Source organism: Gopherus evgoodei, chromosome 1 (assembly GCF_007399415.2).
Source record: "Gopherus evgoodei ecotype Sinaloan lineage chromosome 1, rGopEvg1_v1.p, whole genome shotgun sequence".
Classification (NCBI taxonomy): domain Eukaryota; kingdom Metazoa; phylum Chordata; order Testudines; family Testudinidae; genus Gopherus; species Gopherus evgoodei.
This window is the reverse complement of record NC_044322.1, coordinates 76,070,811-76,359,168: the sequence shown is the minus strand read 5'-3', so window position 1 is coordinate 76,359,168 and position 288,358 is coordinate 76,070,811. Positions and strand designations below refer to the sequence as shown.

The following is a 288,358-nucleotide window of genomic DNA, read 5'->3' as shown; positions in this document are numbered from 1 at the left end:
GTTACAGCGCTGCAACTTAGGAGGTGTACACATCTGCAGGGCATCACCAGCGCTGCAACTCCCTGTTTGCAGCGCTGGCCGTACTCCCGTTTTGTCTCGGGTGTAGAGGATCCAGTGCTGGTGATCCAGCGCTGGTAATCAAGTGTAGACACTTACCAACGCTTTTCTTGACCTCCGTGGAATAAGCAGGTATCCCAGCATACCTGAGGAAGCCTCTGGTAATCAAGCAGGTCTCCTTCCCCGGTTTGCTCTCGCGTTCCCCAAACCCCCGAGCAAGCAGGTCTCCTTCCCTGCGGTTTGTTCTCGCGTTCCCCGAACCCCCGTGCAAGCAGGTCTCCTTCCCTGCGGTTTGCTCTCGCGTTCCCCGAATCCCCGAGCAAGCAGGTCTCCTTCCCTGCGGTTTGCAGGGGGGTTCGGGGAACGCGAGAGCAAACCGTGGCGAAACTGGTCTCCTTCCCCGGTTTGCTCTCGCGTTCCCCGAACCCCCGTGCAAGCAGGTCTCCTTCCCTGCCGTTTGCAGGGGGGTTCGGGGAACGCGAGAGCAAACCGCGGCGAAGCTGGTCTCCTTCCCTGGTTTGCTCTCGCGTTCCCCGAACCCCCGTGCAAGCAGGTCTCCTTCCCTTCGGTTTGCTCTCGCGTTCCCCGAATCCCCGAGCAAGCAGGTCTCCTTCCCTGCGGTTTGCAGGGGGGTTCGGGGAACGCGAGAGCAAACCGCGGCAAAGCTGGTCTCCTTCCCCGGTTTGCTCTCGCGTTCCCCGAACCCCCCTTGAAGCCGCCCAACAGCGCTGCAGTGTGGCCACATCTAACACCACTTGCAGCGCTGGTTGCTGTAAGTGTGGCCACTCTGCAGCGCTGGCCCTATACAGCTGTACTAATACAGCTGTAACAACCAGCGCTGCAAAATTGTAGATGTAGACATACCCTGAGTGGTTATTGGGACCCACTAGGCCTAGTGCTTAGATAACTAGTTGCTGACGCACCTGCAGTGCTTGTCTCTGAGACATGGTGCACCTATCTCACTACGAGCCCGGTAGGAGTTTGTTGTACTGGGTAACCATTACAATTACAGTACCATTCAGAGTGACGTTTGAATCTGTAAAATCTAAGTATGTGCCTGTAAAATCTCATGCATGCAAAAAGAAAGGCCAGCTACTGCAAATTTAGATCACTGTTGTTTGGTAATCTAGTGAAACCTGTACAACAGGCAGGCAACTGCCTGTATTAACACTCCCCAAATATACTACAAACCTGCTACAGGGCTATCTTTATTCTCTGTTATGCAACCAGATTTTTTTCAGTCACTTGAGTGGTTGCACAAGAAAAGCTGTAGTATTTATAAGTGCATGTATCTGTTCCTGAGATTTATTTCTAAACATACTCCCAAACTCGTTGGCTGACATCCATTTTGCCAAAGCAGAATATTTCCCTCTCCATTTTTAAAACCACTTTTTTGGAAAACATAATCCAAACTATACATATAAAATTATGGGGTCTAAATTAGCTGTTACCACTCAAGAAAGAGATCTTGGAGTTACTGTGAATAGTTCTTTGAAAACATCCACTCAATGTACAACAGCAGTCAAAAAAAATGAACAGAATGTTGGGAATCATTAGGAAAGGGATAAATAATAAGACAGAAAATATCATAGTGCCTCTATATAAATCCATGGTACACCCACATCTTGAACAATGCATGCAGATCTGATCGCTCCATCTCAAAAAAGATATATTGGAACTGGAAAAGGTACAGGAAAGGGCAAGAAAAATTATTAGAAGTATGGAACTGTTTCTTTAAGAGGAGAGATTAATAAGACTGGGACTTTTCAGCTTGGAAAAGAGATGTCTAAGGGCGGGGTATGATAGAGGTCTATAAAATTATGATTAGTGTGGATAAAGTAAACAAGGAAGTGTTATTTACTCCTCATAACACAAGAACTAGGAGTCATCAAATGAAATTATAGGAAGCAGGTTTAGAACAAACAAAAGGAAGTATTTCTTCACACAACATGCAGTCAACCTGTGGAACTCTTTGCCAGAGGATGTTGTGAAGGTCAAGATTATAACAAGGTTCAAAAAAGAACTAGAAAAGTTCATGGAGGATAGGTCCATCAATCACTATTAGCCAGGATGCAGGGAATGGGCAGGGATGCAAAACCATGCTCTGAAGTGCCCCTAGCTTCTGTTTGCCAGAAGCAGGGAATGGGCAATAGGGGATGGATCAGTTGACGATTACCTGTTCTGTTCATTCCCTCTAAGACACCTGTCACTGGCCACTGTTGGAAGACAGGATACTGGGCTAGATGGACTGTTGTTCTGTCCCAGTATGGCCAATCTTAGGTTCTTATATTCTCAATTTCTTGTCAGATCTAGAAAAGAGAGGGGGAGAGTGAGAGAGAACTTAGCTCTATAAATTCTGCTAGAAGGATCTACCTTTATAATTCTGTCCCTCTAATAGCACAATACCTTTTTTAGTATTACAAGGTGTATTTTGATTTTTAAGCCATAAAATGAGCAAAATATTATAAGGGGTGTTTAGAGTACTTACAGTTACATAGCACTTTACAAGCCAGATCCTCAGCTGGTGAAAATCAACATATCTCCATTGACTCCAACAGAGCTACATGACCTGAGAATCTAGCACTATATTTTCAGAGTGCTGTAGAAATATGAATAAAAATCAAAGTAATGAAAATATTCAACTGTATGTTTAATGGTTGCACATTTCCAAATGAATTAATTTAATGGTCCTTGATATTCTATCAATGCATTGGAGGAGTTGTGTTTACCGATATCTGACTTTTTAAATACAAATAAGTAAATACGTATATTTAATTTCTCTAGATTTCAAGCAATTTGGGGGGGGAAGGGAAGGAGTGGTTAGAACATAGTTCTCTATCCCCTAAGGAGTGCTAAAGCTAAGAGAATAAAATGAATGAACACAACTTTTCTAGTGGTTTGTACTAAACCCTATATTCAGATCATTTATGGCCTAACCCTGCAAACACACATGCAAGCAACTTTATACACAGGAATAGTCCCTCTGAAGGGGACTAGTCTCTTGTGTGAAGTTACTGATGCTTGTGTTTTCAGAGTGGGCCCTAAATGGCCTGTGGCCAATCACAGGGTGTGTCAACCATCAGTCAATCATAGGTACAAGCACCTTTAGGACTTCCTATTTCCCCCATGTAAATAAGTGGAAATGGTATGTGGGAATCATCCCTTCCAAGAAACAATTCCTATCCACTATGTGATCACAGAGACACAGTCTAAAAGACTAACTTGTATAAAAGACACTATGTAGAATCAGGCTCCAGTCCAGCAAACACTTCTGCACCTGCTTAACTTTAGACACTGCCCCTGCTCACATATGTAAAGTGATGCAGGTGCATAAATGTTTGCAGAACTAGGATCTGTCTCCTTGTGATCACATGTGGTAATTTTTCATGTCAACTATAGTCCTAGGGATGGGGCCTATATTCCATGTCCAACACAACAATCATGCACCTTCCCTTCTTCCATGTTGTGGAAGAAAGAACAATGGTGAGTAGATTGAATGTAATCGGGTGTCCTCTACTTTAACTCTGTCCACTTATGAGGCATGCTACCTTAAAACAAAGAGGCTTTGCAGTGAAACCAGAGAGGGAAACTCTACCCTGAGGAGATAAATGAATGGGTGGCAGCATATAATTAATAAAATAAACCTTCCAGAAACCACTTCTTGTAGACAGAAACAGTACTTTCAGGAGACGGTCGTGACAAAATCCAACCTTTAATTCAATTTTTATGGCATGCACATCTGAAAAAACAATAAATAAATGCAGTTCAAATGACACCTCACCTATTCAAGTCAGATTAGAATTGATAAGATCATGGAAACAAACAGTCTGAGAACTGATTATTATTATTATAGGGGATATTTATAAGTAACCCCCTATTCTACTTGGCAGTGCTACCCAGAGACTATGAGGCCTCAGTTTATAGGTTGAGGTGATGAGGATCTAGTTTGTAACATGGCCTGTTTAATGGCAACTGGCTCTGACACAATCAGTGGTGTAAAAGCAGTGCCTCTAGCTCTCATGGGGAAATGAACACAATGGGTGTCAACCTACCGGTGACAGGACTTTTGGTTTACAGAGTGAACAAAGGAATCAGAGAACCAGTCAGAATACAAGCAGTAAGAACTCGTAATGCAAGGAACTAAGGGAAAGAAATGTATTGGGGAAAGGGCAAAATTAAAAAAGGGAAACAGGAACGCTCTATAAAGCAAACACAATATCAATCAATTGACCAGTGAACTCCTCCCACATCCCTAACAAGCCATTGGCCGGGTTGCTGAATGTGACCCTAGTGGTCTACTAGAACTTGCATACACAACTGAGAGCTCTATCCCTCTCCAGGCCCCCTGCTGGTAGAGGCCATAGATGGAAGGTGCAATCAAGAGTTAAGGAATAGCCTTAAACAACTGCAGGAATCCAGACTTAAGGGTAACAGCAAGCTGAGTGCTACTCATAAGCACACAGTCCCACACACAGCAATCAGGGCATTTGACTCCTTTATGATTAAAAAAAAATGCAACACTCAGGCTGTCTTACCCCTGAGGATTCTCTGAACCTTACTAACTAGGCAATGGTTCCTGAAGAAACAGCAGCCACAGTCCATCTGTGGGTCAAGCGGGCAGCTCAGAATCAAGCACCTCAGGAATAGGAGTATGGTAGTCAGACCACAGCCTGCAATTTTCTTTAGCTCCCCACTGTAGTTAAAATAGTCCAGGTGGTGGCAAAGAGAGAAAATGGCAGAGAGAAAAGGAGAAGGAGATGAGAAAATACAGATGATACAAATCAGGGAAGAACAACTTTGTGGCTAAGGCACTGGATGTGGAAACTAAGAAAGAGTGAGAGATTTTGCAGCAGTGGAGTTAGAGTTGGCAAAGAGGTGGTTTGGGGGGAATGAAAGGACAATCAGAAGGGTACCAAGGGTGGGAGCAGGAAGGGACAAGGAGCAGACACTAAAAAGAGAGGACAAAGGCTGGGAAAGTACACAGTCAACTGGAGAGAAATGACATGCCATACTGTGTCTCAAAATTTTTCTTCATGTGCCATTGTGCCTGATTTGGGGGCTCTATATCTCACAGTTTGGCAGTTGTGATTAAGTGGTATGTGATCTAACGTCATTCCAAATGGGACTATAACTCCCAGCATCCCCTGAGGCTTGTATCTCTTAGAATTCCTAAAAATTATAGCTGAGTATATTAATCAAAGGAAAGGTAACATCAAGACCATGTTCAGGAATTAGAAATATTTGCGCTCGCTCTCTCTCCTTAATGAGCCAGATATTTTGGAATTCGTACCTGTTTGTTGTTTTTATGGATTCCCAAGGTCATGATGAGTAATAAAATATTAACACTGAATCTATCATACCACTTATGAAAACTATAATCAAACCCAGAACTTCACGTTGAGTACCAGCCTGTTAACTAAAGAATCAAATCTTCCTGTAATAAATACTCACATTGTGACAGGTAAAACTCAGGTCATATGTCTCCTTTGAAGTTTTAATGGCCACTCCAATTTTATGATAAAGCCACTCAACTTACGTTTGTAGTAATTTTGCAAAGCCTGAAGCGGCTCTAGTCATCTTTAGTGTACAGCTCCCAAGGACAAGGCCCTCATAAAACTGTAAGCTTCAAAGAGATTATGCCTCTTCTTTTCTTTTTCTTTCTTTCTAATTTTTTTTTCTGGTTAAAGAAAACTCATCCCTGTTCCACACAGGACCCTGAGGAGCCTCCTCAATTTATCCTCCATTTAAACCTTCTCAAGCCCCATGTGTCAGCCTCTATCCAGCCAGGGCAGTTAAGAAGGTATTCCTCTTCCTTTCTCCTTTTTGTGGCAGTTCTCTGGGGTAAATGCTGTTCTTTTACTCTATGCTAAATGAAGAGAAATTCCATCCAAATCAATGGAGTTGCTGGGCATCTGCAAAAAGGTAGCAGGTCGTCACATTAGGCCTTTTAACTCCAGATTGTCAGACAATTTACCAAGCACCTCTCTCACCTGGGCTCTTTTGCATCTGTTGTTTCTCTGTGCATTTTTTGAGGTGGCAAAGGAATAGGGTGACCAGACAGCAAGTATGAAAAATCGGGACAGATGTGGGGGGTAATAGATGCCCATATAAGAAAAAGCCCCAAATATCAGGACTGTCCCTATAAAATCGGGACATCTGGTCACCCTGCAGAGGAATGTAAATTTAGTTAATACTGCTCCGTCTCACTTAAATGCGAGACTAGGGCTATATGGCTTCACTACTAGGCTTTTAGCGAAACGGCTGTGCCACTACAGCTGTACTGCTTCAAGGCACGCAGCGTAGCTGCTGTTTGTCAGCAGGAGAAAGCTCTCCTGCCGACAAAAACTTCCACCCCCCCACGAGTGGCAGTGGCTTTGTCAGTAGGAGAGTGACCAACAATGCTGTTCACGCTGGCACTTTTGATCAGTAAAACTTTTGTTGTGGGGGGGGTGTGTGTTTTTTTTTACACCATTGAATGACAAAAAGTTTTGTCAATGAAGTGCCAGTGTAGAGAAACTGTAGGAATCCAGTATGACACCTTTAACCCACCTCAGCCAGCCGGTCCCTTGCATTCTTTTGTCTTTCAAATATTTTTCAACTTTTTTTAATGATTTATTCTACAGTTTATTTTACATGTGATTTTATTTATAAAAAGACAATGGGCAAAATTTTCAAGAGTGTCCTAGGTGCCTATGACCCATTTTCAGACATTGGAAGTTAGGTACCTAAATACCTGTGAAGATCGGGGCCCTAAGACCAATTGACTTCCTATGAGATTTAGGCTCCTAAGTGCCTAAGTCACTTTTGAAAATGGAATCTTTGAAATTTTTATCCAATAAGGCTTTATAGCAACCTACTAAAACACAGTGAAACCAAACAAGAGACACATACCTTCACCTATTAGCAATAATCTGTGTTAAGAGACCAGCCTGTACATGCTTAGTACTTCTACAATGGGTACAATTCTGTGCTACCTACATTAGAAAGCCATCTTCAATAAGCAAATGATTTTTATTGGCCTCTTGAGATGGCACTATTAGGTGTATGTCCCTTTTTCCTTCTTTATTATATTAGGTAGATGTGCTCACACAGCTCGACAGTTAAGGGAGGAAAAATTTGGCCAACATACCAGCACAAGTGCTAGTTCACACTCCCATAGAACATACAAAACCTTGGTCTAAAAGATCCCAATATAGTCAACTAGATGGTGATCTGGTTCTCTTCCTCAGAAGGGTAAAGGACTGAGATGAATCTGCTGGATTTTGAACATTTGGTTTTTCAAATCTAATGTTTATATCACTAAGCTAGGCCCACCAGGAAGCTGATTGAATAATGTAGGCCTGTATATTTAGCAGCTTGCAGATCTATTTCATACTTTGACTTTGCTGTGATCAGTCTTTTTCTATGATTGTTAATGCTGTATTTAAAATATTTACTCTCAATGCCAAAAATAAAGTACAAAAATAAAGCACATTTGTCCATCTCATCCAATGTATTTTTGGAACAGACATCAATTTTTTCATATTGGAGTTATCGAAACAAGAGGGAAAGAGCTGGGAAATTTCTGGGCTGTGGAATTTGGCTAATAAAATCAAGTTTCTATTCCACTTCAGAGACAGCACAAACAGTTCAGAACCTGATCAATGTGACCAGGAGAAAAACTCCTATTACAATAACTGCTCTAGTCTCAGTCTTCACTTCATCTATGTGGGGTTCACAGATCTAGGTGTGTTCTGATTATAGTGTTATAACATTTGCACATTGTAAATGATTTGCAGACTGGTAAATGTATCATACACATCTTTGCTTCAGATCAACAAACTTCATTTCACACTCTGAACTCTGCTGCTTTCCCATTCAGCAGGCAGAGTGAATTACACTCACAGGAAGTAACATGGGGTGCTCTCTAGGGGACTGCCTCAAAACATCAATGTCAGAACAATCATGAACAAGTTAGGGAACATCTACCAATTAAAATATGTAACCTAAGCAATATAAATATGCCAAGCATTTTATAATGTAGACAAAAATTTAGCATGTGCACTGTGACTAATTTATTTGCAGATGATACATGCTAGAATTAGTTAACAGGCAAGACTGTCTTTTTTTTATACTTTAGCTTCTTCAAGATTACTGAAAAGTTCCTTTACACAAGAAATTAGCTGAAATGTCCTAGGGCATGGTATGTACTCTGAAAATGCTCACATTTCATTTGATTGCTGCTGTTAATGTTTCAGAAATGAAGTAAGTTTTCCCCAGGGGGTATTCAGCATGGTTTACCCATTTGTCTAAGCTTCTTCAAAGGAGGAACAATTCTTAGTTATATCTTGATAACAGCAAAAGAAAAAAAACAAATGCAATGTTAGAAAAACAAATATTGAATTAAAAAAGGCATGGTAATTTTAATAAAATTACACAATTATTTTAAAAGGAAACTGCTACTATTTCACAACAGCTATAAGCTAATGATGAGAAGAACAAAAAGCCATCCCCAAATCAGCTCAACTGAAATTGTATTTTTCTCCTATTACTGCTGCCGCTTCTCACCTGCTTTCTGTAAATTCATTTATTTATATCAGGTCTCTGTTACAGATGGGCTGGTAAAGTAGCTTTGGATCAGTTTAAGATTCCATAGGTGATCAGAGTTCAGTCAGGATTAAGAGTCAGATTTAGGGTTGATATCAAAATCTTGCAAGATTTCTGGCACCTTGCAAGGGAGAAATCTTATAATATTGGTGGTTCTTGTGAGATTTTTGTTCTGTTGGACCAAAATCATCTTTCTGCTCCTGAACAGAACTGGAAAATAGTTCCACTCTGAAACTGATCCAAGGGATTGATATGGATTCAAAGCCAAACCTTCACAAAATCATCGTTCTGTAGAGTTTGCATTCAGGTTCTAGTCTATCTCTGATGTCCATTTTGAAAGTACCAGTACGAATTAAATAGTTCTTTAGAATAAAAGTTTGCTGCTGTCACTGACAATCAAAACTTCAGAAGGCCAAAGAAAACTGAAGACTTTTCATATTGGGTTGCATCATTCTACTCTGAAAGACAGCAGGAGTGAAAGACCCAATTCAGCATGAACTATGGGCACAATGCTGTATGGTATTGATAGACACCTCACTTGTTATTAACACTGAACCCATCAGTGCAAATTTAGGATGCTCAGCACTTCATAGGATCAAGTCCAAAGGCTGGTTTGTGTGCCATGGAAATCCACAGAAACAGATTTTTGGTGGGTCCCGAGTCCTGTGAGATGAAGAAGCTGGACATTGATTGTTATTGAATCAGGCTTTATGACAAGGGATGGATCATTCAGTAATTGCCCTGTTCTGTACATTCTCTCTGAAGCCTCTGGCAGCAGCCAGTATCAGAAGTCAGAAGACGGGATACTGGGATTGAACACTGGTCTGACTCAGTATGGCTGTTCTTACGTTCTTAAATAATGACCAAGCACAACAACAAGGAAAGCTAAACAAGTATAAAAAGAACCAAAAACAACAAGCTCCAAACCCTAGACTATAATTGTAATGAAGCTGGGAAGAAAAGCAACCATTGGGGGAACCATTTAGAGAGGGAATCTCAGAATTCTCATTCCTCAGGCAGGAAAAGTGGCAAATCTACCAGCGTGATTCTCTCAGTCGCTGTAAAAGAGTACACTACATTGCCCTAGAAATTCCTGCAGCCAAAGCCGTTAAACTGAGGCAACAGTCAAAAAGGGTGTTAGATGGGAAAATGGGCAGCTCAGAATAAAAAGAGTGGTTGAAAACCCCATGACTCCACAGCAAACAGCTGAACATTTTTGAGTTGTTCCCTCAGAACTAGTATGAGATTCCCCCCTTGGCATCACGCATCTTTGATCAGTCGCATGGAAAAGAGAAGCCTCTATTCAGATGTCTGGGAGTCATGCTCAGAAAATTAAATTGGGTGCAACTATAATTATGTGCATAGTGAAACCATGTTATATGTAGCAACCAAGCATTGCGAGCAGAGAAAAAAGGAAGTTTGACAAATTTATATAGTATGGCACAGGGAAAAAAGCTGTGAGTATACAAGCACAGAGTCAGTGCTGTGATTTTGTGTCCTAAAGATAAGTGAACGGAGAGGAAAAGGTCTCTTTCCAGGTTCATACTTGGTTCCTGTGACACTGTGTCATCCTTCTACCAGCCCCATATGGCCCGACGTCCTAACTGGTTAGAACAAGTCACACAGAGAACAGCAAACAGACAGTTATTCAAAACTAACCAAAAAAGCCATGCTACTTTTTCCAGTCTAGTTTCCCCTGCCACTGCTGGCATGCCCACTACCCCACCCCCACCACCTCTGCATACACAATTCCTACTATACTTCCCCTACCACATTCCAATTCCACTTTTAAATGTTGATACAAATCACTGTTTAAAGGCTGAATGTACTTGATGTGCAGGAGGCCATGAGGAGGAGCTGGGGAAATGCATGTTGAGAGCAGGGTTGTGTGGAAGCATAGAAGTGATGGAGGGAATGAAATTGAACAGTGGCAAATTCAAAACAGATAAAAGGAGGTAAAACTTCCCATTGCTAGGGCTACACAGCACAGTAGATGCTACTGGCACTTTACCAAACAGATTAAAGAGGTACTCCTTGCCATTAGGAACGTATAAAGGCCCCAATTCAAGAATGAGAACTCACTGGGCACAGAGGTACTACTGCCCAGCTGAGGTGAAAGCAAGAGGAAGAAACTGCAGTGTGAGGAACGAAAGAGAACAACAACATCATGTGGTCACATGCTAGGCCCACCAGGAAGCTGATTGAATAATGTAGGCCTGTATATTTAGCAGCTTGCAGATCTATTTCATACTTTGACTTTGCTGTGATCAGCAAAGTACTGGTTTTCTTCAAGTTTGCAGGAGCACAGAAAATGGGTGTAACCCAGTAGCTGCATGTACACATTTTTTATATATTTTTTAAAGTGACTAAAAGCCTGTCTCCTTCAATAGCAAAGATCCTGAAATGGAGAGAAGATAGTGGATAATAGTATATACCATTCACATAAGGTGATAGAGCTGCAGAACAGATGTAAATAAAATAAATAGCACCATAAAGCTAGCTCTTATCACTTCATATTTACAATTTTAATTGTGACGGTACTGAAGAAGTGCTAGGTACTTTCCAAGCAGAAAATGATGGTCCTTGCAATGAAGGACATACAGTGTTGCCTCTAAGAATTCTATTATTTGAAAATCAATATGCTAAGTCACAGGTAAGGAGCTATACAGAGAACACTCACGCATATTAATTTTAGGCACTTTGTTTTATTTTCCAAAAAATTGTCTTTATATATAAACCATTTCATTCTCTCTCAAAACATTCTACAACTATACAGCTGTTTGCTCCATCATTTGCATAGGAAATACCACAAATACAAAAATATGGGGGGGGAGGGAAAAAGAAGCAAAACAGTAACCAATTTCTGCATGTGTTTCCATGTATAAACATTTGAAGCCTTACAAAATTATTTACATCATTTGTCAACTATTTACAATTAAGAGCAATGTTTCTATCTATAACAAACAAAAACTATAATTTATCAAGTGTATGTAAAATGGTCTTAAAAAATGTCTACCATATACCACAAAATAAATAAAAAGACAAACAACAGTTTTAACAAAAGTTATGTTTTCCTTTGAGACCCTTTTTTGGCTTTTTGGTTGTTCATTCCACCTATTGTTTGACATCATGAAATCACAGTTTGTGAATTGCATATGTGTATTAGTTGTTTCCTTTATGTTGTAGATACTTCGGCCAAGTCCTACAAAGTGTAACCTCATTTTTTGGCCCTTCATTTCCTATTTCCAGACAGAATGCTGTCGACTAAATTCACTGTTGGCATAAAAGGGCAAAACTCCTTTGACTTCAGTTGCATCTATTTATGTCAGCAGTGACTTTTGTCCAGTGTGTGTCAATGTTAACAGTGGATTAACTAAATTGCACAGTAACTTTAAATAAAATTACTGTATCCTTTACCTTCTGGTAAATTACATGCAACATCCACATGAAACTAGATCATACAGGTGCTAAACCAGCTTAACATGTCAGTCTATGAAAATTGCATCCTAAATCCTTCTTTTTAAAGTGATACTAAGTTTAGCTTATAGTAAGAGGTTTAACATTCTGTATACTGTAACTATCCTCATTATTTAAGCTTCCAACATTTGCAGTTCATTCTAAATGTTTTGCCCTTTTAAGCATTCTGAAAACTCAATCCTGTTTTGAATATTCAGTGCACAACATTTATGTTAACAGGTACAAAATGTCTGAATGGCTAGTTCACTTTTCTTCAGAAAATGAAACTAAGTTGGTAATGTTTTGAGAGGTATTTAAATAAATTTAATTGAAAATGTGCCATATTATCAAATGTACATCTGAATTTTCAGAGGATTCCTAGAAAACTTTTGTAATAAAACCTAAAAAGCTGATTTGCATATTTACAAAATCGTTGTCATAGCAAACATGCAACATACTGAACAAACTTTTTGTTCTATGGCTGTTTATGAATTTTTCTATACATTTTATCTGCACAGAAAGACAACATTTAAAAAAAAAACAACACACAAGTACTAAATATGTCCAGTAAAAACCTGACAGATTACAATTCATGGCTTGTCCTCTGTGTTCATTCGTCTATACCCTCCCATTAATTCATTTACTAAACATTGCCACAATAATGACAGTGCTTTGGTCAAAACACCGTAAGAAAATAATCTATAATGATGCAACGTGCTGAAACATAATACTTGAGATGAAACCTGCTGACTAAAGCCATATACATGATCAGAGCAAACAAAATAAATGACTGAACACTCTGGTACTATGGTACAGTGTCTTCCCTGTTTCCTCATAAATATACAAAATATACATTTCCAGTTTCTTTGGAGACTTTATGGATAGTCAGTCAAAAATTAAAACTAAATTCTAACCACATGTTGAGAGTCACTGGGAAATTGCATAGATACAGACAACCTCCACGTCGAACCCAACGTTTAGTTCTGATGTCTCTTCATGTGCAGAGCCAGGTGGTCAGAGCGAGAGAAGCTACGATTGCACACAGCACACTGGAAAGGTTTGGCCCCTGTGTGCTTCCTGTAGTGGCGTGTTAACTCATCTGAACGAGCAAATCTCCAGTCACAGCCATCCCAAGTGCATTTGTATGGCTTCTCCCCTGAAACATTTGGAACACACAGAAACAGATGGTTAGCGGTGACTCCACAGAAGAAGAACAATTAACAAGAATGCATACTAAATACCAATAGTTTGCACTTTAAAGGTGGGGGGGTGGGGGCGGAGGAAGAAAGAGAAGAGTGCTCATGGTTCCTGATGATTTGCAGATATATTTAATACTCACAAGTTAATCTTTGCTACAAGTTCACAGAATTTTGTTCTTGAAATTTGTGGTAAACAGACACCACTGAAGAGACATGTAAACATAACCTAATTATATCCCATTACAAAAATATACACCTAGAAATAATTACATGGAATTGAAAAACACACACCCTTCCTCACAATGAGAGGTGGTAGAGAGCATCATACTACAATCTGCTCCAACTTAATATACAAATTATTTAAAAAAAAGTGACAAGAATCATACATTAAAGAAATATTTTTAAGATCTAGTTTACATGTGGAGAAAGTTACTATAAGATTTATAATATAGAGATTTAAGAGCTTCTGATGTGTAAGTAAAACTAGAATTTCTTTATGCAGTATGTAACAAATACAACTGGGATAATATTTTCTAAAACAAAACAAACAAAAAGGTCAGCTAATAATTCTGCAATAAAATCTTGTGGCCTTCTGGCTTAGGACAACTGTATATAGAGAAAAACATCTAAAAGACTCAGGCCCAAGTGTTCAAAATTGGATGTCTAGAATTAGGTGCTTACATGGCCAGATTATTCAGAGGTGCCAACCCCCTGCTGTTCCTATTAACTTACATGGATGTGGAGAGTGCACAGCTCCTCTGAAAAAAATCTGACCACATTTATAGAGGCGTCTACTACAGATTAAAGTGCCCAGCTTTAGGTAGCTAGATTTGAACATATTGGCCAAACTACCTCAGGTATTTGCATTAATGCATTTCAGAATTGAAAATTGGACATTTTAAGCACACCTTTAATTTGTAGTTATGTTTGTTGAAATACTGGGGAAATACCAAGTCAGAAATCACCTTGAGTTTCTTTCTCTACAACAGGGAACCAGTTATTTAAACAAAACACTCATCTGCTTTGAAGCGGTTATGTATGTGATGTCACCCTAAACAGAGAGAAAACTTTTTTTTTTTTAAATATAAATGGAGAGCTAGGATTGCCTATTTATAGGATCACTGCTAGAGTTACATACACTGAACTACTCTATATTCATTTCAAAGTGTCTTTAGATCAGGGCTCTCGAATTCTAATTTTTAAAAACTTGTTACAAGTAACCCACATGTTAACAGAGAGAGAAGGTGGAATTTATTAAAGCACTCAGCTTTGACTTAACTGTGCTGCCACTGAAGTGAATGGTAAAACTTGCATTGACAAATGGGAACAGAGTTATGTCAGTGCCATGTCCTTTGGAAAATCCCATCCAGAGTATGTTGTGTATCACCTTCCTCCTAGTTTTCAACACATGGAGCTTTCGCCACTCCCATTCACATCCAATAACAATCCTCACAAACCAACTACAGTACTTGGAAAGTATTTTAATGTAGGTGTAGCAGGTGGAAACAAGGAAGAAAGCCAGCACCACGTGACCAGACAGCTCATTTTGCACCATCAACAGCCCAGAGAACACCGTGTGAGACCCGCCCCACCATGTCAGAAGATTAAGAATTTAGCAAAAATTAAGGTTCTGTTGCTTGACAGCAGAAGGGCTAAGTCCCTTTTAAAACAATCAAAATTATAAAATCCATCCTCCTTGTAGAGTTTATGATGCCTTTTATGATCAACACTTAACCTACTGCAAAAGGAGAGACTACCCCCCAGCCCCCCTCTTCATGAATGGGAAGTAACTCCACATTGGCAGCACATTTGCACTGAATGGAGTCTACATCAAAAAACCCAGCAACTTCTTAGTGCACAGGACAACCAAGAATTATTGCTAGCACTATCATCATTGAAGTGTATCATTCTTTAAGAGAAGCACACTTAGGGCCTGATCCACCTCCTAGGAACCTAATGAGATTCTTTCCATTGATGTCCATCCCATTCCAATGGAAGATGATTTAGGCTGCAACCAGTTATAGCTCAGTATTTGCTCTGCTTGACTGTGACCAATGAACATGGTAAGGCATCATTTGTGATCGCACCTATGTCCCAGACAAGACATACTGTAGATGAAAATAAGGATGTTGTGTAAACCTGACAAGCGAAGCACTACCAGAAGAGCCAGTTGAGTTAATGTATTAGAATCCCAGAGGTATAATGGCAGAAGTCCGGTACAGGATCTCATGCAGTACAGTAATCATCCTTCCAATATCTAAACTGGGTCTTCCTATAACTTGCTCCATGGTTGTTAATGCAGTCTTTAGAACATTACATTGCACATGACATGGACACAGAAGCAGCGGCCACTTGTAGGTGTGCTTTGTGGTAAAACAGAAACATAATCATACCTCTTTTGTGGAACTCAACAGCAGATGTGCTTTCTTTAAGAACATTATAAAGTTTTTTGGGGATCTGACTTCAAACACTTTTTAAACAGATGTTTTATTTTGCTTATGACTAATTTTTAAAAAACCAAATAGCAGCGTAGATAATGTGGCTCTCCGGCAGATACAGATGTTCTTTTAATATAGTCTTGTATTAAAGGCTGCCTTCTTGTACTCAGCACCTCAGTTGTTCCAACCTTGTCCCATAGATAGCAGCAGAGAGAGGAGGAAGAACTGGGAGACACCTCATCAGGAAGGACCCACTATCAGAGGATTTTTTAGAGTTATTTTTGTTTTGGGGGGAGGGGGGAGAGAGGGAAAGTTATACTAGCTGTAAGGGAGGCTGTGGATATCTACATAGATTTTGGGGGAGTAGGGTGAAGGAGATACAAAAATTTCTCCACAATTCCTAAATTTGATGTTTATATTACAAGTCACTTCTCTTTTCAGTTCAGTTGTAAGAGCTATGTTGCTTGCCACTTGGTAAAATAAGTTCAGAAGGACCCCACTAGTTGGAAGAGATTTAAGGGGTAGCTCTGGACACTGCTAGCTGTTCTATGTACACAGAACAGCAAGCCAGAAAACAGAAGAGAAACTTTTGATTTGAAGAAAAATCCCTGTTTCTTTTTCTTAATCAGATTTGACCTTTTAGCCCTCTTTCCCCTCCCCTCCCTCAATTTTCCCTCCACTGAAATGTCAACAATATTTTTCATCAAAAATGTCAATGAGCTCTAGTTCCCAGCAGGCAAAGTAGGCTTGGATTTGAAAGTGGCCACGGTTTACAATGCTGCTGCTATTCCTGCACAGGTGGGGTGGAGTATCAGGAGTTTTATGAATGCCTGCACTGCAGCGCACTGAACACATCTGCAAAACCGCCTTGTGTAGCTAGTGTCTGCTGTGTATACCACCAACCCCAAATATACTGCTGGTGGGATGAAATAGTGGTATGCAGACTTGTATGCTTAAGTTACTGATATTTTGGACAGCAGTAACTTGTGGCCTTGTTGAGCATAAGTTACTAAATATCACTGTGAAATCCTGATTCCACTGATGTTGATGTCAATGAAAGGGTTTTTTGCCTTCAGCAGGTCTTGGATTTCACCTCAGATTTCCAGGTGAACATCAGCTGTTCCCAGTGCCTACCCTGATTGCTGCTGATTATGCCACAAGACTGTGGGAAGTTTCATAATAATATAGCAGGTTACAGCAATGGCAGCCTAGACAGCTATGTGCTGCTGCTCTGCCCCATGCTGCGATAGCCCCACCTTGGTTTCTCCAAATTTGAGCTGTGAAGAATTTCATTGAGAGTATGCATGGAGGGGATTGAGTAAGTGTAACCCACACACTTCCTGGCTATGGTGTTGTGTCCCATCTAGTGGCACCGAGATCTCTTAGAGAGATAAAATGAGTCTTCCTTACAGCCTTAGCTAATAAGCAGGGGGCTGTTAGCTCATGCTGTAGCAGCTCATGCATTAAGCTCCCAAGGTCCCCAGTTTGATCCTGCCTGCCAATGACCAGGGTCTGTTGACATTTCATAAGCACCTCATGCAGTTTGTTTTGAACACTACTACTTTTATGTACTAGAAATTGAAGCCATAACACTGCCCTTTACCCCTACTATGGCTAGCAGCGTGGGAACTGAGACCTAAAGAAAAAATATATATATAATGTATGAAAAAAAAATGTATCTTTTTAGCTCCGGTATAAAGGCCCAGCTTATTTTGGAGAAATCTAAGGTGAAATACTGAAAAAAAATAATAATCTATGTTTGTGATGCTAGTTTCTGTTGGAAAGTTCTTGAAGGGAATCAATTTGAAATGTTTTTCTTTTGGGTGTGGGGAGGGAGAGGCAAGTGAAGATAGAGATTAAAAACTTGTTTAAAAAGGAGAGCAAAAGAACAACTAACCCCAGTACTGTTTAATCTTTCCCAATCCATACACGTTTGTATCATATTTAGTGGGAAGAAGAATTTGATTTAAGTTTATGTGGCAAGGAAAAAAAGAGTTAAAGTTACTTTAAAAAAAAAAAGTGATTCTTGTTCTTTGCCATACTGATTTTAATAAGCAGAGGAATCTGTTAAAAAAGTTATAAAGCCAAGGAACATTGAATGCTTTATCCACTATTTTCATTAGCTACATAGTAATGTAAAATTTGTTTACTTTAACAATTGTGTTAAATACAGTAGCTGTACAGTTTCAGAAATAGTTGGTTTCCTCTAGCAGTTTAGAACTTCTGGGTTTAACATCCTATAGAATGCCATTGGTCATCAAATACTAATGTACTATAGTTCAGTTACTGGAACATGATCACTGTATCAAACAAATATTTCACTGTAAAAAGCAAAAAGAAAAAGCTAACTCCTCCACTTCAGGGGAGCTTCCATGGGATTTGTTAAAATGTCAACACTGTTCAAGTAAAACACCATGCAGGAAGCTGGTACCGAGTTCTAGCCAAATAGCACACTCCAGGCCTTTCTTCCAAAGCCAGAAATATTATACACAGCTCTTCTGGGAAACAGAACTGCTTTCTGTTGAATTATATTTCAACAGGATAGAGGTTTCATACATTTACTTGGATTTTTGCATCATCTCTTTCCAGTATCACTGATTTTAAGTATTTTGTTAGGCTGTCACATCACAAAATGTATTTTAAGTTCCTCGGCCATTAATATGTATTCATTCTCACACACAATAAATAAACGTATTTGTATAACATGTGAAACAACCTTGTACTTTAGTGCAAGTGTTTAAAAAACTTTGCTGAACACTAAACTAGTTTGGAGAAAGCACTTAGCAAGTGATAAGGAAAATGTAACTTGAAAACTTTCTTGTAACTCACTTGTCTTTAAAAGTAAATATTAATGGTGTAAAGGTTAGAGTTGTCAAAAGGAGACTTTGATGTTCATAGGAGGAATGCTACTGAGTATGCAAGCCTTCTCTGTTACTTCACTAACACCCCCATTGCCCAAGTGGTTCCCAAACTTTGGCCAACAAAGTCCTTGCTGGTCACTGCAGAGAGCTGTTTGGTCACAGGGAGGTGGCCCTCCTTAATTTAAGATGCTAAATCACATTAAAATAAAATTAATACATTGATTATACTAATACTATTTCACCACATAAGCTACTGCTGTAGATGCCACCTGGATGTTATTCAGTGACCAGTGGAGAGAAGCCCTGCTCTATTAAAATCTTTCTCAGCAAAACACCATTTAAAAAGCCCCAAATAGTTAATGAAATTCCCAGTGACAATACAAGAAAATATGCTTCTGTTTAAAAAAAAAATTAAAATTAGTGACTATTTAATCAATGAATTTTTCTATAGCTGGGTTTATCTTTAAAAATAAGCTAAAAATTACAAGGCAAGTTTCACTTTGCTGCTTACAGTCAGGTAACTAAATTTATATTTTCCCAAGACACTGATCATTCAATAGCTGCTGTTCAGTGTCCATAGTTCATGTGGAAACTGAGCAGAGTTGGGTAGAAAATGGTTCTCGTCTCACACACATTTTCAAGAGTTAGAACTTTTCTTCCCCACTGTGAATTGGGATGAAAAGTCAAAATCATTCATAAACAGAAAAACTAATTCCCTTTCTCTGCCTGAAATCCCATTTCAGGTCAATTGAAACATCGTTTTGATAATTTCAACACATCTCATTTCAAACTTAAAAAAAAAATCCTTTTAAACTTGTCAATCACATTAGCTTAAGTTTCCAAACAAGTCATTTCAAACTGGAAAAGAAATTTTCCTATAGAAAACTGTCAAAATGTTTTCTTTGACAATTTCAATTCTTCCCCTCCCAGCCCCAACATTTTTTCAAGTTGGGAAATCTAACCAGATCCTGTTTTGCAAACAAACAGTTTTGGTTTCAACAAATGAGATTTCTTAACAAAAAGCCAATTAATCAAAAAAGTTCCCAACCAGTTCTAGTGCTGAGTACCTTTGGGGAAGAAAATAAAATAAAAAACAAACACCACACAGGTTAACTTTGGGTAATCAAGTTTGAAAATTTTGGCTGTAACCTACAAGTGTACATGAAGTAAGACTATTGGGGGAGGAGGGTCTGAAATGTTACCCCACTGTCCTGTGTTTTGTTGCATGCAGAGCACACAATGATGTGGTATAAGTGACTTACCACCACATGTTTGGAACAACCACATTATGAGTGAATTATACTGGTCAAAGGATTGTCCATTATTTATATCTGACAATTCCCAAAAAGAGCGGTATGTCCTCTCATCTGTACTGTGAGGCACCTAAAGTGAAATCTTGACCCTATTAAAGACTCCCAGTGACTTCAAAAGGAGGCCAGGACTTCATCCTGGGTCCTGCTCCAAGCTAGTTTCAGACAAGACAGAATGGTGGGGGAGGGGACAATGGATAAACAATATAGTAAGTATGTTCAAGGAAAAACAGCAGTAAAACAATAAAATTACCTAGTTACTCATTAATTTTAAGAGGAACTAGATTGTGTGTGTGTGTTAGAACTTTTCTAGGATACTAGTTTTCATATCCTTCCACCTCTAGAGCCAGTTTGCTTTAGTTACCAGATATGTTGAGGCCTGTAACTTGACAGAAAGGTTAGAACTAATCTTTTCCAAGTTTACCTGAAATAGCTTTTCTGTAGAATATGATGTCATGGTTTTAAGCCTATCCCCCCTTCCTCTCTGACTGGACTTGAAGTAGTTGCTGGTGTATTTGTGTGTATCTCAGCTCACCTATGGAATATAGCACAAGTTTCCAGCCTTGACAATTTACCAGATACAAAACATATACACACACACGCACTTTTAAGTTTCCTTTTAATGTGTAGTATAACACTACTTGAAAAAGGTGTTAAACCAGATAAATACAATATTTTAGAGCCATATGACAGAAAGCATTAGTCTCACTGATGGGAGAGGGAGATCCAATTACTGGTTAATTAACCAGTATTTTGAGCTCCTTCTACCACAAATGTGTAGAGACAAGAAAACATTAGTCTTAGGTAACTGAAGAAGGTGGATATGCACGTCAAAAGTTAATCACCAAATCCTAGTTTTCATTCTTTTTGTGACTACAGACATGGAGAAGACATTATCTCCTCATCAGCCAATAAACATTCAGAATTCCCCAATGCTCTGAAGCACTCTTATTTTGTTAAGTGTTGTCTCATGCAGCTCTAGGATTACTGAGGAATCTTGACTGGCTTGTGAAGTTGTTTATTCTCTCTCTGGTATAACATTCTGTTATAGCAGAGATGGTCTCTCCTCAAGAATATAGGCAAACAAAAGCCAGGGAATTCTAATTTTTAAAAAGTTGATTCATAATAAATCCATGCCATCTGCTATGTGTGTGTATTTACATGTCATATGGGAGAAGATGGCTGCCAGAACTGCTTTGGAGTTTTCACACCTACAGCTCTGGCACTTGTAGGGTAAGAGGTTCCCCTTAATGAAATGTAATAAGTTTATACTACAATCCTTAAGATCTCTACCAACTGTATGTATATTAAAAAAAAATTGCCAAAGCAGTAGGTTAAAGCCTTCTTTAACTGAAGGCAAAGTACTGTATACTTGCCAAATGAAAGGTTTCAATATGTCCTTAATCAGAGTTGTTAGAGATCACTGAATATAAATACAGTCTGACAGGACAGGAATGCTGCTACCAAGATACTCAGACTAAACTAGGACATTAAATGTTTCTAATCTTTCACCAATAGGAGGTTCATGTCAGCTAGTAAACAACCAACAACATTCACCCCAGAATATATTCCATGGAGCTAGAGGAGATTCATTTTTCCAAGTCAAGCTCAGACATTAAATTACAATATGGAATGTCTAATCAAATAGAAAGTTTTAATCACTGGTAATTGCTGTGAATCTTGGACTGTATTAGCGTGTGTTGGTCAGTCTCAGAACGGAACTATATTTAAAGCCAGTCTCTTAGGTCATCAGTTGCCTTATCAGGAATCAAATATCCTGGAAAAGAAATTTAATCCTCTCAGGGAGCAATTGACAGAAACAGTTTTTAAGCTTTCATGCTTAGAGAGACTTTTTAGGCTTTTAATCAAGAAGAGAAATTGTTGGACTAAAAAAAGAAAATCTAAAAATCTAACATAACTGCTCTTCACCTGACACTTCCTTGAATTAATTTTTAAAAAATTGTGCCTGGACAGTGGGAGATTTTTTTTTTTTTTTAAAAACAGTTCTGGGTCATTCAGTCATACCAACATAGACCTGACTCTGATAAGACTTTGCCTCAAAAAAGCACAATATGTTAAAACATATTTCACTAAAGCCATAATTGGAGATAAAGAACCAAATCAATTAACCTTCATGGCCTATAGTCATTCAATGAAAAGTCAGAAAAAACATGTTGGGAATTTCTCCCACAAGCAACTAATGGATTATGGAAAACTCATAAAAGATACCAATTACTCTCCATTACTACCGAACTGCTCTTTTGAGCACGTTATTTCTGCCTTAACATCTGCTGATCACTTTGTTGACAGTATTTTAAATTTTGCTTTGCTTCACCTTTCATTATTCTAGTCTATTACTGACAACGTGCATATCAGGCCAGAGCCCGAACCCCTCCTGCAGTCAAACCCCCTGCCCTGAGCCCCTGCCACACCCCTCCTGCACCAAGCCCCTGCCCTGATCCCGCTGCTGCATCCCAAGCCCCTGCCCTGATCCTGCTGCCGCATCCCAAGCCCCTGCCGTACCTTGCACCTTGACCCCCTTCCCTGAGCCCCCTGCTGCACCCCACACCCCAACCCCCTTCCCTGAGCTGCCTGCCACACCCAGCACCTCAATCCCCTGCCCTGAGCCCCCTGCCAGACCCCTCCTGCACCCCAATCCCCTGCCAGACCCCTCATCCCTCCTGCTCCCCCTGGGGGCACTGAGGAGGTAGAGTTGGGGTGGGGATTTCAGAGAAGGGGTTGGAATGGGGGCAGGGAAGGGGCCGAGGGTGGTGAGGGGAGGTGTCAGTAATGCAGCCCTTGGGCCAATCTACTAGTCCTCATGTGGCCCTCGTGGTCATTTGAGTTTGAGACCCCAGGTTTACATAAATCAACCTTAAAGTGTTATTATCTCCAACAGGTAAAAACAAACCAAAACAAAAAAAAAACACAACAACTTCCCTTGTAAAGATATGAATAAAATAAAAAAAAACTTTTTACTGCCATTTCTAAGAGGCAGGCCCCAAAAGATCTCTATGATAAGAATTACCATATTTTACACATTAAGTAATTTTATTTGAAAAAAAATCAAAAAGTGCTGATAATTACAAGAGTCAAGCACATAAGGAGTATTAAGGTCTGTGAGATTAGCCTCTCCTGCTTTATGGCTCCAGTGCATCCAGGGTGCTACTTTCCAAGATGTTACAAACGAAAATCAGTATATTGGTAGAACAGTATTGTGGGTTAAGGCACAAAAAAGATTTGGGTTCAATGAAACTCAGACTTCCTGTGTGACATTGGGCTTGTCACTCTTTTGCTCTGTGCCTCAATTTCCCATCTATAATTGCACTTCCTTATCTCACAGTCCTCCAACATTCTCCATTGTCTTTGTTTCTAGGATCAAGCAGAGCAAGCTGAATGCCTATCACAGGGGTCAGCAACCTTTCAGAAGCTGTGTGCCGAGTCTTCATTTATTCACTTTAATTTAAGATTTTGTGTGCCAGTAAAAACATTAAAATGTGTTAGAAGCTCTCTCTATAAGTCTATATATTATATAACTAAAGTATTGTCATATGTAAAGTAAACAAGGTTTTCAAAATGCTTAAATTAAAATGCTGATCTTACACCACCAGCCCACTGTCCGCCTGGCGTTCCCATTCACCTGGGCTGAGCAGGGCCTGTGGCCAGGACTCCAGCTGGCAAGGGGCCGGCAGCCAAAACCCCAGACCAGCAGTGGGCCGAGTGGAACCAGCAGCCGGGACCCCAGACCAGCAGTGGGCTGAGCAGCTCAGCCTGTTGCTGGACTAGGGTTCTGTTCACTGGCTCCTGCCAGCCAGGGTCCTGGCCGCCGCCCCTTCTCAGACCGCTGCTGGTCTGGGGTCCCAGCCCTGCTCACACAGAGTGGGTACCTACCTTCTCCCTGCTTTTAGCCCATTCTCTTCCTCTCTCTCTGTGCACTGAGCTGAGGGTGGGAGTGCACTGAGAACAAGGCTGGGGATTGGGGTGCAGGGTCTGGCCAGGAGCTAGAATGAGGGAGGAAGGCTCAGGGTTGGGGCAGGAGGTTTGGGTGTGGAGTGTTTACCTGGGCAGCTCCCATTTGATGCGAAGGGTCCAGGTGGGAATGTGTGTGTGGGGGGGAGGGGGGGGGAAAGACACAGTTTGCAGGAGCTTTCATTTGGTGCTCAGGGTGGGGCTGGGTGTGTGTGTGTGGGTGCAACAGAAGAGGGTTGGGGGCATGTGAGGGGGTGCAGGAGTCAGGGCATGGAGTATGGGGGAGCTGGGTATGTGTGGGGGTGCCAGAGTCAGGGCTGGGGTTCAGGGGAGGTGTAGGGTTCAGGGCAGAGGGGGGAGTTCAGGAGTCAGGGCAAGGGGTTGGATGTGTGGGCTGGAGCTGTGGGTTCGACAGCGGGCTGAGCGGGGCCAGCGGCCGGCAGCAACGTGCCATTAAAAAAAAGAAAAAAAAAAACCAACAACAACGGCTGGCGTGCCGTCTTTGGCATGCGTGCCATAGGTTGCTGACCCCTGGCCTATTACAGTGCTCAGTGTGTCTTGGAAGGTTGAACCTCATAAGCCTCTTCCCCTTGAGTGGGGAGAATGAAAGAAGAATTCCAACTACCACCCTGCTCCCTCTTACTAGCCTTCTCGTGACAAAATCCTTGACCTGCCTATGCTGAAGTGGAGGAAGAACAAAACTGGCTCCTCTAATAGGAAGGCAGTAAAGCCACTGGCACTTGTCACCTTCCTTTCAGACCTCTTGCAACCCTTTTTGTAAATGTATCTGGGGAAAGGCAGGAGAGCTGGGCATGTTTTGCAGAGGGAGGGATATAGATAAGATAGAAAAAGGATACTTGGGAAAGAAGGAAGAGAAAGAAATAGGAAAGTGGGGGTGGAGGGAAGAGAACGTCAATCACTAAACAGAAAAGAAAAAGATTAAAATGATGAAAAAACAGCAAAGGGAGAAAATTTAGTAAAGCAGGGGAAAAGCAAAGAGTGAAGGACAAAAGCAAGAGACTCAAAAGTAATATTGAAATTAATATCAAAATATTAACAAGTGACTATGTGGCTCTCACATACACACACTTTTGACTAAAAGTACCCCTCTACAAAATCACACAATTTGATTTCCTCACAGTTCAACAGCACCATTTGTGTTTTATAAACAGTACCAGGTCAAATATACACAGATGTGTATAGCTCTGGTCAATGGAAGATATAGATTCCAATAGGCTGCTCAAAGCCTGTTGTCCACCACTGGTTCTGACTATGACTGACCATCATGTCAGTAGATCTAAAATTGGACTGTGAAGCCATATATTAAAATCAAGTTAACATCTTGAGGCATTGAATAAAATTAACAGTTATCCTAAGCCTATATAAACATTTGACGTAACTAGGGATGTTGAAGTATTTTGACTTGATCTCATTTAAGGAATGCTATTGCTCTTGAGGTATCTGGGCTGTCACTTCCCATCACCACATAGAAACTATCTATAGATCTAGCTTGTAACATTAACTGCAAAACTATTTCATCTCTCTATTAATGGCAAACCCACCATGTGATCAGAGAACATGCCTGTACAAAGACTTTGTACCGAAAGCCAATATGCAGCTGAAAAAACATCCTCAGTGTGTGTACCCTGACGTGTACAAAACAATGATGGCGTTTCCTCTAAACAGAAGAGAATACATCTCTGAAACATGCAGCTGCTCACAGAAATGAAGCACTGGAGTGTACAACTGTAGTGCACTGTTACAGGTGAGATAACTCAGACTTTAGTGTTTAATAAGACCTCAAGCATATCACTACAGGGGTGGGGGAGACAGTAGAGTTGTTAATGGGGGAGCTGTTGAAGTATGTTCAAGCAACATGAAATAAAGTTAATAGGGTTTATTAATGCACAATTATCTGCTTTTCTTTGACATTTGACAAGTTTTTCAAGTTGGGCACATACCTTAAGGCACTAGCATGAACAACTAATTTTACTATAGTGTAGCCAATAGATGCGTTTTAAAAAAAAACAAACAGGAACATTATATGCTGGTTGCACAATACAAAAGCTATGAAACTAAACTTGTCCTATGACTAACAGGTTAGTGTATTTTAGAAGATAATATAAAGAGGTTGAAGAAACCCATCTATACTGAAAGATGCTCCTACATGTACACTAGCACATACTCATTTTAATTAGCTAAAGATGGAGGATCAAATGCTAATCCATGCTAGTAAAATAATGCACTGTAGTGCTTTTAAGACATTACTTAAGAGAACTTGACATCTGATCCAAAATCGTTCAGAGAAGGATACAAAAATACATTCTGTACCTTTGTAACTTGGCAACAGCAGCTTGTTTGCCTGTGTTCAATTTTGAAGCTACCAGCTTAACACCAATTAGAATTCTCTCCATAAATTTTAAAACAACTGTAGAGAGACATACCTATTTCAGGAACTACAACACACACAGTAACTTGATTATTTTGGAATACAATTTTCACCTAAAGATTTTTTTTTTAAATGAAAACAGGTCCCTGTAACAACTCTATTAAAATTAAGGGAGCTTTACCTTTGTAAACCAGGGCAGGATCTGACTTATATTTTTACTCTTAAAAAAGGGTAAGGGGGGAAAACTTTCAACTCAGCCATTTCTTATGACCTCATTTAAATGTGACTTATGAACTTGCCAATTAGTTCATATTTGAATGAGGAAACAGACTATGGCTCAAATTCCTTCTTTCAGAAATAACATTTCCCTTAAGTTTGTTCTCAAAGAATGTCTATTAAACTCATTGAAAGCCATTCAGGAGGGAGAGACTCCTAAATAAATACTGTGAAAGGCTGAGATTTTCCAATACAAAGGAAAAGCATAAGGTCTGTTTTGACTTTTAATGGCAGACAAACTTTGCTGCAGGCACTTTTGATTTTAAAATGACAGATTGCTGAAGAGGGTGGAGGCTGTTTGGGAAGAGAGAGATTGCAGCCAATTTAAAAAGGTATTGTCAAGAATAAAGAGAAAACAACTTCAGTGGTCCATGATTACTAAAGAACGGGTTTAGCCAGATAAACAGGCCTGCTACACCCCTAAGGGATTTGAAAGAATATCACACAAAACTTTATTAAACTGGATTAGGTGAGACTCACCTATTAAATTTAAACTTTGAAGGTAATTACTCCATAAAAAGTACATGTATTTTTAAGATTAAAAGAGAAATGTTTAATAGTGTTGCATAAATCCAATTGGTTTAAGGGGGCACACAAACTAAGGGTTGAATTTATACAGACAAACTCATATGCATAGCCAAATTTAGCCCAACGGGGCTGACACCTCCCTTTTGAAGTCAAAGAGAAAATGCTCATTGACTTCTTGGAGAATTGGGCATGTAGTATAGCTCCATGGAGTTCCCTGAGATTACATCCACTTTTACCAAGGCAGAATTTAGCCCTTAATCTTTCAATTCATTAATTTATACAGCACTGGGAATATTAAATGGTGCACTTGTGTTCAGAAAGCTTGCACACAAGGATGGTTTAATTTAAAAACCTTGGATTTTCAAATGGTTATTGTTTATTCATACTCTACAATAAAAGGTAGGTAACAGGAAATGGACTAATATGTTTGTATTTTAACTCTTTGGACAATTTATCCTTCATTCCCCTCCCTAAAAGACCCTTTGTATTAAAGGCTTACTTAAATTCACTAGATTTTATCTGAAGCGGCATTCTTGTTTCTATGAATAGATCAGCTTCCCTGACCTTTGCACACTTAGCCACACTGCTCAGGTCAAATGTCTACAGGTAAAAAAAAAAAAAAAAGTAGAAAGCACCATTAACTTTTACTCATCCATAGCAACAGGTACTAGTGATCACAACTTTGGTAAATATTTTTCTGTATGTACAAGAATATATTAATTTTAGAATTGCTTCATCAGTACTATTTGAAGATATGAAAATTATACATACTTCTGAAAATTGAGTGATTTTTATTTTTACAATTACTTGGTAAAATTACATTTTAAGTTCAGCTTTATTTTTCAGTCTGTTCCTACAGTCACTGTATAATGACAAATTACACATTTTCAATCCAATGTAATAGGGCAGTGGCACCCACTCTTTCCTTACTAAATAATCTGTAAAGTTAGATGAAGGTTGCATTCTATTATATTAGTCAAGTTTACATCCTCATTAAAAAAAATTAAATTACCCTGTCATTAAGCTAGCTAGTAATGAGTGATTATATGTATCACAAAATGTTTGCAACAATATTCTTGTTCAGTCAATTGCTAGTGGAGAGCACTGACCTTTGCAAAATTGCTTTTCATTTTTACTGTGGCTGTGATACAGATAACTGCTTCATTTATGAAAACTGGATTTCCATAGTAACATTTAGCCTCGAGATATTCAGTTTCTTTACAGTCATCAACAATCCACTCATAGTAACTGTTGAATACAAGATCTTTTTCCACAGAGAGGAAATAAGTTTTGTTTTGACTTTTGCTTTTAAACTAAGATGAAACCATGTTATTCAAACAGTACAAATTTAATGTTGACAGGCCTACTACAGTAAGCATTTTGCTTTAATTAGAACCATAAATTACTCTGATTTGAGGATCACATACCCATGTGTAAGTATTTCACATTGGAGTACAGATCCTGCAATTAGATTTAAAGAGGACAGTGGCTTCTTAGCCTAGGTTTCTTTGAAAGACACTGTAATTTTCATTTCAAAGGTTCAGCTAAACTGCAAAAACAATTCTGTATCCAAGTCCCCTGCACAAGAATTATCCTGAACTGTTAAAACAGTTGTTGTGATGTCAGACACCTAATTTAAAAAAAAACAAAAAAAAAATCCCATGTATCTAAACTGAGCTATGGTCTGGATAGAATGGTTCCACTCTTTCCAATACGTGTTGTTTGTAACACCCATGCATGTCGAGTAGAGAAGAGAACCCTTAGTTCACACTAGAGTCAGTGAACCAAACTTTACTCTTCAGTTTATACCTGTGCAGGTCCATTAACTGAGACTGCACGCACGTAGCTTCAGACAGGATTTGGTCTATGGTACGACTATATAGGTTTCGCACCTCAACACTGTTTTTAATTTTCTTACCACTTCAGTAACTCTTCAAATCTCATTTTTATTTCTTGGTGTATTTTTTTTTTTTAAAGTATTTGGTTTTTAAAACATGGAAGTTTAACGCTGGAGAAAGAGCAAATGGAGAAGAATTGTGGAGCTATACTGAAATCTGAGGAGAAAAATCTTAAAACAATAGTTCTGTCAGCACTAGTATTTAAAGCCAAAAGAAATGAGAGTTCATTAAATAAACAGAAATCATATTTATTGTGCTTAATTCAAGACTCAAGAAAAAAATCCAACATCAAAATTTTTCCTTTAAAATTTTTTTTTTTTTTTAAAAAGTATTTTAGAGAAAAATTGAGGGTTTCAAAGGGAATATTTTGCTTGCTTTCAGTTAGTAAATATTTACTATAAGGAATTCAAAATAACTAAACAAAATGTCTTGAAAATGAATGGGTAACTTCAACTTTTATTGACAAAGTTGGTTGATTTAACTGAACTATCTTGAACCTAGCCCATTCTGCAAAATCAAAGAAAGAAAAGATGACAAATCAAACGTTTGCTTTTTCAAAAAGATTCATAACCAAGGAATAAACAAGGAAAGTACATACCAGTATGAGTTCTCAGGTGAGCTTTTAAGTGGGAAGACTTTGTATAAACTTTTGTGCAGCCTAAAAAAAAAAGAAAAAAGAGAAAGCATATCAGCAGGGAGATTATAATGCTCTAGGTTTGTTTATAAAGCCACTCATTCTGAAAATATTGAAAAACAAGAAACCTTACTACCTTGTGGCAGCACAATCATTTGAAGTTTCACATGATTTACTACAGAAAGTTCTTATGGATGGGTTGCTTTACATAATCAAGAGAAAAGGCAATACTTAAGATCCTGGGACCCTTAATTACTTATGTTATACAAAAGGATAGCAGCTACAAGCTAAATACAACTGAGAGTTCACATTTAAATTACATTTGCTACATGAAGAAGCCACACCTGTTACTCAATGATATATGAATGTCACTGAAGAACTTTATTTTTTAAAATGTTCCTAAAGGACTGTCTGATCTTTCCAGGGTATTACTCAATATCACTGTTATTTACCATAGTGCTACACTGATTTTTTTTTTAATTCAAAATTTGTTGTACTATAACATTTACTACATTCAAGATACTATATCCTGTATTATATTTAAGAGGAAACTAGTTTCTATTCAGCATAGTGTTGACATTTTATATTTGGGATCACATATTTCATTAATGAATGATTAACATTTGCTGCTAGATTCATCTTTTAGTCTAGCATACAAAATGGATGGACAATTATAGTTGACAACCGAGGAACAAGTTTACACACTGAATCTTCTGTTCATATCAAGATAGCTATTGTAAGCTGGACAAAGGATATGGCCTTATGTCAATGGACTTCAATATGCCAATTTACACCTGTTGAGCATCTGGCCCATTGCACATTGAAGAAGTTTGCTAGAACAAAGCATAGCCAGATACCAAAGTTGTTCAACATTACCCATCCCAGCCTTCTTTTTTTCCCCCAAAGCTACAAGTTTTGTGATGCAGGGATCCACATACATGTATTTAAAAACAGTAAGAACTGATGTATTATCTTCCAGAAAAATTAGCGACAATTATTTAAAAATTGTAAGAAAAGATGGCACAGAATAATAAGGCTTTGGAGAAGAAGAAAAGTTGATTTGGGTCTCACTGTAGCTGGACCACCAAAGACAGTCACTTCCACCCATATTGTTATCATCAGTATCTGATTTTTTGCAAGATTAAAGAAAACATTTGGGTGATTTATTCTCCATTAGGATAGATTGCTTACCAGGATAATCACAGTAGTGGATACGTCTCTTCTCCAGATCTGGGTTACTCCTTCTATTGTATCTGACTGTCTGGATGTTCTGTGGATTTATTGGCATGGCCACCGGTAAATTTGGATTCTGGACTGCCAGCTTGGAAGCTATAGTCGCAGCATAGGATGGAGGAGGAGTTAAATTTTGTAGCATTTCTGCTTGTCTATCAGGACTTCCGGGCTCTGAACTTGGGGGTGAAGGAGGGAAGTAAGTGGCCTGTGGTTGAAGAAACTGATTTGGCATTGTGTATGTGCATTGGGGGATACCCTGGAATTGTTTCATTGTAGTCTGTGGAATAGCTGAGGAGAGAGTGTTAAGGCCTGCCATGGCTGATGACATGGAAACATTGTTAAGAGAGTCCATTACTGCTGCCTGAGCAGTAGAATTGGGCAAATCTAAATCCGGTGAACTCAAGAGCTGATATAACTGGCCCTGCTGTGGTGTGAGAGAAAGATGAATATCTGGAGTAGGAATCTCCTGCTTGATGAAAATGTTGTTCACGTCGGGAGTTTGGTGAGAGCTGAAGATGCTGGTAAACTCAGGGAGAGCCTGAGTGGGGGTGGGGGCAGGGGCAGTAGTTTCACTCTGATGACTGAAGATGGTAACTGGTTCTGTCTTGATGTGGGTAACACATGGTCTCTGGGATTTGTATAGGCCAGTTCTCAGGTGAGTAATGTCAGGAAAGAAGACATTCATGTTGATACTATAAGGCAACCCTTCACTGTCAGTGAAGAACTGGTCTACAACTGAGGCGCTGTCTCTTCTGTATTTTTTATGTTCAGGGATGACAGGAACTGGTGGAAGCTGAGGTGCCAGATATTTCTCCATTTCACATCTTGTCTAAACAAAAACAAAAACATAATCCACATGATTTGTTACCAAACCATAAATGAGATGGGACATCAAGAACATACATAACCACCACCACCCCGCCCCTCCTTACGTGTACTCTTTTACTAGAAGAGCTAAACAAATCCTGTCTCTTCCACAGGGGAAGTTTTAAATAGTCAGAATAATGAGACATAGTAAAACAACCCTGCCTTTTATAGTTGATATGCTAATCAACAACTTCAAGAACAAATTAGACTGAACAATGTTTATGCAGAACAAGAGTACAAATATTTTAAAGTGTGTCATAATATTTGCAATAGGATAATGTAGAAACGAATTAGATGACTTTTTTTTGTTACAATTCCTGTACTCTACTATTTCACCATTATTCTACAAAGTGTATTGACATTCTTTTACAGGAAGTTCACACGCTTGTCTTTGAATTGCTAACTGTAAAAACCATGCCCTCATCTGACTATTTGAAGGCTAACATTTCAAATATATATTCATACTTCAGAACAGATTTAGAACATAAATGAGAGTTATCTACTGGAAATAAAACCCAAAACAGGTGTAAACTTATAAACAATATAGAACAACAAGGAGGCAGGATCGTGACTTTAAGTTACTATATATTTGGTGTAAGGAGTCCTTTGGACTAGAGTAACAATGTTTTTAAATCTACAGAGAGTCTATAATTTGTTAAGAATGTGATAACCATGTTTCTATTCATGGTCACACTCTAAACTCTTTAATTCCTACAATGAAATCAGTCCCTTAGTGCAGTGGTAGTAGGGAATCCGTGGGTGGTGAAAGCCTGATACATTACTAGGATAGTCATCAGTAAAACATTTATCATGTACTCTCCAATGGGCAAATGTTACATTCCCCCTTGCCCTGTAAAAAGTCCAGTCATACCAAATCCCTTTAGCACCCCGAAAAACAGCAAGCAGCTGACAAACAAAACGTCTACTTAAAAGTGTATTTCAAAAGCCTGTCTCAAAGAAAAAAACAAAACCAAAAAGCCACCACACACACATAAAATGCTTGTCTTTGATCTAGACCCGTCCTTAACGTGCCAGGCTCCTTTTTCCAGCTCTTGTTTACAAGCCAAGGCCAGCTTGCTTTGAAGGCAGAAACATGTATTCTTTGAAAAGATATCGCTGAGCCACAGAGACTGAAATATGTCCCACTAATATTCACTGCCTTGCTTATCAATTCTCGGGAGGGGAGTTCCTCCTTAATCTTAGTTACATTGGAGATAGGGACCGAGTGACTCCGACTGAGATCCCAGGGCAGGGCCCCCCTTATAAATACGCTTTGGAAGGTGCCTCTGAAGAGGTTTGTCACATTGCTCAGGATCTCATAGGCTTGTCTGCTTCGTTTATACAATGCCACTTGTGCCACACAAGGCTACTCACTATAATAAACCGCACACGAAACTATTCAATGAAAGAGTCAAGGGCTGGAAATAGCCTCAAAAGAAGCTCGTTCCTGAGCTAAAATCAGGTTGCGGTTGGCGCTGGCTGATTTTAGCTCTTCCAGCTGTTTGCCTGTGGATCTGTTGCCAAACAGTTTCTGGGACACGCAGAAAGTCCCGACAAGTCTCCCCCCCGCCCCAGTCTAACATGACCCTGCGTGGGCGAGAGAGACAGGCGGCTGCGCTAATTCTGCTGCTGGACAAGTGCAAAGGCAACAGCTGTAGCTTTCAACACCCTCGCGGGGCGGCTCTGCCCCTGCCCCCTCGAATCCGCCTTGAGCGGTTTGGAAGTTCGACTCCCCGGAGCCCCGATCCGGGCACCCCTCGATTTCTAGCAGGTCCCTGGCCGGAGGGCGGCAGCGCCCGGCTGGATCCCCGCCCGCAGCAGGGGGAGCAGAGCGGCTGGCTCTCTGGGAGGCGCGGAGCAGCCGGGGAGACGCGGACCAGGCGCATCCCCACGCAGGGCGGAGAGAGGGGCGCAAGCGGGGACTTCGGGCCCCAGCCCCACTCCCCAGATGGGGCTCCCCGCCTCGCGCTGGCTCCCCGCTGCAGGGCGCCGCCCTGATTCCCCGCCACTGCCCCACCCAGTGAGCGCTGCCCGTGCGGCAGCCCAGCGTCTAGTGGCACGGCCAGGAGTGGGCCCGCCCAAGCGCCTTCTCCTGCCTCACCTGCACCATCTCCTCCGCCGGGATCCTGGCCCCGCCGCCCGGCTGCTGCTGCTGCTTCAGATCCTCCCCAGTGAACATCGCCGCCTCCCGGGCGCCCAGCACGGGCTTGAGCTGAGCGAACACCGGCTCGTCGGGCTGCTGCATGGGACCCAAGCGGGCGCTCATGGGCAACACCTGAGTGGCCATGGCCGAGTGGGATCCCCCCGGAGCGGGCCCGCAACCTCCCCCTGCTGCCGCTGCCTGGGGCTAGGGGATCGCTGCCCTGGCGCTCGCGCCCAGCCCACACGCCCGGCGACAACTCCGCTGGCTTCAGCGCAGCCTCCCGCCGCTCTACCTGGCCCGGGGTAGCTCTACTACTGCCACATGCCCGCCTCTATTTCAGCCGACCCCACCCTGGCCAGGCACAAGGGGGCTGGCCCTGCGGGGCCGGGCTGCCTATGGGAAGCGAGCTGCCCGCCCTCTTCCCGCCTCCCTGGGGCCGGGAGCCTGTCCCCCGCCCCTGACAGCCGGAGCCGGCCAGGGGGCGGGGGCTGTGGAAACAAGGCGCCCTGCACGTTTTAGGTGTTGTGCCCAGGAGCCCAGGCTCAAAGCTGAGGTCACGGCCCCTCCCCCCCCCCCCCCGCTTTGGGGGGGCAGCTGGCGGGGAGCGGCTCCACTGCTGACAGAAGCCAGCCAGGTCATGTGGAATGACAGCCCCGCATTCCGAGCTAAGCACCTCAGGAAAACAGGTACCCGCCGCACACTGCAACATGCTGATCCGCGGGAAGCCTAAAGCGCAGTGCGCCTGGGGCTGAGGCTGCTTTGTGCAGCCGCGAATATTCCGCCAGAAAGAGGAAGGTTGGGGAGCAAAGTGGAAGTGGCTCTGAACAAGTGCTAGGAAGCGCTCACTGAGGCCCTTTGCAGACTTGCATGTTATTTATAGTCGCGTTGGGGAGCATTTCTCCAGTAGACATTCTAAAATAACCATCCTCAGGACCGTCTCCTCTGCGAAGGGCTTTAGAAACATTCATTCTCATCTGTCACTTTGGTGGGGTTTTTTGGTCCTGAAAGCAGTTCAGACTCCAAAGTTTGTGCTAATACATTTCAGGCATAGCCAGCATCAGGCTGCACATCTCAGCAATATGCCAGGAAAGTGCTGTTATAAAAAGAGATCAAAAGAGAAGGAGGAAAGAGAGAGGAAAAAAGATATGAGAAATAGAAATAATTATGTCTTCTTTTCCTCTCCTAGGAAGAAAGTGCCTGTCTCTGTTTTTTGTTTTTGTGTGGGAGACACAAAGCATGCTCTACTATAGACCAGTCGTTTTCAACCTGTGGTCCATCAACCCCGAAGGGTCTGCCGACTATGGCTAAGATTTCCAAAGGGGTCCGCCCCTCCACTGGAAAATGTGTAGGGGTCTGCAAATGAAAAAAGGTTTAAAGCCCCTGCTATAGATGTCGTACAATGAACGGAAAGGGGAGGAAAGAATGGCTTAATACCTGCAATAGAAGTTAAATGTCTCATACTGTATATGAAAATACAAGATGTGAGATACTGGAAATAAATCCTATTTCCGCCTTCTCTTCTCCCAAACCAATCCTGTATTCCACAGTTGATGTAGTGATAATCACTAATCCCTGGGAAATGTTAATGGCATCCACCCACTCCTGGATTTACAGACAGACGTTTGCTAAATTTCAAAAATATTTCTCTGGTCAACCTCGCACTCTCCTCCCCTTTTCTTTCAGGCAGTTTCTCCACAGCAAGCAAGGTGTTGCTAAGTCAGAATGCAGAAAGTTAATTACAGAACCTGGAAAGAGTTTAGCATAACATTTCTTTACACAAATTGTCTCTTTAGGAATGTTCAGCCACTTGATGTTTGTTGTTACTAAAGTAGAGTCGGCTACTCCCGTCAATCTGTAGCATTCAGAATAATACAGACTAATTTCAATCCCAAACCTACACATATAGCCAAGGATCACACACAATCTAATTTTAACATTCGTTTCCAAAGTATCTTGAATTCAATGTAATTATATAGTTTATTTTTAAAATAGTTCGTTTAATAGAAGGCTTTTCAAGTCTTATAAATAAGAATATATCGTTTATTTCTCCTTAGTTGTTTTAAACTGTAGTGCTCTTCATGTACCCCATATTAACCATTCTGTTCATTTAAATCCAATTTATTTTGACTTTGAACCATAAGATGAACCATAAGGAGCCCTGAACACTCTTTCAATTTTTCAAAATTACAAATTTAATAGAAATTACAGTCAGCAGCAGCTTTAAACAAAATTGATAACCTCCCAACACACTGGCTAATATTTCAGTCTCCTTAGACTCCCAGAGATCTGATCTAGGTTAAAAACCAATTGGACATTGGGCTCCTGGCGTTATAGATGTAGTATACACATTATAATATATTACCAACTTACACACATTTATTATGTAAATCAAATGTTTGTGCAACTTGAAATGTTTCTGAGCCTTTTTCAATATATGTAACTTAATTTAAAATATAATATAGATACTTAATATATGTTTCTGCCTCATGATTAATAAAAAGTCCTGCCAACAAACACTTATTAGGCTAGTGCCTAACTTAAGTACTGGCACTGCAGTAGGAAAGATATGTCTATACTTAAATGCTTACAGGAGAAGGAGCTCAAGATGTTAAATTTAAAAGCACAATATCAGGCCTACCCTCAAACAAACAAAAGCCCACCCTCTATCTGTGTTACTAGAAATTGGTCCAGTGCTACAGTCCTTACTCAAGCACAGGTGAATACTTTTAAAAATTAACATTTTCTTTTTGGCACTTCACTCACCACTGGCGATTAAATAGGCTAGTCAATTTCATGTTTATTTCTAGTTAGTTTCTTGTTTTTAATCTGATTTGCCCACAGATGCAAGGTGTAGATGGCAGACAGTACAGGGGGTTGTTTAATTCCAAACAAGCAACTGATTTCATTTATATAAAAAAGATAAATTAAACCCTCCATTATTATTAGGTTTTATACAATGGCTATATGTATGTTTTAATGTATAAGACAAACAATATTAGTAATAAATTGACAATTGGCAGTGTCCCTTTAATAAAAGTTTTATGAAATCAAGTATTTATTGATAGTTAACTAAACACCAGGAAAACAAACCTTTCATAATTACTGAGAATATTTCCATCTCTTTCATTATGCATATAGAAGTTAGAAATAAGTTTATGCTTAACAAACAAATTGACAGTGGAAAATCTGAATGAGGTCCTTTTAAACTGAACATAATTTCAGATATTTAAATAAGAATTTTGGCATAAGCATTCAGGAATTAGATCTCTGAGTATCTCATTGAATGTAACTAGTTTTAACATACTCTACAACAGAACAAAAGTAGAAAATAACTGTTTACCACAATGGTAACTGTACGGATATGAATATGTGAAGAACACCTTCCAACGTGTTTAGTTACTGATAAGAGAGGCACAATGTTCTACACTTGAAAAACCATTTCCATATTTAATAAAAAAGGGTTAAAACTTTTGAGGCTTTTCAAATGCTTCAGGTTCTGAGCAGGCATCGATCCAGACATTGTGAATGGATGTAGATTCAATTATGTTGAATTTTCTTGTTCAATGCATTCTTCTTTGCTTAGTACGGCTATGCCCATTAGGAGACTGGAGAAAACAAGAGCAAACGTCAAGGTCCTTGGCAGTAATGTACTTGTGGGACCAAGCAACACTGCTCTGTTGGAGAATGGTTAGGGAGCAAGGGAGTTAAGGATGGGTGGAATGGGGGAAGAGAAATGTGCAGACTAATCTTCCTTCCTAATTCATAGAGCACCACAGATGTAATCTGAGAGTAGGCCACACGTTTCGCTATCCTTGCTAGAGGAAAGGTGCCAGAATGTGTGGGAGCTGCATGTGCATTGTTGGGAGAATGAAGGAATGAGTGAAAAGACATGGATAAATTGCTCCATAATGATGAGGTGAGGGAAATCTGAGGACTTTAACTAAACTGATCCAGACTTTCAGCCAGACTCAGATGTATGATAATTTCAAGGGCTGTTAGCTCTTTCAGGGAGCTACTCTGTATTAATTTATAGCCAGTTAAATGAAGTTTTCATGTAATGTAGTTGCAAAAGTGGAAAATATATTTCTCCCTTATGCAAAATTAGAGATCTGCTGGATTTTTGGCCACCCATTTAAATCCATATTCACGGTGCACTAGGGAAGGGTGATGTACAGCTGCAAAAGGTGAAGAAACATAGCAGAGGACTTGACCCATAGAGTCTATGAAGTCATAAAGATAAATATGATTTTTGAAATACACAGATGTGCAAACTGACATGACCCTTTATCACAGGTCCCTAATGGAACAAACACCTAGAACAGGGTTGGGCAAACTTTTTGGCCCGAGGGCCACATTGGGGTTGTGAAACTATATGGAGGGCTGGGTAGGGAAGGCTGTGCCTCCCCAAACAGCCTGCCCCTGCCCCATCCGCCCCCTGACTGCCCCCCTCACTACCCCAACCCATCCAACCCCCCCTGCTCCTTGTCCCCTGACCACCCCCTTCCGGGACTCCCTGCCCCTAACCATCCCCCCAGGACCCCACCCCTTATCCAACAATCCCCCCTGTTCCCCATCCCCTGACCGCCCCCTCAGAACCTCCGCCCCATCCAACCGTCCCCTGCTCCCTGTTCCCTGACTGTCCCCTGGGACCCCGTGCCCCATATCCAACCTCCCCCCCCGCCATTCTCCACCTCTTTACCATGCGGCTCAGAGTGGCAGGAGCTCACAGCCACGTGGCCTGGCTAGAGCCAGCCACACCGCCCAGAATACTGGCTGCACGGCGAGGTAAGGTGAGCCAAGGCTGCAGGGGAGGGGGACAGCATGGGAAGGGCCAGGGGCCAGTGTCCCAGGCCAGGAGCTCAGGCGCTGGGCAGGATGGTTCCACGGGCTCGATATGGCCCGTGGTCTGTAGTTTGCTTACCTCTGACCTAGAGAGTTCGCAGACCAACTGGAAAGGGACACATAAAGGGAAATCTTTACATAAAGGTGACCTGCCCTTCATCAGCTTTTTAGAATGAGTTGGTCATGCAGCAGAGCAATCTACCATAAGGAAGCTGAAGGGGAAGAATTACGAAAGGGTTAACACAAAAGAACCCTCTGTTCTTTAAAAAAAATTTCCTTGAAGACCTTATATGAAACCCCAATGGGATAGATAAGAAAAAAAGGCAGGGCTCTCAATACGTTCTGAACACCTGAAAGGAGTCTCAACCTAAGACTTACGAATCTGATTCATGCCCTTCCTAGCTTATGAAACAAAGTCATGAACAACTGGAGCCATTCCTTACAGAAACAGCCAATGCCTCATTCAGAGATGGAATCGTCCCTTCCTCCTTCAAACATGCAATAATCCTATCAACAATGAAGAAATCCACCCTGGGTACTTCAGGATACTTCAGTCCTAGTCACCTCCCACGTTTGAGCAAACTCATAGAGAAGCTAGGAAACGGCTAACTACAAGCTCATCTAACTGAAGCCAACATTCTAGACCCAAACCAGGACACAACTGAAACCACCTTACTAGCACTGATGGATGATCTCCTCCTGTAATAGACATCCATGCTCTCATCCTGATCCTCCTGGACCTCTCTGCACCATTCAACATTGTTGATTATGATAGTCTTCTGTCTCACCTGAGAGAGGTGGCAGAGGTCCAGGGTAATGTGCTAAAAAGATTTGAGTCCTTCCTGGAGGGACACACCCAATGAGTGATAAGGAACTGCACCTCCACCACTAGACCCTTCACTTGTGGAGTTCTATGAGGATCAGTTCTCTCTCCAGTCCTTTTCAACATTTACTTGCAGCCACTAAATGAACTGGTCAGTTGACAGGGACTCAAATGCCATTAATATGCAGATGACACACAACACTACCTCTCCTTCACCACATAAGACCACACCACCAAGATGGCTAGTGCATGCATGAGATCAGCTCTTGGATGAAGAACAGCTGGCTGAAGCTGAACCCAAGCAAGACAGAGGTGATGATGATGGCCAGAGGAAAGCCTTTTGAAGAGCTTTCAGCCACAGTGCAGTGTCTGTTGGTTGAAGATACACACCTACCATTGCTCAGTTCAGTCCATGGTCTAAGAGTAGTTGCAGATTCCTCACTGAATCTGAGTTCTGACATAGCAGCATCCACAAGTAATGCTTTCTGCCATCTCCACTTGGCTAGGAGATTCCATCCCATCCTGGTGGATGAAGACCTGGTCTCAGTTATTCATGCCTTCATCACCTGTGGGTTGGATTACATCAGTTCAATATATCTGGGCACAAAGCTTTCAGCACTTAGGCAACTCCAACTAGTTCAGAATACTGCAGTGCAACTGCTCAGCAACACAGGCTACTGCCAACATATCAAGTTGTCCTCTGCTCTCTTTGCTGGCTTCCCATAGAATTTCAAACCAAGTTCAAGGCCTCAGTCTTTATTGTCAAAGTGCTCCATGGCCTGGGCCCAGGATATCTAAATGACCGTATAAAGTCCTGGGACAAAGACTGTGGTTGACAACTGTGCTCCTCTGTCACAATGGCACTCTCAGCAATCAGAGTAAAGCTCGTCCATGCAGGAGACAGAAATGTCTCTGGAGGTGGTCCAAGACTATGGAACAAACTCCCTGAAGAATAAGGACCATCACAAACCTCACCACTTTCCACTTCAAGTGCAAGGTACATTTCTTTGACCTTCCTTCTCTTACATAAAAACATAGCAACAGGTATATTTATATTAGAATCTCCAAAAAAAACACACCGTACCAAAACAAGACACTCCCACTGCAGATGCTTCTCCCTCTGGGGAGAGGAAGAGAAAACAAATGTGACAGATGTGTAGTCACATTGCTTAATGCACTACTGGAAGGCATTCAGATACTACAGTGATAAACATGGTATAAAAACCAATACAGAATGGAATATGCAGAGATCTTATTTTCATTTCTCCTGCCCTGTACTGCAAAAGAGAGCCAGCACTCAGACCTAAGAGGAGTACTTCTTATCACTCCAAATTTCCTTTGAAAATAAAAGGTAGCAGCAGTACTTGCTAGAAGTCACCATCGTAGATCATGTGGCAGGTTTGGGGTATGCTGCTTATGTACAGCTTCCCACAGCATTAGCAGGGAACAGGAATGTAGCAAGGCAGCTATCCAGTGAGGTCAGTCTGGAAAATTACAAAATATTAGTCTATGGTTTTGTTCCTTATCCTTTGCAGTTCATGGATGCCTGGTGAACTCCTTCCTCCTGGCTCAGGGACGATAGGAGGGCACATTGTTTTAAAGTATTAAAAGAAAAATACTAAAAAAAAAAAAAAAAAAAAATCCTGGGGAAGATCCAGCATTTAAGGTGCAAAGGGATTTTTGGCTGAAACCAAACAATGAGTAGAGCCAAGAGACTATAAAGTTAGTCACCAGAGGCAGGGCCGGTGCAACCACTTAGGCGAATAGGCGATCGCCTAGGGCGCTGGTATTTGAGGGGCGCTATTTTCTTTGGCAGTGACCGCGGCGGCCGGATCTTCGGCCACCCCGGTCGGCGCCAGCATTTAGGCGGAGGAAGCTTGGGCAGGGGAGTGCGGGAGGGCCACCTGCAGCAAGTAAGGAGGGGGGGCAGCACGCAGGGGAACTCCCCACCCCAGCTCACCCCTGCCTCACCTCCTCCCCAAGCACGCCGTGGCTGCTTCACTTCTCCCGCCTCCCAGGCTTGCAACGCCAATCAGCTTAGGTGCCACAAGCCTGGGAAGCGGAATAAGTGAAGTGGCCATGGCATGCTCGGGGAGGAGGTGGGGCAGGGGTGAGCTGGGGCAGCGGGGTGCCTCAGGGCGGAGGGTGGGGGGTGGGGAGCTGCCGCAAGGAGGGTGCCTCAGGGCGGAGGGGGGAAGCTGCCACAGGGGGGCACCTCAGGGCGGGGATGGGGGGGAGGGCACAAGGGGGAAGTTTCGCCTAGGGTGCGAAACATCCTTGTACCAGCCCTGTCCATAGGAGAGGTACATTATTCAGGATAGTTCTTAGTACAAGAAGGAGTTCAGTATAAGCTAGCGCTCTCTTAACAAAACTTGGCCAATAGAAGTGTTAATAACCTAACTGGCTGTTACTTGAACCTTTGGTAAGTCTAACTAACCTACTTTATGGAGTGTTATAGAAATACCCTAATCTTTTGATATTTGTCCTCCTTTTAGCAAGTGTATGACCCATAATTCCCACTCTATTGTTGTAGTATGCAAATTAAAACAAGGTCTTTTAATCAGGAACATATTCATTCTTCCAAATCTGTTTCCCCTTGAACAAACATTTATTGTGGAGAATACACAGAAAATGAGTCTTTGACTTCCCCAGTGTCCCTCATATCTTCTAGGATCTTGTTCCCAAAGAGCATGCTCTCTCCAGGAATCCAGTGCAATACAGCAACAAGTAAGGATTACCCCCTTCTCTGTGATCTTTTTTTTGCCATCAAAATTGAATTCTCAGATCATAGAATCATAGACCTGTAGGGCTCGAAGGGACTACAAGAGATGATTGAGTCCAGACCTCTGCCTGAGGCAGGACCAAGTACACCCAGACAGGATGTACTTTGTCCAATCTGTTCTTAAAAACCTCCAGTGATGGGGATTCCACAACCTTCCCTGGAAGCCTATTCCAGAGCTCAACTGTCTTTATAGTAAGAAAGCTTTTCCTAGTATCAAATCTAAATCTCCCTTGCTACAGATTAAGCCCATAGATGAAGACCAATGGGTACAGTGACACCAACATCACAGAACTGAAGATGACAGCCTGTAGATTATAAAATGACTACATTATAATTACCAAAATGAGCAAAGGGAGGTGAGCTGTACACTGTATGATGAAAATAACTCTATCGACCAAAGGAGAACAGCTCTTTGTTGGTTAGCATAATAAAGACAAGAACAAAGCAGGTGTTGAATGAATAGTGCTTCTCCTTCATATGATTAAAAGTAGGGGAAAACCTTTAGACTGTGTTTGAAATTCACTAAGTGTGAGCAGCCAGATATAATCGTACATTTGTGTTTTGCTTTTAACCCTGTAGCTAATGCATTAATTTTGGAAAGCATAGTCACATGGGGGCGGGGGAGGTCAGAACAGCAGTGAAGACTTGTAACACCTGAAGGTGGGTGTGTAAACTTATCCAGAAATAAGCTCTGAGTACGCCTTTTCAGCAACAGGTAAAGATCACACTGAGTCTGAGTCAAGTCAAAACACAGAAGGTACAATCTGCACTGTACACAATCCAATTATAAACGTGTCTCTGCAAAGCTCTGTGCATGTATTTTGCCTGATTTCATAAGTTTAACCTGAGCATATATGTGTACATTCTGGTTTTCTGTGATTCAAAGGCAGTGCTGACATGGTGAAATAGTAAATAAAAAATTCAAACACTCACTATTTGAATATTCAGATTAAAGATGATCAAACCAGTTTAGACAGAATAAGACATCTCACTCAACACCCAAACCAAACCTTTAATCAGGTCTGAAGAAGTCTGAATAACTTTTTGTTCCAGTTATTTGTTATTTTCCCACAAGCCTTTGTGCTTCTGGGTTTCAGTTGGGACTGGAAGTGCTTATATAACATGCAAAAGACTGCTCTTGTGGTATTTTCTGCCCATCTGGGGAAAGAAAATACTGGAAATGTCAATAGACATTGTCGAGCTGACATTTCTACTCCAACTTTACTGACCCAAATGAGTAAGATAAACCTCTGAACTTTTTGAGTGTTGATCAGAACAGGCCATTTGGAGATTGACAGATCACTGATTCAGATTTAGGAGATACAATACTGCATTTTCATCTAGCCTCATGGAACATCGCTGCTTTGAATAGTTTATTGTATAGTAGAATCAGTATCTACAAGGGAGTATTTCTTCTTGTCTATCAGAGAAAATTGAAACAATTTGTGGTTTGGGTACGTATGGAATACTCTGCACTATCTGATTTTACAAGATTAATTTATAATACATAATTAGAAAGTATAACAGGTATGGTTTATCATTAGTATCGGAAAAGAGTACGGCTGTCCCCTGCTGTGTTGTTGTAACTGTGCTGGTCCCAGGATATTAGAAAGACAAGGTGGATGAAGTGATATATTTTATGTATAGCTCTCTTTGTAAGCTGGAAAGCTTGTCTCTCTCACCAACAGAAGTTGGTCCAATAAAGGATATTATCTCACTCACACCTGGAATTTAAGGAGAAGCCACCACCACTCTTTTCTGCTTCACTTACAGAAGACTGTACAGACCCATGTATTTTAGGAAATTCATTCTGCTGGCAACCACTGTCAGGGGGTCCCCCTGAACTGGTATTTCACTGCTTGTGTAGATGAGGCAAATCTGTATTCTGCACTACTAGAGAAAGTGTTATAGAGATTTGGTCCCAAGTATTTATATTTATAAAATATAAACAAGAGTGCACATTATACAGTAGGAACACTTACATGATTTAATTGGAAGTGAACCATTGGCTAGGTAAGTTGTGTAAGGTAGAAGGTTTTAAATTTGGGAGAGCATTGGCCTCCATATCTCAGTTGAAGGGGAACCAAACTTTTGGGAGGCAGGCAGGCTAGATTAGTCAGGAGAACATTAAAGTAATAACCACAGGAGAGGGTAAAGAGGAAACAAATGAGCATTCATTTAGAACTAATTCATGATTTTGAGAACAAAAATAATCAAAGAATCAAGTGACATGAAGAGAAGAAATTCTTTAATTGCGTACACCAAGGGTAGAACCCTGGATAATAAACAAAAGGAATTGGAATTGCTCATTTATGGGCATAATTTTGACTTAGTTGTTATTACTGAAACCTGGTGGAAAGACTTGCATGATTGGAATGTTAAAATCGATGGTTATAACCTGGAAGGCCTGAGTGGGCACAAGGGGAGGGGAAGTGGCACTCCATGTAAAAAATGGCATTACCTATTTCCGAGTCACTGACAACTCAGAATAAAATGATCTTAAATGCAATGTTCTAACAGATATAGCACAAGATGAGGCACGCCGCACTGCCTGGTGTCTGTTACAGATCACCTAATCACAAAAGAGAACAGAATGACTGGCTCCTTAAACACTGTCTATAACGCATAGGGAGGGAAAAGGTGCATTATCATGGGAGATTTCAATTTGAGTGAAGCATGCTGAAGGTCTCATGCTGCCAATACAAAGACATCAGAATTTCTGACAATTACAGATGAGAATTTCTTAACTCAAAAAGCAGAGAGTTTCATGTTAGACCTCACCTCAATGGATAACAATGAATTGATCACAGAACTAAAAAGTAGTGGTTTCTTTGATGCAAGTGATCATGACTTGATCACTTTTATTGTGTGCAAACACAATAAAGTCTAAACCAATAATGTAGATACTTCCTGCTTTAAAAAGAGCCAATTCCACAAAGCTGAAAACAATTATCAGCCAAATCAGCTGTGAAAAAGAAATTTAACAGAAAAAAAATATGAATTATAATTGGTAACTATTTAAGAGTATCTTACTCAATGCCCCAAAATCCACAGTCAAGAATAAGGACTAAGCTGGTTAGGAAAACAGCCTGGTTTATAGGGGACATGAAGACAGTTATTCAAACAAACAAACAAAAATAATAAAACAAAGCAAAAAACCCACAACATATAACAAATGGAAAAACGGGGAGTTGACAGCAATGAATATACATTAGAAAATAAGAATTGTAAAAATTGATAAGGGAAGCAAAAGGACACAAGAAGAAATCAGTGGCCCATGGAATTAAGGACAATAAGGAGTTTTTAAAAGTATTTAAGAACTAAAGGAATCCTTACAATGGTTTTGTTCCATTAATAGATATAAATAGTCTGTAACCCTTCTGCCATGTCGTATCACCTGCAACAAGGGCCAAGTTCAATATCTAGGGGTTCCTCTTAACATTTCAAAACAAAACCAGCTCAAGCCCCCACCCAGTAATCTGGTAAAACAAAACACTAACTCTCCTCTGAGAGTCAGCACTTCCCCACTCAGAAGTGCTAAGTCTGTGTATAATAAAAGAACATTTTTATTAAAAGAGAGTGGGAGCTCAACATTAATTTTGGGGAAACACTGCAACAATGATTGAAAAGCATGCAAACCATAAATAGACACCTGCACCACAGTTGCGTTGGGCAGTGTCCTTTGTCTCAGTTTCCCACCTTGTGGTGTGACAATCTGATGAACGAATGTCCCTTTAACACACCACTTCCCTTTCCATCCACTGCACCCCACTCACAGTTGGGTGTCCAAAGTCAGTGAAGTCTCAGAATTGAGGGATGCATCCATGTGGTTCACCTCTCACCCCGAAATGGGGGGCGGGCATTAAGCAATACCTCTGCTGCTGCCCACTGTCCCTGCTGCCACTTGTGGCTCACTGCTGTCTTTGCCGCTGCTCACCACTGTTGCTATCTCTGCAGCTGCTTGATGCCGCCTCTATGGTGTGGAGAGCTCATTCATATCCTGCTTACAAGTAGAATTGTTAATGGAGAAAAGGCAGAAGTGGTAAATAAATATTTCTGTTCTGTATTTGGGGAAAAAACAGGTATATACATGTCATCATGATGATATACTTTTCTATTCCAGCAGTAACTCAGGAGGATGTTAAACAGGAAATACTGAAGTTAGATGTTTTTAAATAAGCATGCCCAGATAATGTGCATCCAAACATTTTAGAATTGCTAACTGAGAGCTCTCTGGACTGTTAATGTTGATTTTCATTAAGTCAGATATACACTGAACAAAATGAGAAACATAATAGACATCCTGGGGTAGTCTGCCTAAGAGAGGCCTCAGGATGGAGGAGCAGTTTGCCCACCATTACACTCTAGGCCTCTCAGAAAGCTAGGAGAAGGGCCATTCATGAGCAACACTGTCTGCTCATGCTAAGATCTGATGGTGAGTCAACAGAACCTCATTGTTAAATATCAAAAGCTGCTGGTAGATCTAAAATAATCAGTATAGATACCACTGCCAGAAGAAGATAATCAACTAACTAAATCAGTGCAGTTTCTTTCACATACCCATCCCTTGTCTGATTGACTAGGACCCAGGAAGAATAAAGACACAAGAAGCTACCCGAGTTGCCCCGCTACACACTTATGAATAATCTTTCCCCAAAAAGGGATGTTAGGAGCAAGTCAATAGATTTCAGGATTGCTACAATCAACTGTTGGGTTTTGATCATTAGCCTCGAGAATAAGTGGAAATGACCCCCAGTAGGGAGAAATGGAAAATCTCCCCCAAGATTGGACCTATAACCTCCCTGCTGGCTTCACTATTCATGAAGACCAGTGGCATAGAAAAGATTTTAAAGTCCTACCAAATTACTGAAAGAATGGTCAGTTAGTTTGGAAGCTTCTTGGAAGCTCACTGGTACCATCAACCTTTGCTCAGTTTCCTAGGATAGGTGTGGCTTATGAACCATTATACACACATGTGTGCACATTCACACATACATACACCTTGCAAACATACAACATTAATACTGAGACCATATGAAAAATTTCTCAATTCATACTTTACAAAAAGTAAAAAGTCTAGTATATTTAGGAACCGGACAGACACTTCAATTTAGTCAACTATATTATTTCTACCAGGCATATAGGCATTTAACTGAAAGTTTTCTTACTGTACACTGCCTTTATTTTCATTTCAGTTTGTCAGGAGGATTACGTAAAATACTGTATAAAACCAAATCTCTTACATATTTCCCTCTTGCTTTTTTTCCTGGTTTCCTTCCTGTCTCAAAATCTTCAGTCTTCAGAACCTGATCAGCACGTGCAAATGGTTTTCTTCACTGTGGTAAAATTGAGCATTGTGCCTATGCATTAACATTAAAAATGGCTGTAGCTTTGTGACATGAAAAAGTAAATTTAAAATGCCAAGAAATGCTTACTCTCATGTTGTCTCTACTGAGACTGGGAACGTCATATCTTTAGAATGCTTTCTTATTGAATCTAGCTATCTATGCATTTATAATATGCCATCACTCTAGTACCTGAGTGGTTTAACATCTATGCAATGCATTTGCTGTCACTGGAACACAGATCTTGCTCAAATAGAAGGGCAATACTTATATATATTACTACTGTTATTTGCTTTGTGCACTAGATGTGTGGCACCATCTGCCTCTTGATCTTAGACAGACATGTTTATTTCAAAAGGCTATGAACACAGAAAGATGCAGTGATTTGATTCCCCATAATGGTAAAAAAAAAAGCCATGCTTGCTACACTAACACACAGACTATATAATTATTCATCAAACCAAACCATTGTATGTAACACAAACAAGAATTAAAGAATGTAATGAAACAAGAATTTGAAAATCTGGTTTTATGGGTTTTGTTGCATAGATATTAGGGCTCTGTGTAGCAGTGTCCTGGCTTCCGCATTCCACTTCTTAGCACTTGCAGAGTCAAGCTGTAGTCAGATTGTTTTTATATTGACTACAAATTATGTAGTAAAACATCACTCTTTAGTATAAATACTATATCTAGATTCCACCTGGAGCTTATTTTTATGACATTTATATAAATTACTGATAAATGAATTTTATACTAGAAATGTTGATAAAGTGTGATCTGCTCTAGCTGAATCTCTGTGAACCTTAGTGTGTGATATTAATAGTTAGTAGGACTAAGCTACTAACACCTCAGCTATGTTAGATATGGTTTAGGTATTTGCTCTTGAAATACAGTATCTGAAATCACTATTATGTATGTGCTGTGATGGATATACCTAAGGTTGCACAAATGTTTTCATTTACTTATACCTTTAAGAAATGTTCACTTTTCCAACTTCAGTCTCTGCACAAAACTTAAATATTTTTGAGCGTTTGAATAAAAAATAAATCAGCTGTTTTTGAGAATGCGGAGCATGGCAAACATTCACCACTTTTCCCATTACAAAAATATTCTTGCAACTATTTATTTTAACATCTCAAGTCAAAACAGCTAAATTTAGAAAGTTCAAATTTGGCAGGTAATCATCCTCTTTGAAGGAAAGTATGTTTGAGTGTTCCAGTGAAAACTGAGTTTGATTTGATCGAGCTTATGGAAAATTGCACTTCATACACCTATAGCACATTTTGAATGGGGATTACTTGTTACATTCAGAAAGCGCACCGCTCAATAGTAGACACCTGAACACATAACGAACAACAGTGGTGCACAGAATAGTTTGCTGAAGGTTCAAGTTGGCTGAGGCAAGATTATAACAACCCATATCTCAATCCCAGTCTTTTTATTGAATAAGATTTCCTCTCTCTCTCTTTCGCTCTCAGGTATTTATTTTAGTAATTTTGTAGGGAACCAAACACATTTTCTTTTCAGTTAGCAGCAAACTTTTCCTATAAGTAATTCAGGGAATGAGACTTAATGACTTTCATGAACTCTGCCATACACAGAGTGGTGCCTAGTGCCACAAGATACTACATATTTACATCTAAAATTTATAGATTATTGCATATGAGAAATAGCATAAATAACAAACATAATTCATATACTGGTGGGGCAGAGTAAAGGGTGCCTTTTAATCTTATCATTTCCTGATTTTGAGTGCTTAACCATGCAGCTATATAAATTGTATCTAATATTAGCTGAGAAACAATTATTTGAACATAAAAGACAATTTAATCCCTGATGTAACTGCATTATCGTGAGTGGAGTTACACCAGGGGTGAATTTGGCCCACTGCATGCTTAGCAGCAGAAGCATTTAGCAACAAACCACTCTTGCTCAGTCTCTGCTCTGCACCACTCAGTCCCTGCTTTGCACCGGTGAAGCTATTTAAAGTATGAAGCAGTGGTTGAGTGGAAACTCAATAAGTTTAAATTAGATACTAGTAAAAGAAGAACAAAAAAAGCTCTGTGTTCTTCAACTCAAGGGCAATGTGGTACTGTTAAACCTGCCCCACCGTCAGTTTTTCCTTCAAAAGATTGCTGTGCCTTTGAGAAGCACTATGAAGCAAGGCTTATATCTCTCCTGCTGAATGTAGTAACAGAGAAGTGATGTTGCTGATGTTACCTGTATTTGCCACAAGAATTGACCTTTCACTGCAGATTGTGTAATTTGTGAAATTCCCCTCCACAAAAAAGTCCAAATTTTGCTAAGCATACATGCATTATGTAGTTTAAATACTATCTCAAAAGCCTGCTATGGGAGACTACAGTGGACCAAATTCTGCTCTCACACCAGTGTGTCAGTAAATCCAGAGTAATTCCATTGACCTCTGTTGAATTACTCTGGATTTAGACTACTTTGAGAACAGAATTTGGCCTATCATCTCCAAGTAGTGCAGTATATGTGTTACACCACCCTCTTCCCCGAGTTCAGAGATGAGTGACAAGAATGATAAAGGGGCATAGAAAAGTTCTCATGTGAAGAGCCTGAAAAGACAGATTATTTATTTTCGAAGAGCTGAATAAAAGGGAACATGATAGAAGAATATAGAATGGTGAATAGTTCAGAGAAGATGAACCAAGCCATTCTATTTTCTATCTCATAATACAACAAAAGGGGATGGTCTGGTCAATGAAAATGAAAGATGTCAAATTAAAAAAAGAAAATATTTTTCATATTATACATAATTAAACTGTGGAACTCATTTCCACATTCTGTCTTTTAGACCAAGAACAATTGGGCATTTATATGGATATGAAGAATATCCAGTAAATTAAAAAAAAGTTTTAGAAGGGTTATAAAATTCCAAGCTTCAAGTCTTAAGCCAATGTCTAACTATTAGAAGTTGGGAGATTTTCATGGGAGAAAAATCAATCCATAACTGCCTACTGTAAAGTTTCTTGCATTGTCTTGTGAAGCATCTGGTGTTGACCAGTGTCAGAGACAGGATAAAGTCCTATATTTTCAGACAATTAGCATAAAAAAGAAATTGATGAAGTTTTATGCAAGTGAATGACACCATCAAATCTTCACTTAAATATTGGTTATCACCATTGTTGCATACAAGCTACTTGTCAAACGATATTATTGTTTTGTGTTAGAAAATTACATCACATTTCCTAGTTAATCTTATTGTTTTTAAATTTCAATATCTTGGCCATTTAATATTTCATTTCATAACTACAAAAAAAGCTGCTTATATAAAATTTTCATGTACAGTTTATTGGTAAATACTACACCTGGAACCACAAGAACTTTATATTTTTGCTGCTGTACAATTTCTCGAAATTCTAATGAATTAAAACTATTTTTTTGTTTATTTGTTATAAAGCCATTTAATTGTCTCACAATTGTCACCATTCACTAAAACTAGGAAGGTTGTAGCCAGTGAAGGTTTGAAATGGCATGTTAGGATTAAAACTGTTATATTTCATGGGCCTTGGATATTTTGTTTTCATTGACAACAGATCTAATCAGGTGATTGAGGTTTTTCCCCTAGGGAAGTTTCAGTCAGTCCCCATTGTGGGGGTAGGCACCCTGGCCATGCATTTAGATTAGCCTGCAGAGAATTTACTGAGGTAACAAAGCAAGGTAAGCTCCCCCCTGCTGCTGGTAAACTGTTATTGTTCTCCATCTCCTGCTGACTGGAATGAATGCTATTCTGCAAAGCTAATTACTACAATAATGAAAGAAACAGTAAGGATTAAATCACCTGTGTATCATTTCCTTTAGTACTTGCTGCTACTTACTTACAGTCATGTCCCACTCTATTAGATTTGGCATATAAAGACTAAATTAATAAAATAAATGTCAGTGTATAGACAACAGTGCCTGAAGATCTCCCAGTGCCTTAAGAGACAATAACTACCTGCAGAGTTCCACAGATTTACTTGGGAGGAGAGGCATCAGCTGTCTCTGCAGTACTTGGATCAGAAGTGAGAGATACAAGGCAGTGGTTCTCAAACATTTATACTGGTGACCTTTTCACATAGCATGCCTCTGATTGTGATCCCCCCCCCCTTATCAAGGAAAAACACTTTTTAATATATTTAACACCAGTATAAATGCTGGATGCAAAGCAGGGTTTGGGGTGAAGGCTGACAGCTTGAGACTCCCCCATGTAATAACCTCATGACCCCCGAGGGGTCCTGACCCCCAGTTTGAGAACCCCTGATATAAGGTGTTGGCTCCATAGATTATTTAAATTTTTCTTTGCCTACAAGGATCACAGTACCACAAGGTCCTCTGCTATCCTCACAAGGCACCACAGCAGTACATTGGCCTACATGTACATCTGAGGCCCAATTCACTTCCTGAAAGTTAATTCTGTGAGAGTTGTTGCCATTAGAAATGAGATATTGATCTCAGGAAGGCTCTCCTCATCCTCAAAAGGGCTTCTCTAAAATTTGACCCATGGATTCACGTGAATCAGGGCCGAGCACTGTTCACCCCCATATGACACTGGAGGTTTTATAGATTAAGGCTGTACGACTTTTTGTGTGATGCTCCTGCACCCTGGAGAACCCCCTTTAAAAGGTAGTTCCAAGAGATAGCTACATGTGCAAGATTCGCCAGCAGCCCGACTCCATTGGAGCACGTTAGGGGACTCTGAAGCTAATGCAGAGACATTGGACCCCAGTATGGATGGCCCTATGTCCATGGTAGATTTTCTGGGGAATACATACAGTTTGAACACAGGAACCACGGTTTCTTTCAGGGCAGAGAGAACTCAGTAAGGAGTGCTTTAAACTTTTGTTCCCTCAGGACCCTTTCTCAAGACAGACTCCTTCAGAGGGTAATTCTAACTAGATACATAAAATGTAAAGTTCAAAATCCCATAGGAGTCAAATATATTGTCACATTCCACCCAATAACATCTCACAGAGTAACAAATCCTTCCAGCAAAATGAATAAGGAAACAAAGTATAAAGAGGAAGCTTGTGTGCTCAATATACATCTCTGAGCTCAAGATAAAGATGGAGTATTAGGACTAGTAATTACAACTGCTATGCTGAAGAATCTAAGCGACCCTTCTACTATTTAACCCAGAAGGGAAAAATGAAAAGAGCTTCTTTGAAATATGGTCACAAATTCCACCCAAAAGAGTTTTCCTGCAATTAAGTTACATTTACTGACCCCAAACTCCTTAAAAGCAGCATTAACTCAAAGACTTCAATTATTCATGGTCAAACAAAGTTGATTCTATTGCTTCAGTCAAAGCAGTATTCTCTTTTGCAGTGGTTATTTCTGTAGTATCTTCAAAAAGAACACAATCTATGCAAACATGTAAAGGCTCTAAGTAATTTGGAATTTCCATAATAAATCCTAATTTCCTGTATTTAATACTTCAGCCATTCTAAACTGTATGGTGATGAAACTTGGGATTCTTTCCACTTTGCTCCTTCCTTACAAAAAGCAACTTGGTTAAATTAACAGTTTCAGGAACATGTAGATCCAATTTCTGCAACTTTTTATGTGGGAATTTCTTGAGCAAAATGGCTTAATTAAAAAGGAACTTGCAGGTATTTAAGGCTATATGATAATCTCCCGTGAAAAACCTTTTGGGGAGAAGAAAGCAAACCTAGGGAAGTCTGCAGAGTGAATCTTGTGGAGTTGCCTTCTCACACTTCCAGCTGAGGATTTAAGGGGGCTCTGACGCAATCAAATGACATTGGTCTGCAGACTCATTGAGTCCAAGGATCCACTAAGAACTTTGCCCCATTATCATCATGAAGAGCCTCCATTATTCCCTGTTGCTACTGCCCTGCTATAAATCTCCACTACCATCCATAGGTGCTGACTTTTGTTTTTGTCAGTGGGTGCTCCTCTCTGCCCTCTCCTCCCCATGTGAGTGATGGGCAGGGCCTTGCGGTGGAGCGGTGGTCAGGGTCACAGTCCAGGCACAGTGTCCCACAAAAGATTAATCAAGCCCTGCATGTGCTGAACACCCCTGATTTTTTTTCAGTGGGTGCTTGAGCCCCGGAGCACCCATGGAGTCAGAACGTATGGCACCATCCATCTCCTCTGGCACCACTATTCCTTCAGAGTTACTTGTACTTTTACTGATTGCTTTCCAGCTTCAATCTGAAATACCTCCTGTGCCTTATTGAGCTGTGGAAGTATGCATTTTAAAGGGCAAGAGTTTCCAATCAATCTTGGCAATTTAAGAAGGGGATAACATTGCCCAAAAATACCAAGCAAAACTAACTCTTCCTAAGGTATTTGTTTTATTTTCAAAGATCAAGAATGAGACACACATCCTCTTTATTCTTTGGTATAAGCAAATACTGGGATTAAATTCCTAAAACAGTGGTCTCCAAAGTGGGGTGCACGCACCCTAAGGGGTTCACAAAAAGGATCCTTGGGGGTGCGCGGCAGGAGTGCTTTTTTTTTCCTCTGTCAGATGGGAGTCTGAGCGGCTTTTTTAATTTTTATTTATTTATTTATTTTGCTTCGGCAGCTTGGGTGGGAGTCCGAGCAGTTTGTTTTTTTTTGCTTCGGCAAAAATAGTAGAGCCGGCATGGCAGGAGGTGCATGCTCAAAATTTTTTTACTGATCGGGGTGCACAATCAAAAAAGTTTGGAGACCACTGTCCTAAGACACTGTAAAGTTCTAGCCACCATGCTATTGACTCGTACGTTAACAGGGAGACTTTCTTCCCTCAGTAGATCCCCCGCTTATAAGAGTAATACCCAAAAAGTGTGTGAGAGGGTCATGTACTCAAACTGAAGAGTATTGCTTCTCCCAGTTTCTAAAACCCGCCTGACTGGTGATTGATTTTCAGGCCTGGAAATGGAACAAATAGTTCAGCAAAGGACAGAAAAGAGCTTGCAGAAAGGGATAGTACTGTTTCCAAGCTCTCTCTGGTACCATCATCATCACTCCTACAAAGGTGCAACAGCTGAGGAAGCAAATGAAGGCTACCTAGCTGCCTGTTTTGCTGGGGTTGGAAAGGCATAGCAGTAAAATGGCCTTTTTTGCTCTATGTGGTGTAGCTGTAGCCACGTTGATCCCAGGATGTTAGAAAGACGGGGTGGGTGAGGTAATGTATTTTATTGGACCAACTTCTGTTGGTGAGAGACAAGCTTTCGAGCTACACAGAGCTCTATGTAGCTTAAAAGTTGGTCCAATAAAAGATATTACCTCACTCACCTTTTTTTTTTTGTGCTGCATTAGAGACTGTATGAAAAGGTTACAGATACTGAAAAATCCTGAGAATGGTAAGATAGCAACTGTTATCTGAAATCGTATTTTTTACAGAAGCGCCTAACCCAGAGGTGGGCAAACTTCGGCCCACGGGCCACATTCAGCCCGCAGGACCCTCCTGCCCGGCCCCTGAGCTCCTGCCCCAGGAGGCTAGTCCCCAGCCCCTCCCCCGCAACCTCAGCTCACTGCACTGCCAGCGCAATGTTCTGGGTGGTAGGGCTGCGAGCTTCTGGGGCAGCGCAGCTGCAGAGCCTGACCTGACCGAGTGCTCTGTGCTGCACGGTGGCAATGGCTCAGCTGGCTCCAGCCGAGCGGTGCAGCTGTAGGGCCGCCAGCCACCATTACTCCAGGCAGTGCGGTAAGGGAACAGGGAGCAGGGGCCTTGGATAGAAGGCAGGGGAGTTCAGAGGGCAGGGAACAGAGAGGTTGAATGGGGGCAGGGGTCCTGGGGGGGGCAGTCAGAAAGGAGTGGGGGGGGGATGGAGCGGCAGAGGGCAGTCAACGGACAGGGAAAAGGGGTGATTGGATGGGGCAGGGGTCCAGGGGGAGCCATCAGGAATGATAGAAGTTGGATGGGGCAGCAGGGGGCAATCAAGGGCGGGAGTTCCGGAGGCAGTGAGGGGACAGGGAGTGGGGGGGAATGTGTGGATGGGGCAGCGGTCCCGGGGGCCCCATCAGGGAACGGAGGAGTTGGATGGGGCAGGAGTTCTGGTGGGGGGGGCAGATAGGGGGTGGGGGCCGGGCTATGACCCGCTTCCCTAACCGGCCCTCCATACAATTTCCAAAACCCGATGCAGCCCTCAGGTCAAAAGTTTGCCCGCCTCTGGCCTAACCAAACCATGAGTGGGGTCCCACTCTGCTAGGCACTGTACCAACACAGAGTAGTTGTCTTTGGAAGACTTTGAAAGAAAGATACTGGTAAATGTTCAGTCACCTAACAGTTAGTGTTATTCATTTTCTCCAAGGTTTCATCAGTGTTTACTACTGAATGGATCGGGGCCCTCAAACTGAGGACTTTCAAATGCACTTCTTGGAACAACATGGAATGCCTGTGAAGTATGACTACTGTATTCAATAATCAGAGGCGTAGCCGTGTTAGTTTGCATCTGTAAAAGCAGCAAAGAGTCCTGTGGCACCTTATAGATTAATAAATGTATTGGAGCATGAGCTTTCATGTGAATACCCACTTTGTCAAATGCACCCACGAAAGCTCATGCTCCGTCTGTCAGTCTATGAGCTTTCGTGGGTGCATCTGACAAAGTGGATATTCACCCATGAAAGCTCATGCTCCAATACGTCTATTAATCTATAAGGTGCCACAGGACTCTTTGCTGTATTCAGTAAATAAACCTTAGAGTTCAGCACCTTATAAGAAGCATATTCCTATTTTCAAACGTGTTCTTGGCCCAGGTCTTGTCCTTTCCTGATGACTGATTTCATCTTAGCTCATTAGCCTCTGGCAAAAGGTGGAAAATTGAGAGTGCACTTGCACTATAAAGAGAAATCACAGCCTGCTCCAAACTTCACCTCTTTCCTCCCTTCAAATTTCCCACAGAACTGTTAAACCTACAAACTGCTAATTCTGAAAATTAAACTAACTCCTCAAGATAGCAGTTAGCAAACATAAAATGGGACAATGGGGTTCTTTTTTTCTCTCTCTTTCCTGGGGGAAAAGAAGACCTGAAGATGGGTAGGGGGTTATTTGGTTATGGAATGTTCAGATGCATGCCAGACCCCTACAGGTTTCACTGGTTTGAATAGTTCCATGACAAGACCACCTACAGTGGAGAAATGCAGAGACAATTTCATTAGGAAGAATCGTGGGGTGAGTTACCTGATAATTATGTTTGTGAGAAATAATGTCACTGAAAATAGCATACAGGTAATACAACTGAACCTTATCATTTAAAGGGCAAAAGGGTTCATTAATTTTTTCTGTAGGGCATTTCATATTTGATTTGTTGTATTCAAGTGACATTCTAGCTTTCACATGAAAAGCTAAGAGGAGACCATCCTAGATAATTAACTTAAATCTTCATGTCTCTTAATTAGACATGAGAAATGCAAAGTGTATTTCTAGAAGTCTCTTCAATTGAAAAATGTATGAATAAGCCACCTGAGCCAGGAAAACCTATAAACAGAAGTGTGCATTATCTGTATATTCTAAGCATTAATACTGATGCTTCCAAACTTCAAGACACAGACAAAGAGCTGGCTGGAAATTTTTAATGATACATTTTGATTTAGAAAAATCAGTGTTTTCCAATGGAAAAATGTATCATGGGAATGTGTCAATTCTGTTGAAATTTCAACAGAAACCAGCCAAATTGCTCACTTACCTAGCAGTCTGCCATGGAGCTGAGCCTCTCAGAGTGTCTGGATTCAGGCTCCACTGAAATGTTCCCAAAGCAGGAACATTTTGGTGTTTCAGAAATAAAATATTTCAGACAGCAAGTTCAATGAATAATTATTTGTTTTTGGATTTTAAAAAAAACATAACTTTTCTCAGAACAGGAAGTCTGTTCCCTAACAAGGTCTAATAGTAAGCAAGATGAAACTATCGAGATTAAAAAGTAGAGCAGAGGTAACTTTTAAAATTTATAACTGTCCAAAAAAATAGAGCTGGTTATGTTTTGTAATATGAGAGACTGGGTAAAACTAAACTAAATACTAAATTTTTGTAGAAGAACGCATTTCTTGTGTGTACTGGCTGTGACTAGGGAAAATATGCTACAATCTTAAAGTATACTTAGAAATATTATGGAAATTGTAGAAACCAACTGAGAAGTTTCCCAATAAACTCACTCATACCCTAAGATAATATAATTTTTAGACTGCCAGGTGATAATTTAGAAATACATAACCCTGTACTATAGTCACTGTGAACATTAAGTTATTCCTTCTCACAAAAAACTTCAATGGCATACAATTAACATAAGAAGATGCAAGTTTATTGACGTGAGAAACTGCCATTTGTATTCTACCTCTCATTCATAACAGCAAAGTTCTAATCCTGGCATGTGCTTAAACTTTTCATAAACCTACTGTCTGACCTTCAAAATATGTATCACACAAGCAGTATTCTTCTCCTGTATGTACCCAGTGACTAGGACCCTACCAAATTCATGGTCCATTTTCATCGATTTCACAGTCATAGGATTTTAAAAATTGTAAATTTCATGATTTCAGCTATTTAAATCTGAAATTTCACAGTGTTGTAATTGTAGGGGTCTTGACCCAAAAAGGAGTTGGGGATGGTCACAAGATTATTGTAATGGGGGTTTGCGGTGCTGCTACTCTTACTTCTATGCTGCTGCAGGCGATGGCGCTGCCTTCAGAGCTGGGCGCCTGGCCAAAAGCCGCCGCTTTCTGGCCACCCAGCTCGGAAGACAGCGCAGAAGTAAGCTTGGCAATACCATGACCCCCCCTTTCCCCTCTGAAATAACCTTGCAACTCCCCTGCAACTCCCTTTTGGGTCAGGACCCCCAATTTGAGACACTCCGGTTTCCCCAGTGAAATCTGTTTTGTATAGGGTAAAAGCACACAAAAGACCAGATTTCATGGGGGGAGACCAGAGTTCACAGTCCGGGATGCATTTTTCATAGCCATAAATTTGGTAGGGCCCTACCAATGACCTATGTAATAAAGACGAGGTAGAATAAAACAAGCTTCCTCCACCCTTTGTGCAGACTCAAGGATGAAAAATAGTTCCTATCAAATGTCATGGAAATAGTTTTCTGATATAACTTTCTGGATATTTACATTTTTGGACAAACTAATGTTTTTACATCTGCTCATATTTTTGAAGTATATTAAAATTTATTCTCTCCCTGGGAAACACTTTTATTAATTTTAACTAAGGGCATAATTTCAGGTGTGCAATATGCAGTATATGGGTTATTATTCTGTGTCCCAAAGAGACAGTAACAAAGCAATAAGGAACTTGAACACGATTCTATTACTAATTAGGAGAAACTGATGAAGAAATTGAGACCCACATGAAGCAGAAATAAGGGGAACTGGCTTTGCCTCAAATGGGTGTGTGGAAAATGCAGGAAGAGCTGCAAAGGGTGGGTGAACAAAGTCAGCAGCCTGCTGCAGCTCAACACTTTGGCAAAGCAAGTAGTAATTGTTTGATGCTCAATACCTTAATATGTAATCATAGTGGAGCTTCATCTTAAAATATAATCTGAGTCACATTTTCAATGAACAGTCATCTCAAATAAAGGATGCCATGATGCTTCATGTGAAATATGTGTTTTATAAAAAATCTATAATATACACAGCAGTTCCTGATTTACATAACAATTTATGACCATGTTGACATGAGAGAAAACTGTGATGGTGTAACTGCATGGCGCACTCCCCTACTCCATATGTGCTGCGTTGATGTAAACTGGGGTTTTAATTTGGGTATAATTTAATATTGTAAATCATTGGAATAAACACTGCTTTATATTGGTGCAGAACATCTACATCAGGGGTTTGCACGTTTCTCTAATGTAAACAGGGTCTATGCTATCAAGATATTTGATGATTTCTTAATGAAGCTGATTTTCAGTTCTTGTTTATTTATAGATTCGTGGAGTTTAAGGCTAGACGGGACCGTAACATAATCTAGTCTCATTTCCTGTATAAATTTCACCCATTTACTCCGTATTGAACCCAGTAACTTGTGTTTGACTAAACTATATCTTCCACAAAGGAATCTAGTCCTTATTTGAAGGCCGCAAGTAATGAAGAATCCACCACTTCTCTTGGTAGCTTGTTCTAATGGTTAGTCACTGTTAAAAATTTGTGACATTTCCAATTTTAATTTGTCTGGTTTCAGCTTCCAGCCATCGTTTCTTGTCATACCTTTCTCCACAAGATTAAAAAGTCCTTTAGTACCCAGTATTCTCTCATTCTGTCAGTCTTCACGCTATCTGTAAATTTTATCAGTAGCAATTTTATATTTACTTCCAAATCATTGATAAAAATGTTGAACAGCACGAGGCCTAGTACTGATCCCTCCAGAACCCCACTAGACACATCTCCCCACCACTTGATGATTCCCCATTGATGATTTTTTTTTGAGATTTGTCAGCCAGATATTTTTATTGAATTTTTATGTGAAACAAAGGGCATGAGCAGAGACTAGCTTAAGAGCCCCATGCAATCAGGGTTAATAAGAAACATTTTTTTTTTTTTTTGCCATCTGATGCTGTTTTCTTAGTATGTTTCTTAAGCTTCTAGAAGCCAGAACAGTTACAAGAATGTAGCATGAAACACAGGATCCAAGAAAAACTATATGAAAAAGCTGAAATTCACATTAACGAGCATTGTGAATAAGATGTCCTTTATTAGCTAAAATTATAAACACACACTGAGTATGTTTGTATTTAGTATTTTGAATTAGAACATATTGATGGTACAATCATCACATCAAGTACTGCCACACATTTTTTCATTAGCTGTTTAATGGTAATGTTACAATATATAAACATATTATAGGTATAAAATTCAAACAAACCAGTTGTTTATTTGTGTGGTACTAAGAACATGATTATGAATACAATTTCTTTCTTCACAGAATAAACTCCCAAACAGATTAATTTATATTGAAAATCCCTGGAACAATATCATGGTGCTTTTTTCTGCTTCAGCTTCCTGTACCAATCAGGTGCCTTTCTATTTGTCTATGAAAGAAAGAATGCTTTGGTTATGAGACAGTTGAAAGGCAGGACAAATATGCAATCCACACAACTCTGCCTTCCTCTCTCTCTGCCATTCATAGCGGCAACTGATTGCTCTGTTTAAACTAAAATCAATTAAAATGTGAAAGGTTTACATTACACAAAAATACATTAAAGTTCTCTGTGTCTAAGATAATAAAATAAACCAAACATCATATTATTAACCAGATTATGATTCAAAATGTTTACCAAGGTTAAAACGATCCATGAACTGCTTAGCTGAAGGACTATCATTGTAAATTATGTTAGGTATATTTCTGTTAAAAAAGGAGATGGGAACCTAGGACAAATGCCAACATTTTAAGCATAATACAAAAAGCTAGATGTAAGAACACGGGTTCTCCATAACTTAATTGTGGGACACTGCCTCTGGATCACCTTTCCTTACATTCACAGTCTTGTAGGCTACTTGTCACACATTCATGACTGCATAAAATTCCTGTAGCAATTACAGCAACCTTTCACATGGAAAAGTAATAGTAAGTAAGTGTGGGAAGGAAGCGGATGAGTCATCTTCAGACTCAATGGAACTGGCAGGGAATTCACCCCTAAAAACAAAGTTCTAGGAGAGCCATGAGAAGTACAGACCTTTCACAGGATGGAAATGTCCTGCTCACTGCCTCGCAATTCCCCATGCTCCATGGCAGTACTTTTTGAACAAGTGATAAGTGTAATTATTACTGTTAAAATCCTGTATTGAAATCAAATCAAGTTTAATGGCCTCAAAAAGATATAAATACATGTGCTCTGTTTCATACATAATACATTTATTATTCCAGACATTCAAACGAATTGTGTGTCATTAGTGAATCATTAATCATTCCATCCAAAGAAATGGTAAATAAGGCATTATTTTCATTCTAACCTTTACATTATTTGACTATTAAGTCTGGCTCACAAATTTAATCAAACACCGTTCAACAGCAAACAAACACGAAACTTGAGAGGAAAAAAAGCCCAATTATTACAGCTGTCACTTGATTTAGGAAATCTCCCCAAACATATATTTTCTAAATTTGTCCCATACTTGTCAGAAAAATCAGAGGGTACTTAGTAGTTCGAGCATTGCACTGTGAAGTAACACTCCTGAGTTATATTCCCAGCTTCCTCAAGGAAATGGAGCAACATCTGTACAAAACACTTAACTTCTGTGCCTAAGGATTGATGTATGCGAAGTGCTTTCAGTACCTTGGGTGAAAGGCACTACAGAAATGCAAGTATTTATTATTTACTATGACATCTACTATGGTTGGCTGTTGTACTGTTTTTCCATTTGTTTTGTTAGTAACTACAAATGAAACTTGAAGCTACAGTTCATTTTCCTTCGCTTTCCTTTTTGACTCTTACTATCAAATGAGATTGTAAATCTTTGTGAAAGCCACCAAAAGATGTAAGTTAAAGAAGGCCGCAGTCACTTTTGTGTTTGGGAATCTAGGCTATCTTCAACAAGGATGCCTGAATCCCTCTCAAAGATACAACCAAGAGACTGCCTAAGTCTGTCTCTGAAGCAGAAGCTTGCACTGAGTAACTCTGGGTACTATGACTCCCTACCTGCTGCCCTAATTAAGACAGACCCAGCACCCTTCTAGGCCCACCTCACTGGTCACCTTAAAATAATCTATAATCCATTTACAAGCTAAATTCTTTTGTGCAAGGGTGTACTCACAATATAACACCCTTGGTGGGGATGATAATAAGCTCTTTCTTATTGGACGAGGTATCAACTTCACCTTAAGCGGCAAGTACAAAGTCAGTAACATATTGGAAACACCTGTGCAGCAAAACCAAAAACAAACTACACCACAGTGGCAAATCACCTCACAGGTCTCAAAATAGCAGCATTGGCGTTGCTGCTCATGCTGGAGCCTGAGCCCTGAGACTCATCCCCCTCAACAGGTCTCAGGGCCCAGGCTCCAGCCTGAGCAGGAGCATCTACCCTGCTATTGGAAGACCCATTGCATGAGCCTGAGTCAGTTGACTCAGGCTCTGAGACTTGTTGATGTGGGCTTCTTTTCTGCAGCATTGACACCAGTGGTGGATTAGCCACTCAGCCAAAGGGGCCCTGGCCAATTGGGGTGTCCCCACGCTCTGACTGGCAGGAACACCGAGTGGAGCGGGGCAAGCCCCTGTGCCCTATCCCATTCCCTAGCAGGAGTGCTGGGTGCGTGTGTGTGTACTGCTGGCAGCAGGGGTAGGAACGGGCTCCCACATGCTCTGGTCCAGAGCCCCACAAAACCCTAATCCGCCTCTGATTGATACATCCCTGCTGAAGTTATTGACTCCAATCAGCCATGAACCAAAGCCTCCAGAAACATCTCTGCACGGAAACATAAAAGAAAATTGGAGACTCATGTTCATAACAGGGTCAGCCATCCTGCTCCTCCCTGGTTCTTGTTTTTGAGGGAGGTATTCTACTTTCTACATATATACACACATATCCATACACATGATATATATGATTTTATATACACACGCAAGCACCCTTTTTATATATATATATATGTATGGATATGTGTGTATATATGTAGGAAGTAGAATACCTCCCTCAAAAACAAGAACCAGGGAGGAGCAGGATGGCTGACCCTGTTATGAACATATATATATGTGTGTGTGTGTGTGTGTGTGTGTGTATATATTATACACACACGTGTACGTATGTATATTAAAAGGACACTGAGGCTGCAAAGATAAGCACTCAAAAGTTTGGAAATGCCAGAATTAAGGCTCTTTTTGCAACCCCAATTCAGTCCCTTGAGACTTAATCACACTACAATTAATTACATGATCACTTTCCAAAGAACCCCTGCCTCATTCAGTGCACAGAACGGACCTGCTCTGGCAAATAATCAAGACTGTGTAATGAAAGGGGGCTGCTGTCTGTAGCAGTCCTGCCTCTTCTGTTAGGAAGTTGGAAGGTGTCTAGTGACTGAGGCAGGGCATTGCATGTACAGAAAGAATGGTCTCATGGTTAAGGCAACTGAATGTTGCTTTGGAGAGCTTGATTCTATCCCTGCCTCTGCCACAGAATTGCTGTACGATTCCGGGCAGGTCACTTAAGCCAAACTTTTCAAGGGAGGTGACTAACTGTGTGTTCCTCATTCTATGAGTGCTCAAACTGAGACCCTAGGGTCAGTTTAGCAGAAACGCTGAGCACTCGCAACTGCAACTGAAGTCAATGAGGAACTGTGCTTTGAACATACAAAGTGTGATACAATGCTAAATATTCTGAAAAATCAGGTCCTAGGCCTCTCAAATTGGGCAACCAATATTACTGTACACTTTTGACATTATTCTCTGTTCTTTAGCATCTTTATTCCAGAGATGGGGAGAATACCAACCCTGCACCTCACAGGGGTTTTGTGAAGATAATTAATATTTGTATAGTACTCAGTAATAGATTCATAGACTCTAGGACTGGAAGGGACCTCGAGAGGTCATCGAGTCCTGTCTCCTGCCCTCATGGCAGGACGAAATACTGTCTAGACCATCCCTGATAGACATTTATCTAACCTACTCTTAAATATCTCCAGAGATGGAGATTCCACAAGCTCCCTAGGCAATTTATTCCAGTGTTTAACTACCCTGACAGTTAGGAACTTTTTCCTAATGTCTAGCCTAAATCTCCCTTGCTGCAGTTTAAGCCCATTGCTTCTTGTTCTATCATTAGAGGCTAAGGTGAACAAATTTTCTCCTTCCTCCTGATGACACCCTTTTAGTGTAATGAGTGCCATGAGAAGCCCATAAGGTAATTAATAATTCTGTATTCAGAACAGGGATTAAATAGTGTGCAGTAAATAAGGCTAAACATTGATTAATAAGGATAACACAAAATATTGCTTATTACATGAGCACAATACATCCTGAGCACTGAATGAGCCAGGGTCCTCATTACCTGCTATTTAATTAAAGACGGTATCCTAATACACATGCACCTACATGTAAAATTAAGGTTGCACAGACAATCTTAATTCTGGCTTTCCCTGATTTTTTAGTGTATATTTTCCTAGCTTTTTAAGAAAGTGAACTGAAAAAATAGAAATTCCATAATGTGGATTCATATTGACACCAATATCATTCATCAGCAGGGCTGGAACCACTAAGCTCTCTGCCATTTGAGCTAACAGTAACTGATAGCAATAGTAGGTTGTTCTCCTGTGTGGACCAGCATTAGAGGTGGGATGAGACACATGCTTTATCAGTAGGTTACACAGATATTTGCAGATAGCAGAGGAATGAAAAAACTCAGGAATTTGGGGTTCCATTCCAGGCTCTAAAGAGGAGTGTATTCCATTGGTCATGGACACTTCTGCCAGTTACACCCAAGCTTCATCCCTTCTTCTCCATCACAGCCAATCTGTCCCTGTCTCACTCCTGTCTGTTCCTTACTCTTGGCTCCTAGTCCCAGTCCCACTCTCCTTCCCTACCCAGTCTTTGTCTTCCCTCCTCAGTCTTCTCATCCTACTCTCCCCATCCAAGTCTGTCTTCCTTCTCCGGGCTTCTCCGCCAAGTTCCATCTTGCCTTCATCCCCCTACTCCACCTCATCTCCTTGCCTCCAATCTCCTCTATAACTGGCTCCTTGTCTCAGTCTCTTTGCTAAGCTAGTACCAATTCTCTCTCTGCACACCAGCTCCTTGTCAGATCTCTCTCTCCTCCCCCCATGCTCATTCCCCCACCACTGGTTCCCAGCCGAGGCCCTTTGTCTAGCCACTTCCAGTCTCTCCTGCTTTCCTCATCTGATCTGAGTGTTCCACCCCCAACTGGCTCCCAGTTCCATCCAACTGCAAGTTTTTCTTATCAGCTCCCAGTCCCAATCCCCTCCACTTGATCCTAGTTCCAATCTTCCTGCACAATTAGTCCCAGTTTCCCCAACATCTCACTGGTTTCCAGTCCTGCTCCCCCAATTCTCCCAGTCAGCATCTCTCTCCCTCCCAGCCTCCAGTTCTAGTCACATCAGGCTTCTTGCTCCAGTCTAGTCCTTCCCCTCCCGTCACAGTCTGGGCCTTGTTCTTCTCTGCGTTCATGTCAAGTGTCTTCCTCATCCACATTGCCTAGGCAGCAGCAGAGAAGTCACTAAGAGCACAAGAGAGACAAGGCTCCCTGCTCTAAGTTCCAAAGCCAAGAGCAGCTGGGAGCTGCAAATTCAGGGATAACCATCTTTGACCCTGTAAGCTCCAAGATCAGTTTAGGGGAGAATGCTCAGCATGCATGGAATCTTCAGAGATTTTAGCTAAAAAACTAAGAGATCTCTATTGAGCTTGTGCAAACAGATCTTTCAAAGTCTTGCAACTTGGCCAAATTTGGGTGGATTTTCACAGGGACCGCAAAAGGTACAACCCTGATACAAAGCCCACATCTCCCCCTTGCCAACTTTTAAGTCCCTGCTCCAAAGCTTCTCAAAGAAAAGGTTGCCAGAAATTTTTAAAATGACAAAATATATTCCCTAGCCTCATTCTCAGGAACTTCTGAACCGTTTAGCATGAAACTTTCCAGAACACTTAGTCTGACGTAGACCCCCAGCATGGAATATTTCAGCCCCAAAGGAATAAATTTCAAGTTATAAAGCAACCGAAAACAAGGTCATATAATGGGAAGTGTCGGGCCACCTTAGTATTAGGCAGTGTGACCAGTCTGTGTATGTGTAAGTATTATGTAAATATCTATGTCTATATATATATTTTCTTATATCCATTGGGATGTTAATGTATTGGATATGTAAGAATTCTGTTTTGTTATCCATTTTTAATACAACTTTACTAATTGAATTTTTTGGGAGATTTGTTTCCTGTGCACTTTAAGATCTAGAAGCGTCTAGAAGGCTGGAGTCAGTGGTAGTGTGTGACCAGTATAGGGATATAGCTTCCTGTAGCCTTCCACTACCACAGAGAGAAAAGCTTTCCGCAGGCATGTTGCACTGTCTTGAATTAACACCACAAGATGAATACAAATCCTGTGAAATCATCTCTTCAAAGAAGCAGACTTCCAGGAGTAATTTTTTTATTTTGACATACGCACCCACACATGGACACTTTTTTTGGTTTTTGAAATGCGAGCAATAGTACCCTAAACGAAGACCCTAGGTCACTTATTTTAATTACTGTACTTACAAATAATGTTGGTTTGGGTATAAATACATTTTCTTCCTCGTGTTCCGCTGACAGCTTTACAGAAGGGTTTGATTTGTGTTTTGCATTTAAGCTTCTTACGTCACTATGAGACTGAGGTAAATTTTCCCCATAGCGTTTACCATGAAGACTGATAAGAATTTGTTTCATTACTGCCAGTTCCTGTAAAAACAAAAAATATAATAAAAATAAATAAGAACAATGCTAATTTTTCAATAAAACTAAAAATAGTAAAACCCACTAAAATGATTATCTGTTAATAATGCATTTCTGTTCACCAAATCAAAATATCTAAATAGATATATAGGCAGATCAATAATCCTATAAGAAGTCTAATTATTTACTTTCATTTATTAGTCTGAGTACTAGTTAGAAACTACTTTACTAAACGGAGTAATAAAATAAAAAGGCACAGAAGAGTTATACAAATAAAACCTCATAATGTCCAAATGCTGTAACAGAAAAAGCATTTAAAGTACATTAAGGATCCCACTATCTCTTTCTTCCATTTAAGCGGCCATTTATTTTAAACAATTATTTTTAAGATCTATTTTGTAAAACAAGATAGCTTACAGAATCCAATTTGAGAGGCTATGATAAATAGTACTCTGAGGGTTAGGGTTTGGGTATGTGCCTTATAAATGCAGATATAAAAAACAAATATATGTCTTTACCCCTAAAAAAACCAATCAATTGATAAGAGAGGCCTAGGAGACACTACAGCAAAGAGGAGGAAAAGGATCATGATCTGAACTATGGAATGAAAAAGCAACTATTGAAAAGGAAAGAAAGGGATCTAGTGGCCAGAAGGGTTCTCGCTGACTTGGAAATGTTAATAATTTGCTAAACAAACAATTTGATAGATTTTAACCCCTCCCCCCTCAACAGATTGGTTCAAAATCATTAGTCAAGTGACAAAAACAAAACCATAATTCCTCTCTGACTTTAATCTGCTATGGTCTTCTAATGTCACTGCATCTCCATGCTGCTGTCATTATTTTCTTCATTTTTAATGGATGCAATTATTACAAAATACGTTACATAATTTCCCCTCACACTGATGCTTCCAGCTGTATCTTGTAACAATTTGTGAATTACTATGGCTGACAAAACAGCCAAGTGAGTGCACTCTTCATTCAAATAGCAGTTCAAAACCATATGGTTTTGACTGTCTTCAATAATAATTCAGAATTAATTCATGCAATCTTATCTTAGCTCTTCAACCAAAACAACAGTATAATAAATGTTTATAATAGTTTAATGCCAAACACACACATGGACAATATAGTTATTGTACACTACTTATTATCTATTTCTTAATATTAACCAGAAAATTAAAGTGATTCATACTCTATTTTCATCACAGTATTCAAAATTAGCATAATGTAAAAACAGACACTTAAAAGTCTTGTCATCTAACTTCTGATACATAGTTGCTTTTAATAGCTCCATAACAATACACACGATATAAATATTTTTGAAAACATTAAAAATAGGCATGCTTTGTTGTAGAGAATGTAGTTAATAATAATAACCACAATAATACAGTTTTATGACTGGAACCCCAACACTAAATACACCCAACAACTTTATCCAGTGTACAAATTGTTCTTGGGTCTCAGTCATTTAATATTTGCATAATTCAGCTGTGTGTGGTGGCATGTTAAAGCAGCTCAACTGCAGAGCAGCTGTTTAAAAGGACTGCTTAGTTGATGCCAACATGTTACCGAAAGTTGTAAACTCTACAAAGATGCTGCCAAAGATACATAGACAGAATTTCTTGATGAAAATAACTCAGACAAGTATATTACAAATACATGCTCCATGACTGGAGATTAAGTCACATGTAAGCAATGTTTTGACATTAATAAGTGGTGCTAAAATATATCTTTATGGAGCTAAATCTTGCATCAGACTATATTGACCAAAAAAAGTTGTAATTATGAGTTTGAAGTTGCACTAAAAAAAACAAGGCAAAGACCAAGAATTCTCATACTGATTTGAAAAAGAGGTTAGTTTAAGATACATAAAGCAGGGCCAATCCTGCAGTTATGGTATCAAATGCTCTCAGATCATGAAGGTAGAAGGATGGCTCGTTAGTGAGCCCATTACGGCTCCCTAATGCTGTGGGCCTGTCTGTGCAATCGCTCGGGTAAATTAGAGCAGCTTAAAGTCTTTGTGGGGGTCCTTACTGGGAAGCACTATAATCCACCTGAGAATTTCCAGCGTAGAGATCTGCCATATCCCCCAGATTTGGGGCATGGAGTGGCTGGCTCAGGAGCAGTGTGCGCTGGCTTTCCACCAGCTAACAGCTTCCACACTGCAAAAGGAATTCTCAGCTGGACACTTATGCCAGGAGTCTTGCCTCCTTTACACTCCCGAGTGACATAAAGGAATCACAAGAGATTGGAGATGAGAATTTGCCCCACAATGTATATATTAACCTAAAACAGTGTCTACGTTTGTTATGGGGCATTGTTAAGGTTGCATTAACATTTGCATTTAAAGCAGGACTAAAATCCCTTTTTTAAACTTTAATGATTAATTTTAGTTTGAAAGGCCCTAATTCAGTACAATGTGCAAAGCTTCTCTCTCCATTACACCATAGTTATTCCACAGTAACCCTGTTAACTTCAGTGGAATTACTACTAGGGTAACCAGACGTCCTGATAAAATCAAGACCGTCCCAAAATTTAGGTCCTTGTCCCAATATTTCGCTCCATCGGCAGCACTTTTTTTCTTTTTTTTTTGCTCTGCCAGCCGCATTCAGCTATTTCTTTTCCTTTTTGTTCCGCCGGCGGGGCCCTGCCATGTGTCCCAATATTTTCTTCGTCACATCTGGTCACCCTAATTACTACTGTTTGTTTATTTATTTATTTATTTATTTATGGTTTATAAATTTCAGATTTACTAACTTTTGATGAGGATACATTTGAAAATGTCCTGATTCTGAAATGTGGCAGTTCCCTTCTCACTTTTTTTGGATTTCTCTACCTAACGACAGTTCCAGCAAATGCCACAATCCATAAACACATTCTGATATCACATGCCACCTGTGAATTTTGAATTTAAAGAGTTATTCCCCAAATTAGCAATGACTGATACAAATTATGTAATGATTAGACAACTGAATTGCTCAGATTTATCACCTATTTCCATTATCTGATTCTGTTAGCCTGCTTCCAAGATCCCTGCTCAGCATATAGATCCTAGGAAGCCAGGAAAGGCAGCAGAGTCTGAGAGACAGGGCTCTGCAGGCCAATAATGGTGGAACAGAGCAGGAATGTGTGGGATGTGAAAAGTAGGGCCTTGGGGAGAAAGAAGGGGGCATTAGCAGGAACACAAATTGGACTGGGAGAGAAAAGGCTTGTACATTGGTGGGTAAAGGAAGGGTTGTGGGTAATGCAAGTTGGGGAAATAAATTGTTCCTGGGGTGGGAAGTCCAATGCCTCTGCGAGACGGTATCAGTGCTCGAATTACTCCCTCACTGTTGCTGCCTCAGCTCTCCGCACTGCACTGAGGAAGCAGTGCAGTGTAAAACTCTAAAAGCACTGATTCTTCTGTGGAGATGCTAGGCTCCTCCAGCATTGCAGCACTGAGACGACAATGCTGGGTAAGTTGAGCATCTCTCTGTTGAAGCACTGATGCCTGAAGGGCTCCACCTGATATTTCTGCATTGGTACACTGGGAAGCCAAGACAGCAATTCTATGGGGAGAACTTAGAGTGTGTATGCCTCAAAGCAGATTCAACAGTGTGCCCTTGTTGCCAAGCAGGCTATTGGCATATTGGGCTGCATTAAGAGGAGCTTCACCAGCAGATCAAGGGAAGTGATTATTCCCCTCTATTCAGCACTGGTGAGGCCATATCTGGAGTACTGCATCCAGTTTTGGGCCCCTCATTACAGAAAGGATGTGGATAAACTGGAGAGAGTCCAGTGGAGAGCAATGAAAATGATTAGGGGGCTGGGGCACATGACTTATGAGGAGAGGCTGAGGGAACTGGGCTTATTTAGTCTCCAGAAGAGAAAAGAGTGAGGAGGGATTTGATAGCAGCCTTCATCTACCTGAAGGGGGGTTCCAAAGAGGATGGATCTAGGCTGTTCTCAGTGGTGGCAGATGAGAGAACAAGAAGCAATGGTCTCAAGTTGCAGTGGGGGAGGTCTAGAGGTTGGATACTAGGAAAAACTATTTCACTAGGAGGGTGGTGAAGAACTGGAATAGGTTACCTAGGCAGGTGGTGGAGTCGCCATCCTTGGAGGTTTTTAAGGCCCAGCTTGACAAAGCCCTGGCTGGGATGATTTAGTTAGGGTTGGTCCTGCTTTGAGCAGGGGGTTGGACTGGATGACCTTCTGAGGTCTCTTCCAACCCTAATCTTCTATGATTCCTCCCCATCTCACGCTGCCTGCACAGCTCCAATCCCACCACCCAAGAACTCTGCATACAACCCTCTCCTCACCCAATCCTCTGACATGCACAATCATCCCCCACTTACCAACCCCATCCCCACTCTGCCTCTGGCTCCCAACACATCATTCCCTGTTAATTCCTCCATTGTCTCCCCCACTGCACCAGGCAGCAGCACAGAGGGAGGAGGAGTAGGTATATGGTGGGAGGAGACATAGGGAAGCAGAACTGATTAGGGTTGTAGGCGGCGGTAGAGACAACTGGGGTTTGTCCTAAGGTTGTATTGAGCGGGAGAGATGAATGGATTTTTAAGAGCTGAATATGGTAGGGAAACAAAGGGAGTTACATTTTGCAGGAAGCATGTAAGGGTTGAATGACTATCTGCTTATTTCCTTGCATTTCATGCTTTATATTGGTGGTCTATGCATATGCAGTCCAGCAGCATTAGTTAAAAAATAACTAAGGTATTTTTGTGTGGGAACACAAAGATGTAGGTTTTTTAAATAATTAGGTGTGTAGCTAGATTAGGAAAAAGCATATTTTTCTTTTTACATCATTAGGTTACTGGCATTATGCATGCCTATAATTTAAATAATTCCTAGTTTCTGAAAATTTTATTCTAGAATTTAATTATGGCCTGATGCTGCAGCTGCTGTGTGTATGTGAATAACTCCCATTATCTTCAACAGGTATTCTGTGTACATAGTGACTAAAATATCAAGTTCTAAAACAATTATGAGTTGGCAAAAGTGAAAAAAGGTCCATGATTTTTAAAAGGTAAAATAAAATAATGCTATTTGTATACTCAGATTTCAGAAGCATTTGAAATTATAGTAACGATAAATTCTGATCTTGACAAGTGAAAATAAGATGCAAAATATTTAATTCTTAAAAAACACAAAATGTTTATCATGGATAACTGACACAGTAAATTGAAGTATGGAGAATGGATATGTACAGTCCAGACAATTGATTATGGAGGATAAAATCTGATTCCCCCCAACTAAATAAACTATCTTCAATTATGGTGGGCCATTTATAGATGTTTGAGTGCAATTATGGCAGACAAAAGAACAGATGCAAAAATGAAACGGTGGCATTACATTTTTAAAATGTAAAATATGACTTCATTTAATAATTTTTTTTGTATTTATGGACACTATAAAAGGATGACTATCAATGTGCTCTGTGTGTCCTTGACATAACTTGCACATACATACATCAAATATGCTTCTTACAGTTCCCAAATTAAGTAGCTATGGACATTCAAGGTTAGTAGGATATTAAAATCTGATGTTCATATGACTGAAACAAAATTAAAAAGAATTTCCAGGTGTGGAAATATGATTAGGGTGGTAAAAAGGAATGTTGCCCTATCAAATAAATAACTGCTAGAAAGCGTGAAAATTTTTTCACAATAAACATAATGGACAATTTTCAACGTGACAATTGAACAGGTTTTCAACAGACCTGAGACAGCTATAATTACTTTTGTTCTTACATCTGTGTCATGTAACTATAACCTACACATCAAAAGTTTAGACTACGACAACAACTCCCATTTCTTTTTTGGGGATAAGAAATAGTGGGAATAAACCCCCCTGCTCCTGAACTCTAAGGGCATCTCTTCCACTCCAAATTGCTCAAAGTTGTAGAAGGAAGTCCCCTTCTTGTTTTAATAGTATCTCATGAGAAAGGTCCCTGAAAAGGGATGGTGAAGAGGGTAGGAAGTGACTAGAGTTCAATAGAATACCCCTTGCTGAGAATTTCCAGAATCCCTGGCCCAATGTGAGTCCAGACATCTTGAAAGTAAAAGAAGAAGTTGCCAAAGGGGGAAGAAAGAGTGCGCAAGGAGAGGGATCCTCCAGCAGTTCACTCATCTGGTGGAAGACACAGACTGTGTTTAAGTGGAGGAAGAGGTGAACAGTCGTTGCTTCTTTCTCAGTGGCTCTAAAGTCCTCTGAGTGTTCTAGTAATATTGAGCAGAAGGATGCTGCCTGAAGGAGCTTTGAGATTTAGCCTGCTTCCTCCTAGGGTCTGGGATGTAGAGGCCCAGGAAACCAAAGGGCAGTCTACAGGTTTACTGGGTAACACAAGCTCATATTTAACAGTTGGTACCAAGATGCCAAAGGGACTTTTGTGAGACCTTTGGCTGTCCTTCAACTGCTGAGCCCAAGACCTGTTCGGCACCTGCTGACACGTGTCTTGACTTAGTAGGCCCCAAGGATGACATATGCCTTGGCTTATCTCTGAAACAGTGCCCCTTCCCACCCCTTCCAGAGGTCAAAATTGTCATAATGGAGAAGGATAACTTAGAGAGCCTGGGGTGGAATCTCAGCTCACGGAGTGGTCATGGGAAGGGTCTGACCAAAGGATTGAGATCTAGGTACATACTTACTTTCAGCATCTGTGGAAGCATGAACAGACTGCTCCATGAGGAACAATTTTAGATGGATCTCTCTAGCTTTTTGAGTTCATGGACAGAAGGAGCAACACATGGAACATAGCGAAGGAGTATTCTCCCTCCGAAACAAAAAAGGCAAGTGGAGTGCCCGCTGCTAAGTGGCACTGAAGCTTCACATGAAGAGCAGAGTTTGAACGTCAGAGATTTCATTTCTGCCATACTGCTAAGGCCCCTGTATGGGGAAAGGAGAAGTAGCTAGCCTATAAGCTAAGCATCTGACTAAAAAGGTGTTGGGTTTTTTATTCGTCAATCAACTGGCAAAAAGCCTAAACACACACTACTAACAAAATTAATTAACAATACTAATAACTAACACTAAGGACAGTGTGCAGAGACCCAGGTGAATGCTGGAAGGGTTCCATTTCACTGCTGCAGACAGTACGACTCAAGTAAGTGATAGCTGAGCCCATTCCCCCCTTTATTTCCCTCAGGCATGTGCAGAATGCCACAGCATGTTTTCTGCTGTATGTTACCTTAATTCCTAATCATATATATATATATATATATAATTGTTGGGGGGGAAAGGAAAGAGTGTTTCAAATTTTTGAGGTAAATTTATAATTTATAAAAAAGAGATGTGTGAAATCTATTATATGAATATTCTAATACTTTGATGTAAACAAAAAACACAGAAAAATAATATACTTATAACAAAAATAAAAGCCTTATTTGAAACTGATACTTTTTAGCTCAGCCACTGTATAACTCAATTACAGTTATATCTACTTTAATGAAAATAAAATAAAGACAATACTGACTCAATTTTACTCGTGTCAAAATAGTCATAATAATAGGCACAATCAGTTACTGATTATGAGAGCTTATCTCTTCAATTGAATAACTCCCCCCTTTAATTTGATTCATCCCATTTTTGGTAATTCATAAATATGTTTACATTTGAGGATATTCAAATAGTATCACACAGTGAAGGAAAGTAAAAAAGTCTATACATTTGGAAAACTACCAATGTAACTAAACAATTAATAGCCAACACTGAAAAAAAAAGAATATAATTAAATATTTAAATATTTAGAAGGCCTTTCTGCCAACAATTTCTTGCTTAAATTCCTAAATTCCACTTTTTTTTTTTAATTTAACCTGCCCCTGAAAAAAGTACATTACTTCAAATGTTCATGCCAGTTTGCTCTTGTAATTCAAATCAGTGAGTTGATCTTTGCCTGTATTTTGTGAAAAGATATTTTAATGATACAAAAAAAGAATTTATATTGTATTTATATTGTATTTATATGCAGTGACATTATTATAAACATTGCTGCCCTTTTTAGGATCTTAAAAACAGTAATCGCTAGGTAGCAAGCAATATTCAGAATGCAATTATTTAGCATATAACACGGCAAATGGAAAGATCATTCTTGAAAAATTTGTAAGAAAACTGCTATTCAGAAATATACAACACCAAGAAATGAATGAATGTATCCATTTGTTAAATCCTTCATCTGCCGAAATTCAGTAGCATTTTGTATTCAAGTTTAATTAAAGCCTAACATCACTAAATAGATAAGAAAATGACAAATACTGCTGCTTAAGAGCATATTTTCGTCTGCAAAATATAAACTGAAAACTTCTCTACAATCATTTAGTAATGTAAATGTCACTTGTTTCTCTAAGTTTTAAGATGAGAATAGCTCCAGGGCTTCCTTGTAATGCAGAAATGTCCCTGTATTCTACTGAGAAAACATGCAGAACATTAATAGGAACTAGAATCTCAGAACATAAATGTAGCATAAGAAATATGATAATTACCCTGTAGCTTAAGATTTAAAAAGAGCACCAAGCACTGTACGTCAGATTTTGTTTTTAAAGATTAAACAAGTTACAGCACATAGATGAGGAGGAATTCACTTTGGAAACACAAATAATTTTGAAATTACCACGTACAATCTTTTAAATGAAAAAAAAAAAGGAAAGGAGCAGGGATGGACATAATTTATTTGAGATACCTGTTCCCAATCCTTTCTTTCCAGCCCCCTTCAGATACCGTTCCAGCTCCCTCTCTCCCCGGCATCAAGCGGTTTCCCCTTCCTGAGATTCACTATTCTCTTGCCCCTGCTCATGTGCTTAGTGTCTTCTCCTTCTGGCTCTAATGCTTTTATGAGCCCTCCTGTTACAACTTCTTTCCATGTCCTCTTTTGCATATGGAAGCTGCTGCCAGTGGCAGATTAGCCACTGTGCAAACCGGGCCCACTCTGCCCAGCAGCAGAGTCGGGGCATGGAGGCTTGCCCTACTCTTCCCACCCGCCTGGCACTTCTACTGCAGAGCGGGGTCAGGACGTGGGAACTTTCCCTGCTTCCGTGCCCCGACCCCATTTCCCCGGCGGAAGTATGGGGTGGGGCGGGAGGGGGGGGTGCGACTGCTCTGGCCCAGGGCCCCACAAAACCCTAATCCACCTCTGGCTGCTGCTACAGTCAATGGCTCCATAGCGTCCCTCCAATGCAGTGGCTCTCTGAACTAAGTTGCCACCAGCCACTCTCCCTCAGCACAATTCAGTTACAGTTTAAACTAGAGCAGGCCGCACTTCAATTGTGTGACTAGTGTGTAGGGGAGGGAGAGAGAGAGAGAGAGAGATTTGTGCAGGTGGCCCATTTCGCCACCCATACTGTTGCACCAATGTCAAAGATGAGAGGGAATGAGATAGTGTGGGATCAGGGGATCCAACAAGAGGCACAGTAGGGGAAAAAGGGATACATCGAGATAAAAGGAGGACATGTAGAGATGTGGGTAACAGGTTAATGGGACTGAATTATGGGGGCACAGACACTTGGTGAGACCCCAAATCTCAAAGGGACAAAGAAGGGTAAAAGCCCCTAGCACTTTCTTCTATCCAGTGAAGAGAAACCTTATGGCCCAGACTACAGGGGAAGCATAATGAGGAGGAAACAGGGTTGCTGCTTTCCCCTAGGATGCTGGCATGGGATATAGAAGGCTAACAGGCCTTTGGAACTTAATCAACTGCAGGCAGAGAAACACAGTGAGGAAAGTGGTTACTTGGGAGGGCTCTCTGGGCTCCATAGGTGCATAAGCTCCATAAGCATAGAAACTTCTGGATGCTATTATGACCCACATACCAGAAGAATAAATGAATTATGGATAAAAGTATAAATGGAGACAAATCAGACACCAGGAATGACGACATACAAAAGCCAGTAGGAGAACACTTCAATCTCCCTGGACATTCTATAACATATTTAAAAGTAGCTATACTTCAAGGAAAAAAACTTCAAAAACAGACTTCAAAGAGAAACTGCAGAGCTACAATTTATTTGCAAATTTAACACCATTAATTTGGGCCTGAATAGGGACTGGGAGTGGCTGGCTCACTACAAAAGCAGTTTTTCCCTCTCTTGGTACTGACACCTCCTCATCAGTTATTGGGAGTGGACCACATCCACTCTGACTGAATTGGCCCTGTCAACACTGGTTCTTCACTTGTAAGATAATTCCTTTCTCTTCATGTGTGAGTATATTTATGCCTGCATCTGTAATTTTAACTCCATGAATCTGTTAGTCTTTAAGGTGCTACCGGACTCCTTGTTGTTTTTGTGGATACAGACTAACACGGCTACCCCTCCGATACTTGGTCCTCTCCTTGGCACATGTTGCCCAGCTGCCTGGTCCTGTTCTTCTCTGGCCAAAACACAGCTACCAGTTTTTTCTACTAACTCTGCTACCAGTTCTAGACCCTCAGGGAAGCTCCCTTTTCTTCTCTTCTAGCTAAGTAGTAATGGCTTCTAGGAAAGAGAGCTTGAATGATAACTCCTCTTTATTTCTAGCTGCTTCTACAAGAGCCCATATGCCTATACAAGTGGCTGGAGTGAATGAGGAGCCAGCACCATAGGACTTGCCACCTTTCTAGGTCCATCAGAAAGTGTCCCAAGGACCACAGTTTGAGAACAGCTTTTATAAAGTAGTGTGTGCATGTGTAGCAGGTTCAATTATGAGAAATATAGACAAAGTATCCTTTCAAGGGTTCAGTTAAAAAAGAAATGTTTGATTTCCATGCTGTAAAAGAAATGTCTTTGAAAAATGATTTTTCAGAGCCTTTGTGTGGCCTCCTTCCCTTTCAAGGGCAGATTTTTAAAAACTGAACCTGGCCCTAAATTCTCAGGACAATACAGAACAAAAGTCTAATTAGTCTGTCAAAATCATTTAGGCAAGTGGATTAATTATATTACTTCCAAGTTTAAAAAACCCCAGTTCATAAGTAGTAAAACAAGTTAATAAACAGTGGAAAGAAAGTGTCTAACAAATATTAATTTTTATCATTATTTTAAGTAAAGTAGAAAAAACTGACAATATTTTCTTCCCAAATTCTTAAACTGGAGAAAAACATAAGTAAGGGAGGATGAATGGTTATGATTGAGAACTGGAGGAGGATTCAAGAGCTCCTCGTTCAACTCCCACTTCTACCACAGACTTTCATGGCCAGGATGTGGGTGATCAGGCCTAGAAAATGGTGCCAGAGCTGAGGGACAGAGCCAGAGTTGGAAGCCAGAAACCAGAGCAAAGGAGCAGAGCTGAAGTCAAAGCCAGGAACCAAAGCAAGGCAAAGGAAGAGGGTCTGTGGTAGAAGCTGGCTGGGCTGGACAGTGCTCCTAGTTCTACAGACCGCTTCTTGGTGTCCCCTTCAGGCTTAAGTAGGGAACCCAGACTAACTGGGGCCCTGGGAGCACTGTCAATCAGGCCTTCTGTGAGCGGCACATCCTGTAGTGCTGGGCCCCACCAGGCTCAAAGCCCATGGACTGCAGCTGGTCAGTGACCAGCAGACCGCAGGTTATAGCTCTGCAGATCCTTACATCGGTCCCCCTCAGGGACGACACCAAGGTGTCACTAGACTGGGCTTGTCTAGGTGGCTCTTGTGGAAAGCCTCTCCACCAGTTCAGGGGCATGTACATGACTGGCAGGTTCTCCAGACTGTTTCTCAGGGCCATAACCTTCACTATCCACAAGGTACCATAACTTTCCTCACCTCAACTCAGCGTACAGGGTGGCAAGCTAGCATATATATACCTGCCCCTGGAAATTTCCACTACATGCATCTGAGGAAGTGGGTATTCACCCACGAAAGCTCATGCTCCAAAATATCTGTTAGTCTATAAGGTGCCACAGGATTCTTTGCTGCTAGTGTAATATGGGTAATTAATCCAAATAAAAAGCAGGACTGACAGTGATAATGTTTCATTACAGAACTAGCCATTCAAAACCATAATACTTAATTTAACAAGTATTTATAGACTGAATATCTGCTGGCTGTGTTAAAAAAATCCTTCTTTCTGTAAAAGATATAAGATGAATATGCTGCAAGATTAAACCATTTTTAAGAGTTACTTTCTGTTTTTGAAGGTGTAATTTTTATTCTTAATATATGTTACACTATTTCTGGTTCTATGTAAATGCCTTTTGTTAGTGTTAAGATGGTAAGCAGCCTTGCCTTGGAAATAGAACCTCTCTATAAACTAGGTTTCAGAGTAGCCGCCGTGTTAGTCTGTATCCGCAAAAAGAACAAGAGTACTTGTGGCACCTTAGAGACTAACACATTTATTTGAGCATAAGCTTTTGTGGGCTACAGCCCACTTCATCGGATGCATAGAATGGAACATATAGTGAGGAGATATATATATATACATACAGAGAACATGAAAAGGTGGGAGTTGCCCAACCAACTCTAAGAGGCTAATTAATTAAGATGAACTGTTGTCAGCAAAAAAACTTTTGTAGTGATAATCAAGATAGCCCATTTAAGACAGTTTGACAAGAAGCTCTGAGGATACTTAACATGGGGAAATAGATTCAATGTGTGTAATGGCTCAGCCATTCCCAGTCTCTATTTAAGCCTAAATTGATTGTATCTAGTTTGTATATCAATTCAGGTTCAGCAGTTTCTCATGGGAGTCTGTTTTTGAAGCTTTTCTTTTGCAAAATTGCCACCTTTAAATCTGTTACTGAGTGGCCAGAGAGGCTGAAGTGTTCTCCTAATGGTTTTTGAATGTTATGATTCCTGATGTCAGATTTGTGTCCATTTATTCTTTTGCGTAGATACTGTCTGGTTTGGCCAATGTACATGGCAGAGGGGCATTGCTGGCACATGATGGCATATATCACATTGGTAGATGTGCAGGTGAATGAGCCCCTGATGGAATGGCTGATGAGATTAGGTCCTATGATGGTGTCACTTGAATAGATATGTGGACAGAGCTGGCATCAGGCTTTGTTGCAAGGATAGGTCCCTGGGTTAGTGTTTTTGTTCTGTGGTGTGTGGTTGCTAGTGAGTATTTGTTTCAGGTTGGGGGGCTGTCTGTAAGCGAGGACAGGTCTGTCTCCCCAGATCTGTAAGAGTGAGGGATCTCTTTCAGGATACATTGTAGATCTTTGTTGATGCACTGGAGAGGTTTTAGTTGGGGGCTGAAGGTAACGGCTAGTGGTATTCTGTTATTTTCTTTGTTCGGCCTGTCTTGTAGTACGTGACTTCTGGGCACTCTTCTGGCCCTGTCAATCTGTTTTTTCACTTCAGCAGGTGGGTATTGTAGTCATAAGAATGCTTGATCGAGATCTTGCAGGTGTTTGTCTCTGTCTGAGACACTGGAGCAAATGTGGTTATATCTTAGAGCTTGGCTGTAGACAGTGGATCGTGTGGTGTGTCCTGGATGGAAGCTGGAGCCATGCAGGTAAGTATAGTGGTCAGTAGGTTTCTGGTTATAGGATGGTGTTTATGTGACCATCGCTTATTAGCACAGTAGTGTCAAGGAAATGGACCGCTTATGTGGACTGGTGTAGGCTGAGGTTGATGGTGGGATGGAAATTGTTGAAATCATGTTGGAATTCCTCAAGGGTTTTTTTTCCATGGGTCCAGATGATGACGATGTCATCAATGTAGCGCAAATAGAGTAGGGGCATTAGGGGACGAGAGCTAAGGAAGCATTGTTCTAAGTCAGTCATAAAAATGTTGGCATACTGTGGGGCCATGCAAGTACCCATAGCAGTGCCATTGACTTGAAGGTATATATTGTCCCCTAATGTGAAATACTTGTGGGTGAGGACAAAGTCGCAAAATTCAGCCACCAGGCTAGCTGTGACATTATCGGGGATACTGTTCCTGACAGCTTGTAGTCCATCTTTATGTGGAATGTTGGTGTAGAGGGCTTCCACATCCACAGTGGCCAGGATGTTGTTTTCTGGTAGATCACCGATAAACTATAAACTAGCTGAGATCAGCCAAATAGAGCCTTGTGTAAAAAGATTTCAATAAATCAAATACTAAAGTGCTGTTTGGTGGAATTCAAAAAACAATATAACCAGTGGAGGAGATCTGCCTTAAAAGTACAAAAATATGGTTGCTTTAGGAATAGAAACAAGGTGATGAAAGGTAGAGGAAAAAAAACGAAGAAAACAAATGAATACAATAAAGACATTTTGTAGCTCTTATGCATACAATGATCCTTTTTGCCTTAATTGTGTTTCTTGGTTTCTCTGGCTTCCCTTTTTTATTCTTTGAACAGTAGCTGCATTTTTTAACCCTTATCCACTTCCCTCAAATATGCACCCTATTTATGTCTCTCTTTTCAGTGAATAAACTTTATCCTTTATAGAGGGCGCAGGTAAAAGATTCTATTGTAAAAACATCATCAATAATTCTATTTTTATCTGTTTTTTAAAAGTGATCTGCAAAGGAATTTGACAAAACAACATCAATTTGGGAAATATTTGTTGATTTCCCTTAATACCCATGGCGAGAAGGGCATTCAGCATGCAATCAGATTCAAACTTGCCTAAGCCGTGTTGTTATTGTTTAGGTTCCATGCTATCCAGCCCTTCTTGCATTGCTGGCTGTCACTGTGAGTGACATCTTAGTATACATTACAGTGGTGAAATCATATTAACCAGCAAACTACTTCAGATGAGAGACAGCCTATGTGGATCAACAGTTTTTTATTTTTTTTATTTTTATTAACCAATGTTGCATAGCTTTGGCAACACACTATTATTTTACACCTCATGGTGAAAACATTACTAGACTCCTTGCAAAACTCCACAACACTGAAACCCTTCTCTCACTTACCTGACACACTAGGGAGGAGAGTAGGCTTCAGAGCCCAAGCTCCATCCTGAGCCACAACTTCAGCTATTTTTAGAGTGCTAGGGCAAACTCCACTAGCCCAAGTCTGTCAATCTGGGCTGGGAGACTCACTCCTGCAGGCTGTGGAGACATACTCCTAGAGGCTGGCTCTAGTTAACTGCAGGATACAATGCCTGATTTGGTATCACTAGAATGCTGCATGATGGGGCATGCTAATTGTGTGCTGGCAATATGAGTGGGGCTGGAAGTTCTGAGAAGTGCAAAAGGAAGAAATTAATTTTGAATTAATAATCTGCTGACTACTTCTCAAACTGGCAATTCAGACCATTTAATACACATTTCTAAAACTTACTTCATTAGACTCCATTTCAGGTCATTCTTCAGATAATCCATTTAAAAACTTTTTTTTTTAGTATTAGCAGTATTGATGGGTTTAAACTACGAAGTTTGGAAAATAACTTTTCCCAATTTCAGGGTTTTGGCTTGGTCCCTAAAAGGATAGCGGACAATCCATAAAATTCAGTTTCAGAAGCAATTTTTTCAAAAATCAGGGTGAGTTTGTATCTGGAGTTTGATTTGGGCCAGATCTTAAATTAACAATAATTGTCAGATTAGAGAATGAAATTGTGCATGAAATTGACACAATGCAGGTTATAACAAACAATCCCAACCTCCTATCCCCAACCAACTCACAAAGTTAGACACTAAAGAATTAATATGCGAAACATTCTAAATCTAATCCAGACATAAGAATGCACAATTACAATTCTCATTGGCAGAAAAAGAAGCAATGTCTCAAATAATCCCCTTTTCATATAATTTAGTAGAAAAGATAGACAAAATTGTTTTACACAGTTATTATAAGGAAGTGACAGTATATCAAACTGCAATAATCAATTCTTAAAAGCATCCATAGAAATCCATGAAAGCAATTTTCTCCCCTTGTTAAATTATGCCATACAATTATCTTAGATAATGGGGCTTTCTGTGATTGTTCTTTTAAGATAAAGTGACTTAACTACAGTTTGGTAATAAGTAAATCTCTGTACTTTTATAGATTAATTTATAACTACAGAATTATCACAGACAAAACTTTTCCAGGAAGTGAAACAGAAATAAAAAAGAGAAGACTAACTATAGTTTGGAACTCTACATCTGTCTCACAACAGAACATAGAATTTCATAGTCATATCAAAGTGGTCACATCAAGTTACCAAAATAATTAGAATTAACTTGTTTAAAGCAAACTGTTTTAAAAAAACCCTACTGCTCTACAATAGCAAGGGAGGGTAGGGCAGAGGATTACCTTGCTAGAGAAACTGATATTTCAACATTTGCTCAATGGTTCATGAAATATGCATTTAAGAAAATTAATTTTTGCCTTTATATTTACTATATAAACATGACAGACACCTGTCTCAAATTTAACTTGATATACCTTGGTTCACATTTTGTTTCTTAGGGAATGCAGTATTTTCTGTGCACAGTAATAAATTTGCAAAGGTCTGCAGCTCTGTATTTCAGATCAGAATTGAGACAATACATATGAATTTACCCTCAAAACATGCTTACCTGAAAGTTACATTAAAAAAAAAGAATTCCTTGCTAGATTAAAAAAAATGAAAATATAAACTCCACTACTAACCATCTGGTTCAGTTGTGGTCCAGGGTCAGCTGTAATCAAAAACCTGGTCGTTTTAGTTTTTCAAATGTTTGTTTTTTATTAAGACTGCATTCAACAAACAAAATTAGATGAAATAATGCAAAATTGTTTTTGTCTACTGAAACAATCTTATTTTTATAATATTTATAATTTAAATTTCGGTGGAAGGGAAGAGTGAGTAGGGTTTGATATAAGTTGATCATTTTAATGTTCTGGTTGATTATTTTTTCTGCTTGATGAAATTAAGCTAAACATAAATACCAACTCAAACAAGTTGAAAGGTATTAGGCATTTGCCCCAAGTCTAATCATAATTGTGAAATCTGAATTTGAGTTAGCAAAAATCAGAAGCAACAGGCAGAGTGAATACATGTCTGACACACCTACACAGCATCCCACAACATCAAAGAAGAGGCACATTTCTGCTGGGGTAGTATTGGGAAGCACACACAGTTGCTTTCTGCTTTATTGTTAGAGGATTTCAATCTCAAGGCTCTTTAGGTCTGCCACCTTTCAAAAGCAATACAATCAATTCAGAGTTATAAAAATAAATCCATTCTGAAAATAAGTTAAATCAGAGAACTACATAAGATGGTTCAGTATGGAAAGATTTTTAACCTTTTCAAATGAGAATTAAAGAACAATAAGTTTCATACTGTTTTATCAGAAATTTTAATTCTGAAGTGAAAGAACAGTTAATTGCCTTACAGAAACTGTGGCTCATTGAGATGTGTTGTCCACACAGATTCCACTCTAGGTGTGTACCTGAACCATGCATGAGAGATTGGAATCTTTTGAACAGCAACGTCTGCTGGGGCAATGCCGTGTCTTGGAAGACCTTGGGGCCACCATAGTTGTCACATGAGGGGCAGTTGTAGAAACCTGGTGACTTAGAATCTGCCATTACAGGAGAGATACCTCCCAGTATGGGAGGTGAGAGTGGTGTGTGAAGACTTAACTGTCTATTTAAAAACTCTCCTTTTTTTTGGATTAAATACGCTAATAAGCAGAGAACTCAGCAGAGTTCTAAAACAAACTATGCAAAAAGAAAAGATTTAATTAAGCAAGTTGCATTCCAGGATTTTTGGTGTGCTGTAGCAGTGTCCACATGGAATGTTACTTTGTGGCAATCTGCTGCGCTGTAGATTCAGAGTAATTTGTCATGGAGACAAGCCCTAACACTCATTTCTTCACTCTGGCCTTCCCATTATGCACACACAGCTAAAAAACAGAAAACACCCTTTTAGGGAAGGAATGAAGAGGAAATTTCAAATGACTGATGCTATCTCCTTATTCATAACTCTGGAAGGTGTCAAATTTCACGGTGATATGCACAGTTTAAGAATCTAAAAACAGGAGAACAGAACAGCAGACCGGGGCATCTCCCTCCCCTTTTTCTAATCCAATTAGAAATCTCATGGCTGATTCAGTGCTGTGGGAACACACAACACTTTTCTACCACAAAAGATAGAATTATTTTTGGTACTGCTACTAAAAACTCATCTTTCTTTAGGGAGAATTTTAATTTCATTCAGATTTCAGGCCAACTTTTCATACCCCAAGTCTAAGCTATTAGCTTATTTTTGCCTTTAATTGCTTTCTGATCCCACTCTTGCACTGAGCTCCACACAAGCAGATCCTTATATCTGCACAGAGCTCCACTGAGTACAGAAACTAGTATATGAGTGTAAGGTTTCAGGATTGGGGCCTCTGCAAAAAACTGAGCTTTTGATCTGCAATATATTGCTACTAAACTACCAGCTGATAATTGACCTCCCTATTTAGAACTATCAGAAAAATCTTGAGAGGGGACCACTACTCCATATCAAGTATGGTTTCAAGTTTAGCAAGTGCAACGGATGAGACCAGTGTTGATGCTGTCCCATTTTCTATGGATGAATAAAGGATATCACCTCCCTTCCACGCATTGGCACAGTTGAAGCCCTGAGATGGGTCTATTTATCACTGCCTCACAAATTTTATCTTTAATAAGAGACAATTTCTGGCACTTATCTTAATGTAAAAATCTAGTTTAAAGGTTCTAAGTATTTCTTCATAATCAATTGAACTACTTTTACCTTTAGGTGCCTAGTACTGCTTCCATAAACACATGTTTAAAAAGTTCCTATTATAGTAACAATGTTTTAGATGAGAGAATGAATGAATAATCTTTCTATTAAAGCACTGTGTAATACCATATATTAAGGATACTACATAAAATATATGTATATTTTCTATTTGCACATTTTTATTGTATATGCATCACAACTTTGCAATCTTTACCAAGAAAAGTTATGCATCCTAAAAGAAGGCTTCCAATAAATTTACTAAGAGTGACCTAACAGCATTTTTGAGAGCTAATGTACAATGGACTCTTAAATACAGTATAAAATAATATTTTGCATTGTATACCATCTTTCATCAAAGAACCCAAAGCACTTTATCAACAGTTAAACTAACAACAGGCAGGTAAGTAATAAAATAACTACTTTACAGGTGAGGAAACTCAGGGACAGAAAAGGTAAGTGTATTGCCCAGCATCACACAATGAGTAAGATGACAGAACTCCCTTTTCTAAGTGCTCAGCTGACACACTACCTATATAGTTCTAAAATCTATAAAATATAAAATATCACTTTCTCAAGTTTTAATTGCAGAAAAACATCTATGGTAAAGTTATGCTAAAATAGGAAGATTACCTCACGATGATTTAGAAGTCTTTCCAAATCTGCTGCCATTTGATTCTTGACACGCAGCAAAGATGTCTTTTCTTTATTTAAAAGGCTGGTAGAAAAGAGGATAGGAAATACAGTAATAGCAACGGATAATCTCTTCTAATCTTGTCTGGTTGAAACATGCATTTTTAAGACTAAATACTGGAAACAATGAATGTGCTCAAGCAATTGTATAAAATAATCCTTTATTCAAAAATTGTAGGTTGTTAATGCATCTGAAAAGATAGGTATTTGTGAATGCTTGCTTTAATCAAATAACAGAACTGAAGATCACTGATTCATTTACATACAACACCACAGTAAAACAAAACTGATTTGATTTAAAGTGTGATTCTTCTCTTTAGAAGTGGCATCACAGAATTCTATTTTTATTGCGTCAGTTACTTCTAGATAATTTTTTCTCCATTTTACAAGCAAAAATAGATTTGTTTACCCCTAGTCCTCAAACCTGAACCTGAGGTATTCTCTCATTCTTATGCATCAACACCAGTAGAAAGGTTTGGCAAACCATATTAAACCCTCACTCTCTGCTGTGTAATTTTTTGCCTCCACTGGATTTGTGCTGGTGTAACTGACGGCTATGTAATTGGATTTTTAAAAATAATTCTGCTGATGATGCATAAGAAGGAATAGAGTCCAACTTGCACTCTCCTAGCTTTATGGTCTCTGCAGAAGTAGTAAAAAAATTATTTTTGCCACATATTATTTACTACTATAGTAGCACCCACAATCTCAGGTTTATCTTGAACACATGTATAACTTAGGAACAATGGGATGTATCAAAGACCCAGTGTCATGCTTAATTTTAATTGTCCTTCCTTTTGTTATCTTACATCACAGTATTAACTTGTAAAACAATTTTTCTCTCCAAATTCTGATTCTAGGCAGCTACTCTTCTAGTATAATTAAATGTATTTCCATATTCAGCTTTTGTGTCAGACTCCAAGAATAAATGCCAGATTGTCAGACTCGTAAGATTTGTATATGCTGTTGCCCAATTTTGTTTCCATAGTCCCAAGAATTCAGAAAAAGGGGACTGATGTCAGCATCACATGACCAAACCAAATAATCTTCACAACAGGTTAAACTTGAAATCAACACCACAGTAAAATGATTAGTCATATAGCAGTAAAAACAGGTTATGAAACTCAGAAGCAGTCTAAGAAGGAAACACATCATAAACTGAATGGAATTATTTAGATATGATTCAAGCACACCAAATGTTTAATGTTCAGAGTATAAATTTTATAGAAATGATCAATCTACTGCATCATACCTTTTTTAAAAATGGCCATATACCTATGGCTTTTTCCATTTTAGAATAGCAACATCGATTTTGGATTTGGGTACTTCCTGGGAATTAACAACCTGTTCAAGTAAATAGCCCTTGACTGAGCTTTAGAGCCACCAGCTCCTTCCAGGCAGTCATTATTTTCCCAGGAAGTGTCCTGCAATTTGATTCATACTGCTTGAGCTATATTTTCAAAGCCTCACTACATTTTAAACTATTTTAATTATATATTTTTAATTTAGGCAGTACTTTTATCCTCTGTCATTTTTAACACATACTGAAGCTGCCAGACTCAGTGTTCTTTCTATATGCATGTCTTGTTACTCAGTGATACTTCAGTTTTTCTTGGACTTACATATTTTATAAACAGCAGAAACCAAGCTTTCAAAGTTGGAGTTCTTATGCATGACTCACAAACTTAAAGAAACCACAACATAAAGTTCCTTGTATACTTTATACAGTATATTGCACAAGAGTATACTTCATTGTTAATTATTAGTCAGAAGCTCATGTCTGAAGTTCAGTTTCATCTGCTGAATAAAATATATTCCAGTTATACTGCTTCTTTCCCTTTTGAATCAACACACCATGATTACTCCATAAAGTGAAGCTATAACATTGTTCTAATTTTTGCTTATGAGCAAATTTAAGGATGAAACTATGCTGTTTTGTTTAGTTTTGTTAACTCAGGACTTTTCTACACTACCAAATTAAGTTGACATAAGTTAGGTCAACCTACAGCAACCAGGAGGGCGGCTGGGGCTCGGGCTCCTCTTACCCAGCTCCTCAATTCCTCACCGGGGAGGCAGCCAGCTCAGGCTGTCCCTCCGCCCCTGCTCAATCCCTAACTGGGAGGTGGCAGCGGCTGTCAATTCCAGTGGTGGGGCTCCAGATTGTGAGCCCTGTGCAAGGCTGACAGCCAACAGGTTATGTAACTAATGCATTTCCTTAACTACATCGATCTAAGCGTTACGCCTTTTGAAGAGATGGAGTTATTAGGTTGATGTAGTGGGCAACTTGTGTAGTCCCAGATGACTGGAAAAAGGCAGATATAGTGCCTATCTTTAAAAAAGGGAAGAAGGAGAATCTGGGGAACTACAGACCAGTCAGCCTAACCTCAGTCCCTGGAAAACTCATGGAGCAGGTCCTCAAGGAATCTGTTTTGAAGCACTTGGAGGAGAGAGAGGTGATCAGGACAGTCAACATGGATTCACAAAGGGCAAGTCATGCCTGACCAAACTGACTGCCTTCTATGATGAGATAACTAGCTGTTATGGAGCTAGGCTGTTCTCAGTGGTGGCAGATGACAGAACAAGGAGCAATGGTCTCAAGTTGCTTGTGAGTCACCTGATTGGAATGGGGAAAGTCCAGGTTGGATATTAGGAAAAACTATTTCACTAGGAGGGTGGTGAAGCACTGGAATGGGTTACCTAGAGAGATGATGGAGTCTCCATTCTTGGAGGTTTTTAAGGCCCAGCTTGACAAAGCCCTGGCTGGGATGATTTAGTTGGGTTGGTCCTGCTTTGAGCAGGGTGCTGGACTAGATGACCTGCTGAAGTCTCTTCCATCCTAATCCTCTACGATTCTATGACTTCCATTGGTGGGAGTACCATTCTAATGTAGACACTTACATAGGGTACGTCCAGACTACCGCAGTATCGGCAGGGTAGCGATCAATTTATCGGGAATCGATATATCGCATCTCATCTAGACGTGATATATCAATCCCCAAACGTGCTCCTCGTCGACTCCGGAACTCCACTGGAGTGAGTGGCAGCAGTGGAGTCGACGAGGGAGCCACGGACATCGATCCCAACCATGAGGACGGGAGGTAAGCCGGAATAGATACGACTGACTTCAGCTACGGTATTCCCATAGCTGAAGTTGTGTACCTTACATCGACACCCCTCCTAGTGTAGACCAGGCCATAGTTACATTGACGTAAACTGGCTTATGGTTACGATGACCTAACTCTAGTGTAGATCTGGCCTCAGTCTTCAGTCATTACTGTGAATACAGAATTATCAGAAAGTGCCAGTTTCCAGATTTAGAACAGCTTTGTTCTTGGTGTTCATCCATTGTTGGAGTAAAGGGAAAAAAATGTGCATGCTACTGCAAATATAGCAGATAAGATACACACACATTAGTGGAAAAGTGGAGCTATCAGAGACAATTTTATTAACATGCATACTGGTAACTACCAAATAATATCAGAGAGCAGGAAGTCCTTCCAAAGTCAATTTTGGGAAGCAGCTTATTTTTCTTCATTACCATTAACAAAGGTCCTGACTTGGCACTCCAAATCACAGCATCCAACATGCCAATAATCTCTGCATCCCAGCTGGAAAAAGCTCTAAATCTTGGGCTAAGAGATCAAGATTGCACATGGCCAAACTTTCATCAGTGCTAGTGGTTTCTTTCTAATCTGCTTGAGGACAATTACCTTAGCTCCCAAATCCCCTAGAACTGGGAGGCCACAAACCCTCATCAGCCAATGAATTAAGTTTTAACATATTTATTTAGTCTTCTGTCAAGGAATATTTGCCACTAATAGACACTAGGAAAAGGTTTCAATGCATCCCCACTGCAAATACCAAAAATCCCAATCTGAGATAAGAGTGCATGTCCATCAGAAAGACATCAACTCTGATGTCAGAAAGGAGCACACTAACCCTTAGCAGTCTCAACAACCAATCATTTATTTGATGGTTATTACCATGAATTCCTGGGCAACACTGCTTTATTAATTTAGATGGAATAAACAGGCCCAAAGAGTCAAAGGTGTTAACATAACCCTGAAACTGTCCAACATTAAAGTTTTAAACAACAATTGGAGTTTGGTATACAAAAATGTCTATTTAGCACCATGCAAACCCACTGTTAAAAAGTTTTCTAACCTTTTACTAGAAGTACGGAAAACAAAAAGGAAAAACAATGAAAGCATTGGAATGTAAAGTATTAAATCAGGCTTTCATTTTAATAATATCCTTTGGTCCCTCTGCCTTTAACTGGAGAGAGTCCTCAGAAGAAAAATAAAGAACTGTTATTCACCTTCTCGTAACTGTTCTTTGAGATGTGTTATTCAAGTACATTCCAATCAGGTGTGCGTGCGCCGCATGCATGCCAGCTGGAAGATTTTCCCCTAGCAGTGTCCATAGCGTCGGTCTGGGCGCTCCCTAGACCTGCACTTTCATGGTGCCCAATACAGAGCCCTGCCAACCCTCCACCTCCTCAGTTCCTTCTTGCCGGCTGCCCCAACAGAGGGGTAGGAGGGTGAGTATTGGAATGGACATAAACAACACATCTCGAAGAGCAGCAGTTACGAGAAGGTGAGTAATTGTTTTTTCTTCTTCAAGTGCTTGTTCATGTCCATTCCAATCAGGTGACCCACAAGCCAAAGTTCAGGAGGTGGAGTCAGAGTCATCCACTGACTGGAGCACAGTTCGTCCGAAGGCCACATCGTCTTTGGCCTGCTGAGTGATCGCACAGTGCATAGTGAAAGTATGTATAGAGAACCACACTGCTGCCCTGCAGAATTCCTGTGTGGAGAACTGTGCCAGGAATGCTGCTGAGGTGACCTGAGCCCTGGTGGAGTGCATGGTGATCGGTGGAGCGGGCACCTTCACCAAGTGTAGCACTCCCGAATGTATGACGTGATCCATGATAAGATATGCTGCGATGACATAGGAAGGCCTTTCACTCTATCAGCCACCACCACAAATAACTGGACAGACTTTCAGAACAGCTTCGACCTCTCGATGTAGAAGGCTAGCGCTCTGCGGACTTCCAATGAGTGAAGCCTCTGCTCCTTTCCACTGGAATGCGGCTTAGGATAGAACACTGGGAGGAAGATGTCCTGGTTGACGTGAAACTGGGAGATGACCTTTGGGAGAAAGGCTAGGTGAGATCTGAGCTGAACATCGTCCTAATGGAATACCGTGTAAGGAAGCTCTGCTGTAAGGGCCCTGAGCTCCAATACTCTCCCAGCTGAAGTTATTGTCACCAGAAACATCACCATGTAAGAGAGAGAAAGCAGGGAGCATATCGCCAGTGGTTCAAATGGTGGTCCCGTAAATCTGGAAAGGACTAGATTGAGGTCCCAAGCTGGGATACGCTGTCGTACTTGTGGGTATAGTCTGTCGAGACCTTTAAGGAAATGGCTGACCATTGGATTCGCGAAGACTGAGTAGCCCCCTGCGCCTGGATGGAAGGTGCAGATGGCTGCCAAGTGAACTCTTACTGACGACATGGACAGTGCCTGTTGCTTAAGATGGAGGAGATAGTCCAGTATAAATTGCACCAAGGCAAGTATCGGAGACTGATGGTGCTGCTCTGACCAGATCTACTTGGCCAGGTATGTCTCCCTTGTGGAGGGCTTGTCTGACTTGATCAGAGCAGGACAGCTCCACAGCATTCAGCCATAGAGCTGCCATGCTGTGAGATGGAGCGACTTGAATTCGGATGTTGGAGGCAGCTGTGATCCTGTGTGATTAGGTCCCGGACAAGTGGTGGGGTGACCAGAGTTGCCATGGACATTTCAAGGAGTGATGTGTATCAGTGCTGGTGTGGCCAGGCTGGAGCTATCAATATCATTAGGGCTCGGTGTGGACAAAGCTCTGAACAAAGGACTGAATGACCCATCCAAGCTAGGATGTTTGTACTCCAGAGACTTGATTGATTTAAAATCAGCAGTAATCTCATCAAGCCTTAAACAAGCCTGAACTAAGAACTTTGCAACTGTTGTACGTATCTGAGTCCATTTAACCAATTTTAACTTTCATCTATATTTCTCTCTTTTGTGAATAAGCCTTTAGATTTCAGGTTATACAGGACTGGCAACAGTGTGATTTGTGGGTAAGATCGGACTTGTATATTGACCTGGGTCTGGGGTTGGTCCTTTGGGATTGAGAGAACCATTTTTTTTTCTTTTACTGGGGTATTGATTTTAATAACCATTCATCCCCATAAGGAGTGGTGCTGGTGGTGATACTGGGAAACTGGAGTGTCTGACAGAATTGCTTGTATGACTTCTGGTTAGCTAGTGGGGTAAAACCGAAGTCCTCTCTGTTTGGCTGGTTTAGTATGCCTTAGAAGAGAAGGACCTTCAGTCTTCAGCTGTTTCTGCCCTGCTCTAAGCAATTTGTCCAGAATTGATACTCTCCGTAGTGTCCCCCAAAGGTCGCATTGTTACACTAGGTCCCTGCGGATCTTGAGGAGCACCTTGTGAACAAGAGAAACCAGCAGGAACGCGTATAGGAGGCGGCCTCCTCACAGAAATACGAACATATCTGCTATGGATCCTGGGTTGTGACTCAGGAAGGAACAGAATAGGTGACAATTCCTGTTGTGGCGTGTGGCAAATGTCTATTTGAGGAAAGCACCAGTGTTGGAAGATTGAGCTCCCTATGTCTGGCCACAGAGACCACTCATGGCCATGAAAAGACCTGCTGAGACTGTCCACCAGCTAGTTCTGTATCCCAGGGAAGTATTAATGCTTGCTGGTGTATCGAGTGCTCTACACAAGTCCCATGGCATGAGGGCTTCCCAGCACAGGGGAGAGGAACATGCATCCCTGTTTGTCGATATAAAACATTGCCGAGGTGTTGTCCGTGAAGACTGATATACTTCTCCCTGATATATGGACTCCAAAAGCCTGGCACGCCAGAAGCACCGCTCTCAGTTCTCTGACACTGATATGCAGAGTGAGCTCTGCCTGAGACAAGAGGCCTTGTGTCCTGATGTCTCCCAAATGTCCACCGCATCCCAGATCTGATGCATCTGTCACTAATGAGAGGGACAGCTGGGGGCTGGTGTATGGGACCTTTGCACAAACTACCTGTGGGTCGAGTGACCACAGGAGGGAGTCTAGTATCGAGCAAGGCAGAGTTATGACGCTGTCCAAAGCATCCCGAGCTGGTCGATATATTGACACTAACCATGACTGGAGTGGGCAAAGCCTGAGCCTGGTGTGCTGTACTACATAGGTAAAAGTGGCCATGTGCCCCAGAAGCTTCAGGCAATTCCTTGCTGTAGTGGTGTGGAACTGCCTGAGACCCCATCTGGCTTCTGGGAGGTATGCCCTGGCTTGAGTTGAGTCTAGCACTGCCTCTATGAACTCTATTCTCTGCCCTGAGGACAGTATTGATGGGACCTCATTTAGGAGGAGACCCAGTCGTCAAACGTCCTTCTGATGAAGGTGACCTGTGCTTCCACTTGAGATCTGGAGTGGCCCTTTGATCAGCCAGTCGTTGAGATATGGGAACACCTCTACCTGCCGCTTGTGCAGGAACGCCGCCACGACTGCCATGCACTTGGTGAACACCCAAGGTGCTGCTGACAGGCCAAATCGAAAAACAGTAAACTGACAGTGGCTGTTGTTCACAACAAACCTGAGATATCTTCTGTGAGGTGGGATTATCAGTACGTGAAAGTACGTATCCTTCAAGTCCATGCTGGAGGTACTGATGCTGTAGCCACCAGAGGTGCCGTTGATGGGAGGGTTGGTGCCGTGGAGCTGTAGGGACAACAGCGGTTGGTGGCGTCTGTGGGGGGACAAAGGATGCCAAGAACATTGATGCCGACCTGGGCCTTAGGCCCTGGATCTGTCCCTGGCTCTGATGATATGCCCAGGGTGTCCAAAAGGGCCACTGTATCGAAGGCTGCCACTGTGGAGCCCATGGTGCTGGGTAGGTTTGGTGGTCGTGGCAGGATTTGGACCTCCTGCTCCTGATCCTATTGGAGTGATAAGACTCTGCCTCCAACTCCAAGTAGGAGTACCACGGAGGAGTGGTACTCTGGGCTGCCGGAGAACAGTGCCAAGAGATTCGGAACCAGTGTGGCTCCCCTGCGTGGGTGGACCGTGCTGGGGAGAGGTGTGCCGGAGATGGGGATCAGCGCACCTTCATCACTGGGTTTGCCCCTTGATTGAAACTGGGGCCACACAGTCACCAGCGACTTCTCTCTCCTCTATGGGGAGGATGGCACCATGAGGCGTATAAGGTCCTTGGCTGCTTTGAATGCCTCTGGCGTCGAGGGGAGTGGGAGATGATTACCTTGGAGGTCCGGGGACCATTGAGGGTTTGGAGTGAACTGAGCCCCAGACAAGGCAGGAGTCAACAAGACTCCGAAAGGTTGGAGAGACGAGGTGGCCTGGCTCGAAATGTGTTCAATGCCGCAGGTCCCCTGGTCTTTAGAGCGGGAGAGCGACCCCTATCTGGCCTTTTCTTCTTCTGTGGTACCAGGGACTGAGAACGGTGCCAGACAGAAGAGGGTTTCTTATGGGCGGAGCCGTGGCAGTACCGTGAGTCCTTAGGGTCCTTCCTTGGTGCTGGCTTGTGCACCGTCAGTGCACTGCAGACTGACAAGTGCTCAGTATGTGTTCTGCAGACCCCACGTCGGATTGTGGTTGGAGTGCTGTTTCCGTTACCAGAATCTTGAACCTTTGATCCCAATCTTTAAGGGTCTTAGGGCAAAATCCCTTGCAGATCCTGCACTTGTCCTTTTGGTGGCTCTCCCCAAGGCACCATAGACAAGCAGAGTGCGGGTCACTCTTCGGCACAAATGTGCCACAGTCCTCACACAGTTTGAAGCCTGGGGATCGGGGCCTACCCCAGAGCCAGGGAAAACGTTGTGTGGGGGGAACCCCAAGAATCACAACAACTGACCATGACTAATAACTAACAAACTATTTACAGCTATATAACAATGAAGACTGAAGTGGACACTGCCGAAAGCACTTGCAATGCAACAGCGACAGTATTCCAGCTAGCCATCACTGGCGGTAAAAGGAACTGAGGGAGTGAGGGGCTGGCAGGACCCTATATTGGGCGCCATGAAGGCGCTACTCCAGGAGCTGTTCAGGCCGACCCTACGGATGCTGCTAAGGGAAAAATCTTCCGGCTGAAAAATCTTCCGGTTGGTGTGCACGCAGCACGCATACACCGGATTGGATGGACACAAACAAGCACTCAAAGAAGACCATTGTTTGACAAGTCACTTAGATGGTATTAAAGATGATAATAATGCTCCTTTTTGGGGAAAATAAAGACGTTAGCTGAGATGGGCTGGAGCGGTTGTTATTGCTGTTGTTAAATCCAATCCCATTTGCTAAGGGGGGAGGGAAGGGAGGAGGGGAAACCGAGAAACACACACACAAAAGGAGAGAGAAAAGGACAGTAAAGAAAGAAATTGCAGCTCCTGTCTCTGGTGTTGACTTTCACTTGCAACCTCACTGCTGGAAAAACACAGGCCCAGCCACTCTGAGACCTGGCAACTTGTACCAGCATTAGGCTGTTTAGGACATTGCCTTTAGTTGCCTCTCTGGTCACAGGCTTCACTGAAGCGTTGCAAAATATGCAATCTTAGTTGGCTACACAAGACTCTTATTAGACAAAAGGCAAAGTAGAGAGACGGAAAGAAAAGAATAATGTGGGTAAGGAAAAAGGACACATGGGGAGTGGGTGAGTCGAAGTTTCACATCCCAAGTGGTGACTGGGATTTAGCCAAAGCCAGTGGAAGTATCATCTGAGTCCCCCTCTCTGGCCCAGTCTGGTCAAAACATCTCTCAGGAGTGGAACAAAGAAGATCTGGGTGTCCCAGGAAACAGTGGATATGGTAGCCATGGTGCCATGCAGAAAAATGTGATGGCATGCAAACAGCCCTCCTGGAAGACATACAGCTGGGCAATTTGCAGTTGCTGGCAACAGTCACACATCACCTTGACATGGCTGAGCACTGTTTCTGGGCCCAGGAAACAAGCACTGACTGGTGAGACCACACCGTTATGCATCTATGGAATGATAAGCAGTGGCTGAAGAACTTTTGAATGTATACAGCCACTTTCCAGAAACTGTGTGAAGAGTTTTCCCCAGCCATGATGTGCAGCAATATTAAAATGAGAGCCCAGTGGAGAAGCGAGTGGCGATTTGTTTGTGGAAGCTTGCAATGCCAGACTGCTACCAGTCAGTGGAGCGTCAATTTGGAGTGACTAATCTACCCTGGGATCTGTTGTGATGCAAGTTTGCAGGGCCATCAACAGACTTCTGCTACGAAGGGTAGTGACTCTGGGGAACATGCAGGAAATAGTGGATGGTTTTGCCGTGATGGAGTTCCCTAACTGTGGTGGGGCAATAGCCGGAACACAAATCCCTATCTTGGCACCAGATCACCTTGTGAAGGAGTACCTAAACTGAAAGGGGTACTTCTCAATGGTGTTGCAAGCACTGGTGAATCACAGGTCGGGAAAGGTGCATGACGCGGGCAGAGACTTTGTTTCCAGACTGCAAAATAACCATTGGTGATGTTGAAATGCCAATGATGAGCCTTCATCCTTAAGGTCTACTTTGCAGTTAGAGTGTGCAAAGTAGACATAAGGGCGGGGAGAGTCAATGATCTGACTCAAAAACTCTAAGAAGAGTATAATTTCTTTCCCAATCATTCCAATGGGTTATTAAGCCTGAAGTCTAGTTATTATAATTAAAATGTCAATATTAATTATTTCACTGGTAACCACTACAAATGTCTGAGACATGGGAAAAGCTTTTAGCCAATGTGATCATTTAATTAGATAAATATTATCTCCATTTTACAGATAAAACCATGCAGGATCAAAAATCAGTTTTTCCAGGCTTCCTGTCTATGTCAGACTGACTGGGAGTGAGAATCATTCCTGCTTGTTGAGGTAGAACAGTGCTGTTATGTTGTCTGTAAGCACTTACTCTACGTGGTTCGTGCTGAGCCAAAAGAGATTTTCATGGGACCCAAGCTATTAGGTAGACTCTAATGTTTATATGGCATTTGGCTTTCCCATGTTCCAATGATCACGAACTGTCTGCTCTCAGAAATGAGCTCCTCAACCAAGATTGGAGGCATCTGTGATAACTACCGGTGATAAGAGATGCAGATTGAAAAAAGACTCCCTTAAGTACATTGCCCTTTTATATCCACCACTTGAGAGACTTTTGGACTTTCAGGATAACAGTCAAAAATGCAATCATGCTGTGCATGCAGTCACACCCAGATTTTAATGGTTTCATCCACATTTGTGCATAAATGTCACATATGTGAAAGAGGCCATGAGGCTTGTCATCAGTATGAAAAAAAGCACATTCATTTTTGAGGTTTCTGTTTCATGAAGGGGTTGGGAAAATGTCAAAAAAACCCTTTCCTCTGGAAGGAAAATATTGACTTCTATTGAGTCAAAGATATCCCCAATGAAAGATGTGGGATATCACCTTTCACTGGGGATATCTGGGAAGGTTTTCTCTCCAATTTATCTGCACATCTAGAGTTTGAAACAGATGGTTCCTCTTCAAGTGGTTATAGACGTGCATTCCACTCAACTGTACTTTCTTTCCAGAGATTCCTCCAAATCAAACAACTATCCATGTGTGGATACATATTCATTCCCTGTCATGTAAGGTGGTATGCTGCCACTAAAGCCAAATACCAGTTCTGTACTCCCAGTGCTGTATAGTCTGAAGGGGAAAACTTTTATTGACAGTGGTTGTTTCACAGTGGTGTGAACGTATGCATCTCTTAAGTAGTTACTGTTTAACTACTGAATAGTTAATGTTTTAACTTTGCTTCATAAATGAATTCTGGGCCTTTCTTTTATTTATGCCTCAGATTGTACCTCTCCCAGCTCATAGGACAGTCCATAACATAAACTCTCCGGCTACAAACTACTTCCCTGATTCCATATGAAGTCTGGTTTGTTCCTCTCTGCTCCTATGACCTTCCTCTTCTTCCCACCATCTCTCCCCAACTCCAAACTCCTCTTTAAATCCAACTCTTTCCCTATTGCCTCTCTCCAGCTCTATGAGACTGCGGGAAAACCTGGATGTGAGAACTGCAGCATATAAAACTGATTTAGAAAGCGATGCAGTGGCAAAGTCTCAAATGTTATGACACTAATACTATTTTCTAAGTTGGGATGCAGATAAATATAAAAATGATACACACAAAATGTTTTGGTATTTACCTGACATCTTTCTCAAGTTGTGTAATATGTTCTTTCTGTAAATTTATCTGAGAATCTCTCTGTTGTACAGACTCAATGAGGTACTTGTATGGCTGTTGTACTTGACTCAACAAAGAATTGGCTCTGTGAAGCTGACAAAAGAAAAAAAATGTATTTATTTAAAAATGATGAAGTAGTACAACACATTATGATCATAGAAAAGGGATAATCTGACGGTAAAAACATGCAACCCCCTCAAACCATGGTGCCAATTCCCTTTCATCTACAACTGCTCCTCTCCTCTAATTCGATTCTAGATCCATTTGAATCTGGCTTCTGAACTCTATACTCCACTGAAAGTGTTGTCGACAGAATTTTTAATGGACTCCTACTGTTCAAATCTCAGGGTCTTTTCTCCACTTCATCTTCCTAAATATCTTGGCTGTCTTCGACACCACTGACACACTCCTCTTCTTGAGCACTTGTCTGCCCTGGCTTTCATGACTCCATTGTCTGTATTCAGTTTCATTTGGTGGGGTCCTCAAGAGCTCTATCTTTTTTCCTTTCCTTTTCTCTCTCTAAGCCCCATCTTTGGGTGATCTTATCTGCAAACATGGCTTCAACTATCATATTTATATTGATGACTCCTCTCTTCCCTCCCATTTGTTTTATCCATCTATTGTGCTTTTCTTATCTTCTAAGATTGCAAAACTTTTTGGGATGAGTAATGCTTTTTATTAAATGCATGTGTACAGCACCTAGCACAATGACATAATTATTGATTAGGGCTTCAAGATGCTACCTCAATACAAATAAATAATATAATAGATCATGTCACACACAAATAGTCAAAAATTCCAAGCAAGTTGTTGGTGATAGGTGTGTCTCAGGTGGAAAATTAGCATAGGAAAGTATTCAGGAATCACACATCAGTCCGTCTATATTTTTCCAATGGTTGCATTTCAGGTTAATCCATGAAATACTAACACCTACATCTTGTGGTTTTCTTCTTTATAGTTAAAACATTTTATAAAAACAAAATCCCCGTTTCACAAAGTTAATTTTTCTAGTTTAGTTTAATAAATTGTAGTGTATATTACAGCAAACAGATTTTTCTGTTTGTAACTAAAATGCTAAATTAGAAACTATAATTGATGAACAGTCTTTCATTCTAAATATTTACTCACTAAATTTCTGAATCCCACAATATTCAAACATTTTAAGACTTCTGAAGCAGAAGATGATAGGAGAAAAGCCCATCTGCAGGCTTTCAATACAATTTATTGAAGGTATATCATTACAATAAAGCTTTTGTACCATATATCTGCATGAATTGTCTTTTTTTATTAATATGGTCCAACAGCTGGTTATACGACTGGATCATTATTATACTGCAATAGTTCACCTATAGCCATGATTTATAATCACAATATAGTAGTAAAATGTAAGTTAATTCATATGGTCTATTTGGAAAAGTACTACAATCAATACTATAGTAAAAATCATGTGAGATACCTTTATAAAAGTGATACTAGAATATTTCGCTAGTCCTTGGTAGCATCTAGTAGAGATACTGGGCATAACTCTATATTGCCTTTGCACCTTGGATAGTCATTCAACATGCAAACAAAGTACAAAACATTACTGCTCTGATTTGGTAGCATTTTACACCAACTTTGCATGAGCGTGAATAACTGCACAAAGTGCAAGGCAATTGAAAATCAGACCCACTTTACATTTTAATGATGAATTCATGATAATTCAGAGTTCAGCACTAGAAAAGTCTCCAATAATACTGTAGTTATCAGAGTTTCCTACCCCATAATACCGCCCTGCCTTCACTAGACAATTGAATCATGTTTGAACATTAATATGACACAGGACATATCATGCCCTGGTTTACTCTGACTGGCCATTCATAGCCAGTACTGTCAGATAACTTTCCACTATCATGTTTAGACATGATACATATTTTAATTAAGACAAGCCCCTTGTGTCTCAATTTGCTTTGGCAAATGAGGGACCCATAATTCACCAATGGAGCAGATGACAGGAGGTGGCAATGGTTTTGAGCTGTACTGGTGGTAAATTGCAGGTCCTAAATTTGTCAGAGCAGAGAGGCTTATAAGTCTTAACATCTCTTAAATGTGCAAAGAATCCATTAAGAGACTTTTCATTTCTGACTACACTTTTGTGAATAAACACAAAAAGTAAATCCTTTGTAGGTTAATTTTAAATGGTCATAAATTTTAAATTAATTTCTACAGACATATAACTTGGAGCAAGAGACACTAAGTATGGATTTATTACAGGGTGATCACTTACAAGTATGTTTTCCTTTTGCTATCTTATGAAACTGATTTGCTAAAATAACACAGCTATTTATACAGTGTTTTACATTTTCAAAGTGGCATTCAAACATTAACTGAAGTGCATTCCCATACTTCTTTCAAATATAAAAATATTGCATTTACCAACTTTTTTCTGTGTGACTAGTCTTTCTTTCAACCTCTATGTATCAGCTTTCAATGTAGAAAATTCATTTCATTTTGTTTACATGTACGATGTCAAGTACAGCCTTCAAATTCCCCATTATAAGATATTGTTAGAAAGATGGAAGGCCTAAATTTTTAAGTCTAAAGGTAAAAACCTAAATCCATATCTAGTCAGCTGAATTAGAAGCCTGATTGTCAGGGATCATAAGTAACCACCACTCCCATTAAAGTTAATCCACTACCCAACTCCTACTAGTCCCCGCCCTGGTGTAGGAAGCATTATGCCAAATGGAGATTGTTAGAGCAGAGTATTCACCGGCCATTGCCACCTCTAACTTCTGTCACATCCCCTAGTCAACACAGTTGTTCTATGGAAGATAGAGTCTCACACACAGAGGGAATGCTCATTTAACACACCTGTGTAGCCCTTGTATGTTGCAGGAGCAACGCAAAGGGACCATATCATGGGTCAAGATCTGGCTCATTAATTTTAAGGGAATTGTTTTAATTTACTGCCACAGACACAAGTGAAAAGTATTTCATTTCTGAGATATAGACTATATCATTTGATCTTAACTCATTTTTGGCCCCTAATCTACGGTTTTATCTTTCGGTTGTATTCCTATTAGTCCTTCCCTTTTCAGATCCTTTGTGGTTTCCCTGTTTACTGTTTATCCTTGCTGCTATTCTTTGGTTTACTGTATTAACTTTTATAGTTTTTGACAGAAGTGTAATAAACAAATTATCCCTCAAACTTTTTTAAAATTCCTCCATAGTTTTTGAATGTTAAATCAAATTCCCAATATTAATATCAAGTTGTAATAACATACTACTCTCTTCTCACATTTACTAAAATTAGCACACATTCAAAATATCATCTGATTTTGTTTGACTGCGCAACAGCTTTTATGTACTCCAGATGATATTTTAGATATTTTTGTAATTTATTAATTTAGCCAATGTTTCAGGTAATTGCTGCATATTTTAAACCTACCACTGTTAAGCCTCAAATCTGTTAAAAGTTATCATTTATTGCTACATACATTTCCATTTTATCTCCCACAAAGTCAAACAAGTTTCCAATTGCTTTTCCTTTCAGTTATCTTTAAATGCTGTAGCTGTGCTTCCTAATATATATGAAAATACATAAGTAAAAAGTGTCAGTCAGTAATAAAAGTTATTTTAGCAATATGGTATTACGAAAAATATATTCTGTAACAATGCTAAGAAAAACATGTTCCCATTTACATTAGCCTGCCATTCTTCACCTTTGAAAGGCAAACAGCGCTGTTATGGTTTTATTTTTAGACGTATCCATATACTAAAAAAGCACACCTACTTTAATAATGATTGCGATGTAACAGAAAAATGCAACAAAAATAATACTCAAATATAACTTAAAAGTGCAACAGTACAATTTTATATGATCCATTACATTGAATATTAAAATTTCTTCTGATGATTACATTTTTGCTAATTTAGTAAAAATGATATCAGTCTTTGTTCTTACTCTACAACCATTACTTAATAGGAGTGCGAACACAGAGCAAGTTTAAACAAGCATAATATAGTTTTAAACAAATAAATAGTTTTAAATTTCATACTGTCTCATGTCAGTTACAATCAAATACTTCTTTTTTTTTTTGTTATAGGTTCTCTTTCAAGTATCTATTACAAGAATCTTTCCAAACACACTCTCTGCTGCAGTGTAGACATACCCTAAGAGGCACAGCACAGAACTCACAGACTAAGAAGCAATAAGAGAAAGGTATTTTTAAGCAACATTTGTGCCTTTCTGATTGTGAGCTGTTCTGGAGATCAGTGCAATCTCCAATGCACCACAAGTAGCCCTCCAGGGGCTGTCTACGGTAAAGCCTGTCCCCAGTCATGTTGTCACATTTTCTGCAACACTGTATATTGCAGCCTTATCCGCACACCAGAGCTAGCGAGGTAGTCCTGGAATGTAGCCTGCTGCTGTCTCCCTCAGTTCCTGCCCTGAAGGGAATCTGGCTAGTTCAGGGGTTTTTAGAACCCTTTATACCACGCCAGCCCCTTTACCTAGCATACAGGCAGGGGTCAGAGCCCAGAGAAAATGCTAGCCTTTTAATTTTCACTGGTGTGTTTATATCAGTGTTGTTCCACTAGCACAACACACACATGCAGAGTAAGCCAGACCTTTGGAAAGAAACATAGATAAACAGCACACAGTATACAACCTAAGTATTCACAATCATGAGTCATGCTCCCAAAAATCTTGAATGGCTTAAAATTAATGAGATCTGAAAATTAACACACTGAGTTTTTATTTGCCTTCTGGCATTGACACATTAGGGTCGTATTATCAAGCCTTCCTCAACAACCTTGAGGGCCTAAAACTTTACTTTTTTAAAAATATATGAATGTTTCACAGAAATGACCAGATTCCTGCACCTGTGGCTTTAAGAACACTAGTTATCCCAAGACTCATGATAAGTTGCAATCGTTGGCAACACTCCAGTGCAAGTTACTTTTTACATTTTTATATTGGTGCAGCACATCAACAGTAACAATTGGCACCACATCCATCTGCACTGGTGTAGCTACATTGTGCAAAAAAATCTCAGTTTGTTCATCTCATGAAAGCAACTGACTTAGTATATTTATTTTTAAAAAGTATAATACTAAAACTATCTAGTGGAACTTGAAACTCTGAAAATCTCTGGAAGAACTAATGAGAAAAAAAAACCGATTAATGTACATGAACTAGACTAACAAATACAATAGCATGGTTCCCAGAATAGTATAAAGGAACTCACAGAACCTTTACCAGGTAGGAAACAAACCATTCCTGTTTTAGTCCCTGAAAAAAATGAAGGATTATGGAACTAAAGACAGTGCTAATGTTACATGACATGACTTGCATTACAAGTGATTACAAAATCATTCTCCAAAGAAGTGTGGACTGAATACCAACACCAGCTACTTTACTGTCAAATCTTGGTGCATGTAGACATATAGACTGCTGCCTGACCATTTTTTTGTGAGCCAAGGAATACCCTTTTAATGGCCAGATACAGACAGTTCTAACAGAATGAACTTTAACTGAAAAGGGAGAAGTTTTTCTAGTTAGTTTATAAAATTCTTGGATAGAGGAAACAATCCACATTTGCCAAAGATGACAGAGGCCAGCTGTCTCATTTTTTTTCTGCTTACCCCCTCCCCCCCGAACCTTATTTCCTTAAGAAACTAGTCCTACTTAAATAATATTTTACGACTTTCCTACGATCTAGGGAATGCACAATAATCTTCTCTTATTCCCATTTGGAAAAAAAAACACAAGGCGGGGGAATAGCTATTTCCATTCTGTAGAGAAATTCCAAGTTCACTTTAGAAGGAAAAAAAAAGAGAGAGATCGAATACCTTTAATCAATTGATGAGTAATCAGAAATAAAGCTTGATATCCACTAGCCTCTTTCGAAGCCTAAGAAATGTCAAAGAGTCTTTTTATTAAGATGACAAAATGAGTCTTCATATAACAGCTGCAATAGAGATCCATTTAAAGTTTGGAATATTAATCTTAACTTGCAGGGCGGCCTGTCAAATGGAATACAGAACACAGGAACTGCCATATCAAATTAAACCAATCTAATCCAGCTCCATTTTGTTCAGTATTCAGTCCCTGACAGAGTCTAGCACAGGAAGTTTCAGAAGGTGTAAAACAACATAATGAAGAATTATTCATTAATATACGTATAGGCTAGTTTCTAACTCCACACAATCAATAGTTTTTGCCCCAAAGAATAAAGGTTGATATTCCTCACATTTTCACGTTGCATCTGATGATCTTAGCGATCATGAAAATGTCTAATCCTTCTTTGAATTCAGCTACACTCCTGCCTTAAATAAAGATTTCTGAAGTTTAATTATATGCTATAATTGTAGTTCAGATTGTTACTTTCAATATGCATTACCTTGCCCTTGTCAACATTCAGTTTCATCTGCCTTCATGTTGCCGAGTTGCTTATTTTTGCTCCATTTGTCAGAATCATCTGGAGACCTAACTATTATCAACAACTGAGGAACTATCACTGAGGTTTGTCCACTAGAACAGAGGGATGTGTGAGAACTGTATTTTGATGAGTGGTAGATGTGGAAGCAGAAGACTTACCTGGCAAGGGAACATACAGTGAGGAACACCAGAAAATAAACTACCAAAAAAAGGAAGGACCAGAAATATTAAATTTAAATGTGGTCAAAGTAAAGAATACTGGAGATCCTAAGGAAGGTTGAGAAGTAAACTTTTCATATAGGAGCTCTGCTTTGCCTACATGTCAGAAGAAAAAACCATGGGGACTTACAGGCTCAGGTGTGCATAGCCAGGGATAGCTCTAGGTTTTTGCTGCCACAAGCAAAAAAAAACAAATAAAAGAAGTGCTGCCAGTGAAGCAAAAAAAAAAAAGCCGGAGTGCTACCCCTTGAAAAGTGCCGCCCCAAGCATATGTTTGGAACACTGGTGCCTAGAGCCGGCCCTGTGCATAACAGTCCTCAACTCCAAGACTGAGAGCTCCAATACTGGTTCCATTTCACTTGAGCAAGAATGGCAACCATATGTTTTAATTACTGCACACCAGTCCTGATCTAGAAAAATCTTACACATGTTTAACTTTAAACATGTAAGTAGTCTCAATGAGTTCAACAGTACTACTAATATGCTTAAAGTTAACTAGTCTCTGCAAGATTGGGGCTATACTTCATTAAATTGAAAACTGCGAATTTCAAGTGTTCTTTTTAGCATATGAAAGGGTGAATGTGAATCAGAAAAAAACAGATTAACAATAAAAAAAATTCAAAATATTTTTTCTAGTTACAGATTAAGACATAGAGGGCTTAACTAGTTTCTCATTTCTTTATGATGCTACCACTCATTCTCTACTGGTTTCTTGGAAACAAACACTGCAGAGGTAAATATGAATGTATCAAGTTATGAAGTATTATGAAAAACATATATTCTGTCCATAATTTTTCAGTGCTAGTCCTTGTATATAAAAAAAAGACTACTAATAATCTTTTTTCAATGGTTTCCACTGACCTATTTGATTTTTTAGAATCGCCAACCCCTGCCTGCCTCTTTGTAGCCTTCAATAAATTTCTAATGTAAGAAAAGAATTTCTCATCGTATAGTTACTGTTAATTTACTGAATGAAAGAGGCAAGGTGGGTGAGGTTATATCTTTACTGGACCAACTTCTGTAGATAAGAGAGAAAAAAGCTTTTGAGCCTGCACAGAGTTCTTCTTCAGGTCCAAAACAGCAACAAGAACACTGAATACAATTTTACTAAATAGAATGTGTATTTCTAAACCTCCTGCTAATGGTGGCCATCTTTCTGAAGAAAGATACCATATGTAACAGCAGAGTAGGAGCCTTCTGTCCTTGAGAAGCTAGATTCCATGCTACTTGATAATCAGAGGAGCTTTTTGTGTAGTATTTAAACACAATGTTTTAGCCTTGTACAGGAACTTCAAAAAAAAAAAAAAAAAGTTTAAAACTAGTTGAAGTCAGTAGGCTGTGGATCAAGCCCTAAGTACTCATCTGCTTAAGAGCCTATGAAAAGATAGAAGGTGGCTTAATATATCAAGTGAACAGAATCAGAACAGAACTAAGATTACCCTATTTGCTTGTGATATAATACTAATTTAACAATAATTTCAAAGTGCAAATCTCCTATGTTAACAAATCAGATGACTTTAAAAAAATTTTTTTTAATATGATAGTGCTATTTTAAACCCAAACTTTCAGGCAAATTCTTCAGCATGAAATTACAAAAAAAATCAAAACCAAACCAAACCAACTTTTTTGTTTTTAAGAAATTATCATTGTTTCAGTTTCGAAACAATTTTTATTTTCTTCATAGTCTTCACCAGTAACAGAAAAGATTTTTCCTTGGTTTATGATCATTTACCCTATGTCTCAAAACCATAACATGCCCAGAATAAGCCATGAACACTTGCCAGAGCCACAGTCATACTTGTGTGAAAGAAGGCTATCACTGAATCCTAGATAACATAGAACTATCAGCATAGTGGTCAATGCTTAAGGGATCTCTTAGAATTTCACATTCTCTTCATTTGATCTCAAAATAATTTTCTCAATTCACATTTAAGAGAATATCAGCTTCCCCACCTTCCCATCACCCCCGTTTTTAGTAAGGACACAAAAGGAATATAATTGGAAATCAAAAAGTAATGGCAACCTTCCAAGCTACAGTGAAAAAGTAAGCCTCTCCCAGTCTGAGATACCAATATGAGATCCCATTCATAGTAGATAAGACATATATTAAAAATATAATCATGTGGTCCTCTGAGGGGCTTGAATCCCTCTCCTTTGGGCTCAGATGCTCTGTGAAGCTCTGACAGAAACACTAGGTTTGGTTCACTCATGATGGGGGGGGGGGGCAATAAGGGGTTGTACTCTCCGAAGCAATAGACACTTGTAGAGCCTAAATAGATTGCATGGACCTTACTATAAAGATCATCCCCCTCTCTTTTCCTACAGGCTTTGTACAAAAGTGAAATAGTTAATTTTGACACTTAAATAATTATCAATAGATATCTGAATTAATAACTCACTGAAATGAACAGGATAAGCTCAGACCTCTCAAGAATTATGACTATTTCAGGTTCTCTACAAACTTGGGTACATCTGTTACATTTTTAAACTTGGGTATATCTGTTACATTTTTGACAGTTTTTTTTTGCAATCGCGAGGGATTTACTAACAAGTGATGCCTAGTTTGGGAAGATCAGCATGAAAAAAAGACATTCCTGGGATCTCGACCAGCAAGGCAAAGGAAAAAGTGCTGCTCCTCAAACTCCCCCTTGGCAGCCTCATGTGTGGGGAGGTCTTCAGAAGAACTTGAAGGCCACTATTTCCCACCCCTGAAGCCTGACTGACCCATTAGTGGGCTGCAGGGACATCTGACTGGTCCAAAGGCACAGAGGGGTGGACAATTTATATTGTTCCTCACAGGGATGGACTGCTGAACTCAAACACCCTTCCATTGAGTTTATTTTTTCCCCTTTCCTGTTATTATAGCTAGATTTCCCACCTCTGGATTTTTGCCAAGGCTCTATTAGGGGGCTAGGAAGAACTTTTCCTAAATTGCAGAGTGGCAGCTAATGATATGGGTTCTTCTTCTTCTTTACAGCACACAGGACTTGGCTAGGGAGGTGGGGGATAGTATTGTGATATTGATAGTCATTTGTTGCAACTGTATACAAGTGTCCTGCCCAGGTAGTAGGGCGATAAGAGTTGCTGGTGTAGACATGGCATGGGCTGGTCCCTTGTGCATTGTATGGCAAATGATTGCTTCATTGTCTGGTGCTGAGACACTCCTTGTTTAAACCCTAGTTCCATGCACAAAGAGGGTGAGATAATCTGAAAGTGGTTGGTCTTGATCCTAGGGGAGATTTTTCAGGATGGGGACTGCTCTGTCTTTACAGCTGTGTATAGGATCTTCTGTTGGCACAATCAGCCCAGTGGTCTTCTTGGAAGTAACTGCCAGATGTCCTTTCCCTACCTCTCTGGTGTAGATATGAAAAGTTGTATCCTTGGCTTTAATCAGAATCTCTGTCTGCTTTCATTCACTAAGGTGTTTGGACCAATAAAAGAGAGGTAGGAGTACGCTGTTCCTCTGCATGCCCTCCCAGTTCAAACTGTGGCTGGCAGTGTAAAATTACTACAAATTTACCTTCAAAATAATTAAAAACAGCTTTTAAAGTGTTAGAAGTTTCATGATTGACAGGTCTCATAACTTGTCACCTAGAAATGTCAGTCAGAGTTGTTCCAAATTAAAGGGACATTTGTAAGGGTATAATATAATTCTGTTATTCAAATTAAGTGGTACAATAATCTTAAAATCAAATTATTAAACCTCACAACTAAAGCATAATCTTCCTGGGACTTCAATAAGGTGGTAATGTCACCTCTGAAAATTTAAGACTAATGAAGCTCTTTCATTCTTAAAATGAGAGTCTGAAGGAGAATGTAAACATTTCTAGCCGTTACTGAATTTGAGTCCACAGGATTTCACTCTGTTTTCATTATTCACTCTCCAGATCAAATAATATGACTTTAGCTAGTAAAGTGATTAAAATAATGTACTTTAAATATACAGGTACTTATCAATCATTAAACATTAATTTAGAGAACATTTTTTAAAAAACAGAATATAAAACTTTCCTTAAAGTTATTAGCATAATGATATTATCAGATATCACCCAGATAGAACCTAGATTTGTATGTTCAAAGACTAAAGGGCCTGAACAAATATAACAAAAGTAGGAAGATTTTACAGATTAGTAATATCTTAAAAAGTGATTTAAAAAAGCAGACCTGGGTCAGAAGTAATGAGGTACTCGTTAAAAAATTAACCATCATAGAAAATACCAAACTAGTTTTGCTAGTCAGTCATCTGCTCAGAAATTAGAGCTTTGTCTAGCCTACAATTTTGTTTAGTCTGTAAAGTACTCTCTCCTTTTGATCTCTGTTTTACAATACACTATAAATTGCTTTGAAAAGGTTTAGCATAAATGTATTTTTGTTAATTGTAAGGTCATTTTGAGACAGCAAGCAAATACATAATAAACTTTGTTTAGAAAATTAACTATTCTGTAAAGGACTGCTCTGCAATATTTATAGTCTCGTTATATATTTTTTTTCTTTTGTGGAAGTAATTTACCTCTTGTGAAATCTGTGTGACTTGTTCTTTCTGATGTTCCAGATCTTTTACAAGCAACGAGTTTTGCTTTTCTAGCTGCAGTAACCTTCTTGCCAAGTGAACACTGTGTCAAAAAAAAAATAAATAAAGTTCAAGTCGAATGTTTTCCAAAACATGCAAAATGCATTCTAGCACTCATACTTGAGAACTTGCCTGCTTTACTTTTTCACTCATGCTAAAATATTAACAGGTAAAAATACACAGTAAAATGTATAATAGTCAAAATTGAAGAACAAGTCAACAGAGCCCTGCAAATTTGCGGATATCCACAGACCATTTTTGCAGATCACAGCTCAGATGCAGATGCGTGTGCGGCAGGAGGTCTCTAGGCACAAGTGGGAGGCACTTGGGGGCTTGGCAAAACCCTGTGTCACTGTTGTGTGGTGACCTGTGGAGCTGTTATGTACGGTCCCCCAAATCTGCAGACAATTTATACAGCTTCAGATCAGATGCAGATACAAATGGATCTATAAGTCAATGCTACAATTTTAATTGCATCAAAGTAACATCTCCACAAAAACGTAATTGTGATACTTTGTTCACTAAGGTAATTTACCTCTATCACTTGACAGTGTTATGTTAGTTCAGTGTAAGTAATTATATTGGAAAGCTCGTATCTGCACATAAAAGAAAAAATATACTGTACAATATTACACAAAATAATTTTAAGTGACATTATAATTACGTATAACATTGGGATAGACTTTAAGATGTTAAATAATGGTTACTTATCCTACAGCATATGTGGTTCTTCGAGATGTGATGTCGTCACTTATTGCACTTCTGGTGTGTATGCCTCCCCCGTGCACATGATATTGGAATCTTCTGAAAAGCAATGTCCATAGCTCGGGGCATAATGGGCAGAGTAGCTGCAACCACTATCCAGTTCCTTTGCTAAAACAGAATTCATATGGCTACGGTCTCTATAGTAGCAGGGAAGGAAGGCCAGATGTAGAATACACCTGAACAATACCTCTCAAAGAACGACCATTACGGTAGACTGTTCTTTCTTCAGTGATTGTTTACATGTATTCTACTTCTGGTGACTCACAAACAGTAACTCATGTTCTAGAGATGGGTGCTCAGTGTCTACTGGAATAATGACTGAAGGACTGTACTGTTAAAGTGGGCACCGGATCTGGAGCATTCCACCAAGGTCTAGTGCTGGGTGAAGGGGTGAACTGAACTCCAGGTAACTGCTCTGTAAATATCTGAAACTGGGACATCTTATAGAAAAGCAGCAGAGGGTAAATGAACTCTAGTGGAAAGGGCCCTAATCTGCCAAGACAGGTCTAAGTGGACCATCATATAACATGTCTTAATACAGTCTGAGACCCATTTTGACAGTCTGAGTAGAGACAGCCTGACCCTTCATTCTGCTGAAAAACACTAGGAACAATCTAGAAGAGTTCCTAAATGGCTTTATTCAGTCCAGATTGTAAGAAAGAGACCTGACAACATCCAAAGGGTGGAGTTTAGCTTCACTCAGGGTAATGTGAGGCTTGAGGAAGAAGACAGGATGGGTGGATCATCTGGTTAGAATGAAAGTCAGAAACCACTCTGGGTAAAAACCTGGGCTGAGGTCTTAAAGTCACTTTGTCATTGTGGAAGGGAGTTTAAGGTGGTTCCACCACCACATGAGGGCCTGAAATCTCACCTACTCTTCTGGGTTGATATAATAGCCCCTAGGAAAGCAGTATTCATGAATAGATGATACAAAGAATATATTGATGTCTCATTAAATCTGCTAAAACAATGCTGAGGTTTCAGAAGGTGAAGTCTCCCTAAACGGCTGGAAAACATGAATGAGACCTTTGAGAACACTAACCATTGTTGGATGAGAGAAAACAGTGTGGTCTTCCACCAGAAGCTGGTGAGCAATGGTACCAGCAACAATGGTACCAGCTCAGACAGCGCATCAGGATGCTGCCCCCACGTATGGCCAAAGATGCCCCTCCTATCACTTTTCCTTTTTTTACATTGATACAAACAAGTAATGTATTACATTCCAGACGTTGCTAATTACCATGCTTCTCCTTGTACCTGCTACTGCGAACAAAACATCATTATCCATTATCCTGTCATCTCATCCTTATCTTACAAGGGGTCAGTGTGTTCCCGTACCATCTCTTAAGAAAGGGTTTATGTAATTACTTGAGAATTATGGGTGTTCTTGTACCAACCTCTCTGGTCAGGAATGTGCTTACTTGGTTAGCCAATAACTTAGTGCGCTATTTTACCAAAGCCAGGCCTACTCTGGTTTACAGCCTTTGATTCACACTGTTAGTTATGTCTAAGGTTCCAACCAGGCCTACAGTTTGTACTGTCTCCTTCTGGGAGATGGGGTGTGTACGGACAGGGAGGGAAAGGTCACTTAAGTCCTCCAACATGTGAAGAGCCTCACTGAGGGCAAAGCCTTTGAAGGAGAGGTCCTCGATGATTGTTTGAACCTCATTCAGTATTCCCAAAGACTGCAGCCAGGATGCCTTGAGCATTAATCACTTAATTGAGATACCAGACCCAATTCAGGTAGTTGTATTTGGCCAGAAGCACTTGTTAGTTCACAATGCATATTTATAGACTGGCTAATGAGTTTCAACCTTCGGACAACTTTTTAGGGCCTTATCCCTAGGAGTCACTTCAGTGTATCACTGTTTGCTTGTACCTCTTGTGGACCATGGGTATGACCAGAGATCCTGGTGTCTGGAGTCTGAAGAAATATTCGAAGCCCTCAGAAGGGACATGTCTGCTTTCTTAGATGTAGGTGCCATGGGAACAGAAATCTTCCAGAAATGCCTGGCTGGTTCCAATAAGCCCTCACCTATTGGTACTGTCAGTCCACCAGAGAACAACAACTGCAGGATACTGAGTAGTTTGTCCAACTTTTCATGTGCTCTCTTGACCAGGAATTCCAATGTGTTATCTATCCTCCTGGGAAGTTCCTAGAAGATCCAGTAGTTATCAGGTGGTTGGAACAACTGGGATCACAGCCTTGGCAGGTGAAAAAGATGAGATCAATGTTGGGACACTTTGGGCTTCTATCTGCTGTAAGTTCTCCTGATCACTCTGCCCAGGGTGCAGGAGGTGCCTGCTGAGCACAGTGATCCTCTTGAAGTCTACAAGGGGAGAGTGACTGTATTCTAATCACCTGAGAGGTAGTTTATTATTATTATTATTATTAGGGTTGGAAGGGACCTCAGGAGAGTTGAAACCCTGTGACTAAAGTGCATCCCCTGTGGGCCCAGAAGGCCATGACTTCATGGGATTCTAGAATGGGGCTATGGGCTATGACAGGTACCATGCAGTGTACTGCTCACAACTGTCCTGTAGTTTCTCTTTTCAGATGGTGTAGGGACCGGGGACTGAGGCACATAGCTAGGTGACATATCACCCCAGTCCTTCAAGTCCAATGAGGAGAAAGAACATACCTCCTCCATGGGTGGACCAATCTCTCGAATATTCAGGACAGATGGGCAGCTCATGTGGAGGCAGTACCAATACCACAACAGAGCCTTTTTCAGCAGAAGACAGCAAATAGAGACTCAGGCTTGACCAGTACCATCAACTGGTACCGTGACCGGCATAGGTACAATGAAGAGAGGCTCCACAAGTGAAGACACAGAAGAAAGGATGACTGGTATGGATGCAGTTGGTGTTAAAGTATTTGGTACAAAGGCAGAGTCTCAGTCAGACAGTGCTCTTTCAGTGCTTGATTTTTCAGCATGAATGCCAGCAAGTTCAACGAGTGTTCTTACACTGTTGGCTTCAGTGTTGTGTATTCCAGTGCTCACTGCCTTGGTGTGTGCTGTTTTGGTGCTGGATGCTTTAATCCACAGCTGCTGGTACCAGGCACATTGATGGCTGGGAAATATGTTGAAGCTGGTCAGTGGCCAATCGGTGCCAAAGACTTAGCAAAATCTGATCTCGGCCTTAAACTGTGTCATAGGCTAGATCTGCTTGGGGCTAGACAGAAGCTCTACATCTCTGCTTACCATGAAAATGTTGCTCCTTCTGTCCTCGCTCTTCAGAGGATTGGGCTGAAGAGGTGAAGGAACTTCTGGCTAACTCCATGGTAGAATGGGATTTCATTGGCATCACATGGAATCTGCAGACTGGAGTGAACCGGTAGCTTACCAGGGAGCTCTGAGAGGTGGTCTGACCTGTAGGAAGTCGTCTTGATTTCATGGGGCTCTGAAGGAGAATGAGCTTAATTTGAGACTCCCTGGACTTCTGCGTCATTTTAGAGAAGGAACAAAATATAAAGCACTTTTATAGTATATGCATTTCCCCAGACCAAAGAGGCACTTAAAGGGTCCGTAAGTGATGGGTATTGCTCCCTCGCAAGAGTAGCAGGTCTTGAAACTTGGGGATTTGGACTCTGCTACGTGCAATGTGGTCCTGGTGTTGGAGATAGCATGAGGGCTCAAAAACCCTAAAATCTTTTTTAAAAATGCTAACAGGCCAATAGGATAAAACTAACTAAAACTATAATTAAGTAAAAAGCTAAACTGTGCAGTGTAAAGAGACATGGATACTGCAGGTACTCTGTCTTGGAGCCACAGGTGGTAAACTAGAAAGTGGTTGTGACCATCCTACCCTGGCTACAAGGTGCTAGCATGTCCCAATGGACAAGGCTATTCAAAAGATTCTGATCTTGCACACATGGGATACATGAGCACCAGAAGTGAGATACATGTGGACAATCACTTAAGGAATATTTACAGTTGGATTTATATTGGGAACAGTGGAGATACGCATCTCACCCAAGTGGTGCCTCCTGCTGGTTGTCTCAGGGAATTAGCGTTTCCAGCATCCGGAGCGCCTCTGCAGGCTGGTGTCCCGCTGCCACTGGCCCCTGTGTCCCTCCCAGGACCCAGTGCTGCCCCCTTGCAATACCCCCCCAGTCTCAGTGTCTCCCCACTCAGGGGAACCCCCAACCCTATCCCCACCTTGCCTCAGTCGTGGGCTACTGCCAGTCACCACCTAGCCCCTGCTCACTGAGGCAGACTGCAGTGTAAAAGCCACTCATCACAGGCAAGGGGGGTTTGGACCTGTTGCCCCTGCCTACCCGTGGGCTGCCTCTTGCAACCCCAGTACCTAATTGGCCTTCCACTAGGCCGCAGCCTGGGGGGTTTCCAGGATGATTTTTAAGCCCTTCCAGGACAATTTTTAACATAAATCCTGATTTAAATATTTACTTTCCTCTTGTTTTTGATGTGTTTGCCTCATTTACTAGTTAACTACATATGGCTTTGGATCTTTTGCAACTATTTTTCTCTTCCTTCTTGACCTTGCTGTGAAGTCATAATACTGAATTTATGACCAATGAAACAGACTATGTCATCACAAACACAGGCTTAAGAGTTCAGTGAAGGTTCAAGTGGAGAGATCGACTGCGGAAATAAGCTTTTATTCAGTACAAGTAGATGTGAAATACCACATTAAGCAGAAAGATCTGAGCGAGTGTTGCATTTTAAAAGTCTGTTCTAATGTGCAAGTCTCTTTTTAAAGCAAATACATCAAATGTCACAAATGTTAAAATACTTATGCCTATTAGAACAGTGTTTTCAAAAAAATGATCATACTGCATATCCAGAGTCTACAAAATAGTATGAAAACCTAATTTCAAAATAAGAGCATCATTTGTTTGTGCTCTACCCATTTCTTCAACTGAAAGTTACGTACCATACCAAAAACGTAAAACAAGAAAGTCCTATTTGCTGTTTTCAAAACAAAATTAAAAATATGAAGTAATGCTTTTATTTTAATCAAATTTAAGTCAAGAGCTTTTTACTTTGTGCTTTAGTTATACAAGTACTAGGGAAGTCCTGCACAACACTGCAGTGCAATAAAAAAGAAATTAAATCTTTTTCTGAAAATGTATACCTATATTCACTGAAAAAAATAGTACCTGTAGCTAGAGCAGTGTTTTCCAAAAAGTGTTAGACATGCCTTGAGATAGGAGCACAAAGGACTAGTTAGAGGCATGTGGAAGATGAATTAATTAAAATGGAATAGGATAAAATGGAATGACTTTAAAATTTAACAAAACATTGCAGAGAACAAAAAGTTCAAGTAAGTAATTTTTTTTCTCCAAAGGTACCACACTATGGGGTTTTAACAGTCTGCCCATGAGAGAACCTTGAACATTTTGCCAGGTAGGCCTGACATGTGGCAGGCCTCCTGCTTTCCAGGAGGCCTTGCTGGACACCCTCCGAGCAAGTCCTTTCCTCTTAGCCTAACCACTGCGCAACCATGCAGTGAGGTGGAGGGCTGCAAGGTTAGGGTGGAGGAGGCAACCTTGGTCCTGAGAGAGAAAGTCTGGGCGGGTTGGTAGTGGCCACGGGGGGGAGGGGGGAAGAGAGGTGGCAATGGACAGGGCATTCATGAGGACACGAGCCTTGTCCATCTTAATTTTTTCCAGGACCTTGCTGATCACCGGAATTGGGGGAAAAGCACATAGCAGCTGACCTGATCAGGACAGAAGAAAGGTGTCGGAAATCGCCCAGGCCCCTCCTGGAACAGAACCGGGGGCACCGGCACTTCTGCCTTGTTGCAAAAAGGTCAACTTGGGGAGTGCCCCACGTTCGGAAGATCATGTGATCCACCTCTGGGTGCAATGACCACTAGTGCTGGGAGGAGAGGTCCAGGCTCAGGCGATCCGCTCGAGAGTTCCAGATGCCTGGTAAGTGGTGGGCTTCCAAGTTGATATTGTGGGCGGTGCAGAAGTCCCACAGCTGGAAGGCTTCCTGGCAGAGGACTGAAGAGCAGGCCTCACCTTGCCTGTCGATGTAGAACATTGAGGCCGTGAGAACTCTGACTACCCTGCCCATAAGACAGAGCGAAAGGCCAGGCAGGCCAGACGGACCACTTGGAGTTCTCTGACGTTTATATGCAGGTCTAGTTCCTGCGCGGACCACAGGCTTTAGGTCTGTAGGTCTCGCACATAGGCTTCCCATCCCAATTCCGAAGCATCGGATACACACACTATATAGTTGGGGAGCAGCTCCTGAATGAGACCTCTTGGAGCAAGTTCTCTGGGGTGGACCACCAAAGGAGGGAGGCTAGTATGGACTTGGACACGGTGAGGACTTTGTCCAACCTGTCTTTGGACTGGGAGAATGTCCAGGTCAGCCAGAGCTGAAGGGGCCGCATCCTAAATCTGGCATCGTGTACCACGTATGTGCATGCTGCCATGTGACCCAGGAGTTGCAGGCACACCCTGGCAGTTGTCATGGGAAACCTCGTGATCACCCTGATGAGATCCCTTAAGGTTTCGAATCTTTGACCAGCCAGTTGTCGAGGTAAGGGAAGATCTGGACCCTCGGACGACTGGGGTAGGCTGCTACCACACACATATATTTTGTGAAGACTCCAGATGCCGTCAAGAGGCTAAACGGGAGGACGGTGAACTGGTAGGGCGGATCCCTCGTGCAGACTAGTAAGTCATCCCTGGGCATCCCATCAAAATTGGTACTTACCCGCCTGCTTACCTTTAGAGGGGTCAGGCTGAGGGGCAGGCAGAGACTGCCGCTGTGGACACTTCTTATAGTCTCTGGATTTCTTATAAGAAGGTTCGTATCGGGAGTGATTGGCTTGACTGGGGGTCTGCTAGGGCTTGAACTTGGTCCTGCCGGGGCTGGGACAGAGACCAAGAGTCTTTAAGGCTATGCAAGAGTTCTAGAGACTGTGTAATTTCACATCTGTTTGCTCTGCAAACAGGGCCTTGCCATTGAATGGGAGGTCCTGCAGGGAGCTCTGTGCCTCATTGGACAACCCGGACAAGAAGAGCCACAACACCCTCCACATGGACACCGCAGAGGCCATAGTTTTTGCTGCCGTGTCTGCTGCGTCCAAGGCTGCTTGAAGGGCCGCTCTGGCAGCAGCGGTGCCCTCCTCCATCAGGGCCTTATACTCCTTCCTATCACGCTCCTGGAGGAAGTCTGTGAACTCTGGCATTGAGCCCCACAAGTTAAAATCGTATCTGCACAGCAGGACTTGGGGGTTTGCCATCCTCATCTGGAAGCTTGAAGAAGAATAAAGTTTTCTACCAAACAAGTCCAGCCTCCTTGAGTCCTTATTCTTAGAGGTGGGAGCAGGTGGGCCTTGATGCTCCTTATGGTTGATCGCTTTGACCACTAGGGAGTTGGGGGCAAGGTGGGTATAGAGATATTTGTGCCCCTTGGCAGGCACAAAATACTTCCGCTCTGCCCTCTTTGATATGGGGGGCAAGGAAGACGGGGTCTGCCACAGGGCAATTTTCACCACCCCTTCATGGAGAGGGAGGGCCACCCTAGCTGGCACTGTGGCTGAATGGACATCAAAGAGGGAATCCGAAGGCTCCTCCACCTCTTAAACCTGTTAATTGAGGCTTGAGGCCACCCTTTTCAGGAGCTCTTGGTGGGCTTTTGTGTCCTCCTGGGGAACAGGAGAAGGAGGCGCTGTGATGGCCTCATCAGTAGAGGATGAGGATGGAGGTGTGGTGCTCTGCGTTCCCACCAGTGCCGCAGTTCCCAGCGCTTGGTCCCCTTCTGAGTGCGGGGCTGGGAAGAGCACTCTGCTGACCTTCCTGGGGGGTTTAGAGAGGGAGGCCAACGGTCTGTCCAGGCCCCAGCTACAGAACAGGCCACCACCGGGGGCTGCGTCGGGGCCCATAGGTTCCATTGGTACCAGGGCCCTGGCCAGGGAACCTGAAGCCACCGCACATGCCATGGCACCATCAGGGCGAGCTGCCCTGCCGGACTTGTCTGGTCCGCTGACTGCTGGCTCTGAGGGGAGGCTGGGCTGGTATATGAACAACTGCTATCCCGGGATGGGGAAAAGTAGCATCGTTGTGAGTGGTGCCGGGCTCGAGACCTTGAGTCCTGTGTAAAGGAGCGGGAGTACCGTCTATAACTGCTGCTCTGCGAATGGCTCCGTCGGGTGGATCCGCAATGGCTGGTTGCCAGTGATCTATGCCTGGTGCCATGCTGGGGACCTCGACCTCGGTGAAGAGCATGAGCGGCTTTGACATCAATATCGTGAGTGGCTATGGTGGCTTCTTGGGAGTTGGCAATCTCCAGTGCCGTTCGTCCCAGTCCCAGCGGGGCATGCTCTGACCTCAAGGCCTTCGCTCCCTCAATGCGGAGTGGTGCCTCGATTCCTTGCTGCTCGGCACCCAGCCAGACCATCGGATGGGGGTTGACGGGGACCAGTGCGGGCTGTGAGTGGGGTGGTCACTCTGCGGAAAGTGGCGTCGGGAACCATCCCCCGACCATGGGCGGTACCACCTGGGTGGCGACTGTGACGGTCCAAGCACCGGCTTGCCTCTGGATCGGGGAGCTGCTGGGGTCGGTGCAGCCAGCACCAGGAGAGACATTACGTCTCAAGCCGCCTGCAGGGCCTCCGGCATGGAGGGCACCCATATGTGGCCACTGGCATCCGGGGAGGTCGGCTCAGAGTGGGCTGGGCTACTCCGCTCTTCTTTAGTCGGAAGTCACAAGGCCGAGGGTGATCGAGAGCTGCCCAGCACGGGTCTAGTCTCGCCCCAGCATTGCATAAGTGCCTTGACAGAGAAGATCGCTTCTTCATCTTCTTAGAGTATCCCGTGGATGTGGAGCGGTGCTGGCTGGTGGAAGGCACTGCTGGGTCGCCGCGCACTGATGCTACAGTGCTTAGTGCCAACTTGGAGTGGCATAGCAGTGTTGGGGGTCAAAGCTGACTCCATCAATATGACTCGGAGCTGTATATTGCGTTCCTCTTTAGTCTGAGGCTTAAATGATCTGCAAATTTTGCAGCGGTCGCTGATGTGGGTCTCCCCAAGACAGCGTAAGCAGCTAGTGTGCGGGTCACTTATGGGCATAGGCATTTTACAAGTGTTGTACAACTTAAAGCCCAGGGCGCGGGCCATGCCCCGACCTGGGCACGGTTCTTCAACTCTATTGATATAATTTTTTTTTTTTTAACTATAGGTAATAACTATCTAGGACTAAATGACAGTCCAAACAGGGAAAGCTACAGGAGAGAGCTGGAGCACAGCAGTTCCGAACCACCTTCACTGGTGGCAAGAAGGAACTGAGGGTGGGGGGGAACGCACAGCGCTCCTTATACTGTGCCATTGAGGTGCCACTCTAGGGGTCACTAAGGGCGCTCGCCTACAGGTACTGCTAAGGGAAAAAACTTCCGGCACCGTTGCACATGGTGAGCACTCACACCTACTGTGGAATGTACTTGAGCAGTGTTTCTCAAACTGGGGTCGCCACTTGTGTAGGGAAAGCCCCTGGTGGGCCGGGCTGGTTTGTTTATCTGCCTCATCTGCAGGTTCGGCCATCACGGCTCCCACTGGCCAAGGTTCGCTGCTCCAGGCCAATGGGGGCTGCTGGAAGTGGCAGCCAGTAAGTCTCTCGGCCCCAAGGTAAACAAACTGGCCCGGCCCACCAGGGGCTTTCCCTACACAAGTGGTGATCCCAGTGTGAGAAACACTGCACTTGAGCAATCACTCAAAGAAAAACTACAAGCTTTCACACTCAGAAGTTGGCTCAAGTAAGGATATTACCTCATCCCCCTTGCCTAACACAATATTAAAATTAATTATTTAAACACCCAAATGAAATAAAAAACTTATGACTCTAGCAGTAACATCAATTTGCCCACATTGTATATATTTAGGTACATGTTTAACATGCTAACATTCAGAAAATACTATGGGCCTGATTCACCACTGTTTTTTTTTCAGTTTTACACAGATGTTACTTCACGGATTTCAGTGAAGTTAAACTAGAGTAAACTGGAGAGAGAGACAGGTGAATCAGGCCTTGTATACACACAATTCAGATGAGATAATGATGCTCTGAAACTTTGGACCTTTCTCCTTTCCTGCCAGCTGTGCTTCTGAGTTCACTATTTGTATGTTAAATTAGCTTAAAATTGATTTTAACTAGTTAGATTTTACAGTGATTTGAGTTTTGCATACTCAAGGCATCCAGATACCTATCTTTCTGAAAGATAAAGAAAAAAACATGAAGCTTTAATAACCCAGAAAAATATCCATGCACCCATTTATACACTCAAAGCAAAAAACCACTGTTTTAAAGATTATTTCTGCATATTGGATAGTTATGTAATTACTCTGCATCATTCAAATTGGCTGGCTTCCAAAACTGATGATATACCGAATCTATTTGTATTTAGTTTAGACGTAAACCAGGGAGACATAATTTTCACCTTTGTTTTAGCCGCCTTTTGGCTGTTGTAGGAACATTGGCACCATATCCATAGGAAAAGAGAATCCTTTCTGCTTCATCTTCATTTTCCACTGCAAAAAACCAAAAAGATGTATCCAACATTTTAAAAATACTGATCCTCAAAAGAACATAATTATAGTAAAAGAGGAAAAAAAAGTTATTTATCTATTCTGCAACTGCTGTTCTTTGAGATATGGGTGCAGATGTGTATTACACTCAGGCGTGCATGTGCCCAGTGTGAAAAAGATGGAGAATGTTGCGTAGCAGTACCCAGTGGGTTACGCATGTGCCCTCTGGCCCTCAAATTCTTTCCTAGGGCTATCTAAGAGCATCACTGCCCTGGCCCCCCGAGTTCCTTTGCACTAGAATCTTGAGTGGAGACTCTAATACAGAGGGGACAGAGGGTGGAATCCATGTCTGCACATACATCTCAAAAGAACAACAGTTACAGAACAGGTCAGTAACCATTTTTTCTTCTTTGAGTGGTTAGACATGTATTCCACTCAGGTAACTCACAAGCCATAACAGAAGGAAGTGGGACTCAGAGTACTTAAACAGTGACTGCAGAACTGCCTTTCCAAAATTTGCATCTGAGCTAGACAAGGCACCTAATAGGGTAGTGTCTGGCAAAAGTCATGCATGAAAGACCAGATAATGGCCCTGCAAATGTTCAATACTGACACCTCACTGAGAAAAGTGACCAAAGCTGCCTGGGTCCTCATCGAGTGAGCCACCAGTCTCTGGGGAAGTGTGGCCTCAGCTACCCTATATGCCATTGCAATGTAGGAAGCAATCCATTTGGACATCATCTGTGCAGAAACTGACTAGTCCTTATTTGATCCACATAGGAGACAAAAAGCCAAGGTGATGCACAAAATGGTTTAGTCCTTTCTGGATAGAATACCAAGGATCATCTCACATTTAATGAATGAAGGGGTTGCTCATCTGCATTTGAGTGAGGTTTAGGAAAAAAAATACAGGTAAATATATTGTTTGGTTAATGTGAAACTGATTTAGACAACAATTTAAGGTATGGCCTTCAGGTCACCTTGTCTTTGAAAAACTGACTATATGGAGGCCCCATCATTAGGGCATTCAATTTACTTACTCTCCTTGTAGATATTGTGGCCATCGTGAAGGCTGTTTTTGGCAAAGGAGGGACAGAGAATGACTTGCTAGGGGCTCAAAAGAAGGTCCCATAAGGACAGCCAGCACAGTATTAAGGTCCCACAAAGTAAGTGCTAGTTTTACAGATGTAAAGAGGACAGATAATGCTTTTAAGAAATCTTACTACCATGGAGTTACAGAAATCTGACTTTCCTTGGACTGGAGGATGGAATGATGAGATCGTCCCCAAGTGGACTCTCAATGAGCTGAGAGAGAGACCTGAAGATTACTAATATATATCCAAAATGTCCTGAATGCAGGCCAGCACAGTTGAATTCCTCCAGCCAGTGACCAAACCAAAAAATGTTTCAACTTGGCCAAATAGGCAGACCTAGTAGAGGATTTTCTATTACTAAGTAGGACTTCTTGAACTGCTTCTGAACATCGTCTTTCCTCTTCATCTAATTGTGCAGCATCTACACTGTGAGATGAAGACTGCTGTCATAAACAGATGGTTAAGGATTAATGTCTCTTTTACCTGTAAAGGGTTAAGAAGATCAGTGAACCTAGCTGACACCTGACCAGAGGACTAAAAGGGGGACAAGATACTATCAAATCTTGGTGGAGGGAAGAGTGAAGTCTTTGTTTGTGCTGTTTGTTTTGTTCGTTGTTCGCTCTTGGGGCTAAGAGGGACCAGACGTACATCCAGGCTTTCCCAATCTTTCTGAATCAGTCTTTCATGTTTCAAAATTGTAAGTAATAACCAGGCAAGGCAGATTAGTCTTGTGTTTGTTTTCTTAACTTGTAAATGTGTCTTTTTGCTGGAAGGATTTTTACCTCTGTTTGCTATAACTTTGAATCTAAGGCTGCGGGGGATGGGGGTCCCTCTAGTCTATTGTATCTGAGTACCCTGTAAAGCATTTTCCATCCTGATTTTACAGAGATAATTTTTACCTTTTCTTTCTTTAATTAAAAGCTTTCTTTTTAAGAACCTGATTGATATTTCCTTGTTTTAAAATCCAAGGGATTGAGTCTGAATTTACCAGGGATTGGCAGGGGGAAAGGGGGGATGGTTAATTCCTCTTTGTTTTAAGATCCAAGGACTTTGGATCTGTGTAAGCCTCTCAAGGCAACCCAGGGAGGGGAGAGTCTTGGGGGGGGAGGGGAAAGAAGGGGGATGGTTAATTTCTGCTTGTTTTAAGACCCAATGGGTTTGGGTCTTGGGTTCCCCAGGGAAGGTTTTGGGGGAACAGAAAGTGTGCCAGACACTACATTCTGGCTGGTGGCAGCGTACCAGAATTAAGCTAGTAATTAAGCTTAAAAGTGTTCATGCAGGTCCCCACTTCTTGAACTCTAAAGTTCAAAGTGGGGAAAAAACCTTGACATGGTGAGCAGTGATTGGGATTTCTAGAAACCAAAAGCCAGTAGGGTTTTTTTCTCTCTCTCCTTTTAGCTGCTTGGAAAGCAGCCTGAGAGCAGAGGTGTTAAGTTTTTAACAAGAGTCTTTGTTAAGAGGAGGCTTCCAGCTTTGAGCCAGCAGACAGCCAGCAAAAGGCATTTACAAATTGAATTGTCTTTTTTTTCTTTCTACCTCTCGGGTATAACTAGTTAGAAAATCTCTGTTAACCAAGTAGCCTGAGCTGAAGCATTCCAGTCAGTAAGCTGCAGAGGTAGTGTGGCCAGCACAAGAAAGCAGAAAAATGAGTGCCAAAAAAACGGCTAGGTTGGATGCAGAAGAAAAAGCCAAAGAGGCTGACCAAAGCAGACAGCTAGAGATAAGAGAAAAAGAGATGGAGATGAAAGAAAGAGAGAAAGAGGCTGACCACGGGAGGGCTTTGGAGCTCCAGAGGGAGGCCCACCAGCAGGCCCTGGAATTAGCAAAGGTTAAGCCAAATGTACCAACCAACCCTAACAACCCTTCTTCAGGTACTGTTTCCCATCCCAGAAAATTCTCCACCTACAAGGCAGGTGATGATACTGAGGCCTTCTTAGAAAATTTTGAAAGGACCTGCCATGGGTACAACATCTCTACAGACCAGTACATGACAGAGCTGAGGCCACAGCTCAGAGGACCCTTAGCAGAGGTGGCGGCTGAAATGCCTAAGGAACACATGAACGATTATGAACTTTTTCAAATCAAGGCCAGAATCAGAATGGGGCTAACACCTGAGCATGCCCGTCGGCGGTTCAGAGCCCTAAGGTGGAAACCAGATGTGACATTTACCCGACACGCCTACCACAGTGGGAAGAATTGGAATGCCTGGATATCAGGAACAAATGTTAAATCTCTGGAAGAGCTGTCCCTCCTAATGCAAATGGAATAGTTCTTAGAGGGTGTCCCTGAGGAAATAGAAAGGTACATCCTAGATGGGAAGCCTAAAACTGTAACCGAGGTGGGGGAGATTGGAGCCAGATGGGTGGAAGTGGCAGATAAGAAAAAAGCTACTAGCAAGGGGAGCGAATATCACAGGGGGCAAACAGAAAATAAACCCAAGACCCCACCTACAACCCAAGGAAAGCCCCAGACACCCTACTGTCCCACCTCACCAGTCTCCAGCAACCCACCTCGACCCAGTGACCAATCAGCTGGGCGATGTTTCAAATCTAATGAACTGGGACATATAAAGGCCAACTGCCCAAAGAACCCCAACCGAGTGCAGTTCATTACACCACCATCACACCAAAGATCCCCAGGCCCAGATGCCTCTCAAATACCCTCGGAGCGAAGGGAAACCTTGAGAGTGGGCGGAAAGAAGGTTATCGCGTGGAAAGACACCGGGACACAAGTGTCAGCTATCCCCACCAATCCTTAGTGGACCCCAAATTCATCAACCCAGAGGCCCAAGTGACAATTTACCCATTCATGTCAAAATCTGTACACTTGCCTACAGCTGAACTGCCTGTCCAGTTCAAAGGCTGGTCAGGAATGTAGACTTTTGCAGTCTATGACAATTATCCCATCCCCATGCTACTGGGGGAAGACTTGGCCAACCAGGTGAAGCGGGCCAAGAGGGTGGGAATGGTTACACGCAGCCAAGCCAGGCAGGCTTCCAGACCCATGCCTGTTCTTGAGCTGTCCACAAGGGCCCCGTCTGTGTTACCAGAGACCCAGACAGAGGTGGTGGACCCGGATCCCGTGTCAAAGACTGCAACAGCCACAGTGCATCCAGTCTCAGAACTGGACCTGGAAAAGCAACCAGCACCAGAACCGCTGCCAGCACTGACGCCAGTGCTTGCAAACCCATCTCCAACCCCAACGCCAGAGGGCACCAGCGGGCCTGAACTGGCAGAAGCAGCAGACAACCCTACCCAAGAGGCTCAGCCAGAGCCTGAAATATCGCATAGTGCACCAGCGGAAAGCAGTTCACCATGAATGAACACAACCCCATCACCTACATCGCTTCCAGAGGGACCAAGCCCAAGTCCACAGTCTAAGGAGGAACTAGTGTCTCCAGCCTCAAGGGAACAGTTCCAGACTGAGCAGGAAGCAGATGACAGCCTTCAGAAAGCTTGAGCGGCGGCACGGAGCACTCCACCGCCTCTCAGCTCTTCTAACCGATCCCGGTTTGTTGTAGAACAAGGACTTTTATACAAGGAGACTCTTTCTGGTGGACACCAGGAAGACTGGCATCCTCAAAAACAGTTGGTAGTTCCAACTAAGCTTAGCCCATGATCATCCCAGTGGCCATTCTGGGGTGAACAGAACCAAAGACAGGTTGGGGAAGTCCTTCCACTGGGAGGGGATGGGCAAGGACGTTGCCAATTATGTCCGGTCTTGTGAGGTGTGCCAAAGAGTGGGAAAGCCCCAAGACCAGGTCAAAGTCCCTCTCCAGCCACTCCCCATAATTGAGGTCCCATTTCAGCGAGTAGCTGTGGATATTTTGGGTCCTTTCCCAAAAAAGACCCCCAGAGGAAAGCAGTACATACTGACTTTCGTGGACTTTGCTACCCGATGGCTGGAAGCAGTAGCTCTAAGCAACACCAGGGCTAAAACTGTGTGCCAGGCTTAACAGACATTTTTGAAAGGGTAGATTGGCCCTCCGACATCCTTACAGATTCAGGAACCAATTTCCTGGCAGGGACCATGAAAAATCTGTGAAAGCTCATGGGGTGAATCACTTGGTTGCCACCCCTTACCACCATCAAACCAATGGCCTGGTGAAGAGGTTTAATGGAACTTTGGGGGCCATGATACGTAAATTCGTAAATGAACACTCCAATGATTGGGACCTAGTGTTGCAGCAGTTGCTTTTTGCCTACAGGGCTGTGCCACATCCCAGTTTAGGGTTTTCACCCTTCGAACTTGTGTATGGCCACGAGGTTAAGGGGCCATTACAGTTGGTGAAGCAGCAATGGGAGGGGTTTACGTCTTCTCCAGGAACTAACATTCTAGACTTTGTAAGTAACCTACAAAGCACCCTCTGACACTCTTTAGCCCTTGCTAAAGAAAACCTAAAGAATACTCAGGAAGAGCAAAAGGCCTGGTATGATAAACATACCAAAGAACGTTCCTTCAAAGTAGGAGACCAGGTTATGGTCTTGAAGGCTCAACAGGCCCATAAGATGGAAGCATCATGGGAAGGGGCATTCACAGTCCGAGAGCGCCTGGGAGCTCTTAACTATCTCATAGCATTTCCCACCTCAACCCTAAAGCCTAAAGTGTACCATGTTAATTCTCTCAAGCCCTTTTATTCCCGAGACTTCAAGGTTTGTCAGTTTTCAGCCTAGGGAGAAGATGACGCTGAGTGGCCTGAAGGTGTCTACTATGAAGGAAAAAGTGACGGTGGCGTGGAAGATATGAACCTCTCCACAACCTTGGAACGTCTGCAGCAGCAACAGATCAAGAAGCTGTGCACTAGCTTCGCCCCATTGTTCTCAGCCACTCCAGGACGGACTAAACGGGCAATCCACTCCATTGACACAAGTAATGCTCACCCAATTAGAACCCCACTCTACCAGGTGTCTCCTCATTCCTAAGCTGCTATAGAACGGGAGATCCAAAACATGCTACAGATGGGTATAATCAGCCCCTCTACCAGTGCATGGGCATCTCCAGTGGTTCTAGTACCCAAACCAGATAGGGAAATAGGCTTTTGCGTGGACTACCGTAAGCTAAATGCTGTAACTCATCCTGACAACTATCCAATGCCACGCACCGATGAGCTATTGGAGAAATTGGGATGTGCCCAGTTCATCTCTGCAACAGACTTAACCAAAGGGTACTAGCAAGTACCGCTAGATGAACCCGCCAAAGAAAGGTCAGCCTTCATCACACATGCAGGGGTGTATGAATTTAATGTGCTTCCTTTCGGGCTGCAAAATGCATCCGCCACCTTCCAAAGACTTGTAGATGGTCTCCTAGCAGGATTGGAAGAATCTGCAGTTGCCTACCTCGATGATGTGGCCATTTTTTCTGATTCATGGGCAGAACACCTGGAAAAAGTCTTTGAGCGCATAAGGCAGGCAGGACTAACTGTTAAGGCTAAAAAGTGTCAGATAGACCAAAACAGAGTGACTTACCTTGGACACCAGGTGGGTCGAGGAATAATAAACCCCCTACAGGCCAAGGTGGATGCTATCCAAAAGTGGCCTGTCCCAAAGTCAAAGAAACAGGTCCAATCCTTCTTAGGCTTGGCCGGGTATTACAGGCGATTTGTACCACACTACAGCCAAATCGCTGCCCCACTAACAGACCTGACCAAAAAGACCCAGCCAAATGCAGTTAAGTGGACTGATGAGTGTCAGACGGCTTTTACCCAGCTTAAGGCAACACTCATGTCTGGCCCAGTGCTAAGGGCCCCAGACTTTGACAAACCATTCCTACTAACCACAGATGCATCTGAGCATGGTGTGGGAGCAGTTTTAATGCAGAAAGGACCGGATCAAAACTTCCATCCTGTCGTGTTTCTCAGCAAGAAACTGTCCGAGAGGGAAAGCCACTGGTGAATCAGTGAAAAAGAATGCTACGCTATTGTGTATGCCCTGGAAAAGCTACGCCCATACGTTTGGGGATGGCAGTTCCAACTACAAACCGACCATGCTGCGCTAAAGTGACTTCATACTGCCAAGGGAAACAACAAAAAACTGCTTCGATGAAGTTTAGATCTCCAAGATTTTGATTTTGAAATTCAATACATTTCAGGAGCTTCTAACAAAGTAGCTGATGCACTCTCCCATGAAAGTTTCCCAGAATCAACTGGTTAAAAATTGTCCTTAACATGTGAAAAGTCTTGTAGTTTACATAATTAGTAGTATATTTAAAGGTGCATGTGTTTTATTAATCTGTTTATTCTAAAGTTCTAGGAAGAAATCACCGCCAGTGTGGTTCCACACTGTCTGAGATTTGGGGGGCGTGTCATAAACAGATGGTTAAGGGTTAATGTCTCTTTTACCTGTAAAGGATTAAGAAGCTCAGTGAACCTGGCTGACACCTGACCAGAGGACCAATAGGGGGACAAGATACTTTCAAATCTTGGTGGAGGGAAGTCTTTGTTTGTGCTTTTTCTGTTGTTTGTTGTTCGCTCTTGGGGCTAAGAGGGACCAGATGTACATCCAGGCTTTCCCAATCTTTCTGAATCAGTCTTTCATGTTTCAAAATTGTAAGTAATAGCCAGGCAAGGCAGATTAGTCTTGTGTTTGTTTTCTTAACTTGTAAATGTGTCTTTTTGCTGGAAGGATTTTTACCTCTGTTTGCTGTAACTTTGAATCTAAGGCTAGTGGGGGGATCGGGGGTCCCTCTAGTCTATATGAATCTGAGTACCCTGTAAAGCATTTTCCATCCTGATTTTACAGAGATAATTTTTACCTTTTCTTTCTTTAATTAAAAGCTTTCTTTTTAAGAACCTGATTGATTTTTCCGTGTTTTAAAATCCAAGGGATTGAGTCTGAACTCACCAGGGATTGGTGGGGGGAAAGAAGGGGGGATGGTTAATTCCTCTTTGTTTTAAGATCCAAGGATTTTGGATCTGTGTAAGCCTCTCAAGGCAACCCAGGGACGGGAGAGTCTGTGGCGGGGGGGGGGGGGGAGGGGGAAGGAGGGGGATGGTTAATTTCTGCTTGTTTTAAGACCCAATGGGTTTGGGTCTTGGGTTCCCCAGGGAAGGTTTTGGGGGAACAGAAAGTGTGCCAGACACTACATTCTGGCTGGTGGCAGCGTACCAGAATTAAGCTAGTAATTAAGCTTAAAAGTGTTCATGCAGGTCCCCACTTCTTGAACTCTAAAGTTTAAAGTGGGGAAAAAACCTTGATAACTGCTCACTGCTGGATGCCAACTCTGACTGTGGTGTTACGTAAGTAGCTTGGGAAGGTGGGTCTCAGAGGTTGAACAGACAGACTGGAAAGGTCAGAGAACCAACATTGTCTTAGCCAAGCTGGCACAATGATGATCAGTGTGGCAAGATCCATCTTAAATTTGTGAATATCAGGGATGAGTGGGATCCGGGGAAAGGCATACATGAGCACTGATCCCCAATTCAAATGTCAGTTAAAGAGAGTCGCTGAAGAGCAAAACTGACATTTTTTTTTGTCATTCATTACAAACAGTTTGAGAGTTGGAATGCCCCATTTTCTGGAGATGGACTTCAGAATGCTGTTCTTCATAGACCACTCATGATTCTGGGAGAAATTCTTGCTGAGGTTATCAGCCAACTAATTTGGAGCACCCAGGAAGTGTGCGGCTATATGAATGAGGGCATCTTCAGAAGAGCTAAAACTTTACTGCTTCCTGACAGAGCTGGTTGGGGCAGACTTTACCCTGCTTGTACACATAATACATTGCAGCAGTATTGTCAGTAAGTATGTGAATCTCCGTGCCCTTGATCTGACCCAAAAGTCTCAGCCTGCATTGCAAATCACTCAAAGCTCCACGATGTTGATGTGAAAGGAGAGTTCTCATTCTGTTCACAAATCTGAATTTTCAATGTACTTAGATGCGTTCCTCTCCCTGCCCCATAACCGCCCTAGTGTGGAGCCATGGGAAACTATAGTCCTGGTCGGTGGAGGACAGGAAAAGGAGACACCTTCACATATATTGTTCTGATCTTCCCACGATGCTAGGGACTCCAGAATCACCAGTGGCACTTGGACAATCCATCCAATGAGAGACAGACCAACTTCAACAAAGTTTGAAGAGGATGAAGGTGCAATCTCAAATGCATGTGGCCTATATCAAAAAGTGAGTCCACAACAAAGAGGAAGAGTAAATCTGCTGCTGTTTGATAAACCTGTGGGATTGATATGATCAGTGCTGAGGCTGATGTTGCTGGTCCTAGACTCAATGACTGCCCAACATACAGTACCAGAGTTGATGGTACAGTGCTTGAATGATCTTGCTTCTCTACAGAGCATGTAGATGGCCCAGGTCTATCCTGAGCACTCTAGGAACCCCAGTGCCACCCAGCACACCTTTTAGAAGAAGAGGAAGAATCTCCTTGAGCCAAGGGCACTACTACTAACATAAACAAAATATCAAGAGAAAACTAGCTGAGAGAACAACAGAAGTGTAAGTTAAGGTACCACATGGAACGATCCGAGTCAAGCCGTAGGCACTGAGAAGGAACTGAAGGGGCCCGGGTAGCGCTACGCTTAAATAGTCCTAAGAGAGGCTACAAGGGCCAGAGGGCATGCAGTGCTCCTACAGGTATTTCTAGGCAATGTTCTCTGACTTCAGTGCATTGGTCACACACAAGTCTGCAACCAAAGAAGAACTGATTAAACCTTTAAGCAATTATGTTTATAATCTCCCTCTCTCTCTCACACACACACACTTCACTTTTTACATTTGAAGTAAATGTAGTGCTTATGAAACAAAGGAAATGAAAAAGAATTGATATCCTTGAGGGGTGAAGTCAACACTTTAGCCACAAATGCACTCATAATGCTAACTTCCTTCACACCACTACTGGGCCAACATGCCTTAACTTTTTCTGAAGGGTGCAGTCTCCATGCAAATATGATTCTTTGACTCTCCCCTGAAACTGCCAACAAGTACACTAATTAAGACTTTGATGTTAGTGCTTTTGAAGATACAGTTTGTCACAGATTACATATTTTGAAAATGGGTATTTTGGGGTAAGAAACATTTCAGCTACAAAACTCATTTTCTTATAGACTCATAGACTCATAGACTAATAGGTCAGAAGGGACCAATCTGATCATCTAGTCTGACCTCCTGCACAAGGCAGGCCACAGAACCCCACCCATCCAATTTTATAACAACCCCTATCTTTCTTTCTCAGCTTCGAAAATAAAACAAACATGCCCTACTAATTATAAAATTCACAGAGAGAGAAAGACCTATTCAGTCCATCCTCCTATAAATACATGATTATTCTCTGAAATATATTTTTACTAATGCATTGTCCAATCTAGTTTCAGAAGTCTCAAAGTATTATCTTTTGGGTTATTTTATATTGTGTAGTTCATTAATTTAAATGATTTCACATAAAAATAGTTAATTATTCCTCTTTCACCATCTCATTTGTGATATAAAATAGCAAATAAGCAATTTTAGCTCCAAGAGTGAGCGTTTCTTATTTCTCTGGCAGAATACCATTGCTGCAACATGCAATAGCATAATTACACACTCTAAGTAGAACTATGTGCACAGAATGTACAGGACAAACTATTGGCAACAGAATCTCAGATCTGAATGCAGGGAAAAAAAAAGATCTAATCTATTATCTCAAGGCTCAGCTATTATTGACAAACTAAGAACATATAAAGCTTTCTCTTAAACATATGATGATATAAATTATACCTACACCAATACTTTTATTAGTAAACTAAATTAGAACAGAAACAAGTCCAATATTACATTGAATTTTAACTTTTAAAAGCAAAGAAAATAAAGCTAAAGCAATCTATTTAGAGTTAGATAACTCAGTAATCTGAAAACATATTTCTAAGGATTTAAAACCAAATGAAAACTGCTTTAAAAAGCTGGATTTTTTATAATCCAAGGGTACAAGATGTATGCACCTACAAAAATTAAAATCGGGTTAACATAGAGCATACTCCCTGACACACTACAAATGTAAATTTTTCTAGAGCAGGTTACTCCTTTCAATAGCATTGTGACAAATACAATCAACATGGGATGGGGGTTACATCTAAATATGGGAGTAACTATATTTTGCGGATACAGGCTAACATGGCTGCTACTCTGAAATATATGCACAGTTGTTATGTACTAGGAAATCCTATTGCTGCTAACATATACCTACTGTGTAAGCAGCAAGACTGTTGTTATCCCAGCCAGCTTCTATCTCATCCTGCTCTTCCATATTGTTTGTATTTGATACAATGTTATTAAAAGGGGTAGCTTGGGGAAAACATCATAACTTAGACAAATCTCCAGGGCTGTCTAATCATATTAGGGACCTCTCCAACTCCCAGATACCACGGGATCAGGAGGATGCAAAGATGGCTTAAAGCCACCTTAAACCCTCTCCTCCCATTGGACTGCAAGTTCTGTGCTGGGTCTCTTAGCCTGTGTCTACACAGCAAAGAAAAATCTGTGGTTGGACTGTGCCAGACAATTCAGGCTTTCAGGGCTGTTTCATTTCTGTGTAGACTTCAGACTCGGTGGGGAGCCCAAGCACTGGGACCCTCCCACCCCACAGGGTCCTATAGCCCAAGCTCTAGTCTGAAAGTCTACATAGCAATAAAACAGCCCAGCAGCCCGAGCCCTGCAAGCCCGAGTCAGCTAGCACAGGCCAGCCGAGGGTGTCTAGTTATTGTGTAGACATACCCTTAGAGGATCAGCACAGAACCTCACCCTATTTGTTCAGATATGTAGGCAAAGGCTATCTAAATGTAGGGCCTGGCAGGCAAAGACACAAAGTTTGAACTTGATTCAGGCAATGAGTCAAGACTAATGCTCACTGAGCTAAAACATGCTTGTTTTACTGTTATCTTATCCCCATCCTCCATCCCCCATACTGTTTTTGCCCCTATTGTGATCAATTGTATTGGACACAGTAAGCTCATTGGGGTAGGGACAGTCTTTTAAGTTAATGTTTGTACTATGCTTAGCACAAAATGGCCCCATCATAAGAATGACATTCACAACACTGATATCTCATCCACTCAAATGTCCACTCCCCCCTAATCATCCAAACAATCTAAAACCAAAAATATCCCAGTATAGTCTTAACCCCAAAAAAGATGACCCAGACATTCCAAGTGATTTCACTACTGCTATTTATGTGGAAAGCACTCAGTTATTACGACAAATAGTACAAATGCCTAAAACAGACAGATCCCTGACTAGGCCATTACAGACTATTGTTGTATTAATAAATGAAACATAATGAGGAGTCAATGAAGTGATAGTAATAATCACATTTCAATAGTCTCTTCCACACGCACATACTCTGCAGAGAAAAAATGTCAACATTATTTGATACAAGCCATTTCACTTGCGTAAATATATCATTTCTTACAAGGACAATGATAGCATACAAGAGTAAAGGCCTTATTAGTCAACCTCCCCTTCTCATCTCTTCCAAAAAAGTATAGCTTTTCAAAGTGAAGAGATTCAGAGTGGCCCCAAAATTCAAAGGATGAAATCTTGGCCCCACTGAAGTTAATGGTAAAATCCCATTTCAATGGAGCCAGGATTTAATTCTAAATCTTTTGTTTCATATTGCTCTGGGAAGCAGATTTCAAGATTTCTATGGCACACAAATGAATGATCCAAATATTAATGTTCAGAACTTTAAAAATAATGAACATGTTTTCTTCAAATGGGTTGTTTTTGCTTCTTTGGTTATTTGAATTAAAATGCCAAGATTTCAATTGTAGTATACAGGGAACGTTTGTCCTTCCTCCTCCTCACATGTTTTTAAACAATAGCAAGTTCAATATTGTCCCCTTTCATTTTCCCCAAAAGATCACCATTTTGTGTAAACCAAGCATGGAAGATTTCAGCCATAGAGAGATCTATTTAAAAAACTTACAATCAACTGGAGGAGGTTGGTTTAAAATGAATACAACTATAATTACAGCTTTCACTACCTCAGAAGCTATAACAGTAAAGAATACCAATGATTAATTTCAAAAGAATGCAGTGTCCTCATTTTCATCATCATTAGATTCACTCAAATCTTTTTTTAAAAAAATAAGAAAACAATGGTAGATATTAAGTAACAGTAAAAATAGACATGGTAAAATAATAATTTGTATTACAATTCTTTCCTTTTTAAAAACTGAACAACAGTTCAATAGTAAACCAATTTTTTCAAAAAGTCTTGTATTGCAAGCATACAATTTTAAGGTTTAATTATAATTCATTACAATATTTATCAAGTAGCTAATACTTTCAATTCCAGCAACAGATCTTTTACCTGCTAAACACCAGATGAAATAAGAAAGTTTGCAGGCATAAGGAAGAAACCCTTCTAAACTATGATTCTCTCTTTGGGAAAATTCTCCATTATCCTAATGAGGGTGGAAGTCCAAACAATTCTAAATGTATCTGATGTTGACACATAAATATCCCTCCGGAAGAACAACACATGCATTTCCAATAGCATGTGTTTATATTACTGTCAGTAGCATATATCAAATATACATTAATAAACGTTATATTGGGTCAAAATTAGAAAGCCATGCCAGATTCCAGGTACAGCTACTTGTAAAGTTTCAAACAATATCCACATCTTAGTTGTTGAAAGCACCTCAGCCCAATCCAAGGCATCTTTATAACCTCACACTCTTTTGTGAGCTGTTATTTACACATAAAATGTAACATCCTTTTGCAAAATTCCTTTGTTATACTTAAGTGAATATACCATCGGTCTATCTCATTTTAATGACATGTAGTCCCTAAATGGAACCTCAAATAGAATCCTTGTTTGGGATTTTTCTGGGTGAAAGGAAGGCAGGTAGAAGATGGGAGATGGATCAGAATCCTTGAATATGCCTTTCAACCTTAGGGTCTGATCCTTCAACAAGTGCATTTCAGGGCGCCACATGGACTCCATGATGTACTTAAAACACAGTGAGTTTCAGGTGGAAACAGGAACTAAGACCTTGATCCTGCAACTGAAAGGGGCCTGTTTTCTGGATCCAGTCTGGATATGAACCAAGATAGTTGAAATCTCATGAAAAGAAATGACCTCACAAAGATTTCATCAGGTAAAATGGGAGATCTTGTTATTTTTGCCACTTTGGGCAAACATCTTTCAAAAATAGTTTATAAGATTTCTACACTGTCAAACTTGAACTCTAGTCATGGTTTTATCTTGAACCAAAATTTTGAAACCTCATCAGTGCCTAATACATATCTGGCTCTAGCTTTCCTGGACCATACCTAATTAATATTAATCATTCATTGAATTAAAACCAAATTATATTTATGTATTGTATTGGAGAACCAAGGACTGGGCTTTATCATGTTAGATCGGGGTGGGCAAACTTTTTGGCCTGAGGGCCACATCGGGGTTACCCAACTGTATGGAGGGCCGGGTAGGGAAGGCTGTGCCTCCCCAAACAGTCTAGCCCCTACCCGCTATTTGCCCCCTCCCACTTCTCCCCACCCACCTGCCCTCTCAGAACCCCCAACCCATCCACCCCCCTTGCTCCTTTTTCCCTGACCGCCCCTTCCCTGAACTCTCGCCCCCTATCCAACACCCTGCTCCCAGTCCCCGACTGCCCCAACCCCTATCCACACCCCCGTCCCCGACAGCCCCTCTGGGACTCCCATCCCCTATCCAACCACCCTCTGCTCCTCGTCCCCTGACCACCCCCTGATGGAACCCCACGCCCCTAACTTCCCCCCAAAAAACCCCACCTCCTTATCGAACCCCCCCGCTCCCTGTCCCCTGACTGACCTCCTGACCCCTATCCACATCCCCACCCCCAACAGGCTCCCCAGGACTCCCACTCCTCCCTGCTCCCCATCCCCTGACCGCGCCCCCCAGAACCTCTGCCCCATCCAACCGCCCCCTCCTCCCTGACTGCCCTCCAGGACCCCCTACCCCCTTACCAGCAGCAGGAGCTTGCAGTCGCAACACCCGGGCAGAGCCAGCTGTGCTCCCCATGCTGCCCAGCGGCAGTGTGGCTGCGGGGGAGGGACCAGGCAGGACAGCCCCACAGGCTGGATGTGGCTCATGGGCTGTAGTTTGCCCACGTCTGTGTTAGATGTTATATACATATGTAATAAAAAAAAGACAGTGCACGTCCCATACACCTAACAATCAAAGAGTACAATAAGAAACAAGAGGTGGAGAGAGTAATATGGTAACAGTGGGATGATTGTTTGGTATAATAAGGAGTGCTTAACATTTAGCACAAGTATATAAGTATATAAATTTATAATATTTAGTACAGATGTTTAAGATGCAATAAATATTTTTAATATAAAATGCAATAATTTTTTCAATACACACTATGTAATTTGTACCGAAAGGATTTATTGCACCTTGAATCTCTACCTAAAAACGCTTGTGCTAAATATTATATATCATCACAAACAATGCATCTTTTATAAGAACACCAATACCACCAGAAAAAACAGTATAATTTGGGTCCAAACTTACTTTCCGCAGTTTGCATTATTATCTCATCAAGTTCTTTTTCCAGTTTTTCATAAGTGTCTAGCTTTGCCTGATGCTCAGAATTCTGTGCCTGAAGTTCAGTAATGCGTGTCTCACTAGATGCTTGAAGGCTATAAAACTCCTTAGTGAGAACCTGAGAGAATGAACAACAGAACAAATGCAAAGATTGGGATTTTAAGATATATTTGAGGGAGGCGAAAATACGTATGTGAAAGATTCGGTAGTCTAATATTTAAAGATAACAGATTTTCAGTGTTTGTTGAAAAGTCCAATTTAATGTGTCATTCAGAAAAGGGAAAAAATCTTTTTAACAACAGATATTCGCTAAATATACTTTCTTGGACAGATCTACTCTCTTGAGTTATGTGCCATGCAACAAGACATCTGACAGCTCTTTAAAGCTCTAGTTATTTCATGAGCCTCTACTTGAGGACACAACCAAAATCCTCATGGGAGGAGAATCAAGAAAAAAGGATGGGGGGGGGGGAAGTGTTTAATACTGTACATAGGATTTTAAATAATGGAAGGTATTTGTTTTGTTGTTTACTTTGATTAGTTCAAGGGACTTCTTTAATAAAAGGATAAATGCATAATTATCACAATTTGATATTTATGATGCACTTTTTTCCTATAAATATAGAGAACTAAATATTAATATCAGACGGGTAGCTGTGTTAGTCTGGATCTGTAAAAGCAGCAAACAGTCCTGTGGCACCTTATAGACTAACAGACATTTTGGAGCATGAGCTTTCGTGGGTGAATACCCACTTCGTCATGCATCTGACGAAGTGGTTATTCGCCCACGAAAGCTCATGCTCCAAAACGTCTGTTAGTCTATAAGGTGCCACAGGACTCTTTGCTGCTTTTAAATATTAATACATTAACAACATTCAAGACTAGCAAAAATAATTAACACAATAGGCTGAGGACTTAAATAAAAATAAGCACATACTCAATTCAAAGTAGAAACTGTAAATGCAAATGTGAGAATCTTAAAAGCAAAAACAGGTGAGCTAGAATGCCTGGAAATGGAAAAAGACCATGACAAAAGAAACATTTCTAAAACAAAGTGGAATGACAAAAACCAGTGTAACTCTTTAATATCTAGTTATATACTATACAGTAAGGAGAAAATAGTTGGAATAAGTGGGGGTGTACACAGGATATGGAGATTACTTACTTGTAACCAAAGTCCTTCAAGATGGACTCTGCATATTCATATCTTGGCACATGTTAACAGGTGCCAGTGAACAGTGCAACCTTCTACTAGTAGTGCCTAATAGATAGCTTACATGCCCCCTTCCCATCCCTCCTCTCAATGTCCAAGCACGTAGAACCAATCTACCAAACTGGGCACCTAATTTAACCATGTTATCTAATGAATGTTTAATCATATGTATTGAACTCCCCATGGCTGAGTTACAAATTTCAATTAGCAGGACCTGTCTTGCACTGCCTCATCCATCTAGATAATATCTGCGTGGAAATGGGGTTCCCAGTTAACCACATATGAATCAAAATTTGTGTGAAAATCTAAAATCCTTGGTCCTATCTAAATATAACAATCTTTTTTCATCCAAACAGTGTAACTTTGATTCGCTCTTATTTGAATGAGATCTGGGAAAAAACGCTGAAAGAGTAACAGATTAATTGACATGGAAATTGGAAATTATTTTTGGTATGAATCTGGGATGTGGGGGAAGAACTATATACTCTATGATGTATATACTCAATCATAAGCCAGTTTGTTTATAAGCCGAACCCACCCCCAAGATGGATAAGTAAAAATGGAAAATTTTTATAATCCATTCATAAGCCGACTCTGTAATTCAGGAGTCGGCAAACTTTGGCTCCTGGGCCATCAGGATAAGTCGCTGGTGGGCTGAGATAGTTTGTTTACCTCGAGCATCCGCAGGCACGAAGGTAAACTTAAGTGTCCCAACGCTCCAGCTGCTTATCCTTACAGGCCGGGACAGCAACTGGTGGGGAAATATTTTTGCGGGGGGGGGGGGGGGAGAAGCTGGGAGCCAGAGGAGTAACCCCTGTCACCCCCCCCCATGATCCCACCCCTAACCTGGGACCCCCACACGCTCCCCATTCCATCTGTTCCCACCTTATCTGGGGAGGGCCAGGGGAGGATGTCTCTAACCTGGTTGGAGCTGCTCCGCCAGGCTGGACAGAGCAGCTGCAGCCTGCTCTGGTGAGCCAGCCCGGGCGGAGCGGCCGCAGCATGTTCCAGTGGGCTGGGCCGGGCGGCACAACTGCAGCGTGCTCCAGTGGCCGAGTGGCGCAACCACAGCCTGCTCTGGCTTCAGCCTACCAGCCCTGGAACTGCAGCTGCTTCGGAGGCAGGGGGGAGAGCAACGTAGCCAGAAGCAGAGAGACTCTGGCCCTGCCTCTTCCCTTCTGTCTCTGCTGGCTGTGCTGCCACTCCTTGCTCCCTCTGCTGGGGGGAGGGACTGTGTCCCACCTCTCCCTCTTTATGCTCATTCATAAGCTGACCCCCTTCTCCGGTGCTTCCCTTTTTTACTAAAAAAATTCAGCTTATGAATGAGTATATATGGTACTTTGTTTTTATAAAAATTCAGAAATGGAGGGTCAGACATTAAGACATGAAGTTCACTACCTCTCCTGGCAGATGTTCTTGGTTTAATAAATGCATGCTTAATTGACAGATTAAGCAGAAAAAAAGAAGATAAAGGCTTCAAGTGTGAAGACATAAGCTATGGTAGTATTGTACTAAGTTCAAAACCCATGGAGTAATAAGTTCTCTCAGCAGGGAATTCAAATTTAGTAAACCTTTGGGGAAAAATATTCTTAATATCGTGCAAGAATATAGTATTACCATCTATTTGCATATGAAAAGCTGTGATTGCAGCTAAATGCACCCATAGTGATGCAACAGATAAATCCTTATCTTCCAGAAACAGCAAATACTCCAGTATTGATTGAATAGGAGCTGATACAGAATCAATACCCTAATCAGATACACAGTAAAAATCTTTTCTATTTAAAATCATAACATTTTGTAGTTGATTGTCTTCTAGCATTAAGTAAAACATGTATATCTACAGAGTAAGATTTCTCTAGTTTTGTCAGAGCCCTATTGCCCACTGTAGTGTTACTGTGGCTTTAAGAGAATTAACAGCATCTTCAAGTATGGGAGCTGACAGTTGGAGGAGGCAGTTGGTTTTAGGTTAGACTGACTGACCTGAGTTAAGATGCAAGATTAAATATGTTAATTATGATCTAATAAAGACTGTTGTTAAGTTACTAGCAATGAATTATTATTAAGCTAGTGGATTACTTCAATATAAAACAACACACTCATGCTGTCAGATGCAAGGAAAGCAGCTCCAAATGGCATTTCCCTGGATGCTGTGACAGAAGGTCCAGTGAAGCTTCTGTAGTATTCCTTGGAAAGAAGGAGCAAGCCTGTTTACACCACTGTTGCCTCTGGCCATGCTAGGGTGATAAGCATCATCTTGGCTGAATCCTGTCTGATCTTTTTCACAACCTTCAACATTAAAGGAAATAGTGGGGAAGCATACATTAGCTCTGTGCTCCAATGGAGGAGAAATGCATCTGTTAGAGACTGTGTATCCATGTCCACTCTTGAACAAAAATAATGGTCCTTTGTGTGTTGATCATTGTGGCAAATAAATCTATTTTTGGAGTACCCCAAAGAGCAAATATATATTGACTCAGAATCTTTCATGGATAATTCATGCAACTGGGAAGAGTCTCTGATTAGTTGGTCTGCTAACTAGTTGAGGGATCCTGTCAGACACAGAGCTACAGGATAAAATCTTGTTCAGCCCTCGTCCAGACTAACCCGCGGCATCGGCGGGTTAAAATCGATTGCTCGGGGATCGATATATCGCGTCTAGTCTGGACGCGATGTATCGATTCCCGAGCGCGCTTACATCGATTCCGGAACTCCATCAACCCGAACGGAGTTCCGGAATCGACACGGAGACCCGCGGACATCGATGCAGCGCCATCCAGACGGGTGAGTACCTCGATTTTAGAAATTCGACTTCAGCTACGTTATTCCCGTAGCTGAAGTTGCGTATCTAAAATCGATTTTAATATCTAGTCTGGACGTGGCCTTAGTATACATCTATCCCAGAGCTTCATTGCCTCCCTGCAAAGTTGCCAGGACCAGACTCCTCCACCCCATTTATTTACATAGTATATCTCTGCCATATTGTCCATGGTCACTTGAACCACAGATCCTTGCATCTGAGGAAGGAATTATCTGAATATCAACTGAATTGCTCTTAACTCTAGAATTCTGATATGAAGATGACATTTCTGTTGATTCCAGAGACCCTTGTTAAAACTGTGTTCAGGTGTGCACTCTGGCCTGTTTTTGAGGAGCCTGTTGTAACCATTATGGACAGGGAGGAAGGACTGAACATCATTCTTCTTAGTACATGACCCTGATCCATACATCTATGGATTTCTCTGAAATGGTAAGTCCATGTTGCTAACTGCCTGCCTGAAGTTCTTTGCCAAACAATGTTGAAGAGGTCTCATCCCTTGTTCTGCATAAGGCACGACATAGGTGATTGATGCCTTAAGACACAGTAGGGACAGAAAAAACTTTAGACTCTAAAATAGAGACCGAATCATGTTTTATCTTCAGGAATTTCCCTTGTCCTTTTGGAGTTGAGAAACTATCCCATGAACAGAATTTTGTGAGGGGGTCAATAGGGATTTTTTTTCCTATTCATGAAAAACCCCAAACTTTGGAACAGAGAGCACGTGAATTAGCTGATGCCTTTTAGTTCATCTTTGGGGGCTGCTTTAGGAGCCAATTGTTTAAAAACAGAAAAAAAAAAAAACCAACCACCCTTGTCTTCCCAGAAAAGCCACCGCTACACAATGGCATATTGTATAGATTCAGAGTGCCAATGAAAAGCCAAAGAGGAGCACGTTGTATTGGAAATGGTTTGCCCTATGGCATAATTAAGGTACTTCCTGTGTGACAGTCTTACACTGAAATATAAAGGTAAGCTTCTTTGAGATCCAGTAAACCAGTCCAGATACGACAGGGAAGGGATAATGGATCCTAGAGTTATCATTCCGAAGCAAGTCCTTCGAATGTACTTGTTTAGCTTCCTCAGATCCAAGATCAGACAAAGACCTCAATTCTTTCTGTGGAATTAGGGAACAATGGGAGAAGAACCTCAGATTCCTGAGATTTATTGAAACTTCGCTTATTGCTTCTTCCCTTAATTGAGAGTTGGTTTACATTATTGACCCTGATTCATGAGAAGGATCCCTGAAAAGGGGAAGAGGGGAGGTTGGTCTGGAGTGAAGGTGTCAAACTTTATGGTATTTCCTCCTTTATAGTGTCCAAATACCATCAGTCTGTGGTGATCTTTAGCCAGTTGATTTAACATTGGCCTTAAAGGTTTCCAAATGTCTAGGAAACAGACTTTAAGGCTGGTGTGCTGCTCGTCAATTGCATGTCAAACCCATGGTAAAGAAGGTAAAGAAATAATTGAAGACTAATTACTTTGTCTCATCCTGGATTTAAAGTGGCATCTTTTATACCACTCAATAGAAGATGATTGCTGTTGTAGCTGCTGGTAGTGTCATCTGCCTATGTTGAAAGAGGAGAAAGAAGTAAGATAAGATGGAGAATAGTGTCTCTGACATCTGAAAACAGATACAGGAATTCTCTTCCTGAAAGGTGGCAAGAGATCCTAAGATCAAGTTGTTGATCTTGTCTCTTTCATGTTTTCTAAAATTTCACCTGTTTTTCAACTGAAAAGTCCATCCCTCTGAAACAGAAGCTCCTCAACTTTTGACTTCCTTTCATGGAGAAGAGGAGCATAGCCATGCATATCTCTGGAGTGTTATTGCTGTTACTACTCATCTTGAGGATACATCTGAGATATCAAAGGACACTCTCAGTGCATGCTTAGCAACATTTTGGCCTTCCTTAATGAGCCAGTCTGCAGGGTTTGTTGGAGAGATTCTTGATAAACAGAGAAATTTTGTTCCAAAGGTAAAACTGATATCTGGCCATTATGGTTAGGTAGTTAGCTGTTCACATGTTGAAAGATGAAGACACCAGGTTTCCTTCCCAAATAATGTGGCCTTTTCCCTTCTCTATCACTGAGAGTAGAACACAAATATCCCAATCTTGACCTTTGCATTGTTGTAGCCACCGATAGAGAATTAAGAGGAGCATGTACATGGAAACAAGAAAATCCTTCATACGGAATGTGATACAGCTCATCTGCCTTTCTAGCAAATGGTTGACAGAAAGATGGAGTAGTCCATATTGATTTTGGCTGCCAGAGACCCTCCAGCAAGAGATGAGAAAATTTGCTTGTGAAGGTATTTCCCAGGATATCAAAAACAGGATGAGAAGATTCCTCCACTGAAACCAAAGGTAATTTTAAAGTAGAAACCAATTTGCTGATTAACTCTTGAAATCAGACAGCATCCTCAGATGATGAAGAAGATGAGATTACTCTGAAGTTTTCATCTGCAGAGAATTTGCCTGCAGGTTCTTGTTCGTGATGTGAAGGTATCACATTTCCTTGTTCATCATCTAGAATATTTTGTATCAGAGTAACAGACTTCTCTCCTGTCAGCAGATCTGTTGATACAGGAGCCATGAATGACATAATGAACAACAGTAACTAACACTAAAACTAACTGTGGTACCTTGTATTCAATGTTTACCCCTTTTATATGCTTATGATATATTTTGTGCAAAGCATGCTTTGTGAGGTATCATTTGAAAACTCATAATCTGCTGAACATCATTGTCCTGTTAAAATATGCGTAACATCAGTGCATGTAAAATTATGAGATTTTGCTATACGATTGTTGTTGAAATATGCTGTAGTTCTGGGTAACACCTAGACTAATTTCTCAAAGACAAAGGCACACTCACATGCCAGCGAGGTGCTAAAAGGCATTACCTGCTTAATTGGAGATTCACCAGCAGGGAAGTTTTAAACAAGAAATTTATAATTCACCTGAAAGATAGTTGGCATGTACTCAATGTAACTGCCTCACCCCATGACCCAGCAAAGACTTTTCCTTTCAGAGTATAAAACAGGAGAAAAATGCCTCCCCCCTCACCTCTCCTCCTTGTATTGCTCTGCCCATAACATCAAGGAATACCTGAAGAACACTGAATGAACGGGAGTGGTCCCAGTCTGAAAGGAAATTTAGCCTGTAAACTGTCTGCAGCATCTGGTGTGGTGAGAATGATGTTTGTTTCAAATCATATTTAGCTTGGTAAATTTTAGGGATTAGATTGGGTTTTATCTTTCTATTTTTTTTGTAACCAATTCTGCCTTATCATTTATAAATTTAAAATCTATCTTTCTCTAGTCGAGAAACATGTTTATTGTTTTATCTAAACCAGTGTGTTTGGTTGAAGTATTTGGGAGGCCTCCACTTGAGACAATAACACTGGTGCACATTCATTATCCTTTGTTGGAATGACAGGCTAATTTACGAGCTTGTACAGTCCAGTGGGCTACTGAACAGTACAAGATGCATATTTTTGGGTAACAAGGCTGGGACTGAGGCATATGGTGGAGTCAGCCTGTATCTATTCATGGATGGCTGGGCATAGCATTCAAGTATTCAGCTGGGAGTGACTTTACATGCGGATAGCTCTGAGTGAGGAGAGCCTGGAGGGACCTGCTGTTCACTAGCAAAGCAATGTAAAAGGCAACCGTGGCTGGAGAGTTAAAGGGACACAGCAGTTCAGCAGTCCAGGTTGTAGCCTGGGGAATATCACACTAACTACTACCTATCCAATTATTAAAACAACGAACAAGGCACTTAGTTAACTGTCGTTAAAAGACCTTTAATCTGAAGGAGGATCACATCCATCCATGGTCAGTGACAACCACTGCCATGCCCCTTTTTATAGCCTCAACCTCAGAATGTGCTCAGATACTGGGGCTAAGGAGGGAGGCATGAAAGTGATCTAATAGGCACTACTATTAGAAGGCTGCACCATTCAACAGCACTGATTGGCACATATCCCAAGAGTGGGAATATGCAGAGGGCACTCAAAGAAGGGCTAGAAGATTCCACAGAATCTATGGAGATAAAATTGTGAGTGGAGAGGACAATTCAGTTGAATCTGTATGGATATAAAACCCAGGTTTCAGAAATACATGAGTAACATGTAAGGTTATAATACTGGCATAATGATCAGAAAAGGAATACTGTGTGCACAATCTTGAGAGCACTCAAAGAGGTAACAAAGTCTAATATAACAATGACAAACAGGGGACTTCAAATTACAACAACATAAAATGGTCAAATGTCACAGCTGGACAAGCCAAAAAAAGCAATTTCTCAACACCTTAAAGATGAATTCTTGGAAAAGCTAGTTCTAGAGCATACAAGAGGAGAAGCTTTTCTCCACTTAGGCCTAAGTAACAAACAGGAGTGGTTCAAGAAGTTACGTGATCACAACATAGTTTGTGATCACAACATAGTTTGTGATCACAACATAGTTTAAGTTCACTATCTTCAGGGAGGAAAGGTACTGAAAGGAACCAAAAACTAGTACAATGCCATTAAATTTTAGAAAGTGGGATTAAAGAAAAGGGAAGCTACTCATGAAGGCCCTCAAGTCAAAAGCATAATATGATATGATCTGGAGACCAAACCTGGATAGATACTGAATAAAGAAGTTTGGACTCAAAGCAAGTATTCCTTTTAATATTCTTTATATCAGTAAATAGAACTAGATACATTTTTGATAGCACTTATTTAAATCTCTGATCTGTCAGGAGTCCTGTGAGTACAGTACAGTTAAATTCTAAGCTTGACCACAAAGAGATGTCCTGGTTCCAATTCTTTAGATTTGGTATAACTGGGATTGGCTAAGGCTATTTACAACAGTACATAAACTCACAGCTCTCTTTCATTTCTTCAGCCGTAAAACAAGCTGTACATAGTTTTGTACAGGTCCAACTATTTCAGTTAGAGGTTGTTGTTGTTTACTGAAATGCTGGTACAACCCCTAAAGTGGACACTATTATACTGGTATAGGTTCCCATACAGATATAAGTTATACCGGCATAAAAGTGTTTATGCTGGTATAACTGCATCCACAAGAGAGGGATATATTTTAACTATACCAGTATCATTAAACTGGTACAACTTTTGTGCATAAACAAGCCCTAATAATATGGCTTCTACTTCTCCTTTGGCATTAGGATTGAGCTTCACTTTAAGAATAATGCATACTTTACTATAAATAAGAACAAGACGTTCTTTGTTTCATATTTATACCCAGAGAATTAGGAATAAGTTAAGAAAACAATATGGATTTTATTTTTCTAATTTTCAAATTTTTATTTAAAATTATATTACTTTTTTTGAAGAGGTGCAACAAGAGAGTCAGCAATGCTCAACGTAAAATATATAAATATCTACCAAAGCAAAGCCTGCAATACTAAAGCAATATGTAATGGAGATGATTGTTACTACATCATTTAATAAAATGACAAGTATTCTATAAATAATACGTATTATAGCATGATATACTGTATTGGAAAAGATTAGGGATATGGCTACACTCGGAACTTCAAAGCGTTGCCACGGGAGTGTGGTCGCAGCGCCAGCGCTGGGAGAGAGCTCTCCCAGCACTGCACGTACTCCAGCTGCTCATGGGGATTAGCTTGCAGCGCTGGGAGCGCAGGCACTGTTTACACTGATGCTTTACAGCGCTGTATCTTGCAGCGCTCAGGGGTGTGTTTTTTTCACACACCTGAGTGAGAAAGTTGCCGCGCTGTAAAGCGCCAGTGTAGCCAAGGCCTGAGTTAGAATTTATAGCAATAATGTTCAATTTAATTTCAAGTAACCTCTAGTCATGGGAAACTTTAATGATACTAACAAATATTTACACAGGGCATTTTAACAAAGCATTTACAGAGATTAAACAGAAAAAGTTAATTAAAAAAGATATGAGTGCCCCATCTAAGGGCTGGAAACTCCTTCTCCAGCAATATAATGTTCCTCTTTCCTTGATGGGTTTCACAATTTTGGAACGTACACCTGTAACTAGTGAAGAAAGGTAGAATTGTACGACACAGGTTGAATTTTTTTTCAGAACAAGTATGTTAATTTTTAACAATAAATAGTAATGCAAGGGGGTCTCAATCTCTCTTCATGAAGGATTGTTCTGTTCCATTCCTCTTCCTACCTACAATCCCACTTTTTGTGTGCGTTAGGAAGAACTAGTTTCAATAAACTTTGCTTCATCAGCCTTCAAGGTCAATGCCAATTCCTTGTGTATTTTATAACATCTGAAATTTTTACTCCATTGCAAGTTCTATAACTTTTATTTAAAAAAAAATTGTGTAACACTGAACCCCAAATTATGCATAGAAATATGATTATGGCATAACTATGATGTATTTTATACAAGATAGGTCATGTAAGATATCATTGAAAAGGTTATTTACTGAATATGATTATTCTACTTGTATGCATGTATCATTTTTGTATCTGAAGTTATGAATACTATCTATATATCCATTACAAATGGGGCATGCCCACTAGGCAAATGACACTCAGTCTAGATGGCTGGCTGGGAAGGGCCATTCAGGTTAATGAGCCATTAGGAGAAAACAATAGGCTTTAGAAGCAGGTAGGGTGTCCGGGGTGGGGTTGGTGGGTGTGGGTGTGTGTTCCTGAGGATGCTACAAACAGCCTCTGAATCATGGCTGATGTGACACAACAAGGACATATGATCAGGTCACCTGGTGCTTGACTCCATCTTGGGATGCTAGTGTTTTTCCACTGACTGGCGTGGGAACCAAGCTTTGAAACAAAGGGCTCAAGCCATATGTAAAAGCTATATAAGGCAGGGGATTGACATCATCGTGGTTCTTCACTGACTCCTCGTGCAAGAAGACTCCTGAAAACACCCAAGGAATAGAGAGACTGAAATGGGGAAAGTGCTGAATCCAGGCTAAAGGGATTTTTAGCCTATGAATGGAACAACTGGGGTTTCTAAGCTACAAGCCAGCACATCTTGCCCTTTAAGAATCCACAGCCTGCTTGTATCATCATTTAGGGTGAGAATTTGCTATTCATATCCTATCTATGTAGTATAGTAAGCTTAGTTTGCATGCTTTATTTGCTAAGTAATCTGCTTTGATCTGATTGCTATCCTTATAAACACTTAAAATCTTTCTTTTGTAATTAATAAACTTGTTTTTGCTTTGTCTAAAACCAGTGTGTGTGGAAGTCATAACTCGAAGCAGAACGCTGTTGTATATTTCCTCTCCACATAGAGTTCTCTGTGCAGCGCAAGATGGTATAATTTTGGGTTTACAACCCAGAGGGCGGGCGCATACCTGAGTAGCTGGGAAGTTCCTTAGCTGAAGCCTCTCCATGCAGAGCTAATCACAGTATCCATATGTGACTGCAGCTAGGTGTGTCCCTACCTGTATGTGTGCTGGTAAAAGTGCAGGCTGGAGCCTGGGAGAGGGTTTGGCAGGCTGGTCACTGCAGTAGTGTAAAGGGAGCCCAGGCTGTTGGGTCAGGGGGGCTCAGTGGTACCCCGGTTCCAGGTGGCACCCCAGAGAGAACCCATCACAGGCCTGGTCTACACTACGCGTTTAAACTGATTTTAGCAGTGTTAAACTGATTTAACGCTGTGCCCATCCACACTACGAGGCTCTTTATATCGATATAAAGGGATCTTTAAATCAGTTTCTGTACTCCTCCCCAACAAGAGGAGTAGCGCTAAAATTGGTGTTACCATATTGGATTAGGGTTAGTGTGGCCACAAATCGACGATATTGGCCTCCGGGTGGTATCCCACAGTGCACCACTGTGACCGCTCTGGACAGCAATCTGAACTCGGATGAAGTGGCCAAGTAAACAGGAAAAGCCCTGCGAACTTTTGAATTTCATTTCCTGTTTGCCCAGCATAGAGCTCCGATCAGCACAGGTGGCGATGCAGTCCCAAATCCAAAAAGAGCTTCAGCATGGACCGTACGGGAGATACTGGATCTGATCGCTGTATGGGGAGACAAATCTGTTCTATCAGAGCTCCGTTACAGAAGACGAAATGCCAAAGCGTTTGAAAAAAATCTCCAGGCTACACAGTGCTGCGTGACAAGCGTAACGGAAAGCCAAAGAATCAAATGGACGGTCATGGAGGGAGGGAGCGGGGACTGAGGACTCCAGCTATCCCACAGTCCACAGCAGTCTCCGAAAAGTATTTACGTTCTTGGCTGAGCTCCCGATGCCTGTAGGTTCAAACACATTGTCCGGCGTGGTTCAGGGTATAGCTCGTCAATGTACACTCTCCTCCCCCCATGTGAAATAAAAGGGAAAAAAATTGTTTCTTGACTTTTTTTAATGTCACCCTATGTGTACTGAATGCTGCTGATAGACGCCATGCTGCGGCAGTAAAGAGCAGTATCTGCTCCTCTTCCCTCCCCAGTGGCAGACGGTACAATATGCTTGATAACTGCTGAATACCCCTGGCTGGCCTTAGGTGAGGCCGGCCGGGGGGGGCGCTTGGGTAAAAATAGGAATGATTCCTGGTTATTCCTAGTAGATGGTACAGAACGGCTGGTAACCTTCTTTATCATAGCAACTGGGGGCTGAGCTTCAATCAGCCCCCTCCCTTTCATGTGTAAAGAAAAGATTCTGTACTGCTTGGACTATCATAGCAGTGGGATGCTGGGCTCCTCTCCCCCACACTGCTTAATGTCCTGCCTGGACTATCATAGCACCAGGAGGCTGCCTCCCCCTCATTTTATGTCACTAAAATCTCAGTGTTTCTTATTCCTGCATTCTTTATAACTTCATGACACAAATGGGGGGGGACACTGCCACGGTAGCCCAGGAAGGTTGGAGAGAAGGAAAGCAACGGGTGGGGTTGTTGCAGGGGCAACCCCCGTGAATGGCATGCAGCTCATCATTTCTGCGGGATCTGACACGGAGCAGCTGTGCTCTCTGGTTCTCTGATACACTGGTTCTCTAGTACAGTTGCCCTATATTCTAGGCAGGACTGACTATTTTTAGATATCATAAAGGAGGGATTGACTCGGGGAGTCATTCCCAGTTTTGCCTTTGCGCCCCCGGCCAACCTCAGCCAGGGGCACTCATGATAGCAGCAGACGGTACAGAACAACAGATAGCCATCATCTCACTGCCAATTTACAATGGCAGCAGACAGTACAGAATGATTGATAACTGTCTCTGCTATCATGCAAAAGTAAATGAATGCTGCTGTGTAGCGCTGCAGTATCGCCTCTGTCAGCGGCATCCAGTACACATATGGTGACAGTAAAAAAAAGCTGAACGGGCTCCACGGTTGCCGTGCTATGGCGTCTGCCAGGGCAATCCAGGGAAAAAGGGCACGAAATGATTGTCTGCCGTTGCTTTCCTGGAGGAAGGAATGACTGACGACATTTACCCAGAACCACCCGCGACAATGATTTTTGCCCCATCAGCCACTGGGATCTCAACCCAGAATTCTAAGGGGCGGGGGAGACTGCGGGAACTATGGGATAGCTACGGAATAGCTACCCACAGAGCAACGCTCCAGAAATCGACACTAGCCTCAGACAATGGACGCACAACACCGAATTAATGTGCTTAGTGTGGCCGCGTGCACTCCACTTTATACATCTGTTTTACAAAACCGGTTTATGTAAAATCGGAATACTTCCGTAGTGTAGACGTACCCACAGATTCCTTTTGTAACGTACCTCCAGTTTTCTCTGGTATTTCTCACATTCTAATTGACACTGTGAGAGATTCTTTGCTGTCTCTTCTTGCATGAGTTGAACACGTTCACTCTCAAAGGACTTTAATTTACTTTGATGGAGAAGTTCAGCCACCTTGCTTTCTGTGCTGAGTTGCAACTGTCTGTACCTGAAAAAAATCAAAGTACTTGTGTGGTTTGATCAAAAAGGATACATGTAGATACAGCAAAAAGATACCTGTATATCTTTTCAGTATATGGCACAGATTTCAGCAAAGAGGAGAATCTTTGTTAAAAAAATGCGGAGTTTAACAACCACTGTTAAGATTAAACTATACATTATCTCTATTTGGAAGTAATAGTTCTTCAAGTTGTCATTTGTGTGGATCCCACTCTAGGTATGTATGAACCTCATGTATAAGAGATCAGAATCTTTCAATACAAATGTCCGTTTGCCCATGCCTGTTCCCTATGTGTCCTCATGCTCACCCACATGACAGAATAAAGAGCAGAGCAACCACCCCTTAGTTTCCTTGCTATTTTAGAATCCCAGGTAAAGATGACTCTGAAAAAGCAAGGATTGAGGGCTGGTCATGTGACCCACATGGACAACCTCTTGAAGAACCACAGTTTCTAAAAACGAACCAGAGTTCTTTGTAAGGTGACCAGACAGCAAGTGTGAAAAACAGGGACAGTGGGTGGGGGGTTAGAGGAGCCTTTATAAGAAAAAGACCCAAAAATCAGGACTGTCCCTATAAAATCAGGACCTCTGGTCAGCCTAGTTCTTTGAGATAAGACTCTGCATTCTCATACTTGTGGGATGAAGGCACCTGAGTTGCAAGCTTCCAGAACCTTCTGGAAAGCAGTGTCCACTTGGGATACTCGCCTCCTCTTTCTCTCCTGATTCCTGGAGAGTTCCCAAGGAGATAAAAGGGGGAGTGGCCCCAACGACCTCTCAGTTCCTCCCATTAATTCCTAACCTGAGACGCCAAAGTGGGGAAATTAGGTAGGGAGTGTGAATATGCAGAGACTCATCTTGAAGAACTATGGTTACAGGAAAGTAACCTTTATTTCTTCTTCAACTGGCCTCCAGGAACGTGGGCTGACATAGGAGTACTAGCTAAACAGGACAGCAGAACTGCCAAAAGAGTAAAGTAAGTCATTTCTATCTTTTTGCTCTCCCCAAGACACAGTCCCTGTTCCCCCCACACCCCAAAATAAGAATTTTTTTTTTTTGCTAAAAACCACATATATAGCTGCAGTATCAGCCATACAATATGGTGTGACAGACACAGCATTAGGGAATGCCACAGACCCTGCCTTTGTCCTGGATGAGGGCTGACAATTCCAGGAGGCTGAAGCTCTGTCAGATCATGATAATTCTGAAACACTGTGCACTACATGGATAACCTTTAGACTGTGACAGACTGACTCCTCTTGTGTCAGTTCCATCTCTCCAAGGGTTTGGGGAACCTGTAGATAAGCTTTGGCTCCATCTGGACAAGGTATGTAATGGAAAACTTACTGCCATTAAAAAGACCAAAAGGTAAGGTACAATTGGAACACTTGTTGGAACACTAGAAATTAGGAAGAGTTCTGTGAGGGGATTAGCACAACCAGAGAGCATTTTACCCCAAGCCATAGAGTCCTATTATCCACGTTGTATGATATATGACAATTTGCACTTAACACTGTAGCCAGGAAATAAACCTCACACCCCATTATGTGTAGGTGATGGATGTCTTGACCATTATATGCGTCTGTTTATTAGAAGATGAGAGGGAGTGAAGCAAGGTTTACTGAAACATTCTGAAATGCTGACTGTTCCATTGGAAAAAAAAACCTCATCTATCAGATCAAAGAAAGACTTGGTTAAGTTAAGGATAGATGAGCCTTGATGTTTCTACTATCCTGACAGGGGGGCGATCCAAAGCTAGACACTGCATCCTTCATGGTGGAGTCAGTACCAGACCTGTTCCTAGCTTAGAATGAGGAGCTAGTTATAACTGAAGTAGCCCAGAGCTCAATATATATCTAATAAAATTTCCTCCTATGAGCTATCAGATACATGGATCATCAATATTTATGATGATGTATCCAAGGACTAATCAGTGGTTCTTTTAGCTTCTCATATACAGCTTTAAATCTAAACAGGGATCTACAGCACTCTGTAACTTCTCCACAGAACCTTGGCAATGCACCTTTTAATTTCCTGAAGAAGATAGGTCTCTTTTTTGCCTTCCCATTCGAGGGCTATAGAGAAGCTCTGAAGCCAATGGGCAGTTCTTTCTGGACAGATCTAGGGACACTGTAACCTGTTTCTCCTGCAGAGACTGCATAGCAGAAAAATCTTCAGATTGTGACATCTCAGAATCAATAGAACTGAGATAGATATAGTACACTCACATTGTAAAGGAGTTTCTGATCCAGGCATTACTTCTTAGATTGTCAGCTGTTCAACAGCTAGAGTCTTCTAAACCTAGTCCTGGGAAGGGGTGTGAATTAGCCTTTAGGGATAGGCTGGGAACCCAAGAGAACTTCAACAGTTCCTATGAAGAACTATTGGAACTGACAGCTGTGGAAAGAAGCAAACTGGAATCTAAGATTTATGATAATAAATGAGCGTAAGACTCACTCCCTCTCTTCACAGCTACAGGACGAGGGGTTTGATATACAATCATCATAAGGGGCAAACACACTTTCAAACAAAGCAGAGCATTGAGTGTGTGTATCTGAATATGACCAAATGGGAAGCATGATGTGAAAACACTATCCTATACAGACCCATCATCCTTTGATCTGATCAAAAGCTTGTAATGCATTTCTCCTTTCCAGTATTGTAAGGACTCCATACTAGATCTGCTTGCTCATGTTAAGCACAGAATCAGTATTGTAAGCAGTTCTCAAAGATCATGGTTTTGGAAATGCAGAATGGGACTCCCCTGACCTGTGTGGATCTGAGGCCTCACTGGTATAGAACAGGGATCGGCAACCTTTGGCCCACGGCACACCAGGATAAGCACCCTGGCAGGCTGGGCCAGTTTGTTTACCTGCCGCATTGGCAGGTTCAGCCGATCATGGCTCCCAATGGCCACGGTTCGCCGCTTCCCTGAGCCCCCAGGTGAACCGCGGCCAGTGGGAGCCATGATCTACTGAACTTGTGGATGTGGCAGGTAAACAAACTGGCCTGGCCTGCCAGGGTGCTTACCCTCGTGAGCCGTGTGCCAAAGGTTGCTGATCCCTGGTATAGAACCACCAGACAAGTGATTCTCAACAATCAAAGATGTCAGCTCTTCATGCTGGCTGGAACCCAGGTAATAGGATGTTTTCAGCAACCCTATTTGGCAGTCTTGCATGTTTGGCTGTCAAATTTGGATCCAGGATCTGACCCTGAATCTGGATTCATACGTCAGCCCTCAGATCTGTACGCAGCTTTTTTTTTTTTTTTTTTTTTAGAAGCTCCAGATCTGTGCTCCACTGCAGATCCAGATCTTGATCTATAATTGGCTGCCAGAGATGTTTTAAGATTCAGCTCCTTTGGAAACTGCATCTAATGGCCAGAAAGCCACTTTAGGCACACTGTTAGGTCTCCTAGGCCAACCTGATCTTGACAGTGACCAAATGGATATATTTCTTCCATGGGAGAAGAGGCAGTCAAACTGGCTCCTGAGGGACACTCTTCAGAGCTGATGCTGGATTTACTCAGTGCCAGCTTAATTGAGTAGGCCTGTAGAGCTTTCCCCATGAGCAGGAGAGCATGAGCCATCCTCCCAATCCTGTGTGTGCAGACAAAACCCATGACAGATGGGCATCTCCGCTTTTCTTTTAAAAGAAATAAAACAGGAATGACGAACTAATTATATAAACAAATAGCGCAGGGACTTTGAACCTAAAAGTGGGACTACGCAGTGGCTATTCGAAGAAATAACCTTTTTTGCTTCTTTGACAATGTGCCTATGTGGCTTCCACTCTAGGTGACTGGAATTTAGAGTCCCACTTGGAAGATGGGATTGACTGACATTAACTAAATAGTGCCCTTAACACGTCTCTACCAAATTTGGCATCTGATCTTGGAGCCAGTTAGAAGACATGGTTTAAAACAAAGGAATTACTCCAAGTAGCTGGCTCGCAGATTTCAGATATGAGAATGTTTCTATACCAGGCAAAGGAAGCAGCCTGAGCACTATGCGATTTGATGTCTGGAGGAAGAAGTGTACTAGCAATGTGAGAGCAGATCGAAATATAATAACCATTTAGATATTCCTTGAGAAGAAATTGCCTGTCTCTTATTAGTGCTACTTATGGGAAAAAAAAAAAAAGACTGCTTTTTAAACAGCTTGGCCCAGATTTTTAAAGGCGTTTAGGTACTAAAGATGCAGATAGGCAACTAGTGGTCCCTAGACCTATCAAGACAGTAACTATACTCAAGAGTACACACTGCTTGTTCCATCTCACTGCTATGGGCGGTAAGAGGGAAAGAAAAGATTATGGCTGATCTACACATTATGCCCTCAAATGTGGGGGACCCAAGGACATGCATGGCACAGCAAAACCAACTCCTATTCAAAGATTCCAATCTCACATCTGGAGTGAGATCCACTTAGACAAAAACTTGTAAACACTGAGCCATATTTGTCTTTTCAGGCCAGGCTGACACAGTAATCATAAACTGGTTCCCTATATCAAATGGGGACATGCTATCTCCCCCTGCACCATTGTCTGTGCTGTTGCCAAGAATTGGGGCATACATATAATTATTTATACTATTGCTGCACACAGAATTTCCAGTCATGGATCATTGTGCTAGGTGCTGTACAAACATAACAAAAAGTCAACCTGTGCTCCAAACAGCTTACAATCTAAGTAGAAGACAAGAGACAATATATGGATAGACAGACAGACAGATGGGGTAGTGTCAAAGGAAACAATGAGAAAATATTGATCAGTATAACAGGCAATGATCTCAGTGTGACATACTCAAGATACAATCCAGATTAATGATTAGCAATGTCAGCCCTACCCTCTAACCTGGGATGCCCTTTACATTGCTGTTTGCTGCTGTAGTCTCCAGCCTGGACTGCTTATAAACAGCCTCCAGCATGCAAGTCATTCCCAGCTATGTGTGTGTGTGTGCTGCAGCCAGCCAGCCAGCCATACTTGGCTCTCACCAGCCTTAGTTATATTGCAGGGTGACCTCAACATACCCAATCTAAGATTTTCCCCCCAGAAATGTATGTTCTATACTGCCCAGCCCCTCTCCTGGATAGTACAAGCTTATATAAAGTCCATCATTTTATTAATAGAAATGATATGCACACATCTTGCCACCCCAAATGGAGTTTCCCAAACACTTTGATTTAAACACTCGATTAGATAAAACAATAAAACAAGTTTATTCATTATAAAGAGATAGATTTAAGTGAGTACAAGTAATGAGGTGTAAAAGTCAGAAATGGTTACAAGAAAAATAAAGAAAATGTAACTGGTGCCTAATTTAGTAAACCATGTTCAATTCAAAGCAAGTTTTTCTCACCACATATTCTCAGCTGTCTTACTAACCACCTTAGGTGGGGACCCCTTCTCCAGTTCAATGTCTCCCTTGTCCCATCTGCTGTAGTGAACCAATGGACAGAGAGAAAAAGAAGGGGTCTCTTGGGGTGTTTGTCCCCCTTTTATAGTGTCAGACCCTCTCCCCCTTGGAAAGGATTCCATCTGAGATACAGGAGAGAGAGAGAGAGAGAGTCTATAGTAAAGGACAGGAATAGGCAAACTTTTTGGCCCGAGGGCCACATCTGGGTGGGGAAATTGCATGCAGGGACATGAATGTAGGGCTGGGGAAGGGTGCAGGAGGAAGTGCGGTGTGTAGGAAGGGGCTCAGGACAAAGGGTTGGGGCAGACGAGGGGTGTAGGTATACGAGGGGGCTGACTTGGTTTACTGCCTAAATGAAAATTAAGCAGAGCACACATTCCTTTGTTTGAGACAGGCCTGTCTGCCAATTTCAGTTTGGAATATGTGTTAAGATCACCATGCAATGGAACTTTACAATTTCACATACAATACTGCCACACATTTTATCAGTATAATACTGACCAGCAAATTATGGGTTTTCAAATGATATCTCACAAGGCATACTTTGTACAAAGATTATTACAATAACGTGCAGGGTGTGGATATGGGTACATTCTGTCACACTCAGCAAGCCAGCAGCCTACCCATTGTCAAGATCTTTGTCAGCATTACAGTAGATAATAATTTTAAGGAGGGATTTGAAGGCTGATGATGAGTTAGTTCTATAGATGTTTACACAGAGCTTCTCTCAAGTGTGAGTGGCAGCACGTGAGAAAGCAAAAAGGTGCTTGTTTGAAAATGTAACAAGTGGGGGCTGGAGGCTGACATCATGAGCTGACTGGAGGTAGGAGTTCATGCAAAGAGACAGGTAATACAGGCAAAGTCACAGGCTAGGAACATGATCTTTGCAGCAGTATTTTGAACGGGTATGAGCAGGATAAAATTGTATTTGTCAAGGCCAGAAAGAGGGATGTTGCAGTAATCAAGACACATGATGCTGAGAACCTGGATGAAAATTTTAGCCATGTGGATGAAAAAGAATGGCTGTTTCTTAGGGTTTGTCTACATGAATATTTACGTTTGTGACAAGCTGGGGTTTAAATTTACTGAGCTTTTTCCTGCTGCACACTCAATGTCCAGGCACTAAAAAGTTCCATAATATGAAAAAAAAAAAACCAAAAACCCAAAGTTGAGAGAGAATCTTTTGTCTTTAAATTTCAGTGTGTTTCTGTTTCTTTTCCTCAAATTAGCAACTTATTTCTATGTCTCAGTAATATGAGATGGAAAAATATACACAATATAAACTTTAAAAATCATACAGCAAATTGTCTTTTAAAGCAATGAATACTAAATACACCTTATTTTAAATTAATCTAAAACCTAAGTACCAAAAATGGTAAAATATCCGTTACATAAAGCACAACAAAAGCAACATATTTCCTCTGTCCTTCTTCCAAAAAATAAGACATAAAAAGCAATTAAATTTTGGACATAGTTACAAACAGAAAGAATATTCAGAAATACATACTCATTCTTAAAATACTCCCCCAAATTATCAAGTAAAAGACATGTGAACATTCAGATGTTTGTGTTCTTGTAAAACACACACACACACAAATACAAATGTAGTTCATTAGTGACATCTGAACTGAAACTAAGATATGTGTAATGTGCTTCCATAATATCATTTGCAGGGACAGTGTAGACAAGGTAGCTAGCTCTCCTTCAGCTATCTCGACTTCAATGAATCAGTGCTTTTCTAAACTATACTTGAGTTTCAGAGAAAACTACCACAACCAGTTGGTTTATTTCCAGCCTCACAGTAGACTGTGGACAAGCATGTGTGTTACGTATAACAATGAAGCACAGACTGGCTGTAAATATTACTTTCTTCAAACACATCACCCGTATTTAATTCAGATGTGCATCAGAACATCTTTTGATGGTATATCATCCAGGAGAGAACGAGAATTGTTTTGATACCACTAGTTTAGTAGATGAGACTACACAGACATCAAGGAAATCACTATCCCATTCCAAGAGAAGCCATGGAGACTGTCACAGGTAGACAACCTTGGGCCATTCCTTACAGTTTTAAGCTGCATGGTAGGGAGACTACATGAAAATGTCTGTGAGAGCAGTCTTGACACCAGTAGAACAGAACTTGTTTCTCATAAGCTCTGCAAACAAAAAACCTAGTGCCAATTAACATTAATACCAGAGTGCTAGATTATGGGCTATCATGGTAAACAGAATCTTCAATGATTATCAAAATTATCATCCAGAAGTGTAAAAACTCTAAATATAAGCAACGTCAACAGAAGCTGCTCAGTGCTCTCACTTTTGAAAAATCAGGCTATTTATTTAAATAAAAAATGTCATTTCTCTGTTCTTTCCAGAAATGTACTGAGCGATTTTACATTTTAAGATGTTATACTATTATTTACATTTTATCAGACATCCAAAAAGTTAAAATGATGTTTACACATTACTACAAACCTATCAGTCTTGGTTGATGATGTTTTATTGTAAGAAATTTCTTCTGAGGAGAATAAAATCATTATAGGGAGGATTTTTTTTTAAAAAGTAAGCTGATAAGACTGGTGGGAGTAAAGAAGAAGAAATAAAAATCTAAGTCTTGGCAATACCTATAAGCTTTGGGATAAGAGTTATAGGAACACCTAACAAAATAGTTATGGAAATCTTTGTCTCTTGGGGCCTCAACCAGTCACTCCCGCCCTTTGTGATCCTCATTTCTACAAGGAAACCACAATAAGGAGGCCTGAATTACTTGTTGTGTATGGCTTTTAGATTCACTCAGTTTCCTATTTCTTCATTTTCTTTCCTTCCTCTCCCTCTACAGATGGGCCTCGATTTAGACAGTATTTTTTTGGACGGTTTGTTATGCACGGTCAACTAATTGCAACCCTTTATTTTTGTACACGGTTTGGATTCACTTTTACACGGTGTAGTGTGGTTGCCAAGATGTGCAGATGCACCTAGAATCAGCTGGTCGCTTCTCACTCCCCCCGCCCCCCACCATACTGCACTCAGTATGATCGGATATTGTCTCTTAAACATCATGTTGTCTGTTTTGCCTTTACTCATTATTTATCATCCTTAATAAGTGTCTACCATGAGCTCAAAGAGGAAATTGAGAGAAAGTGGCTCAAAAAGTTATGCATCATGTGTGAAGAAGCAGAAACAAGTGCTGACTTTAGTACAGAAATGGAAATGTTGGATAGGCTTGCTAAGGGTGAAGGCTCATCATCCATGGCTAGGGCTTATGACGGAGGTCGGCAACCTCTGGCAAGTGGTTCACTAGGGTAAGCATCCTGGCGGGCTGGGCCAGTTTGTTTACCTGCTGCGTTGGCAGGTTCGGCCGATCGCGGCTCCCACTGGCCGCAGTTCGCCGTCCCAGGCCAATGGGGGCTGCGGGAAGCAGCGCAGGTGAGGGATGCTAAAGTGTCATTCTGTACTTGTGATACTACCATACAATAGATGGAGAAAGCACTGAACATGCGGATTGAGGACAAGCACAGAAAAGAATTTCATTGAATGAGCCAGTGATTCAAGAGATTGTACGATCACTTAAAACAGGATGCTGCACCAAAGAATCTAACTTTATAGCCAGCAAAGAATGGTTTAAGAAGTTCAAAAGGAGATACGGCTGCATAATGACAAATTGGTCTGCGGACAATGAAGCAGCAGCAAGGTTTCCACCTGAGCTGGCTGAACTCACTGAGGAGAAAAAAGCTTGCTTCAGTTTGTAACCTAACACAGATGAGACAGGCTTATTTTGGAGACGGATGCCAAACAGAATTTGTCTTTCAAAAAATGAGAAATCTGCTCCCAGTTTCAAGGTTGCGAAAGACTGAATGACCCTTCTCATCTGTGGCAATGCAATGGGGGATTTTGTGGTAAAGCCAACGCTACTTTACCAAGTCCAGAACCCCCGTGTGCTCAAGGGAAAAGATAAATATCAGCAAACAGTGTTTTGAAGGTCTAATCAGCGTGCGTGGGTCACTTCAGTGCTTTTTATGGACTAGTTTCATAATTGTTTTGTGCATGAAGTGAAACGCTACCTGGCATCAAAGAACCTGGCTGGTCCTACTGATCCTTGACAACGCTCCGGGCCACCCTGCAAGCCTTCAGGCTGAGCAGCCCACAGTGGAGCTGTTTTTCCTGCCTCCAAACATCACATCGTTCCTCTAGCCCCTTGACCAATGTGTCATCGCAACTTTTAAAGTTTATTACATTCACCGCACCTTTCGCTGCATCCTATATGCTATGGATAGTGATCCAAGTTTAACAGTGACCCAGTGCTGGAAGGATTAAACCATAGCACAGTGTATTAAAAATATAAAAGAGTCTCTGGATGAAATAAAGCCTTCCACCATCAATGCATGATGGTAAAACTTGTGGCAAAAGGCAGTGAACGATTTTCATGGCTTCCCTGAAATGCGGCATGAGGTGGAGGAAATTACAGAGCTGGGTTGTCGTGCTGGAAGGGAGCAATTTGACAATCTCCAGGCAACCACTCGAGTCCCACACCACCAAGATCAATGATGAAGAGCTGATTCAGTCAAGCACCAGTGAGAAGGACAGTGAGGAGGTGGGGGTGACACTGAATCTGCAGTTGACAATGAAGATAAGGGTTTTCGATTGGCCAAGAAACTCAGACTTTTTTTTTTTTTGCGCTAAGGATCCGTTCATGGAACATAGCTTGAAATTCAAGAGAGAACTTGAGGGTACACTGGCTCCTTACAGGGAAATTTACAAAGATATGCAGACGAAAGCTGAACTGACCATTATCAGTTTTTTTTCATGTCTTCCAGAACGAACTCCACTCCGCTCCCCGGGTGTGCACCTGAGGCCAGGAGAGCCCCTGGCGAGAGTGTCCATCGTCCCTCGCAAGGCCAGCTTCAGAAGGTAAGAGGAGGGAGCCCAGTTCCTTCATACCCCATCACTCCTTCCTCCCTTCCTCACCCCGTCGTTGGCCACCCACCTGCAGCCTGGGCCAACCCAAGTGTTCCCATGCTGATCATGCCATTGCTCCACACTCCTCGGCCACCCGAGATCAACCCTCGGAGTTCTGACTTCAACAACATCAGCATTATCATCATATCAAGTTCATCCTCAACGTCAGTAAAGTTCAGTAGCAAGTTTAAATTTTATTAATTTTTTTTAATAAAACCTGTATTAGATAAATTAGGGAGTGTCATCTTGTGAGCCTGGAACCTAACCCTTTTTCCCCATAGACCCATAGTAATCTTTTTACTTAATTTCTATTTGCACAGTGTTTTTTCAAGAAGGTAACCACTGTGTAAATCAAGGCCCCAACTGCATAACCAAACCAGTTTTCTTCACTTATGACTACTTTTATTTTTTTCCACCATCTCTTTCCCTGGCCTCTCAAGTTTATGTACCTCTCTCATCTCTTCCAGTCTCTCTCAGCTATTCTTCCATTGTCATTTTGAGCAGAAGAAATGGACCTCAACAGCAATCTCTGCAAAACTTATCTTCCCTTCTCCTTCTTTAAGAGGACTGAACACCTCTCTGTTCATTCTGTTGGGATTAGAGAGCAAAACCTTATCCCGCAAGTATTCTCTACTCTACTTCAGTACACGAGACAAACAAGTCAACTCTTCTCTCCAAACACTTTGACTATGGGCTTGTCTACACAGTGGGAAAATGCACCCTCCGGAGTGTGATTTCTCATGTGCACTAATGTATTACACATTAACTGCTCTTTATGATAGGCACAGGGGTCACCAACCTTTCAAAAGTGGTGTGCCGAGTCTTCATTTGTTCACTCTAATTTAAGGTTTCGCATGCTAGTAATACATTTTAATGTTTTTCTTTCTATAAGTCTACAATGTATAACTAAACTATTGTTTTGTGTAAAGTAAAAGGTTTTAAAAATGTTTAAGAAGCTTCATTTAGAATTAAATTAAAATGCAGAGCCCCCCAGACGGTGGCCAGGACCCCCGGCACTCTGAGTGCCACTGAAAATCAGCATGTGCCGCCTTTGGCATGCGTGGCATAGGTTGCCTACCCTTGTGATAGCACCTGTCACTTGGTGACATATACTGGGCAGGTCACTATGTGGAGCAATGGAAGAAGCAGTCTTTTTTCCCAGTGTGGAGGGAAAGCAGTCAGAATGGTGGTGCTGCTGCTACTTTTAATGGCACTGTTAAAATTAATTTGCCAGTGTCCCTCTAAATATATACTTTAAGAACTGCTTTGAGATCTTTTAGGTGGGCTTTTATTCATTTATTTATTTTTAATGAAGACAGATTCATCCCTTCATTGCATAATTTGTTACAGCATAGCATTTGCCCCCCTACATTTTGAGGTTATCATGAAGACTTTTCCTTAACTAGAACCTAGGTGTACATATAAAGACATTGTTTTTCCTTTAAATTTAATTTAGAAGAATGAAACTATTGCATGTAAGCCGGGTGAGATGTGACGGTTCTCAGGGTACCCGTGATTATGAGTCACCTTGCTGCCCCCTGGCTCTAGAGAGAGAGAGATTTGCTTGTGGGGGGCTAACGCCCAGCCACCAACACTAGAAGCCTGCTAGCCACTCAAGCACTCTACGCCGGGCTATGCAAATCCTGTCTCTGCCTTGCAGATTAACAATAGGTGCACACCAGTCCCTGAGTCCCTTTGAAGTGTCACCCCATGATATGTAGTCCCTGGCACTTGCAACTCAGAGAAATCCCAGCTCCTCTGCCCTCAAAGGAGCGGTGAACCCCAGTTTACTATTTTTACCTTAAGCCCCTGCTCCTGTATAATCCACAGCACTTTTAATAAAATAATAGAAGGTTTAATTAAGAAAAAATGGAGATTCTGCTAGAAAAAAAAGAATGATGGAAAACAAATGGTTTACAATGCAAAACTAAGTCATAAAATGCACACTAGGATCTAAACTTATTAATAGCTACCTTTACTGTCTAATAAAGTAGGTTCCTCCTCCTCCCTGAAGTTCAATGGTTGCAGCACTGGCTGGCTTCACAGGAACAAGGATCTAGTCTTTCATGAAAAACATCCCTGTTCAACAAGAAGTCTCCAAAGTGAAAAGATACTTTCTTTCAAAACCATAAAGTACTACTTCCAATACTGTTATATTATTGCCTAAATATTATCTGTAGTATATCTTGCAATGATTATAAGTCTTAATAAGTTATGAGATTTATGTAGATACCTTACATTTACCCTTTACAAATAAATACCCTTCAAGACACTTGTGTGGTATAAAGAGTTTGTCAGGCCTGAGATAAGAGTTGTTTTGCACAGAGCAGTGGACTCTCTGCTAAGGGGCCTTCTTCTCAGTTGAGACCAGCCAGTTTGGACTTTATACCTAGGATTTGATTAAAAGCATATTCTAGTTACTACTGTTCTCTAGTTAATTTTGTTCTGTGGTATGTGCAATTATTTTGCCTTTTTTGTTGCATAGGTACTTTAAAACCAGTTTAAATAGAAGAAGGTGTTTAACAATTTCCCCATACTACTTTTTCCATTACTCCATTCTCAGTACTCCATTATAATTATTAAAGCCTGAACCAGGTTGAAATCAGACACTTTATCTTGACCTGAAAGTCACTCATCAGGAGTACAGTTAAACTTGCCACAGCTAAGAAAAGTTAGTATTTCCCTATAAAGCTGTTATTTTTTGACTAATGCTAGGTTTTGTTATTCTCTTTTGGGCATAACAGCTTTCCTGAAAGACTGGGTTTTTCCTGATCTACAGAAGCTTCCAGAGTTCTGTCAAAAGTGATTGCATCTCAAATAGACATGGGATGTTAGGTTCCTGAGGCATTAGGCTCCAGTAGGGACCGATGATCTTATCTCTATGCATTTTCTGACCCCTACTGGGAATCATCTCCTCTCCAGGACAAAGAAGATATCTTAGTTGAAAAGTGGCATTTTCACTTGCTTTCCTCAACCTGATCCCTATAGCTGCTTATGTTCTGTATTTTTATACTGGGCTTTCACACAAGAATCACAATCAAAATTACAAATTAAAGCTTCACAATAGTTCCATAATACAGGAATTGTACCAGTTTTACAGAGACTGTGAAACTTAGGCTCAAAGTGGTTTAGTGACTTTACCAAAGTCACATCCCAAGTCTGTGGCAGGGTAAGCTTTAGTACCAGATCTGATTCTCTGGCATGTAGTTTAACCTCCAGGCCATTCTTTCTTAGACTAGAAAAGTCCCTATCTGACAAAACAGGATAGTTAATTCTAAGGTAAGTTTGCTAGAATTAACAAAGAAAAACTATATTCAGTGACAAGTATGCTCGCATCTAGACACATCCCATATAGCCAAAATCTTTAAGCATATAAATAAGTTAAGGGGAAAGACTTCTGCATTCCTTTGCATCTTCACACCGTGCCAGCAAATGTTGTCAATAATGCACCCCAACATGTCATCTCCACAGATGCCAAAAGCAACACACACACAAATTTCAAACTTGCATGCCTGCTAGCACAAAACCTTTACTATGACCTCATATGCCTAATGAATGATGTCAGCACACCTGACTGTCACTCATTCCATACATTTTGGAAGTTATTCTGCCTTAACACTGCTGAGTTTGCAGTTAAGGTTGTGTGTTAGAACGTAAGCTTGAAGAAGTTACTGTATTTAAAAAAATCAGGGTGTGAGTGCGTGTCGGGGCAGGGTTGGAGTCACACCTCAGTAATACGACTTAGTGATGGGTCTCTGGGCCAGGTCGCCCAGTGGTGAGTCAGCAACCAGGGGTAGGGGAGCTTAGGCTCTCCTTTCTCCACCGGGCTCTGACCCAGGGCCCTGTGAGTAAAGTTTAACTATGCAGCCAAAGGGTGGACACCTATGCCTACTCCCTGGGCCACTTCCTACCCAGCTTCAGTTCTTCCCCTGGTACCACTGGTCTGCATCTGAATTACCACTGGAGTCCTCTCTGATCGCACTCCAGAGGGCTTTCCTCTATCAGTTGAGGACCATTGTTCCCAGCACCCACATGTGAAGACACCGCAGTGGTTTGGCAGCAGGGCCTGGTCCTGGCCATGTGAATCCCCAACATCTTCTCTGAGGGAGCTAGCTTGCAATATACGACTACTCCCCTGCTCTGTCTGCCTAGAGACTGAGCTGCTTCCTTTTGAGGTCAGTTTCCACTGTGAGCATGTCCAGCATGGAAGTCCCCAGAGCTGCTTAGTTCACCAGCATGGGGCTCATGCATGCCATCACAGTGTGCCAGTGGAGATCCCAGAGTCTTTTTGGTTTCTTGCAAAAAGGTATAAAGAAAAGTAAGACTATCAGGTGAAAAAAGGCCAAAAGAGTGATTTCTGTGTCATTTTTTATCAAACCACAATCAAAAAAATGAAATAGTACTCAAAGTTTAAATTCTATGGGTTATTTATTTTTTATTTCTTTATTTTGTTTGGTTATTTCAATTAGAATCATAGAATATCTGGGTTGGAAGGGACCTCAGGAGGTCATCTAATCCAACCCCTGCTCAAAGCAGGACCAATTCCCATCTAAATCATCCTAGCCAGGGTTTTGTCAAGCCTAATCTTAAAAACCTCTAAGGAAGGAGATTCCACCACCTCCCTAGGTAACCCAGTCCACTGCTTCACCATCCTCCTAGTGAAAAAGTTTGTCCTAATATCCAACCTAAACCTCCCCCACTGCAACTTGAGACCATTACTCCTTGTTCTGTCATCTGGTACCACTAAGAACAGTCTAGATCCATACTCTTTGGAACCCCCTTTCAGGTAGTTGAAAGCACCTATCAAATTCCCCCTCATTCTTCTCTTCTGCAGACTAAATAATCCCAGTTCCCTCAGCCTCTCCTCATAAGTCATGTGCTGCAGCCCCCCTAATCATTTTTTTGCCCTCCACTGGACTCTTACCAGTTTTTCCACATCTTTCTTGTAGTGTGGGGCCCAAAACTGGACACAATACTCCAGATGAGGCCTCACGAATGTCGAATAGAGAGGAATGATCACGTCCCTTGATCTGCTGGCAATGCCCCTACTTATACAGCCCAAAATGCCATTAGCCTTCTTGGCAACAAGGGCACAATGTTGACTCATATCCAGCTTCTCCTCCACTGTAACCCGTAGGCCCTTTTCTGCAGAACTGCTTCCTAGCCATTCGGTCCCTAGTCTGTAACAAACAGCGAATGGGATTCTTCCATTCTAAATGCAGGACTCTGCACTTGTCTTTGTTGAACCTCATCAGATTTCTTTTGGCCTAATCCTCTAATTTGTCTAGGTCGCTCTGTATCCTATCCCTACCCTCCAGCGTATCTACCACTCCTCCCAGTTTAGTGTCACCTGCAAACTTGCTGAGAGCGCAATCCACGCCATCCTCCAGATCATTCAGGAAGATATTGAACAAAACCGGCCCCAGGACCGACCCTTGGGGCACTCCGTTTGAAACCGGCTGCCAACTAGAGATGGAGCTGTTGATCACTACCCATTGAGCCCGATGATCTAGCCAGCTTTCTATCCACTTATAGTCCATTCATCCAGCCCATATTTCTTTAACTTGCCGGAAAGAATACTGTAGGAGATTGTATCAAAAGTTTTGCTAAAGTCAAGGAATAACACATCCACTGCTTTCACCTCATCCACAGACCCAGTTATCTCCTCATAGAAGGCAATTAGGTTAGTCAGGCATGACTTGCTTTTGGTGAATCCATGCTGACTGTTTCTGATTGCTTTCCTCTCCTCAAAAAGTGCTTCATAATTGATTCCTTGAGGACCGGCTCCATGATTTTTTCAGGGATTAAGGTGAGGCTGACTGGCCTGTAGTTCCTCAGATCCTCCTCCTTCCCTTTTTTAAAGATGGGCACTACATTAACCTTTTTCCAGTCATCTGGGACCTCACCCAATCACCATGAGTTTTCAAAGATAACGGCGAATGGCTCTGCAATCACATCCGCCAACTCCTTTAGCATCCTCGGATGCAGTGCATCCGACCCCATGGAGTTGTGCTCATCCAGTTTTTCTAAACAGCCCTGAACCATTTCTTTCTCCACAGAGGGCTGGTCACCTCCTCCCCATACTGTGCTGCCCAGTGCAGCAGTCCGGGAGCTGACCTTGTTCGTGAAGACAAGAGGTAAAAAAAGCATTGAGTACATTAGCTTTTTCCACATCCTCTGTCACTAGGCTGCCTCCTTCATTCAGTAAGGGGCCCACACTTTCCTTGACTTTCTTCTTGTTGATAACATACCTGAAGAAACCCTTCTTGTTACTCTTAACATCTCTTGCTAGCTGCAACTCCAAGTGTGATTTGGCCTTCCTGATTTCACTCCCACATGCCTGAGCAATATTTTTATACTCCTCCCTGGTCATTAGTTCAATCTTCCACTTCTTGTAAGCTTCTTTTTTGCATTTAAGATCAGCAAGGATTTCACTGTTAAGCCAAACTGGTCTCCTGCCATATTTACTACTCTTTCTATACATCAGGATTTTTTCCCCTGCAACCTCAATAAGGATTCTTCAAAATACAGCCAGCTCTCCTGGACTCCTTTCCCCCTCATGTTATTCTCCCAGAGGATCCTGCCCATCAGTTCCCTGTGGGAGTCAAAGTCTTCTTTTCTGAAGCCCATGGCCCGTATTCTGCTGCTCTCCTTTCTTCCTTGTGTCAAGATCCTGAACTCGACAATCTCATGGTCACTGCATCCCAGGTTTCCATCCACTCCCCTAGTTGGTTCCTCCAGCACTTGCACCAGGAAATTGTCCCCTACACTTTCCAAAAACTTCCTGGATTGTCTGTGCACTACTGTATTGCTCTCCCAGAAGATATCAGGGTGATTGAAGTCTCCCATGAGAACCAGGGCCTGCGATCTAGTAACTTCTGCTAGTTGCCGGAAGAAAGCCTTATCCACCTCATCCCTCTGGTCTGGTTGTCTATAGCAGACTCCCATCACGACATCACCCTTGTTGCTCACACTTCTAAACTTAATCCAGAGGTTTTTTTTGTTGTTTTTTTTTTAAATACAATAAAGGTTTAAAACGCCTATACAACTGAAATCTATAATGGAATGTTAACTATAAATATATTATTCTAATATGTAAACTAAGTTATATTAAAATCACCTACACATTTAAAAATATGAAAATTAATAGTAAAGGACAGAACATAAATATTCAAATACACTCCCAGTTCATACAATCTCTTAAATAAAATAATATGAAATTTAGGAGCTAAGCAGGGCCCCTGACTATCCCAGCCCTCAAACCTCTGGAAGACAGACAGCACAAGATAGCAACATCTTGTGGAGCTCAAGAGCATTTCTTTAATCCTTTGCATGCAGAGCAGGAACGTCAGCTTCTCCTAGCTCTGACTCTCTACAGAGATTATGAGCTCCACTGGATCCCCAGTTTCAGTGGAATGATCAACACAGTCATTCAATTTCTCCTCCACTTCTCCTTGCCCTGCACAGACTTTATAAAGTGCAGTTGAGCCATGTGAAACTTTATAAAGAACCTGTTACTATGCCAAACAGTAAGGCCTTTTTTTTAATTTTTATTTTTTAAAGAATCGGAAATGTAGGACTGGAAGTAAGTCATCTAGTCCAGTCCTCTGCTCTGAGGCAGGATTAAGCATTATTGCGACCATCCATTACAGATGTTTATCTAACCTGTTCTTAAAAAAACTCCAGTGACAGAGATTCTATAACCTCCCTAGTTAATTTGTTACAGTGCTTAACAAATTCTTATAGTTAGGAAGGTTTTCCTATCTTACTTAAATCTCCCTTGCTGCAATTTGAGCACATTACTTCTTATCCTGTCCTCAGTGGTTAAGGAGAACAATTTATCACCCTCCTCTTTATAACAACTTACTACATATTTGAAGACTTATGTCCCTCCTCAGTCTCCTCTCCTCTAGATTAAACAAAGCCAATTTTTTCTATCTTCCCTCATAGGTCATGTTTTCTAGACTTTTAATCAATTTTGTTGCTGTCCTCTGAACTTTCTCCAACTTGTCCAAATCTTTCCCAAAGAGTGGTGCCCAAAACTGGACATACAAGTCCAGCTGAGGTCTATCAGTCCTGAGCAGAGTAGAAGAATTACTTCTCGTGTCTTGTTTACAACACTCCTGATAATACATCCCAAAATGATGTTTACTTTTTTGGTTTTGGTAATAGTGTAATATTGACTCGTTTAGTCTGCGATCCACTATAACCCCCATATTTTTTTCGGCAATACTCCTTCCTAGTCAGTCATTTCCAATTTTGTGTTTGTGCAATTGATTATTCCATCTTAAGTGTAGTACTTGGCATTTGTCCATACTGAATTTCACCCTATTTATTTCAGAACATTTTTTCAGTTTGTCAAAGTCATTTTGAATTCTAATCCTATCCTTCAAAGTACTTGCAACCTCTCCCAGGTTGGTACTTTCCACAAATTTTATATGTGTACTCTCTATGCCATTATCCAAATCATTAATGAAGATATAGAATAGAACTGAACCAAAACAAATCCTGTGGGACTCCATTCAATATGCCCTTCGAGCTTGACTGTGAACTATGGATAACTACTATCTGAATACGCTTTTCTAACCAGTTGTGCACCCACCTATTATAGTGGGTTTGTCTCAAGTTTGCTTATGAGAAGATCATGGGAGACAGTATCAAAAGCCTTATTAAAGTCGAGATACAGTTGGGCCTCAATTTACACGGTGGTTACATTCTTGAAAACATACCATGCAAATAGAAATCACGTAAAAATATACCAAGGGTCTATGGGAAAGATGGGTTTAGGTTCCAGGTTCACAAGATGACCTTCCTAATTTATCCAATACAGGTTTTATTAAAAAAAATTTAATGAAATTTAAACTTGCTACTAACCTCTACTGATGTTGAGAACAAATTTAATTGATGATAATGCTGATGTTGTGAAGTCAGAACTCTGAGGGCTAATCTGAGGAGGCCTGGGAGTGTGGAGCAGAGGCGTAGCCACGACGGGACACTTGGGTGGGCCCCCCATTTCAGGTGGGTGGGCAGAGGCAGAAAGGCAAGAGTGATGGGGCAGGAGGGATCACTACCACCTCCCTTCACTGTCTCCAGCCAGCATCGCGGGGGGGTGGGGGGCGATGGACACTCTGGCTGGCCAGCCTCCCCACCCTCCCCGCTTGGCTCCAGACCCGCTCCCTGGCTGGAATGCTCAGCAGGTGGAGTGGAGCAAGCCCCCACACCCTAACCTCCTCCCTGGCTGGAAAGCTGAGCACGCAGTATGGGTCAAGCACTTGACTGCCCGGGTGGAGCACAGGGTGGGCGGGCAGGGTGGGGAACATGCTAGGGCTGGAGCAGAGCCCGGGTTGCGGAGAGAGGGGGACGCAAAGTGGGTGGGCCGCATCCCACCGAGGCCCACCTGTGGCTACGGAGTGGAGTTGGTGGTGGAAGACGTGTGAAAAAAACTGGTGATGGTCAGTTGTTTGGCTTTCTTCTGCATATCTTTGTAAATTTCCCTATAAGGAGCCAGTGCACCCTCAAACTCTCTCCTGAATTTCAACTACATTCCATGAATAGATCCTTAGCAGAAAAAAGGTCTCTGAATTTCTTGGCCTATCAAAAAGCCTTATCCAGACTCTTCATTGTCAGCTGCAGCTTCAGTGCCACCTCCAACTACTCGCTTTCCTCATCACTAGTGCTTGACTGAATCAGCTCTTCCTCACTGATCTCAGTGGTGTGGGACTTGAGCAGCTCCTCTATCTCTGTTGCCTGGAGATTGTCAAATCCCTCCCCATCAACATGACAACCCAGCTTTGTAATTTCCTCCACCTCATATTGCATTTGGGGGAAGGCACAAAAATCATTCATTGCCTTTCAACACAAGTTTTTCCATCATGCATTGATGGTGGAAGGCTTTATTTCAACTAGAGACTGTTTTATATTTTAATACACTGTGCTATGGTTTAATCCTTCCAGCACTGGGTCACTATTAAACTTGGATCACTATCCATAGCATCTAGAATGTGGTGAAAGGTGAAAAAGTGTAATAAACTTTAAAAGTTGCGATGACATCTTAGTCAAGGGGCTGGGGGAGTGATGTGGTGTTTGGAAGCAGAAAAACCACCTCCTCTTTGGGCTGTGCAGCCTGAAGGCTTGCAGGGTGGCCCAGAGCATTATCAAGCATGAGTAGGACCTTAAATGCCAGGTTATTTGATGCCAGGTAGCATTCCACTTCATGCACTAAACCAGGGGTCGACAACGTCTGGCACGCAGCTCGCCAGGGTAAGCACCCTGGCGAGCCAGGCCAGTTTGTTTACCTGCCGTGTTGGCAGGTTCGGCAGACTGCGGCTCCCACTGGCCGCAGTTCACCGTCCCAGGCCAATGCAGGTGGCGGGAAGCTGCGAACAGCATATCCCTCGCCCGTGCCACTTCCCACTGCCCCCATTGGCCTGGGACGGCGAACCACGGCCAGTGGGAGCCGCAGTCCGCTGAATCTGCCAATGTGGCAGGTAAACAAACTGGCCCGGCCCGCCAGGGTGCTTACCTTGGTGAGCCAAGTGTCAGAGGTTGCCGACCCCTGCACTAAACAATTATGAAATCAGTTCATAAAAAGCACTGAAGTGACCCATGCACGCTGATTAGACCTCCAAAAACGGGTAGCTGATATTTATCTTTGCCCTTGAGCGCACGGGGGTTCAGGACTCGGTAAAGGAGCATTGTCTTTACCATAAAATCCCCCATTGCATATCCACAGATGAGAAGGGTCTGTCAGTCTTTCACAGCCTGGATACCCGGAGCTGATTTCTCATCTTTTGAAAGAAAGGTTCTCTTTGGCATCCATTTCCAAAATAAGCCAGTCTCATCTGCATTAATAACTTTCTTTGGTTTGTAAACGTTCTCCTCAATGAGTTTGGACAGCTTGGGCAGAAACCTTGCTGTTGCTTCATGGTCTCCAAATGCAGGTTCACCGACCAATTTAACATTACGCAGCTCATATCTCCTTTTGAACTTTTCAAACCATCCTTTGCTGGCCATAAAAGTAGATTCCTTGGCTACACTGCTCTCCCCCAACGTTGAGGCAGCATCCTGTTTTAAGTGATTATACAATCTCTTAGCTTTTTCTCGAATCACTGGCCCAACCAATGGAACTCGTTTCTGTGTTTAGTCCTCAATCCATATGTTCAGCGCTTTCTCCATCTTTTGTATGGTAGTATCATGAGTATAGAATGACATTTTAGCACCTTTAGGTGTACTTGAAGCAACATTTGCTCTAATTTTAGCTCATTTTTCTTCACTGTACACATGGTTTACTCATTAAGGCCGTAAGTCCTAGTCACAGATGATTAACCTTCACCCTTAGCGAGCCTATCCAACATTTCCACTTCTGTACTAAAGTCAATACTTTTTTCTGCTTCTTCACACATGATGTATCACTTTCTGATCCACTTTCTCTCAATTCTCTTATTAAGGGCAATAAATACCAGGTGAACAACAGAATGTTTACGAGACAATATCTGATCACACAGAGCAGCGTGGTGGAAGGGAGGCAGGAAGTGTCCAGCTGATTCTAGATGCATCTGCGCATCTCGGTGACCACACTGCACCATGTAAAAGTGAATTCATACCATGTACAAAAATAAAGGGTCACAATTAATTGACCACGCATAACTGAAACTGTGCAAAAAAAATACTATGTAAATCGAGGTCTGACTATAGATGACATTTACTGCTTCACCCTATCTACAAGGCTTGTTACCCTCTCCAAGAAGGATATTAGGTTGGTTTGACATGATTTGTTCTTGAGAAATCCATGTTGACTGGTGCTTATCACCTTATCTTTTAAATCAGTGGTTCTCAACTTAATTAATATTGTGGGCCACCACAATGTGTTATGTGGGCCACATCCAATACTACCTATATGGCCCTGAGGATGTCACATGGGCCACAGCACTGTGCTAACTGGGCCACAGGTTGAGAAACATTGTTCTAGATGCTTATAAATTGATTATTGGCTACACTATGTTTCTGGGTACCTAAGTTAAGCTGACTGGTCTCTAATTCCCTGGGTTGCCCTTATTTTCCTTTTTTATAGATAGGTACTATATTCGCCCTTTCCCAGTCCTCTGGGATCTCTCCCATCCTCCAAGAGTTCTCAAAGATAATGGCTCAGAGATCTCTTCAGCCACTTCCTTAAGTATTCTAGGATGCATTTAGTCAGGCCCTTCTGACTTCACACCTCTCCCCCCTCTGCCTTATTAATTGTATGCAAAGTTTAAAGCCGATATTCAGCTAGATTAACCCCCAAAACCCAAAGACCAACTAAAACTTTAAAGGTTTGAATTTTAACTCTCTGTAACTTTAAAAATAAAAGATATTTCATCTACTGCCTTCAAATTTAAAAGTCTGGAACTACTTACAGGCTGTCCTAAGATATAATTTTGTAGAATAAGGGGAGTGAAGAAGTAGCTTATAAGAGGTTGCATTCTTAATTACAGAGCTAATATCAGAGTGCCCCATATTTAGAGTAACATTTAATTACCTGTAACTCAAAACCAGCCTAATTTTATTTATAGTAACAAAAACCCAAAATTGGGTGCAAGTTTGTAATTATTCCACTATTAGTAAGAACAACATTTCTAGATAAATCAAACATATATGTGGGGACTAGAATCTTGGATCTTCAGCTTCAAAAATCACAAGTCTACCACTTCAGCTAAGCGGAAACTTTTGTTACAGCGATGAAGTGTAGAGGGATCATATGTTCTCTCTAAACTACAACCAGACACCAGAGGGCAAACTACTCATTGTATTCATTATTTCCAGAATAGTTAAACTCAAGACTTGTTATTGCTGCTTAGCTACACCTGCTTTTCTTGAAATATAGCCTTTGCTATATTTTTCAAAAAATATTTTACTAGTTGGAAAGCCTGACGTGGTAGTAATTAGACATTCCAACACAGAAGTACGCAGAATAGTATTAGATATAAGTCAGATCCCAAATCAGAATAATTTCTTAGTGGCCCTGGACACAAAAATAGTTTGACCAATTTTTTCTGAAAGAAAATTCCTACCTTCACAATAAACCTGGCAAATTTCAGACTAACTCAATAATAAAGCAAGAGTTATAGCAAGGCTGAATACAGAGTTTATAATGGAAACTGGCTGCAACAATATCTATGGAAAGACCAGGGCCAATGTTGCTGTCTTCTTACCAGATCTAATGCTGTTTAAAAAGGAGAAAGATGTTCTTTCTGAGCCTCTACCCCTCAGCCACTGATGGCAGCACGTTTCAACAGGCCTAACCCTCTAAATTATAACAGTGGTTTCCTTTTAAAAATTGTTAACATTATTTTTTAAAATAAAAGTAGTGTCAATATTTTCTCTGTTTTTTTAAAAGAACAAAGTGTTGTCACTCAAGATTTTTTCAAAATATTATTTTTCTCCATCTACTATAATCTTTTTAACAAGTTATTAATAAAAATGCCTTTCTCAATTTCTTTCTGCTGAATATTCCAGAATTCCCTCTACATTTACAAGGTTTGTGAGGACACTAACTCTGATAGAATAAATAGGACAGTCTACAGCTCAGACTATTTCATAGACAAAGATTTTATTATTTCCTTTAAATTGCAATTATTTTCATTCCAACTTCAGATACCATTTTTAGGATATTTATTTTTTCAGGTCATCTTTAACTTGTTTTAGGAACTACAAAACTGTCACTTCACAAGTGTGATAATGTGCTCTGGGATATAAGATTTTAAAATGTATATATGGTATATTAAGGGCTATACAGGTATACACCAGTGTTTCCCAAACTTGGGATGCCTCTTGTGTTGGGAAAGCCTCTGGGGGGCCGAGCCAGTTTGTTTACCTGCCGTGTCTGCAGGTTCGGCCGATCGCGGCTCCCACTGGCCACGGTTTGCTGCTTCAGGCCAATGGGAGCTGCTGGAAGCGGCGGACAGTACATCCCTTGGCCCGTGCCACTTCCAGCAGCTCCCATTGGCCTGGAGCAGCTAAACACAGCCAGTGGGCGCCGCGATTGGCCGGACTTGCGGATGCAGCATGTAAACAAACCGGCTCCGCCTGCCAGGGGCATTCCCTACACAAGCGGCATCCCAAGTTTGGGAAACACTGGTATAGACTCAATAACGCAAACCTGGTATGTGCACTGTACTGTACATTCCAATATTATGGTATACAGCACATTGCGCCATAGAAATACAGTACTTCATTTTAATGTTTTTAAACATTCATTGATTTTTCTTTTGAAAACATTTAATTTTCCGGCTTTTTATTTAAAAGTTTCCATTTATAGTATATATCTTTCATTCTTGCTAAAAAAGATGGTCGATACCTTATGTCTGAGTAATCCTCTACATCACATGGAATGAATCTGAAGACTCTTGGTGCTCATGTCAACATTAAAATAGGCCAAATATGCTGTTTTGGCACGGTATAGTCAAACCATTGCCACAAAGTTTGGATTATAATGCAGCCAACTCCCCTCTCCTCCACTCCTTAGTATACTATCACTTACACATACTGAAGAATTTAAAGATACAAGCAAAGAAAAAATCCTCTCCAACTACATTTATTTTAAAAATTTGGGAATATAAGAAATAGAAGCACGTGAAAACAACAGAGGCAGAAACTCTGATCCACTGCATCTTTCATTAGGCTTTGCAAATTTACTGAACTGGAATATTCTTCTTGACAGCTTATAACCATCATTAACACCTCAAATAATTTTACCTCCCGACTTGATAAAGGAATCTGAAATGCACTTTTTCTGCTTTGACCTAAGTTAACTTTTGTTTGAATGATTTCCTAAACCCTATCACCTCTCAGCTGTAGCAGCAACTGTCATCTTGGCTTGGAAGCAGATTCTTGTATGAATGTGAGTAATCTTTTGCTGGGTTAAAATCGCAGAGTATGTTCAACAACTGTACTATGGATCTATAGGAATCCAAAACATGCATTTAAAGTAATTCAATGCATCTCTCATATCATGATCAAATAAGGCATCCAATGTGATTAATAAACAAACAGTACTTTGCAGCATATGGTTGTCTTGTTAAGACACATAATAATGCCGTATCAATTATGTGGAGATAAAAGAAGTTGTTATTTAAATAAAACAGATATAGCAGAAGGAATGCTGTAACTGGGGCTTTCATTTATTTTTATGGACTTAATATAATCTATGTAAAATCTACTGTGATTGCAAATATTTTGGTGTACATTTTATGTTTTAAATAATTAAATGAAAAATAACTAACAGTTAACAATCCACTCTAAACATGCTTTCTACAAACTCATTTAAAGTTCCAAATATACAAGTTTCTAAGATTCCAATGGCTCCTACAATTCTTATTCCACTCTGCTTTTAGCTACTTTTATGCATGTTGCTTCAAACAAGTATTGGATTAGAGAATGTGTTCAAGACAACGTGAATGAATAGAATGGTGTTCCAAAAGCCATGTAAGCATTTTGAATCTTCTTTGCTGAAGTCAATCAAGAAAGCTCTCGCATAAAGTTCTCTCTTCGATATTCACGCATATTTTTATCATATCGGAGCAACTAGATAGAAAATCACATTGCTATTTTTGCTTTCAAATTTAAATCAGAAAATTACATATTTGCTTAAGTTTTGGGTTTTTTAAAAATTGTTGATAATAGTATCTTACTATAAACAGCACATCAAGTTTCAGAATCTAGAGATGGAAGACCCTATTAGCCTGCCTAGTCGTCCACTTTGCTAATGCAAGATTGGCCCCTGTTGTACATTTACTACTGTTTTGTCCAGCATAAATTGAAAGCGCTCAAGCAATTGGAATTCCATGGCTTCCCTTCTGAGACTATTCCATTTCTCTCAGGAGGATTTCCCTGATTTTCAGCTTACATTTTCCTTTTATTAATTCCATTCCATATAGCTCCTTATACCTTCTTTTATTATGCTAAGTAAATCACTGAATTATTTGCAGACATCAGCTCATCAGAAAGCTAGTAATCTGGCTAAATATATTCTCCTCAACTTCATTCAACACCTGCCTCTCTTCCTCTCTTGCTCTGTCCCCCTCACCCACCATCTGCTCCCTTTTCTTTCCATTTAGCTTATATGCTCCTAACTTACCACACCTCCATGCCCTCAAAATATTATGGAATTAACATGACTTTTGCTGCCATCACATTATCCACTCTGCTTGTGTATTATACCCTCCCACTCACCATGTGTCTATCTCGTCTATTTAGATCACTGACACTCAAGCTTTCCAGACTAATGTACCCCTTTCAGGAGTCTGATTTGTCTTGCGTATCCCCAAGTTTCACCTCACTTAAAACCTACTTGCTTAAAAAATAGACTTAAAAATACAAAAAAAAGTGTCACAAGATACTATTACTGAAAAATTGCTTACTTTCTGATTTTTACCACATAATTATAAAATAAATCAATTGGAATATAAATATTGTAGTTACATTTCAGTGTATAGTATATAGATCAGTACACCTCTACCCCGATATAACGCAACCCGATATAACACAAATTCGGATATAAACTGGTAAAGCAGCGCTCCAGGGGCGCGGGGCTGTGCACTCTGGCAGATCAAACCAAGTTCGATATAATGTGGTTTCACCTATAACGCAGTAAGATTTTTTGGCTCCCGAGGACAGCGTGCTAGCGAGGTAGAGGTGTAAAAACAAGTTGTCTGGATGAAATTTTAGTCTGTACTGACTTTGCTAGTGCTTTTTATGTAGTCTGTTGTACAACTAGGCAAATATCTAGATGAGCTGATGTAACCCAGTGGTTCTCAAACTTTTGTACTGGTGACCCCTTTCACATAGCAAGCCTCTGAGTGCAACCCCCGCCCTTACAAATTAAAAACACTTTTAAATATATTGAACCATTATAAATGCTGGAGGCAAAGCGGGGCTTGGGGTGGAGGATGACAGCTCGCACCATCCGTGTAATAACCTCATGACCCCCTGAGGAGTCCCGACCCCCAATTTGAGAACCCCTGATGTAACCCCTGGAAGACCTCTACGTACCCCTGGTTGAGAACCACTGATTTAGATTGTAAATTCTTCAGGGCAGGGACCATCAAGTACTTTGTTTGTACGTGCTTAGCACAATTGGTTTCCATTTTTGCGTGGCCCTTCAACATTACTATAATAAACATGTTAAATAATAAAAACAAAAGCACAGAGCAAATGTTTTCTTGTCCAGAAAAAAAATTAGTTTCCAAATGGAGCTTCTTGTATGGCTTAAGATTGGTAATCACCTGAACAAATAAAAAATATACTGGTGATTGAAGTCAATTTTAAGCTGTTCACCGTTATCTTCATTCATATGTAAGACTATCTATCATCATATTTTTATTGCGCAACAGCTCTTCAATGCTCTATCCAATTTTCTTTGTTCAAAAAGAAAAAAAGCTTTGAACAATGTAATGACACAAAAGAGCTTTGCTCCCTTCACATAATGACCCTCAGAAAGCTTTCCACGCTGTGTGATATGATATGACATTAGAAAGCTAGAAGTAACAAACTTACTTGAACTATGAAAAAACTGCAAACATATATAAAAGAGTTTAGAATTTTTGTTTTGTGAAGTGTTCCTTTTCTTCTCCTCCTCTAAATCAGCAAATTTATTGCCTTTTGTTTGAAAGTGACAGTTCAACACAAAATATTTTGGAAACTGCACATTGGTGCATATCATGTGAGATAGTATCAGAAGGTAGCCGTGTTAGTCTGGATCTGTAAAAGCAGCAAAGAATCCTGTGGCACCTTATAGACTAACAGACGTTTTGGAGCATGAGCTTTCGTGGGTGAATACCCACTTCCTCAGATGCATGTAATGGAAATATCCAGGGGCAGGTATATATATGTGTGCTAGCAAGCAAGCTAGAGATAACGAGGTCAGTTCAATCAGGCAGGATGAGGCCCTGTTCTAGCAGGATGATTGAACTGACCTCATTATCTCTAGTCTATAAGGTGCCACAGGATTCTTTGCTGCTTTTATCATGTGAGATATCTCTTGAGTAGGTTTTCCCACTTGAGGGGCTGCAATTACGAAATATTCCATGAAAGGCATAAAGCTTTATATACAGGCTTAGCAGGATTTTTTTTTTAATAAATTCAACAGATAATTTTGTTTAAAACTGAAAAAAATGCTTAAAATAATCAATTTAAATTTTCACAGTTCCGCAAAAATTGTGTTTTAAGCATTTTTTTATTTTTATCAATTTAAATGTTCACACTTAAGTTATGGGGGCAGACAATAATTATTTAAAGATAGTAGAAAGATGTAAAAAGTTATAAATCCTTTGCTAAAAACACAAACTCAGCATCACATTAAACTATATAAAGTAAATATCCTTAAATTAAACTAACTTATTGAGCAGCATTTCACTTATTTTGCCTAGCTGTAAATTTCAGTCATTATAGATAGAAATATTTTTTCGTTTGTTGGTTTGTGTTCAGTGAAATCAACATTTACTGCCATTTATGGATAAAAATCCAATCCTTCTAAGCCTATTTACATATTAATAGACAATCAAATTTAGTTGTGAATCAGGTAGGATTACTGTACACTACAAAACTACAAAAGCAAGAAAATGAAAAGTTAAACCAACTAACACAACATACCAACTTCTTCTCCACTAAAGGGCACACATCTTACCACTACCACAAGAACTATAAAACCACAAACTACACACCAGAACTTTACCTCTGCCTGCCGACCTAAGCCAGTCTTCTAGCATTACGTTTTCCAGACTACCACCTGTGATACATACAAGACTGCCTCTCAACCTCTACTTTTCAACACTCACTTCCCCATGCTACCCCCTCCCAGCACTACTAGCAGTAAATATTTACTAGTGGCAATAGCTGGTCTGTTTGGAGAGAACCCAGGGATAAGAGATAATTATTTATTATGTGTATTATGGTAGCACTGTTATAACCTTAGTCCCAGATCTGGACCTTAGCGTCCAAAATATGGGGGTTAGCATGAAAACCTCCAAGCTTAGTCACCAGCTTGGACCTGGTACCTGCTGCCACCACCCAAAAAATTAGAGGGTTTTGGGGCACTCTGGTCCCACTGAAAAACCTTCCCTGGGGACCCCAAGACCCAAATCCCTTGAGTCTCACAACAAAGGGAAATAATCCTTTTTCCCTTCCCCCCTCCAGGTGCTCCTGGAGAGATACACAGACACAAGCTCTGTGAAACTACACAGAGACTCCCCCCTCTCTGTTCCCAATCCTGGAAACAAAAAGTACTTTCCTATTCCCCCCAGAGGGAATGCAAAATCAGGCTAGCAATCCAACACACAGATCTCCCCGATTTCTTCCTCCCACCAATTCCCTGGTGAGTATAGACTCAATTTCCCTGAAGTAAAGAAAACTTCAACAGGTCTTAAAAGAAAGCTTTATATAAAAAGAAAGAAAAATACATACAAATGTGCTCTCTGTATTAAGAAGATACAACACAGGGTCAATTGCTTAAAAGAATATTGAATAAACAGCCTTATTCAAAAAGAATACAAATCAAAGCACACCAGCACTTATATTCATGCAAATACCAAAGAAAAGAAAACCATAGAACTTACTATCTGATCTCTTTGTCCTTACACTTAGGAACCGAAGATTAGAAAATAGAACTACTTCTCCAAAGCTCAGAGGAAGCAGGCAGGCAGACAAAAGACTCAGACACACAATTCCCTCCACCCAAAGTTGAAAAAATCCGGTTTCCTGATTGGTTCTCTGGTCAGGTGTTTCAGGTGAAAGAGACACCAACCCTTAGCTATCTGTTTATGACACGCCCCCCAAATTGCAGACAGTGGGGAAGCTCACTGGCAGCAATTTCCTTCTAGAACTTGAAAATAACCAGGTTAATACAACACATGCACCTTTACATATACCACTAAGTATATAACTAACAGACTTTTACATTTTAAGAACACTTTTTAACTACTGGATTCTGGGAAACTCTCACGGGAGAGTGCATCAGCAACTTTGTTAGAAGCTCCTGTGATGTGTTGAATTTCAAAATCAAAATCTTGGAGAGCTAAACTCCAACGAAGAAGTTTCTTGTTGTTCCCCTTGGCAGTATGAAGCCACTTTAGTGCAGCATGGTCAGTTTGTAGTTGGAACCGCCGTCCCCAAACATATGGGCGTAGCTTTTCCAGGGCGTACACAATGGCATAGCATTCCTTTTCACTGACTGACCAGTGACTTTCCCTCTCAGACAGTTTTTTGCTGAGAAACACGACAGGATGGAAGTTGTGATCTGTTGCTTCCTGCATGAGTACTGCTCCTATACCACGCTCAGATGCATCCGTGGTTACTAGGAATGGCTTGTCAAAGTCCGGGGCCCTGAGCACAGGGTCCGACATGAGCGTTGCCTTAAGCTGGGTAAAGGCTTTTTGACACTCATCAGTCCACTTAACGGCATTTGGCTGGGTCTTTTTGGTTAGGTCGGTCAATGGGGCAGCGATTTGGCTGTAGTGTGGTACAAATCGCCTGTAGTATCCGGCCAAGCCTAAGAAGGATTGGACCTGTTTCTTTGACCTTGGGACAGGCGACTTTTGGATAGCATCCACTTTGGCCTGTAGGGGGTTTATGGTTCCTCGACCCACCTGGTGCCCCAGGTAAGTCACTCTGTTTTGGCCTATTTGACACTTTTTGGCCTTAACAGTTAGTCCTGCCTGCCTGATGCGCTCAAAGACCTTTTCCAGGTGGAGTAGGTGTTCGGGCCAGGAGTCTGAAAAAATGGCCACATCATCGAGGTAGGCAACTGCAAATTCTCCCAGTCCAGCTAGTAGACCATCTACCAGCCTCTGGAAGGTGGCGGGTGCATTTCGAAGGCCGAAAGGAAGGACATTGAATTCATACACCCCCGCATGGATGACGAATGCTGACCTCTCCTTGGCAGGTTCATCTAGCGGTACTTGCCAGTACCCTTTGGTTAAGTCTATTGTAGAGATGAACTGGGCACGTCCCAACTTCTCCAATAGCTCATCGGTACGTGGCATTGGATAGTTGTCCGGACGAGTTACAGCATTTAGCTTACGGTAGTCCACGCAAAAGCGTATTTCCCCATCTGGTTTGGGTACCAGAACCACTGGAGATGCCCATGCACTGGTAGATGGGCAGATTATACCCATCTGTAGCATGTTCTGGATCTCCCGTTCTATAGCAGCTTGGGCATGAGGAGACACCCGGTAGGGTGGGGTTCTGATTGGGTGAGCATTACCTGTATCAATGGAGTGGTATGCCCGTTCAGTCCGTCCTGGGGTGGCTGAGAACAATGGGGCGAAGCTAGTGCACAGCTCCTTGATTTGTTGCCGCTGCAGACGTTCCAGGGTGGTTGAGAGGTTCACCTCTTCCACGCCACCGTCTTTTTTTCCGTCGTAGTAGACACCGTCAGGCCACTCAGCATCATCTCCCTGGACTGTAAACTGACAAACCTGTAAGTCTCTGGAATAGAAAGGCTTGAGAGAATTAACATGGTACACTTTTGGCTTTAGTGAGGAATTGGGAAATGCTATGAGGTAGTTCACAGCTCCCAGGCGCTCTTGGACCGTGAATGGCCCTTCCCATGATGCTTCCATCTTATGGGCCTGTTGCGCCTTCAAGACCATAACCTGGTCTCCTACCGTGAAGGAACGTTCTCTGGCATGTCTGTCATACCAGGCCTTTTGCTCTTCCTGAGCATCCTTTAGATTCTCTCTAGCAAGGGCTAAAGAGTGTCGGAGGGTGCTTTGTAGGTTGCTTACAAAGTCCAGAATGTTAGTTCCTGGAGAAGGCGTAAACCCCTCCCATTGCTGCTTCACCAACTGTAATGGCCCCTTAACCTCATGACCATACACAAGTTCAAATGGCGAAAACCCTAAACTGGGATGTGGTACAGCCCTGTAGGCAAACAGCAACTGCTGCAACACTAGGTCCCCATTATTGGAGAATTCGTTGATGAATTTTCGTATCATGGCCCCCAAAGTTCCATTGAACCTTTCCACCAGGCCATTGGTTTGATGGTGGTATGGGGTGGCAACCAAGTGATTCACCCCATGAGTTTCCCACAGTTTTTCCATGGTCCCTGCCAGGAAATTAGACCCTGAATCTGTAAGGATGTCGGAGGGCCAACCTACCCTGGCAAAGATGTCTGTTAGGGCCAGGCACACAGTGTTAGCCCTGGTGTTGCCTAGAGCTACTGCTTCTGGCCATCGGGTAGCAAAGTCCACTAAAGTCAGTACGTACTGCTTTCCTCTGGGCGTCTTTTTTGGAAAAGGGCCCAGAATATCCACAGCTACTCGCTGAAATGGGACCTCAATTATGGGGAGTGGCTGGAGAGGGGCCTTGACCTGGTCTTGAGGCTTTCCCACTCTTTGGCATACCTCACAAGACCGGACATACTTGGCAACGTCCTTGCCCATCCCCTCCCAGTGGAAGGACTTCCCCAACCGGTCCTTGGTTCTGTTCACCCCAGCATGGCCACTGGGATGATCATGGGCTAAACTTAAGAGCTTCCCCCGGTACTTAGTTGGAACCACCAACTGTTTTTGCGGCTGCCATTCTTCCCGGTGTCCACCAGAAAGAATTTCCTTGTATAAAAGTCCTTGGTCTATAACAAACCGGGATCGATTAGAAGAGCTGAGAGGCGGTGGGGTGCTCCGTGCCGCCGCCCACGCTTTCTGAAGGCTGTCATCTGCTTCCTGCTCAGCCTGGAACTGTTCCCTTGAGGCTGGGGTCACCAGTTCTTCCTCAGACTGTGGACTTGGGCTTGGTCCCTCTGGAAGCGATGTAGGTGATGGGGTTGTTTCCGTTGCTGGTGAACCGCTCTCCGCTGGTGCACCTGAGGGTATTTCAGGCTCTGGCTGAGCCTTTTGGGTATGGCTGTCTTTTGCTTCTGCCAGTTCTGGCTCGCTGGCGCCCTCTGGCGTTGAGTTTGAAGATGTGGTTGCACTTGCTGGTGCTGGTTGCTGTTCCAGTTCCAGGCCTGGGACTGGAGATGCTGTGGCTGTTTCAGTGGTTGGCATGGAATCTGGATCCACTACCTCTGTCTGGGTCTCTGGTAACACAGACGGGGCCTCTGTGGACGGCTCAGGAACAGGAATGGGTCTGGAAGCTTGCCTGGTTTGGCTACGGGTAATCATTCCCACTCTCTTGGCCCGCCTCACCTAGTTGGCCAAGTCTTCCCCCAGTAGCATGGGGATAGGATAATTGTCATAGACTGCAAAAGTCCACATTCCTGACCAGCCTTTGTACTTGACAGGCAGTTCAGCTGTAGGCAAGTCTACAGCTTGTGACATGAAGGGGTAAATTGTAACTTTGGCCTTTGGGTTGATGAATTTGGGGTCAACGAAGGATTGGTGGATAGCTGACACTTGTGCCCCCGTGTCTCTCCACGCAGTAACCTTCTTTCCGCCCACTCTCAAATTTTCCCTTCGCTCCACGGGTATTTGAGAGGCATCCGGGCCTGGAGATCTTTGGTGTGATGGTGGTGTAATGAATTGCACTCGCATGGTGTTCTTTGGACAGTTGGCCTTGATATGTCCCAGTTCATTACACTTAAAGCATCTTCCATCTGATGGGTCACTGGGCCGAGGTGAGTTACTGGAGACTGGTGAGGTTGAAGGGTAGGGTATCTGTGGCTTTACTTGGGCGGTATGTGGGGTCTTTGGCTGTCCTCGGTTGTAGGGTTTATGGTCTGTGTGCCCCCTGGGGTAATCGTTCCACTTGACAGTAGCTTTCTTGCTTTCTGCCAGTTCCATCCATTTGGCTCCAATCTCCCCCGCCTCAGCGATATCTTTGGGATTTCTATCTTGTATGTACCGTGTGATGTCTTCAGGAACACCATCCAAGAACTGCTCCATTTGTATGAGGAGGTTCACTTCTTCCAAGGTTTGAATGTTGTTTCCTGTTAACCAGGCCTCATAGTTTTTTGCAATGTAGTAGGCGTGTTTGGGAAATGACACCTCTGGTTTCCACTTTTGGGTTCTGAAACGCCGACGGGCATGATCTGGGGTTATCCCCATCCTGTATCTGGCCTTGGTTTGAAAAAGTTTATAGTCATTCATTTGCAGCTTAGGCATTTCAGCTGCCACCTCTGCTAAAGGTCCACTGAGGTGTGGCCTTAATTCTACCATGTACTGGTCTTCGGGGATGCTGTACCCAAGACAGGCTCTTTCAAAATTTTCCAAGAAGGCCTCGGTGTCATCACCTGCCTTGTAGGTGGGAAATTTCCTGTGCTGTGGAGCAATAATTGGCGCCGGGTTGTTAGGGTTGGCTGGCACATGCAGCCCAGCTTTTGCCAAGTCCAGTTCATGTTTTCTCTGTTTTTCCTTCTCTTCATTCTCTTTTTGTTGTTTTTCCATTTCTCGGCGGTGGGCCAACTCATCTTCTGCTTGTTTCCTTCGGTAGGCCACCTCTTCTTCTTCTAGTTTTCTTTTGTGTGCTGCCTCTTGGGCTGCCTGTTCTCTTTGGAAGGCTGCCAGTTTCATGTTTTCTTCCTTTTCTTTTATCTCCATCTCTTTTTGTTTTATTTCTAGTTCCTGTTTGTGTTTTTCCATCTCTCGCCTGTGTTCAGCTTCTTTGAATTGGTCTTCGGCCTCCATTTTTGTCCTGGTAGACATGGTTCCTGTTTTCTTGTGTTGGGGTGCCCTCCGGTGTTTATCTTCTGAACTGCAGGCTCTGTTCCCTCCTGGAGTCTGCCTAGCAACAGTGCTTTTTTCCCTTTCTCTCTCTAGCTAATGTTCAATGAAGGGAACCAGAAAAACCACTTTATTTGCATGCATATAAGTGCTGGTACTTGCCTCCTAATGGGAGGGCTATTGCATGACAAAAGACCCTTAACAGTTTCTTAATGGCTTCTCGCTTAACATGCAAACCACAAACTGCTAGAGAGAGCAGAAAAAAAAATTCTCTCTGGTTCCCTTTTAAAACCAAACTGTTTCTCTCTGCTAAAAAGCCCTTAGCAGAGAAAAGAAAAATATAATATTCCTACTGGCTTCTGGATTCTGTCTAGATCCCACCTACTGCCACCATGTTATAACCTTAGTCCCAGATCTGGACCTTAGCGTCCAAAATATGGGGGTTAGCATGAAAACCTCCAAGCTTAGTCACCAGCTTGGACCTGGTACCTGCTGCCACCACCCAAAAAATTAGAGGGTTTTGGGGCACTCTGGTCCCCCTGAAAAACCTTCCCTGGGGACCCCAAGACCCAAATCCCTTGAGTCTCACAACAAAGGGAAATAATCCTTTTTCCCTTCCCCCCTCCAGGTGCTCCTGGAGAGATACACAGACACAAGCTCTGTGAAACTACACAGAGACTCCCCCCTCTCTGTTCCCAATCCTGGAAACAAAAAGTACTTTCCTATTCCCCCCAGAGGGAATGCAAAATCAGGCTAGCAATCCAACACACAGATCTCCCCGATTTCTTCCTCCCACCAATTCCCTGGTGAGTATAGACTCAATTTCCCTGAAGTAAAGAAAACTTAAACAGGTCTTAAAAGAAAGCTTTATATAAAAAGAAAGAAAAATACATACAAATGTGCTCTCTGTATTAAGAGATACAACACAGGGTCAATTGCTTAAAAGAATATTGAATAAACAGCCTTATTCAAAAAGAATACAAATCAAAGCACTCCAGCACTTATATTCATGCAAATACCAAAGAAAAGAAAACCATAGAACTTACTATCTGATCTCTTTGTCCTTACACTTAGAAACCGAAGATTAGAAAATAGAACTACTTCTCCAAAGCTCAGAGGAAGCAGGCAGGCAGACAAAAGACTCAGACACACAATTCCCTCCACCCAAAGTTGAAAAAATCCGGTTTCCTGATTGGTTCTCTGGTCAGGTGTTTCAGGTGAAAGAGACACCAACCCTTAGCTATCTGTTTATGACAAGCACCTACACCACTAATTAAAGACGGGGTCCATTGTGCTAGGTACTGTACATATATAACAAGAAGTTGATCCCTGTGCTACATTTATGCTTGCATTCTATAAAACCAAACCAGTCAGCAGTACTTTTCTGTCGCAAATCCTGTCATGTACTTCAACCAAGACGTTGAATGTGTTGAGACTTAAAGATTTACATAAAGTTTTTTTTTTAAATGGAATAACTGCTATAACATAACGAATGTCCCTAACAATAAGGCAACAGGGATGGTTTGTGAACATAAGAAGTTCTAAATATAGCCAGCCTTTTCTTCCCATTCCTCATTTTAAACTCTTCAAGCCATACCAACTATCTTATCTCATGTTCTTCTGTAATGTCCCTGCATACACCATGCTGGACTGTCTCAACTCTCAGGAAATCTCATTGGAGTATAGTCCCAACCTATGGAGTGGGAGGCATAATATGAGTGGTATCACATTAAAATATGGAGGGAGGTTTTTTCCCCCAAATATTAGTATTGGTACACATATAAATAAGGTGAAAGTCTGCAAAACTGAGCTCATATACTAAAAACAAAAACAATTACTTAGTCATCATAGGCCACTTATATAAAACTTTTTGTGCATTGATTTCAGAGCACTTTACAAAAGTAAGTATCCCCCTAATTACAAAATGAGTAAACTGAAGCACACAGAGGTTGATTGTCAAAAAGACATTTGCAAACACCTTTAATATTACTGCCAAAACAATTTCTAATCAAAACCTTGTTTTCTGCACTCTGAAAGTCCTATTCACAGTCACTACAATACTGAAACAAAAAGCAGTTTCTAAAACTGGAGGTAACATTCATTTACCTACGTGTGCCAAGTTTTAAACTGTTTTAGGAGCTAAAGTAAAACATGTTGAAAACGGCTCATTGTGGTATTGGAATATATAATATAGGAAACAGGAGCTCATTTACAAAGTGGGAGAAATGCACTCACACTTCACTGGTGGGAGTTCACTGGACTTCCCTTCCAGTAAATGTCATATTTTAAAATAAATATGGAAACTAAGTTTCTTTTACCTGAAGTTTTTATGTCGATTTAGATAGTTGGCATTACTAAATATTTTTTATATTTATCTTTATAAGTCTATCTTCAAAGAAAAAAGTTTTACTAACAAATTTTGCTAAACATTACCATTTTATGAGTAGAAAACCATTATAACTGGCATTTTTTTTAATTTGAAGGATAAACTTGAACTCTGTCATACGATTCACATAAACATGAATATAACAGATAGCCATTTGAGACTAAGGGTAAAGTTTTCAAAAGCTTCTGAATGGCGTAGGAGCATCATTGTTTATAAAGCACAACAAAATGGGAATATACATGTACATATTTTGGCAAGACATCTTTTCAGTGCCTTCTATGTCACTGGACCATGTTTAGTTACCACACTGCTAACTTAACCTTCAGTGTTTTTGGACTTCCCTGCTTTGGTTAATTATCCCTCTTGAGATCAACAGGAAATAATCAAATACTTGAAGGAAAAAGCTTAAATTCTTCAGAATGTAGATGCCTAGTCCCAAGAAGCTAAAGCTTTAGGAGTTTATTCTACCAATATATGTATAATGCTTGGAAAAATTCTATGCAAGAATTAAAAAGTGCCTCCAGTATGGACCTTCTATTATTGTATCTATAGTATTTTCAATCATTGTATCTATATTAGATACAACTAGAACTTGGAGAAATCCTTGTGGAAAATAGCAAAATGTATTTTTGAGGCACCAAAACTATTCATGAATTCTAGTAGAATTTGGTGAATAGTTTCGGATGGAAAAAACCTAAAAAAAATTGTTGAAACAAAACAATTTCAGAAATGTTGTTCTGAACCAACATTCAGAACACTTTGTTCAGCTGGAAAAATACTCTCTGTTCTTTTGTCAAGAAAAATGGGGGAAGAAAATATAGTTTCGGTTCAAAACAAAACTTTTTGATTTTGTTTTTCAGTTTTTTTGTTTCAGCCACTGAAGGGAAAAATGAATGATTGATTCAGCGTGAAATGAAAAAAAAAAAAAAGGAAATTGTTGCAGGATTTTTGCAAAAGTTAGAAATTAGAACTTGAGATCACAAGCTTGGGGGCACGGAATGTCATTATGAAGGACAACAAAAATGTTTACTTTCATAGAATCATAAAATATCAGGGTTGGAAGGGACCTCAGGAGGTCATCTAGTCCAACCCCTTGCACAAGCAGGACCAATCCCCAACTAAATCATCCCAGCCAGGGCTTTGTCGAACCTGACCTTAAAAACCTCCAAGGAAGGAGATTCCACCACCTCCCTAGGTAACCCAGTCCAGTGCTTCACCATCCTCCTAGTGAAAAGTTTGTCCTAATATCCAACCTAAACCTCCCCCACTGCAACTTGAGACCATTACTCCTTGTTCTGTCATTCAGTACCACTAACAACAGTCTAGATCCATCCTCTTTGGAACCTCCTTTCAGGTAGTTGAAAGCACTTATCAAATCCCCCCTTATTCTTCTCTTCTGCAGACTAAATATCCCAGTTCCCTCAGCCTCTCCTCATAAGTCATGTGCTGCAGCCCCCTAATCATTTTTGTTGCCCTCCGCCAAGTAGTATGGATTACAAAGGAAGGATGATCTGTGCTGGACAAGTGACTGCTGGATAGTTCCCAGTAGTGTTACTTAATAAAGTATGCCTTGTGTCTTGTCATTTTTCCTGTGGTGTCCGGGACAACAACAATCAAAATAAGCTTTCAAAAATATTCATTCTCTCCTATATACTATTCTGATAAATTTGTAAATCCCTAGGCACTGGAAAAAGAATAGCAAGAAAAAACAGAAAAGCACCTGCTTTGCCACAACTGGAATTTTTATTTATTTTTTCCCTGGTTTAATTAAAAGAAGTTTTTCAGAGATCAGATATAAGTTACAGTAAACACAGCAACATTTTCAAAAGGACTAGTTAGTGCAGATCTGTATTTGTTTCCCCAAGGCAGCAGACACCTTCTAAATTAACAGGCAGGACAGTAGCCAAGAAAAAAAATTCTGTTGACTTTTAAATCCACATCTAAATGATTCAGACTTAAAACTAAAATACATTAATACTTCAGGTTGCCAACTTTCTAATTGCACAAAATCGAACACCTTAGCCCTGCCCCTTCCCTGAGGCCCACTCCATCCCCAAGGCCAAGCCCCTGCTCACTACATTCCTCCTCCCTTGGTGGCTCACTCCCCCCCCCCCACCCTCACTGGGCGGGCGCAGGGGGGTGGGGTGGGGGAGGGGTTGAGGGCTCTAACTGGGGCTGCAGGCTCTGGGGTGGGGCCAGAAATGAGGGGTTCATGGTGCAGGAGGGGGCTCTGGGTTGGGGCAGGGAATTGGGGTGAAGGAGGCGGTGAGGGCTCTAGCTGTAGATGTGGGCTCTGGGATGCAGGAGGGGGCTCTAGGCAAGGGGGTGGGGCCAAGGGATTCAGAGTGCAGGACGGATCTGCGGGTTGAGGCAGGTAGTTGGGGTGTGTGGGAGGTTATGGCCTCTGGGGTGGGGCCAGGGATGAGGGGTTTGGGGTGCAGGAGGGAGCTCCAGGTTTGGGGGGGCTCAGGGCTGAGCCAGGGGCTTGGGGCACAGGCTTACCTCGGCAGCTCCCAGTGAGAGGTGCAGTGGGGCTAAGGCAGACTCCCTGCCTGTCCTGACTCCATGCTGCACCCCAGAAGTGGCCAGCAGGTCTGGCTCCTAGGCAGAGGGGCCAGGAGACTGTGCGCGCTGCTCTTGCCTGCAGGCACTGCTCCCCTCAGCTCCCACTGGCCATAGTTCCCAGTTAATGGGAGTGAGGAGCCGGTGTTCGAGGCAGGGACTGCGCATGGAGCCCCGTGGACCGCCCCCTGCCTAAAAGTCACAATATTACAACAACAAAACTTCAAAACCAGACTCCAACTAGAGACTGCTAAATTGGAATTAATTTACAAAATGGACACCATTAAATTAGGCTTGAATAAAGACTGGGAGTAGATGGATCAATACACAAAGTAAAATGATTTCCCCATGTTTATTCCCCTCCCCAGTGTTCCTCACACCTTCTTTCAACTGCTGCAAATGGACCATTTTGATTACCACTAAAAAAAGTTTCTCTCTCTCCTGCTGGTAACAGCTCACCTTAACTGATCACTCTCGTTAAGAGTATGTATGGTAACACCCATTGTTTCATGCTGTGTGTGTGTGTGTGTGTGTGTGTGTGTGTGTGTGTGTGTGTGTGTGTGTGTGTGTGTGTGTGTGTGTGTGTGTGTGTGTGTCTTCCTACTGTATTTTCCACTGCATGCATCCGATGAAGTGGGCTGTAGACCACGAAAGCTTATGCTCAAATAAATTTGTTAGTCTCTAAGGTGCCACAGGTACTCCTGTCCTTTTTGCCAAAATTTGTTAACTTAAACAACATATGACTGTCATCAGTAACCAGCCTTCAGTACAGTTATCTAAAACTTCACTTTTTCTCTCCTTTTTAGTTGCTGCATATTTCAGTTTTATTTAGACTGTTGTCTCTTGTTGTGATCCACCACCACCAAAGCATAAATAATAGGGCAGTCTTGTATGATTAAAAAAATTAAATGCACTGTTAAAACAATAATAGAACATTTATTTAATTTTTTGTTTTCTACATTTTCAAATATATTGATTTCAATTACAACATTGAAAACAGAGTGTACAGTGCTCACTTTATATTTATTTTTATTACAAATATTTGCACTGTAAAAAACAGAAGAATTTGTATTTTTCAATTCACCTAATACAAGTACTGTAGTGCAATCTCTTTATCATGAAAGTTGAACTTACAAATGTAGAATTATGTACAAAAAATAACTGCATTCAAAAACAAAACAATGTAAAACTTTAGAGCCTACAAGCCCACTTAGTCCTACTTCTTGTTCAGCCAATCACTCAGACAAAGAAGTTTGTTTACATTTGCGGAAGACAAGGCTGCCCACTTCTTGTTTACAATGTCACCTGAAAGTCAAAACAGGCATTTGCATGGCATTGTTGTAGCTAATGTTGGGAGATATTTACATGTCAGATGCAGTACAAAGATTTATACGTTCCTTCATGTTTCAGCCACCATTCCAGAGGACATGTATCCATGCTGATGATGGGTTCTACTTGGTAATGATCCAAAGTAGTGCAGATTGACACATGTTCATTTTCATCATCTGAGTCAGATGCCACCTTGTGATGGGATGGACTGTGCCCAAAGGCCCCTGGCTGGGGGCCTTAGAGTTGTGCCACACTCATCCCAGGGAAGGAGCAGTGGAGCGGTCCTCCAGGCAGGCTACAGTGGCTGCAGGGGAAGCAGCCAATCAGGGCCCAGGAGGGCCATATAAAAGGAGATGCAGAGCAGTAGTTAGTTGCTGCTTGGAGCATAAGAAGAAAGGACGGTAGGCCTGCCTGCCTGAAGAGCAGCAGGGCCACGGATGGTTTGCTAGGAGGGATGGGGGGAGGACTGAGGGAGCTCCTGGCTGGTTCCTAGGGCTGAGTAGGGACTGAGCCCGGGTAGGGCAACCTGAAGATAGTGTATCCAGGGAGGAAGCCATACCGGATCTGAACTACTTAAATACCACAGCCGAGGGCAGGCTAGAGAAAGACACCACCTGAGGAGTACTAAGATAGGCCCCGGGGGACCGTATACCAGGAAGGGGTTTGTGCTGGTTAACATGCAGACAGTTTGACTTAGCTGAAGTGCTGTGTCACTGACAAGTCCACCTGAGAACCAGCAAAAGGAGTCACTAGAACTAAATAATGCAAACACACCCAGCTAGATGGGGGCACTAGTGAGAGGTGGGTGCCAACCCTGTTACACATCTACAGAAGGTTGATTTTCTTTTTTGGCGGTTTGGGTTCTGTAGTTTCTGCATCCAAGTGTTGCTCTTTTAAGACTTCTGAAAGCATGCTCCACACCTCATCCCTCAGATATCAGAATGTACTTCAGATTCTTAAACCTTGGTTTGAGTACTGTAGCTATCTTAGAAATCTCACATTGGTACCTTCTTTGTGTTTTGTCAAATCTGTAGTGAAAGTGTTCTTAAATGAACAACATGTGCTGGGTCATCATCCGAGACTGTTATAACATGAAATATATGGCAGAATGCAGGTAAAACAGCAGGAGACATACAAATCTCCCCCAAGGAATTCAGTCACAAATTTAATTAACGCTTTTTTTTTTTTAATGAGCATCATCAGCATGGAAGAATGTCCTCTGGAATGGTGGCCGACACATGAAGAGGTATACGAATGATTAGCATATCTGGCAGGTAAATACCTTGCAATGCCAGCGACAAAAGTGCCATGCAAATACCTGTTCTCACTTTCAGGTGACATTGTAAATAAGAAGCTGGCAGCATTACATCCCGTGAATGTGAACAAACTTGTTCTTTTAGCGTAGCTGAATAAGAAGTAGGACTGAATGGACTTTTAGGCTGTAAAGTTTGTCGTTGTTTTATTTTTGAGTGCAGTTATGTAACCAAAAAATTCCACATTTGTAAGTTGCACTTTCACAAGAAAGAGACTGCACTACAGTACTTGTATGAGGTGAATTGAAAAATACTATTTCTTTTGTTTATCGTTTTTGCAGCGCAAATATTTGTAATAAGAGAAAGTGAGCACTTACACTCCGTATTCGGTGTTGTAATTGAAATGAATATATATAAAGTGGAAAAGCATCCAAAAATATTAATAAATTTCAATTGGTATTCTACTGTTTAACAGTGTGATTAAAACTGTGATTAACTGCAATGAATTTTTTTAACTGCGATTAATTTTTTTGAGTTAATCGCATGAGTTAACTGAAATTAATCGACAGCTCTAATAAATAATGGTACTGAAATCACAACAATCAGATCACCTCAGTGAACCAGGAAGCCAGCATTAAAGAGGTCAAGAAACCACTTTTTTTTAAGAAGTCTGTTGCATGGTTTTGAAATTTAAAAAAAATAATAATAATTATATGCCCAAAATATAAAACAGAATTTTGTTTTTAACAAAACACTATACAGTAAAAAGAGAAAAAAAATGGCACTTATCTCATTCTTTACAGGATGAACTTATTTTCCAGCAGGGTTCCACAATTGATATGAATTCGCTTACAGCATAGTGTATGCTGGAATGTTATATTGTAGTGAGGGCTGAGAATCCCACAGGGGACAAAATACTGAATAATAAAAAGTGTTTACAGGTTTGGGCAATGTGCTAAATGCCCCAATAGCAGTATCTTGGTTACTGGAGTGTGAAGCACATATTGCTTAAGTTAACAAAATCTTAACAATTCTTATTTACAGCTCACCTTTAAAACCTAGTTCAAGCAAAATGTCATTTAAACGTTCATTCCAAGTAGACAGCCAGGTGGCACAGTTGGTTAATGCATTAGCCTTTCAGCTCCTAAACACCTGAGTTTAAACATGGATTAAGTCACAAATGAAATGAATGTAGTGGCCTCATTCAAATCCTTATTTGGATATTATCTATAGCTCAAAATCACCATATAATTAGCATGGCTACTAGTGATCATTTAGGAAGAACAAAGTATTTAAATAACCAAGGTGCTGCAGAGCAGGAGACTGGAGATATTGTGAAGCAGTACAGAGAATTATTCACAACTCCTCCCCATACTAAAATATATTAATAAATTGGCATGGGAAGTATTACAGCCATTCTACACCGTCATTTTTGGAAGTGAGAAAACTGGTGGAGGCAGCAGGAAAGGAACAAAAGGGCTACCACAAAGGTAAGTATAATATTCAATTACTATTATGCACCATATAAATTATAGCTAAATTGTTAGTTGAAAACATTATAAAAATGCTTCCTATTTTGAACTAATGAAACACAGCACCGGTCCACAGACTATTCCTGAGTAAATTATGTGACAAAAAATTTAAAATTCTGCAACTTTTATTGTCAGTAAACAAATGTGGCTCCAGCATAGCAGCGGGGAGCAGAGGCCAGTGGCTGCACTGAGATGGGAGGTCACCCTGAAGACCCCATCTCCATCAGTACAGGGACTCGGCAGTGAGGCTGCACCTGACCCTGACACAATGAAAGGGCTGGACCTGCCCCAGAAACACCCTGGGGCCCTGCCTCTCTGCACCAGGTGTAGGAGGGCAGGTTCCGCCCAGCAGGATCCAAGCGTGGAGTGGCTTACTGGGGGGGGGGGGGGGGGGAATAGGTTTCTGTGTGGGGCACTGTGGGAGATTTGGATGCACAAGGGCTTGTTGGGGGTTCCAGGTGCAGGGGCTATGGGACTCTGCAGGCGATCCAGGTGAAGGTGGTTGGGATTCAGCTGGGAGGGGTCTGGGTGTGGGGAGATGGGACTCAACAGGGGTTCTGGGGTGGGGACTCAGTGGGGGGTGTGGGTGCCGGGGAAGTTGAGCTTGATGGGGTGGGGGTCCAGGTGCAGCTGGCTGGGGATCAGTGGGGTGAGGTCTAGGTATGGGGATAATTGGACGAGTCCAGGTGTAGGAGGGTAGGGCTTTTCAGGGTGAGAGTTCAATGAGCCTGCTTAACAGAGGAGTTCCAGCTGCTGTTGAGGGGACGCCGAATGCCAGGCTTGTGATTCTCCTATCCCCTTTTCTTCTCTACCCTGTCCCCTCAATCCCACCTTTCCCTCCCCCTGCACTATTCCACCCCCTTCTTTCCCCACTGCCTCTTACCCCTACCCCATCACACTCCCTCTCTCATTTCCCCCACCCCTCCTTACCCAGCCCCACTGCAGGCATTCACTGTTCTACAGAAAACAGGAAGACTCCTGCACGCAGAAGGGGAGCATGATTAACACTAGGACGCAAGAGATGGCATTCAGCTGCACAGTCAGTGGAGCCAAAACAGCCTCCTTCAGCTGGGCAGCTCTGCACTTGCAGAAATGAGGGGAGGCAGAGACACACAACCCTGTGTGTGCCCCATGCCTCACTTCTGTTTGGAGGGGAGCAATCCCCCCCAAAACTGCACCTCTGGCCGTGTCCTCTCTTCCCACACACACCCCAGTGAGACTTCTCTGCCATTTTCTGCAGGGAAGCACAGGAATTCTGCAGCGAGGAGGAGGAGGGGCATTTTCTGCAGGTGCACAGTCGCACAGAATTCCCCCAGGAGTAATAGAGAATCAGAGAGCTCAGAGTCTGATGAAAGAGATTCTTCACATGATATGAAGCTATCCTGTCAGTGTGAGTTGCACAACCTCACCACAAGAGAAGCACTTGTTTTGTTCGCTGGTTATTTTAATGCCCCTCACAGGTGAGAGGCCTAATTTAGTTTTTTTTATCTATGACATTTTTGAAACAACAGTGAAAAAAATATTCGCACGGTCTACTCTCTGTGAGACAAGGCAAAACAAGGGAAGATGAGAACATTACTCACCTCGCACAGTAATCAAGGTTCCTCAAGATATGCGTCCCTGTGGGGGCTCCACTTTAGGTGTCGGTGCGCGCCTGCGCCCCTAGCTGAAGATTTAAGGTAGTAGTGCCCGGTTGGGTTGCACATGCACGGTCCCCGTCTCACGCTGTTTCAAGCAGTTAACTGGCTCTGTGTGACCAACCTCCTGTACTTCTCTTCCACAGAGTAAAGTAATAAAATTCCGATGCAGAGGGGAGGGAGGGAGGGTAGTGGAGAACCCACAGGGACATACATCTGAACCTCCTTTACTGCACAAAATGAGCGATGTTCTCTTCTTCTCAAGTGATGTCCCTGTGGGTGCTCCACTTTAGGTGACATCAGAGCAGTGCCCTCCAGTGGAATGGAGGAGGTTCAGAGGTGAAGTCATAGCAGATGAAAGTACAGTATGTTTGAAGAGAGTATTGGAAGATGAACGCTGTTGCAAAGCGTAACGCTGGGCATGTGTGGCTGGAGAGGCCCAGGTTGTGGCCGGAGAGGCCCAGGTTGTGGCCCTACAGCTTTCCATGATAGGAACATTATTAATAAATGCTATGGATACTGATAGGCACTATGGTAGAATGCGTGCAGATCCCTGAAGGGGATTGTCTTTCATGCTGAAGGTAACAATTTTATGCAGTTTGATATCCATTGGATAAACTTTCTTTGGAAATGGCATTACCTTTTGATTGTTCAGTGACTGAAATGAACAATTTTGAAGACTTGAGAAAAGATTTTGTTCTCTTAACATAAAAGGCTATAGCCCTGTAGACATCCAGGGAATGTAATCTGGACTGTTCTTTGTCCACATGCAGTTTAGGAAACAATGTCAGCAAATGTATTGGTTGAGATGAAAGGATGAGACATCTTTAGGTAGGAACTTGTCATGTGGTCTGAGGGATACTTTATCTTTGAAAAACACTGTGTAAGGTGGGTTCTGTGTAAGTTATCCCACCCTTCTGGCAGATGTAATGTCCACTAGGAATGAAACCTTCATGGAAAGATGGAACAAGGGGCTTGCATCCCTGGGCTCAAAGGGAGGGCCAGTGAGGGCGTGGAGGATTAAGTTGAGGTCCCATGGTGGGGTGGGATTCTGAACTTCCGAGTAGAATTGGAGAGGCCCTTAAGAAAATGTTTAGTGAGTCGATGAGTAAAGGTAGAGAATCTGTCTACTTTATGATGGAATGCCATGATGGCCAATAGATGCAAACATATGGAACTCATGGAGATGCCCGTCTGTGTTTCCAACAAGTAGTCTAGAATGAGAGGTAAAGGGGCTGAGAGAGGTGCAGTCTGTTTGTGTAGGCACCATGAGTAGAATCGCCTCCACTTATGTAAGTCAGGTAGTTGTCCTATGACTGTTTAATAAGATGTTCTGTACATCTGTAGAACATGTCATTTGAGAGTCTGAGAACCATGCAGTAACCAAGCTTTGAGATGGAGTAATTGGGGATCCAGATGGATGACATAACCTGCATCCTGCAATAGCAGCCGAGGTAAAAGTGGCAGTGTGTGTGGTGTGTAGACCGCCAAGTGGAGAAGGTAAGGTTACCATGTTTGTTGTGGTTCAGGGACTATTAGGATCACGCTGGATCTGTCTTGTCTGATCTTGTGAAGCACGTGGGGTAAAAAGGGGGTGGAAGGAAAGGTGTATAGTAGGGAAGTGTTCCACTTGATGAGGAAGGCTCTGGAGCAGAATTGGAGGCATCTGGTATTTTGTGCAGTTTGCAAAAAGATCTATCATTGGAAACTCCCACATCCGAAAAACATGTAGGATTACTGGTGTGTTCAGCTCCCACTTGTGGTCCTGATAAAACTTCCTGCTTAGGATATCTGCCATACCATTGTGCTTCATGCACATTGCCAAACATGCATGGCTTCCACACATAGGGAGTGTGATTGCGCTCCCCCTTGTCTGTTTATGTAGAACATACAAATTACACTATCCGTGAGAATCTGTACCATCTTGTCTCTGATTAGCAGTAGGAATGGGAACAAGTGTTCTGAACCACTCACAGCTCTAGTAGGTTTATGTGACGATGGTACTCCGTCATGGAGCACCGGTCTAAATGTGGTTGCAGTTGTGCTCCCCATCCTAGAAGGGAAGCATCTGTGGTGATGGTGACCAACAGTGGGTTCTCTAGGAAGGGCACCCCCCCCACAGATGTTGTCCAGGTTGGTGCACCACAAAAAGAGAATCTTTGATTGCCTCTGGCATGGTGAGGGCGCTTGTTTATACTGTGCTTGTGTGGGACATAATTTGTTCGGAGATAGGCTTGGAGGCACCGTATATGTATTTGGTGTGTCAGACAATAAAGGTCACGGCAGCCATGTGGCATAGAATTTGTAGGCAAGTTCTGGCAGACACTTCTCCGCACAGAGTCCAGTCTGAATTCATCCTTCTTGAACGTGGTTGACCAGAATTATACACAGTATATTCCCTTTATGTCCAGACAAAAAGATTCTCAAATTTAATGATACACATACACTAGTATCTCTTTAGTTCCATTTGTGTGTATGCATTTTAAATATACTTACTGTTCTAAGAGATGCTCATATTTTCCTAAAGCATCCTTTTCAGTCACAACTGCTCTTTCTTTTTCAGCCACAGCATTATCTCTTGCTTCTCTCAAATTTCTGAAGTAAAAAATACAATTATTCTGTCAGCAATATGATATATATGAACAAGAATTTTCATATTAAACAACATTGATTTATATCTACATCTCTTTTTTAAGTCATGATGGACTGGCTCACAAGAGCCATATGCAGGCTAGCTTATTTTGTGAGTAGCTTCCGATACTGAATAGTCGACTCTTTTGTTTGTTACACAAGTCTTAATAATTTGCAATAATTTTCCCATCTCCAATTTCATATACATTTTAACCAATTGTGGACTTACTGGTCTCAAATAGTCTACATCATGGCCACTGATTATATATCTCCTTTTCTCAAAATGCATTTAATACCTCTTTGAAAAACAAACTCTTTTCTGTAATTATATTATTCCATCTAATCTTTTTACTTTTATGCTGGTCAATTAAAAATAACCCCTTCAGCTGCTTTAGAAATTTACAATACTAATTTTCTGAGTTACAAATTTTAATAATTAAGACAACCCAACATACCTCACTTTGGGGCCAACAGAACACAAATTTGTCTGACATGCTCCAAGTTTTGTACAGGAAAACAGACAGATTTATTTAAGAAAATCCAGCCCTTAAAAACTGAATTGAACACAGCACATCTCCTGTGGGACTCCTGTGGACTTTTCAGACCTAGGAATATTACTTCTGTACATACTGTAATGCCAATGTACTTTATATAATTCACATTTAGAACCTAATCTTATAAGGAGATGATTATCTGAATTCCAACTGCAGGATTAGATTTTCATTCATGTATAGAAATGACACACAACAATTATGTAAAGAATGTTAAACATTGCAAAGTCAAGAATTCAAAGTTGGAAAAGAATTAAGGTTGCCTGTGTCTCTGAGGTTGGGTGATATTATCCAATTTTATATCTAGGGAACAGAAGCACAGAGAGATTAAGATAAAAAGTCTATATTAATTTTGGGTGCCCAATTTGAGTAGCCTAGGACCCTGATTTTCAGAGCACGTAGCATTATACAGTACTTTGTATGTTCAAAGAACAACTCCCCATTGACCTCAGTTGCAACTATAGGTGTTCTGGCAATCAGAAGCAGGTATCTTAGACTGGGTAGCCATAAAATAAGGAACACAATTAGTGACCATCGGTGAAAAGTTTCGTTTATGTGACTTGACTAGCATCCCCACCCTACCCTGGACTCTTCTCCCCACTCTCAGACTCCTTGCCCAGCCAGTTCCATCCACCCCTGGGATTCTCATTCAATCTAGCTCAGAGTTTGTTTCTGTCCCTGCAGTAGTTTAGAATAGCCTCAGGAATGCGCTGAGCCTTACTTGTCCCCCAGCCAGGAATCATCCTTCTTTCCCCCTTCCCATTCCAAGTTACCTCTTAGACCCCTTACACTTCTGTTCTGAAAGATAAGAGACCAAAACGGAAGAATGAGAACAAGGAGCTAGTATTGCATAAGGTTAAGGCAGACCAAAAGATACCCAAAGGATAGAATAAAATCTCAAAGAGGAGCTCAAACACCAATCCTATGTCTAAAAAAGAGGACATTGTTAAGGTCCAAATTCCTTAGACTCAGAAGGACAAAATGACACACAAAGACTTTAGTGGCCCTCAGATGCATTGGGGCCAATTCTATGAACCCTTGGTTCTGAGGGCTGACTAACTCAAACAAGAGATGTAACACCGAAGCCTGAGACACTATAAATAGGGAAAGGTTTACTGCTGAGAAAGACAGAGAAGGAAGACAGAAAGAACCTAAGTAGTACTTGAAACAGCAGTGACACCACAGGCTTCCCTAGACATTGAGATAAGCATCTAGATTTGAATTGGCTGCCAGCTCTGGTAAAGCTTAGGACTAATGAACTCACTGTCACCAGCTTCCTTCTACATAGAGAATCTGCTCAGCACCAACACAGTTCCTGAGCTGTGCTTCTTGGATCTTTGAAGCCAAGTGGAATTGGAACTTCAACCCTTCTTAGCATAACATGCTTAAAAAAGATGTGGGGAAAAAAAGACCTTCCTACTATGTGATTTTGATGTTGGGGCAGTTTAAAGACTCCCTCAGTACTAATCTTGATGGAACTTTTGCTTTGGACTAGGCAAGAAGTTCCTTAAGTACTCCTCCCACACATAGAGTTTTAAGAAGCCCTTCCTCCCTTTCAAAGTAATGTAGACTTACTATCAGCCTGGACCGTGCCCCCCATACCTAATCACCTGAGGCATAGCACATGGTCATCAGCATCTGACTATGTAGTGTCACACTATCCATACATCTTAAAGTTGGTTTTGCTGGCAACAGTCATGGTACTGACCAGGGTGAATAAAATCAATGATTTAAAAAAAAATAAATAAAATAAATTGTTTTTTCTTTTAAATTGGATTTTTTTTTGATAAAAAGCTTTTGAGGAAAAAAGCTATCCAAAGATAGTTTTAATTAAGATATATTATAGCTCAAAGAGATCTCATTATGGCATAGGAATTATACATTCTAATTCTATAGTATGGGACAATATTATTCATGTAATGGTTAAGAAAAGTTTGCCAATGAGTTCCAATAGTTCATGGATTAAGGACCTAATTTTATGGGGTTCCAGGGACTCCTGTATGGATTATTTAGGTTAATCTTCTGCGCTCAGTCTAGAAGATACCATCAGAGATGCTTAGTTTTGCAGTTCTCAAACTGTGGATTTGTGTCTCCAGAGATAACAAGCTTGTAACAACAACAACATTTTTAAATAATAATATATAGAGGTGAGAAATAACAGATCTCAACCCTATTGTCCCCTGCAAATTTGTGTACACAGACTCAATCCCTCTAAAAGTGGCAAAGTTTCAAAAAGTTCAGTGAATAGAAGATTGTGGGGGTGGAATAGATCTGGATAAGGAAAAGAAGTCTGGTGATAAATATGAGAACGGAGGGACAGGCAGTAGAAACAAAAGTGAAACTGTTTGAGCAGCATATTCCAGAAGTCTTGAGGTCTTTCTGAGTGTAGCCTTCATTGATTTGAGATCTACCATATCATTCTCTCACTAGAAGGGCAAACCTATAATGGCAGCAGGCTGTAAAAGAGAGCCAGTTTGGGAATAAGAACTATTCAAGAAATATAGGTTTTCTGATGACGTTTTAAAGAAAGTCACACCAGTGAACGGGTGGAAGTCACTTAATCACTTGGATTCAGCGATTGTTGAAGTAATCTCACTTTAACCGCAGTAGCTTCTTCTGCCAGTGCAGAAAGATTATTTTCTTCCTTTGGACTAATTCATTCAAAATTGAGAAAATCGTTTGGGGACTCGAAAAAACAGGAATGCTTATTTTCTTTTCCATTTTAGGAACAAACAGGAAAATAAAGGTGACTGAATTAACTGCAGAAGCCAATATTTTAAGTTTCTCATGTTGACCTGGCTAACATAGTTGATTTAATTTTTTAAAAAATATTTCTTTTAACTATTTAGTTAAAAACAATTTTAACAAAACAAATCTGATTTTTAAAAACTTGAACGTTTAACTAAATTCATATGCTTGTTTTGTTAAACTATTATATGTTTGCTGTTGAAGAAAAAAAAAACTAGAATACATAACATCGTTGTTTTAATTACATAAAACAATTTAAAATATCTGTTTGGTGATGTGCTCCAACTAATACAGCATGGCAAGAAAATCCTCCAAATATTAATGATTTACCCTGTTGAACTGGAGATAGTTCACCTCCCAATGACTTCACAATATCTGCTTCAATTACCTTTCGTAAATGAAATAACCAATCATTTCATTTTCTGATATAGTTGTAAAACTAATCTGAAAAGTTTCAAATAAGTCACTTAAAAATGTATAGTGTGTACCTTCTAAAAATGAAACTTACATCCATCTCTGATTTGTGAAGAATATGTATTAATGTTATAACTACCAACAAGAATGCACTTTTATGTAGAAATCCATGATTAAATCAATTTGATTTAAATCAATTTGATTTAAATCAAAATCCACCCTGGTACTGATATGACACAAAATTATGAGTTTATACCTCATACCTGTCTACAACAGAACAACAACAAGAGTCAAAGAATGCAGGGAACAATAATATAGCAGGATAAAGTCTAAGAAGAAACCTGTGAAAGTACAAATTAACAATACTCTAATACCTATATCCTCCCACTCCCAAAATAGACCCCCCTCGAAACTGAAACCCGACCTCTGCGGGCCCAGAGTCAAGGGCACCACCTAAGGCATGGAAGAGGCAGAGTGGTCCCTCACATGTTGCGCTCCACTAGCAGGTTCATGCTCAGTCATATGAGCAGGCAATGGCCCTCTGTACTTCTTCCTGTGCTTTTTGCGAGGCACCAGCAACTGCGAGAAATGCCGGGTCTCTGCACATGAGGAAGTCTTCAGTGCTGGGGAGTGATGATGCCGAGGATCTCTGATCTCTGAGTCCTTCCCTGTGCCAGGACCTCCCTGATTGAAGCCAGTGCGCTATACACTGATGCTGAAGTACCCAGTGCCAGATCCATGGGAATCGACTCCGGACTGTAGCTGCAGGCCGCTTTGATGAGTAGAAGTTTCAGCCTGTGGTCCCTTTCCTTCTCGGTCCTGGGTGGAATCCTCTGCAAATTTTGCACTTGTCAGTCTGGCGAGATTCCCCCAGGCACTTCAAGCAGAATGTGTGTGGGTCAACTTGGCATCAGTGTTTTGGCAGATCCCACACTGCTCAAAACCCCTGGGACTGAAGGCATGCCCTGGCCCTGGGAAAGGGAAGGAAACGGGGAAGAGAACCCAGGCAAACAAGGGGATTCAAAAAACTACACTACACTAGACTATTAACTATTTAAACTATTCACAGGTAAAAATTAAGAGTCCACTAGGGGATCGTTCAAGAACAGAGAAGAGGAGAATACGCCAACGACCATCACTGGTGGTAAGGAGAAACTGGAGAGGCAGCAGGTCAGCAGGGCCCTATAAGCAGTGCCACGAAGGCGCGACTCCAGGGGGTACCTGAGCTGACCCCACAGGTACCGCTAAGGGAAAAACCTTCCAGCAACTTTGCATGCAGCACACACAACACCTACTTGGAATCAACATGAGCAAGCACTCAAAGAAGCATGTTTCTGTTTATCAGGAGAGATGACAAAGTATCAATCTGATCCTCAAAGGACATTCCATTAGTATTTTCCTTGAAAGGTGATTGCCTCCATTTTTTTGAAAGAATCACCTCTTAGTTGTCACGCATGTGCCACTATTCTTGAGGAGGCAATGGTGTCAGCAGTGCCAGTCATCTCTGCACGAGTGGCTCTGGAAGGCAGCAGTGCCTGACATAGGCCAGTCCTGGGAAAGCTCTCAGTGCTGTGGAGGTGTCTCTGTACTATGAGGTGCAACAGTTTTAGTGTATTTAACGGATCCAAAACTACTGACATGTTGGTTTTGGCAGCACCGTCTTCACTGACTCCTGAATATAGGACATAATAGTTGAAGGTGTTCCTACATAAGGGGTTTTCCAGGCAGGTGGAGATTTTGGCAAAGGAAGCCCGCTAGGTTCTCTGCAGTAAATCACAAGAGTTATGTTGTTGGTTCTGAGGGATCCCATGCACCTCAAACATGTTCTGGATTGGTATCAGTGACAAATACTGCTACACAGAGTCAAGCTGCACTCATAGCCAAAACCACAGATGGCAGTCCTCCATCATAAGGGGAATTACACAGTGCACACCAGTGAGGTGTCAAAATCATTTGTCACCAGAATGTATATCGACAAGAGTGGATGCCAAGGACTTCACTGACCTGGGTAGGAGTTCAAGAGGCGATATGTCAGTGGAGTAGGAGAATAAAGCCTCCTCTTTTTTCTCCCTGGGCTCCTCTTGTAAAGCAGAATGCTTTCTTTTTTCCTTCCTCTTCCCTGGAACAAGTTTACAAGGAGATCTGGAAACAGTGTCAATTGTAATAGCACAAGGGTAATTTTCAGTGCTGACAACAATGCCATCTAGACTGTGGTGCCAGAGCCCTCTATTTTGATGAAGCCTGTGATGCTGAATGGCAGAACAATCCCAGTAGATGTCTGTCTCAGGCTAATTGATTTCAGGCTGATTTCAAGGCTGAGGTGGCAGTGTTCATTCCTCAGGTCTCTTTAAAAAAGTTGTCAGCACAGAGGCAGATCTCAAAACTCCTGAAGGTGCATGTAAAGGAGTGGGACCAGGGCTCGACCCTCCCGGAGGGGTGGAGGGGAGCCACACTGGCTAGCTACACGCGGTCGGACCAGGCAGGTCCTGGAGCAACAACACAAAGGTCCAAAGTTCTGGCCCCGGGTTCAGGGTCAAGCTACAATGAGTCAAGGGGGGAGCTCAGGCCCCTTGCTTCTGGGCCAAGCAACAATGCAAAGTCAATGGGGAGCTCAGGCCCTTTGCTTCAGGGCTGAGCACCAATACAGAGTCAATTGGGAGCTCAGGCCCTTTGCTTCAGGGCATGAGCACCAATACGAGTCAATGGGGGCCCCGCCCTAAGGCCGGGCGGGGCACCAATGCAGAGTCACTAGGCTCAGACCCTTTTGATTCAGGGCGGAGCAAACAATCTAGAAGCCCAGGCCCTTGGGCAGGGCGGGGCAACCAGCAGTTCAGGTGTATAAAGCCCAGGCCCTGGCTCAGGGTGGGCAACAAGCAGTTTAGGGCTCAGGCCCTTCAGCAGGGCCAAGAAACAAATAGTCTTAATGGCCTCCTCAGGCCAGGGAGAGGGGGAGTCTGCCACCCTTGGGAGGGTGGCAGGGGGAACCAGGCACTCCCACTCCACTGCGTTCCAACCCGGGCACCTAGGAGCAGCTATCACCGCTGACGGTCAGTGGAGATCCTGACCGAAACACTGACATAGGCTCAGGTACGTCTGCAGCCTGACTGGGGTCGGCTGCCCCCGGGCTACTTCTAATTTTCCCCTCCGGGCCTACCTGGTCCGTGGCGTCAGCCCCCGGGAAGTCCAACAGCATGGGCTCCTCGCGGCCAGGGCTGAGTGGTAGGTCAGCAGCTCCTCCGGGAAATCCGGCCAGGCTTGCTCCGGGGGTTCCTCAGGGTAACAGCAGGGACGGGAAGGTTCCGGCAGCTCCTCCGAGTAGCGGACACGGGGAAGCTCCGGCGGCTCCTCCCAGTAATGGGCGCGGGGAAGCTCTGGCCAGTCAGGGTGACTGCCCTGGGTCCCAGCAGCTCCCCAGTCACAAGCTCTCTGCGGCAGTCTGCTCCCGGCGGTGGGCTGGGCTCCAACTGAGCTCTGACAGCCGGCTTTTGTGCTTCCGGGTCGCCACCTGACCCTCTGATGGGCGGGCTCACCGCTCCTTAGCCCCGCCCACTCAGGCATCCGGTGGGGCGCGCCCTCTCCTGGGCAGGAGCGGAGCCACACCGACTCGCTACAGTGCATTAGGACAATCTGGATGAAGGCTTAGAGAAGTCAAGTGCTCCTGCAGTCTTAACTGTTGTCCTTTGTCATTCAAGGAGTGAAGATATGACAAATTGTGCACTGAGTTAGGTGAGCTTCTCCCAGGCACACTACACAAGCCTCTGCCGGTGTGCGGGTCTCAGTAAAGATAGCTAAACAGGTCACAAACCTTTTGAACCCGCTGTGGTGTTCGGGACCCAACACAGCCTTGGCAATAACCCAAGGCAAGTGCCCCCAACTACTTTAACTGTACTAAAACTACAGTAACATTAAGAAGAGGACAGGCTAACTAGCTAGTGGACACAAGAAAAAAGTTCCAGTTAGCTCTCTGTGATAATGATGAAGGAGATAGAGGTGGTAGTGAGAGAGTACTTTTTTGTGTAAACTGGACTTATGTTGTCATCCTAGCATGAGAGTACTCCTGCGTCTTCCTGCTCCCCAGCAGCAAACTTTGGGCTTTTTTAATATAGTTCCACAGTTCAATGTTGAGGCTGTAGAATTCTCATAAGTGAGAATGCACAGTAACCATCAAAGGATTTTTATAATGGGGCAAAACAATATTTTTTTTCTAATCTTATTTTTGGAAACAAAGAAACAAAAATTCAATCTGAAGACCACACCAAATGGTTCAAGCATGGCAACGTGATAAATAACTGGAAATGGTCCTCATAATGGCAAGTGTCTATTTTAACTGCAAGTGTCACCACCTGCACTGCTTAGAACAACTTCAACTGAGTTTGTATCCAGTTAGAAAGTGAGATGGTTGGATCCAAACACAGGCTGTGTGTACACACGGTTAAAACTATTTTGCCCAAACCACTGCCTAGGCTGGCACAGGGCTGTCTTCTAGCAACTGACTTAGTACATTATTTCTGAAGTGTAAATGGTACCCTCCTAAAGAACCATCATAGGGGGAGACCTATAAGAGACTACCAATTAATAATGGCTAGGTAGTGGACCAGTAATAGCTGTTGATGTTTATTTAAAATAAAAATATAACATACATAAACATTTTTGATTATATATTGTTTGCACTGATAAAAACAACAGTGTGATATATGTAAAAATATGGTGGTCGCTTTGTTGTAACTGTGTCAGTGTCAGAAACTGATTACAAATAATTTGTACTAGTAATGGGCAGATTCTTAGCTTGTACCTGCAAATACACTTACCAGTCCTCCTGATCACAGATTATAGTCAACATAAGACTGGATAGGTTTGTGCAATAATTACTATTACTATGACCTCTTACTATTGGCTGATCACTTTGGCAGAGAAAGTGCCAAAAATCCTAGTGTCATAGGTCCCAACCTTTAAATGCCTAAAGACTTAGATAGTGCTTGACATTATGCACATAAGGAGTTCCACTGAATTCAAATGGGACTACCAACATGCAAGGTATGTCAAGCAGGAATATCAGCCTTTGCAAGATTGGGGTCACAGTATGTTCTGGTGAAACATAATAGTATAATGAATTGGAGATCTACTCTTCTCTTAGATCATAAGTTTAAACCATATCAAACTTGATTTCTTAAAAAAAAAAAAAAAAAAAGCCCATGACTCATTTCCCACCTTCCTCATTCCTCTCAGTTCAGTCCCTCCTACTCTCAGATACCAAGGCTTGCTTCCACAACAGCTACAAAGCATCATATATAAAGAGACTACCTGACACATATGTACTTTATATATACTAATTTAACTATAATATAAATGACAGCAGCACAAAACACAAACCACTAATGCTAAAGTAGAAGCAAAGTTTTGCTTTTGCTAACAATTGACTCTTTTTAATACTACAATTGTCAGCAGTTATTTAAGAGAAAGCAAAAAATAAAACTGCACTTTTATTGTAAGGATGTAATTTCATATGAAAAAACTTTCTTGTAATGTCTAAGTTTATTCAATAATGGCTTAACATTAAGTCCAATTTTCTGCATTGTGACCATTCCCCCCAATAAAAGTGACAACATGACTCACAAATAACAAGAACGCAAACACAATATGACATGATAATGTATACCTTAATTATGTTATGCCTGAAGTGTTTGTTTTTTTAAAATAATGTTTACCTACCTGTTTTCACGCTCATACATCTCCTTTGAGGTGCTTCGAAGCTGTTCAATTTCTTGATTTGTTTTCAATCTAATTTGCTCCAATTCATCACGCAATTTGTTTTCATATTCTGTTTTATAATGGTCTCTGAAAATTAAACAAATCATCATAATTTACAGGTATTTAATAGACAAATAGTTACACCTTCTGGATCACATTATTATTCACTTTGCCATAAATCTCCAAGGAGCTCTTACTCTGTATCAATACAACTGTGGGTTTCTTTCTTTAAAATGTGTGATCTATGCAACTTACTTAAGAGTAGCATCTGCTCCTTTCTTGACAGAAGTACTGGCCTCAGTTATTAGTGACTCACTTAAAACTAATTGTTAGTAATGTGTGTGCTTCAGTAGCTCATTGGTTAAAAAAGTCAGGTATCATATAGGTGGGGTCTGCTGCAATAACTGAGCCTACAGATTTATCCCACTTTGGAGCCTAACTGTGGAAAAGTGGATAAAAGTTTATAAAGTGCAAAAAGAAACAGTTACTAACTTGTCCTGTAACTGTTGTTCTTTGAGATGTGTTGCACGTATCCATTCCATTTCAGGTGTGCTAAGTGCACTGTTGTTGGAGGTTTTTTCCTCAGTGGTACCCATTGGGGCAGTGCATCTGCCCTCTGCTGCCTCACACAGCTGCATGGTGGTACAAAGGGCAGAGCCACCCCTAGCCTTCCTCAGTTTCTTCTTACCAGATACACTTTGACAGAGACAGAGGAAGGAGATGGGGTTTTTATAGAATGGACATGTGTAACACATCTCAAAGAACAACAGTTACTGAACAGATTAGTAACCATTTCCTCTTCTTCAAGTGGCTGCACATGTTCATTCCACACAAGCAGTTTGATTGGAGGTGGATAAAGACTGAAGGACCACACATCCAAATACGGTGTTATCTCTAGATTGTTGAGAAATGGCATGAGACACAAAGCTATGGACTGAAGACCAAGTTGCCACTTTGCAAATCTCCAGAATAGGCACTTGAGACAGAAAGGCTGCAGAGGCTGCCTGAGATGTGGTTGAATGTGCAAGCACTCTATTTGGCAGCATCACAGCCACTAAATCATAGCATAATAAATACAAGATGAGATCCAGCAATAAGATCTTATGAGAAAAGACTCAAGGCCCTTTATTCTGTCTGCAATTGCCAGGAAAAGCTGTGACAAAGACCTAAACAGTTAGTTGTGTCCAGGTAAAAATCTCAAGCCATTTTAACATTCAATGTGTGTAGTGTTTCCTCATCCCTATGATTATGAGTCTTAGAAAAGAAAGTTGATAAATAAAGCCTGATCAAAGTGAAAATAAGACACCATCTTGGTAAGGTACTTCAGGTGGGTTTAGGTAAGCCTTGTCTTTGTAGAATACCATATATAGTGGTCTTGAAACTAGAGCTCATACCTCATTCACTCTTCTGGCCGAGGTGACTGCAACTAACAGACTACCTTCATGGAAAGATGGAGTAACAAACAGGCAGCCAGCAGCTCAATGGATGACCCGTTAGCTTTGCTAACACCAGGTTTAAATCCCAATGGGGAATTGGAACCGCTACTTGCAGATGTAAATGATCTAAACCTTTAGAAATCTGATCATCACAGGGTTGGAAAAAAGGGAACAGTTTTCAACTGGCAGGTGGAAAGCTGAGTTAGTTGTCAGGTGGATCTTGACAGAACTAATAGCAAGGTCCTGTTGCTTTAGATAGACCAGATAGTCTAACACAGGGTGGATTGGACCCTAGCCCAGATAAATGGTTTTCTGCTGGGACCAGATGTAGAACCTCTGACATTTCACCAGGGAAGTATACCCAATAAAAGGTTTTCTACTAATTAAAAGCATCTCTTGAACCTCATTTGAACAAATTTCCTCCTGAGAAGTTAGACCCAGAATATTCAGGCTGTCAGGGGGAGGACCCGCCATTTGGGGTGGAGGAGACGACCATGATTCTTAGAGATCAGGTCTGGTTCAACGATAGTGTCTACAGAGCTCAGTTCAAAAGGTTCAGCAGAATGTAAAACGAATGCTGTCAAGGCCAGACTGGAGCTATGAGTATGACTCAATCATGGTCTTCCTTGATTTTTACCAATGCTCATGGAAGAAGTGGAACTGGAGGAAATGCATACAGGTACTTGTCTTCCCATGGCAACAGGAGAAACCCTGGGCTATGACCTGCCCGAGAGCAAAACTGATGACACTTCCTGTTGACTTTTGTTGTATTTGGGGAATCTCCCACTGTTAGAAAGTAAATCTGGCCACATCTGGGTAGAGACAACACTTGTGGTGACTGGAGAAAGATCAACTTGATGGGTCTGCCAGTTTGTTCTGAACACTTGGAAGGTGAGAGGCTTTGAAACAGATTGAGTTGGCAATGCAAAAATCCCAGAGCTTCATCGCCTTTTGGCAGAGCAGGCGATCAGGCGCTCCTTGTCAGTTCAAATAGAACTGGTTGCTATATTATCTGAAACTATGAGTAGATTTCATCACTTGATCTGAGGCTGGAAGACTTGACAAGCTCATTTGATGGTCCACAATTCTTTCATGATTGTATGCAAAATTATATCCTGGGCGGACCATAAGACTTGTGTTTTGCAGGACTCCAGGAGAGCTCTCCAATCAAGGGCCGAAGTGTCCATAACTAGGGTAAAAGTTGGCTGAGGAGGAGCAAATGGAACCCCCACACACATATGTTTAAAGAGCCTGTCCACCAGTGCAGAGAGACTAGTGCATGCAAACCACCATGCATATAGGATGATGAATGAGCAAGTACACTGAAGCTGTCCAAGCATGCAGCTTCCTGCAACAGAGCTTGGCATGTTCAATTATGTAAGTGCAAGAGGCCATATGCCTCAGAAGCTTGAAGCAATTTTGTATTGTCATGGTAGGATGGGCCTTCAGGTTTAAAAAGCTTTTCCCAGATGATACTGGCATTGAAAGTGGGAATTGAAGACCCTGGCTTCCACAGAGTCCAGACTGTTCCTATAAACTCTATCTTTTGTACATGAGACAGGACTGACTTTTCTGCATCAATGAGCAACCCTAGGGCATCAAAGGTGGACTGCATGACAGTCATGCTGGACAGCACCTGAGCCTCAGACCAGCCAGTCATCAAGGTAGGGAAACCTCTGAATTCCTGATTTTCTGAGGATGGCTGCCACCATTGCCGTATGTGTTGTGAATACACATGGGGCTGCTGACAGCCCAAATGATAAGACTCCAGACTGTAGGGACAATGACTGTTCACAAACCTGAGGAATTTCTTGGGCTTGGATGTATTGCCATATGAAAATACCCATTCTTTAAGTTGAGGGAAGTGTAGCAGTTGCCAGAATGCAGGGATGGAATCATGGAAGCCAGAGTGACCATATGAAACTATTTTCTTTAGGTTTCTGTTGAGATCTTACAGGTCCAGGATGGGTCTGAGACAAACACATCAAGATGTTTGTTTAGAACTCTCAGGCTGCTTGGACAAACTAGGAGCTATTGCAGAAGAAAAAAGGAGGGGACATCTTCTAGAACCTCTGCTGCCTCTTCTCCCGAGCTAGGTCCTGGTGGCAAGACATGGATAGTGGTGAGGCTGTTGCAGTCAAAACTGCTTTTTCTTTAGGGGAGGTGTATAAATGTCCAAAGAGCTGAGTGTTACCCTAAAGTCTTTTAGACTATGCAACTTGTCATCTACCTTTTCAAAAAGAGTGATGGCCCCTCGAAAGGGAGATCCTGTATGGTCTGTTGGATCTCTTGAGGGACACCCAATGCCTGGAGTCACGAACACCTGTGCATGGTAATGACTGCAACCATGGCTCTAGCTGCAGAGCTGGCAGCATTCCAGCACACCTGAGGGGAGGTCCTGGCTAGTAATTCATCCTTGTTTACCAGTGCAAGAAATTCCTTCCTTGAGTTATCTGGCAGTCTGTCTTTAAAATTTAATATACAGTCCCAGAGACCAAAGTCGTAATGCCCCAACAATGCCTGCTCATTAGCAATCTTAAACTGCAGACCTGTAGTCGAACAAAGCTTTCAGTCGAAGAAATAAAACTTCTTTTCATCTTTCCTTTCAGTGTAGATGCCTGCTCACCCTGACACTCCCTCATTTTCAACTGAACTACCAAGAGACCCTGGAGAGGGGTGACTGTAGAAATGTTCAAAACTTGTGCGGGGACATAATATCTTCATTCTGACCTTTTTCCTATGGGAAGAAGGAAGATAGGTTTTGCCACAGTGCTTTACTGACCTCCAGGATCACTTCATTAAACACCACTCAAACTGGTCCTACAGATGCTAAGATGTCAACCAGTCTGCAAGACCTCTCTTGAACATCCACTACCTGGATACCCAGGATGGAAGCGACCTTCTTTAAAAAGTCTTGATACGCTCTGTAATCATCAGAGGAAGGAGAGGAACCCTTTAGCACTATTGCCTCATCAGGCGATAACAAAGATCAAACTAAAACAAGCTGCAGTGGAGCTTCCCACAATTCCTTCCCGGGGGGTCCACTGGATCCATTTCCTCATTCTCCACACTAAGCCTGGTACCACAAGTGGATTCCTATGATCCTTGCCATTATAGATCTCAGCACCTACTGGATGAGATAGAATGGGATGGGCATGGAGATGACCTGTGGGCTAGTGGGAACGACTACAGGTTCCAGAATGGACACTGGTAGGAGTCCAGAGCCCAACTCGTACTCAGTCACAGGTCCCTGCTTGATGGACAAGATGAAGCCTATGGAGAGTACCAATGGTGGCAGGAGGTGGAAGGGGAAGGTGAGGAAAGTGCCTCAGCTGCAACCCATGTGTGCAAACCTCTGAGTCCAAACACGAATCAACCTCCTGTGACAAAGTGGGGCTGTTCCTGTCAGTAAGGAGGACTGAGATGTGGCGCTCAGCCAAATCGGTATCACTGAAATCAGGGCAGGCTTCCCTTTGGATAATGCTGCATCGGGAGCATGTCAGTATCCAGAAGCACTCATGGTACCGCATTCTGGGACAAACCTGATAGTAAGGTAACAGCAGCAACTATCAGTACTGGGCAAAAAGACTCCTGGAGAAAAACACAGACTTGCTCAACAGATCACATGCTGTCACATAAGTCTCCAGAGTTGGCGGCATCAGGACAGCATCCTGATGCAATCAACTAGATGTAGCTACTTCAGTCTGATCGCAACAGTGTTGATGTTGGCACCAGCATTAATGGCCCCACATGAGAGGAGGAGTGCCTTGGAGAAAGCCTCAAACTCTAGTGCCCTCTATCTTCATCTGCAGGCTTGCTGGACTTTGGTGCCCGAGGTTCTCAACCTCCCAGATCCTGAGTCCTTAGACCTCACTTTTGAATGCCTCTTCCTCGGTACACGGGAGGGCAATCGGCCCTGAGGCTCAGCCGGACCTGGTGAAGCACTTCTCTCTGATGCAGATGCACTCAGTACCCGCTCTGAGCAGGCAGGTTCCGCAGATGGACACAGAGCTGCCTCCATCAGCAGAAACATAAGCCTGGTTGCCCTGTATTCTTGATTGTGGGCTTAAAGTCCTGGCAAATTTGACGCCAATCCTGAATGTGAATCTCTTCGAGGCACTTCAGACAAACGAACTATGGGTCACTCACTGGTATCGGCTTTTTGCAGGAATGATTGGGTTGAAAACCCAGTGACCAAGCATGTCCTGACACCAGTACCAGTACCCAGCAATGGGAAACCAAAGTGTTCAAAACACTTACAAAGAAAACTTATGTCTCTAACTTTTAAAACTACTAAAGTTGTTAAAAAGAGTACCAACTATATGCAGAATATAACTAGGGAAAACTTGCAATAGCAAGATGACAGATCCAACAACCATCACAGGCTATAAAGAAGGAACTGGCAGGGGGTCTGCCCTTTATACTACCAGATAGCAGTGTGAGGCAGAAGATGGTGCATGTGCTGCCCAGATGAGTACTGCTGAGGGAAAAATCTCTGATGACAGTACACAAGAGTCCACACACACTTGAAGTGGAATGGACATGTGCAATCGCTTGAAGAATAACCTACAACAATAAATGCTGATGAGAAAAGGTGTAAAAGGGAGACAAAGACAGAACTAGTCCAAACAAAAAGATCTATTGATATATCTCAAAGTCTGCATTAAGATCATGCTGGTAAACAAGAGAAGTGTGGGACCAGAAATCAAATTAACCAGAATTGGCATGCTGGAAATTAGGCCTAATTGGTGAAAAAATAAGGACAGGATGGGCTATGTCACTCATCATTCCCTTTTGTGGTCCTTTAATAAAAAGGGACTTGGGGAAAAGAGAAATATGGAAGGATGGAATTGAGCGCAACAACTGCTGACTGAAAGAAGGGAAAGGAGCCAGCTTCACCATCATGGTTGCCACCTCCATTGTCTCCTGGCACCCAAGCTAACACTATTGTGCCTTTGTTTTCCTGATCTTGAATGATGTCCTGACTAGATCGGAACTGAGAGACGGACCAGCTGACCCTAATACATTTCAGGTGGTGGTTGGGATTTAGACGTAACCGGTAAGATTTTTGTCCCTGTCCCCTCCCTGATGTGTCCTTTTCCTTTCTCACTTTATTTTTTTCTCTTTCCTATCCCTCTCCCTTTTCCTTCCGTCCAATAAGAGTCTAGTTTATCCATCCAAGACTGTATGTTTCACAACAACGTTGTAAGCCTCTGACTAGAAAGGCTGCTAAATGAAATGCCTTAAACAGCCCAATGCTGGTACAAGTTTGCCAGGTCTCAGAGGGGCTGATAAAATGATGTGCTGTGTCTGTGTTGTTCGCAAGTGAGAGTCAACACCTGAGACAGAAGCTGCATTTTCCCCCCGTCTTTGCTGTTCTTTTCTCTCCACCTTTGCGTGTATTTGCCTTTCTTGGCTTCTAGGAAACGAGATCAGACTTTAAACACAGCAGTGACAGCTCCAGCCCATCTCATCTTACTTCCTTTTCCCCAAAAGGACAATTACCAGCTTTAATACCATCTAAAAGACTGTCAAACAAGGAATTTTTCCTTCTAAAACTCTTTTCCACCAAAAGGAAGGGGAACATTGAAATATGGCCAGCATGAAAGCATTACTTAATACTTGACATTTCAAATGCTTTAAATTTTTCCTTTTTCCCTCTGTATCCATAACGCTTTTAGTAAAACGATTTTTAATGGGTGTTTGACAAAATACAAAGAAAGCTGAAGTCTCTGTATACAAATCCCCAACCTTTTTAAAAACCATTTAATGTTGGACAGGTTCAGGGTCATGTTTAACTCATTAGGTCCACATATTCCACCTAAATTAATACAATAAGGAGGTGACCCTTTCCTGCTACAGTCTAAAGCCGATGAGGAAAAGGAATATTCCTCTTCCAATGGAGGAGCAGACTTGGCAGGAGTCTCAGGGCATGATCTGAATAGATCCCTTGCTGGCACCAAATATATAACCAATACAGAGGATATGGTGGTGGTTGGTGCCACTGGATGTGTCTACAGAACTTAAAATCAGTGACTCTGGGAGGGTGGATACCATTAGGTCTCCCAGCACAGTAAGTCTCAAAACCATGAGCAACAGTCGGCACTGGAATAGTTGGCGCTGATGATGTTTGTATCGATAGAGTAGGTACTGGTACAGAGAGTCCAAACGCTGGGCTGAAGCCTGAAGGTAGAGTCCTGAAGGTAGTACAGCAGAATAAGCACTGGAGACAGCGTGATGCTACTTTTTAGTAGGTACCAAAGTATGGAGATATGAATCTTTTAGGGTGCCAGGCTTTGTGCTAGCATAAGCTGAGGTAAAGTGAAGCACCCCTGCCCATTCTTCTTACTAGGTTCCTCAGACTGTGACCTCTGCTTGTGCTCATTAGAAGAGCGATGTCCATCAGCTGATGATGAGGACTTGAGAGCATGAACAGCTGAGGAGTGCCTTGGGAAAGCAGGAGACTGGGAACCAGCCATAAAGCTAGTGCTCACTGGGGCACTTCTGGAGGAAGACTGCACAGATCTGGATGTGTCTGTTTATCCTAATCAGAACCAAGTCTCAGGGCTTTGTTCAAAAGAAAAAAGTTCCAGGTAACCTCTCTTGCATTGTGTCCATTGAGAAAATAAATGAAAAACAAAACATTTCTCCAGGATACACCTCTCACCAAAGCAAAATAAACAACCAGAATGATCACCACCAAGGAGCACAGTAGCCTCAATATTTAAATCCTGGAGATTTTTGCTCAGCCATAAGGTGCTGAAGCCTGGTACCAGGTAACCAAAAAACAATCAAACAAACAAAAAAAACACCTAGAAAAAAAATACCCTAGCGGAAACACAATAAACCTACACTAATAACTAAAACTACACTAAAGAATAACTATATACAATAACCATTGTTGTAGGTATGCAAGTGTGTAAGAGATAGAGATGCTACTTGCAGTTTCATATCACAGATACAGATATTAGAAAGGAACAGAAGATGGCTGGCCCCAGTCAGCCATTTATATCCTCAGAAGATGGGGCATATGGTGCTCTGTGCATGAGTGCAGCCCCAACAAACACTGCTGGCAAAAAGATTCTGAGCTTGAGTGCACCAAGAGTGGAATACATATGGGTAAACACCTGAAGAACTGTAGATGCTGAGTGCTTTTGAAAATTATTGTCTTTAGAATCTAGGTGCTGGGTTATCCAATATATGTATGGTTGCAACCCTGATTTAAAAAACAACACGTTTGGGCAGGTGATGTTCCATAGTACAGCATTGATATGTATGGAGATTATCCAGTCAATCTAAGGAGGATTTTTCATTTGAACTTTTAATATACCTGTGCAGACTTAAAAGTGATAATCATTCAAAACAACCTAGCACTGTGGGTATGACTGTAAGAGCAGCTTATTTCTAGTGGCTACCCTCAAGACCTAGGTTACCCAAACATCATATATCAAACATAAATATTAGTTAATTCACAAATTACAGCTCTATACTATGTCCTTTTTTGCTTACTTCTGAAATTTAGATGCGATATTAAGCTAACATGTTTCACTCTGCATAAGTGGTGCCTGATATGTTTTTTTCAGTTTTTAAAACAGTCTTCAGGACTTTCAGAAATATTTAGGATATAAACAACAAAACATGTCATTTACATAACACTTCTCATTCATAGATCTCAAAGGAGTACATTTCAGTGGGAAAATCTTAGGTTGCAGAACGTTAAAGACCTAATTAAAAACTAAAAAAAATTAGGAGGGATTATTTTGGCTGATTGTTTTGTATGTATATTTATAATGCACAGTTCCATTAGTATACAAAAATAGGATTACTGTTACTGAACAAAGACTAATCTGCCAAAATACTCTGAATATTAAAGGTCTGTACTCTATTTTTCAAAGCTGAAGGCAGCAGAACTCTGGATTCTGAAAAGGAGGAGGAAGATAGATGATGCATAGAAGAGGGCATAATGCCAGCTCTGTGGCATTGTCTGAAGTTCTGCAGGATTGAAAGTCTTAAGTTTTGATGTGAGGAAGGAGAAGAGTCACTCTCCTTTCCCTAGGTAGTGGATATCTGCACATAAATTGCTACTGCCTAAACCAGCAGCAGCTCAAGATCCATGCTTGTCTCCATTTCTGTGATGGGGATTTTGTAGAGATGCTCATAGCCTACCAGTTGTATGGATTTTACAGGAGCCATGCTGTCAGTTCAAAAGAGGGAAAAGGAGCATAGATTGCCATCCCCTGGATCTGCAGATTTGGGAGGGCCACATTCACCCTCAAAGCTGTCCCACCTACAGGGAGCTGTAAGGTTTTAAGGTAACTGCAACCTTTCTGGAGTGCCCACCTCCCTGTTCCAGCTTCTTTCTGAGGTGTCAAAGGGTATAATTTGACCCTAAATTAATTTTATGTACATTTTCAAAACTGTTTCTGTTTCACAGTCACTTATTTAAGTCACATTTCTACTATGAAAGAATGGTCTGTTCCTTTATTTACATTCTTTGAGTTTTGTGCCTATAAAAGCAAATAGGCATTACTGCTTACAAGCAAGCACAGAGAATGAAAGAACCGAGTATGTAACTGCACAAAGTCTACCAGTTCACCTCATCTCACCTCTAAAATTTGGTCATTTTAAGCAACTTATATTAAGAGTTAGGCAATTTTTCTTACTCTTGTTGGTTTTGTGCTCTTAAAACTCAAAAAAGGTTAGTTTTTAAATCCAAATTTTGGAAGCAGTAGGACAAGTTACACTTTTCATACTAAAATTAAAGGTACTAGTTACAGACCCAGAAACAGAGGACAAACACATACTCACAAATTTGGTTACCATGTACTCAATACTCGAAGTACATTCACCAGCAAAACCCAACATACCTGTCTAATCTCATGACTATTAACATTTGCTAGAAATGCCTGATCTATTAAATGTTTGATCTAAGATTTCTCACAATTTCCCATAAATTGCTAGAAACTGTGTGTCATGAATATTGTCATGATGCTTGCTCTGTCATTTAGTAACACCATGTTAAATAGAGAGATCTGATGACTATTAATGTGTGGTACCTCTAAACAAAAGCTCACTGTTATAATGTTTATTGTTTGGTTTTGATATTTACTTGGCATCAATTTACAAATCTGTTAGTACTTTCTAAATAAACAGTTAATAAAAAAAGCTTCCAATAAAACTATGTCTTTCATACTGAAGTCATCTGGGCAGGGTGGTACCAATTTACATGCTCAATTTATTTTTGCATTAACTGGCATTTTCAGAGTAAATCCTCTGTACGCAGGTAAGAGAACAGTTGCCATAAAGAAATCCACAGGGAAGGGTTATGTCTACAGGTTTGTCTTAATCTTAATTTTTAAAACATTTTTCCTAATGTATTACAATGGAAAATGAAGATACTAAATTAAATTCTGATTTCAGCACGCAGATCTGGACAAATTCCTCTGAAACTGACCATACACATTTATTATATTGGAATTAATTTAATAAATTATTTCAGAGGAAAATTCATTTTGTTTGTCTGCTTCACAAAGATAGACGAATATAAGAACTTACCTCGATGTGACATATTTTTCATACATTTCCTCTCTAGCTTTTTTGGCATCCTCCAACTGAATCTGAAGTCTTTCAAGCGATCTTCTTCATGGGCACAGCGAACACTGAGCTCCATGTTCTGACGATTGAGATAATCTTTATCCTTTTGCAGTAAATTAACAGACTGCTGTAAAGTTGCCAGCTTATAAAGAAAAATAAGACTGATATAATAGACATTTTGTCTTGAATTTCAAGTTATTTTTTAGATTTAATCACATATACACATACTTCCATTATAAAAGTAAATATTACTTTTTCCCTTTTAAACTTGCCCAAATTTAAAACACTAATTTCACATTTAAGCTTAATATGAACTTTCAAACTTGAAACGCAATTCTACTTTAAGAAGGGACTCTAAAAATGGAACTGGTGTTTCACATTTATGACGGCTCAATTTCCTGCTCAGATTTGCTTTCATTGTAACCTACTACCAACCCTGGAAGCTCAACCTGAGATCTGAAAATCAACCTGAATTCTTTTACTTCATTGCTTCATAAACAGTTAGATTCTTCAGGCACAAATTGTGCCCTCATTCCATCTATGCAACCACAATGCCTGTAATGAGATTGTATAGATTTAAGTGAAATTCAGTTAAAACAATTTTATTTGAATGATGCACAAGAAGGAATTCAGGTCTTTCTGCAGTACAAACGGGAATAAAAAGTAGAAAAAAGTTATTGTAATCACTAAGCAGATACTTTTCTGAACACCACAAAGAATAGGTTCTTCTCAGCAAGAAGCAATTTTATATAGTAATTTTCAGAGTTGAACTGCATCTTAAATAGGTGAACCCTTCCCACTGACCCTACGCACTTTATTCTTGTTCTTTATCAGGTGCCTATTTTTTTAAGCTCTCATTTCAAAGCTTTGCCATCTTAACACAAAGTATGTGTAAACACTTTAGACTAAGTTCTTCTGATCAGGAAGCATCTTCTACTATGTATCGGTAAAAGACCTAGCACAATGGGGCCTTGATCCATGTTGATGCACCTAAGTGAAAACACAGCAATGAAAGCCACGTGCTCAATTTGATGAGCAAAACAAGAACAAGTTTTTGGCCTTTGTTATTTCACAAATTAATATTTGGGATAGAAAACATGAAGAGTGATTACTCATCCTACAGTAACTGATTCTTCAAAATGTGCTTTCCCCATGGATTCCACTTTTGATGTACATGCACCCTACACATGCAAGATCAGATTCTTTTAGTCAGCAGAGTCTGTTGGGGACCGTACCTGCTCCCTAAGTGCCCTCACATGCTACCTTCCCCACTTAGGCCATACAGTGCAAAGCTGGACCAAATCGTTCCTCAGTCAATACAGAATCCCAGAGGAGAACAACTCCATAGTAGACAGGAAGGAGAGCCGGTTGTGGAATGTATGGAAAACACATCTTTAAGAATCACAGTTCCTGTAGGGTACATAAACACAGGGCCAGCTCCAGGGTTTTGCTGCTCCAAGCGGCGGAAGGAGGGGAAAAAAAAACAAAAAACAAGCCGCTAGTGTGATCGGCGGCAGCTCCACCATGCCGCTTTCTTCTTCGACGGCGGGTCCTTCCCTCTGAGAGGGACCGAAGGACACACCGCCGAAATGCCAACAAAGAGCCCGATATGCTGCCCCTTCCCCTTGGCTGCCCCAAGCACCTGCTTGCTGAGCTGGTGCCAGCCCTGAATAAAAATTATTCCTTCACGTAATTGTCCACCCAGATTCTACCTTGGGTGACTAAACACACAGTTGTTTGTTTTTGCTTGAAGGTCAGTAACAGGAATCCTATTTAAACAATGACTGCAAGACAGCACAAATAAAATAGGCATCCTGGAAACCTCTACTAAAGAACAGCGTCATGTAAACATGTGGATCAAGCTTCATATAGTGGGTCTACAAATTTTCTGGTATAGGGACATTCTTCAACAGGCAGCAGAGGCAGCCTGCGCTCTAGTGGAATAAACTCTGATGTGATGAGGTGGCTCTAACCTGCCAAACTCATAACATGTTCTCATATAGGTGGAGGTCTGATTTGGTAACCTCTGAGAGGATACAGGTTGCACTTTAACTCTATCAGTAAAGGCCACAAAAAGTCTGGATGTGTTCCTGAATGATTCTGTTTTAAGTAAAGAGACTGTGCCCATATAATAAAGTGTGTGAAGTGTAGCTTCCCTGGCTTGCAATGAAGCTTGAGAAGAAAACAGGGAGGTGACTGGATTGGTTTGTATGAAACATTGGAAAAACTTGGGCAGAACTTGAGATAAGGTCCGAGTGTGACTCTATTCTCCTCAAACACAGTATAAGTGCCAGAATCTGTTCTACACTTCAAGCTGATGTAATAGCAGTCTTCATAGATAAGAAGGAAGGGATAAGATAGATAAGGCTGCTAAGGGCTCAAAGGGGAAAGCCATCAATCCTGCTAATACTAATACTAAGGTCTACAAGTGGGCTCCCACACTGGAAGAAAAAGGCTCTTCAGGAATCTTGCCACTTTAGGGTTCAAAACTACAGTACAGACCTGGGTAAGATGGTGATATTCAGATATTGCTGCTACTTGAACCCTTATGGAGTCGATGGAAAACCCAGATCGTTTCAGAGCTAGCAACGTTCAACATTGCTGAAATGGTGACATAAAGGGAGAAAGCTGATGTCAAAATAACCAGAGAGAAAGTCTCTTCCACGTAATGCTGAAATAAGTCTGTCTGAAGGTTTTCTTGCTTTGTTCACCTTCTTTCAGTGGACATCATGTAGCCAGTATCCAGCTGTCAGAAGTAAGGATGCAGGATCCAAGTGTAGGATCCTACCATTGTTCTGTGAGAATACCTCAGGCAGAACAAGTAAGGTGATTGGGGGAAGTGCTGTGAGGACCAAATACCAAAACTGCCTGGCTATCAGAATGTTCAGTTCTGCGTCTTCTACCCACATATGTCCAGGATCATATTTAATGAGATTTCAGCTCTCCTGTCTGTGTGTGGTATTCCAGAGAACCTTGTTTGATATTCCAGCTAACCATTATTAAACTTCCAAGGTTGGCATAAGTTATTAACATTCACCCCTTTCCCAATACTTTAGATACATCAATGCACTTAGCTCCATGGATACATGTACCCCTAAGTTTCCCACCAAAACTGCTACTCTAACTTTTTACTTCTTTGAGATTTAGTTGTCTGTCACAAGCTGCATCTTTCTAAGTCTCCTGACCTTGGGTCAAGTCCTCATCCTAAATTTTATGTTGCCTCTTGCTAAGCCTACCTGAATAATATTCCTCATTTCATATGCTTCCCTACTTGCATTTCAACTATATTAATCTCACTTTTAATAAAGCAATTTAGCCAGCAGCAAATAAATTAAGCTTGCCTCATAACCTCCATAGAGTTGGCTCATCTGTCAACAAATGATGATTTAAAAAATTAGATTATTGACTTCTTAATTTAAATGTATTACAGTTTCTATTTTTAAAATAAATCTATTAAATTACATTTGACATTGAGGTCTACACTTATAATAACCTATTAAAATAATTTAAATTAAAACATAAAAAATATTAAGCAGTACATGTTTGCTGCCAAATTTTAAAAAAGTCAAAGTCACTGAACTGGTGGAAGTTACTGGCTAAGTAACTGGAACCTGAGATTACTGAAGTGCTAAACCAGCTTTGGACAACAGAAACCTCTTTTGTAGCTGCAGAGACGATATTTTCTTCTTTACAGTTTATTCAACAAGATCTGCTCTACGTTAAGAAACCAGGAATTGAAAAAGCAGTGAAGCTTATTTCGTCTACCAAATCGCTAAACAAAAACTAGGTGCAAGATCTTCTAGTTCTAAAATCTTGAAGGACACGGTGATCAAAAACAATGAGTTCAGTTCACTGACTATAGATCAGTGGTCACCAACTGGAAGATCGCGATTTATCAGTCAATCACAGAGGCTCTGCCCAGGACCGGTGCTAGGGGTTTTAGCGCCGTAGGCACATGGCAATTTCACCACCCTGCGCGCTGGTCCTGCGGCTCCGGTGGAGCTGCCGCAGTCGTGGCTGCGGACGGTCGGCTGCTCCCGCGGAGCTGTCGCAGTCGTGGCTGCGGACGGTTGGCTGCTCCCGCGGCTCTAGTGGAGCTGCCACAGTCGTGCCTGTGGGAGGTGCACCGTAGCCGTGGGAGCAGCCGACCGTCCGCAGCCACGACTGCGGCAGCTCCACCGGAGCCACCTGCCGCCCTCTTCGGCAAAATGCCACCCACCAATCATCCTGGCGCCCTAGGCGATTGCCTAGGCCGCCTAAATGGAAGCTCCGGCCCTGCCTCTGCCAGTCGATCACAGTCTCCGGCTGCTAAAAGTCCGACGGCGCAGCAGGGCTAAGGCAGGCTCCCTGCCTGTCCTGGCCTCGCTCCCGGAAGCAGCCAGCACATCCCTGAATGGGGGGAGGGAGGGTGATGAAGGTCTCCATGCGCTGCTCCTGCTAGTAGGCACTGCCCCCCAGCTCCCATTGGCCGGGAATGGGGAACTGCGGCCAATGGAAGCTGCAGGGGCAGCACAGAGAGCCAAGTACTCCCCACCCCCCCAAGAGGCCACAGGGACATGCCCGCAGCTTCCGGGAGCAGTGCGGGACCAGGGTAGGCAGGGAACCTGCCTTTACCCTGCTACACTTCCATTCAAGGTAAACACCGCCCAGTGGGAGCCTGTACCCCTGCTGCACCCCAACCCCCTGCCCCAGCCCTTAGCTCCCTCCCGGAGCCAGCACTCCAAAACTCCAACAGCATCCCAATCCCCTGCCCTGAGCCCCCTCCTGCACCTAAACTCCCTCCCAGAGCTTGCACACAGTCCTGCATCCCAAACCCTTGCCCAGGCTCAGCCTCCTTCCATACTCCGAATCCCTCAACCCCAGCCCAGAGCCCACACCCCAACTCCCTGCCCCAGCCCAGTGAAAGTGTGTGAGGCTGAGCGAGAGTGAGCGACGGAGGGAGGAGGGATGGAGTGAATGGGGCGGGGTAGATTCAAAAAGTGATCTTGTGCTTAAAAAGTTGGAGACCACTTCTATAGATAATACTTCTTTGTTTAATAAATTAGTTTTAAATGCAAAACATCTATAGATGAACTTTTTTCCTATGTAACCAGCACATAAAGGTAGCTTTATTTACTAACAACGTTTAAAATAATGTTTTTGTGCATTTTTAATCAAATTTCACTCAAATACAGCTTGACACCAACTGTAAGCAAAAAATTCAACATCTACCGAAAAGTTATGCTATATAATTGCTCAAATAAATATATAAAGATATAGTGTATTCTCCTGGTTAGCAAAAGGAATCACTCAAATTTTATCTAAAGGCTATATTTAGTTTAACATATGTTGATTCGCACAGTTACCAAGCAGTGAGAATCAACCTTTCTTTGGGAAAATAATGAAAAAGTACAAATGCACATGACTGAAATTAATATTTAAAACAAAGGTTCCAGGCTTACTGCTCGAAAACAAGATTAAAATCGGACTGATTTAAATCAATCCACTCTGTCAGCTGATAGGGAACATGGGCTTGAACCCTCTCTGGAACATAAAGTCCTGATGCTTGTTCTGGTCTTTGACAAGCATATCTATTCCCAAGACATCCCCGCTTGCAAAAGATGTCTGTAGGATTGAGTCTCTTTGACAGACCACTTGTGGTTGTTGGAGAATTGCCTACTGAACTGATCTGCCAAGGTGTTCTAAAGGCAAGGAAGGTACAGAGCAATTTAAAACTACAGTGTATGCAATGTACAGTACCATTTAGTTCAGAATGTACCAATTCCACAGTGGTATGGCTTCTTGACTAAGTGTGGATGGCCTTCCTTCTCCTTGCACATTGACATAATGCACAGAAGTATTGTCGTCTGTCAGCACTTGTATTGTGGATCCCTGAATAAGAGGCAGACTCACTCTGTATGCCAGAGAGATGGCTCTGAGCTCTTGAACCTTTATATGGAGACAAGCTTCCTGAGGGGAGCACAGTCCCTCAATTTGAACATGTTTGTCATAGGATGTGGCTGTCTCTTAGTGCCCCTTTCTGTTCAAGAGTGGCCCCACTGATGCTCCTTGCTTCAGTTTTCTTCCCTGAGGTGAATCATCTTGGTTTTCCACGTACAGACTAGTTCTGTACATATAGTTGGTCCTCTAGCCAAGTCAGAAACAACCTAATTCTTTCTGGGAGTAACAAGAGAACAATTAAAAGTCCCAGTAAACAAAGATTCTTCCATCCTTCATAGGCTTCTCTTCAGCCGTCCCTCTGGACCCTGTTTCTCAGTCACTTTCTGGGATATCTTTGAGTCTTTTTCCTACTCTGGTATAGCCCATTCGACCCCAGGCTGATTCCCCTGGAGTACGTGGCCTCCTGCAGACCCTAGCTCAGAGCCTTCCAAAAGAGCTTGTTTGTTTCCCGTGACTCTAAATCCCAGCTAATTAATTATGGCACAGGTGGGGCCAAGAAACAACAGATGGATATAGATAGATGGAGGAGTACAAGGAAACAAAGAGACAATATTGGTCAGCATGATTGACAGAGGTTTAAGTACACAAGCAGCCTAATTGTTGTCTAGTTTTTTGCAGACATACCAGCAAAGGACAACGTTTGAAGAGGGCTTTGAAGGAGAACAACCAAAAGGCCTTGTGAGTGTTTGCAGAGAAATGCTTTCAAGCACTCAGGTGAAATCTGGGAGAAAGCAAAAAAGTGCTTGTTTGAAAATACAAAATATGCGTAAGAGTTAACCTTACTTTAATGGGGGGAGGGATAGCTCATTGGCCTGCTAAACGCAGGGTTGTGAGTTCAGTCCTTGAGAGGGCCACTTAGGGATCTGGGGCAAAATCAGTACTTGGTCCTGCTAGTGAAGGCGGGGGGGCTGGACTCAATGACCTTTCAGGGTCCCTTCCAGTTCTCCGAGATAGGTATATCTCCATATATTTATTTTATTTAACCTCTTGACTACTGCAGTAGCCACTGCATACACTGTAGTTTTAAATGCATCCAGCATCGCTTGTAGCGATTTGCAGAAAAACTATAAATCTGTCATGGCAGAAGGAATCTCCTTCTGGTGTTCTTAAATTGAGACAACATGATTCGGTTTACGAAACGATATTAAGAAAAGAAGGCCTGATATTGTATTCACTAGCTAAAGAGATCCAGTTTCTTTGGGTGTTTTTCTCTCAGTGTGAATTTACGAGGTCCCCCATGTTTTGATCTTTCCTGAACTGCTGCCACTACAAAAGAACCCCGTGTCAGAAGCAAATAAAAATTAACAGTCAAATCCCTTAGCAGAAACCTTATATCTCCTTAGTTCTTTTTTTGATGTGGCCAAGATGAATGGAGGGTTCTGCAAGACAGTCTTTTGTAGGCTCCAGTAGACCATCATTAATATGCAGGACAAGCCTCTTTGGAGTGAAAGGATATAGCAATGGAGGAAAAGTCCATCTCCTCTGAGTTGATTCTGAAGTTGGTGGTTTGGCTATCACCAGCCTTACTCTTTCCAAGAAAGGTGACTATGTTATTGGGACCTCTACCAAGTCACAGTGAATGGCTTAGGTGAAAAGACAGACAGTGCCAAGGTAGTGGGTATCACAAAGATAGTCAGTACCGAATGGAAAGTGCTGTGGCTATTTTCACAGTTTCATTCTGTGACAAGTTTCGAGGTACCCAGGTTAGCATGCTCCACTTATTCAGAGGGTATTGTATGTGCTGACTTGGAAGATGGTGATCCTTCAGTCTCAATCTGTCATGTGCCAGGCATGGTGTCCTGAATCTGGGCTCATCTTTGGAACAGTGCTCCTTTCTGCCTCTACCAGACATTGATGCCAATGTAGTGGTCCAAACAAGGCCTCTGAGTGGACGTGGCTTGGGAGCTAGTAGTGGAATCATGGCTCTGCTCAGTATAAGAGGATGCTTGCACTGATTGCCACAGTAGAAATATTTCCAGACACATCTTCCTCACTCTGAGCGTATTTGGAGAATGAACGAGAGAGAACTGTGCTCAAGGACATGTCCTTCTCCAAGATAGAGCGAGCACTGTGAGTGTCTGTCATTAACAGACATCACAGAATCATATGAAGAACATGTCTTAAACCCCAGTGACATGGCTTCTATTATAATGCTAGCATCCCCTATACAAAGGGGTGGGTGGGATTTCTAGGCTAACTGAAACTTAATTATATCTTTATCTATTTGCCAGGAGAATAAAAAAGAAAAAACTATATTAACAATACTAGCAATGATAGCTATACTAAATAATATACACAAGGCTAAGGAAAATTTCACTGATTAAATGGACACTGCACAGGGTTCCCTTTCACTGTCATTGGCTGTAACAGGTAGGAACTGAGGAGTATTTGGGCCCACTCCACCCTTTATATCCTCACGTGGGAGAGCATAAAGGTACATAGTGTGCAGGTGTGGGCCCAATGGACACCACTTTTAAAAATAATCCTACTCATACACCAGAAATAGAATCCATGCAGACAATCACTCAAAGAAATACAAGTTTACCTCTTTTGATAAGTCATTTCTTTCTCTGGCTTGAGCTTTGTGCGACACTTCTAATATTTCATATTTTCTTCTGAGCTCTGACAATTCATGTTCAAATGCATCTCGTTCACTATTAAAACAAAGCCAGAATATTATGAAATTCATTCAGTGAAATGAAAATAAGTCCTCAAACCTCATGTATCTCTTTAATTTCATTCATCCTCTGTGTTCATCTAACATTGGCGTCTCTTTCCCTTCATTCAATGTAGCCACTATTAGCGCAAGTCCTTCACTTCCTCATTTCCTGTTATCTGGAACTGCTTTCTTGTGCCATTTCACCTTATTACTATTCAACTTTCAACTATTTTCATATTTCTCATCTGAAAACATATCTAGTCAGTCTACACTAGATTTCTCTTCTTGCTCTGCTTTTGTATTTCTCAAATTTAACTTTGGGCCATATTATTGTCTCCTTTTAACAATGGACAATGATAAAGTGTCTATGCCTATTCTTTAAATCTGTCAAAAGACTTTGATAACACTGACCACGACATTTGGTTGACTCTTTTGCACACAGTTGCAGGAGTGAATGAAAATGCTTGAGTGACTTCATCTCTATCTTTATGAGAGAACCCAAAGGATTGCTATGAATAATAGTTCCTCTGTTCCGAAGGTTCTCTCTTCTAAAGTGGTACATGGAGCTATATCAGGGATCAGCAACCTCTAGCACACCCTGGCAGGCCGAGTCGGTTTGTTTACCTGTCGCGTCCACAGGTTCGGCCAATCACGGCTCCTACTGGCCACAGTTCGCCACTCCAGGCCAATGGGAGCTGCAGGAAGTGGCGCAGGCTAAGGGATTTGCTGCGTGCCAAATGTTGCCGATCCCTGAGCTAGATCATTCTCTTGTTCAACATATGTATGATATTGCTGGGAAAGTTAGTGGGTTATAATACATTCAGCATGCCTATGATTCCCCAGCTCTACATCTCTATACTATCTGACCCAATCAGAGCAGTGGAACAAGTTATTCAGTGCCAGCTTGGGGCTGGGATGAAAACTAGCCAACTGTAATGTAACCCAAACAAGACTGACATAATGTTGGCAAATAGGGTAAGGAGCTAGAAAACTTGGCAAAACTCTGAAGAAGTGTGACCACTTTGTAAAACTGATCTTCAGTGTGGACACACAGATAGATCATGTGTTACTCCTGGATTCCCGGGCAGTACCCAGGCCCAAGAATGCTTTTTTTGCCATCTGCACTTAGCAAGATAATTGAAACTTTGCCACAATTATTTACACCTTTGTCACCTTGAGATTAGATTGCTATAATGCATTCTGCATAGATCAACACTTAAAATTTTTCAGAAGCTGAAGCTAGTGAAAAATGATGTGAGTTGCTTATTAAATGGAGTTGCATATTGGAAGCACATTAGATCAGTGATCCATGATATATATTGGTTTCCAATGAACTTTCAGGTATAATGCAAACTGCTTATTTTTAACTTTTAAGCCACAAATGGTTCAAGACCTGGCTATCGGAGAGATCAACTCTCTCAATGACATATTGCCACACTTAAGATTAGCAGAGGTGCCTGATCTTGCTCAATGTAAACAAGACAAGAGCGGGAGGTTGATGGCAAGTTGTTTTTTCTGTATGGAGTCCTGAGTGTTGGAACTTAAGCCCCCAGTGATCTGCCAGAGGCCAGATTTATTAACCTTCTGGACACAGCAAAGCTCATCTGTGGGCTGGGGTGCAATACATATATTTTTGCATTATTTGGCTATTGTAATTTACAAGATAGGCACTCACAGCATAAAATAAACAAAACACCAGTAGTTACATTTTAGAAATAAGGGAAAAAATAGCTTTCTGAGGTAAAGAATCCCTTCACAATGAAGCTTTTAAATCTCTGCTCACACCAGAACCCACAGGGGAACCTTGTTTCCAAATCTGTGGATCCCAGGCCTGTGGCCCTTTGCATTGCTTGGAGGGCATCTCTCCCTCTCGCAGCATGAAGGGGAGTACAAAGCCCTTTATTACTTAACTCTGTGAAGCATTTTGGGACACAGCTATATTTTATTAAACTAATATTAATGTTTGTTTAGCTGAAATGCAAATAAAACAAACCCAATATGCTATGCAACACAAACTATATGGATTAAAGGAAATTAGGAAGGGTTCTATCATGTTCTTCAATAAATAGGTAAGAAGCATGGGCCAAAATTTTCTAACCCAGATGCCTACAGCTAGGCTTCTAAAAAAATCATATTTAGGTACCTAAGTTGAAGCAGACTGATTTTTACAGGAGGGCCAGGCAACCCCAGATCCCAATGAAGATGACAAGAGCTGCACATGCTGAATATTTTGGAAAAGTCAGAACACTTGAATAAACAGACCATTTCTGTTTAAGCAGTCTAATTTTCCAAAACATTCAGCATCTGCAGCTCTTTTCGTCACTGGGAACTAGTTGCTTAGCACTTCTGAAAAAATCATGCCTCTTCAACTTCAAGCACCTAGCTTCAGGCAACCAGGTTTGAAATGTTGTTTAGTGTTTCTGTGGAATCAGACATTACCATAAGCTGAACAATTTTACTTATCAGAGTTGAGAAATAATTTATCCACAAATATTTGTGGGGCAGGCATGAGTCAAAACAAATGAGTTCACATTAAGGGCTATCACCTGATAAACAAAAATATTGACATAATTTTCTATTAATATCACTGAGCATAGTACTCTGGAGATGCACTGACCGTTTACTTTATCATAGTTCTCCCTGCCTGTAGTCACCTTGCTGATCATCTGTTTGGTATCTGCTAATTCCAGTGTCAAACGTTGACATCTAACTTCTAGCTCTGAACGACTTCTTCGCTCATCTTCATAGCTCTATAAGTAAAAATAAGTAAAATAACCAAAGCTCCGTTAGTTTTCTTGACTTAGTGATGTGGTAACTGTGAGAATAAAAAAACAAAGACCTTATTGCATTATGTGTAGTCCAGCTTTGTGTGTCTGAATGAGGAGGCTTCCACCTCTTCTCTTGGCAGATTACATCACAACCTAATAGATCTTTCACTGTCAAGAAATACTGACCTATAGATATTTGGCCTACTTTTTTCCTCTTCTTATTTTAATTAGTTGATTAACATGGCTACTTTCTCACTCACATTCTTCCCTGTAGGTGTTTTTTTGTAGATTCATACTGTTTAAAGTCAGAGGGACCTTAGATCATCTAGTCTGACCTCGCTTGTATCACAGGTCATTAAATTTCACTCCAATAACTTGTCTGCCTAAAGCATAACTTCCTGAATGGCATTTCTAAGAGCCTTTATTCCTCTTATCCTTTTGTCAATATTCATTCTACATTTTTCCTGATCTTATTTTTTCTTAGCCCTTTAGAATACGATATATGGTATCACACTGGTAGTCAGCTGATCACTAATTAATCTTAAAACTTCTCGCCTGAAGTTCAATATGTAGATCCTAAATGTTTCCACGAATCAAATAGTGTATGTCAGCCCTAGCTTCATTAAGCCACCTATTGCATTATATCATGATTCATAACATCTTTTTGTGGAACTTGCTTCATTTATAGAAAAGCATGCATACAGAATATATGCTTCAGATTATCTAACCTTAATCACAGACAGCTACCAAACCTAAGAACATTCAATACTTATAGCTAGCCATATCAGAGTTGCTCAGGGAGAAATCCTTTTTCTTGTGACATACCACTGTTTGATCTTTTGTCCTGTCAATATTTAACTTATTTAGCATTCAACCTCACCAGCAAGCTGCCTTACAATTTAAATATGGTGATGTGGGTACAGGCAGTAAAATACAACATTCCTGATCCAACACAGACAGGATGCTGCTTTCTAATTACTGGCATAAAAGGAAAAAAACAATAGATTTCAAATCCCTGGCATGATCAGTCAATAGATAAATGCTGCCACTACATGGTGAGGGGAAAACAAATCTAAGATGATAAAGCTTATACTGATTACACCTGTTTTAATATTACTGCAGTTATTGCAACATATCCCATTTTTAGCAACATTCATCTGAAATTGGATTACCTTTCAGAATTTTAACTGTAGTAAAAAAAAAGGGATAATTTATTGCAGGGATTGGCAACCTCTGGTCATGCTGGCTCACCAAGGTAAGCACCCTGGTGGGATGGGCCAGTTTGTTTACCTGCCGCGTTGGCAGGTTCGGCCAATTGCGGCTCCCCGGCTGTGGTTCACTGCCTCAGACCAATGGGGACGGCGGGAAGCTGTGGTCAGCACATCTCTCCTCCACGCCGCTTTCATGACGCCCTCATTGGCCTGGGACAGCGAATCGTGGCCAGTGGGAGCCGTGATCGGCCCGAACCTGGCGATATGGCAGGTTAAACAACTGGCCCAGCCCACCAGGGTACTTACCCTGGCGAGTTGCATTGCCAGAGGTTGCTGACCCTGATTTATTGCTAAGTAGCAGAATGGGTTAACATATTGGTGAAGAGCTTTCAAATTACGATTCCAGCACAAACAAATATGTTTGGTTGTCACCACCTCTTATCCAGCTAACATTTGTTTCTATCATAAAACCTCACTCTAGACCTGAGAAGGGATGCCAAATTCCAACTTAAATGGGTGATGGTATATTCAGGTCAGATTTAAGGTGGTCCAACAACAAGTGATTGTGAAAATCTGTACCAATATGGATTACTGCACATAAAATGAGTAGAGGATGTAGGAAAAAAAAAGCAGTAACAGGGCGATACAACTTAAACTTTTAACTTTATCATTCTTATCCCTTTATGGTAACATTTAATTCACAGTTGAATTTGCCCCCATAAGTGGCAGTGTCTGTTCAAGCAGGCCTTGGACTGAAACAGTATGATTCATACAGATCATGACTGAAGTTAAATGTATGAAATTAACTCCAATTCTGTAATGCTAAATTTCCTCCATAATTTAAACGAAGATTGAACTGCTGGTTTATAATGTGCCTAGTTAAACTAGGAGAGAAAATATTTTACAGACAGCAGAACCTTAGAGACATTTTCATTTGCATAGGTATAGTATCTAAAGACAAGAGAAAGTTGAACTATGGAAGCACTACTAAATGATCAAGAAAAGCATTATTTCACTTTCGTTTTAAGTTAAACATTCACTAATGAAATAGAATTAAGTCAAAGGAGTGAGATAAGGGTGTTCAGCATTTCACTGGATAAGGCCCTTATTTGGATATCATTATAAAAGTTTTAGTCTCTCCCTTGTCTCAAGGGTGTTTTAAACACTACTACATTTAAGTACACACTTATAATTATTTGAATTGGAATATATTACGTACACAGTGATGGATGTTCTTTAAGGAGGAAAAGTAGGCGGTTGCATTTTTTTGAAGGGGAGGGAAGGTGAAGTAAGAGAGGGTAGAGAAATTGCTGTGCATGCACAATACGTTGTTATTTTCAAAACCTCTTTAGAGTAATTTAAAACACAAATTTTCTTCAAACAAGATAGAAAAAACACTAGTTCACATGTCTATATCGCTGAAATTTTAAAATCAATAATTTACAAGTTAGCCAAGTACAAAAGCCATTTTTAATGTCCATTAATAAAATAAGACCATTGTGATAACTCAAGAACATACAGTCCTTTAATTTCCCAAAACCACACACTTATAGGCTGAGTCAGCCATGAAAAGTTTCAGGGGGAAAAGGTAAAATGAGTCAGTCTAAGCAACTATAGCAAGGATTTGGGAAAAGAAATGTATTCTCGCAACCTTAACCACAGCGGTGCAATTATCTTAATTCCAACTTTGTGCACAACAGTGTAAATCTTAGATGTATCTTTAAAAAGAAATTTATGATACGAGTGCAGCCAATGTTTCAATATACTTTGGAAAAAAAAAAGATATTTTCTGCTTTTTTTTGTGTCTTTTCCCCTTCTTTACTAGAAGGAGACAACATGATTAAAGTAAATTTGAATAACTTATTTCTTAATTGTAGTCAGTCTTTTATTTGTGGCATCACAATTAATTGCTATGGGGTCCAATTTGAGATTATAAAGATTATTATTTCAGTAGAGGAATAAATAGCAAGAGCAGGTGAACATCAAAGCACTGCAATCCTGTTTTCAAGTCTTCAGCAATAAATAAAATAGGGAAAGAATAAAACCAAGGAAATTTAAAAAAAAAAAAAAAAAAAAGGTAAATGTGAAAGTACAGCAGATGTGTTTCCAAACAATATCTGTCAAAGTTTTCTAAATTTTTATTAAATATGCACCTGATGACAGAGATACAGATTTTCATTATTAGTACAAATATTAAGCAAATTAATTTTGTCAGAAAACAACTGCTTTGCAAGTATTAAAGAAATTAATGCCCCACTATTAAACCTCTAGTCTCTTACCTGATCTGAAAGATATCTGGAATGGAAATGTACTCACTTGACAGAACAGGGTTATTTTACTACTCATTTTCATAGCTGGGTTACTGAAGCATACAAACCTCCATCACACACTTCAACTGCGACTTGTAATAATTTAGGTCTTCAGATAGGCTGTCTTTTTTCATCTGTAGTTCATTTACTTCTTTTCTTAATGGATGGACTACTTCATAGAATCGAATCTAGAAAAGAAGGCAAACAACGCTGTCACGCCTCAAAAATGCAGATATTAGAACGCCCCTCGAAATTAGCAAAAAAAGCAAATAAATTCTAGTAAGAGAACAATTAAAACACTTTATGCCACTAACCTAAAAATCTCATATTTGTTTTACAGAAAAGTTAATACTTTCTATTAACGCATACATTACTTACTACACAACTTTTTACATGTACTACTCTATTACACTGGGCTGATCTACACTAATGCTGTAAGTCAATCTAAGTTACGCTATTTCAGTTATATAAGTTATGTAACTGAAGTCGCTGTAACTTAGCACAGTGTAGACACCACTTTAAGTCAACCTATATCGATGGGAGATGCTCTCCTGTTGACATAGCTTTCACCTCTCGGGGACGTGGACTACAGACTTCAATGGGAGAGTACTCTCCCACCAACTTAGCATATGTTCACCAGGCACACTAAATCAACACTGCTGCATTGATCGCACTGTAGACATGGTCACAGTTTGTATTCAATAGTCTTTCAGACTCCATTTTTTTGTTCCTTGTTTTTATTCTTTCCACATTAAGCAGTCACACTAATTACACCTCTACCCCAATATAACGTGACCAGATATAACACGAATTCGAATACAAAGCAGTAAAGCAGTGCTCCAGAGAGGCGGGGCTGCGCACTCTGGTGGATCAAAGCAAGTTTGATATAATGCGGTTTCACCTATTACGCGGTAAGATTTTTTCGTTCCCAAGGACAGCGTTATATTGCGATAGAGGTGTAGATGCAACAGAGTAGAGTACCACAACACTAGCTTCTCTTACTCCATTTTATGTTCATTCAACCATTAAACACGCAATTAACATAAAGCAGTTGATGTGGCTCATGATCCTCACATATTCCCTTTATACTTCTAAAAATTATCTCACCAAGTTTAAAATCAACATTACCCTTTCTCCCCCACCATTTCTGAACAGAAATATTTTTATTCATCATGCCAGGTGAAGCCAATAAGGATCAAAATTATAATCCCTGTCAGTCACACATAATCACCAACACTGCTAAAAGCACTACTTTGTAGATGCACAGATGGGATATGAGTTATCCTCCATTTCCTTCTGCTGCAAGTGTGAGAGAAAGAAAGAGGAGGGTGACCAGTCACTGGAATGTTTATTGAAAGAAACTCCAAAGTAAAATATTGACTCCCAAAATGTTGATGCTTACCTATTTAAATTTGAGAAAAGAAAGAAAAAGGGAAATTCAGCTTCCAAAGAAATAAGAATTCCAACGGTCTCTACTTTAGAATGAGCATTATCAAGCATTTATAAGTAATTTTTCCAACCATCGTGACGAGATCTTTTTTCCAGCTTCTCATTTATAACAGGTACAAGATTAATTACACCCTGTAGTTTTTATTCTGACAAACACCTGCTTCTATGGTGAACGGCCTTACCAGTGATCCCGTTATAAAATTTATTTTTGAAGATTTCTTATAGCAGGTTTTAAAAGCCCTTATTGAAAAGGCTTTAGCCTAAGTCAACTAGGCCTTTTTAAAAATCATACAAAATATATTCTAAAAAATGCACAAATCTGTGTGTATGTGTATATATCTATATATACCTAGATATAGATATAGATATATCTGTTTTTCTATATCAATACTCCTGGGATCATAACTATGTGGTTTGAAAAAGCTACAAATTAAATACAGAGAATGGTGGAATGCACTATTTGCTTATGCAGTGGCACACCATACATGTACACGCCCACATACAGGTTGGCATCAAGGTTATTTAACTATCGATCTTCAGTCAAACTTTATTTCCCCCCTACATTTTGAATGCTTTGAAACAGATCATTTCATCTATCACCTTCGAAGTCCTGAAATTCTTTATATATTATACATACACACACACTTTTTTTTAAATATGTGAATATATATAAAATCTGTGAATAGTTGTTTTTTTAAAAACAGGTCCAACTTTGGAATTATGTCTAATTATCAACAAACAAGTGGGGATTAAAACATGCCTGTATTTTTATTTAAGTCCTCCACGTGATGGTACATATAGTGTCATTAGAGCCATTCTAGAGACCTGCCGCAGACTAGAACTAGCCTTCTTGGGTCAAGTAAGTCACATTTACTTATTATATTCCTTTTACCTCGTGAAGGTAAACAAGGCTAAAACCAAAAAGGAACTCAGGCACTTAACTGCCACTTTGGCACCTAAATCTGAGACTCAGCCATGTCGCTAAAAGCTGCGTAGTGTAGACAAAGCCTGAGGCAGCTACTGATATTCACAAAATTCCTGCTCAAATGCCTCCAAACCCCACAGGGGCCTAAACTTGTTTGGTGCCTAAAATTTTGCAAAAAAAGTTCCCATAGGTACCAATGTTTCTGCCTTTAGGCATGCACATTGCAGCCTCGCTTCAGGTGACCGGCTGCCTAGCCCAGAGCAAGTCACAAACTGGGGGAAGATAAGCTGAAGAACGCCTAACTTGCATGTAGGACTCAATCCAGTAAGCATGCTCAGAGGCAGTTTCGCCCATATGTAACAAGAGGAAAAGGGGGAGGCACTCCCTCATAACTTTTAGCCTAGTGGTTAGGGTACTCACCCAGGATGTGGTTCAGGCCAGCCCCTGCTGATGAGGAAAACGGATTTGAACAAGAATCTGCCACTTCTCAGGTGAGTGCCCTAACCACTGGGTTATGAGATATTCTCATGTGAGGCTCCCTTAATCACTATTCTTGAACCTGTTTCACTGTGAATACTGCTTAATCATTGAGGCAGAGTGTGAGAAAATTACTTTAGCCTGGTAGAAAGGGCACTCACCTGGGAGGTGGGAAACTCAGGATTAGTCCCCCGGCTCCAACGTGGATTTATTTATTTAGCTATCCGAAATGGAATAGCTCAACAGGAGAGACTGAGGGAGCCTCACATCAAGATATTCCATAGCCCAGTCATTAGGGAACTCATGGAACAGGAGGCAGAAACACTGTTCAAATCCCTTCTCCTCTCAGGCAGAAGGGGGACTTGAACCAGCTGTCTCCCACACCCCGTGTGAGTACAATACATTGGGCTGAAGTCTACTGTTTCCTCGTTGTTCCCGGCATTTATATACACTTTCCAAAATTTATTTGCAGGTTAGGGCATGGGAAAGCCAACATAAAATTTTCAATGTCCAGGCTAGTCTCTGGTGTTAGAAAAGCTACAAGATTCTTTCAAACTTCAGTTAGGTCTCTGAACAAACCAAAACAGTATTGTGGGTTCCACATTTACTGTGTTTCAGTTCCTTTACATTTAATTTGCTCATTTTACAAGTATAAAGATGGTTTGCTAGAAACTCAAGCTCCATAAGCTATGGGATGCCAGTTAAGACTGCATTTTCCTGTTCATATAATAAAAATTCTACATGACAAGTTCAACCCTAGTTTATTTAAGTTCTGTGCAAACACAATGAAGACAATGAGATTTCACAGGTGAAAGTGAAGAAAAAATTTTGTTGACTGTGCATGAGTAACAGAAATATACGGAGATGACAAGAATAGCAAATGTATATTTTAAGTCACTAAAGCAAGCACACAATACTCAGTGCACACAAATTTTGAGCACATCAATGTAATTTATACATAGACACTTTTCAGAAGAAAAACGTAATTTAAGGTTTATGGGTTTTTTTTCTCCTTGTTGACATTGTGTGTCTGGAAAATACAGCTCTGCTGGTACTTCTGTCCTGTCCTGTACTTGATCCACAACAGGTGTCTATTACCTTTAGAAAACATTAGAAACTTCCATGCAATGTCATGAATAAATAGGACATACCTGAACTGTAGACCTATAGTAAGGAGAGTACATAATTGTAAAGTTCCTGAATTCTTTTAGAACTACAAACCTCTACCTTGATATAGCACCCGATATAACACGAATTCGGATATAACGCGGTTAAAGCAGTGCTCCAGGGAGGCAGGACTGCGCACTCCGGTGGAGCAAAGCAAGTTCGATATAACACGGTTTCCCTATAACAGGTGTGTTGTAAACAAGACACGAGAAGTCATTCTTCCGCTTTACTCTGCGCTGGTTAGGCCTCAACTGAGTAGTGTGTCCAGTTCTGGGCACCGCATTTCAAGAAAGATGTGGAGAAATTGGAGAGGGGTCCAGAGAAGAGCAACAAGAATGATTAAAGGTCTTGAGAACATGACCTATGAAGGAAGGCTGAAGGAATTGGATTTGTTTAGTTTGGAAAAGAGAAGACTGAGACGGGCCATGATAGTCAGTTTTCAGGTAAAGCGGTAAGCAGTGCTCCAGGGAGGCAGGACTGCGCACCCCGGTGGAGCAAAGCAAGTTCGATATACCACGGTTTCACCTATAACAGGTGTGTTGTAAACAAGACACGAGAAGTCATTCTTCCGCTTTACTCTGCGCTGGTTAGGCCTCAACTGGAGTAGTGTGTCCAGTTCTGGGCACCGCATTTCAAGAAAGATGTGGAGAAAATTGGAGAGGGTCCAGAGAAGAGCAACAAGAATGATTAAGGTCTTGAGAACATGTATCATAACCTTATTTCCAGATTCTGGACCTTAGCGTCCAAAATTTGGGGGTTAGCATGAAAACCTCCAAGCTTAGTTACCAGCTTGGACCTGGTACTGCTGCCACCACCCAAAAAATTAGAGTGTTTTGGGGCACTCTGGTCCCACTGAAAACCTTCCCTGGGGACCCCAAGACCCAAATCCCTTGAGTCTCACAACAAAGGGAAATAATCCTTTTTCCCTTCCCCCCTCCAGATGCTCCTGGAGAGATACCCAGACACAAGCTCTGTGAAACTACGCAGAGTGATTCCCCCTCTCCGTTCCCAATCCTGGAACAAAAGCACTTTCCTCTTCACCCAGAGGAAATGCCAAATCAGGCTAGCAATCCAACACACAGCTCTCCCCTGATTTCTTCCTCCCACCAATTCCCTGGTGAGTACAGACTTAATTTCCCTGAAGTAAAGAAAACTCCAACAGGTCTTAAAAGAAAACTTTATATAAAAAAGAAAGAAAAAATACAAATAGTCTCTCTGTATTAAGATGATACAACACAGGGTCAATTGCTTAAAAGAATATTGAATAAACAGCCTTATTCAAAAAGAATACAAATCAAAACACTCCAGCACTTATATTCATGCAAATACCAAAGAAAAGAAACCATAGAACTTACTATCTGATCTCTTTGTCCTTACACTTAGAAACAGAAGGCTAGAAAATAGAACTACTTCTCCAAAGCTCAGAGGAAACAGGCAGACAGACAAAAGACTCAGACACACACTTCCCTCCCCCCAAAGTTGAAAAAATCCGGTTTCCTGATTGGTTCTCTGGTCAGGTGTTTCAGGTGAAAGAGACATTAACCCTTAGCTATCTGTTTATGACACGCCCCCCAAATTGCAGACAGTGGGGAAGCTCACTGGCGGCAATTTCCTTCTAGAACTTGAAAATAAACAGATTAATACAACACATGCACCTTTACATATACTACTAAGTATATAACTAACAGACTTTTACATTTTAAGAACACTTTTTAACTACTGGACTCTGGGAAACTCTCACGGGAGAGTGCATCAGCAACTTTGTTAGAAGCTCCTGTGATGTGTTGAATTTCAAAATCAAAATCTTGGAGAGCTAAACTCCAACGAAGAAGTTTCTTGTTGTTCCCCTTGGCAGTATGAAGCCACTTTAGTGCAGCATGGTCAGTTTGTAGTTGGAACCGCCGTCCCCAAACATATGGGCGTAGCTTCTCCAGGGCGTACACAATGGCATAGCATTCCTTTTCACTGACTGACCAGTGACTTTCCCTCTCAGACAGTTTTTTGCTGAGAAACACGACAGGATGGAAGTTGTGATCTGTTGCTTCCTGCATGAGCACTGCTCCTATACCACGCTCAGATGCATCTGTGGTTACTAGGAATGGTTTCTCAAAATCCGGGGCCCTGAGTACAGGGTCAGACATGAGCGTTGCCTTAAGCTGGGTAAAGGCTTTTTGACACTCATTAGTCCACTTAACGGCATTTGGCTGGGTCTTTTTGGTTAGGTCGGTGAATGGGGCAGCGATTTGGCTGTAGTGTGGTACAAATCGCCTGTAGTATCCGGCCAAGCCTAAGAAGGATTGGACCTGTTTCTTTGACCTTGGGACAGGCCACTTTTGGATAGCATCCACCTTGGCCTGTAGGGGGTTTATGGTTCCTCGACCCACCTGGTGCCCCAGGTAAGTCACTCTGTTTTGGCCTATTTGACACTTTTTGGCCTTAACAGTTAGTCCTGCCTGCCTGATGCGCTCAAAGACCTTTTCCAGGTGGAGTAGGTGTTCGGGCCAGGAGTCTGAAAAAATGGCCACATCATCGAGGTAGGCAACTGCAAAGTCTCCCAGTCCAGCTAGTAGACCGTCTACCAGCCTCTGGACGGTGGCGGGTGCATTTCGAAGGCCGAAAGGAAGGACATTGAATTCATACACCCCCGTATGGGTGACGAATGCTGACCTCTCCTTGGCAGGTTCATCTAGCGGTACTTGCCAGTACCCCTTGGTTAAGTCTATTGTAGAGATGAACTGGGCACGTCCCAACTTTTCCAATAACTCATCGGTACGTGGCATTGGATAGTTGTCCGGACGAGTTACAGCATTTAGCTTACGGTAGTCCACGCAAAAGCGTATTTCCCCATCTGGTTTGGGTACCAGAACCACTGGAGATGCCCATGCACTGGTAGATGAGCGGATTATACCCATCTGTAGCATGTTCTGGATCTCCCGTTCTATAGCAGCTTGGGCATGAGGAGACACCCGGTAGGGTGGGGTTCTGATTGGGTGAGCATTACCTGTATCAATGGAGTGGTATGCCCGTTCAGTCCGTCCTGGGGTGGCTGAGAACAATGGGGCGAAGCTAGTGCACAGCTCCTTGATTTGTTGCCGCTGCAGACGTTCCAGGGTGGTTGAGAGGTTCACCTCTTCCACGCCACCGTCTTTTTTCCCGTCGTAGTAGACACCATCAGGCCACTCAGCATCATCTCCCTGGACTGTAAACTGACAAACCTGTAAGTCTCTGGAATAGAAAGGCTTGAGAGAATTAACATGGTACACTTTAGGCTTTAGTGAGGAATTGGGAAATGCTATGAGGTAGTTCACATTTCCCAGGCGCTCTTGGACCGTGAATGGCCCTTCCCATGATGCTTCCATCTTATGGGCCTGTTGCGCCTTCAAGACCATAACCTGGTCTCCTACCTTGAAGGAACGTTCTCTGGCATGTCTGTCATACCAGGCCTTTTGCTCTTCTTGAGCATCCTTTAGGTTCTCTCTAGCAAGGGCTAAAGAGTGTCGGAGGGTGCTTTGTAGGTTGCTTACAAAGTCCAGAATGTTAGTTCCTGGAGAAGGCGTAAACCCCTCCCATTGCTGCTTCACCAACTGTAATGGCCCCTTAACCTCGTGACCATACACAAGTTCAAATGGTGAAAACCCTAAACTGGGATGTGGTACAGCCCTGTAGGCAAACAGCAACTGCTGCAACACTAGGTCCCAATTATTGGAGAATTCGTTGATGAATTTTCTTATCATGGCCCCCAAAGTTCCATTGAACCTTTCCACCAGGCCATTGGTTTGATGGTGGTACGGGGTGGCAACCAAGTGATTCACCCCATGAGTTTCCCACAGTTTTTCCATGGTCCCTGCCAGGAAATTAGACCCTGAATCTGTAAGGATGTCAGAGGGCCAACCTACCCTGGCAAAGATGTCTGTTAGGGCCAGGCACACAGTGTTAGCCCTGGTGTTGCCTAGAGCTACTGCTTCTGGCCATCGGGTAGCAAAGTCCACTAAAGTCAGTACGTACTGCTTTCCTCTGGGCGTCTTTTTTGGGAAAGGGCCCAGAATATCCACAGCTACTCGCTGAAATGGGACCTCAATTATGGGGAGTGGCTGGAGAGGGGCCTTGACCTGGTCTTGAGGCTTACCCACTCTTTGGCATACCTCACAAGACCGGACATACTTGGCAACGTCCTTGCCCATCCCCTCCCAGTGGAAGGACTTCCCCAACCGGTCCTTGGTTCTGTTCACCCCAGCATGGCCACTGGGATGATCATGGGCTAAGCTTAAGAGCTTCTCCCGGTACTTAGTTGGAACCACCAACTGTTTTTGCGGCTGCCATTCTTCCCGGTGTCCACCAGAAAGAATTTCCTTGTATAAAAGTCCTTGGTCTATAACAAACCGGGATCGATTAGAAGAGCTGAGAGGCGGTGGGGTGCTCCGTGCCGCCGCCCACGCTTTCTGAAGGCTGTCATCTGCTTCCTGCTCAGCCTGGAACTGTTCCCTTGAGGCTGGGGTCACCAGTTCTTCCTCAGACTGTGGACTTGGGCTTGGTCCCTCTGGAAGCGATGTAGGTGATGGGGTTGTTTCCGTTGCTGGTGAACCGCTCTCCGCTGGTGCACCTGAGGGTATTTCAGGCTCTGGCTGAGCCTTTTGGGTATGGCTGTCGTGTGCTTCTGCCAGTTCTGGCTCGCTGGCGCCCTCTGGCGTTGAGTTTGAAGATGTGGTTGCACTTGCTGGTGCTGGTTGCTGTTCCAGTTCCGGGCCTGGGACTGGAGATGCTGTGGCTGTTTCAGTGGTAGGCATGGAATCCGGGTCCACTACCTCTGTCTGGGTCTCTGGTAACACAGACGGGGCCTCTGTGGACGGCTCAGGAACAGGAATGGGTCTGGAAGCTTGCCTGGTTTGGCTACGGGTAACCATTCCCACTCTCTTGGCCCGCCTCACCTGGTTGGCCAAGTCTTCCCCCAGTAGCATGGGGATAGGATAATTGTCATAGACTGCAAAAGTCCACATTCCTGACCAGCCTTTGTACTGGACAGGCAGTTGAGCTGTAGGCAAGTCTACAGCTTGTGACATGAAGGGGTAAATTGTAACTTTGGCCTTTGGGTTGATGAATTTGGGGTCAACGAAGGATTGGTGGATAGCTGACACTTGTGCCCCCGTGTCTCTCCACGCAGTAACCTTCTTTCCGCCCACTCTCAAATTTTCCCTTCGCTCCAAGGGTATTTGAGAGGCATCCGGGCCTGGGGATCTTTGGTGTGGTGGTGGTGTAATGAATTGCACTCGCATGGTGTTCTTGGGACAGTTGGCCTTGATATGTCCCAGTTCATTACACTTAAAGCATCTTCCATCTGATGGGTCACTGGGCCGAGGTGAGTTACTGGAGACTGGTGAGGTTGAAGAGTAGGGTATCTGTGGCTTTACTTGGGTGGTATGTAGGGTCTTTGGCTGTCCTCGGTTGTAGGGTTTATGGTCTGTGTGCCCCCTGGGGTAATCGTTCCCCTTGACAGTAGCTTTTTTGCTTTCTGCCAGTTCCATCCATTTGGCTCCAATCTCCCCCGCCTCAGCGATAGTTTTGGGATTTCTATCTTGTATGTACCGTGTGATGTCTTCAGGAACACCATCCAAGAACTGCTCCATTTGTATGAGGAGGTTCACTTCTTCCAAGGTTTGAATGTTGTTTCCTGTTAACCAGGCCTCATAGTTTTTTGCAATGTAGTAGGCGTGTTTGGGAAATGACACCTCTGGTTTCCATTTTTGGGTTCTGAAGCGCCGACGGGCATGATCTGGGGTTATCCCCATCCTGTATCTGGCCTTGGTTTGAAAAAGTTTATAGTCATTCATTTGCGGCTTGGGCATTTCAGCTGCCACCTCTGCTAAAGGTCCACTGAGGTGTGGCCTTAATTCTACCATGTACTGGTCTTCGGGGATGCTGTACCCAAGACAGGCTCTTTCAAAATTTTCCAAGAAGGCCTCGGTGTCATCACCTGCCTTGTAGGTGGGAAATTTCCTGTGCTGTGGAGCAATAGTTGGCGCCGGGTTGTTAGGGTTGGCTGGCACATGCAGCCCAGCTTTTGCCAAGTCCAGTTCATGTTTTCTCTGTTTTTCCTTCTCTTCCATTTCTTTTTGTTGTTTTTCCATTTCTTTTTGGTGTTTTTCCATGTCTCGGCGGTGGGCCGCCTCTTCTTCTTGCTTCCTTCTGTGGGCCAACTCATCTTCTGCTTGTTTCCTTCGGTAGGCTGCTTCTTCTTCTTCTAGTTTTCTTTTGTGTGCTGCCTCTTGGGCTGCCTGTTTGATGCTTTCTTCCTTTTCTTTCATCTCCATCTGTCGCCTGTGTTCAGCTTCTTTGATTTGTTCTTCGGCGTCAATCTTTGCCTTAGAAGTCATGGTTCCTGTTTTCTTGTGTTGGGGTGCCCTCCGGTGTTTATCTTCTGCACTGCAGGCTCTGTTGCCTCCTGAAGTCTGCCTAGCAACAGTGCTTTTTTCCTTTTCTCTCTAGCTAATGTTCAATGAAGGGAAACCAGAAAAACCACTTTATTTGCATGCATATAAGTGCTGGTACTTGCCTGCTAATGGGAGGGCTATTGCATGACAAAAGACCCTCAACAGTCTTCTCGCTTAACATGCAAACCACAAACTGCTAGAGAGAGCAGAAAAAAAAAATTCTCTCTGGTTCCCTTTTAAAACCAAACTGTTTCTCTCTGCTAAAAAGCCCTTAGCAGAGAAAAGAAAAATATAATATTCCTACTGGCTTCTGGATTCTGTCTAGATCCCACTCGCTGCTACACCATATCATAACCTTATTCCCAGATTTGGACCTTAGCGTCCAAAATATGGGGGTTAGCATGAAAACCTCCAAGCTTAGTTACCAGCTTGGACCTGGTACCTGCTGCCACCACCCAAAAAATTAGAGTGTTTTGGGGCACTCTGGTCCCACTGAAAAACCTTCCCTGGGGACCCCAAGACCCAAATCCCTTGAGTCTCACAACAAAGGGAAATAATCCTTTTTCCCTTCCCCCCTCCAGATGCTCCTGGAGAGATACCCAGACACAAGCTCTGTGAAACTACGCAGAGTGATTCCCCCTCTCCGTTCCCAATCCTGGAACAAAAGCACTTTCCTCTTCACCCAGAGGAAATGCCAAATCAGGCTAGCAATCCAACACACAGCTCTCCCCTGATTTCTTCCTCCCACCAATTCCCTGGTGAGTACAGACTTAATTTCCCTGAAGTAAAGAAAAACTCCAACAGGTCTTAAAAGAAAACTTTATATAAAAAAGAAAGAAAAAAATACAAATAGTCTCTCTGTATTAAGATGATACAACACAGGGTCAATTGCTTAAAAGAATATTGAATAAACAGCCTTATTCAAAAAGAATACAAATCAAAACACTCCAGCACTTATATTCATGCAAATACCAAAGAAAAGAAACCATAGAACTTACTATCTGATCTCTTTGTCCTTACACTTAGAAACAGAAGGCTAGAAAATAGAACTACTTCTCCAAAGCTCAGAGGAAACAGGCAGACAGACAAAAGACTCAGACACACACTTCCCTCCCCCCAAAGTTGAAAAATCCGGTTTCCTGATTGGTTCTCTGGTCAGGTGTTTCAGGTGAAAGAGACATTAACCCTTAGCTATCTGTTTATGACAACATGACCTATGAAGGAAGGCTGAAGGAATTGGGTTTGTTTAGTTTGGAAAAGAGAAGACTGACAGGGGCCATGATAGCAGTTTTCAGGTATCTAAAAGGGTGTCATCAAGAAGAGGGAGAAAACTTGTTCACCTTAGCCTCCAATGATAGAACAAGAAGCAATGGGCTTAAACTGCAGCAAGGGAGATTTAGGTTGGACATTAGGAAAAAGTTCCTAACTGTCAAGGTAGTTAAACACTGGAATAGATTGCCTAGGGAAGTTGTGGAATCCCCATCTCTGGAGATATTTAAGAGTAGGTTAGATAAATGTCTATTAAGGATGGTCTAGACAGTATTTGGTCCTGCCATGAGGGCAGGGGACTGGACTCGATGACCTTGAGGTCCCTTCCAGTCCTAGAGTCTATGAGTCTATAAGATTTTTTGGCTCCCAAGGACAGCGTTATATCCAAGTAGAGGTGTATTTGAAAATTTAAAATGTTGGTTACATGCTCTGTTCGACAGCAAAATATCACTGTAGCACCACCTTGTGGTTGGTTAACACTAACCAAAACAAAACATTCAACTTACTAGCTAAAGCAGTGGTTTTCAGACTATTTGTACTGGTGACCCCTTTCACATAGCAAGCCCCTAAGCATGATTCCCCCTTATACGTTAAAATGGGGGTGGGGAGTAATTTAATGGGAGCTGTCAGCCCCACAGAGCTGATAGCTCATGACCCTCCATGTAACCACCATGTGACCCTGACCACCAGTTTGAGAACCCCTGAGCTAATGTCTGCTATCTATATTAACCTATAAAATACTAGAATTTAAACTTGTGATATCCTTTCGTTCAAAATCTAGATAGAATAAACTTAACTAAAAGATACTTTCTGCTGTAAGCCTGGTATAGAAAATTTACTGACTAAGGACTATATCAAGGACTATATCATAAGAACGGCCATACTGGGTCAGACCAATGGTCCATTTAGCCCAGTATCCTGCCTTCTGACTGTGGCCAATGCCAGGTGCTTCAGAGGGAATGAACAGAATGGGAAATCATCAATGATACATCCCCCATCATCCGTTCTGAGCCTCTGGCAAACAAAGGCTAGGGACACTGAGCATGGTGTTCCATCCCTGCCCATCTTGGCTAATACTCATTGATGGACCTATCCTCCAGGAACTTATCTAGTTCTTTTTTTAACTCTGTTATAGTTTTGGCCTTCACAACATCCTCTGGCAGAGAGTTCCACAGTTCTTATGTTCTTACGGATCCAAGGAAAATCCTTCATCTCTACACCGTTTAGATTCTAACAGGGCACAATAACTGAACAAGAAGATGGACTGTTGTTCCAGGAAGTATGTGTGTTTCAAACTCATATGCTCACCCTGTTCCTTCCTTTGCCACTTAACCTCCTTGCTGCCTATCATACAAGTAAAACAAATCTGATCCACTTCTTGTTTTTGTCATTTCAACCTACTAGGCATTAAAGATTGGGTTTAAAAGGCTTCTTTTTCCACTTGGATGCCACTTTCAATGACTGAATTATATTAGGAAGAGGTGGGAATGGGGGTGGAACAACCTGAGTTTTAAAGGCTTCTCCCTTTCTTCACAGGTACACTGAGTCAGAAAGATCAAGGTACTCATTAAAACCTTTACAAACAGGTTACTAAACCATGGTAATTTATATTCTGAATAGCAATACAGAACACAAAGTACTCACAGAAACATATTCAGGGATAGAAAGCTCATCTTCAGGAAGAGATTTCAATTTCTCATAATAATCTTCTGTCAATTCCAAGTCACGCAAGCTGCGACGGATATCTCCAGCCCGCTCCCTTAACTGATGATTTGTTTCTTCCAGTTGTTTTTGCCTCATTAAAATGGTTTCCATTTCCTGTTTCATTAGCTCTTGATGTTTTCTATGTAAATATATCAGAAAATTATGATAAACATGTGTAAAGTATTTCTGTTTCCTAACTACTCAATCCTCACAATACTTGAGGTAGGCAAATAATTATTATCCTAATTTTACAGATAAGAACAAGAGTTCACAATTAATTTAATCCTACAAAAAACAAACAAAAAAAAATCTTTTGTTAACTAGAATTAAGATTGCACAAGCATATTGCCTTTCAAACACAACCGTAAGTAAGGCAGGCTCTGTCTACATTACCTTGCTTTAGCGACCTGGCTGTGCTGCCACAGCCGTGCTGCTAAAAGGCAAGCATTGTAGCTGCTGTTTGTCAGGGCCTGGCTACACTCGAAACTCCAAAGCGTTGCCACGGGAGCGCTCCCACGGCAGCGCTTTGAAGTGAGAGTGTGGTTGTGGTGCCAGCGCTGGGAGAAAGCTCTCCCAGCGCTGCAGGTACTCCACCTCCCGAGGGGATTAGCTTATAGCGCTGAGGTACTGTTTATACTGGCGCGTTACAGCGCTGTAACTTTCTGCGCTCAGGGGGGTGTTTCTTCACACCTTTGAGTGAGAAAGTTGCAGCTCTGTAAAGCACCAGTGTAGCCAAGGTCTCAGCAGGAGAAAGCTCTCCAGGTGATAAAAAGACTTCCATGCCCCCACAGATGTCAGTGGATTTGCGAGCAGGAGAGTGCTCCTGCCAGCAAAGCGCTGTTCACACTGACGCTTTTCATCAGTAAAACTTTTGTCATTTAAACACCCCAAATGACAAAAGTTTTGCCGACAAAGTTCCAGTGTAGATAAAGCCTAAGACATCTCTAGTTAAAGCAACATTAACATCCAAATAACTTCAACTCACACCTTATCGTCCAAACAGGACCGGCGCTAGTATTTTTAGCGCCCTAGGCGCACAGCCCCGCACGCTGGTCCCGTGGGCTCTGGTGGAGCTGCCAGTCGTGCCTGCGGGAGGTCCACTGGAGCCACGGGAGCAGCAGACCGTCCGCAGAAATGCCTGCAGCAGCTCCACTGGAGCCGCGGGACCAGCGGACCCTCCCCAGGCACGACTGCGGCAGGTCAACCGGAGCCACCTGCCGCCCGCCCCGGCAAAATGCCGCCCCCCAATAATCCTGGCGCCCTAGGCGATTGCCTAGGCCGCCTAAATGGAAGAGCCGGCCCTGCATTTAAACATAATTACACTCACAGAGACAACCTCCACAACAGACTGCGTGTCACTTTCAACATACAGCCATCATAATGCACTCATCGAGATTCTTAGAAACCACATTCAGACAAGGAACCTTAACTCCAATCTCCACAAATGTTAATATGCTATCAATAGACTTTTTAAAATGTTACTTTCCAAAATTAGGTAGGCTGACCATGAGTGATGAAGGATTATATGGCATTGGAAAACTTGCTGAATCCCTTAACTGTTCATTTCTAAACATTTGAACATTGAAAAGAGTTTTTGTTTGTATATGTTTTTGTAGGTCCACAATTGTTGTAAAGAAAGCCTACTTTTGTATTTTGGTTGAACTTCACTGAAAAACACTTTCAATCTAAACTGTTCTTTCAGGAAGGTTTTTTTTGGGGGGCCGAGGAAGGAGGAGACTACTCTGTTTTGTTTTTTTAAACAAGCACCCAAAAAGTTTTAATGTGGTTGGTGTATAAGGTTTCAGGATAAATCTTGATCCAGCACATTTTCTGAGGTTCACTAAAGCAAGGCTAGTCCACAAAAGGAACATGTTCTGAAGAAAGATAAGCGTAAGTTATTGATAGGCAGGATATTAGGGTAGTAGACAGAGGAGGATAGAAGAAAGAATGTTTTTCCACTTTGGATAAGCATCTAAATCACTAAACTGTTTTAGGTCTCTGGGCCTAATAATCTGTACAGTACATACTACTTTTTCATCTGTATAGATGACAGAGCACTTGACAAAACTTAGATAAGATGGTACAACTAAGCACCCAATTAGAAGACATTTTTCCAAGAGCCACTGTGCTCTTATATCTGAGACCAGTTCTGCCACAAATTACTCCTGGGGGAAGTCTGTGCTACTGCACATGTGCATAATAATGAGCTTCGCTGATTTTTAATTTTTTTTTGCCCGAAAACAGCTTCTACCAAACGTTGCTGCAGTTCTGCCTTTTGCCCCACCAGAGGGCGCTATGGCAATAGAACAAAGCAGCAACTCACAGCCAGATAAGGAAGAGAAAGCCTGCCTTCTTCACAGCACCTGTGGCCAGGTCAGTGACACAAGGGTTATGGGGGACAGTGTAGGGTGCTGTGGAGGGGGGGGCGGGGAGGACAGACAGGGGCATATAAGGGCTAATGGCGAAGGACAGGCAGGGGCTGAATGGGAGTGGAGGCATAAGGCCACGGGGGGAGGTACAGAACCACAGGTGGAGGGGGTGAAGAGCTACATAGGAACAGAGGAGTGGCTGGGTGAGGGCACAGACATAGGTGCTGGGAACTAGGTGTGCTACCGCACCCCCTGCCTTGAAGTAGTTTCTATAATATACAGGATTTAGTTTGGGGGTGCGAGAGCCATTGACTCGTTAAAACTGTTCAGCCACCCCTGGGCACAGAGACATAAGGGACAGGGGAGCGGCTGAGTGAAGGCACAGAGACAAATGGGGACACGGGCAGATGTGCCTGACTGAATGGGAGAGGCTAGGGGTCAGCACACCGTCTACATGGGGGAAGCTATTCTAACAATCCCTTCTCACCCAAGCACCCCAAAAAACCTGTTCTATACTTTTTCCACTAATACCAAACAGTACTCCAAGTTCACACCCAGGTTCCTTCTCAGCAATTTACTTCCCTCTCCCTCAGCTGCTCCATTACCTGACTCCCCCAAGCTCTGCACTGCTTCTGAGGGGTGAGGAAATACGGTTCTGCATTCTAGTGTAAATGAATTATACTCAAGAGTTCTGTATTAATTTGCTAGTAAGGAATCTATTGTCAAAAGCATTTCCCTGAATCTTTTCTGTGTCTGTACTGTTACAGACATACTTGCGGACAGATATTTTGAAATAAATGACCAAAATAATTGAAAATGGTGGGATTATATTGTGTATTTTGACAAATAAAATATGCAGAATTATAAAACATTGTGCACAAAATTTTTAATTTTTTGGTGCAGAATTCCACCAGAATTAACAAATCTTCTACGGAAAAGAGATTGCAGAAAGTCACAACTTCTCTGTGCTGATTTTGTGTTGCAAGACTTCTTCTGTTGTGCTGCGAGACTTCACTAAATAAGGTATCACATTTCACAATCCTTCTTAAGACCAGTCAGTAGAAGAAGTGAGAATAGAACTCCTTAATGAGGTATTTTGTCAATAGCACGTACTAAATCTAGCTTTAGGTTCTAGACAATTTGTAATGTTTCAGAAGACTCAAGTCCAAAATCAATATTTACTCAAACACTAGAAGCACTTCTGCTCAATGAGGGGCTCTTTCAGGGCCAAACCACAGTTTTCTAAACATTCCCTCCATCACCCCAAGGCATTCAGGATATAGACTTGTTAAAAGAGCGTTGCAAACTGTATAATTTTTTAAGTGGGGAAAGTATTCTCCTACTTGAGCCCTTTGTTCTCCAAACAGCAGAGATTTTTACTTAAAGTTTCAAGTACAATTTAGGTTCAAGTCAGGGCTAGTAGTGAAAGTTTCAGCAAGTTACAGTTAGGAGTTTTAAGTGAAGGTTTAGACTGGAAAGGCTTATCCAATGTGTAGTAAAGTGCTCTTCCAGTAACTACATCCTGTCATGTTTTATTCCTTACCATTGCATTTAGATTCAATAATACATATTTAGTGCTGACGTTGGTTTGTTTATTCTCGTACCTGGCATCTTCTTGCTGTAATGCCAATGGTTGTCTAGTCGTAAAGATAACAGCTGCTTCTGGTGGATTGTATCATTAAGCTTCTCTTCTAGCTCTTCAATCTAAAAGCAATTAAAGATAAAGAGAAAGATGGCTTACCTTGCTAACTTCTCCTGAAACATTTTCTGATCAAAACTATACTCTATCCAGGGGTCGGCAACCTCTGGCACGCAGCTCACCAGGGTAAGCACCCTGGCGGGCCGGACCAGTTTGTTTACCTGCCGCGTCGGCAGGTTCAGCGACCGTGGCTCCCACTGGCCATGGTTCACCATCCCAGGCCAATGGGGGTGGTGGGAAGCCGCAGCCAGCACATCCCGCGCTGCTTCCTGCCCTCCCCCATTGGCCTAGGACGGTGAACTGCGGCCAGTGGGCACCAACGCAGCAGATAAACAAGCTGGCCCTGTCCCACCAAAGTGCTTATCCTGGAGAGCCGTGTGCCAGAGGGTTGCCGACCCCTGCCCTATTCTTCTTTCACTAAAAGAATTAAGAAAAATAGCAGGGGTCTGAATTAGTAAGGAGACTGCTACTCTGATTGTTTAAGAAAACCCAAAATATTCTAAAGACACATGCCAAAAGAAAAAGAAATTATACCTGTCCCAAAGTACCTACAAAGTAAAGCTCCAATTCTATAATGGATTCACAAAGGCCGAGGCATGTGCTTGCTTAGATTTGATTGCAGGGTTTGGCCTAAATTCAATTACAGACAAGTGCAAGTTATAAACAGATATCACAGAAGAGAGTGAGCCCTGGTTTACGCTATGAACTATGTCAGTATAACTACAGTGCTCAGGGATGTGGAAAATCAGCCCTGAAGTATGCAGCTATACTGACCAAACTCCCTACATAGACAGGGTCTTCTCCCGTCGAGACACCTACTGCCCTTGCAAGAGTGGAGTACCTACGCCGACAGGAGAAGCTCTCCCGTCAGCAAAGGGTAGCATATTCATTAAGTGCTATGGGGGCACTTGTACAAGTTCGGCTGCACTGCTGTAAGTGTAGACAAATTCTAGGATAAAGGTAACAATAATAAAACTATACACTACTGTAGTAAGGCATTCCCCCTATCTCAACTTCCCCCCCCCCACTTCTTGTAAATGAGATGGAATAAGATATAGAATCTCTCACTTATAAGTTGCCGATTCTAAGTCCAGTCCACATTTACACAGACAAGCTGTTCTCATTTGAGATGACTCAAAGGTCTACAATTCAGTGTTTCTCAAACTTTTCAGGCTGGGATTCCTTAACTCCATTGCTTTTACTACAGAAAATAAAAAAATCAGTGATAACCCTTTCTAGTGTGTGTGTGTGTGTCTGTGTGTTTGGAGAGGCTGACAAAGAATTATTGACTTTGAATGGTAAGAGTGCCTGGGGACTAGTATTTTCTTTGGTTTCGACTGTAACAAGCACAAGACCTAAAGTATTGTCACAAGAATTCCCAAGTTTCTAACCCCAGCTCTGTTTTTACTAAAGATGTATCCTTGGGAAGTCAAATAATTCCTTCATGTCTCCATTTTCCCTATCTTTTACCTTCTATAAAAAACAGGGAAGATAGTTTGGTACCTACCCTACAGGAATATTATGGAAAACTGAAGTTTGCACAGTAATCTGAAAGTGCTAAGAGTATTAAGTCAACAATGAAAGTGAACTCATACCCCCTAGAGATTTCCGCAGGGCTGATGCAAATGGCACGAGAAAGCTCAACACTTTCTCACTTCTGTACTGTATCACACACTGATCTCAGTACAGCAACTGAAGTTGATTGTAAATTGAAGTGGAATTCAAGACATATATAAAGTACTTTTCTATACTTAGCAGTTGTTCTGGAACTAGGGCGCACATATACACAATCAGATACTTTCTTACTTTGGTCAGATATTCCACTTTCAAGTTGTCAATCATTAAGTTTCTTGAGATAACTCTATTTTTCAGCAATTGTAGACTTATGAAGCAATTCCCTTCCGTTCAATCAGTGCCTAGTGATTTTAGCGGTACCTTCTCTCTCTTCAGAAGAGGAAATGTCATCTGTTGGTACTGTAGTCTCTAAACTAATATCTCAGACTCCAGGGAGTGGAGATATTTGCTTTCTTGGTTTCCTTGGAGCCTTCCGTGACATTTTTCTTTCTATTTGAAGAGGTTTTATGGTTATGATTTGATCTGAGCACCTGTAGAGTGAACTGGCAAAAGTCAGAACAGTCAAGAGGAAGATATTAAAACATTATGAAAACTATTAACCAACACTATAGATTTCTTGCTCAACGTTTGGCCTGTCCTTTCATCTGTAAAAGATGTTTGTAGAATGCTGTAAAATAAATTTTTCCCCCAGAAGTTTCTGGGGCTTCCTACCTTACACATTACCAATGGCCTTCTCTGCAGGACATTCTAAGCCAGAGGCGAACAAACTATGGCCCACGGGACCGTCCTGCCAGGCCCTTGAGCTTCCGGCCAGGGAGGCTAGCCCCCGGCCCCTCCCGGCTGATCCCCCTCCCCTGCAGCCATGCGGGCAGCACTCTGGGCGCGGGGCTGCAAGCTCCTGTGGAGCGGGCAGCATGTCTAGCTCTGGCCAGGCGGCACAGATGCCAAATATGCTGCTCTGAGTGGCATGGTAAGGGGGCTGGGGGTTTGGATAAAGGGCAGGAGGTCCCGGAGGGCAGTGAGGGGACAGGGAGCTGGGGGCAGCTGGATGGGGCAGAGGTTCGCAGGGAGAGGCAGTCAGGGGATGGGGAACGGGGGGGTTGCATAAGCGTGGGGTTCCCAGGGGACCTGTCAGGGGGCAGGGGTGTGGATAGGGGTCAGGAGATGGGGAACAGGTGGTTGGATAAGCATGGGGCCCCGGGGAGCCTGTCGGGGGCAGGGGTGTGGATAGGAGTCAGGGCAGTTAGAGGCCTGGGAGCAGGGGGGTTGGATAGGGGGGTCTGGAGGGGGCAGTTAGGGGCAGGGAGTTGGTTAGGTGGTAGGCGGTTCTGAAGGGGGCAGGAAGTGAGGACAGATAGGGGGTGGGGGCCAGGCTGTTTGAAAAGGCACAGCCTTCCCTACCCAGCCCCCATACAATTTTGCTACCCCAATGTGGCCCTCGGGACAAATGTTTGTCCACTCTTGTTGAAAGCTCATCATTACCAATGGGTGGTGTCACTGGTGCTGTTTTGTACTGTCATCAGTGCTAGTGTGAACCTACATATGTGGTTATCATAGTGAGATTTCACACTGCTCAGTCTCAACATGATGCTGACCCCTTCATTAATCACGTGCCTTCCACTGCCTACACAGCATTGCAGAAAGACACTCTGGTCTCTGGTTCAGCCTCTCTATGTTTCTCTATTCAATCTTCCTCTTTACCAGAGGGATGGAACATAATACACTATATGGCAGAGATCCAAATGAGGGACATACTTATTATTCACGCAGCAAACTTAAATGACATGGAAAAATTTCTTAGGCATAAATAATTTTCTATTCAATATAGGTTCTTATACCATCCTCTCTACCATAGTATCTGAACGCCTCCCAGTAGGGCCTTAAGCAAATGACCACACATCTGTCAACTGTGTTTTTGTTCTCTCTCTCGGCTCTCTGTAGGAGATAACTGTGAATTCCAGTACAGTGTGGGAGGGAAGGGGGGAATGACATACACTTGACCTTGTGTTTATGTTAGGAAAGGAAGGTCGAAAAACTGTGCCTTACACCTGCAGTGGGGAAGCTCCAGTCGGACCCTTACTTTACAGTCTTCCTTGCATCCACAAAGCCGAGCTCACTCTCCACCACAGCCCGTGCCATGCCCCTTCATCCCCAATGAACAGCCTGTTTAAACACAGAAGTGGGGGTACCAGGCCACCATCCCTCAGACTGAGGGACAGTGGAGAGGCCTGAGCAGAGGGGCAGGGTCACAGCAGTGGAACTGGAAGTCACCCCAGGGCAGTAGTGGCTCCTGGTCCCAATGAACACCAGGGGCGCCGAGCCTGGGCTGCGCCATGCCGGACCCCACTCGGGCTTCCTTCCTGAATGACCTCGGGCACATCGCCTACCGGCCCTGACCCGCCCAAACTCCTGCGCGCAGCGCGGGCTGGTGCATTTGCGTGTGTTATAACGTATCTGCACAAACCATTACCGGGCCAAGCGGCAAAACGAGGAGAGCCGCCGGGGCAGATCCCCGCAACGCAGCGCAGGCAGGTAACGGGGGGGGGGGCCTGCAGCCGACAATACCCCAGACTCACCTCCTACAGTTACCGACCAACAGCCTCCCGCGGCGGCTCAGGCTTCCCACCGGAAAGGGCGGAGCTGTTAGATGCCGTCACCAAGACAACGGCACTCGCGCTAACACAAAGGGGCCGCGTCAATCGTCCCGCTCTAGTCGCAATGCATGCTGGGACCCGCAATCCCACCCAGGCAGCGCTCGCACTGCGCAACCGGCATTCGAAGTGCTTCCGGCGCGTGCCGCAGTGCATGCTAGGAGCCGTAGTCTCCGGTTCCGCCTGCCATTCCAGTTCGGGCAGGGTCGAGTTGCTTGCCTGGAGCCTCTCGCCTGGAGCGGCTCTTCCCCAGTGTAGCGGCCGGCGTTCGTACGGGCAGGATGTTGACCTCGCGCACGTTCCTGAAGCGCACGCGGGCGGGTGCGGTGATGAAAGTGGTGCGCGAGCACTACCTGCGCGAGGACATCGCGTGCGGGGCGGCCGCCTGTGAGCAATGCGGGCAGCAGCCCGGGGAACCCCGCCTCGAGGCCCAGCCCAGCGGCGCCGCCAGCAGCCTCTGCCCCGCCCCCCACTACTTGCTGCCGGACACCAACGTCCTGCTGCACCAGGTACCGACCCCCCCCTTCCCCCCGGGTGGTGGAGCTGTGCGCGTGGGGCGTAGGGCTCACTCAGGAGTCGCCATGGTTATGGGCAGCCGTGTGGGGTCCAGGATACTGGGGACAGGATTCCTCACCCACCTTCTCTCAGGATTCACTGGTCAGGCCCCCAGCATTGCGCGATCCGGTCAAACGTCGTGAGACTTAAAACTAATAAATGTTGTTGTTTTCTCTCTTGTTAGCCTGGCAGTGTCTGCTTTGCAGCGCACTCTGGCCGTGGTTTCAAGCATTTCCCCACAGCCCCAGGGACATAAACCACCTTTTTCTGAAATCTGAGCTGAATTTCCCTTGTAATCACATGCCTTCAGGAGCTGGGGTTTACCAAATATTATGAGATATGCAATCAAATCAACAGAGTGGCAGTACATCTCCATTGCCCTCGGGATTCCCTGTCCTTTGGGCTAATGCTGAATTTGTCTTCCTTGATTATACTGATTGTGGGGCAGGGGCAGGGCTGCTGGTGCTGAGAGCTGAAGTGAATCTCCTCTCTCTACCTACTCAAATTCATGACTGACAGCTTTTGAAAATCCCACCCAAGGTTTCCAGACAGGGTCTAGGGACAGCTCCTTAGTGGAAATTCTAGCCCCTTTCTGCTCCCCAGCTGCCAGGGTCTGGGCATCTCATCATTCATTTTATCTTCTGGTGATCATGTGTTAGGGTCAGATAAACATTTCAATCTCTGTTATCAGTTATAATAAACAATAACTTGGATTCTTTTTTGTTTCACAGATTGATATACTTGAAGATCTGTTATTACAAATGTAATTGTGCTTCAGACAGTTTTACAAGAAGTGAGGAAACGGAGTGCACCAGTGTACAAGCGAATTAGAGATGTGATTGCCAATCCTGAAAAACATTTCTATTCCTTCACTAATGAACATCATCGGTAAGGTATAGCTTCGGGTACAGCAAACTTTAGAGTGTACTACATAGGTAACTGGGATACAACTGACATGTTTGGGGTAATGATGATGACAGTGTGATAACTATAGTAGTAAAATTCAAATACTTTGAAGTTTCATCAACAGACATGAAATGATGCACTTTTAGGGTGGCCAGTTGTGAGACAATTGCAGGTGCTTGAAGAGAAATATGCCTGAAAGTCAACGCTTCAAAATACACTTACCTCAAAATATCTACACGCACTGGAAAATTATTTTACGTACAAAAATAGCTTTTTAATTTAGGAACCAATGAAACTAAGGGTTTTCATGCATTTGTTGCCAATAATTACATGAATTGGTCTCTGGGTAATTAGATAGGTCCCTTAGACTGGAACATTGTGTGAAAAGCTTAATGAATGATTCTCCTGTGTTTATAGTTGTTCTTGTTTTACTGGAGGTAGGGTGTAGCTACCTACCCGAAACCACTTTCAGCTGCTGCTCTGACTCACTTCTACATCCTTGTCCCAAACCTAAATTTTCCAGCATTGTTGCAAAAAACACATGATTTTAAATGTTTGCGTTTATTAAGTAATGTAATAGCAACTTGAACCAAAATTTAATTTCTTTGCTATTTTTTCTTAATCACAAGCACGTATTGGTTTGTTGGTGTGGAAATTGCTACTGGAACAGATCTCTAGTCTGTCTAGTAGTATCCTATCTGCAGCAGTGGCTTTTAGTAGATTTCTCAAAAGAAGGCATACCTTCACTCTGCTACGCACACTAATGCATCTGGACAATTGTGCATTGTTAAATCATTGGAAAACTTGTGAAGGCATACCTTGGTGGTTTGCTAATACCAGGAAGTATGCAAGATTTGTAACTCGTGTGTTATTGTTGGTGTGTTCTGTTAAACAGTTACCACATTTCACTCTTATGGTGATTGCATTTCACCAATGTGCAAAGTGAACCACACAAGTGAACGTCTTGATATCAGTCTGGATAAAAGACAATATATAAACATAAGTTTGTCATTAGCCGCAGTCATCTAGGGCTTGATCCAAAGCTCATTGAAATCAATGGAAAGACACTCACTTTGACTTCAGTAGGCTTTGGATCAATCAGGCCTCTAACTTTTCTGAGGGCTTAAGTTGACTTCAATTACTGCGGTGGCTTTAAGTCAACTGAAGTGGTGGTTCATGTTCACTCTTGCCCCTCCTGTCTGTGGTGTGCGTCCTCACAAGGAGCTCTTCCACTGACTGAAGTGGGGCATTGTGGGACACTGACGCTGGAGTCCAGCAGCCCTGGGCTGACACCCTCAGCTAAAAGCATGGGGTTCACAGCACCCCACACCCCCAACTGTCAGCTGGGCACTGGGCTCACAGCTGTGTCCCCCCAGCCCCTGTGCTGACAGCCGGAGTGCTGTCAGCCAGGTAATGGGCTCATAACTGTGAACCCACACTGTGTAACCCCGGCCCAGGGGCTGACAAAACTGTGAACCCACACAGGGCTCAGTTTCACAGCAGGGAGCTACCAGAAATCAAATTGACATTCTTGTCTGGTTCATGACTGCAGTTTCACTTTTCAGCTTTGGCTGTCAGCTGGTGGGGGGCTCTGTGAGCCCCCGTACCAGGTCTGGCAGCCCAAACTGTCAGCGCCATGTGGGGCTCATTTCTAGAATCCCCAGGCTACAGGGCTGACAACTGGAGCCAAAATGTGAAATAATAGCAGCTGTGAACCTGACAAGAATGTCAGTTTCATTGCTGGTAGGCTCCCTGCTGTGAAATTGAGCCTTTTGGGCTCACAGTTGAGGCTGTTGCTAGCGGGGAGAGAGCGGGGGGAGGTCTAGCTACCAAGGCTGACAGCCAGAAACCCTGCTTTCCTTTCCTCCACAACCCCAGATCCCTCACCAGGAGGCAGCAGTGGGGTCTAGGCTCTCAATACTGGGGGGCATGGAGGGGACGACACACTCTCAGCTGTCAGCCCGGCTTGGGGTTGGATAGAAGTCTCAAGGAAGGTGTACTGTTGTTTTGTCAACAGGCCTAGAAGTATAGTCCTCCAACTCTAGTCTCTCTTTCAGTTGCGTGGGTTCTGTACCCCCTGGGTGGGTCTCAGCTAGGTTGACTTCCTTGCTGGTAAAACCTAGTTTGGCCCAACCTACAGCTGGAGGAGGGAAATTTGGGAGGGAGGCAGACCTTGGCCTTCCTGTTTCACAGATTCGCAGCCCAGGGCCCTGAAAATGTAACACCCTGGGTAGCCTAAGTTTGGCCCACCTCCCAGTCACCTTCTCCTGAGCCACTGCCTGCCACACCTGATATCTCCATTTGGGGCATGTCTGCTGTTAAGTAAATCTCCTTGGCTTCAAAACCGCAATCTAGGGGCCAATGCAGGTTACCCTCTGGTGTTCCTGCACACAGTTCTTCCTCCTTTGTTATTGTTGAAGGTAAAGGAGTAGGGGCTGCTCTTTCTACTGCTCTCTTTCCCTACCCCTACGGGAGCTCTCTTTATACTGGTCCTTTCTCCAGGAGCATGTTAGGCAGTGTCTGAGGGCAAAGTTTTCCTGGCCCAGTACTGATCCAGCCCTTCTTTTTTTTCCTCAGACTGGATGTGGGGTCTGTAAATTCCATCACAGAAGATAACTAATTTTAATTTGTTGATGCATGCAAGTAACTTCTATTGTTTCTGGAGTGCATTATGTTTGTCCTTGTGTTGCTCAGTTAATTAAATTCATTAAGTCCCTCTGGAGTGAGTCTCAGTCCTCCCTAATCTTCAAGAATAAGTTCTATGTTGAAAATAGAATTTTCTCACTATTTTTCCTTATCCCCCTAACTTTTAGATTGTTGTTTGATGTATTTAAACATCAGTAGCATCACACTTAACCTTGCTTTAGGATTTTCTGTTGATTTCAGAGAAACTTACATAGAACAAGAGCAAGGAGAAACTTCTAATGACCGCAATGATAAAGCCATCCGGGTAGCAACAAAATGGTATGATGAACACTTGAAGAAAATAAACAGTGAGGAGACCATACAAGTTATTTTACTAACAAATGACAGAAATAATAAAGAGAAGGCTGTGCAAGAGGGGCTAATTGCTTATACATGTAAGTTTATTGATATGAAGTATTTGACTTATTGCTGACATGTAAAAATCCCCCTAGTGTCTTCATATTTATCTTGTAAATAATTTTGTGCCTTTGTTTTTATAGGTGAAGAATATATAAAGAGCTTGATAGCTAATCCTGATCTTGTAGATCGGCTTGCTTGTGTATCTGATGAAGGGGTATGTTTTCTTTTATTTATTTTTTGTTCCAGCTCTTCAAAAGAAATATAAATGTTTTACAGTATAGTAATATTAGTCTTTATGTGTCTTAACTTATCAGTGTTTAATGACAGTATTGTTTCCTGCTGCTGCTGCTCTAGAGAAATAAAATGGGAAATGCTGCTCTGAATGCACTGTTTATGCAGTTATTAGAAAATAGCTACAAGTTACATGCAGAAGTCACAGTTACTGTGAGCTCCTCATTCAGTGTCGGATGAAAACAATATCAATTGAACAAAAAAATGTAGATCCATATCCAGAATAATTGGTGCAAACAAAAATTGCCTAAAACTGGATTGTGGACCAGTTAACTCTTTGATTGTTCCTGTTTTAGAGCTCACATTAATTTAATATTTTTCATAAGCATTTTCTGTAACATTTTTAGTTAATATATGATTTACTTGTATAAACAGTTTAGGTATTCCAAATACCTACATACTCATATAATTAACAATAATTTAATATGGGACAAAAGATAGATATTTTCTGATTTATTAAATATATTAGAGTTGATGTGGTTTCCAAGGCTCTCACTTTGCTCAATATTTCTCTTAAAGTTGTGGTTTAATAAATCCTTTAAATCATCTAATTTGGTTGGGATTTTAAAGGCTTAGGATTTGGCGGGCGGTGAGGGGTTACATGGAACATTAATAAATATTGTCTTGGAAACCAGTTTTCCCTCATACAGACTTGATGCTGTCCTGATTAAACTCTGAACAAATATAAAAGCACTTGACATCCCCACAGTATATGGCTGTGGTGTGCAGCTGTAGGCAGAAGGAAAGAACTCCCAGTATGTGATGCTTCCAGGGTCCTTGTACTGTTGTGAAACCTTTTGAGACAGTAATCCACTTCCTGTTAGCAGTAGCCTAACACATTTTATATACTCTTATTGCTACATAAACAAATGGCTATACCTCTGATTTTTGCAATGGAGTTTGGTAGGCTGAATTTGATGTCAATGAACTTAGTTTTAGGATAGTTATGAATGCAATGAACTGACTACCAATTTTAACTTTTTTAACAGAAAGAAATAGAAAGTGGAAGAATAATTTTTTCAGAGCATCTCCCCCTTAGCAAATTACAACAAGGCATAAAATCTGGAATCTACTTTCAAGGAACCTTCAGAGCCAACAGAGATAATTATCTTGAAGCTACAGTATGGGTTCATGGAGATGCTGAAGAGAACAAAGAAGTGAGTTTTGCATTCGATTTCATATTTTAAGAAACATCCAGTGTGTTTTAATGAAAGATGTGGAGAAATTGGAGTGGGTCCAGAGAAGAGCAACCAGAATGATTAAAGGTCTTGAGAACATGACCTATGAAGGAAGGCTGAAACAATTGGGTTTGTTTAGTTTGGAAAAGAGAAGACTGAGAGGGGACATGATAGCAGTTTTCAGGTATCTAAAAGGGAGTCGTCAGGAGGAGGGAGAAAACTTGTTCACCTTAGCTTCTAAGGATAGAACAAGAAGCAATGGGCTTAAACTGCAGCAAGGGAGATTTAGGTTGGACATTAGGAAAAAGTTCCTAACTGTCAAGGTAGTTAAACACTGGAATAAATTGCCTAGGGAGGTTGTGGAATCTCCATCTCTGGAGATATTTAAGAGTAGGTTAGATAAATGTCTGTCAGGGATGGTCTAGACAGTATTTGGTCCTGCCATGAGGGCAGGGAACTGGACTCGATGACCTCTCGAGGTCCCTTCCAGTCCTATAGTCTATGAATCTATGAATAACTTATGGGATTCTAAGGATTTAGATAGATGAGCCATATGACCTCTTGATCTGAAATGTTGCTGTTATGTCCATTCACTTAATGAAGGCCCTTTCTCTTAATTTTTTGTGGCCTACATTAATTATCTATATGTGATGTCATCCCAGTTGTCTTTAACTCAGGTTTTCCACCAAGATCTTGGTTTTTATAGCACTGTCCGCTTCTTTTTTGTGAGCAGTGTGCTTTATTTTGGTCATTTTTTTTCCTCCTCCAGTTTTCTTTGCCGCTAGTCTGACTCTTTTTTGTTAATGGGAAGTGAGAAGATTCTCTATTGACCGATATACAAGTCCACTTGTTAAGACCAAGGAAATATGTCTGGAGTGCATTCAAAAATATATTTTTTCTCATCTTCTTGAGCATTTATTGAAGTTAGTAATCTGGGAATGTAATGTAGTAAAATCTCATTCTGTGGGCAAATTAGTGACAGAAAGGTAGGAAAGGTGTCATTTGATTTGTTTAAAAAAAAAATCTACAGAATCATAATTTCAGTGGTGTCACCCTCTGCGTCATAGGGAGGACTTGCTGCTTTCTCCCAGGTCTAGGTCCTACAATTGATGGAAACTTTGATAATACGGTGTCTTTGGAAATGGGTCAAGTTAGGTGTCATTTAAAAGTCCTGTCTATCACAAACACAGTGATACCAAACACGACAGACCTAGAATAATTGTGTAAATGTAAAGTTGAGCGAATTTTTATAAATCAACATTTTTTAGTTTATACTTCAACACAGGGATGCATTGTTTCCATAAAAAGGACATTGATCTTTGGTAATCCTGGGGGAGTTAGCCCTGGCTTGTACGACTGAAAACACTAATTCATTGAGTCATCTCCATCTAGGGCACCATTGCTAGACAAATTGGCACTCAATTCTCTCAACTGTATACTTCCTACTCAACTTGTACAAGGCACGCTGTTAGCCAAACATTTGCAGAGTATTGAGTATCTAGTCTGTGCACACAAGCATTTGATTACCTGAAGGATTGATTTGGAAGTGCATGCTATTTTACACATCACTGGTGTGTGATAAATTCTTCCTCCAAGACCCATCCATGCCCAGTAGGGAAGGGTAGATTTTGGATGTGCTTGATCGTCCTCGGAACCAATCCATTGCTTGATGATTTGCTCTTGCAGAAGTCTTCCATGTAATGTCTTACAGAGAGCACTAGAACATCTGTCTCGTGCAAAAATCCAGAGTTTATTAGCACCCCTCTCTCTGGCATTGAGGGCATACAACAGGGATTGGCAACTAGCTCGCCAGGGTAAGCACCCTGGTGGGCCAGGCCAGTTTGTTTACTTGCCGCATCCGCAGGTTCGGCTGATCGCGGCTCCTACTGGCATGGTTCGCCGTCCCAGGCCAATGGGAGTGGCAGGAAGTGGTGGCCAGCACATTCCTTGGCTCACGCCGCTTACCGCAGACCCCATTGGCCTGGAGCGGTGAACTGTGGCCACTGGGAGCTGTGATTGGCCAAACTTTCCGAAACAGCAGGTAAACAAACTGGCTTGGCCGACCAGGGTGATTACCCTAATAAGCCACATGCCGAAGGTTGCCATTCCCTGGCACACAAGATAACTTTAGTGTCAGCCACCTTATGGGAGCTACCAAGAAATTGCTCTGAACTGGGTGAGGCAGCAGCTTCGTTACACCATGTGACAACAACAGTTCTTTGAACAATTTAATTGATTCCTCTGCATACACGTGAAACATGAGGTGGTGTGTTCTAGATCTATAATTAGATTTCACCCATCCAGTAACAGATGTGAACTCCAGGATCACTGTTATAGTTTTATCATTGAGTCAGACTGGAGAGTCTAAGGGGAATGTCTATCTTGCCACTCAAGCAAGCTGGATTTAGTGATAAATGGTCACTTACACCAAAAATCACAAAATATTCAGGTTGCTTCCCAGTCCCACTCACTTACCCCAGATCAGTCGATACCCTAGATCTTATACCAAGGACCAATCCTGTAATAAAATATCTATAGGTTTATTAACCTTTATTAGAAAAAAGAAATGAAAGTTATTTTACAGGGTAAAGCAAGCAAACATACTCACACTGAGTTACCATCTGTGATTCCTAAAGATGATGGAGATGTGGTAATAATCTGTCCATTCAAAATGTCTTTCTGGGCAGATCCAGGTCAATCCTGGGGAGCTCTGCTTTAGTTTAGTGCAGGTGTCGGCAACCTATGGCACACTTGCCAAAGACGGCACGCGAACTGATTTTTAATGGCACGCTGCTGCCCTGGCAGGCAGCAGCATGCCATTAAAAATTCAGCCTGGCCTGCTCTTCTCCACCCTCTGTCCCCTTGCCTTCCCCCACAGGGGCAGAGGGAAGAAGCTTGGTCCTGCCAGCTCCCCTGCCTCTTCCCCAGTATGCTAGGTTCCTCCTCCTCCTCCCCGTTCCTCCCTCCCTGCTTGTCAATCAGCTGATGGCCCTTGCGAGGGAAGAGCGGAGTGCTTGCTGCTCCTGGTGGAGGCCGAGAAGAAGTGGGGGCAGGGCCTTGGGAAAGGAGGGCTGGAATTGGGGCATATCTCCTTCAGCCCCCTGCCGTGAGCACCCCACGATCCCAGCCCTCTGCCCTGACCCCGCCTACACACACACACCCAGCCCTCTGCCCTGAGCCCTGTACTCTCCTCACACACACCCAGCCCTCTGCTTGACTCCTTCACCACCCCCCTACACAACTCCAGCCCTGACTCTGGCATCCTCACTCACCCACTACATCCTGACTCTTGCACACCCTCACCCTGAGCACCAAACAGGAGCTCCTGCATCCTCTCCCCCCACACACAAGATCTCCTGTCTGCACCCCTCGCACCAAATGGGAAGCTGCCCAGGTAAGCACTCTGCAGCCAAACCTCCTGCCCCAACCCTGAGCCCCCCTCCCTCATTGCTAGCTCCTGGCCAGACTCTTCACCCCCAGCCCTGTGCTCAGTGCACTCCCATCCTCGGCTCAGTGCAGAGAAAGGGGAAGAGAATGGGCCAGAAACAGTGGGTACCTACCTTCTCCCTGGATGTGGGCAGGGCCGGACCCCAGACTGGCAGCAGGCTGAACGGGTCCGGCAGCTGGGATCCCGGCTGGCAGGAGCCGGCGGATGGAACCCTTGAGCGACAGTGGGCTGAGCTGCTCAGTTCGCTGCCGGTCTGGGGTCCCGGCCGCCGGCTCCGCACAGTCTGCTGCCGTTCTGGAGTTCTGGCTGCCGGCCCCTTACCAGCCAGGATTCTGGCCACAGGCCTCACGCAGCCTGCTGCCAGCCTAGGTGAACAGAACCCCAGACCAGCAGCGGGCTGAGCAGGCCAGTGGCGTAAGATCAACATTTTAATTTAATTTTAAATGAAGCTTAAACATTTTGAAAACTTTGTTTATTTTACAATACAAGACTGATTTAGTTATATAATATATAGACTTAGAGAGAGAGACCTTCTAGAAAACATTAAAATGTATTACCGGCACATGAAGCCTTTAAATTAAAGTGAATAAATGAAGACTCGGCACACCACTTCTGAAAGGTTGCTGAACCCTGGTTTAGTGTCTCTGACCCTGTGAGAGTTCAAACAGCAAAGCGAGATGAATAGTTTTCTTTTGACCTTATTTTATTTTTAACTTTTGACCTTCCAGTCCATGAGAGGAGCTCACTTGCATGTATCATTTCCAAGGTGTGATAAGGCCATTCACCAGTCCTTTGTATTGTGATGTCCTTTAATGATCCATTTAATTTTGATAGATCTTCTTAATGAGTGAGAAGGAAGATTCCCCTGCCTGTGCTCACAAGTTCAGAGCAATCGTTTTCAAGGTCATATAGCAAAATTTACATATTTCCTTATAGAATGGGATACAGACCTTAAAGTGAGATTAACATATGTAGCAATTTACAAATGTTTCATAGAGTCTAAACACTAAATACATTCTTACAATAATAATACCTATTATTACAAACATGCTGGTTTGGTTTGCAGCTATGAGCCTGTCAATTCTAGCTAATGCCTACAGACTTGGTCAGAACTGGCACTTGATTTACCAGTGTCACAAGGGAAACATATGAAAAGTTGCACGTGTGTCTTTAATAAAGTTTCTTGTACATTTAAGCTAAATTTTTAATCTGTTGAAACAAAAATTAAAAATAAAAAGAGATTAAACTTGGAAAATCCAAGCATTATCTGGGTTAAAATCTGAAAAGTGTGTGGTTACTGGGAGTGAGAATACTAGAAAAGTATATTTAGTACTGAAAGAGATCTGGGGTGGAAAAAATAGTTTTTGATAGCTCTTATATTAGTCCGTGTAAGCTCTTTGGGACGGACTGCTGCTTCTATTGTATGTGTGTACTGTGCCTAACACAATAGGGCCTCTGGGGGCTACTGTAAAATTTTGTAATTTTAATATCTAAAACATTGTTTTCTTAAACAGATAATTATACAAGGACTTAAAAATTTAAACCGAGCAGTTCATGAAGATCTAGTAGCTGTGGAACTGTTGGCAAAAGACCAGTGGGTTGCACCATCCTCTGTAGTTTTGCAAGATGAGGGTCAAAATGAAGACGACGATGAAAACGAAGAGGAGAAAGAAAATACTGTATGATATAACTTTCAGGTTTCTGATCAGTCCTACTTGTGCTCCTGTGTTGTATCCCTTTCTTCTTGTTGCCTAGCACCCTGGAGCAAGATCTATTTCAGCTCTTGAAAGATGAATTCAATAGATCTAGTCAAAAATTTCCAAAATTTATAGTTTGAAGAAAAATGATAAAATTTTGAAACAATGATTCCCATTTTTTTCATCCAGTTCTAGTGGTGAGAGATGTGAAATCAGGAATGCCAGTGTAGCCAGGTTGTGGCTGGATACATACTTCCGTATCTCTCACTCTCTTTTCCATGTGATTTTGTATAAAAGTTTCCTTCAAAACTAGATGTATCCTCCAGTTTACCTGCTTTCTTTTCTTTCTTTTTCTTTTCTTCTTTTTTCTTTTTTCTTTTTTTTTTAATTTTTAAGGGGATGGTAATTTATTGTAACTTAAGATAAGTTAACTTTTATTCCTATACCAAGAAAGTAAATATTAATGCAGGGATCGGCAACCTTTGGCCCGCGGCCTGCCAGGGTAAGCATCCTGTCGGGCCGGGCCGGTTTGTTACCTGCTGCGTCCATAGGTTTGGCCAATAGTGGTTCCCACTAGCCGCCGTTCACCGTCCCAGGCCAATGGGGGGCTACTGGGAATCAGCACAGGCCGAGGGATGTGCTGGCCGCCACTTCTCGCCACCCCCGTTGGCCTGGAGCGGCGAACCGCCGCCCGTGGGAGCCACAATCCGCCTAACCTGCAGATGTGACAGGTAAACAAACCGGCCCGGCCCAGTCCGCGAGGGTGCTTACGCTGACAGGCTATGGGCCAAAAGTTGCCGATCTCTGCATTAATGATAATGGTACTTAGCAGCAGCTTAAGCAGGTAGCAATAAAATACCTTACAAAAACATTGGGTTATTTAAAACAAAAACCCCCCAACAACCAGGAAATTCAAACGTAAGGTTAAATTTCACGTTTTCAAATATTCTTTCTTTTTAAAGATATAGAAAGATGCCTGTGCTGTTTAAACACCGCCTTTAGTAATTTCTGAGAGAAATCAGAAACTCCACCAACCTTTTATTTTTGATTACAAATAATTTGTAACAGATTTCTTCTAATCAGTGGATCACAAAAACTGGGATGCCTTAATCTTAATTACACAATTGTCCTGCCAACTCCGGCTTTTATTATAGTCATACAGATGTACTAAATATGGATAGATATGTAAAAAAGATACACTATACAAGTTTCTAATTAGAAAAATAGTACACTGGGGGTGATCAGTCCCTGCTCATAAATGGTCCCGCTCCTGGAATGTATGGAAGTTCTCACGTGATTATCTTCTAATTCCATGCATGAGCCAGTTATTAGATGGAGCTAGGTCCAGATTGTAGCACTTGCATGAAAAGAGCAAAGGTTAAGTGTGATGACAAACCATTAGCCTTCAGTGGGGTCATGTATGTTAGTAACCAGGTTATAAAACATTCTGTGGTACATATTTGTGATACTCCATTCAGAGAAAGAGACAGGAAGATAGTGTTTCTGTGGGAGGTAGAGTTAAGATAGTGTGGGCACCTACTTCCATATAGTCAAATACTTGTTACCTTAACTTTGAATTTCCTGACTTTTTAAATTATCTTAAAATAAGCACATAGCTTCCCCCCCCCCCCCCACCTCATTCGCATCCCCAAGTAATAAGAGTCTTTCTGTTAAGAGGTTTACAGAACAGCAAGGGTGGAGGAAAGTAGGGGGATTGCATGGGCAGTAGAACAAGAGAGCATTCCTCTCACACAGACAGATTTGAGGTAATTGGAGGTAATCATCTGAACATGAGCTCCCAGTTTGACCTTGTGCCAAAAGAGCTAATGTGTTGCTGGGATGAATAAACCAGGTAACCTCAAGTGGGGGAAGATAGGTTATTTTACATCTATATTTATCACTGGTGCGACTACTGCTGGAGTACTGTATCTGGTTCTGGTGCCCACAATTCAAGAAGGATGTTAATAAATTAGAGCTCAGAGAAGAGCTATGAGGAAGATTAAGGATTAGAAAACCTGCCTTATGACGATAAATACACTGATCTCTTTAAGTCTGTCTTGACAAAGAGACGATTAAGGGGTGACTTGATCAGTTATAAGTACATACATTGGGAACAAATATTCAATAATGGGCTCTTTATCATACAGAGAAAGGTGTACCTGATCCAAATGCTGAAAGATTAAGCTAGAAAAATTCAGACTGGAAATAAGGTGTACATTTTTAAGTGAGAGTAATTAAGCATTGGAACAATTTACCAAGGGTCATGGTGGAGTCATGATTGGCATGCTTTTCAAAAAGATCTCTAGGATTATTTTGGGGCAGTTTTTTGTCACTAGTGTTATGCAGGAAGTCAGAGTAGATGATCATGTCTTCCCTTCTGGCCTTGGAATCTATGGACTCTTTTTTTGCAGCTTTTTTTCCCCCTCCACTGTGTTCTTATGTATAATATATCTGTAAATTTAGGGTTAATACCAGTTTAATCTAGATCAAAGCAGCTGATGTCACACCTTGGAAACATTAAAAGTGGTGTAAAGGATATGGGAGGAGGGGAGAGGCATGGTTCTATTTATGATGTCATAATCTAGTTTATGAGCATTACAGTGACTGATAAAATTGTGTCCTTAAAGCATGAGTTAGATTATTTACTATATTAGCTATATTAAAATCATGAATTCAAACACAGTTTGTGTTTAAATCCTAGCTAAAGTCTTCCGTAAGCAAGAACATGTTGAGACCATCAGGAAGAGTAGTAGGTATTATAAAAAGAAATTGGAGACCATTTTGTGGCATGCTTTCCAAATCACAGATAAAAGAGGTAAGCAAATACTCTGTTTGTTGTAAATGTTTTTTAAAAAAAGAAAAGGGAGGGAAGGGGAAAAGTTATTTCTCCTCCTTTTCTCTTTCAACAGGCCAGACGGCATTTGTTTACACCAGCTGATCGCAGAATCCCTCGAATTCGAATAGAAACCAGACAAGCTTCCACATTAGAGGGACAAAGAATTATTGTTGCTATTGATGGTTGGCCCAGAAATTCCAGATATCCTAATGTAAGTTTAAAATAAAAATTTCATTATTATACATCTGAGGATAGTAATTTTTAATCTAATGATCAGAACTATTAGTAGTATTATGCTAGGTGATTTAAAATCTTTTTGTGTTACATGTTTTGAGTAACTTTAGCGATGCTGAGGAAGTTCCCAACATTATTTGAGTGAATAACATTTGAGGCCACAGCTCTCAAACTTGAGCGTCTAAAGTGGCCCCACTTTTTTTCAGAGGTGCTGAGCATCCATAGCTGCTACTTACTTTCAGCTCTTGTATTTAGGCTTTGAAAGTCTGGTCCTAAAGTTATGAAATGAAATTTCTGAACTGATTCCAGTGTTTTACATATTTAAACTAGGGAATGCTGTTTTTCCTTTTCCTGTACAGTGTTGCATACACTGACAGTACTCATAAATAGTAAACAGGGGTTTTTGAAGTTAACCTGTGTGAAGCACTTTGAGACTTCAAAGTGAAAGAAGAACTTCATATTTCTAACAATCTTGGAAACCAAATCAGTATCAAGAGTATTTAATCTGAATATGGAGAGAGTATAACAGGAGAGAGTACCAATCCCTCTCATAAGGAGGCCATTGGGGCTTCAAAGTGGGAAATACGCAGTGATCAAAATCCTGGAATTTAAATACCTTTGGCCAGACAGTTCTTAGGGAATGTGGGCACCACAAAAAACCAATGGATCTCCAAGATGACAGAGTAGCTAAGGGAAGAGTTGCACTGTACAGTTTAGCCCATAACAGCCTAACATATTGTAGGGTTAAGAATTTGATTGTCAAACAGCCCTGTGTCAAGATGTTGCTTAAATCTCTCTCGCTCTCTCATTTCTTAGGGGTCACTTTGTAAAGAATTTAGGATTCTGCTGGAGATAAAGAAACTGAGACAGAAGTTCTACTTCTTGAACATGATGTTCCCCATCAGCCTTTCTCCCAGGCTGTTCTTAGCTTTCTGCCAAAAATGCCATGGAGCATTACAGAAGAGGTAAATTTAAAAACACATGTAAAAGAGTGGCTGCCACCTGAGCACCCCCCTTGTAGCACTCTACCTCTGTTTTTCCCTTTTCAGGGCTTCTTTTGAGCTCCACACAGTCTTTCTCTCTGTTCAGTAATACCCCTCCTCAGAGACTGGTTTTATTGGCATTATGGTTCAAAATAAACACGCGCACACAAAGATCTACCCCCTGCCTGAAACTGGGCGCCAGCTTCTTCTCTCTGAGGTACGGTCTCAAAGCGCCCTAGTGTCATAGGCTCTTCCTGCTTTAGTAAGCCATTCTCAGTCCCTCCTGGGGTTGACCCTTGATCTCAGGGTCTTTGCTGTAGGACCTTTTTTCTCACTCTCTGCAGTCTCTATACTGCGTCTTCCTTATTAGGGCCTGGTGTTTTCCTTAGACCAGTTCAGACCAGGTATCCAGTCATAGAGTGCACTGGACCACACTCCGTCTTAAAGGGGACTGTCACTCTATGACAACACCAGTTTTAACTGTGCTCTGTGACTAACACATCATCTTCAAAAACCAGACACAAAATTTCTCTATCTTGTTGGCAAAGGGATCTCAGAGCATAAGATGGGAGGGGAAGAACTTTTCCAAACCTACCATCTCTTGGAATGAGAATTTTTAAAATATTATTTCTACCTCACTCCTCCCTTCATTCCACTAGCAAGAGTTATGCTGTATGAGATTGCTTCAGCCACTCTCATAAATCTTCAAAGCATATTCAATACAAAACCAATTAGTTAACTTGGTTTAATGAGTTCCAAGTACATTTCCTCCAATGATTTAACTTAAATGTGGGAAATGACTATTTTAGGATTTATAAATATCAAGGCACTTTACAAACATTGACTGACCCTTGTATAACCTCTGTGAGGTAGGTGGGATAGTATCCCTCATTTTACATTCATTACACATCTTCATTTGCAACTTTTTTTTAAAACTGGGAAACTGAGACAGAGAGGTTATATGTTTTCTACTAAACCATAAAATTTTCCATGAACTCCAAGTTAGCATGGACTGTGCAGAGGATCAGGAGCCAAAAATAAAATACTGGCTCTGACACTCAGAGGGACTGAGTGTCAAAACCAGTATTTCTTAGCTCCTGATCCTTTGCTAACTCCATGCTGACTCAGTTCATGAAAAGCTTTTGTCTTTTTTCTTCTGTTTGCCAATAAATAGCAAATGCTGTAAAATTTCTCTCATAGTTCTTCTGTCCATCACCGTAGTACCTGTACACCTTGACATAACTCTATACAAGAGAAAGCTCTTCTAAACAGAAAGTCAGTGTGACCTGTGCTCCCGCTTTTGAAAATTTTACCCCAAAGTACATTCCTCTAATGACATTTTGTAGTTTGGTTTCTCCAACATGTTTGAAAACCTTGTTTAAAATTTCAGGACATGAAATTTAGAGAAGACTTAAGGTATCTGTGTGTATGTAGCGTGGATCCTCCAGGCTGTACTGATATGATGATGCATTACATTGCAGAGAACTGGAAAACGGAAATCTCGAGGTATTTTGTTCCCTTATTTTTCTATCTATGGGTCATTTTTATTTGTCATTTCCCCCCCTCCCCCTTTTTCTCTAACAGTGTAATGGCAGGAGGAACTGAAATGAGATCTCTTTAATGTGTGGCACTAGAAAACGTTTTTGTCTTCATCAGTTGCAGTAATGGAGCCACTGATGTCAGCATGTTAAATGAAATTTGACTGAGTAGACAAGAAGGATTTTTAAAAATATTTCTTGAGATGAAGTGTCACTTCTCACATAAAGTCACAAAAAAGATTTTTGTTTGTTTTTGTTTTGTTTGTTTTTTTAATTTGAAATGTGTGTGCGCGATTTGCAGTGTTATGGTCAGCATTTAGAGTAAATGCTGTGTTTGTTTCAACGAGACTCTTAGGCGTGGTCTCTACTAGAAAATTAAGTAGGTTTAATTGTCAATTGAGCGTGAAAAATCCATATTACTGAACGGCATTATTTAAGCTGATCTAAGTCCTCATGCAGACAGCGCTAGGTTGACAGAAGAATTCTTGCGTCAACCTAGCTATCAGGGAGGTGGATTACTTACTTACTCTGTAGTGTCTACAACTAAAACGCTATGACACTGAAGCTACAACAATGCATCTGTGGCATTTTAAGTGGCGGCAAGTCCTTAAAGTGGTTGCCAGTAGGCTGTAAAACATATTTAGATACAATCCCCAGTGTTCACTCATCATTTTCCCAATAATCCTGCTCTTGGCTTGAAATCTTGCAAGTGTGCTGTCTGCCCACAGATCTTACATCTTTTTTTACTTCTTTTTTTTTTTTTTTGACCCATTTATGTTTGGCTATTCTTTAAGTTATGCACAGATTAAATAAATAGTTAGTGGAAATTTGACACACTTAGCATAGAATTAAGTCTCACTGAGATCTAGGGTTAGGTGTGAAAAACATTGGTTTCAGTTAGTAAAGATATGATCATTTGAAATATAGTTGTTTTGCACATGCACCAATATAAAGTATTTTAATTCTCCCAATGTGTAGTAGTACGCTCTGATCCTGCATTCAGAATCCCATAGATGGACTCCAGTGCTGATCGCTTTGTAGAGTGAGGGCCATAATACAGATGCACATACATATGTGTATAGCTTTCCATGTTATCTGAAACTGTGTGCTTATATCCAGGTAGCACAGGTTCACTAGTGAACTCTGGTGTCTTTTAAAAAAAAAAAAAAAGTGAAATATTATACTAGTTAACGTTAATGTTGAGAAACCAAGCCTGTATTTCAGGAAATTTGAAAAGTTTAATTTTTACCACAATGTTGTGCATATATAAAATTTGCTATTCCCATTTTCCATGTGTTATATTCAAACCAGTAGCCCAGTCTAGGATTCTGAGGGATTTTTACAAAGGTTGGGAAGGTGGGGGTTGTTCGGGGGTTTTTTTGAGTTGCTCATAAAACCTCACAACTAGTTGATTGTGTGTTTGGTATATATTAGCTTGTGACGATAATAGCAGATAAGACCAAAATTGTAGGGCTAGCAAACATGGAGGATGACAAAACCAAATTGCAATTTGGCTTGGAGAGGGAATAGAGCAGTGGGGGCTGCAAGCAACAAGGACAGTGACCATCCCAATAAATGTAAAGTCTCTCACCTAGACAATCGATGTGCACCCCAATGTTGTATCTACTGTAAACATCACTTTAAAGTGAAATTAAATGAATGTTACTTGTTCATGTAATCCAGGGATTGGCAACCTTTGGCACACAGCCCGCCAGGGTAAGCACCAGTTGTCTGCAGGTTCGGCCGATCGCGGCTCCCACTGGCCGCGATTTGCCGTCCCAGGCCAATGGGGACTGTGGGAAGGGATGGCCAAGGGATGTGCTGTCCGCCACTTCTGGCCGCCCCCATTGGCTTGGAGCGGCAAACCACGGCCAATGGGAGCCGCAATCGGCCGAACCTGTGGACACTGCAGGTAAACAAACCATGCTTACGCTGGTGGACCACGTGCCAAAGGTTGCAGATCCCTGATGTAATCAGTTGCACTAGTTGCTGCAGGGAAATGGGATTGTGAAGAGAGATGAAAAATACAAAGGGTCTTTCATATTGTGAATGTCTGCTTAAAATTCAAGAATCACTGCTTCAGTCCATAAAATGCATACAATGTGATATGCCGAAAGTCATGTTCTATTTCTTTGAAGGTTGGTGTACATATTGCAGACGTCAGCCATTTTATTCGACCAGGAAACGCTTTGGACCAAGAGTCAGCAAAAAGAGGGACAACCGTATATCTATGTGAAAAAGTAAATGTTCTTTTCGCAGAGCTTTCTTGTTTTGGTGGAATGTTGTTGCTAACATTTTATTTGGAGGAGATGGAGACATATCATTATCCAAATTAAGTGCAGTCTAAAGGCCTCCCTTTTGTTCAGTTTGGAGATAAAGTGTTGAATTAAACACACATTGTATCGAGAGTCGTCCAATAGAGCAGGACTGTAGATCATTCTAAGGGTTCTCTCTAAATCACAATAAGAAATACATCACTTTAGAAGTATGTTGCATATACTATGTGTCCCAAATAGCAGGATTAAGAGAGGTATCCTACATACTTCTGACTCTGGGGTATTAATCTCATTGTAATTTGCAGATCACTGTTAAACATCAGAGTTATAGTCCCTTCACTTACTGGTCATCAGTCAGCCAGGGTAGAGCTGACACAGTAATTGGTAGTTACAGCAGAACAATTGGCACAAGTAGGGAATCCTAAAGTAATACAGTGATGTGGCAGTCATAGGCAACAAGAGCTCAAAGCTGTGGTGTCTGCTCAATTTTCTCGTTGCAGAATCTCTTTTAGCCTACAGAGGCTCCATCTTACAGATGTCTGTGCCCAATTCAGCGCCATCTGTTTTTGCCCTGCTTGCAGCAGTATATTTCTTGTGAACCACCATTTCTTTTCAATAATAGCTACTGTAGAAAGAGCTGTTACAAAAACTGACACCTGTTAGATTCCACTCAGAAGCAATAAGTTTCTTCTGAAGTTGTGTGTTCCTTTTTCTTATATATCTGAAAAAAACTATTTTGTATTTTTCATGATGAGATTAATGCCAGCTGGAAGAGCCATTTAATAAAAGCTTAGAACCAATATTTTCTTGCTGTTAAATATTTTATTGTCATATGATTTGAGATGGAAAGAAGTCTCTAACTTATCTAGGTAAAACTGTATATATTACTAAATAGTTTGTTTATCCCTTGTCTTACAGAGGATTGATATGGTTCCAGAGTTGCTTAGCTCCAATTTATGCTCTTTGAGATCCAACGTGGACAGGTATTTGTACCTAATCCATATTTAGATCTTGTCCAAGTAGCTCCAGATGTTTTCCATGTTTTTAACTTTGGTTGATTCTTTTTTTTTTTTTTTTTTAGGTTTGCATTTTCATGTATATGGGAAATGAACCACAATGCTGAAATTTTAAAAACCAGATTTACCAAGAGTGTTATTAATTCCAAGGTTAGTTATGTGTATTAAAATATTATTGTAATGCTTATAAAAACAACCTGGATAAACTGTACTGGAAACTGAATGTCCTAAGGATCCAGAGACTGAATATATAGGAGGGTTTTTTTCCTTCTTTTCATTACTCCTTTTCTTTTTTCCAAGTTTTTATTTCATTTTATAATTAGAAAATGACTTTTTAAATAAAGTCAAAATAAATGCCTTGCCTGAATCAACATATTAAGGCAAATAAACAAGGGGTTGCATTTCTCTTCCTATACGTTTTGGCCTGATATACGTTCATAAATGTATGTCAATAATGGGCCTGATTTTCAGATGTGTCAAGCACCCGTAACTCCTTGTACAATCAATGGGAGTTGCAAGTGGCCAGCACGTCTGAAAATCAGAGCTGACATGTCTCTGAGACATTAAAAAGTACAGTGCAAAAGCCAAATTTTGTGCATCTGTAGATGTGTTTTCTGTTGTGTTAGTCTCAGAACACTTGAGGATGATGAGGTAAATTCAGTGTTGAGTGGTGGTCTTTGGGATTATGATTTCCTTGTTTGTGCCGGTTTTCAGCATACTTTGACAATGAACTGTGGCTTGTATTTTCAACAGAGGGAAGAACATTTTGCTGTTCAATACTCAGTTGTATGTGGTATTGTCACATTGTTTTTCTTTTCAAGGCATCCCTTACATATGCTGAAGCACAGATGAGAATTGATTCTGCAAACATGAAAGATAATATTACTACTAGTTTGCGTGGACTAAATAAATTAGCAAAAATTCTGAAGAAGAGAAGAGTTGATAATGGGTAAATTTGTTCAAATTGGTTTTAATTTCATGGTCTCATCTGTTTAGTTGTTTTAAATCTGTCCAACTATATCATGCTGCTTGGTGTTAGTCTGCACCAGCCAATGTAACATTTCAAAGATCAGTGCTAGATTGCCATTTTAAAGTAATATAGACTATATATAAGGTAGTTATTTTAAGTTCTCCAAGTATATTTAACTTTTTAATTTTCTTTTGTAAGTTTGCAATAGGTATTTGTCATAAGATTTGTATAGCAAGCCAATTATATTTTAAAGCATAGCCACTTACTGTTTAGACTTGTTTTTGAGTTAAAGGAATGCCAGAAAGTTTCTATAGGGTGGGGGGGAAACCACTTAGAGAATTGAGGTTCTAACTAAAACTGAAACAACCTGAGCTGTAGCAGACTGCTGGGTATCATTTGCAATACTTTAATGTACAAGAAACTTATAAAGGAGGGGTTTTGTTTCCAGCTTTCATCTTACAATATTCAGTCGCCTCAAGTAGGTGCATATTTAGGAATGTTAACTTTTCTTTATCCCTGCAAGAGGAATGTGTGCATACTTCAAGCTGAGGATGTAATTCCCAGTTTGAAGAGACATGTGCTAGCTTGCCCCGAGTATGTACTAGCATCTCTGATGGGCATACACTTGGGGCTGCTAACTCCTTCCACTGTTGTAACTACAGTCTGTCTTTAGCACACTAGTGCGAGTATGTCTCCTTGAGTTGGAAATCACACCCCTAGATTGAAGTGTAGACATACCCATAGAAGTGCAGTAACATTTTGGTTTGGGGCTGATCCTCAGAGATGCCAAGCACCCCTAACTCCTGTTAATAGAAATGAGTTGCACTTGCTTGACTTATATCAAAGTCAAGCAGTGTAATTGTTCAGACTACTTAAACTGAACCTTCCAGTACTTTTTGCTGTAACACGTGATTATTTTGTTCTGTTTATTGTCTTTCAGGGCTTTAACACTTTCCTCACCCGAAGTTCGTTTCCATATGGATAGTGAAACTCATGATCCTATTGATTTGCAGACCAAAGAGCTGAAGTATGTGTTATGGGTTTCTGGTAGGAGGAGTTGTTTTGTTTATTGAATAGTGCATTTGTAGAGTCCACTTAAGTTTGGTCAGTTAATCCTAGATGATTGTATGATTTCTATGAATTTCCTAAGTCTATGGAATATGTAAATCAGAGTGGGTCCCTAGTAATATTTCAAATTGATATCTTACTTTTTACGAACTTAGAACAAAATTTTCAAATCCTGAGTGTCTAACATTAGTGTTAATGGCAGGCTCAGCACTCCCCGTCAATCTCTTGTGGGGCTACCTAACAGTTGATGAACAAAGATAAGAGCTCAGTTTGCCTGCTGAAAGGCAGAGGCAGTACCAACTGAAACGCAGTGAGCAGGGGAATGAGAGGGTAGAGTCCAGCTTCCATGCTGCACATACAGGAAGCAAATGGAGAATCCCTTCCCCAGAATCCTGGAGCATGTGGAGATGAAGCAGAGGGATCCCTACCAGCTCCCTCCTTGGCCTGAAGTTTGGGGGCCAAGGGAGGACAGAGCATGGGGTGGGCACACTGGGAGACAGATCTGGGCAGACACACAGCATTTATATACATGCACAATGATCCCGAGACACTTTATGTTAATGTAGGACATAGTGCTACCAAGAGACTTTTGGGAAGGGGGGAACCAAGCTTATCTGTGTAGCCAGCTCCTTGTTTTCCCTTTAAGCCCAGCCCAACCTTTGAGTCAAATTTAAAAAATTTTTTAACTCCATTAGATCTTCTCAACTTATTTTGCATAGGTGCACATATGTGCAAATGAGTTTTTTTATGTATAGTGTGCTTGAATATTGGAACAATTATATTAAGAAAATGTAAAGTGGCTCATCCAGCGATTTCCCTTCTGAGTAAGTGCTGAATAAAGCAATGCCATGGTGATCTGATTTACGGACTTATTGTTGTGATTTTTCTCCCCATTCTTCCCCTCAGGTAAATTGTAGGATTGATTTAGTATAACTTTTTGCTTCTGTCTCTACTTCCTTTTTGGACCTGTGTAAATATATGTTTGTCATTACATATTTTACGATTTTTGTCTACTTATGTTTGTATAAATGTTCCAAATTGCTAGTTTACTAGACTCAGTTTTGGAATCTTATCAGAAGTAGTAAAAAGACTTCTTTATTGAGTGCTTAAGCAAATCAAAAATTTAAGTATTCTTCTAACAGTGCAAAATGTTTCCTGTTGACAGAGAAACCAATTCCATGGTTGAAGAGTTTATGTTGCTTGCCAATATCTCCGTAGCAAAAAAAATTCATAAGGAATTCTCAGAATATGCCTTGCTCCGGAAACACCCGGCTCCTCCTCCATCAAATTATGACATCCTTGTGAAGGCAGCGAAGTCCAAGGTAAGTCTTAACATTTTAGAATAAAGTAATTCTAAATAAAGGCCTATTCTTTGCTTTTCTGCTGTGTAGACCTTTCTCTAGTGGGCCACTTAAATTCCAAAATTCCATTATTTTGTGTATTCTGTTGTGTTTTTAAATCCAACTTGGCCCTGCAGCATTTAGTCTGTGCTTTGTTCCACCAACCCATTTGTCAAATACCTTTTTTTGAATGAAGGAAACAATACAACCTTAAATCTTTTATATCTTGTGGAAGGCTGTTTTTCCCTCTTAGTCTAAGAGCTCTCTTTAAGATAATTGTGTTGTGTTGTATTTTATATCATTTATGCTGGTTAATGTATTTTGTATTTCCTTAAAGGGAGTGTCAGTGACCTGTAGTTAATGGGGTCTGAAAACAAATATGGCTGTTGGAATCTAGAAATAAGCATAGTATTTAAACCACTGACTGGTCATGTTTGAACACAAACTGAGGTCGGGGGAGGGATAGCTTAGTGGTTTGAGCATTGGCCTGCTAATCCCAGGATTGAGAGTTCAATCCTTGAGGGATCTGGGGCAAAAATCATCTGTCTGGGAATTCATCCTGCTTTGAGCGGGGGTTGCACTAGATGACCTCCTGAGGTCTCTTCCAATCCTGATATTCTATGAATGCCAAAACAACTAATCTTAAAGTTACATGTTCTTGTGTAACACTTAGATCAGCGGGATGAGTTAAGATTGGAATTAACTAAAAAGTTGTTGCCTTTCATTAAAGAGAAGTTGAACTTCAATCTTTTTCTGTCTGTCTATCTTAGGTACACCTTTGTGCCCCTTTCGGATTGAACTTCTTAAAAAAGTTACTACTTTCTAGAGGCCGTGCACAATTTCTTTCGTGATGAAAGTTCTGCCCCTGACTTGGCATGGTCTTGGATAAGTCACTCCTTAGCTGTAAAATTGGGATGATTTTTGTGTTTCTAATCTGAAAAATGACTGTCAAAATACCATTTTTTCCCAGTGGATTTGATCTGTGTGTGTATTGAGAGTCCTGTTTATCTAGTATAGTAGCTAAAATTTTAAACTACTGTTTGCCTGGTAAAACCAATAATGCAATGGAACAATGAGTTGGAATTTGTTATGCCTTGTATCATCAACACTCATGTTTACAAAGATCCATTTACAGCATCACCACTGAGGACATAATTTGACCTGGAGAATCTTTACTAGTGGTGTTGATGTTCTAGAAGAAAAGAGCCCCCCTTTGATTTGGAGAGCTGCTTGGATTTGTAGGATTGGCACTTGAAGAAACTCTCTTTAAAACTGAGCAAACTTATCTTTCTCCTGTTTTTTTTCTTTTTTTTTCCCTGCATCTCACCTTCAATCATTGTTGAATGAAGAAATGAAAAAGAAATCATAAAATGATTAATTTTAACAGTCATTTCCTCCACCCTCCCTCTGCTACCCTGCTAATTAGATCTGACATTTTGCTGAATTGTTAGACTGTTGGCTTTTAGCTCTTTGCTGCTGGCCCGTCAAAGTCCATGTGCAGAACTGTACTGTTCTTTAAGGTATTGACATCTTATCAGATTGTCAGCACTTCTTAGGTGATTTATCAGATGTGACAGAAGTTCTTAAACTGGGGGGTAGGGAGGCGTGGAATGTGTTCTGGGTGTGTGAGACAAGTTTTAGGAAAAAAGAAAACTTATTGCACAGATTCAGAGCTGGCCAGCTGGAGAGCGGCAGCTGCTGGTTGGGCACCCAGCTCTGAAGGCAGCACTGCCACCTGCAGCAGGGGAGAAGTAGGGATGGCAATACCATACTATGTCACCCTTCTCAACTGATGCTGATGACGCCCCTGCCTTCAGAGCTGGATGCCTGGCCAGCAGCCACTGCTCTCTGCTCTGCCTTCAGAGCGGGGTCGTCAGAGAGCAGCAGCTGCTGGCTGAGGACCGGGGGGTGTCGTAAACTACTACAGACACAAAGAAGGGGGGCACGATCAAATAACTTTGAGAGCCACTGAGATGCAGTATGTGGGGCAGCACGTACCTGATAAGTTTGGAAGTGCTAAGATGATGCTGTTAAATTCCTTCATATGGCTTTGAAAATTTTTAAGGATTTGACAATAATATAACTGGCCTTTTTTTCTTACAGAATTTGGAAATTAAGACTGATTCAGCAAAGGCTCTAGCTGACACTTTAGACAAAGCTGAATCTCCTGAATTCCCATATCTAAATACGCTATTGCGAATCTTGGCTACTCGCTGCATGATGCAAGCTGTGTACTTTTGCTCTGGAATGGATAATGATTTTCATCACTATGGCTTAGCATCACCTATTTATACACATTTTACTTCACCCATCAGAAGGTAATTTACTTTATGGAACTTTCAAAGGAAAAAAGCGAGAGTGATGAATGCATTAAAACTACTTTACGTATTGTATCATGCCTCATAATTAACAACATTTCATTGTAGTTCTTTTGATTTATATTTGAAAAGGATGACTTGTGCAGTGCTCCTGTAATCTTGGTCTGACTCCTGGGTTCCTAGGTTTGCTGTAACTCTTTCCCATGACATCAGGCCCAGTATTCTGATTTCAGTCATACATTCCATAAAATAGGACTGTTTCTGTATTCTAAGTGGAAAGCAATATATCCTTAATACATGATTCTGGTGTATAAAAGCACATTTTTTATGTCTATTTAAGATGAGACATGCCAAAAAGAACCTGCAGCAGAATCTGGTTAATCATTGCCATGTAGGAGCTCTGCTGCAGAATTTGGGTGTAAAATAATATTTTGAGAGGGATTGATTTACGTATATAAAACGTAACCTTAATTTAACATTAACTTAGTAAATGACATTGAATCTGTACGTTACACAGGGAAGCAAGTAACTTACTATTGGCTTAAGTGACAATGTGATGTGAAAACCAAATGTGAATGTAAGAGGGTAATTCCAATGTATGTGTTTTTTAAAAGAGCTTATTTTTATGATTTCCCTGACATACAGGTGGATCTAAGTTTTATGGAAACTACCTGTGCTTATCTTTACTCCCTAGATGTATATTTAAGGCAAATGTGTTGTATATAGATAATTGAAATTCCTGTGGAATACATATGTATAACTGTTGGTAAATTGTAAAACTGTTAAAAGTCCAAGAATAATATGTCAGTAGCCAAACTGGGTATCTTTTTGTGTTAAGCAAAAGTTATTGCCCTGCCGTAATTTCATACATAATCGAGTTCAGTTGTGTTCTGAAAATTGTTAAAAATTGCATTGGCATTCTATGGTGAATCAATCATTCTACATTTAAATTTGCTCAACTGACAAAAGAAAAAAAAACTATGGCTCAACTGCCAGTGTGCAGACTCCCCCTTGAATTTGAAAGTCTGTGTTTCTGGTTTACACATCACTAATAATAAAAAGTCTGCAGGTGGAACATAGTAAAGAATTCTGTTGATGTAGAAATTGGAAAGTAATCTTGCATCACCGTGCTGGCTCTGCAGCAGATTTTTTGTCACTAAAATAAGCAAATATAATCTTGAATTCACACAGGGAACAGTTCTGTTCAGTAAAGCGATGTCCTTTTTATAGAGTTGCTTATCGATCTTTTATAGAGTTGCTTATTGACTGCAAACAACCATAACGCCAGTTCAATAAAGTCCCTTGTCTGGGATAAACTTTTTTAAAAAACTTGAGTAATTTCATTCATACAAATAACATGAGATTCAGAAACTTCCAAAAAATGAGTACATTCTGATATGTTGGCTCAGACTTCTGTTAGTGATTTTTATCTCATCCGTGCAGGTATGCTGATATAATAGTACATCGACTGTTGGCAGTGGCTATAAACGCAGACAGTACTTACCCAGAACTTACAGATAAACATAAACTAGCAGACCTATGTAAAAATCTCAACTACCGACATAAAATGGCTCAGTACGCACAGAGAGCATCAGTTGCATTCCATACCCAGGTAAGTAGTTTTGAGATGGGGTCATGCTTTTCAAACTGTTGGAAAGAGTGAACATTTGTAATAAGAGCTACATCTCTGTAGGTAATATTTTGGTGTACTGTGCAGGGCAATAACATACAAGTCAAGTCTGAAGCATGGAAGGAATGGTTACAGGCCTTGAAAACTTCTCTTTTCTAAAGAGACTATACTCAGCATTAGAGTGCTGCTTCTAAAGAACATCTTAATTTTATCTAGAATAATAGATAAGGTACCTCAAGGACTCCCTGGTACTACTTTTGTTTTTAAAAATACCGTATACACTACTGTAATGTGTTTTTAAAAAGTTTATAAATACATTTTAAATTTAAAAGACCTTGACATTGAGCCCAGGATTATCTGAACCCAACTACAGCAGCTAAATAGCAAAAAGTTGTGAACTATAGCCAGATACTTTAATTAATTACACCATCTGAATGAATAGTATGAACATGCTTTACTTGTGATTGTTTGATAATTGTCTTCATAACAAGCCATTATAACATCAGTTTTTAGTAAAACTTTTCACCGCCTAAACATTTTGTTTTTATCCTCATTGATTCATCTCTCTTACAGTTGTTCTTCAAAAACACAGGAGTAGTGAATGAAGAGGCGTATATTTTATTTGTAAGAAAGAATGCAATTGTGGTTCTAATTCCCAAATATGGTTTAGAAGGAACTGTCTTCTTTGAAGAAAAAGACAAACCAAAACCAAACCTCAGTTACAATGATGAGGTACAATATTTAAGGGGATTTTATTTTTATTTTGGTTTTTCATTTGATAACGGGGCACAATCTAAAATCAGTATTCCAGTAGTTACATGCAGGGAATTGGCATAAGAGATTGTATACTTAAAGTTATAAACTAATCTGTAGTAACAGCAATTCATCTTCATACTCCTTGTGTGCAAGTTTTTAAATACAGAAGGTTCTGAGAGAGAACAGCATTCATTAATTCTTAATGAAATCCAGCTATAGAATAATTATTTTGAGCTCGCTTTTGATTTTTTTTTTTGATTTTTTTTTTAATTTAGTTGATACTTTGGACGGTCAGTGTTCTCTCTTAATTAGCATATTTTTAGGCTTATCTTTAAGAATTATTAAAACTACAGGGAAACTTCTTTGATGCATGTCGTTTGTGTGAGCATTAGGAGTTGTGAATGGTGCCTGTTATAAACTGGGAAAATATATAGTTGGTAGCAAAAATAAGAGAGCTAAGATATTGGGGATGAATTGTAAGCCTCAAGTATTCAGATATAAAGTTCCATGTTGTAAAAATTTTGACACATTCCAGGTACCTTCACTTACAGTGGAAAATACAACGTTTTATCCATTTGACAAGGTTAAAGTGAACGTCATGTTAGATGCTTCCAACATCCAACACCAGAAAATTCGTATGGCGCTGGTAGAACCCAAGGTAAGGCACAGGCTTTACAATGCAAAGCAACATATAATTCAGGTGTCTTAAAACTATTGCATAGGTAACTTAATATTTAACTTCTTAAAAAAACATTATTTCTATTTATTAGGAGGTTGCAATAACACAAGTCACATCTACTTTTAACAAAAACAAATCTGACTTCAGTGCCTTTTTAAAAAGTCGCTTCTACATGCTGCAGGAGACATATATTTTTAAAATTAAGGTATTTAAGAAGGGGTTCTAAAGTAAATTTCACTTCCACAAAGCACCTTGTCCCACCAGTGAGAATTCCACTGGTCGATCAGAAGTAATATCTGACTTGAACTTCAAAGCCCCAGCCCACAGACCATAAACTTGTAATTGACTCTCTAAAAGAGATGCAGTTAACATGCCTGTTGACATTAGTTTGAGGGTCCTTTTCCAGATTGAGAAATACATTACTACGTAAATATAATGTTAATTTAAAATTCTATGGGCAAAATGACAAGTTTTAGCCCGTGCAACTATTGGTTTACTAAGAATCATAAACTTGGTACAGAAATGGCTGTTCCTTTTCACAGCAACTTCTGTATATGCCCAGCTATCTTGCCTAGAATAAATTTCATAAGTATTTCATACAGAAATACCATGTTGTAAACTATAAGCTAGTCTAGTACTAGCAGTTAGCATCAAGTCTATAGATCTTGGCCTCTTCCCCCGTGCATGTAAGACACCTGTATTCCATCTCTTTGTACCTCAGGCTAGCTGACAAATTTTACATGATGACAGGAGCTCTGAAACCACCAATAAGGGATTGTATATTTGCATTCAGCTATTTCCAATTTTTAGAGATTGAAGTGATAAATAGTAGACAAATGTGAATTAAAAACAATATAAGTAAATGTTAATTGGAGTCTCTTTCCATTCCTGAGTATATAATCATTTATGTTTTGGATTATTTTAGGAAAATGATTAATCTGTTTCTAAAATTTTAGATTATCCTGATCTTTGAACTCTGCCAATACAAGACTTTATTTATAATTACTTTTGGTCCTAGTCTTTGTCCTTGCTCTTAATAATTTCTACCTCACTTTGCATTGTGATTTGCTGTAGCAACATCATGACATTTATATGGTGACTTAGACTTTATCTTCATACCTACTGTCAGAGATACTCATTCCACTGAAATGTCAGATGTTGTCTGCATACATACCTACATGTAACTTTGGTTAATTGTTTTAGAGCCATCTCGTCTCTCATTTATATTTTTGACAAGAAAGCAAAAACTAAATGTTTGCTTTAACCTTTTTCTGATATTTTTTTCTCCCTTTGTGATAGATACTGGGAAGTGATATTCCAAATCAGACTGCAGAGCTGAGCACTAACAGTGAACCAGAGAAAAAGAAGAAGAAGCTGAAAAAATAGCTGCATTCAAGCATCTAATAAATTCAAGTGTTACGTATTTTGTGTTTGAAGAGGAAATTTGTACACTTCAAGATTTCATACAACTTTTTAAAATTTACTTTTTAAATGATATTTTTTAATAATTTTAAAACTATTTGCATTTTTATTTCATCTCTTGTGCACCCAAGTGTTTGTAATAGTTCTTAAAACAAATATTTCAATGTGTTCATATTGCAGATGAAAATAAATACTCATGTACAATGAAGGAACATTCCCGGCAGAGTTCATTATTATTATACCAGAAGTGGGAAATCAAAGGACAGTGACTTGTAGCGATTTGATAAAGTAAATTATTGTCCATTACACAAATCTTAGCTGTTTTCTTAATCACCTGGTCCTCTGAATATTACTTCTGATATTTCTGATCGCATTAGTAGCGTATTGGTACAGTTCCACTCAGGAGGAGTCTGCAGAAGTATAAGGTCTAAATTATGCTGTTAAAGTTACACCAATATTGCACTTCAAATTGAAATGTTTTTACTGCTCAATAACAGGAGAGGATTGAAAGATTCCCCAATTAGTGTGGCTGAAAAGATTGAGAAAAATAAGTGTGAAATTGGTGAGGTGCTAGGACCCAGCAGTAGCCCAGGCACAATGGAGGAGGAAATGTTCTCTTCTGCCTCCTCCCCTGCCATGTGCTAACACTTCCTCCCCTGCTTCCGAGCATTAAGGGCTAAAAGGGCAGTTAGATGTTGCAACACCGAACTCCTAGCCCAGAGGTCGGCAGCCTCTGGCACGCGGCTCACCAGGGTAAGCAGCGAGGGCGAGGGATATTCTGTCCGCTGCTTCCTACCACCCCTGTTGACCTGGGATGGCGAACCGCGGCCAGTGGGAGCCGCAATCAGCAGAACCTGCCAACGCGGCAAGTAAACAAACTGGCCCAGCCCGCCATGGTGCTTACCCTGGTGAGCTGCGTGCCAGAGGTTGCCGACCCCTATCCTAGCCTGTCACTGAGTGGAATCCTCTTTTATGGAGAGATTTAGGTGCCTAAGAAGGGGGTTCACAGAAGCCATCAAGCTGAGCAGGGAGCCACCTAAGGTAGGCAGTAAGAAGTGCTGAGGCAAAGGTTGGGGTCTCAGACCCATTCTTCAAAGGCAGTTACATACTTTACTCTGGGCTGTAGCAAGGTACCTACCTGTCTCTAGAATTCTCAGCCATGAACCTTCTTTGGACTGCTGGACCTAAGCTAGCCAATAAGAAATGCTGAAGAGAGGCGTTGGCCTACGCCCCACCCCTTAAAGATAACTAGGTGCCTATTTTGCATCAGGATTCACAGTGGTGAATCCTCTCCTGGCGTTAGGCACTTAAGTCACAGCAGCAGTGACTGAATCCCCACCCCTTTATAGCTAATAGCCCATCTAGAGTGTCTGTCCTCTGCCTGGGTTAGAGCAAAGACTTGAATCTTCCATATCCCAGGCAGTACCCTAACCAGGAGTCCATAAAGTCACAACAACCCCAGTACGTGTGTGTGTGTGTAGTTCAACAGGGAGGCATCTGTAATTGTTTGGTCATTCCTACACCTGAACTAAGCACTAGGTACTTCGCATTGTTGCTTGTTGAAAGAAGCACGTGCTGATGGATTGACCCCAACTTGGATCCTCTACTAACAGAGAGCCATGGGATAGAGTCAGGTACATCTTCCCTAGAGCCACGGACTCCTTGCAGAATGGTTGGAATCAAGGACTTTCTTGTTTGTGGCACTACAGAGTATGGCTGTTTGTTGTCATAACCCTTGATTCATAGCAGCAACATAGCCAGCCCACCTTATAGTTCACAGCTGAAGAATATTTATTCCACTACGTAATAAATTATAGAAGGTCTCCCCACCACCTCCAATATCAATTGGACATACCTGTGATGGCAAGAGTGCTGAAAGGAACTAACTTTTTTTTAAATAGTTTCTGCAGTAAATGGTGTTGAAGACTGTTGAATGGATAAGTCATGGGTCGGCAACCTCTGGCATGCAGCTCACCAGGGTAAATACCCTGGCAGGCCGGGCTAGTTTGTTTACCCACCGTGTCGGCAGGCTCGGCCGATCACAGCTCCCACTCACTGTGGTTCACTGCCCCAGGCCAATGGGGGCGGTGGGAAGCTGCGTGCCAGAGATTGCTGACCCCTGGGATAAGTCAAGATTCCCCATTGTTTTCAACAGTGGGAGTGGAATATGCTACCATAAGTACTTTTTTGTCCCGCATTCCTCCCCCTTTTTGTGTAATATTTTTCCTACCCTAGCACCTCTGTAAAGGGATATACAACTTTTTCAAACTAAATCTTTTAGATAGACTA

General features: G+C 41.7%; 3 protein-coding genes across 3 annotated transcripts; 1 reads left to right on the top strand and 2 right to left on the bottom strand.

The window, feature by feature from the left end:
* Positions 1-11,328: 11,328 nt before the first annotated feature.
* Positions 11,329-34,215, bottom strand: KLF5 (Kruppel like factor 5). The gene is made up of 4 exons (XM_030566463.1): positions 33,803-34,215; positions 30,793-31,663; positions 29,566-29,625; positions 11,329-13,255 (listed from the first exon to the last, which is right to left on the bottom strand). The coding sequence occupies exons 1-4, from the start codon at positions 33,986-33,988 to the stop codon at positions 13,077-13,079; spliced, it is 1,296 nt and encodes a 431-aa protein (XP_030422323.1). The 5' UTR covers positions 33,989-34,215; the 3' UTR covers positions 11,329-13,076.
* A 25,996-nt stretch (positions 34,216-60,211) lies between these two features.
* On the bottom strand, positions 60,212-255,904 carry PIBF1 (progesterone immunomodulatory binding factor 1). The gene is given in 21 exon segments (XM_030566449.1): positions 60,212-60,616; positions 66,779-66,958; positions 86,119-86,203; positions 98,427-98,557; positions 109,618-109,720; positions 120,859-120,949; positions 136,529-136,679; positions 150,289-150,454; positions 198,661-198,759; positions 208,218-208,343; positions 219,248-219,323; positions 219,326-219,428; positions 227,772-227,880; positions 230,499-230,635; positions 234,242-234,361; positions 247,530-247,728; positions 251,563-251,590; positions 251,593-251,662; positions 253,464-253,541; positions 253,543-253,763; positions 255,809-255,904. Coding segments are annotated over 20 exon segments (2,280 nt in total). The 5' UTR covers positions 253,714-253,763; positions 255,809-255,904; the 3' UTR covers positions 60,212-60,559.
* Positions 255,905-256,060: 156 nt separating this feature from the next.
* Positions 256,061-286,277, top strand: DIS3 (DIS3 homolog, exosome endoribonuclease and 3'-5' exoribonuclease). The gene is given in 24 exon segments (XM_030566434.1): positions 256,061-256,392; positions 257,170-257,185; positions 257,188-257,326; positions 260,231-260,424; positions 260,530-260,603; positions 261,670-261,837; positions 266,821-266,985; positions 269,705-269,818; positions 269,913-270,050; positions 270,891-270,914; positions 270,916-271,038; positions 272,447-272,513; positions 272,516-272,562; positions 274,733-274,834; positions 275,789-275,853; positions 275,952-276,036; positions 276,708-276,835; positions 277,797-277,883; positions 279,090-279,246; positions 281,368-281,582; positions 283,026-283,194; positions 283,786-283,944; positions 284,504-284,626; positions 285,947-286,277. Coding segments are annotated over 24 exon segments (2,874 nt in total). The 5' UTR covers positions 256,061-256,164; the 3' UTR covers positions 286,034-286,277.
* Positions 286,278-288,358: the final 2,081 nt, after the last annotated feature.

Excerpts from the sequence above, each read along its gene's own strand:
- KLF5 (XM_030566463.1), bottom strand. The coding sequence starts at position 33,988 with ATGGCCACTCAGGTGTTGCCCATGAGCGCCCGCTTGGGTCCCATGCAG. Across the intron at positions 29,626-30,792 it reads CCACTACTGTGATTATCCTG|GCTGCACAAAAGTTTATACA; the intron begins GTAAGCAATCTA and ends TTTTTTTTTTAG. Across the intron at positions 13,256-29,565 it reads TCACCTGAGAACTCATACTG|GGGAGAAGCCATACAAATGC; the intron begins GTATGTACTTTC and ends CAAATGTTTCAG.